The sequence below is a fragment of the Mesocricetus auratus genome, unplaced genomic scaffold (assembly GCF_017639785.1).
Source record: "Mesocricetus auratus isolate SY011 unplaced genomic scaffold, BCM_Maur_2.0 Super-Scaffold_100009, whole genome shotgun sequence".
Classification (NCBI taxonomy): domain Eukaryota; kingdom Metazoa; phylum Chordata; class Mammalia; order Rodentia; family Cricetidae; genus Mesocricetus; species Mesocricetus auratus.
Window position 1 is genome coordinate 11,841,709 of NW_024429193.1, and position 267,498 is coordinate 12,109,206.

The window sequence follows — 267,498 nt, forward strand, 5'->3', positions numbered from 1 at the left end:
GGACAGAGCAAACAAAAGATACATTTCATTTATTAGCTTATAAGAAATAGTTCTGTTGGTAAACAACAATAAAAAATCAGAGATTTGCAGGAGACCTTGCTCACTCTAAATTATTCCTTTGGTTGCTCACATTACAAAACCTGGCAACTAGTGATACAACAAGACAAAAAAAAGTCCTTAAATACTATTGCTATGGAAAGACGATTTCAGGAAATAAATCCAGCCATATGCCTCTGCCAAACAGAAAATTTCTTATGTGACAGGCCATACACTAAAAAACAAACTCGAAACAAAGTTGCTGTTGTTCAGCAACAGCTTACACTGACCAAAGTCCAGGAAGTAAAATCCCACACAAGGTGAGGAATTTCTCGAATATGAGACCCAAGCACAAGAATTTCTAGACCTGCCAGAGATGCTAAATGACTTTCATTCTATAATACATACTAGCTAGTCACATGGCTGCCTCTTGCACAGTCTTGAACTGACAGTGTTGGCAGCAGAAACACTTATCAAAATGCTGCTGGCTTTACTGGACAGGTAAAGCTCTGTAGCCAAATCTCTTTTCTTGTTTTCTCTTCTGTAGAATGAAAAGTTAGTTTTCAGGTATATGGGGAAAAGGCTAATCCACATGCTTCCTCCTTGGAAAAGGTTCCCGTTTGCCCCCGGGTTAGAGTATCTCCCTTTCTTCATGAGAAGCTATTCTCACTGCTGGGAATATTCAAATATTTCCCAGGTCAGGGAAAACAGAAGGACCTAGAGAGGGAGACTCTCTTTGCCATTCATCTTGAGAAGTAAGTGATAGGTGTAGAGGGCGGGACAAGACCTTGGTTCATGAATTCATTTAAGAATTTACTAGTTGAAAGAACACTTTGGTTTCCAGGGATTTCCTTGTAAAAAATGCACACATTTCATTTCCAAAGCCCCTCAACTGGCATAGCTCTACTTACGAACTCCCCACTTTGGACAATGCGAGCAATAGAGCTGAGAACGCCTTGATGAGTAGAAACAGCTAAAGAAAGAAAGTAAAGGAACAAAACAAATGCACAATAACCTACCGCACAATTTTATCTTTCAGATTCCCTGTGACTCACTCCATCAGCTTTAAAACCGGAGGAACCCATTACCTGGAATGCTTGAACAAGTAGATTGAAAACACTTCTCAGATTGACGTTAATTACAATTAGTAAATTGCTTGGTTTCTTTGAAAACATGTAAGCCTTTTACTGTCCTTTTACTGGAAGGCTGTGATGGACTTTGTCTTTGATGGGAAATACAGAGGCAAGTGCTTCAACCTCGCAAGGGTGGAGACAATATGCTCTGGGGCTCCCCTCATGCCTGGCTTGAGACTGCGGTGTGCATTCTTGAAGACAGAGTGACATCTAAAGGGATTTTGAAGTAGCCAGGGCTTGCTGCATGGCAAAGTCAAGGGCATGTCATATTTTGGAAAACTGATGAGTTTTCAGGTTTCATGTGCCTGATTGTCCCAAGTAACCATGAAAAGAGGATCAAATTCTGATTTTAATGACATGCCTCGGGGTGCCCTCAGGACAACTGCCATTTTTATCTTAGATTCTGCAGGTCCTCAGTGAACAAAAGGGGGGAAAATCAGCTTTGAATAGATTCCTTACGCTCTTGTCAAAAGTAATCCAACTCTGAATATCTATATCCCCAAAATATCACCATGCAGGCAGCTTCTATTAACCTGAAGAATTAATAGAGCAGAATATTTAAAATGGGGTTTCAGTTATTGATTCTCCAATTAGACCTTGTGTTCCCTAGGTATCTCGTGGAATAATATTTTTTCTCGGTCTCCCACACTTGATAGCTCTCTCTCTCTCTCTCTCTCTCTCTCTCTCTCTCTCTCTCTCTCTCTCTCTCTCTCGGTCTCTCCCCTCCCACCGTGTGTGTGTGTGTGTGTGTGTGTGTGCATGCTGTGTGTGTGTATGTGTGATGTGTGTATATGTGTGGTGTGTGTATGTGTATGTGTGGTGTATGTGTGTGTGTCTGCTGCCTCTGCTGCTCTTTTAAATACACATACTTAGAAAAAGAACATGTGGTGCATAATAGCCAAATCTGGGAAGTTGAGGGCAGCTTTTGCAGTTCTGATAAGCTTCTGAAAAATATCCCTTATTCCCAAATTTAGTCCTTCCCTAGCTCACAATTTCCACTTTCCCTTCTACTGCACAAAAATCATTTTTTTTAATTTTGGAGTTGACTGCCTCCATAGATGGCAGCTTATTCAGAGAGCCCGGACTGTGGGCTTGCTAACAGCACCCTGATGCTAACCACGAACTAATTACTTTTACTACTGATGTGCCCTAGGGCATTATTTTCTTTCTGCGTGCTTTCCTACTGAACTACTGTCATTACTCAATCAGAGGACCTAGGAAAGCAAGAAATAAATAAACATATAGATAAATAAATTAATTAATTAAATTAAAAAGAAAGGCATAATGCATTTGCATCCGTGGAGCCCGAGTCCCGTACTCTGGGTCGCGCGTTCTTCATTTGCTTTGATTGTGTACTCCTTGGGAAGTGAGAGTACCTCCCGATGCATTTTTTACTTATTCATTAAAAATAGTAGAAAATCATGCCAGGCTCCTGGGATGTTCTCTCTCATTTATGCCCGTGATACCCCAGTGAACTGCATGATCACGGATCAGCTGCAGACCAGCGGGTTTAACCCTTTCTTCTTTAGAGACGCTGAGTCCAAGTGCTAAAAACAGTTTGTGGTACATTCTCTTTTCCAGAAAGCGCCTCTGGAAAAGACTGTGTGCCTTCCTCCATTTGCACAATAGCCCTTCCAGTTTTATTGGAGTTGGGGGCCATAAAAGTGAGGGGAGCAATAAGAAAGGACCGCATTAGCCCAGAGAAAGCTGTGATAAGAGAGCGTTTACAGAGGGGTATCATTTGCAGCCAAAGCAGAATTTTGCCTGAAGACAGAATTTGCTCACACAACTGATTTTTCTGTGATTGTTTTCATATAAAACACCCACCCTAGACCCATTCACACATCTAACCCAAACAACATTTCACTTTCATGTCAAAAGAAGTTGGCAAGGAAAATTCAGAACAAAACAGGGTACCTGAGGCACTAAAATAGCAAATAATGACAGGATTTTCAGCTAGTCCTAATAAACAAGATTAAAGCAACAAGGAACCTAAGACACACATTAATACAACAAGCAGTGACAAATCATAAACTTTCTATCTTTATAGCAGAAGTACGTCTTTACGCTTCAACTGAGCTCTTGTCGATGCTGTCTGTTTTTTTCAACGCTTAGAAATATATTGCCATAGTAGAAAGATGATAGTTACCTAGCCAGAGTGTTCTTGACAGTATGACTATTTTGGTTGTTGTTTTGAAATAAGTAATCTTTCTTATTCGGTCACTTTTCATTCAAGGCTATCTCAATTAGAGCAAAGAATCAATCACCGTGTGTTCAGAGGCTGCCCAATTTCCCAGAGCTGTCAATGCCCACGCTTGGCCTCAGAGGACTGCAATTCTGATAAGAAATCCGAAATGCAAAGGTTAGGCATGGGAAATCTTAGAACTGGAGGCAATAACAATTAGGATACTGTTGATTCGTTCAGAGACCAGTGTTTAGGAACAGAAATCAACCAGCTTCCTATTAATAATGCAGTTTGAACTTAGTGGTGAAAACCTCGCTTCAGTATGAGTTGGAGAGCCTCATTCTGATTCTTTTGTCTTCCAACAGTTATTTCACACTAAGATGCTGAGTGCTAAGCTGTTTTCCTGTCAAAGAGAAACTATGCTGGTAGAATAGGTCTTTGTTCGCCTTTCTTTTCCGGAGTTGAGTGATAGCAAATGTGAAAGGAACAAGAGACAGACGGAAGGAAGCAGAATGAGGACTTCCTTGGGCTATCATGCTGTTTTCTCTGCACCACATGATTTGTAAGTCTGGTTTAGTTCTTCTTCTGATGTAAAAAAAAATGTGTTTTTATGTTGCACTATCAGAATTTTAGGAAGCTGTTTCTATTTTTAAAAAGCCAATATCTGGAAGGCAGGGTTTCTAATGAATAAAATAGTCGGCAATGAAAATTGTATCCAAATAAATATGTCTGAAAAGGACTGGAGGAAGCTGTTAATACTTGGGCATCCTTCAACAGCTTGAAGTTGAATCATTAAAGCAAAATGTGAGCCAGGGCATAGGTCTCACTAAAGAACAAAAACTGTAAACCATTCTAAATTGTAAAATCGAAGCATTGCTCAGAATGTGCTGACTTTGTGCTCGCAAGCAGCCAACTGGCCTAGGATTAGAAAACAGAGAGCCTGGGATTCCACAGTGTGTTTCAGTGTGTGAGAGAAGAGCGAAATGCAAGAGTATCCACATGTAGGAGAGTGTCCATCTGATGCTCTTTGAACTGCAGCTCTATTATCCAGCCAGACCTCTGTGGATTTTTGCCTTCATCAACTACATCATGGACTAGATTAAGACATAAATTTTATCTTGGTAAAAAGTAAATGAGGCTTGAGCAATGTGAAAATTTGCATAATGTTTTTTAAATAAGATTTTCTCAGGAATTTCCATACAAGGTTTGTGAATTATTCAGCCTCAAGTCTGGACCTTCCACTTTTGATAGATACTATAAAAATTAGTAATCTAAAATATTCTCATAGATCACATGCAATTTTTAAAATTGTGTATGATTCAGGGAAAAAATTAGTATAGCACCCAAAATAAGGAGAAAAGCTAAGTGATTTTTCTCCCTAAGGTTAATTCCATGAGTCTTACAAAGTCAAATGCAGGGTCCCATTCACTATTTCCACTCAGTAAGATCAGGGTTATTAACAATGCTAATGGAGTAGATGCAAAATGGTTTTTTGGACTGTACAGCATCTGCGTAAGTCCTCACAAGCTGATCGGTGCACACACTGGTCAAGTTCTATATACTAGTCATCTGAGCATACTCATTTATCTCATGAGTGGAAAATATAGGATGTAATTATGTTTGCTGAATTTAGCTGAAACTATTTCTGTCCAGAATCACTAACAATTTTCACCCTGCACAGTACAGAGTCCTGCCCTGCTAGATGGGCGCTATCTCTTCCAAATCCTAATTTTAACTTGAAAAATCACATCTCTGGAAACCCAATATCTTTTTTTAAAAAAGAGTAGGAACAATCAAACAGATATATAATATATTCGGTTCCTAGCAGAGTGAATCATTGAGGCAACTTGCAAGATATGAAATGTATCTCTTACAGCTAAACTTGGTTCTGTCAGAAAAGCAGTATTAAAAATAGCAAGCTGATTGAACAACTGTGGGAGGGAAGAGAAGGGCATTAGTAAGCACATGAGTGAAGGAAAAATAACTCTAAAATACTGTCTTCATGATTGTATGAAGAAATGGATTTTATCAGAACAAAAGTCTGAGTTTTTATTTAATGAGTAATCTCAAAAAGAAAATAAATTAATTTTCTTTGGTATTAGTGAAGCCAACAATATCCAGACAATGCTGGCACCTACCCAAAACCTTTCAAAACATCTTAGGGTGCTTTATTTCTTGCTGTAACTATAAATTAAGAAAAGTGTGTATCTCCCACTTTATAGAATGACAAAACAGCATCCCTGCATTTCCTTAAATCAACCAGTGCTCTTGTTTTCTCTTTATTAGAACTCTACGTGCTTTCTGAGTGTCTATTGAATGAGAAAACAATTGAATGAGTCAATAACTTATTAAATTGTAGACAAGTTTTTAAATATTAAATCCCATTCCTTATTATAGTTTTCAATTGCTATTTTAATTTTAAATTCTATTACCCATCAAAAGAACATTTTGGATTGGACAAAGTGATCATCTGTTGAACAAAAATGGAATGATTACTGCATTTGATTCAAAGATGCATGTAGCAGAATGTCAACCCTCATGAAACCTACAGTCTACTGCAGTAAAAACCATAGCCCAGTTAACTGTAAAATAATGTGATAAATATGAAGATATGGAATGTCTGTCAATATTATAGCGCCTTCAGAAAAGACTAGAAAACACGGAAGGAAGCTGGTGAGGGTACTTACAAGCTGCTTCTTGGAAACGATCATTGACAAAAGGAAAGGAAAGGAAGGGAATGAAAGGAAAGGAAAGGAAGGGAAGGGAAGGGGAAGGGAAGGGAAGGAAAAAGGAAAAGAAAGGAAAGGAAAGGAAAGGAAAGGAAAGGAAAGGAAAGGAAAGGAAAGGAAAGGAAAAAGGAAAGGAAAGGAAAAAGGAAAGGCGTAGGAACAGATTCCTGTAAGAGTTATATGCTGGGGACCTGGCTGTCCCCAAGCTTGAAGTTTACATGACTCAATATGATTTACAGCTACACTTTATAACAGTAAAAGTGCAAAGTAAAATCAACCATGGAAAAGGGACACAGCAGAACACTGCTGTATAGGGAGAGCTTGATGGAAATAGCTTTAGGGAAGCAGACATTACCTAGAGGCAACCTCACAAGAGTGACTGTATTATTTGAACTGGCACTCTTTGGAAGACCAACCAAATATCGTGCTAGAAGAAGAAACAGGAACTAGAATGACCTTATGTGAACCTATAGCTGTGGTGACCAGTGAGGGACATCTGCTGTTTCAGAACTGGGCAAGACTCAGAAATTGGCTGGGGCTAGAGATGGAAGCTTGGAATAGTGAGTGAGCTTTGACCTTATCTATTGGTAATAGAGGACCAACGAAAGAAGTTCAGCAGGAGTGGGACAAGATCAAAGGTCACCTGGGAAACCTAACACTAGTGGATGAGGCTCTCGGAAGATAAGCTGGGCCCATGTGTCCTTGTGACTAAGACAACAGCGTGATGGGAAGCAAAGACTTTAATACGGATTCCTGTGTTCCATTCCCAGCTCTGTCATCTGCAACTTATGTGACATTTGACAATTTAACCTCCTGGGCTTCGAAGTTTTCCCTCCTCAAAGTGAATAATAACAGCTTGCAACTACATGGCATTTAAGTGAGAATTAAAAGATTTACTTGCATTTCATTAAACGGAAGGCACTGCCAACTGCAAGATGCATCAGGAAACAGAAAACACTGCCAATAGAATTATGACTCAATGCTTTTTCATCACTCTAAATTTTCAGCATAGCTGTGATTTAGGGGCAGTTGTTTTCCTTTCTATACTACTATTTATGTACACATAAAAAGCAAACTATCAATGAAATAAATTGGCGGTTGTTCTGAAGAAGGTGTTTAGTCATGATCCTTCTCTGGCAGTCATTCAGCTAACTGAAGTGGTGTTCTCTTCCCGCCTTGATGAATACATGCTATCTCTTGGTTTCAGTACTGAGTCATCACCCTGTGACTGCACGATGCTTTAGCACGTTAACTCAACATAGGCGTCAGAAATGCACATAACTCAGCACTAAGTTCTGCACAGGCAGGCAATAGCCAGAATGGGATGACTGCCTAGCTGGCATCAGGGAAGCCAGTAGGACTTCCCTGTCTCAGGGAGGATAAAACAGGAAAAGATACTAATGCAATATAGTAATTCAAGTGGTGGATTCCTAGGGAACCTAGCAAAGTGATCCTCCCCAAAGTCCTGTTGGGGGTCTGGAGTACATTCACACACTCACACAATTGTGAAACTTGTTCTTAACTTAGAAAGGAAGGTTTTAAATCAATCATCTAAGCTTTTGTTTTAAGAATCTAGACAAATAAAAGTGGATTAACCTAAAAGTCAACAAATATTAACAACATATTTAAGAAAGGAAAGTGGTGAGTGAACTAGAAAAAGAAAACTACAAAACAATACAAATCAAAAGTCATTCCCATTTTTAAAAAAAAAGCTTATGTGATTTGTCAACCCCTAGTAAGGCTTATGAAGAAAAAATACCACCAAATAAACAAGTCATTAATATCAGTAATAAAAAAACAGACATCATCTAACAAATATTTTTTTAAAAAAACTAAAAGGAATACTACAAATTAGACAACTAAATGAAGTAGACATATTTTGAAGGACACATCAGACCAAAATTGATGTAGAGTAAATAAAAAAAATCAAGATGACCATATGCATGTATAAGGGGTAAGCAGACTCAAAATATTGTCCCTGACAGCTCCCTGTGTCCTTAGGAAAATGGCCTCCTATAACAAGAGGTCAAAACTTGTAACTCACCTTGTTTCGTGAGAAAAGGGAACCTTGATGAGCCATGATCTCCACAATTATGCCGAATAAGAATTTAATTTCCACCTGCTTAGCTGACACCGCCGCTGGCTTTGATGAAGTCTGCCCTGTGGAAGGCTCACATGGCAAAGCACTGAAAGGAGCCTGTGACCGACAATGCGTACGAAGATTCGGCCACCCACCCAAACAAGAACTGGATCAATCACATTGAATAAGCTTAGTAGCAGCTCCTTCCCCAGTTGAACCACAGCTGACACGCCAGCCCCGACCTAAACCTCCGGGTCACCTTTGAGTGACTCTGAAGCAGGAGAAGCTAAGCCACACCAGGACATCTGACGGACAGAAAGCACAAACAAGATGGTAAGTATACGCCGCTACACGCTGCTAAGTCTGCAGGAATTTAGACAGATAAATAGTAAAATCCAATGCTTTTTGTGTGTGTGTGCAGTTTTTCCAGACAGGGTTTCTCTGTATTGTTTTGGAGGCTGTCCTGGAACTCGTTCTTGTAGACCAGGTGGGTCTCCAACTCACTGAGATCCGCCTGCCTCTGCCTCCCGAGTGCTGGGATTAAAGGGGTGTGCCACCACTGCCCAGCAAAAGTCCTATTTTTAATTGCATGAATGATTTTTTTTAATTCTTCAAATGAAAATTTAGGCCTCAAAGACTCAACTCAATTCTATTAAACACCCAGTGAAGACATGGTGTAGATGTAATAAAAAATTTTAGAGTGCACAGGTATACATTCCTACTGATTTCATAAGGCTACCATAACCCAGAAATTAAAACTTGATAGAGATATTACAAGATAAACAGTTATAAATGAATACATAGATTATAAATAATATAATGTCTTTCATTAAAATTAATACATTTAATTTAGAAATACATACAAAGAAAAATATACCATGATCAAGTAGGTTTATCCCAAGAATGGAAGTTGAGCCAATATCTGAAGAATCTATCAATGTAATTTATCAATTACCAAAACAAATAACATAAAAAATTGTCAAAGAAAAAGAATATTTGACAGTTATTCCCTGTGATATTTAATCATCCCACTAAAGGTAACTAAATACCATCAACAGCTAACATCATATTTAATCATTAAAGGTTTTGACTGAAAGCAAGGTGAAAATAGCTAAGCTCACTGATTTCCCACATTTCACCGAAAGTCCCAGCAAACAGAATAAATGAAGACAAATACTTAACAGATAAATATTGAAAGTAGCAAAATTATGATTATTTACTAACAATATGGTAGAATACATAGTAAACCTTAAGAAATCTACTCAGAAAAGGTAAAGTGAATTTAGTAAAATTGCAAATCACAATTCATTATTTAGAAACCAGTTTTCTTTCTTATTTTTAACTAGTGTGATCTTTAGAACTTGACATTTTTAATTTTATCTTTTATTTAACTTTAAATCTATTTCCATCATGTCCTTCCCCTTCCCCACGTCCTTGCAGATCCTCCTGGAGAGAGAGGGGAGGCAGGGAGAAACCGGGAGGAGTAGAGGGAGGGGAGGCTGCTGCAGTCAAGATGGATTGTGTGAGAGAAGAATAAATAAAAGTTAAAAAGAGAAAGGAAAGGAAAATATGAAGAAAAAGCAACAACAACAAAATAAAACAACAATAAGCACCCAAAAGAAACAAAAGCAAACAAGACAAAACAAACTAAGACAGAATAAACAAACAAACACACCACCACTGCAGGCACAAAAACTTTGGGGTCTATGCTATGTTGGCCAACTACTGGACATGAAGTCTGTCCTGGGGAGGCAGATGTACCCAGCACCACTCCATTCATTAAAATACAATTTTTAATAGTTTTAAACCATCCATTATCTTGTTTAAAACTTGATAAAATATGGAAGAACTCAAAATTAAACATTTCAAAACTACATCTGACAAATCATCCATTATCTTGTTTAAAACTTGATAAAATATGGAAGAACTCAAAATTAAACATTTCAAAACTGCATCTGAGTAATATGAAGACACATTGGTAGACACAAAGGCCTGGATGGTGATACAATCTTGTCACAATGACTGTTTGCCCCAAATACATCACCGGCTCAAATGAAACTCCTTCAGAATTACAGTAGAATTTCAAGAACAACTTCAAATTACTTCTAAACCTTCAAATAAAAGAAATGGACATAGAATTGTCTAAACAGCCTTAGAAGAGTTCTGGGGGAGTAACAGGACCTGTTTTCACAGACCCTAAAGCCCACTATAAAAGACAATGTGGTACTGAAAAATGAGCCAGAAGCCAATGAGGATGGGAGTCAGGAAACTGGCCCTGCTGTGTAAGGTCATTTGATTTATTTTCAAACTATGTTATCACGTTAATGAAAAGGCAAGTCTTTTTAGTAATCTGTACACAAACAACTGGGTGTCTTTATGGAAACAAAGGAATGCACTTGAATCCTGGCTTCACATACTTTGTAAAATCTAAATGTCCTTTAAATGTATTGACTACTCCAGAGCCACAAAAATCTCTGAAAGAAAATATAGGACACAGAGTATATATTCTTAACATTGGAATAGGTAGATTCTTTGGACAAGATGCAAAAAGCTACAGCAATTTTTAAAATTGCAAGAAACAATGAAATTCATTAAAAATTAATTTCCCTGCTTTTCAAATACACAATTATAAAAATAAATTAAAAAATCATAGACTGCAGAAAATATGTGGCCCTATAGGCAGACTAAAACCTCTCTCTCTTCTCTATCTCTCTGTCTCACACACACACACACATACACACACACACACACACACACACACACACACACACACAGATTTTAGGTGTCAAACTCAGACGGCCAGGATTGGCAGCAAACATCCAAACCAGCTAAACCATCACTGTGGGCCACAGAAATTTCTTGTAAAGTTAAATTTACCCTGGAAACATACACTTGCTCTATAAACCTGTAATTCTGTTCTTGGTAATTATCAAGACTAGAGAGTCGCCATGTGATCCCGGAGAAGAAGAGGACACGTCAGGATGCTGTCCTAGGAAAGATAAGTCATTATAGAAATATATATTAATAGTCATGGGTTAATACTTAAGACAGAACCAGTCAATGAGATTTTGGCCGACAGCATTGTAACTAATAGAGTTTCTGTGTGTTATTTTGGGGGCTAAAGCAGCTACAGGATCCCGCAACAAGGGGTCATAAACAAGGCCATGCTGAACTATGACATTGAAGTTCCTCTCAGCTACTAAAGTGGAAACCCCTTTTAAATTAAACTTGACAGACTTGTCTAGGTGTGTGCGTGTGTGTGTGTGTGTGTGTGTGTGTGTGTGTGTGTGTGTGTGAGAGAGAGAGAGAGCGTCATGCATACATTTGTGGATTGTTGCTGCTGCTTGTCAAACTTAAGATTTTGTTTTAAAACTGAATCAGTTTAGATAACTGTTTAGAACAAGCGTGGAATGATCACTGTCAAACTATCCTTGAACTTGTTTAAACATCTCTGCCACCATTTAGTCACACCTCTAGTTTACATGTGTTCTGTTATTGCACATGCCTGGGAAACCATGAAGAATTTTTATTTTTACATTATATGTAGGTACTCAATAAATATTTTTGAGTGACTGAGTGAGATAATGTTATGGGCACCTAGAGGCCACATAATCTCGTCTCTTAAATTCAGTTGACTATGGTTCAAAACAGAGCTGCTAGGACCAGAGGTCTTAGTGTCCAGAGCCAAAGTCTACGTCTTAGGTCCCATTATTATCATTTCTGAGATGTGGAGTAACTTTCATAAGTTTTTAAAGTCTCAATTGTAACCTTTGGACAATAATAAACATATTCATTTCTAACATAAGTATAGTGCACAAAATCTCTTACTATTGATCTATAAAGGTACTATAAGTTGTTCTTGTTATTATTCTTAATGTTTTTCATCATCAGTCTTCTATTTCTGTAAGAATATTACAGCTAATAGCACAAGCTTAGTGGAACTAATCCTGTGGCCTCTGTTTTTCACATCCATACAATGGTAATAATGCTAATAGCTGTTGCATAGGATACTTTTTATTATTATAAAAATGATGATTTATTAATTTATTATTTCAGCAAAATTGATTTACTTATTATTTATTTTTAATGATATTTTAGTAAAGATTGATATGAAAATAAAATCAATAGCAAACTAATCTCCAGTATTTCTGAAAATTCATAGAGTTCAAAAAAACACATTTTTAAATGATAAAGGCTTTAAATCAAGAAGTAAATAAAAAATTCCAATATTAAATGAAAGTAAAAACACAACACAAAAATCACAACAAACACATAAAACATTTTAAAAGCACATTTAAAAGGAAAATGTGTAACTCTAATCATCTACATTAAACAATCAAAAAGAAAATAGATAAATCAGTGTTGTAACCCAAGAATGGTGGAAAATACAAAGAAACCAATCCAAATCCAATAAATGGCAAGAAATATGAATAAAATAGAAATTGGTAAAATGGAAGTAGCACAATAATAAAACGAATGGATCTAAGACCTGTCTTTTTGAGAAGATAAGGATGATTCAACAATTAATACTCTATTAAGTTATACAAGCTAAAAGAAATGCTTGAATTTCTAGAGTTTCCAAACTACATGCTTGAAAGCAATAGTAAGCAACAATTTAAACAGATTCGTAAAAATAAGAAGAATGCTAATAAATAATAATAATAACCATCAAACTAACAACCTGGCATGTGTGAATCAGTTCAATTTTTTATTGATTGTTTCCATTACAAAAATATAGAAATATGATTGTTTTTTATATATTTTATTTTTAAATTTAAATTTGATTGCTTCACATATCAATTCCAGGTCCCTCTCCCTTTCCCTCCCCTCCTCCCATGCCCTCCCACCAACCCCCCCAATATCCCCTCATTTCCCCAGGGAGGGTGAGGCCCTCCATGGGGGTGTCCATAGTCTGTCATTTCATCCAGGGCAGGACCTAGACCCTCCCCCAAGAGTCCAGAGTGAAAGTGTATCTCTCATTGTTGGATGGGAGCCCAAAGTCCAATTGTATACCCGGGATAAATACTGATATACTACCCAAGGTTCAATAGATTACCTACGCCTCCTCACTGACACCCACATTCAGGGGGTCTTGATCAGTCCCATGCTAGATTCCCAGGCATCAGTCTGGGATTCAAGAGCTAACCCTTGTCAGGTCATCTGTTTCTAGGGGTTAAACCAGCCCAGTCTTAATGCCTTTGGTCATCAGTCCTCCCTCTCTGTCACTGGATTTCTTGAGTTCATCTCAGGGCTGCCTCTGCTTTCATCAGCCACTGAATAAAGGTTCTGTTTCCCAGACCCTCTGGCCATGGGATTATAGGCTGGGACTCCCCAGATCTATGTCTAAAATCCATATATGAGGGAGTACATGCCATGTTTCTCTTTTTGTGACTGGGTTACCTCACTCAGAATGATTTCTTCTAGTGCCATCCATTTGTCTGCAAATTTCAAGATTCCATTGTTTTTTTCTGCTGAATAGTACTCCATTGTGTAAATGTACCACATTTTCTCTATCCACTCTTCGGTTGAGGGGCATCTAGGTTGCTTCCAAGTTCTGGCTATTACAAATAATGCTGCTATGAACATAGTGGACACAGACATCCTTATTGTATGAATGGGCATCTTTGGGATATATGCCTAAGAGTGGAATTGCTGGGTCTTGTGGTAGGTTTATTCCCATTTTTCTGAGGAATCTCCATACTGATTTCCAAAGTGGCTGTACAAGTTGGCACTCCCATCAGCAGTGGAGGAGTGTTCCCCTTTCACCACATAAGATTCTTATAAAGATGTAGAAAGTTAACAGGTGACATGCTGTCTATAGCAAACACAGGAGCAGAATTACTGTAATGATGGTGGTGATGTGTTAAGAGCTATATTCAGTGACGGAAGGTTAGCCTTAGGGCTGCTCGAGTTTACTTAGTTGGTGGGTTTTAGTAAATCTATTAACTAGATTATGTCTGAGTTTTCTCATCCACAAAGGGAATTGTGACAGTACCATTACACAAAGCTGTAGTTAGCATAGAATGAGAGACTATATGCAAACTCTGCTATTAGGGCCCTGGAGAGACTCAGCATGTTATGAACAACAGCTATTATTATCAATGTCCTATGGCTATCATAATCATCATCATCATCATCATCATCTCTGTCAAAAGAACTCAAATTTATAGTTTCAACACATTAGCAGAAAAACTCCTGGCTAGAATAAGCACAGGGAAGATTCTCAGTAACCCTCCTTTAACTTACAAACTTAATTGTTTCCTGTTGCAAACTCCTAGCACTCCCAGCTTTTCTTTCATTCCCTTATCCATCTAGGACATAATTCACAATCTTTCACCCACAAACACAAACCTCATTAGCTCTGGAGGCTATTTTCTTACCAAACTTGTTATTCCTTTAAAATTCAAAACATAATTATTATAAATATCCCATAGAGATAAATGCTTGTGATTTCTATTCCTAAAGTTGTCAATAAAATACATATCTTTGGCTTGTAATCATGTTCACTCTCTCTTAATAATCATGTCTACAAGCTAACAGCCCAACATACACCAAATTCTCATAAACAAAGGACAATGAATGAGTGCTCTATATTAGGTTAAAATCACTGCCATTAAAATCCCAAGGAAATGGAACACGGAGTTTGACCCTTAGCACCACTGACAAGAACTACAATCTCCACCCTTCACTTCTCTGTCCATGTGTAAAAGTCAGTTTACCATCTCTAGGAAAAACTGTGACTTGAAGATCCCAGAGCTATGAGAAGAGAGATATCAAAGAGCATCAGACTTAATGTCTCATTTTATAGAACAAAGATAATGTGAGATGTTAACTATCTCAGCCAAGACCAAGGGTTGTGTTAAGAAATGGGAACAGTAATAATGCCTCCCATCGAAAAAGGCTTTCACCATTAGAGACAATTCAGGCATGTGATTTTGCTCCATCCTCAGGCTAAGTCAGAAGGCGGAAAGACAACCATATCATCTACGATTTCCAGATGAGGAGGGCTTATGAGTGTGAAACAACTGGGCCATGACAACACCCTTGTACATGGCCAGTTCAGGGACCAGCCCTCCTCTACTTCCCATCCCTGATGCTCCCACATTCTCAGATTATGTTATCAAACCATCCACCAGGAGAGAAGGGGCTTTTCAAGTGTGCGGCTTTATTTTCTTTGTGGTAGGAAGAACGTGACAACTTTCCAGTGCATTTCCCTAGTATTACAGAGACAAAGGGATCTTCCAGCCTTTATCTGCTCCATCCCCCTGCTTCAAAGAAAGATTTCACATAAAGCAGGCAAGGGAAGACCAGGCTTATGTTTGAGACAAGCTGTTTCCAGATTTCCAAGAACTGTGGTTTTAGCGAGCTTCATTGTACACAAATTTTCTCTCTTCCTTTCCATCCTTCCCCTCCCTCTGTTCTCCTTCAGTCTCCCCCTATGTTGGAGCCACATCCAGACCCAAACATATTTTTAAGATTAACCAGATTGCCAAATATGTTATACCTTACCCAATACTTTAAATTAATAACACACTAAGATTTCTTACACATTCTAGTTCACAGTAAATCTTCTGTTCTAGAAGGTGTGGCTGTGTTTAGACCTAGAGTAGTATTTTATTAAAAATATGAGCAGTAATCAATTGGCTTAAACATCTGTAAAGAACCCTGATTAATTTAATCTGCTCAGTGAAGCCCATTTCCCAGACAGTGTATTCATTGCTTCAAAAATAGGTCTATAACCAAGTTTAAGACAACAGGGAGTGATGTCTAGGGCTTCTGAGAAAGGGAGTGTGCTTTCACATCCTGGTCAATGGTAATAAAAAGCAGAACACCCCAGCCATTGTCCAAAGCCATTTTAAGACTGCAAGTTTTGACCTAAAGCCAACATGGCAGTTATAGAAGAAAATACTAAACACAACAATGAAATGTCAAACAAAAGGGTGAAAATGTTGACCTATTGTATGCAACTTCATGTAAAATGGAGTCCATTTGTTTCCTTTTAGCCTCACTGAACCCATGCATAGCTTAGCTATGTTGGCTGATCCTTAATTCTTGCTAAGTACTTTCTTTGTTAGTGAAGTAGAAAAAGGGAAGATGCCTTCTCTCTGGGCAAAACCCAGTGACACATAGCATCACTGAGCAATGAATCTCATGACCTATCAACAAAAAAACAGCTAATGACAGATATACTGGAAAGGCCCCAGAAGAAGAGGAAGTCTGCCCACTTGTTCTCTTCTTCTTGCCTCACAGAATATAAATATAATATTAAAAGCAGAGAAAAGCCAAGCAAATCAATATATTCTTAGGCTCATTTATAAAGAGGAAAATATGGTTCACAACATTCAAGATCCCAGTGCTCTCTTGAGGGGCCCTGTTACTTTAGGTCTTCACCAGGGCAGCATATCATGGTGGGATCAAAGGGCTGAGCCAACCTTTGACTCTAACATTATCCTATAGATACCCTAGTGTAAGAATGGGGCAATTTATACCTATTAATGTAAACATTATCTGCTTGAAAACATCACTAGCTCCTAGTTACTCACTAATTCCACTTGGATATATGTTTACAAATCATATTCCCAAGATACCTACAATGTCATCTGAATCTAATGATGCATAAAAGGTGACCTTCCAAGTTTCCCACTCTTGCTAAATAACATCCAATGACAGTCAAACCATGGAGGTATGGACTTTCTGATGATGTGTGAGCATGACATGTTTAGCTGGAATCAAATGAGTTGAAGTCCTTATCAATGACCAAAACCATGATCTCTAGGTAAACCCTAGGAAATATCTAAATATTCCAATGAACATCCTGTCCATCAAAAAATGTTTTGGTGATGTGTTTCTATCCAAATGTCTTCACCTGATGAGAAAGTGGTCTCAGAGCAACCAAATTAACCATTCACTCCATGGTTCTAAGTACTATCATCCATCCATGCTGCTCTCCCCAATTTCTGTACATTTCCCCAAATCACTTCTGCTTCATACATTTCTTCCTTTGTCTTTGCTCCAAGCTTTATGCATCTCCAATTTGATGGCAGGGGCTCAGAAAAGCATACTGGGAAGCACTGTGGTCAAATGAAGTGATCTTCTTTTGGAAGCATGAGCCCTGCCAATATTCTGCTGCTTCATAACTTATTATTCACTGTAAGGGAGATTGCTCAGATATGTTAGAGGAGGGGAAACATTCAATAGCATGTTTCTTTTCTCAGTTCATGAATAATAGGTAACCCACAAGTGTAGATAAAGACCCTGTGTTTGGAAAGCAGAATATGAAAGGGACATCATCTACTTTGACTCCACAGAGCTCTCAGAGCAGTTCTTCTTTAATGAACTGTCTGTCTCCTTGGACTATCGGACTTTGCAATAATCAACTGCAGATTGTTGAAGGGCACTCACCCGTTTGACCCCCCCACCACCACACACATACACATGTAGTTTTCTCTTTCCTCGGTCTGAATCTTAAGAGAAAATACATCAGGGACAAACTCTAATTGTGTTAGTATGTGAACAATAATTTTGAGGGATTTATAAATTCTCCCCATCACTTTTTATCTCACAGCAGTTTGTTACTAAATAAATATTCAGTCAACCATCAATCATTCAGATCTGCTTCTTTTCTTCTGACATGTATTTTTAACAAATAGAACACTGGTGTTTGTGGAGGACTCAATACAAAAGATAAGCTCTAGAGAAGAAGCAGCCTGCAACATTAATGTATTGAGAGTCCTCATTCCATTCCCAAAAGTCAACCAAACCTCACTCTGAGAAATAAAAGTAGAATGACAAATAGTTAATGAGTTAAAAAGCATTGAACAAGTAGAATGGTTTGATATTTCAATTTAATAAAACTCAAATTGTTACTAGATATCTATTGGATGGACTGTTGTGGGATACCAGAGAATTCTACTGTTTTTGTTTGACAAGAACTTCTAATCTGACCAGGAAACTATAAAATTTAAACATGGCAATTTTTTTCAAAGAGAAGGTCAGATTGGTTTAGTAAAAAGGGAAGTTATGTGTCATTTTGTGAAGCACATAGCAAATCAAGAGTGTCAGAAGAAGTGAGATGCTAAGAAGTAGAAGATGATTCTTAAGGACCTACATATAAAACCTGGAAGGCGGTAGCTAGGAGGCAGGAATGTCTGGGATATACAGGACCGGGCCATGTCCTAACATCTCCCTTGGCTACAAGAAGCAGTTAAGTCTTTCTATATTTCCAAGATGGATTCATAAATTAACTAAAAAGAGAACAAGCCAGCTCAAAGATGGACAATTTATCAAGGTAGCAAAAATAGTAATAACTATGATTATATGGAGAAGTATTAGTACCTGATGACCTGCTCCAACATGAGCAAATAAACATATATAGCTAATAACTCTAAATGATACCATAAAACTGTGTGTTAGGAATGTAAGTGTCACTGGTCACCAAAAAGCAATGAACAAGTCATGATCAACTTAGTCAAATTCTAAATGTCTGAGATAACATGAAGAGACTAGGGCCATCTAGAACAGATTAGGAAAAAAATGCCATGACACAGAAACAGTATTCTGCATAGAAAAATAGAGCTGTGTCTTATGAGAAACTGAGGGAGCCCCAAGTGAATGTATAAGAAGCCAATGAAGACCTGAGTGGTCCAAATTGTTTGATATGGGCACAATCATGACATGGACTGATGTTTCAGACCCATGAGCACTCTCATACAGGTCAGGCTTGGGATTGGCAAACTCTTCCTCTCTAAAGGTTGGCAGTGTAGGCAAGTACCAGTATTTATGAATGTTAGAAACTCAGGGATTTGGGTGACTTCTGGAACTAAGGACAGACCAGAAAACACTTAAGTAAACACTTGGTGAATTTTCTATTATAGTTCAAAGACACTGAACCGGGTGATACTCAATCCTTGGAACTGATTTAGAAGGACCAGGTCTGAGTGGTGGGTTACTTCAGCTTATCTAGTAGTGGTAATGCAAAAAAGGAGAGAAATGAGGCTGAGGTGAAAACGACAGACAGAACTCAGGGAACAACCAGGGTTAAGAAGAAACAGTCTTGTTTTCTCCAAGGATCTTGGGAATGAACACTTGAAAGGACTCTTTACACATCTTTCTTTTTACAAAATTGTAGGTATACTCTTCCTGTGTGAAGCTGGGTGTGTGTGTGTGTGTGTGTGTGTGTGTGTGTGTGTGTATCTCCTATCCACTCATGCAGGATTCTTGTAGACAACTACTGCCTGTTTCTCTGCCCTTTGGTTTTGTTACTGCTGTTTAACGCATGGGCTAAGTATCACCGGAAGCATTTGGGGACTAGGATCCATTTCTCTCTGCTTAGTGGGTTCTGGCTGCTTTGTTTCACTGTAGGCTGTTAACAATTTGCCCCTGAACAAACTGAAAATACGCCATTAGGGAGATTAACAGTCATGGAAATTCAAAGGATCTAAAAGTACTCAAGGGCAATATGAGAATTTTAAAGTGCTTTCTCCCCCAAATGAGGGGGAAATGATGGCAAATGGGGTTTAAGATTGCCCAGGAAGTAGTCCAGAGAAGGTCAAGGAACCCAGCAACTACCTCATTGTCATGAGAGTCCAAACTCAAAGTCTTCAAGAGAGAGGGAGTGACATGGAGACAGTGAGGCAGTGAACCTCCACCGATGCGATGGCCTAGAGTCATTGTTCCACTTGAGACAGGCAAGTCCACAGAGGTCCAGACAGCTGTCAATAAAGCATCAGTGTGGATGAGCACCAGGAGGTGGCAAGGCAACTTCACGTTCCATTTTCCATGCTCAGTGAAGCAAGACCAAAAGCACTCCCCCCCCCAAGAGAAGTGAGAAGGGGAGAAGAGAAGTTGTGGGGGGGGGACACGGTGTGTTTCTGTGAACTGGGTTCCACAATGCATAGGAAGGTAGTACTTAGAGCATCTCATGGCTTCCCCCAGGAAACCATTCTAAGTGGGCCGTGTGCCCAATGGTTTCTATCCCAGTTAAGTAAATAAATGAAATATGCTAATTAGCACCCTATTAGCTCACAGCAGGGAGTAATCCATGGCATTTTGATTGGAAAGAATTCTGTCATCCAAAAGGCTGGTCTGTAACAAAATGCAAACTGGCCCGGTTTCCTCCCTCCCTTCCTCGTGGCAGTTGTCCAAATGTCTGAGAAGCAAACCTCACGACTGTGTACGATTCCAAGGGTGTCAGAGCTCCATGAAAGCACCTCCCGGCCTCCGCTGAGCCTGGCTCCATGCCGCACACCAAGTGTGGATTTATGCCGTTAAGAAACTCAGGCCTGAGCTCAAAAGCACAGAGCAGGTTAAGGAGGGGCAGAACTTACTTCTTCCTTGTGAGAAGTTGCCACTTCCTTCTCGCCCTCCCAGGTTCTGATTCCTAGTGTATTCTTGACCCAGACTTGCAAGTCTGTTGCCACAGAGCCGCTCAGCAGGCACTGTGTTCTGATAACGCTGGTAGGCGGGGCTTCGGGTTTCAGGTAGGGAAATGCAAGCTCCCTTAAGTTCACCTCTTTTCGCTTTCATTGTTTCCGGCTTCAGGGAAATGCCAGATAGTGGCCTGCTTTCCTAGTACCCTTTCAATGCGCAGGTTTATACCTCGCCCACCCTTTTCTGGGGCAGAAGGAAGAGTTTGGGGGTCTTCCCAGAGATGGAAGAAAAAGGTTCAATACGAGAACCATTTGCTTTCCGGTCTGTTCTTTGAAACCACCCTCTTCCCAGGAGCTTTGGGGAGCTTAAAGCGATTAGACAAAATGACACATCTGTCAAGTTGCCACGGAATTTATCAAAAGTCTCCATCAGAGTGGGACCGATGCAATGGATTTCCTTTATGTCATGGATGGGTTTACAGCACTGTGACTATTCTTCTGCCCAAAGTTGCAAGGATCACCTCGGAATTTACTAATGGCTGTCCAGCAGAGGGAATGGAGCCGGCGAACATGTGTCCTAGAATCTGAATGACATAGAGGGAACTTTCCTAGTGGGTTTTCTTTCTCAAATTTGGTTCTCCATCTCTGTGATGACCTGCCAAAGCCATTGATATTGATTGGCAGCCCAGGGCAGTGCTGAAAACACCCTTCTTGGCTCCCTCTTTGGTGTACTCAGCAAGGAAAAGCTGATTAATGTTAGAATTAAAATGTGCTATCAGATTGTATTTGGTTAAGTAAGACTGCTTACTCCCCCACCCTAAGGTTTCTTTGTGTGGAAAGAAAAAAAATCCATTTATCTTGATAAGATGGACGTTCAAAACTAATGCTGGGTACCAGCTGTTGTATCCACACCCCTTTATGATTCAACTTTAGGAACGCAAGTCCTAGTTATCCTCATACTTGCTTCTCATTTGCAACCTTTATTCAGTTGCATCAATAGACGTGCCTGAAGAAGTCATCGTCAGGTACCATGTCTTCTTGGAATTTTTTTCCCATATTAAGAATGGGAGACGACCTAAATGTTTCAAATGGCTGGGGAAGCCATCTCCCCAAGCCATCCGTGACTTAGCATACAGCCTTCCGGAACCCAACACCAGGCAACGGTGAGCCATCTTCAAAGACTTTCTGGTTGCTTTCCCTACCCTCACCTCAGGTCCAACTGGCACCGTGCCACTTCCCTACTTCAGACACTGATGCCTAACCTTGGACTTGCACAAGATGCCTTGACTACACCACCGCTTTAAGAAAACTCCGGTCACACTGTGGGATACAGAAATGAGGCCTAAGTATTCCTACACAGTGTGCGGTAGATGAGGAATAGTTTCCCTTGAAGTTCATCCGTTCCAAATATCTGTCTTGCTTGGAGACAAGATTCCTAAAGGGGAAATTCACAATCTGGCAGTGGGAGCAAAAGACAGAAACAGACTCTACTGACACTTTAAATTAGATGTGGTTGCAAGGCCACTGGAAACGACAATCCCCCCACCAGATTGCAGTTCCTATTGACAGATTACAAGCAAACACTGCCTGCTAATTCTACCTGCTACCGGGTACTCAGCGACTGACCTGAATGCTTTTGTAAGTTTGAGGATCAGTTGTTGGAGGGGTAAAGGGAGGACTTTCAAAAGTCACACAGGGAGGCTGACAGTCAGTCAGGAACGGATGAAATCATATCAAAATTATTCTTGCAGAATAATTAAACTTCTCACCAGCCAATCTCCCCAGCCTCTCACCTTTGCCAACAGTTAGAGCAATAAGGAAAACTTCCTTAGCTGTGTGAAGTTTTTGTTCTTTTTTTCTTTTTCCTTTCCTTTTCTTTTCTTACTCTTCTTTTAATGCTGACTATAAAAAACACTCACTGAGCTGTCCGTAGACTCTGCTACATGGCACACGCACTGTGAATTTCAGATAAGAGGTGATTTTAGGCTCTAGCCCTAAGTTGATATCTGGAAGGTCCATGTGTCTTTTTGAATGGAAGAAAAAACTTCCAGGGCTGAGGGAAGGATGGAAGTTGGAAGATGACATGAAACAGTCTAGAAAACATTCAGACAGGCTAAGTCTTTTACTTGAGTTTCCATTGCCCCAGGGACTCTCTCAGGACAGTGTGGACACTGGAGGTGATTCTTGCTTTGGAACAAAGGATTCCTGAGGCATTTCTGTCAACTCTCTCCTTAAGGGACATCTACTAATTGTCCACTATGTGCCACCTGCTGGAAGCTGGAGATACATGGCACCCACGGAGCAATGCAACAAGAAAGCTGCAATGGCCTTCCTTTACCAGGAGAAAAAGACATCTACAGTCCTCAGACTAGCTAGCGTTGTATTCTTGCTTTGTACTTGGACAAAAGCCACCTCCATTGCATACACTCTAGACTCAGCATACAGGTGAAAATGTTCTCCCTGCAATTTTCAGGTGGGAAAATGAATCATGCCTAATTCAAGGTCACACAGCTGGCAAGTAACAGCGGAGTTCAACTTGGGGTTGCTAATCCTCAGGTATGTGGACACAGCCCCTGATACCTGGATCTGTAACTATTTTCAGTTCTGCAACAAAAGTCACCTGAAATCCAGTGTTCCAGGCCCCCAAGTCCACTGAAGGCTATCCCAGATGACATGCTCACTGGGACATATCACATGTGCATGCGTGAAACTGGAAGCCATTCACGAGCTGAAGCGTAGAGTGTGTGAAAGTGAATCCCAGAACTCTGGAAAGATGGTTTCGCCAGTTTCAAGAACATCTTTGGGCTATTCCACGTCTATGTATCAAGAATATTTAAGGAAAAAAAAGTTGGCCAGCTATATTTAACACTGCTTTATTTATAATGGGAAAATGTCACGGTAACCTGCTCTGAAGAATGGAAAGATGAAGGACGATGTGCAGCTGTCATCACAGAAGCTGCTAGTCTTGGGGTGCCGTGACTTAGCTTTCTCTTCAGCCCTCACTATGGAGCAGACACCCTGTTAGTCCTCATTTAATCTTCATAGCAACCCATGTGATATCGTTCCGCCCCCAGGACACGTGAGAACACTAGGGAAACCGTAGGGAGCCCCACTGATTTACTTCTCATTGGGCCTGAAAAGTAACAAAAATAATCTCTGTGGCAGAGGAGAAAGGAGAGAAGTAAAGATTAATAGGCCCAAAAGACAGCAACGTTAGCCGCCTGTCACTGTGTGACTAACTTGCACCCCACAGTCTAACTTGAAGTAGAAATCACTTATTGTGTCAGTTTCTGAAGTCAGGAAGGTGGGAGTAGCTTACTGGATGAAGGCTTCTTGGGAGGCTGCGCTTGGCTTAGGTCATGTGGGAGCTAGGTGAGAGCAGGCACAGGACCTGCTTCTGTGAGAGGTTCCCGTACACAGCTGGTGGCAGAAAGTCTCCATTCCTTGTGTTCTGTTAGGGAGCACCAAAGCCTTGGGCATGGGCCACGGGCTGCAAAATGGCAGCTGGGTTGCTTGACAGGAGTCATGGAACAGCAAGGAGGAAGCCACAAATCTTCCTGTAGCCAACGCTAACGCATTTTCATTTCCAGAACATTCTACTGTTAAAATTGATTCTCCAGTGTGGCTCTCACTCAGTGGAAGGAGAATTAATTTCTACATTTCCAGAGAAGATTGTGTAAGAATTTACAGCTGGGCAGTGGTTAATCCCAGAACTCAGGAGACAGAAGCAGGCAAATCCTTATGAGTTGCTGTGGTCATGATGTCCCTTCACAGCAGTAAAACCCAAACTTAAACGCTAATATACATTTCTGGAATTGATAAAAATCAGAAATTTTTTTACTGAAGATATGGCTAAAAGTTACATTCAGCTCTCAGGTACTCATCTGACCTTTATTCTGTACTCGGAAAATGCCAGATTGCCTTATAACATCCAATAGGAAGAATATTTTGGGAAACCCAAGGCCATTCTGGTATCTAACTGGGATTCCTCCCAGGGAGACTGACCTCTACTTCAATCTAGCTGCCCATAAACTTGCCCAAAGTTGCACAGACAGAATCCTCATGCCTTTCAACTTCTCAGTTCTTAGAAGAAACAGACGTAGGGAATATGATTGGTGTCGATTTTCTCAATCTGCTCATAAGGACATTACCTACCCAAGTGCCTTCCAGAAGGTTCCATTGGGAAATAGCTAATAGACAACACTGACACAAAAGTCTTGTCCTCTAAAGTGCTAGTGTGTTGAATCTCAGACTTGTGATGTGTTTTCTTCCTTTACTCTGGATGCAAAGAAACTCTGTTTTAGACTGTCTTTTGTGGTTAAACTATTGTTTTCCTTTTATATAATCCAAATTTTGCAATATCATGATATTTATTTCTGAAAGTCCTGTACTTACAGTCATGGAACTTCCATTTTCAGCAAAAAGCAACTGGAAACAGAAACCATTGTTTTAATAGTTATCATAAGGTAAAAATTGGCAAAACTTTTTTTGTGTATATTTAGTGTCCCAGGGATGAATTTTTATTTTTTGTTTAGGCAAAAGAAGTGTAATTTGGGAGTGATTGACAATTTTAAGTTCTTTTTAGATCTAGACATTTGAGACTCTGTGGAGAACAAGAAGATTTATGTTATTAATGGGAAATTTAGCTATTGCTAATGTAAGCCTAGTTCCAATCCATGGTTTTTGTTTAAGGGAAAAAAACTGTGAAACCACGCAAGTCTTCATGTTGTGGGTCAAGATTATAAGTGCTTTGTTTATTACTGTAGCTAAACTGTGTGCTGTCATCTTCTTGAAGATATGGAGCTATGCTTCTTTTTGAAGTGGATTTAGCCTAGGTAGAGCCAACACATGGTATTATTTAGGTTGGAAGAAAAAGTGATTTTTGAGTAATGTATTCTAAATCTTGTGAGTGTCTTGTCAGGACAATGGAGTTCAGACTGTACTTCAGGTTGGGTGAGGGACTCTCCCTGAAGGAAACGAAAGTTTTCATGGTAGATAGGCAGACAGACAGAGGGAAATCCACCAATCTCACACGCTGAGGACAGAGACAGGTAGGGGTCTGAAGTAAGAATCCAGGGTGTATAGAGGTAGAGAAATTCATACCAAGAGTAGATCCTGTGGGAACGGAGGCAAAGACTCGTAAATGAAAATAAGAGCCTAAAAGGATCAACATTAACCACTGCCTGCAGAAGTAACAGGTTTTATTTGTATTTCTGAGACAGTGTTGTAGTTGTTACCTAAACTTCCTGGAATTGCTGTGGTCAGGGTATACTCCTACCCCACACTCCCAAGCAGCGCTATGCCACCATGCCAAACTACATTATAATATATAATAATTTTTCTTATTTCTACACTGAAATTTTCCAACAAAGCATTAGGATTGGTATATGCTTGCTTATCATATGTGTGTGTTGTATATTTTATGTATTATGCATGCTTCATCTACCATAGTAATAATTCCGTGCTTCTCTCAGCTTCCCCACAATTAAAAAAAATAACAGAGAGAGAAGCACTATACATACCCATGCACGATAGTTTACATAAGGATGTGGATAAATCCATACATGTTGGCAGCTCACCTGTATTTTTGACCTGGCGAGCTCTGAAGCCAATGCATACCTTCTCTGTGAACCTCCTCCAGAACTTACTGTAGATCTCACTTCTTCCATTTGTTACTGACCAGCAGTTTTGATGATGGTCAGCAAACAGTGGAAGGCAAATGAAATGTCCACACTGATGGCAAGAATAAGAACTGTAGTAATGGTTTAAAGGCAATGGAGCCAGCCACGCATAAAGGTAAGCAGATGGGCCGTCGGCATTAGGCAAGACCCTGCAGATGTCATGGCCGAGTGAGCACAGGATGCTATTCTTAGGAAGGGCACCTACAAGAGACTAAGGTCAAGTGTGTGCTACATCCTGTGTGCTCTGGCTTAGTGTAGTAATTTGCAGGAACGTACCATCGTGCACACAACGGCATATATGCATGTCATCTCGTTCAGTGTTCATGACAACCCCATCATATTGCAGATTGGAGAAGACTTTTGAGACATTAGGGGAAAAGGCCTGTGAGGTCTTACAGTCAGAAAAATGATCATACACCCAGTGATTAGGCCAGACAGTGTGGCTCAGTGCTGAAGCAGTCTGTCATAATGCCTCCAGGGCACTACACTAGTGTCTTCTCATCCTTGTCTGCACTCGGTTAAATTTTATTAAGTCAGACTCTCGGCTTATTTGAGTCAAAGGAAGAAGTAGCTAAGAAAAGGAAATTCACTGAGTATATGTTTAGGACCAAGTAGAATTGAGGATGAGCCTTCTGAGAAATTGTTAATTTCTCAGCCTGGCATCCATTTCCCCTGCTCCTCAGTCCTGCCGCCACCTTTATCTATGAGCCTTGCAAAAAAGGTAGTATTTCTCAGGTTCCTCCACGTGCAAGTGTGTTCATACAGTCAATGGTTGGTCAGCAGGACTTATGTAAAATTAGCCTTTTTGTGCACAAGGAGCATGTGTGACATTATCACCCTCTGCTTCTCATTACTTAGCTCTTCATTCATGATCGTTTGAACTCTACAGCTCTAGTCAGCAAGTGTTCATGGAAGAAAGACAAAATAGCAACGCAGCTTGGTGTGGTGGCACGCTCCTATCATCTCAGTGACTTGGGGGGTTGAAGAGTGAGTTCTACGCCCGCCTGGACAATTGTGAATACCTAACTGTGCTTGTTAGCTTTTGTCACTTTAACAAACTGGAGTCAACTGGAAGAGGAGTCTCAGCTGAGGAAGTATCTCCATCAGACTGGCATCAGGGCTTGTCAGTAGGGCATTTTCTTGATTGCTGATCGGTGCAGGAGGACCCAGCCACCTGTGAGTGGTGCTGTCTCTAGGCAGGCAAGCCTGTGCTGGATAAGAAAGGTGGCTGAGCAAGCCAGGGAATCAACCTAGTAAGCAATGTTTCTCTGTCGGCTCTCCTTCTGCTCCTACCCTGAGTTCCTGCCTTGGCTTCTCTGGTGATAGGATAAAATGTGTACACTGAAATAAGTCCTTCCTTCCCCCAAAGAGCTTTTGGTCATGTTGTTAATCACAGGGAAGCAGACTAGCACACATCACTTCAGATTATGGGACAGAATAACAGTAACCTAGGACTCTGATACTATGTAGAACTAACCTTCAAAGCATACTTCCTTGGAAATGAGCTGGAAAGAAATTCTAATGTGTTCACACTATGATTGCTACTGTGTTTTATGTTGCATGCATCGTGGAATACCTAGATTATTGATTAGAGTTGTACTGTTGTGTGTGTGTGTGTTGTTTTGTTTTGTTTGTACAAAGCACCGGGTGAGGTGCTAAGGATGCAACCTAACTTGTACTGTTACCCTCAAGAAGCTGTGGGTCTTGATAAAAGGCTGTGTCTACCTGAAAAACATAGGCACTGTTTTCTAGTTCCCTCAAAGATTTTCTCATCAAGTAGCAGCTCTATTTAGAGATGATGTGTAGGCTAGCTGCGGCTTCATTCTAACTCTAGCCCAGCAAGTTGCTATCTGATAGCGTGAAGTTACATCAGTTTTCTGAAGCAGAAATCATTCAGAGGAAAGACTGCCAGGGTTAACATGAGGAACATGGAAGTATTTTCTCTGGTCATCCCAGACATTGTTGGATAAAAGGTATCCAACGAAAACTGGACTTCTTACAATAGACAAGAGGAGCATTTAAAATAGCTTAAGTAGAACATGGAAGATGACTTAAATTTTAATCATGGATTAGTGTGCACTCGTTTAATTCTGAAAACTCCATTAGAAGGAGATGTTCAGTGTTCTAGTTTCTCAGAAGAGGAGAAGATCCTGGAGTTGATAGTTATTAAAAACGGCATTCCATCCCAGGTTTATCTGTCACCAGAAGCCTACACTCAATGACTGTTCATTTCACCCTGGCTTCATCCAGGTTTCACATGCCTGAACTAATGAATCCTAAATCAGGGGAGGCCCCCCAAAACCTGGAAGAGCTTTGCCACAGACACAGCTGATGTGGCAGGATGTCTTTGTGCAGGGTAGGGAGAGGACTTTCCCTCTTCAGTTCTTTCTGGGCCTGAAAGGAGCCACAAAGAGGCATAAAGCAGCCAAGACTCCCACTCAGCAGGACACAGCCCTCCCAGCTTCAAGAAGTAAGCCCCGGAACTCTCCACGGGAAAGGGCGAGTCCTCACTAATGAAATTTCCCCTCTGGAGGCGCACCCTCCCTCTTGTGCTCCGCTGGAGTTCATCTTGGGATCACCCACCCTCAGGTTATTTTAAGGCAGTATTAATGTTTTATGACTCATTTGCTAGTTTTCTGTTAAAAAAAAGAAAAAGAATCACAGCCCAGGCATTCCACCTCCAACTCTGCAAACAGCTGATGTGTAATTCAGAAAAGTATATTTTATTGTGCAAAGGGAGGATATTCAAGAAATAGGGAATTGTTTCTGTTGGACCAGTATCGGTTCCTGATGGCTCCCTCCCTTACACCCCTGGTCCTCCCTCTCTTTCACCGCACACATGTATACACACGGCAGTTGTAGAGCTCAGTGGCAACATTTCCTGTAGAACTATAAATTTTACTCTAGAGAGGCAAAAGGTCTTTCCTGAGGAATCCAACCCCCAAAAGTTGATGTGAGATTACTTCAGATACCAGCCTGGGGATTCATTTACTTTTTCTGGAAGTCTCTGGAGACCCATCTCAGCTTCAAATGTGCACATACACATGCACACACCCATGTGTATGTATGTATACATGTAAGTATATATATAATCGATACTTATACTAATATAATATATTCCTCCTAATAACATCCAATGTGCGATAAAAGCAGTACTAATAAATAAATTGTGCTTGTTCTTAGGAAAGGTTAGCAAACACCTAATGATGAGCATAACTAAAGAAAAGAAGAGTCAAGCTGTGACACAGCTGCCCTGTAAGAGAGGGACACAGCTCTTAATATCACCCTGTGGGGCACTTAGGGGAACTCAGCTCACATCTGACCTGCCCGTTCCCTAAGCAAGACCTGAGAAGACTCCTCTCACACTAGTCAACAGATGGCAGCAATTGTTTTATCAAGCAATTGATGCAAACTGCTCTAGAATCTAAACCAAAGGGACAGTAATAACTGTATCACAAAGAAGATCATGTTGACTCATTCAGAACCAGAGATGATAAAAATCAGGCAGCTACACATATCAAAGGTTCTGAAAACAAAGTTTTTTTTATAATCAAAAAAAAGGTAGGCACGTGACATCATTCAAATATATATGTTAGAAAATTATGTGAGTATCCACAGACATATCATCTCTAATGTATTTTAATTTACTTATTTTATCTTTGAGATTATAATAAAATTACTATATTTCCTCATTACCCTTCCAAGCCTTTCCATATATTCCTTCTTTCTCTCTTTCAAATTTGTGGTCTCTTTTTTTCATTAGTTGTATATATACACGTACATATGTGTTCCGAATGCATAAGTAAAATCTGCTCCTTAGTTGCCTGTAGTTCTTCCTGTAAGGTTAAGGCCTCATGGACTTTTTCCCATTACTTTGGCGTGTTTGCTGCTGTTGTCAACCTTCCTCAGCTTATGTTTAGGTATTCATGTTGGTGAGACAGTGTGGGTGTAGCTTCTGACATTACTAGGAGACACAATCTTAGGATCAATGAAGTCACGGATCTTGGAGGAGAAGTGCCACTTTACTAAACTACCACAACCCTTAACTGTATTCTTAATATTCCATGAAACTTCTCTTTGCAATAGATGAGGACTATTACAGAAACACAATCCATAAACCTATAGAATTGTGAAGCCCAGTCCCAAGGAATACATCTATAATTCAATCACTGCACCCAACATTTGGGAGAACTTAATGATAGGGAAATTCCCAGTAACCCACAACGATGACCCCAGCTAAGACCCCCAGCAATAGTGGAGAGGGTGCCTAAACTGACCTTCTCCAACAATCAGATTAGGGATCATTTTGGAAGAAGAGATCAAAAAGGCTGTGTAAGCCATGGAAATGCTAAGTTTGCTGTGAGATTAAATATTAGATTCTTAACAGAAGCTTATTTCTTTGTGTCATATCAGAAAGGAACACTGGAATGGTTAGTGTTGTTAATTTGACAAACGTTAGAATCAGTGGGGAAGGTAGTCCCTATGAGGGACTGTCTAGATAAGGTTGACCTATTAGCATGTCTGTGGGAGATTGTCTTGATCACATTAATTGATATGAGACTTTCCCACTGTAGGAAGAACCATTCCCAGGTAGGAGATCCTGGTCTGTATATGAATAGAGAACAGAACTACATGCACGCTGTTCTCATCATTTTTCTGTTGCTGGGGGGGGGATGCCCTGATGTAAGCAATTTAAAGAAGAGTTTCTTTAGTCTGGTTGTTCCAGAGACATGGGATCAGTCTGGGGCATGAAAGGCATGACAACGGGCAGAGAAAGCATAGCAACAGGGGCAGAAATCTGGGCAAGTTCACTTTCATATACACACAGGAAGCAGAAAGAAAGAAAGAAAGAAAGAAAGAAAGAAAGAAAGAAAGAAAGAAAGAAAGAAAGAAAGAAGGGAGGGAGGGAGGGAGGGAGGGAGGGAGGGAGGGAGGGAGGGAGGGAGGGAGGGAGGGAGGGAGGGAGGGAGGGAGGGAAGAAAGTGAGAACATGAAGTAGGGTGAGTCTTCAAACACTCAAAACCCACACCCGGTGATACATTCCCTCAACAAGATACTACTGATAAAGGTTCCATACCCTCCCCAAATAGCACCAGCACCCAGTTTCAAATACATGAGCCTATGAGGGACATTTCTGATTCAAACCTCAACACATGCGCTCATTGTTCTCTGCTCTCCACTTTGGATTTGAAGTGACTGGTTGCTTCAAAATTCTGCTGTCTTGACCTTCCCACCATGATGGACTGTACCTTGAACTGTGAACCCAAATAAGTCATTTCACCCTCATGTTTCTTTTGTCAGGGTGTTTTATTACAGCAACAGAAAAGAAATTAAGACAGAATTTTTAAGTTCTTCTTTCATAAGTTCCTGGTACCCAGAACTCTGTTTTTATGTTAGTGTTGACTGATGGATTCATGTTAATTCCCCAGATCCCATATTCTATAATACAGGTTCTGTCATGATTGCCATTTAAGGAATAAGTAAACTGGGGGCAGGTGTACTAATTTTGGAGGCAGTACACACACAATCAAACCAATCTGATGCTGTCCTTTAGGTTTCTGAATCTCAGTCCTACACTTTTGGGGGCTTTGTAGCTATGTGTTTACTGGGAGCTTAGCGCCGCAGTAGAGTATTATACATGCATTGGGGAAAGAACTGAAATTTCAAATGTCTCTAGTGGGATAACAATCTACGTATACCAGTACCTGAAAGTGTCATTTTCAGGGAGTACTTTTAAAAGCCACACATCTCCCTTGTAATAACCTTATATCAAAGTGTTTCACATTTTCCTATAAACCAAAGTGATGAAATGATCAGATCCTGAATGATCATAAACAACTTGTAAAATTCTGCTGGGTGAGGCATCATAATGTTCAATAAATTGAAGTCATTATATTATTGCTCTTGTATTAGAGAGACAGCATCTCAGTGTCTTCTAGAGAAAGTGGTTTCCCAACCCTTTCCTAACGAACTGCACAATAACCTCAGGTGTATTCCTTAGTGAATGCATTTCCCCATTAAGTCATCATTTTGCGAGGGTTTTTTTCCTAAGCCATTCCTCCTACTCACTGGAGATAATTTCAGTGAAGGGAACAGATTCTCCTGATTCCAGGAATCCCTAACTTGAAGATATGGGTTTTACACAAACAACTCCAAGAAGAAATGTGTTTCAAATGTGCTTGTGTGTGTAGAAACACAATAGTGACTAAAACACAGAAAGGATGTGGAATCTAATGCAGACAGGAAGCCCAGGAAGACTCAGACAGTCTGTGGTAATGAGGTTGTCGTGGAGACCAGATTTCTGACACCAGAGTCTGCAAGAACAAAAGCGCCAAAGTGTTACCTTGAGTTCTGCAAGGTGGGGACACCAGAGAGGCCCCGTGGGGTTGGGGTGCAGTGGAAAGGGAGAGGAAGGGGAGCCGAGCTGGGAGGCACCCAGGCAAGGAGATGTGAGGCTCTGACCTCCCTTCTAGATGAGATGATAAACCACGTCAGCATTGGGCAGGGGAACGACACTTACTATCTGACACATTGTGAAGAATCTGTCTCTCATATAAAAAATTTAGTCACACTGTGTAATACTGGGTGACAGCTGCTCCACGGTTTGGGGGTGACCATGTTTCCAAATGTTGATTATTTCAATGGCTAGTTTCCCCCTCCACTGAAGTGGAGGTAAGCTAGTTGAGCCTGTGTCAAGCAGGGAAACTCATCCATAGGGCAGCATGAAAAGCAGAAGAGAACTTGAAGTTAGAATATGGGCTGTATTGCTGTGTTTGTTGTCATTTTCTGAAAGATCAGAACCAGTGGGATGAGATATGTTACACGCACACACACACACACACACACACACACACGCATGCATGCATGCACACACAAGCACACACACGCACATTACAAACACGTGTGTGTGTGTGCGTATGTATGTAGATAAGGGTCTGAAAATTCCCAGTCATTTCTCAGTCCTTGGGCCTAGGTGCCTCAGCAATTCCAATATGGTACTGTAAACATGGAAGCTCCCTGAGAACTGTTGCTTCTCAGTCAACAGTAGAAAACTGGAAATTCTTTTTCTGATATTAGCAAAGGAATAGGACCCAGCAGCAAGAGGATAGAGTAGTTTGTTGACAAGAGGGGAGCCAAGTCAGCAAAAGGCAGACTCTTTCATCCGACTGCCAAGACCCTTTCACTGGGGCTGCTACCACAGCATGCTGTTCACATTGGGGCAGAGCTTCCCACATTGGCAAAAGCAACTAATTTCTCAAGTGACATTCCCTGTTCAGGTAACTCTAATGTGTGGCAAGTTGACATTAAAAGGAAGTTTAAATCCTAGGCATGTTTCTACTGATATCATCAGGAAACAAATGGAGACTTCTGTTTTGGCAAAAGGCTGCCTAGGGTTCTTCAAAGAATCCCAGACTCTCACCTTCCTTGTGCAATCAGCAAGGAGATACAGACCTGTGGAGTAGTTCAGGGAACTGGTTATTTGATTCTCCAGAGGTGAGAGTCAGGAGGGATGAGAAACCAGGAGAGAGAGTAAACACAAATAAAATACCAAGGTGAACAAGACTTAAAAGGTCTAAGGAAATTAGCTAAGAGACAATTAGCTTTCATACCTAGTGTCAGAGAAATACTATGACAAATATCTGCTTTGTTTACCTAGAACAACCACCATGGCTGGAAAGGGAGGCTCAAATATGTTCAATTGCTGCCCTAGGACATGGGATTGATGAGTGGCAGAGCAGATACTGGAGGCCAGGCATTTTCTTCTCTTTTTCCGAAGCTTGTGCTTTTTATATGCCACTTCAAGTTGTGCTGGTGATGTTGGCACAGTGTCAGTGAGGAGATTGTCCTAAATAAATGTGAAAATAAATCTTGGGCTATTCATTACCCAAGCTTTATAAGCAAGCCATCATCCCTGTGGCAGCATTGAGCTGTGGTGGAGAAATCTCAGTACACACATAAGGAATCATCATTCTAGTTTATGGCATTCATACCTGCTGGATTGCAGGAGTGGATATGAAAGAGGAATCACACACACACACAAACACAAACACACACATACAAACACAAACACGCACACATACACACATACACACACAAATACACATACATATACATAAACACGTACACGTACATACACACACATATACACACATACACACACAAATACACATACATATACATAAATACACACGTACACGCACATACACACACATATACACACATACACACACACAAACACACACATGCATATACACATCACACACATACACACACATACACAAATACACACACATACATATACATAAACACACATGTACACACATATATACATAAACACACATGTACATGCACATACATATACACATGCACACACATAAACATACATACACGCATACACATACATACACACATACATACATGCACACAAACACACACATACATATACATACATACATATACACAAACACACATATGCATTCACACATACAAATACACACATAAATAGATACACACAGACACATACATACATACATGTACACACATTCATATACACACATACACACACATACACACACGCCTACCTTCCTCATAGCTAAAATAATAAAGAGAAACAGAATTCTCATAGGGAAAAGAGGCCTCTCAATGTGTATTCTATTTCACTTGAAATATTTATCATTAGGTTTAATAAATTCTTGCTTGAATTCCATCTGGTTCAGAATTCTAAGGAAAACCCCAATTTTACAGTGTTTTTTATGTAAATAGCTGCCTAAGTCTACCTCCATGAAAATCATAGTCACAGGAGAATACATTCTTTCACGACTTCGTTCTACAAATACTTACTGAGCATAAAGTATGTGTCATGCTCTATGGTAATTGGGAAAAGGGATCCCTAATTACAGTTGGTGTTCTTTATAATCATATAATATTACTACTGATTCTTATAACAAACAAATGGCAGAAAATGCCTCAATTAAATGATGCATAAAATCTGCTACAATTGGTATTAAAAGCTAACACTACATAATACACACAATATGCAAGTCCCTGTCTTTATTTTTTAGTAGCCTTGCATCTTGTTCTCATTCTCTTGTATCTGGATATTATTAAGTAGAGAGACTTTTCAGCACACTATGGTGCATAAATTTCCGTTGGCTAAACGTCAATCTCAATGACTATTTTTATGTGTGGTTCGTCCGTATTTGTGTGGAGTTTGCTAACATTTCTTGGTGTGTTCTAAAATTCAGACAGGCCTTGGTGTGGAGAGATGAGACTCCTATTATTGTCCAGTCTTGCCCATCTGGCTTGGCCCCTCCTGGAACTGCCATCATCCCCGGAATTAACATTTGGAGGCCCTCCAAGGGAATGTTCTCTGTGGCAAGTTCCCAAGTGAGCATCAACTCATGCTGCTGGAATTATACAGGACAGAAGAGAACATGGATTTATCTCTAACTGTTAAACCAGGGTGTGCTACCCTTCCAGAGCTCAGTGCATCAGAAACACTAATCCTGCCTGCCTGAGGAGGATTAAATGGAGCCATAGTGGCCTAGCTGCCAGACTATGGGGCTACATTAGTCAGAGACCTCCCTGGGGCAGACAGATGCAAAGGATGTTGTAACAACAAACAAACACCAACAGAACCCCTCAGAGCTGGGGGTGAGCTATAACATATTAAGATGAAACTGCAGGGTTGAATTTTAAAGCAGGAAGAAAACTATATCAATTTACATTTTGAAGATGAAGAAATAGCTACCCAGGGAATTAGGTGCTTTAACTGAGGGCATTTCGTTGCTAAAGTACAAAACCAGGTCTGGACCTCACATCTGAAATCCCAGCAGCAGCTGTTCACTGAAAGCTATTTTAGGCAACCCTCTGGTGTTGTTTTCCACAACTGCACTCTCAATCATAATTACAGATGATTTGTGTTAGCCTGGTTTATGTTACTGTAAAGAACACCTCATGTGAATCGACCTCGAAGAGTAGCTGATGTGGGCTCACTGTCTCGTGGTTTCAGCTCCTGGTTGCTTGGCCCCTGTGTCTGAGGCCTGTGTCAGCCCAGGATGCCGTGGATAGGGAATGGAATGGAAGAGGCCTGCTTACCTCATGATGGCTAGAATCAAGAGGTGGGGAGGAGAGAGAGAGAGATCAGGGGAGTACAATATCCCTTTGAAGAGGCTGCCCAGTGAGCTTACTTTCTGCATTTGTCTCTATATTTGACCATTACTACAAGTTGGTTACCAAAGACTTCAACATGCTGGACACTGGGATCATTCAATGCTTTTTTTCTCTCCTTGTTCATTTCTGTCTCTGTCTTCCATTTTAGTACTGGGGATTGAGCCTAGGATCTTACACATACTAAGCAATGCTCTACCACTAAGCTACATCCCTAACACTTTTACTATTGACACAGGGTCTCTCATTAAGTTGCTTTGGCTTCCCTTGAGTTCAGTTTGTAGCCCAGGAAGGCCTTGAACTTGCGTTCTTCCTTCCTTAATCTCATGAGCTGTTGTATCACACACTTTGGCCAGCAAACACCTGCTTGCTACCTTTCATTTCTTAAGAAATCACAAATTTGCAAAGATGCTGTACATATATGTTCTCTACTATCAAAATATCTATGACTGGGCACTTCATCAATAAAGAATAATATACTTAGATCACAATTCTAGAGGATCATGAGTATGGTTCTGGAATCTTCCAGAGTTCTGGTAATCCTCTTGCTGCGTTCAAGTCATAACAGAACAGCCTAAATGGTAAGTGACATGAATGTGTAAGGGCAGGGAAGCAGGGAACTTGCTCAGCAAAATTCATTTCTACAGAAACCGACCCAAGTCACATGAAAACAAAACTTCAGTTTTTCAAGGAAAGCACCAGTCCCTCTTAAAAGCACCAGTTACTCTCAGAACCGTTACCTTAGAAATCAAGTGTTTGCACAAAGAGAGAGCATCTCCTAGCTGCTGCATTGCCGTACAGAGAAGAGTTTTCCCTGAGTCATTTGATAGTGTGTTGTTGCACAATATCCACAGTCTCAAACACTGTGTTACACATATTGGTCAAAGTTCTCTAAAGGAATAAAACCAATAGAACACATACTATATTCACAGGGGTCACATATCAGATAGTCTGCATATCCTGTTTTTATATTACAATTAATAACAGTAGCAAAACTACAGGAAGTATTTTATGGTTGCAGGGGTCACCACAACATGAGGAACTGAAAACCACTGGCATAGACAGACAGGCAGGCAGGCAGACAGACAGACAGATCTGAATAATCAAAGGAGATTTGTTAGACAATAGGTCTGGGTCATCCAATAAGGACCATCTGCAAAACCCTACAGGTTTACAGGTCATGAGTCTGGATGCATCAGACATCCTGAGTCACTGAAAACCTGGGAGAACAAATATAGTTTCTAGTACTGAGCCCTCTTTGGAAGGCGGAAGCCTGAGGCAAGTGGAGGATGGCACCAGCAGTGATGGACACGTCCACTCAGGAAGAAGTGAAGGTGATCAGGGTGACTGCTTTTTCCCCAAAGCCACCCTTAGGATGGTGCCTCCACTGAGACTGTGTCATCCTCCTTCATTTATCTTCTCTGGAAACACTTCATAAACATGCTGGAGGTATGTCTCCTTGGTGATTCTAAGTTGTCAAGTTGACAATCAAGACCAAATACCACAAAGTTTGAACCTCATAAATGAAGACAATGTATTATAAGACTATATTTCCAATATTACATATGCAACCATTGACATTAGGAAATTGATATTGATATAGTGCTCCCATTTAATTTAACATCATTTATTTCTCCTGTCTCACAAAGATATTTTCATAGCAGAATGGTCCAATCCAGAATCCCACAATGCTTTTTATTACCTCCGTTTTGCCATTTAATGGGAATGGATCCTCCATATTTGCTTGACTCCCATGACCTCAACAGTTTGTAGATCACAAAAAAGTTTTTATCCAGTACTCCATTTAATTTTAATTTCTGTGTGATGTTCCTCTATGCTCAGAGTCAGCCCCTTACATTTTCAGCAATGTTTCAGACATACCACCGTGTGTAATTCATTGCATCTCTTCAGGCACACACGGTCCCTCCCATTTCAATCGTGCTCATTCAATACTCGGTGAGACATTTTCTGCCCAATAGCTCAACTGAGCAGTTCCTTTTTCCTTTTTCAATTAATAAGTACACAGAGGGAAACACTCCTTTGTATGGCATTGCCATAGTTTAGAGATGTGTTTCCTTGTGAAAATATTTATTCCTGAACCAATAGTACTGAGAGATACTGGTACATTAAAAGAGATGGATGGGCATTTTGTTTTTGTTGTTGCTGCTAAAAGATTGCCATCTTACTCTTATAGGATTGGGTTGATTTCCATATAAGTGGGTTTTGCTAAGCAAGCCTCACACTTCATCTGTCCTTAGATATGACCTCTAGGATTTCCTGTTGTGATGTGAACACAATACAAGGCTAACCAGGACCTAAATGCCCCCATTCCTCATGCTGTTTCCAATGTCTATTTACTTAGTCACATAGGTATGGACATTGACCTGTTTTAGTGAAGAAGCAATAATCTGCTGCTCTTGCTAATTAACCAAATGCTCCAATTTGCCCCAAAATTGAGCAATGGAAGCTCCTTCCAGATAAATTCTGTGTGCTTGGCATGCTCTCATCACTGATACTTCACTGCTTTCTGGAACTCAAGACTGTATAGGCTCATCTCAGAATCTTAGTGCCCCAGCTATTGAATAACACAAAAGATCCAGATAATTGTTGTGTTTATTGTAACTGGTTTTTCACTGTGCTTAAGGATCATCAGTGTGCAGAATGTGCAGAGATTACACACAGAAAGACACCATACACACACACACACACACACACACACACACACACACACACACACACACGGCGGAGATCGTTATTCCTGTGAATACATGAAGAGGAAAATTCATGAGTTTACTTTGATAACTACAGTTCTAATGAAATACAAAGTCCACTTTTACATTTTTATTTTCTCATTTCAATATATGGAATTAATCACCTTCTCTGGCAGGAAAACAACAACAACAACAACAACACAGAAATCTGCTTCACCCTATTCCTTCCATGTTTGTTTTATTTTCTCCACCTCCACAGCACTATGTCTGCCTAGAATCCAGGCCCTGGACATCCTCCCATCATGCTGGAGCTTGACTCCCACATTCTGCAAGACTTTCCTGTAGGACAGAGCTTCCTACCCCAAACACTCCTCACAGAGCACAGTTCACCTGCAATGACTCCGCCTTGGGAGAATCATGGAGGTTCCCTGTTACTACTCCCCGAGGACACCCATTTGCTCCATCCCCTAAAGCGTCTGTGAAAACTGTTCAAGAAGGAGTGAGGAGGATAAATACAAGTGAAAGAAAATGGAGAACCCCTCTTCTACCCACATTGCCAGTGTTCTCACAGCCTCCACGGTCCTCCATCACTCTCTTTCCACATGTGAAATGGCATGAATGACGTTGAATCATGGCGTACACAGGGTCACTGACTCTCAGATACTTCAGTCAGGGAGTATAGTCTGTTCATCTTTTAGGCCCAGGATTCATGAACGAGAGCCCAATATATACGTACTCAATAAGAAAATGAAAGATCCCCTAAATTAAAGATGTATTAGCCCAATAGGTACATTTCCCTAGTACTACTTAAATATTAAATGCTTTCAGGCATCAAATGCATGATACCTAACAGGAGTTAATAGAAAATAGAAGTGTTTTATATATGGAATCAGGGTCTTTCTGGTCTTTTCATGTAACTGACTTATCTGGAAGCTGTGTGCTCCACCATCTTAGGGACTAGCTGTATAATACAGACTATTTATAATGTTTGAATCACTTCACTGTAAGGCACCTTACAGATAGTTTGCATTTATTCTTTGCTACTTGTCCACAAATTATCTGACCTTGTAGGTCAGGGTCAACCCTCATGTCATCACAAACTGGTTTTGGTAAGTGCACCCAACAGGTATCTGTTCTCTGAATTTCTAATTAGTGTTCTCTGAATTTCTAATCTGTCTCTGCATCTTTATTAGTTTTCACTCAGAATATACTATGAATCTATTTAATAAAGAGACGGCTTTGCTTGCTATCTCTCACGTATCTAAAAATATGATGTATCTAAGTATTTAATTGATGTATTGATTATTTGGCACCTGGTGCATATTAGAGTATTACAGTAATAGGAATTCATAGTTAATAGTCCTCAATTTGTTTCTTCAATACAAACTCACAAGATATACTTTAAATTAAAATTGCTACAAAAGACCATCAATTATATGAATACAGCTATGAAGCTCAAAGAACAAGACAGCGATCTGGAAAGAGATTACAGATAACAGGCATAATTAATATTTTATCCAAATATATGAAGAGCTCTTAAAACTAAACAATACAAAAAATTAACAATACACTTAAAAATTTAATAGCACATATGAACAGATACTTACCAAAGCAAGCGTTGAAAAGATGCTCAACGTCCTGGCACTCTGTCACTCAAGAGTCGGGAACTGAAATGGTAATGGGATAGCATTGTGTCAGTCAGCTTTTCATTGCCACAACAACATAAATGAGACTGCTGTCTTATAAAGGGAAATGTGTGCTTGCGTCATGACCATGGAGGTTGAAAGTATAGGCAGTATGGCGCAGACACAAGAGACACTGTTGCTTTGTTGGGTTACTGTATGGACTACAGCAGACGATAACCAGAAGCAAGCAGGTGAATAGATTCTAAACCGCAAAGAGAAAGAGAAAAGGTGAGCCAGCCCATGTTCCCTACATTTCATGGGATGCGTGTGAGCATATATGTGCACAAGTGTGTGTTTGTGCATACATACATATGTATGTGTGTGTGTGTGTGTGTGAGAGAGAGAGAGAGAGAGAGAGAGAGAGAGAGAGAGAGAGAGAGAGAGAGAGAGCACATGCATGTGCACAAGCAGCCTTGGAGCAGGTATGGATGTCAGACCACATGATGAAGTCAGTTCTTTCCCATTGTGATATGGGATCCAATTCAGGTTATCAGATTTGGCTTCAATCACCTCTAGACACCGGGTCCAAGCTCAGGATTTTATAACAATGTTCTTGAGAGACACATCCAAGGGTCGCATAGAACTACCTTCTAAGACATAGCCTCAATGGTCTAAGAACCTCTCTGTAGACTCCATCACATAATGATTACATCTCCTCTTAATGTAGCTAGCATGGTAGCCAAGTTTTGAGAAATCGATCCTTTTTGGGGGCACTTCTAATACCCAAACTGCAGTAACCGCTACACTTTGTTAGAATATCTAAACCCCAAACACTGACAGTACCAAGTGCCAACAAGGTTGTTGGGCAATATAGACTCTCGTTCATTGCAGATGACACTGGAAAATGGCAAACACTTGAGAAACCATTTAGTGGCATTTTACAAAGCAAACTATACTTTCCACACATAACAATTACTTTCTTTGGATTTACTCAAAAGAGTTGAACATGTATGGACACACACATACCTGAATGGGAATGTATGTAGTGCTTTATTCATTGTTGCTGAGACTTTGAAGTATTGGAGAAAGTTTTCAATAAATGAATGCAACATAAACTGTGTGTACACAATGTGCTTTGCCTGATACCATGGGTGAGCTCTGCTGAAGCCAGACATAGATCAACAGAGAAAGCAATTTTATAAAATTTGTGAATAATCAGAGTCCTCAGGGGAGAAACAGCACATAATGCTTTGACAACAAGAGAAACACCATAGCTATTCATAAGGCAGGAAGAGGGAACTATGGATGTGTATCTATGCTTCCCCAAAGGAGAGGACAAGGTGGGGTCATCTGACCTAGGATTGAATAGTTAAAATAATTCCAAAGTTTTCTGCTTCAGGGGCTATTCCTGGTTGCTGGTCCTACATCTGTATTGATTGTCGTGGGTCTATAATGGCTCAGTACATAGGCTCTGAAAACAGAAACGTGTGGGATATAGACTTTATTTCTATCAAAAACAACCAAGGCTCAAAACCAGGCAAAGACAAACTCAGAAACCAGACAAACAAATCTATACTACACAGTAGAACTTTGCTTTATATGTTAAAAGTAATGGGCTATTAAACTACATTAAATATGGAGAAATATTAAATGCATACTGATAAGTTAAAGAAGTTCCCTGAAAAGACTGTACTCTATGATTCATGATACTCTGGAAAAGGTAAAACTATGGGAAAAGAAAAATATCATTGATTTCCTGGGATTGGGAGGGAATAACTATGTAGCACACAATGGCAGTATAACTACTCTCTGTAGTACAATAAAAATAGATGCATGTCAGGGACTTGTTGAAATTAACAGACTGTACAATCTGCACTATATATAAATGCATATATATAATGCACCACAGAATTATACATTTGTCAAAACTCAGAGAGAATAAGACATTGACAGAACATACATAGAATCAACAATACATATAGTGGATGACTCTACTGTAAACTATGGCTTTGAAAACAATGCCATTTTTATCAGCTACAACAAATGTGACTCGACAGTAAGACCCTGTTGCTGAGATAATTGAATCATAAGACATGGAGAAATCACAGTAGTACTCCCATGGAAGCTTACTCCCTAACGGCAAGCTTTCATGGTGTGGGAAGATTCTAGGTACACTACAAGAGGGGAAACTAACCATCAGTATTACCTACCTGTGAATTTTCCAACCTACAATAGCAACCAGCCTGGCAAGACATTCCTGATAGTCCAACAGTGGCATGAATGTCATGAGAGTAACCAAGCACTTTCCAATTGGATTAAGGCCTGTTTCACAATTTGAAACCCATATTTGACATTGTTATCAAGACCAATGGCCTATGACTAGGCAGGTCATAGGCTCTAGGGAACAACCTACTACTATTATTCTGGTAAACAGGCACAAGATTAAACTAACTTAGGACTTATCATTATGCCAATTGGTGAGTGCACCTGGCAACCTTCATCTGAAAAGCCTCTATTGATTAACACAGAGACCTATAACTAGTTAAATGCACACAAAATGAGAGACTTCAGTACGCCCAGCTCTAAATGAGACACACCTTTCTCATTTGTATTGTACCCCCACCCTACCAAGGCTCAAAGACCACTGTGGAGGACGGGGCAGAAAGATTTGAAGAGCCAGAAGCTATGGATGACTACTGGGAAGTTGTTTTCCAAACGCAGCGGGGCATTTGCACATATGAACTCATAGCAGTTGCCACAATATGCACAAGACATATGCAAGTTCAAACCATACAAATTCCAAGTAAAGCAAAAGCAGAGTAGGGGTCATGGGAGAATTTTTGGAATTAGAGAAACAAGTTTCAAAGTTCCACAGTTTTATGAAATTTGGGGAAGTTACTTTTCAGTTAGACTCCGAGTAACTCTTTCCGAAATGTTTGTGTAAATGTCACTTTCTCAATAAGTCATTGTGAATCACCCCATTTAACATTTCAATCTCTTTCTACTTGATCAAGTTTCTTTACACTAACTTTACTTACAAACTATATCTATCATAGCCACTAGCACTCTACATAGTATATTTATATGATTGTTTGTTGTCTGTCTTCCCTTCATGGGAATGTAAGCTTCATAAGAAAATGCATCTGAATTTCGTTTATTTATTGATCATATCAAATACCTGAAGCACTACCTTCCACATAGTCAACACACAGCAGACACTCTGGAGGAGTGAATAAACACATACGTTGGCATACTCCCAGGCATACTTCCAGGAAGGTGATATACATGACATGAATTAAAAACACTCTCGAGTACCTAGGGATAAAAGTATTCTCAAATAAAACATTTACACATACACCTGCAGAGAAATAACTATGAAGGGGTTTCTGTAACTAGTAAATAGCAGACGTTCTCAATGAAGTTTCCCATGAAACCTCCTACAGTTCTCAAAACACCTGTAGTCTAAGCAAGGAATGGGCAACAAGATAGGATATTGTTGGTATGGGGACTGAATAACAATAAGGTCCATGACATGATCTGATGCATTACAATATCTTATTGTATATGTTGTCTAAGGTAGTCATTAAAATAACATGTCAGCATTATTTCATACTGTTACTTAATACAAATTCTATTTAGAAAATCAGGAAATATACTTCTACCAACAAGCTCACTAAGTACTACAGTTAACAGTGTGTCTGGTTTCAAAGACTTGTACTTGTTCTACGATGAAAATTATAACACTATCAAGAAAGTAAAGACTAAGAATTTACTCCATACCAGACACTATGTTCTTCACACCACCGTAATACCATAAGAGAATTAACATTAGTTTACCCATTTTCCAGACTGGGAAACCTAGGAGGAAGTTAACATAAACTATTCAAGACCATAGTTTAAAACTTTGGCAGAAACAAATGTCCTGTGGACTGTAAACCCCACCCAAATTCCACTTAGGAGGCAATGTCCCTGCCAGATGGAACAGACTGGAGTTTTGCAGTAGCTTGCTGAAGTTGTAGGGAAGGGGAATTAGCAAAAGATAGGCTTCCACAAGGCAAGTGCAAAGACATAATCATTTAGCAAATTAATGCAGTAGTTTGAGCAGATGCCATGTGGAAGTTACCAGAGAAAACATCAGTTCTTTAAGCCAAATGGTATTTTGTGAGCACAAAGAGAATATGATTATAAGATTTTTAACCATAAAAACAAAGCATTTTACATAAACAGCTAGAAGGAGAAAAGGGCACATTGCTTGGAATATTGTATCAAATGTGTCTTTTGCTAATTAATAACATGCTGGCTTTCCTAAGATGACAAGTGACCAAATGTAGTGATTATATCGGGATTTGATGTATTATTTACACTGTGTGTGTGTGTGTGTGTGTGTGTGTGTGTGTGTGTGTGTGTGTGTGTGTGTGGAAATAGACATTTTTCCATCTGCTCAATTCCTGGGGTCCTGAAATCAAAAGGAAGTTTCTCCTCTGTTACCATGTAAGGCTCCAGGACCTAGAGACTAGAGCCCAGGAGCTGTGCAATAAATAAGGAATCTGAATGGTGCTGAAGATCAGTCTTCCCAATAAAATTGCAATGCAAAATTCAACAACTGCCTTTGACCTGGAGAGGTGGCTTGATCAGTAAAGTATCTGAAGAATAAGCATGAGGATATGAGTCAATCCCAGTGGCCCACATAGAAAGTTGTACATGGTAGAGCATAGTTGCCATTCTATAGCCAAGAATGCAAAGGCACACAGTTCTCTGGTGCTCACTGGCCAGTCATCCCAAGTGAATTGGTGAGCTCCAGACCATAGGGAGATAACCTGCTCAAATGTAGTACCTGAGAAAGAAAACATGGGTTGACCTGTGGCCCCTACACGTGTGTGCACACATATGCACATATAAACACACAGAAACACCTTACTAGATACACAAGATAATCTAGTGTTCACATAAACCGTCTTGCCATCTTGCTTTTTATCTACACATTGGGATGTATGGGATCTAAGGGCTGAGATACTAAAGAGGAAGACTATAAGGGTTTTCAAAGAACTACAACTCACATGAATTGTCTTGAGTCTGTGAATAATTCAATGACTGTTAAGTAGACCTAATCCATCTTTGTTAGCCTAGGTCCCAGTGTGAGGCCTAATAAGTTGATCAACCAATGTTTAGTGACCAAAGAATGACTGGCCTCATTGATCAACACAGCTGTGATGATTCTTTTTACTTTGGGGTATAGCCCAGACACACCAAGGGATAAAGACCAAGGAATATCTATTTAGATAATCATCTTTAACTACCCCATATGGCTAAGGAGGGTCCTCCTCGCGTATTGGGAGATGATTTTTAAAAGCAGTTGCACTTGTCTGGCATGAAGATGGACCTAAATAAGATTGACCGACACTGCACAGCAAGCTGATCTGAGCAGGTGTGTGTGGTGATGTTTTCACATATGGGAACTAGAGGCACAGAGAGAAGTAAACTTCCCCTAGATGAGTAGTGAAGACGTCTTTGAGAGGCACTCAGTCCAGTCCTGGCTCCATCTAGCCCACATGCTGTGAAGAATGGGGAAAATTCATGTTCTTTCTCTACTGCACTGTTTTACCTGCAGTCATCCGTGACAGTACCCTTCTGAGTGGCATGCACAGATGGAAGTCTGCTTTCTTACAAAGCTGTTTTTGAACAGAAAGGAACTGAAGTCAAGCTTTTTAAAAATCTCTACATTAGAAGCACAAATGGACTAAAGACAACCCTGAGCACAGAAATATTGGGCCGAGTGGAAGCAAGCAATACTGCTTTGCTGCTTGCATTTTGCTAGTCAAATTGCAAGCCAACCTTGGCGAAGTTGTAAGCTAAAAGTACGGTAAATTATTGCCTTGATTACTTTTCTTATTGCCTCGGCAAAATACCTTTAACAGCATCAGGAAGGGAGAGTCGGTTCTGGCACACAGCAAGAAGGTACCATCCATCATTTCAGGGGAGCCACCAGAGTCGGAGCTTGGGGCATGGTAGTACTGCATCCACAGTCAGGAAGCAATGGGCAGTGAATGTTGATGTCTTTTCACACAGCTGAGGATTCTAGCCCATATAATTTCAGATGAATCTTCCAACCTCAGTTAACCTAATGTGGAAAATCTCTCACAGATATGTCCAGAGATTTGTTCCAAGGTGATTCTAGATTCTATGAATGCCATCACTCTGATCAGGCATATAAGTGATAGAGCCTTGGCATTCGGCAAATACTTAATGAGTAAGTGAATCCAGCACAGTGCAGACACGAAGATTGAGGGCCGTTGAGAAAATGCCTACAACCCTTTGCTCACCTGGTGCAGCTGTCCACTGCAGCTAACCCTGCTTTTCCTCTGCATGCATTCACTCTCTCTGCCGTTCTCTGCCTCCAGGATGCTGCATCCCCCCAAAAGACTAAATTTAATGTGTATAATCTGGCCTTCAGCAGGTGCCCTCAAACACGAGGACACACATCTCCTACCAGTGTCCTGACCTTAAACGTGAACTCCACAACATCACCTGTGTCCAACCATTCTACTTACTGAGTCCCCAGGTTCTTGTCAGCTCTCCCCTGAACTGCTACAAAACCCATTGTCTCCCACCATCAACTTTGCCTTTCTCTTCTTCCCAGGACACCAAACCCAAACTCAATGTTGTGGGTTACTTCCTTGGAGACTTTTAATTTTCCTTTACTGCCACTATGACCTGTAGATCAACTTCTTCCTTTTAAGGACAATATTTATTTAAACAGTTCCTCTATCAGTCTGCTTGCATCTCATTTCCTCTTTAAGTATTAGAGATTCAAATTGCTGGGGGCTACCCATTATGTCCTGGTGATCAGGAGTGGGATCATGAATTTCCACATAGAATGACAAAAGCTTTAAAGGAATTTTAGAAACAAAAGAAAGGAGAAAAGCATGGGTTCTTGGTAGCAGCATTTTTCTCAGGTGGGCTCTATTTTGCTAACGACAAGCTCACAAGCTCATGAGGCTCCCTTAAGGGAGTCTCCCTGACTCAACATAAGTATTAAAAAAAAAGGTTCTTTTTTTATTTTATTTTCCAGTTTAAATTTAGATAAGAAACAAGGTTGCTTCACAAGTCAGTTTCAGGTCCCTCTCCCATTCCCTCCCCTCTTCCTGTGCCCTCCCCCAACTCCCCCCATTATCCCCTCATTCCCCCAGGGAGGGTGAGGCCCTCCATGAAGAGACTCTGATAACGATTGAAAGGTGTGTACATACAGCTGGAAGTGGCAGTGACCACATCTCTAAGCCGGCAGCTTTTGTTAGATGTCATCATAGACTGAGACGGGTGAGCTGGAGTCAAACTTATGCCTGCCATCTTGGAAAAACCGCAGTTTAAACAGCTGTGGTTTTAACAGATAAGACACGTGGCCAGAGAAACAAAGATTTACAGTAAAATCAAACCTGGATGAATAAAAACCTCTAAAGGTTTACAGTGTGTTTAAAACGATACGTAAGATTGAGAGAGAAAAAGAAACAGCATAGTCGTAAATAGAGAAGCTGGCTGTGGTGGCTCACACTGGTAGGATTTGCTCCAGAGGCAGAGGCAGGCAAATTTCCAAAGAGAAACCCTGTCTCAGAGAAATAAATAAAAGTAAAAGAAATAGAATAATAATAGATTATTAAATAAGCCATGAAAGATGGAAAATATACAGAGAGTCTGGATACTGTATGCTATTTTGTTTTTCAGTTTTTTGATTGCTAAAGAAGGAACAACTGCTAAAGTACACTTGATTATAAATGCTGCTGAATTAATTCAACTTATATCTTTTGAAAATGCCTTGACTTCAAAATTTAAATTATAAGGATATGTTATTTTGGAAAAGAGTTTTTGTTTATGCTTCCACAGACGATGAAAAGCTGAGGATTCCTTCCAGGCTTCTGTGGTTTGATGAACCAAGACCTCCGGAAGCAGTGGCCCAAGTGATTCCACATCTAAAACAGCTAAGATGATGCAGTCCTACAGACCCCGAAAATAAGGACTTATACAGGTTTCTGAGTTTTGTCATGATCCCCATGGTATGAACAGTGCCCCCATCCAGCACGAAGTAGTTTGAAATGAGCGACGTCCAAATCCCCATATTGTTTATAAATCTTTGTTTTCATTTGAATGGAGTTGTTTATAATTTGTTAATGACCACAACTAATCTCTTTTTAAAGGAAAAAGAGGATTATGGTATGGAAATGAATACTTTGTATTGGTATGGTTTTTCATTTATTGATACAAATTCAAGGTCAATTTTGTGATATGTATATTCCTCCTCTTGATTAAATATTGTGTTTATACTGATCTTTTAAAATGTATTGCATAATTAAATACAGACTATAGATAGTTACTTATAATAGTCAGAACTTATAGTTAGGTAAGTTAGGTTTCCTAGATATACAGAGATATATTTGAGATAGATAGATAGTCTTCAAGCCTTTCAAAGACCTTCAGAAATTGGCATTTAAAATGGTTTAGGGTTTTCTTTATAATGAGAAATGTCTGCTCCTGGCAGCACCAATTACATCTGAGAGGAAGATTGGCATCGAAGAAACTTGTTCTTGAGTTTGCTTTCAACATGGCAAGATTAGCCATTTGGGCAATAAACTGCTCTTGCCTAGATTGCTGGACTGTTGCTGTATAATCTGGACATGCAGGACCCATAGGAAAGTGACTGCTGAACTCAAACAGTCCTTCAGGGTTCCTGCTTCATGGAAGAGTCTACAAGACTTTCTGCAGGACACAGAAAAATGAATGACAGACTGCCAACACAAATGGCCAGTTTGAAAAGTCTTCTGGATACATTGTGGCCTTATGGGCTGAAGATGGATGCCCCAAGTTACAGAGAAACTTCAGGTGACTATCCAGGCAACAAGATGTCTCTGTCAATCCTAGTTTTATGTATTATCCTTCTGTGTCTTTGATGGAGTTGAAGACAGATAGTTATCATCATAGTTTTCCTTAGTTATGATAAAAGATAAGCTACGTATAGAACTTTGGACTCACAATGATGGGATAGATGATATTTTCTTTAAATCTTGCTAAATGTTGATAGACAAAATATTATAACTATGTTCTTGCTTGATAGTTGTTCTTTTTTATATATAATTTGACTATGTTAAAGTTAAGACCTTTCTTTTGTTTAGACAGAAAAGAGGAGATGATGGGGAAGTCCTGTGTATATGCCAATAAAGCACTGTTGGCCAATAGGGAAGCAAGATAGGTGGGACTAGGAGTCCAGGAGGACTCTGGGTAGGAGAAACACAGGGAGTCACCATGTAGCCGCCATACAGGTAAGAAGTCCAGACCTTTTCTCCAGTAAGAGAAATACTTAGAATAACAATTATGGGGTAAATACTTAAGTCAGAGATAGCCAGTAAGAAATCAAGCAAACGGCCAACAGCTTCATAATTAATACAGCGTCTTGTGTGTTATTTGGGGGCTACAACATGACAGAGTCCAGGCGACTGGTGGGGAAAAACCAAAGCAGCTGGCAAGGAAAAGGCTTCTCTCAACAATGTCCCATGTTCCTTCATATTCCCTGTACAGTCCACTCTTCCCTATGCCCTGTTCCCTCCTTGAAGAGTCAGTTCCAGCAGCTTCTTGTGGGAAGGTCCCCAGTCTGCTTGGACAGGCTGCTCTCCCTTATCCCATGCTGCCCTCACTCACTTTGCCATTGCCTTCAGTCAAACGGTCTATTAACAATTCCTTCACCAAAAGATTCTTCTATGAGAAAATGGCAGATCATGTACTGGTTGGGTATTTTCCTTTATCAACTTGGCACAACCTAGACATAATCTAGTATTAATTTTAATTGAGAAAATGTCTCTTTCAGATTGGCTTTGTAGGCAAGTCTATAGTGAATTTTCTTGATTGTTGATGGATGTGGGTGGACCTATCCCACCCATGGGAAGAGGTGTAACCCCAGCAAGTGGTCCTGACTTGTGTAAGAAAGCAAACTGAGGAATCCATTTGGTGCAAGCCTGTCAGAAATATTCCTCCAAATAATGCTGCTATGAACATACTTGAACAGATGTCCTTGTATGAATGTGCATGTTTTGGGTATACACCTAAGAGTAGAGCTGCTAGATCTTGTGGTAGATTGATTCCCATTTTCCTTAGGAACTGCCATACTAATTCCCAAGTTTGTACTCCCATCAGCAGTGGATGAGTGTTCCCCTTTCTCCACATCCTCTCCAGCATAAACTGTCACTGGTGTTTTTTATTTTAGCCATTCTGACAGGAGCAAGATGGTATCTCAGGGTTGCTTTGATTTGCATTTTCCTGATGGGTAAGGGTGTTGAGCTCTTTCTTAAGTGTCTTTCAGCCATTTTAGCTTCCTCTACTGAGAATTCTCCATTTAGTTCTACACTAATTTTTAATTGGATTATTTGGTGTTTTGGTGACTAGCTTCTTGAGTTCTCTGTATATTTTGGAAAGCAGCCCAAGCAACCTAGATGCCCCTCAACTGAAGAATGGATAAAGAAAATATGGTACGTTTACACAATGGAGTACTACTCAGCAGAAAAAAAAACTGGAATCTTGAAATTTGCAGGCAAAAGGATAGAACTAGAAGAAACCATGCTGAGTGAGGTAACCCAGTCACAAAAAGACAAACATGGTATGTACTCACTCATACATGGGTTTTAGACATGGCGCAAAGGATTACTAGCCTACACCGCCAGAGAAGCCAGGAAACAAGGAGGACCCTAAGGGAGACAAACATGGTTCCCTGGAGAAGGGGAAAGGGACAAGATCTCCTGAGCTAATTGGGAGCATGGGGGGAGGGGAAAAGGAGGTAAGAGAAAGAGAAGGGGAGAAGAGGAAGGGAGAGGAGGGCATATGTGAGCAGGAAGACTGAGTCAGGGGAAGAATAGAGGAGAGCAAGATAAGAGATACCATAATAGAGGGAGCCATTGCAGATTTAGAGGGAAATGTCTAGAGATCTACAAGGAGGACCCCAACTAACAATCTAAGCAATAATGGAGAGGCTACCTTAAATGCCCTTCCCCGATAATGAGATTGATGACTACCTTATACACCATCCTAGAGCCTTCATCCAGTAGCTGACGGAAGCAGAATCAGTCATCCACAGATAAACACTGAGCCAAACTCCTGGAATGCAGTTGCAGAGAGGGAGGAGTGATGAGCAAAGGGGTCAAGACCAGGCTGGAGAAACCCACAGAAACAGCTGACCTGAACAAGAGGGAGCTCATAGACCCCAGATTGATAGCTGGGAAACCAGCATAGGACTGATCCAGACTCCCTGAACATGGGTGTCAGTTAGGAAGCCTGGGCAATCTATGGGTCCTCTGGTAGTGGATCAGTATTTATCCCTAGTACATGAATGGACTTTGTGAGCCCACTCCACATAGAGGGATACTCTCTCAGCCTAGACAAATGGAGGAGTGCCTAGGCCCTGCTCCAAATGACTTTGAAGATCTCCCATGGAAGGCCTCACCCTCCCTGGGGAGCAGAAAGGAGATGGGATAGGAGGTGAGTGGGGGCCAGGGGAGGAGGGCAGGGAAATGGAAAAGGGGTTGACATGTAAAACAGCTTTGTCTCTAATTTAAATTTAAGAAAAGAAAGACATGCTCCTCCATGGCTTCTGCTTCAGTTCCTGCCTCCCGGTTCCTGGATTGAGTTCCTGCCCTGACTTCCCTCAGTGATGAAGTGTAACCTGAGACTTCTAAGCAGAAATAAACTTTTTCCTCTCCCAGCTGCTTTTGTTGTTAGTGTTTATTACAAAGGAGAACCCCTGCCTGAAACAGATTATATTTGACTCAGGCTTGAGTACTCAGCCGTGACGCTGATACCTGCCTGCCACAGAGGACAAAGTAGAGGTTGACTGAAAGGTTGAGCTGATGTTTGTGGACATGTGAATTAACTGGCACCTATCACAGTCTCTGAGTGCATAACTATTCACAGCACAATAAGTTACTCCATTTCTTCAACCCCCCCCCCAGGCAGAGGTTTGACCCACTGAATGCCATCCTGAGACATGATGGCTTCGCTGATACTGTCAGCTGGGTCACAATGAGAAGAGTGCCATATCCTTCAGATACAAAGGTTTTAAGGTTCATACAATGACATGAGCCTCCCAGCCACTTGCCCTACAGCCTTCGGAATCGCTGCATCTGTTGGTATGAGTACATTGCCTAATTAAGCATCCTTTCGATGCTAGCATCGCAGACCTCAAGAACATGTTGGCCACAGGTAGAATCCCATTAACCTCACTGGAATTTCCATGTTTCTGTCTTTTCCCCAGTGCAGAAATAAAGTTGCCAATTTTGTTGATGTAAGCACATTCTCCAACAACTTGAAACTCCTCCAAATAACACCAGCCACACGATAGGGAAAGAGACGAAATGCAGTTTAGGGAAAGTAAATTCTTGATTATGTTGGAATTAAAGGGTATGTGCTTTGCTGCACTTTCAAAAATTACAGATAAGAGGCACAGCAGTGTTTGACTCCTATGTCAAACAGAGCTGGTAATTTACTGCCCAAAATAAGCAGATGGACTGAAATAGGAAAGTGGTATCTCTGCTTTGTAACTCTAGTCTTCAAGGGTCATCATGAAGAGAGAAGTAATAATTATAGCAACAGAGGAGGCGTTATCTTGCCTCTGAGAAAGCTTTATCTGCCAGTTGTTTGCTGCTAACTTTGGGTGAAAGACTAGTTTAAATATAACTAAGCTCTATGACCTTAGTGGGAGACATTACATATGGAGGCTGACCCAACTGCTATTCATAAGAAGCCCAGAGACAGGTGTTCAAGAAATAATGATGTTGCCATCATAAAGACAGAGACTAAAACTGTTCTAAGGGATCATTTTAAGTCATTAAGGACTAGCCTTCTGCTGTGTGCAGGGCATGCATGATGGCCATGGTGGCCTCTATTGATGAAAAGGGGCAAGAACTTCTACCTTGATACTTGAAAAGTGGGTATGTGCTTACTAGGTTAGCACCCATAGCACATATTGAGGGTAGTAAGTAGATACAAAATATCCATAGATGTAGATTGACCTAAAGTAAAATAGTGCCTGTCATTTGATGATGGGGGAGTGGCTTTTGTGGTTTTCTCCACTGAGATGGACCGCCTAAGACTCACATTTTCCTACTGCCTCAGCCAAGGACTGTGGTTGACCCTTCATATCTTCACACATTGTCATCAGCTTCAGCCAAAACTGAGTTACTCTCCTGTCTTAACTTCCTACCTAAAGCCCCACTGTCTTAGGGTTTCTATTATTGTAAAGAGACACCATGACCAAGGCTACTCTTATACAGGAAAACATTTAATTGGGGGTGGGGCCTTGCTTGCAGTTTCAGAGGTTCAGTCTATTTATCGTCATGGTGGGGAGCATGGTGGTGTTCAGGCAGACATGGTGATGGCTACATCTTGATCAGAAGGCACCAGGCAGTGTCTGTGACACTGAGCACTAGCTTAGGCATAGGAAACCTCAAAGCCCACCCCCACAGTGACACACTTCCTCCAACAAGGACATGTTTACTCCAAAGAAGCCACATCTCATCACTGTACCACTCCCTATGAGCTTATGGGGGCCAACTGCATTCAAACTACCACTCCCAGCTTCCATTTTCTGCCTGACCTCTTTAGCATGTTAGACATCTTAAGTGCTTTTCAGTGGCCCGACCTTCTGTCCATCATCGTTATTTCAGGGAAGCTCTTCTTCCCTGTGCCGGACATGTGTTTGGAGTTTATGGTAAGATGCTTCTCGTCTCACTCATCTCCTCCTAGATTCAGAAGTGTTTTGCCTTGAGGAGATCAATCATGGCGCTCTAGTCTCCCAGCTACAAACTTTGCTAATAAAGAATCACTCAAATGTATATTTGACCTTCTGCTAAAGAGACTTACTTAACCTTCAAGATACCTTTTCATGGTCTAGTTTATTTTCTGTTACTATACTATAATACATTGACAAAATGAAACCTAGGAGAGAAAGGATTTATGTTGACTCACTGTTCTTGGTTCTAGTCCATCACTGTGAAGTAAAGAAGTTACCGAATAAAAACAAGGAAGGTACTTGGGACAACTGCTCACGTCATACCCACAGCCAAAATAGAGAGAGAATGAATATATGCATGCTTAATTTTCCTCACACTTGTACAGTCTAGGACCCTCTGCCTAGGAATGTTGCCACACACATTGGGCTGGGTCTTCACATACTGATTAACTTATACCCACAGACCAACACAATGTAGACATACCCTCATTGAGAATTTCTTACAGGTGAGTCTAGGTTATGTAAAATTGATGGTTAAAAGTAACCATCATACTTTAGTAAACAGACCTCTGGGAGGGTTGGGCATATTGGGATTTGTAGTTTCTGGGTGGGTTGCGGGAGGCCAACAATCCGGTTTCAACAATAGAGGATCTTTACCTAAGCATTTCTGATAAATTTTTCCAAGTGATATCAGATTATAGAAATATGCTTGATTACTTAAGAGCTTTTGACTTTCATATGAAATATTTTCTAAGTGTACACATGCTTTCACGTTCACAGTCTTGATCCCTCAACTATGTAAACAGAAGGTTCCATGGCATAGATCAATGTGCACTATTTTTCTTGTTCTCCCCTTTGTTCTGGAACATTCCAGGGCATTCCTTACTGCTTAGCTCCACAGGCATCATGGGCCCTGTCCTCTTCACCCTCTTCTCTCTTTCAGTTGAGTGTGTTTCCTAATTTGGCAGCCTTTGCCCAAACTTCCTATCTTGGAAGACTCTCCCATCTAGGGATTAGCAAAACTCAATTTTTCAGCCCTGTAATTTCAGCTTCTCTATAAGATCTACCCAATTAGTTTGCCAGATTTTCCTCACATACTTGTCTTTCCATGGTCTTGTAAGAACCAACTTGATATTTGAGGAATGAATTCAATCTAGGATGATTGTTGCATTGTGGCTTTTATTCATTACCAGCTTGTCAGTTTTCCCTTCTTTACGAACTTATACAGTCCAGGACTCTGCCTCAGATTTAAATCTCCGCAGTCCCTCCTGGTGCTCTGAATAACACAAGAGAACAATAAATAAAGAGACTAAGAGGAACAGACCTTCCTATTAAGTCTGAGCTGACGGAGGGGTGAGGATTTCTACATTGGCAGGTAGACCTCAAGCTTGGAAGCTTTCTGTGCTGCCACAGAGTTAATGACTCTCGTTTTCAGATCTGAACAAGGAAGCACACAGTGGGAGATGTGTACCACAGTTTCCTGCTTCCTGAAGAGGGCAATGAAGTTCCGGCCAAATCAAGAGCCTTTCCCCTACTATTGTAGTCAACAACTGTGGCTCATTATAGCAGACCTGAAAGTCTTTGGAGGGTCTGAGTCATTGGTTTGTAAAATCTCCTGGCACTGGATATCTTACAGTGTTCATCAAATAGACCGAAATTTCTAGAGGTATATGAAGAAAGACATAGCCAGGGCACATAAGGCATAGACAGGGGAATCAAAGTCACTCTCTTAAATTCTCTGTTCAGAGAATTAAAACCATCTGAGTAAATAAATAGCAGACTCAACCATGATTCATAGTTATTAATTCACTTCTACTCAAGCAAGGTATGTATAAGAAAAATAATAGAGATTGCAAATTATGCAAGAGTCTGCATTGCTCTGTTCAGATTTAAGGCATGCCATTTGGGGTTATCTGGGTTGATTTGCTATAGTGACTTTAAAAACAGTCATTTCTGCTGAGAGAGAGATGCAGATGTTTACAGCAGGGCTTTTCTGGTACCATACCATCTCTCCATAGAATGCTTTCTGCACCTGAATCCTCCCTCTAGGAACCTTGCAAATATTTGAGCTCACATTGCCAACGTGAAGGAAGCCTTCCACTTTCCTCCCTCTTCAGGGAGCTCACTTACAAATGCAGACTGCATAGCTCAAGCAGGCAGGAAAGTAACCAGAATCCACAGGCAGAAAGAGAAAGAGACTTCCATTTGGGCTCGACCTCTGGCTGGCCCAGGAAGATTGAGTTTGCTCTCGGTGTGGGAACAAGCTCCCAGGGTCAGTGGGTTCTCTTGTCTGATGCTCCCCTTCTCTCGGGGTAAAGAATTTATTAGTGAGGAATTTCAATTTCAGACCTTAAAATTGCCTTATTTGACCCTGGGATCTTCGGTACCATGTAATGGAGCACACCTCATCACTGTTTGAACACTGTCTCACCCCCGCAAGCCTCCCCGAGCTTATCTGTAAGAAGATTTTCTTTTTGGCAAAGGATTGTTGCTTTATTTGGGCCATTTTACACAATGGGGTACTTGGAAAGTCCCAGATTCTAACACAAAGCCTGTCTGCTGATGAATCATCCAAGGGAAGGCATTTGAACTTCCCTTCTAGGTACACAGCCTACAGAGGTCACTGCCTTGGTCAGCTAGAGCTGCCAGGACAAATCTGAGGCTAAAGCCTAGAAATGTATTCATCACAGTTCTGGAAGCCAGAAGTGCTAAGACCAAGGTGTTGGTGGGGCTGGGTTCTTCAGAAGGGATGAGGATAAGGCTGTGAAGGCTCTCTCCAACTACAGAGGGCTACTGGTGTGCAGAGAGTCTTCAGACAAGATCACTACTGCTGAGAGACACTACCTTGGTCTGAAGAAGCATTCTTCCTGTGTCCAGTTTCTTTGTCGAATAAAACCCCTTTTGGATTAGTAACCACACCAATGACCATGTCAACTAGCTACATCTGCCATATCACTCCATGAGGGCAAAATCCCACCATTAAATCACTAAGGATGCACCAATGCCCCCCTCCCCCAAAAAATCTTGCCACGGTTTTCTGTCACAGTGAGACAATCTTAGTCATAAGACATTAGCATGCATGTTAGTATTCAGTCCACCCATGACTTAACACAGTAAATGTTTCTCACACATGTCTGAGGTGAGTCTCAAAGTCACTTGTTTGTTTTGTTTTTCTTTGTTTAAGGGGGGAACAGTGTTCCCCTTGTATGCACTCAAGGATCTAGGTAGGGCTGAGCCGAATCTTGACTCTCTCTAAGTGCCCTCTCTTGTTGTTTGCAGGTGGGAGAGAAAGCCTGGAGAATTTACTCCTCTCAAGCACTGTAGATGAACAACGACATACATCCCATCACAGCTCCAAGGTCAGAGTCAGCCCCATGGGCCTCGAGTGTGAGGGAAGCTAGAAAGGGCTTAGAATCTTGTGCATGTTTAGCGACCATGAAATGCTTCAGGTCTTTCTCTTGACAATTTCTTTTTTGAGAGGCAAAATAGAAAATCATGGCTGGGGGAAGGAGTGGATGTTAACAAGACTTTCTAGAGGGAATACTAGCACCTCCATTTTCTAGCTATGTGAATCTAGTGAGTCTTTCTGGTTTTATTGCCCCTCAGTCTCCTTCTAAAATGAGAGTAATGACTCTGTCTTTGGAACTCTTTCAAGAGTTAGGTATGATACTCATTATTGTTGTAAATTCTTCTAGAGCATAATAGCAGAAACTGTGTTCTTCTCTTTTTATCACTTTATAAAGTAGGAGTGAAGTAAGCATGGGAATTGTTCTGACTTTAACATCTTGGTCTTGAGTATCTTGGTGCTTAATAAAATCCTTTGTATGGAAGAAAGAGTACTGGGGTTTGAGCGGCATGAAAGAGAGTGGGAAGTCATCATTGATGCCACTGCTGCCTGTCATCTTGTTTCTAAGAAGGACTCGGACCAGCTTGTTTCCATAAAGGCATGACCTTATTGATACTGCACAGATATATCTGCCACTTACCAAGTGAAAATATCTTCACATAGTGGCAAAATCTGCTCACAAATGTGGAGAGTATATTCATCATTTAATCCTTAATCTCACCCTCAGTGGAGGCAGAAAAAAAGAAAACTACAGGACTTTTTGAAAATGTCTCTTCCTTTTCAGTTTAGTAGCAAATGTGGAGAAGCTACACCTTCCGCCCTTGGAGAGGACGTTGGTTCAGTTCCTACTCCTTTCATGACGGTCCACACCCATCCATATATCCAATCCTGAGGAGCCCAACTCTAAGTTCCAGATACACACAGGTTGCACAGACATACATGCAGGCAAATGTTGGGGAAGTCCTGTTATTTGCCTGCTATTTGTTCAATAAAGTACTGTTGAGCCAATAGGAATCTAGATAGGTGGGACTAGGAGTCCAGGAGGATTCTGGGAAGGAGAAACACAGGAGTCAAGATGTAATGCCATGGGGGTAGGAAGCTCAGAACTATTCTCCGGTAAGAAAAATACTTAGATTAACAATTATGGGGTAATTACTTAAGTCAGAGGTAGCCAGTAAGAAACAAGCAAGGCCAACAGCTTCATAATTAATACAGTGTCTTGTGTGTTATTTGGGGACTACAATGCGGCAGAGCCCAGGCAACTGGCAGGGGATAAACCAAAGTGGCTATCAAAGAAAAAGCTTCTCTTAACAGGCAAGCTCTCAAACACATCAAATAAAAACTAATAGATCCTCTTTAAAAACAGAGAGGAAATGCATGTAAGACCAGCTAAACATTTAAAGTACATAATTCAGCTTTCTTAAATATAGTTTAATTTTATGTAATGTCATCTCAATCTTCTCTCAAAATATTTCAAAGTCTAAAATGAAGTGTGGCCATCACATAGTTATTCTCCATTCTGCCTCCCAAACTGCCAAAGAGAAAAACTTTTATAAGTGAACCTATAAATTTACCTATCCTGTGTATTTAATATACAGGTATTATCCCCTACATGACATTTATTGTCTTAATTCCTTTTTTGTATTTTAATTTTTGTATGCATGTGTCTGTCTGTGTGCACATGAGTGTATCTATGTACATGCACATGTGTGCAGCGCCCTTGGAGACCAGAGGAAGCCATCAGATTTGAAGATGAGGAGTTACGGGTGGTTGGGAGTCACTCATCATGAGTTCTGAGACTAGTGCTCAGGTCCTCTATGAGAGCATCAAGCACTCATAACCATTGAACAATCTCTCCAGTCCCATTGTATCTGAATTCATTCACTTGACATGTTTCAAAATTCATGTTGTAGCATGTGTCATTCCTTTTGATAGCTGAATAATACTTCAGTATAAGGGCATACTGTTTTCTTTAATCCATTCATCAGTAGAGACAGTTGTTTCCACTTTTTGTCTACTGTGAATACTGCTTTCATGAATATTCATGAACAACATTTTGTTTGAACATCTGCTTTTAATTCTTTGAGATGGGAGCAGAATTAGGGTTATGTGATAATTATGAATGGAACTATTTTGGTAGTGTTGCCCAGTTATTTTCTGCAGAACTACATCAGATTTTATCCCCACTGGCAATGTATAGATATTCTAATTTCTCAACAGCCTTGTTACTACTAGTTAATTTCTTTCATTTAATAACCAAACTAGTTGATGTGAGTTGGTATTTCATTGGGGCTTTAACTTCACTTTCCATGTTCTTGTTGGATATCAGTGTATGTTATTTGGAGGAATATTCATTGAAATTCTTTCTCTGTCTTTATTTGGAATTTTGTCTTTTTGCTATGGAAATGGAATAGATTATTGTTAATGAATGTTTGACACTACGATCTTATCAGATAAACAATTTGCAAATATTCCTTCTAGTCTGCAGTTTTTCTTTCAGCTTTCTGATAGTGTTTTATAATTCACAAAAATTAATAACATAGTAATAATATCCATGGGGTATAGCATCCTATTTGAATCAGAGAATAGATAAAACCAGCATAATTATTACATATTTATCATTGTTTCATGGTTGAAATCTTCAAATCCCTCTTTTAAAGTTGTTTAAAAATCCCAGAAATGCAAATATTGTATATATTCACTTACAAATCGATATTAGCCGTTAAGCAAATGGTAATAAACCATATGTCACAGACCCCGAGAGGTTATATAAAGAGAGGGGCACTAGAAGGGACACAAGTATCTCCCTGGGAAGGGGAAATAAACATTTTGAGGTAAGACTGGGGATGGGTGTGGACAGGAGCTGTAAAGATTAGGTGGGGGCGGGCGGGAAAGAGGCAGAGAAAGGAGGGAGAAACAGCTGGAATGGGCAGGGGCACTTGTGGAAGGTATGGAAACCTAGTGCAGTGGAAATTTCCTGTAACCTATGAGAAGGACCCTGGTGGGGAGTCCTAGTAATAGGATATACAGAATCTAAACTGGTCATCTCTTGTAACCAAGCAAAGCTTACAGTGTGGGCCAGGTTGTAACTGGTCAAGTTGTTGGCCAAAGAGATCCCCAAACAACCCAGGCTAATACTCATTGAACACTGACAGTGTCCATTACCAAGGACAACATCCACACAGATCATTGCATATAAAGAGGTCAAGCTGGTGCCTGCATGGAGCCTTCACCCCTACATTGTAGCCTTTTTGGTCCAGGAAGACACTCTGCAGACTACTTTGTGGGACTCTTAACAGTGGGAGCGAGTATGTCTCTGACTCTTCTACCTGCTCCTGGGACTCTTTTTCTATTAGGTTGCCTTGTCTAGCCTCAGTTTGAGGGCTTTTGCCTTGTCTTATTGTGTCTTGGTTTGTTGTGCTTGGTTGCTGCCTCTTGGGGGCCCTCTCCTTTCTGAAGAGAAACAGAGAGGGAGTGGATCTGGGAGAGAGGCCAGGTGCCGGTGGGAGGAGTCTGGGGAGGGAAAACTACGGTCAGGATATATTGTGTGAGGGAAGAATCTATTTTCAATTTGAAAGTTTTAAGTAGCTTATCTGCTTTGAGGACCCTAACCCCTCTGTGCTACTGAACCCTAGGCCTACCTTTTATCTGACTGTATTTTAACCTTAGGCCTACCGTTTATCTGACTGTATTTTAATGCTGAGCCTACCTTTTATCTGACTGTATTTTTTTAACCTTTATGTACCTACCTCTTGCTTTCCCCCAGCCCTTACACCACTGATACACATTGTTTTTTAGTTTCAACATATGGGGTGGAGCACGTTCAATTTGTCTTGCTGGGCGTGTCTCATTGCACGTAACAGTCTGCCTCCATTCACGGCATCACATGTGGCAGAATTTACTTCTCTGTTGGGGTTGAAATCCGTGTGCGTCACATATTACTCCCCCACCCATCCACTGTGGGGCACCTAGGTTGGTTGCATTTACTGGCTATCATGCACTTGCTAATGTCGCTTCCTTCACATGTATAGGTGAAGTAGGATAGCTGGACCGCATGATGGAACAGGCTGAGTGATGGAATGTGGCTTGTGGCCTGCCTGCAACGTAACTCCACACCCAAGACGGTGCCTTGCTGCAAAAGCCTGAGCACTTCAGGTTAGAAAACCGTGTAAGCTTCTGGCTTCTAATAGGCAAAGCTGTGGTAAGGACTGCAAGCAGCTTCCCAAAGGGGCTCCAACCCTGTGATGACTGCGTGATTCTTATAGCAGCAGGGTCCTAGGCATACATCATGATGGCACTTGTTCTGCCTGCAATGGAGGACCCTCCCAGTTGCAGAGGGGAGGCCCTTGTAACTGGGGGAACCAGGGTTGTGCCTGGCTGGTGCGCTGCTGTCTCAACCCTGTGTGCCTGAAATGGTGCCATCTGGTGTGCTCTCCCGTACCTGAAAATGTTACTACTCAGTTGTTACTGTGATTTTTCCTTACTGACAAAGAAGCAGGCCTTGAGCACCTGTCAATAGCTGATTTGCTGGTCTATCCACAAAGGGATCCATCTTTGATGAAGTCTAATGACCTGCTTTTTCTTTGCTGCTGTTTTGGTTATCACATCATTAAAAAGTAATTTGAAAGATATTTGCCTGGACCCAGGCATGGTGGCACACTCCTTTAGTCCCAATGCTCCAGAAGATTGATGGGAGAGCATCATCATTTTTAAGGCTAGCCTGGGTCACACAGAGAACCCCCTATTAAAAAGGGGGAAAGAAGAAAAAAGAAAGGAAGGGAGGGAGGGAGGGGGAGGAGGGGAGGGAGGAAGGGAGGGAGGGAAAAAGGAAATTCTGTTTCTTAAAGACTAACTATTCTAGTTGTGAACTAATTGAGAAGAAAAATGAAATTCTTAGTCAGTACACTGAAACTATAAGGAAGTCTTCCAGAATTTTCTCTATTCAACCTTGGTTGATTTATTTGCTAAATCTTGGGGCTGGAGAGATGGCTTGGGGGTTAACATTTGTTGCTCTTACAGATGACCTACATGGTGGCTCACAACCATCTGTAACTTCAGTTACAAAAGACTCAATATCCTCGTCTTACCTCTGGGGACACCATCCAGGCATGCACATACATATATACAGGCAAACACACATACATATGGAACAACGGACAAATCTTAAAGCAAAAGTCATTAAAGAATCTTTAAGTCTTATGGCCGAGAGGCAGGAATACTGTGAGGGCTATTCACAGTTAGTATGGAGATATATAAATAAAAGTCAGTGTGTTAAGAATTAGATGTATACTGGTTGCGGGTATCTCAGGCTGGCTCCTCTCTGCCTCTGCCAGCTGAAGCATCACCAGGCGGCAGAGGTGAGACAAGGCCCAGCAGAGGAGGAAGCTTGGAGCCTTGTTATCGAGGCAGTGTCCACAGCAAAGATAAGGAGACTCACTTTGCAGTGTGAAGCCTCATGTTCCACACATGAGATGATAAAATAATCCCTTAGTGAATGTCTTTCCAAATCCAGGATGCTTTAGAATTAATTATAAAGATGATGAAGTATTAATACTTTTGTGTCAAGTTCAAGAATAGGTTTTTAATCATTGAGACAATCTGTGTATATTCAGTACTTAAAGTATTTGTAATGGTGTGGAATTGGCACATTGGAGTCTGACAGATTAACCTCAGAGTTTCAATTTAAAATATATAATTGACTTGTGGTTTCAAGTCAAAGGAACGAGATTTTTTGACTGAGTTTGTAAACAGAATTAGAACATATCAGGGAGCTCGGTTTACTATATTTGTAAGTTTAATAATTTATTAGAATTAGAAGGCTTATTCAAATTCTCAAGGCAGCTATGCTCACTTAGACATATGAACTTGTCTGGTCAAGTCCTTGAAGGTCTTAAAAGAAAGATGAATATATAATGTTTACAGTTTCAGCTTCAAACACCCATATGTATGAATGAGACTCATTGTTTAAAGAAAAATTCATTAAGTTCATCAATCACTTAAACAAATCACCCCCTAAAATTTTAGAACCACTCCTAAGATTAAAAATTTTGGAGTTGGAGAAATCTCTCGTGGATAAAGTACCTGCTGTCCAGCATGTGGACCAGAGCCAGCGTAAGGTCGGGCGAGCCCGGACAACTCTCCTGCAATGGCCGTGATCATAAGGCTCAGTCAGAAGATGCCCAGAGTTAGCCAACTATGTCACCAGCTGTGGGTTCAGCTGAGAGGCCCTGCCTCAATAAATACAGCAGAAAATGGTTGAAGAATACGCTGAGCCTCAGCCTCAAGTTCCCCTAGTATTGTGTGCACACATCCACGTGCTCCCACACATATGCAATCAGTCACTCATACATATGCACACACACACACACACACACACACACACACACACACACACACACACACAAGCAAAGAAAATGTAAAATTTTTAGCAAAATCTATAGTTAAAATTCATGGTATGGAACAAAACTATGGACTTTAAAATCCAATATTAATTTAAATTATAGGTAACTCTGACCATGTAAACTGCTGAGAATTGACACTGTATCCTCAGTGAAGGCCATTTCTAACATGTAGAATCTCTCATAATTACACTAATGAAAATATGAGATAGTATCCCATTAATCTACTGTTGTTTGCTTTTCTTACATTATTTAGACAGAACTTTCTGCCCAACAAACCCCAGGTATAAAAATAATTCTAGCTCTTGGTTCCATTTGTTGTTGAATCATAGAATTTATATGCTTTTCCGTCATGAACACACACAAAGAACATACCACAGGGAGAGAAATGGCCAGAGTCCATAGAAAGATAATATATTTCAATAGCTCATTCCAAGCTCTAGTCATCTTCTATATACACTGGAGCTATGTGAGGTCCCACGATGTCACCATGTCTGTCCAAGTTGCTCAGTCAATGAGTAGTCTTTATAAAAGAGAAATGAAGGTCAACGTAAGACAGAGTGTGTGTAGGCAATTCCGTGTATATCAGATAAAAAGATTTGATGTTATTTTCTAATAAGTAGAAAAGGCAATCTCCCTCCAAGCAATTTTAAAAGGGGGGAAGGGAAGAGAGGCTTTAGGATAAAGGACTACTCTGAGTTCCACTAATGCATAAATGCAATTGCTGCAGCCAGTGTGTATCTCTGTAACACTGGTGACCAGGATAAATCCCTGAGGAAAGACAAGGTCTTGACATCCAGGATGCTGAGCTCAACATCCCTTCAAACTGCTGGCATATGACTTTGTGGTTTAAAATGGAGAATGTTTGAGAGTTCTAAAGACCTCAAGAGTGAACAAATGACATGTTTCTCTAGTGGAAAATAAAGCTATCAGATGGCTTGAAAGCAGGAGTTTAGAGTCAGGTAGCTCGGGCTCAAATCTTAGTTCAGCTGCCAAGAAAAGCAATGACCTCGGACAAGTCACCTGTCCTCTTGAAGAAAGTTGAGGTATTTAGTAGAACTGTTAGGGGACACATAGGAAGAACTTTCCAAGCTCTTTGTATCACAAAGAACTCACTGTCGTGATCAGCACAGGAGCCACCAGGTAACTCCCAAAATGAGAAATTTCTGGAAAGAACATGAATCCTCTCTTAGCATAGCTGCAGTTTTTGTTTTTTTTCTGTCTTCAGTCACTGGCTGAGAAGTACACATTCCTGTTTTACATTAAGGTCATTTTTTCATACCGCTTAAGGCAAGTTGTCTTTTTAAGAATCAGGAACGACCCAGTGCCATCTGCTAAAAATCTGAAGGAAGGACATGAAGGCTGGAGGCTTTTATTAAAATGTCTCTACATATGAAATAACATTCTTCTCATTGAACGGTCATAAATTGAGAAGTACGAGGGAAGCCGGCCTCCCAGCTGTGGGCATCTCAACTGTAGCAAACACAAATCTGACTTTTAAAAATTCCACTCTCACATCAAGCCACTGGGAAATTGTTCGAGGTATGTGAGAGTTTGGGAAGCTTTGGTATGAGTCTGTTGTTCTTGTGGACTTTTCAGTACTTCACTAATAAATTAATTCTCACCAATTGGTCACATCCAACCAGTTCAAAACATTAAGAAAATGACCATGGCCTCCCTGTGTATGTTATTAGATAGATTTGGGACTCTTGGGTCTCTAGTGATCAAGGAAGGTCCTGTAACATGTCAGAGGCCATCTTGGGGCACTAAGACTTTGGGGAAAACACTACATAGTTTGCATCTATCTGTTTAAGTTTCCAGGAAGGCATTTTTTTGTAAGCAAACTATTCCTCTAAATAAATGTTTGTTGAAAAGATGCCTGACATTTTACAGAACAGTGATGATATTTCTCAAAATTGTGTGTTCCCTGTAGATTAGCAAGACTTTCCAAACTCACAAGGAACTAAAACTTGGGGGTTATAATTAATTAAAGGATATTTTAAATTAGAAAATAGTATCTCATTTTTTAATTAGAGCAATGGGATAGGCTTATCATAAATAAAATAACTGAGCAGTAATATGGACCAGCTGTGCCTTTCCCGCCACAGGGAAGAAAGACAACTAAACTAGGAGGGGAAGCCCTCATGTAGACAGAGGACGGTCTAGATGGTGAAAACGATGGCAGTAGATTGTATAACCTCTAAGCTCTGGGGTCCTTCAAAAGACAACCCAGACCTGCCTGAGGTGATGAGGTCCTCCTGGGCCAGAAAGCATCACAGAGACCCCAATTAATCTAAATATTCTGATTTTGACAGGTATCCCTTTGGGATTTCTGTGACAGGAAACTGAAATTTACAGCTGAGGAATGTATTCTGTTGTTAAGCACTAAAATATGTCTGCCTACATTAGCCTGACCCAGAAGGTGGACTTTGATCTCAAAATAGTTCAATCCCTAAAATAATGTCATTGTTTTCCTTTTTTTAAAGTAGTGATACCTTTTAAACAGCATCATCAATGTGACTGCATCTCTAGCTGCTCTACAGCCTAGCCCTCCGTGACCCTGAGAGCAAAGAAGCCATCATCACACCCAGAATGGGGGGGTTGTGTTTGTTTTATTTACACTGTTGGGAAAGAAATCTTTAAGGCACACTTATGCCTCAAAATTGGGAGCATTTAAGAGGATTTACTTAAATCTCCAAAATAACAGCTTTAAGACAAATCTTATTAAATGCTCCATTTCCCTCTTCTTGTCAATTTTTAAAAACTTGGCCCTTTCCCTTTTTACTAAACTTGGAACCTCATCATATTGCAGGAAAACATGTACGGTTGTTAGCCATCACCTGTAGCTACCGGCAGTTCTGGAAGCAGCTAGAAAGCAAAGCCTCAAGACTTGCCAACATGGTTAGGCTGGCTTAAGAAGATAGGATTCACTGGCAAAAGGAGAAACTTTATATGCTGTGAACAAGCCCACTTCCTCTGAATTTTTGTTTTTTGCAGTCATATACTGGCATCACCTGCAAGAGTCAGTTGCTCTGAGTGGGTGCCAGAATCAAGTCTTAACACTGAATGTACACAGCAAAATTCAATGGGCTCCACTTATCCCAAGCAGGTCTGGCAACAAAGCTAGTCAGGTCTTATTTGCAAGAAGTACCAATAAGTCAGGAAATCCTTAGAAGCCCATGGCTGACACTGGGTTGTTAGTGCTAAGCCACAACGTCTACCAAGGAGGCACCAATGCAGATGCTAGGACAAGGTGAGGGACACTGTGATGAGATTCTGATGGTCTAGTGGGGGAAATAAATTGTTTTGGGAAAATAGATGATGGCCCAACACCTGACACTGGTAGGCTCCTAAGGATCAAACAGTTTTGACCACCTCTTAGTTTGTTGACATTTAAATCATCTTTTTTTTAAAAATGCTTATCATAAGCAATAAGTCCAGGCACATGCTTGTCATGTGAGCATGAGAACTGGAGTTTTGACCCCCACCCCCACCCCGAGAACACCGAGTGGATATGGACGGGCCACCTGTAATTCCAGCATGGAGAAGTCTGGAACACGGGTTCTCTGAAGCAAGCTGGATAGCTGTAATACCCATATCAGGTAAGTATTGGGTGCATTTGAGAGATTCTTCTTGTTTACCACCTGCTCTTGGCAGGATGTACCTTATTCCTTCACGAGGTACATGTCGGCATCCTGGCCATGTGGTTGGAGCCCATTGAGCACACCTAACACCTGAAAGTTCAAAAGGCATACTCATTTCGCCTCTCTGTGCCAACTGTGGCGTGACTGGAGGCAACGTCTGTGTTATTCCTGCCATCTTGTGCCAATTCTCTTGTCCCTTACCCCAAGCCGGCACCTAACGTGCAAAAGTCCGTCTGAAGGGAAGTCATCCACTTCATTCAGTTGCTCTTATAAATGTAAAGGGCTAATATACACCTCCCCTCCCCTGGATCCACATCGGGGGAGATAGGTGTCCCAGGACTGCACTGTATGAATGAGTGAATGACTTTGATCATCCCCCCCCCCCAGGGCTTTACAGTGAGAACATGAAGTCATCACTAGTCTTACTGCCTGCTCCATAGGCACTTTCAGAGGCCGTATTTAGGAAAGGGGGGTTATTTTCCTCAAATGGGGATCTCACTGCTAATGCACATAGAGCTCAGTTCAAAATCCTGTTGTAGACAGCACATTTTAGCAAAGGGTTGTCAAGCGAGGCAACAAATATCACCTCTGCTTGTGAGCTGGCAAGATGGCACAGCGCTGCAAAGCCCGATGACCTGCCCTTGATGCTAGACCGGCATAGCGAAAGGAGAGAACTGGTTCCAGCTAGCTGTCCTCACATCGCGTGGCTTGTGTCCACGTCCGTGCCTACGTGCACCACAGACACACTATGTACACGTCCCATCAAAAGGAGGATCTTTCTCAAGACGTTGCTCTGGCCATTAATTGACACAAAACATGGTAGCAATATTTCCCCCTACTCTGTAGCAGTGAAGATGGAAGTTAGGAAGGTCAAACAGCTTGTTCAAGTACATATAGCTAACGAGGGATGAAGAAAACTTCTGAGTTCCTTTCTCAAACACAGTTTGCAATTTGACTTTCTGTTTCGAGTGGTGTAGCTAGCAGCTCGCATTCCCCGCTAACTTCGGTTAATCTGTTACCTGGTTAAATCAATTATCTTCGTGTTAGCGTGCTTGAATATTTCTGTGTATATGCTTATATTTGCTAATTGTGTATGCGCACCTGTTCGTGCAGGTGTGTGTGTGTGTGTGTGTGTGTGTGTGTGTGTGTGTGTGTGTGTGTGTGTGTGTGTAGAGAGAGAGAGACCAGAGATCAACCCTGGATGTGTTTTCCTCATTCAATCTCTGCATTAGTTTTGAGGCAGAGTCTTTCACTAAACTTGTACCTCCCAGATTTTATGCTGTTAATAAATAAAAACCATAGTGTTAGTTTCTCACATGAATGGTATTTGGTCATTGGTCTAAAACTGTGGATAAAATGTATGTCTAAGTGGTCAATCATTCATACACTGACTCTTCATACTCTGATTTTCTGGTGGATTTGGTAAAATGAAGAATCCATTCTCTTGCTGTATGAGGAGGGCCCAGAATCAGTTCGTCTGGAAGTTTCCTATCTAAATATACACAACTTGAGACTCACTTATGATTATTGCAGGCCTATTAGTTAATGAGGAAAATAATTAGTAAGCTAAATCTAGCATACCAGGCTTTTCAGGTCAACATTCTACAAGGGGAGTAACTAATCTATCTAGCTTGATGCTGCAGAAATTGTAACACCATTTATTCATTACACCCCATCCAGGACAACACACCATTCCCAGTACAGCTAAATCTGAGTACTCTCTCCAGACATACCCCTGGGTAATTGTGTACTGATGTGATCATCTTTTTATAGGTTACACAGCTTTCCATTTTGTGCTGACCATAATCCAACTCAATGTCGAATTTCAATTTTCTGTGCCCACAAAACGTCCTTTGTTCCTCAATAAACACTTCAGGCGGAATAAAGGCATGGAAAAGTATATTCTGGTCAAAGGTGCTGAAATTCCTGCAATTGTATATCAAAATGCCTGTCCTAAAGCAACCTAGAAATTTAGACATGGGTGGTAAATAAAAGGCAGAGTCAAGGACATGATGAGAGTACTTCAGGATGAAAATGAAGCTACTCTTCTTGAGCACAAATATTTCTCTTTTGTTGCCTTTTATGTATGTACTTATAGAGTGTGTGGTGTAAGCTCTGTTAAATATTTTAATACTACAACAACATCTATTCATTATTTCAGTTGTACTTTCCTGTATCTCACATTTGGGGAGAGAGAGAGAGAGAGAGAGAGAGAGAGAGAGAGAGAGAGAGAGAGAGAGAGAGAGAGAGAGAGAGAGAGAGAGAGAGAGAGAAAACAAATCACAGTACAATCCATGTTAGCTTCAACTTCATGATCCTTCATGATCCTTTTCCCTCAGCCTCTGGAGTACTACCAGGAGAATGAACATTTTTTCTTAAAGAGACTGTATATATTACCAGTAGCCAGAAAGTTCTAGAAAATTTCAAAACAAAGAAGTAATTCCTGGAGCACTCATCAGTGTTCTGAGACATTGTGCTCATAGTAATTTTGATTTACTGCAGAGAACACCAAACCTGCAAGGCCCTATTACACCCCCACAATCCATATGTGTACATGTTCTGATTCTATGATCATCAAGAAACGTTTTTGATTTCCCAGATCGTTATGAACCTTTTCTTCAGGAAGATACTACACATGTCCAACAGGTTTTCAGTATTTTTGTGAATTGATAAATTGAACTATTGGGTTTAATGTGTAAGTCTTATATCACTTACAGTTCTTTGGATGAGGTTGTCACAAATTAACTTTGTAGTGTAGCCAAATGAAAGTTTATGAGAAGCGTAATTATTGAGGGAGCAGTACTCTTAGGAACAGGAAAGAACCAATGCAGCTTCAGAAGCCAGAAACCCAGGTGGGGCTGTGGCCGTGGGGTGTGTCTATCCGCACAGAAACCACACAGTAAGATGTGTAACAGCCAGGTGGCTTTCCTTCTTTTGTGTCGTATGCTGGAACGCTAAATCCTGGGCGGACTGGTCACACTCACTCAGATAACTCTTCGGGTCATGGCAGGATGAGGATGGTAGGCATGACAGCAGGAGGCTATTAGTTCATTATAGAACAATAGCAGATGCTGGGCGGAATTCCTTGTACCAAGGTAACGTGCAATAAGAGATAGGTATTATTCCCCTCTTCAAAATATACAAACAAAATTGTGGTCAAAGAAGGAAGAGATATTTGATAGCCTAAATCAACACAACGATGACAGATTTCAACAATTATTTTTTGTGTGACTCAGAAGGCCAAAGTTTGCTTGCATTGAGACAAAAAACAATTTAAGTTCTTAGGGTTGCAAGGGTGAAGGCTGGGGGTCTGAACTAAGGTGAACTCACAGGGGTAAATGTCACTTTATGAGTTTGTGGAGAAGGGACTTCATAGGTCACACAGTCTAACTCCTCCACAGCCTCCTCATCGATTACCAGTACTCTATAACAAATCATGTGACCTGCCACTTTCCAGACTCAGTTTCCTAACAGAAGGTGAAAACAGTGCAACCTGTACACTCACAGAGGTGGGAGGAATTAAAAATACCTCTAGGGGTCACTCTGATGTAGTCCATTCCACGTTCCACCTTAAGACTGTTCTGAATACTAGAAAATGACTCTTGTATGGACCCAAAACATACTACACTGTAGATTAATACTCACTGGTATTTATCTGATTCATGAGATTACAATTAATAATGAATATTTTTCTTTTTCCCCAACAGTGACAGCCTCTCTTCTATCCTATCATATCTTCTACCTTCAAGCCATCTCCAATATAGTTATTCCCAGCTTTTTTAACCTTTCCTTCCCCCCCACACACACAAACTGGGCATGTAGCTTTTCACGATGATAATTGGCATCAAATTCTCCCTTTTGTTAGTATGGCAAGCACTTTGCCCACCAAGCCAAGCCATCTCCCCAGCCCTCATACCAAGATTCGAAGTCTCTTTACCCTATCAATTGCCCTGCTGCTACAATTCTATTTTCTGGAGTGTTATAGATGATCTCCGGACAGTTTGTGTTCTACATTTTCAACTTTACAAACCAAGATCACACTAGCTTGTGACTATGTCTCACGCGGCTCTTGGATTGGGCTCCCTTAGTTACTTTTAAAATAGAAGTTGGCTCGACCCCTTTGCTCATCACTCCTCCCTCTCTACAACTGGATTCCAGGAGTTCAGACCATGCTGAGGAAACAAACAGAAACAGCTGAACTGAGCGGGTGGGAGCTCAAGGACCCCAGACTTACAGTTAGGGAACCTGCATGAGACAGGTCCCCCCTGAACGTGGGCCAGGTGGGGGACCTGTGCAGTCTATGGCATTGGAACCAGTATTTACCCCTTGTGCATGAACAGGCTTTTGGAACCCATTCTCTGTGAGGGATACTCCATCAACCTAGAGGGGGAGTGGGTTAGGGCCTGGGTCCTGCCAAATAATGTGACAGACTTTGATGGTCCCCCATGGAAAGCCTCATCCTCTCTGAGGAGTAGATGGGGGTATGAAGGGGAGATAGTGGGAGGATGGGAGGACAGGAGGAAGAAGGAATTGCAATTGCTATGTAAAATAAGATTGTTTTAATTTAAATAAAAATTAATTAAAGAAACAAGCAAAACAAAAGTTGTTGCAAAGCTTTGCCACCTATTCCAAGCCTTTCCCCTAAGTTTATGTCACTGTCTCTGACTTACTTACTTTGACCCAGGTTGCACTCTTGAAGCTTTCCCCATTTATTGGCCTCTTTTTGCCTCAGAAATTGTGCATGGTCCTGGGTATCTAGACATAGACTTATGAATCAAGCATTTGTCACTCATAAATCATGAAGAAATTTATTTTAAAACAGTTCTTTTGTACGCATATAATTGTACCGCTTACTAAAGATGAAAGAAAATTTGTACACTAATGTTGTAGATGTCCTTGTCTGATTTACGTAAGAATTAAACCTTGAATGAATATTTGATATAGGCATGGACCATCGCCAACATTTTTTAGAACTGACTGATACTTTTATAGTCATCAATGTTGAGAACTCCAATTAGCATAAACACATGTCACTAAATTGCAGACGTATATTTATGGCCATTTTAGAAATTAAGGAAATTCTGCCTTAATTCCAAATCAAAATTCATTCAACATTTTCTTGGGGTTTTTTTGTTTGTTTGTTTGTTTTGTTTTGTTTTTACAAAATCAGGCCATCGATTCAAACAGGGGTCTTTTAAATCAAATAATCTAATACAATACAATACAAAAATAATATAATTTGATATAAGCTGTAGACTGATGGAAGGAAAACATTTAAAATCTTTGCTTTCTAAAATTAAGCCATTAAATAAGAACAGAAAGCCATGTCCGGCAACAGCGCCGCAGTTCATAACGCACAATAGTCGAAGGTGAAGGCATCAGGCAGGGCTTACTGGTGTTGCATGGCAGGGTGGTACCAATGCGCAGAGCAAGGTGGTTGTGTTGTGTGTTCAAGGCCGAGGCTGAGGTGACGCTGTGTGACTCAACACACATGAGAGCTTCCAGGAACATGTCAGATTCAAGTCGTTGTTGATTTTTTTTTAAAGTTGAGTTTTGAACAGTACACCTTCAGAAAATGTTTGCTGTTGCTGAGTGTTTTGTGACCTCCACATTCTGTCCCATGACCCTGGTTTAGGAAACTCTGACCTCCATCTTGCCAAATTTTCCAAACTCTACACGGAAAACGCTACAGAATTTCTACACGAGAGACCCTTTGGAGGTTAGACAGGACACATCTCAGAGAGTGATTAAAAAAGCATTTGCCAAACATTACACAAGACTGATATATTTGATGGGAGCCAGTGAGATGTGGAGGCAAGACTTCTAATTTATCTCTTGATGTCTCTACATCAAATATTTGACAATTTCCCCAGCTTCACCTTATTACCATGTCTGAAAATCACACCTTTCATATTTCCAAGCAAACTATTAACAGACTGTTACACAGAACCTGTTTGAAGATAGAAATATTATAAGCTTGCTACCAGATTAATATTGATTAATTTGTCAGAAATATATTCCCTCTACTTGTTATGACATTACCCAATCTTACTTCAAAGAGACCCAGTGTCTCAGAGCTTACTGTAATGCAGCTGCAAAAAGTCAAAATAAAACAATGCATTTCTAACATCTTCCATAAAAATGACTCTGACACAAAAAAAAAAGAATTACAGGTGTATATCTTGATTTTAGTAAATCTTTTCATCAGTTCAATGGTTGTCCTGTTATTCTGCCTGGGACTGACATCAATTTCTCGCATTTATCTCTCTGAAAACTCCCTGAGGTCAGACAGCCTTAATAGCATTGTGTCCTGGGAACCATTCATAGTGCTCAGTAACCAGTAGATACCCAGTGGATATGGATTACTTCCCTAAGGTTGTGTATGTGTGATATTGTGTGTGTGTTTCTATGTGTGCATGTACATATGAACATGAAGGTTCGTGTGCACGTGTATGTGAAGCCCAGTAGTCAATATTCATCAGCTTCTCTCCACCTTATTATTGTAGACGAGGTCTCTTATTGAACCCATAGCTCAGCAATTGGCTAGGCTGACCAGCCATTGAGCTCCAGGAAGATGCCCATCGCCTCGCCCCCAGCGCTGGGGTTACATATGCAGCCACACTCTCCTTTACACCGGTGTTTGGTATCCATGCTCAGGTCCTCATCTTGCACAGCAAGCAATTTGCCCAGCTCTGAATGGGGGACGTCCTTCTGTCTCCGTGTTTCTCTTATTGGTTAATGAATAAAACACTGATTGTCCAGTAGCCAGGCAGGAAGTGTGGGCGGGGCTACATGATGAGGGGAAATTCTCGGGAGAGGATGCAGAGAGAGGCAGCGAGAGAGACTCCATGCAGCTACTGGGAAGATAAGACGCCAGGCACTCTCCGGTAAGATGAGGTCATGTAGAAATACATAGATTAATAGTAATGGGTTAATAATCAAAAGAGAGATAGCCAATAAGTAGCCTAAGCCATCAACCAAACCGTTTATAATTCATATAAGCCTCTCTCTACATGTTTATTTGGGGCTAAATGGCTGTGGGACCAGGTGGAACAGAAACTCAGTCTACACAGCTCCATTTTCCTGAGGTTTGAAACACCAAATGAATGTTTTTGTCTGTTTGTCATCTTCTATAATTTGTCAAGTTGTCTATCTCAGACATGGTGTAATAATACCCAATCGTGGCTAAAATCAACTTTCAATAGATCCTGAAGCAACAGCACCTAAGTTGTATCCTTCCCCAAAGGGATTTTTTTCAGTATAGCCTGCATCTTGTGATTCTACAGTGAATCCTAATCTTTAGTCCAATACTGTGATTCTGAGCATATTTATTAGACTATGATTTCATATAAGCCAAATCACCCTTGAATTTAATTTTTTAGTGGAGTTTAGATTGGTCCTTATCACAGGCTAGGGTACTAAATGTAACTCTTTATTGCCAGACAGAGAATATATACTGGTCCTGGTGATTTCATTATTAATTTTATGCAACTCTTTGACTAATTATACCACGTTACAGGTATAACAGGAAGCAGGCGCAAAATCAGAGGCCATGGAAGAATGCTGCTTCCTACATACTCCTAAATTTACTTCCTTATACACCCTAGGACCACCTTCCCAGGGATGGCAGTCAGGAGGCTGGACCCTACCATATCAGTCATCCATCAAGAAAATGCCCCCACAGGCTTGCCTACAGGAACATTTTCTCAACTGAGGTTCCCTCTTCTGAAGCGACTCCTGCTTGTTCAAGTTCACAGCACACCAGCTGTCCACACTAAAGGACACAGGCACAATCTAGACCAACAGTTCTCAACCTGCTGGTTTCAACGTCTTTGGTCACTGACTGACCCTTTCGTGGGGGCCACTTAAGACACCTACATGTCAGATGCTCACATTACAATCCATAACAGTAGCAAAACTACAGTTATGAATTGGCAACAAAAATAATTTTATGTATGGGATCACTACAGCAAGAGAAATTGTATTAAGGGGTCACAGCATTAGGAAGGTTGAGGAACCACTCTTCTAGAATGTACAGGTCTTTAGCTCTATTCTTACAATGTAGTTTCATTTCTCTTACGGGAAGGCTGAAGATTGAAGATTGGTCTCCTTGACAGGTAACATAGAAACAAAAGCAACTGAAACCCGGCATTATTCATTTTCTGTTTATATTATGCTATCATTCCTTGCTATGAAAAAAACGCTTGCTGTTCTGTGTTTCAGTCTGGGTGGCGTTATCAATATGGATCTTCTTTATCAATATGGATCTTCTTTATCAATATGGATCTTTATCAATATGGATCTTCTTTATCAATATGGATCTTCTTTATCAATATGGATCTTCTTTATCAATATGGATCTTCTTTATCAATATGGATCTTCTTTATCAATATGGATCTTTATCAATATGGATCTTCTTTATCAATATGGATCTTCTTTATCAATATGGATCTTTATCAATATGGATCTTCTTTATCAATATGGATCTTCTTTATCAATATGGATCTTCTTTATCAATATGGATCTTCTTTATCAATATGGATCTTTATCAATATGGATCTTCTTTATCAATATGGATCTTCTTTATCAATATGGATCTTCTTTATCAATATGGATCTTCTTTATCAATATGGATCTTCTTTATCAATATGGATCTTCTTTATCAATATGGATCTTCTTTATCAATATGGATCTTCTTTATCAATATGGATCTTCTTTATCAATATGGATCTTCTTCTTTATCAATATGGATCTTCTTTATCAATATGGATCTTCTTTATCAATATGGATCTTCTTTATCAATATGGATCTTCTTTATCAATATGGATCTTTATCAATATGGATCTTCTTTATCAATATGGATCTTCTTTATCAATATGGATCTTCTTTATCAATATGGATCTTCTTTATCAATATGGATCTTCTTTATCAATATGGATCTTTATCAATATGGATCTTCTTTATCAATATGGATCTTCTTTATCAATATGGATCTTCTTTATCAATATGGATCTTCTTTATCAATATGGATCTTCTTTATCAATATGGATCTTCTTATCAATATGGATCTTCTTTATCAATATGGATCTTCTTTATCAATATGGATCTTCTTTATCAATATGGATCTTCTTTATCAATATGGATCTTCTTTATCAATATGGATCATTGGCTTTTCTGTACGTGTCCATCTCTTTCATTTATTCCGAAGGTATTTCTGGATACCTGCTAATCACTGGATTTCATTTAAAGGGCAGGTGAGAGAGTCATGAAGAAGAAGATACAGATCTGTTCTCCAGAGTTTATCTCATAGTCTTCATAAAAGAAAATTTTAAAAAAGCAATTGCAGCATCAAGTAATAAATTGAATTGTACTACTGTTAAAAAAACTAGGGTGAATAGGGTGTTAGTGGAAGGCCTTGGGACAGCGAGGGAAGAAGAGGTCACAGGTTCCAGGGTGTCTGGCAGAAGAACACAATGAGTGCGAACAATGAAACGACAAAGGGCATGCTTGGCTCTTCACCGCTGTGGATAAAGCACGGTGACTGCGTGGGCGTGGCGACCGGAGTGCCAAGGGACGCAGAGAAAGGCAGGGGAAGGAGAAGAAACGTGAACAGGTGGGACAGGTTGAAAGCAAATAGCAAGACAGAAATGTGCGGCAGCCGTTTCAGAAGCTGCGTGAAACCAGCATGATGGAAAGCAGTTACAATCAGAGACTGCTGCAAGTCAGGGAGTGCGGGCTGAGACAGAGCCCTGGGTTCAGCACTTCCCGATGCAGAGAGAAAGAGAGAGCAATGGAGGAAGGCACACGAGGGAGAGGGGAGGAAATCAGAGGTTATCGTCTGGGTTAGAAAGTATGATATATGCTGTTTTAAAGAAACAGATTTCAAATCTAAAGTTTAAGTGCAAAGACGCAGAATGCTGACAGCAATAGAAGGCGAAAGACACGCACGTCATCACTAACCGGAAGCGACCCGACGGGACCATACTGACACTTAATAAGGAGAAGCCAAGAGAAGAAATGATGACGCTTAAAAGGAAGGACACGGGAAAATACAATCACCTTTATTGTTATTATGTAACGCGCATATCATAAAATAGCGTTTTAAGCCAGACATTGGTGGCGCACACCTTTAATCCCAGCATTCAGGAGGCAGAGGCAGGCGGATCTCTGTGAGTTCAAGGCCAGCCTGGTCTACAGAAGCGAGTTCCAGGACAGCCTCCAAAACAATACAGAGAAATCCTGTGTCGAAAAACCAAAAAAATAAAAAATAAAAAATAAAAATTAAATAGCATTTTAACCATGTTGAGACACATACTTAAGAGGCAGGAGCCGCTGGAAACTAGTGTATGACGTGAAAACTCAAGGCAAGGTGTGCAGAGCTAATGAGTAGCAGCAGGCAGTAACACAGCAAGGAAAAGCAGGCCTGTTCCACTCTTGCCTTAAGTAAGCAGAGCTTACAGAGACCACCGCTCACCCCAATAGCTGAGGAGGGCAGCCCATCAAACTGCAAAACCACCAGATCTTAAAACATATCAGACCACCAAATATAGATGGAACTCACATAACTAAACACCTGCCAGCCGTGGGGACAGACAGACACTCTTGCCCCACAGAGAAGGAACAGAAATGCTCCCACAGGCGGAACTAAAAACAAGGCGATGGAGGCCATTGTGCCCCTATAACCCATGCACAAGCACATTTTACAACGGCATCAACACTGAGTAATATGTGTGTATACCATTAAACAAAAAGCGTACTGGCCATTAAAGACTCTACAATTCTGGGAAGTATTAAAGAAGTACTAAATAGATGGAGAGATTAAGCCACATCCGCTTGTTAGAGCATGCAATCGTGTTCAAGTGGTGATTTTACTCAAATTGGTATGTGATTTAACCAGAGTGATACCAGTCCAAGCCCGCAAGAATTTCACAAAATTTGACACTTAGGTTCTTAAATTCATATGGTAAAATAAAGTGCTTACAGCTGACTAAAACACCCTCCTAAGGAAACACGCATAAAGCTGAATCAGTAATAATACTTGACATAAGGCCAGAGTACTTGATGCGCATTAGCAGAAATACAAAGCTACAATATTTGGTGAAACAGAGCACATAAGGAAGGCTTGAGAGATGGTTCAACAATCAAAAGTACATGCCACTCTGACAAGGAAGCAAGGCTCCGTTCCCAGCCCCTGAGACAGGCAGCTGAACACCTGTAACGCCTTCTCCAAGGGCTATGACTCAATGTTTGACTTCTACAGGCGTCGGCACGAGAGCACACACACACACGGGTATGCAGGCACACAGACATGCACATGCAGATAAAAAAAATAAAATGTGTTACATAAAAACGAGGAAGATTTTTATCAAAGTGCCAAGATAATTCGGTAGGGGAAGAAAATGCCTTTCAAATAATGATGGTATAGCAGTGAAGCATCCTTCTGGAAGAATTAATGATCCCTGACACTTGTCTCACTGAATAGACAAAACCTAATTTGAGACGGATTACAGAATTAAATGTAAGAGCCAAGTCAATAAAACCTGGAGAAGAAAATATGAAAGAACACCTCATCATTTGTGATGCGCAAAGACTTTTTTACATGAAGCACACACAAAAGTAACGGATCTAAAAGGCGTAGTGACAAAATCACTATCAATAGTAATGTTTCATTAACAATATACTTAATTTAAACAAGCCAAAGGGGAAGACACGCTACAGGAAACCCCTGGAATACAAGTCTAACAAAGGATTCGCATACAGAATACAGTTCGTTACTATAATTATTTTAAAAACTTCATTTTTAATTTTTTGAGTGTCTGGAGCTGGAGGGATAACTCAGCAATTAAGATCACTTTTTTCCATTCTTGCTGAGGACCCAGGCTCAGTTCTCAGCACCCACATGGTGGCTCACAATTATCTGTAAGTTTATCATACTTCCAATGGATCTGATGCCCTCTTCTAGACTCCACAGGCACCAGGTATGAGCACTGTTCCATATGTACAAGTAGCCAGAACACTCAGTTGCATAAAACAAAACAAAACAATCTTTTGAAAAGCTGTACATATGCCTGCTTGTGTGCGGTGGATGTCCATGTGTGTATGCGGCACCAGTCACCCAAACCAATCCACGTGGAGGCCAGAGACGGATGCTAGGATGTCTCTCCCCATGCTGCGTCTCCTTGGTGAGTGAACAGGATCTTTACTCAGCCTGCTCCAACTTGAGTGGCTGCCAAAGAAGCCCCTGGGATTTGGGTGTCTCTGTACCCCAGCTGGAGAGGGAGCGCATGTATTTGTGCTTGGACAGCGCAAGCGCTGCGCCCACTCACCGACACGACCTCCATGTTTTCAAGTGGTCAAAAGGCCCGAACAATTTTCACAAAGCACGGAAGTAGCCGGCAAATACTTGAAGACTTTTCACTCGGCAAACGCAAACGCAACTCAAAGTACAGTACCATTTCCCATGCTCCAGAACTGCCTGAAATTAAAATGCTGACACCACCGTACGTGGGTGAGACTGTGAGACAACCAGAGTCCGTACAAGGCTGACAGACGCACAAAATGGTGTGAGAATGTTTGAACACCAGCAGTTTCTTATAACATTAACCACTCATCTACTCTACTACTGGACAGTTCCTTTCCCAGAAAATGACCCGTGAGAAACAAAAACAAATGGCAACAAAACACCTGTGTTTTTAAGGAAACTTATTCATCATAGACAAAAAAAAAGACAATGGCCCAAACATCCCCAAATGTCCATCAACCTGAGATTAGACTAAAAATGATCACAGAAACATCTGCGGAATTGCCACACAATTACAACTAGGAAATAACAAACATGGATTGTTTATACAAGCAACAACTAGATGAATCTCAAAAGTATGCTGAACCAAGAAACTTAAACGTTTAAAAAGTTTTGTCCCTCTTACATGAACACACACACACAAAAATGAGGACTTAGATTCAAAACGTGATTGTCTGTGAAATACAGATTAGCCTACCTTGGGACACAAAGGAACTCTGGAGTTTGGGAGAAGTCTATACGGAAAATAAACTATGCTGTGGATATTCACATGGCTACTTATACACTGGCTACTTACATGAATCAGTAAAATAGGTGAGTGTAAAAGGAGCAACAGGTTTTATTTACAAGTGAATAAACTGAATGTAATAAAGGTTCCCTGGGCATTTGTGGTTAGAGTTAACACCATTGAACACACACACACACACACACACACACACACACACACACACACACAACACTAAGGGAGACCATATAATGAGAAAATCACACGCGAAGTCCCTGATTCTCATGTGCCCTCTCTAAGGTTTATGTCGGACTCAGTTCTCATTACAGTGGTCTTAAGGGTTGGAATCTTCACAAAGTCATTAAATTGTGAGAGTTCTGCCCTCATGAATGAATCCGTGCCTTATAAAAGAAGTAGAGAGAACTTCCCTAGTCCTCCATTTTTACCTCCTCTCCCTGTTGCCACCTTGGAAGTAGACAAACCTGATGGCATCTATATGTGGAACTTCCAGATGGTCAACACAACGAGGGATAAATTTTTCTATCTTTGTAAATGACTCAGACTTTGTTAATGTGTTCTTGCCACACAAACAGAACTGAAACATGGAGACAGGATGTGTGGTGATAGCCCTTTTGGAAAGCTCTGCTGCTCAGAAACTAATAAAAGCTTGAGGGTAGCGTAGAGTCAACATAAGAATTGTTGTTAAGCCGTAATATATTACAGCCCTCTGTACCATGAAAGAGATTCAGAAAATAAGGAATGTACGGAAATGCAGAAGAGGAGAGGGCACAAATGCCAAAGTGACATCTTAGAGAAGGGGAGGACCACCCAACATAAAAGTAGGAAATTCTCAGAAAAGTCATTGACGAACCATCTTGAGGTATTAACTATGTACCCCAGATTCAGAGAGACGGTGAGCTAAATGCTGATTGCTGGCTGGCATTTGTCCAGTTTCAAGACAGTCACTGTGTGCAGCTCTTCGTCTGTCCTCTGTCTGATTGTGTAAACTACTCACGCTGGATGATGTCAAAACAACCTGTACCTCTAAGCATGCGAAGGAGGCCCAAGCGGTAATTAAGGATGGGTAATGAATTTGGATTCAGAAACTGCAACAAAATGTTTGGGGATCTGATATCTTTAACAACGATGCCCAAAAGACAGGCACAGAAAAAAAGTGGAACGTTGTAACGCATCTTGGTCCTATCTAGCTTAAAAAGCAGAGTTGAGACCAGAGTAGAATAGTCATTAATTATCCCTTCCCCACCTGGAGCTGATTGAAAGACTGGGCTCTTACATAAGTGCCACAAATATCCTAAACTGCCTGTGATTTCTCTAAGCCTCGCTGATGTAGAATTGATATCACTAAAGCCGCATACAGGACTATCACACACACACAAGGAGCCTGTGTCCAACATCGACAAATACCCACAGCTTGAGATTAATAGTCAGGAATTAGGAGGGCAGGAACCTTCGATAAAAGCCACATGCGAAGGGCAGAGTGGATTTTTAATATTGGGGACAACAAGCATTAACTAATTTCTCCTACCGGAGTGCACTGTCCTTTAGTCTCTATTTTTGCTCCTAATTGTTCCTGCAGGTAGCAGGTTAACATGGACCACACTTAGAGAAGGAAGCAATTGAACGCGACATAGATACTGAAAGAAAGGGCTCAATAAAAGAGCAGCGTGTGCTCTAATCCGGCCCTTTACAGCACCCACTATCAAAGAGCTTTGGGGGTTTAAGGGGATTAGACACCATAACCCATCTGTCAGGTCATTATGGAAGGAGACCCTCCTGCTGCTTTCAAGGGAGGATGCCCTACTGTATATTATTATCATCAGGCGTTTACAGAGTGCTATAAGCAGCCAGCGTGCTTTCAGAACATTTCTATCTGCTGTCCCTCCCGAAGCACTGCCACCTCTAAGAATTATCTACAAAAATGGGGAAACCAGGCTGAGGTACCAGAAGATGGTGGCAAGTGTCTCATTCACCCAGAACACAGCGGGAGCTATGAGGGTAACTCAGAGCCTTGAAAAGAAAAAGGAAAAAAAATAAAGTTTCCTCTTTGAGGACACACCAGGGGTGTGAGATGAGGGCTGAGCATGGAAGCAGGTGCAGGGGAGTGCATATTAAGGCCACGCCCAATTTCCTCAGGTTTCCTTGCAGTCTCACACACGATTCCGTAACAAATGCCTCAGGGTAGTTTTCTGCAGACATGTGACGCGTCTTAACCACAGCTGTACGCCATGATTGGCACAGCTCCATGTGGGAGGAGAAGCAGACGGCATTGGAGCATGAGTGAGTATAACGATGGACTGATATATTCCGCTATCATTCACGCAACTGGAGATCCCAAATCTAGTGCATAACGAGGCAAAAATGAGACACCACATGCCCATTCGTCCATATTGCTTGTAATTTTCTAATTCAGCTTTAAGCATACACCCTGAAGAACAGAGTCAAAAGTTCAGTGCCCACTGTGCCCCAGCAAAGTTGTCTGCTACAGGTCCCAGGAAAGGAGTAGTTAGCATTGCACAGTAGCCTGGGGGTGGGATCATAATCCGACAGTTGTTTTTGCTTTTGTTTGTTTTTTTCTGAGGCCCCCTCCCCCCGTTCAAAAGAGAATTAATAGGATCATTTTGTGACTACTACTTCTGATGGGGTTACAGCTTTCATCTTAAACGGAATGAAACCTCAAGCTTATACAACAGGCACTTTTCCAACCAAGCCATCGCTCAAGCTCCTAGTTTTCACAACGTCCTTTAATCATAAGCTGATAAAAAATGATTTTTGACACTCACCCATTATCTAGTGATAGCCTGCCATGCAGTAGGCCCGATCTCTTTCCCAGTAAGATCTCAGGCAGACGAGGGTCATCATCTCACTCATCTGGAGGAAGGAGGAGGAAGGGTATGAAGAAGTATCCACAGTAGATTTCAGCTGGAATGCTTCTCCAAGGTCGTGAATGGGTAGGGTGAATGGAAGCCTGGAGGAATCCTTCCAGCGGGAGTGGGCATGCGTAAAGGCATCCGGGCAAGGATGTTGATAGCCTGCCGAGGTGTTTAAAGGGGGGTCAGAGTGCTGTTGGCTGTAGCTCTTACTTAATTTCTGGTTGAGTCAGAAGTACATGTCTTTTCCCCGTCTTCTGGCAGGGAAAATCCACAGCCCAGTGCCGTAGCACCCAAGTCACCGTCACATTGCCTCAACAGGTTTTAATTGTAAGGGCTACAGCCTGTGAATTCAGACAGTTGCGATGGTCTGTACATGATTTGAATATTCAGCTACATGGGAAGCCGCTGGTTACCTTCTTAGACTTTCTCTTACTCAACGCATTTCTTCTTTTCACACCACTCCCACGTCTGTACCTCCGGTCCCTCCTAACTCTCATCTGGACCACGGAAATGGTCTCTTGACTTGCTTTCTCATCACTGCTAGAACAACTTCTCAATTTATAGATGCATATGTCCTGATCCCTCTCTCTCTCTCTCTCTCTCTCTCTCTCTCTCTCTCTCTCTCTCTCTCTCTCTCTCTCTCTCTCTGTGTGTGTGTGTGTGTGTGTGTGTGTCTTTCCCTCTCTCTCTCTCCCCTCTGTTGGGGAAGTCCTGTGTATACGTCAATAAAGCACTGTTAGCCAATAGGAAAGTAAGATAGGTGGGACTAAAAGTCGAGGAAGACTCTGGGAAGGAGAAAGATAGAGAGTCAAGATGTAACACCATGGAGTAGGAAGCCCGGAAACCTCTCCCGTAAGAGAAATCCTTAGATTAACAATTATGGGATAAATACTTAAGTCAGAGCTAGCCAGTAAGAAACAAGCAAGGCCAACAGCTTCATAATTAATATAGCCTCCTGTGTGTTTATTTGGGACTGATGCAGCTCTGGAACCAGGCTGGCGGGAAGGCTTCTCTCAAGGAAAAGGTTTCCTTTTACAAAATGGTGTCAGAGCGGGATTGAATTTCCATGTAGAATGGCAAAAGCTTTAAAGGAATTTTAGAAACAGAAGAACAGAGAGAAGCACAGATTTTTGGTAGCAGCATTTTCTCAGGTGAGCTGTTTTGCTAGCAGCAAGCAGAGACTCGTGGCTTGCTTAAGGCAGTCATCCTGACTCAGCATAAAAAAAAAACCAGCAAGGTTCTTTTAAGAGGCTTTGCTAATGATTTAAAAGTTGTATGTACAGCTGGAAGTGGCAGTGACCTCATCTCCAAGCCGGCAGCTGGAGTCAGGCTTACGCCCGCCATCTTGGAAAAACCGCAGTTTAAAACAGCCGAGGTTTTAACAGATAAGACACTTGGCCAGAAAAACGTAAAGATTTACAGTAAAGTCAGACTTGGATGAACAAAACCTCTAAAGGTTTACAGTGTGTTTAATAATATACGTAAGATTGAGAGAGAAAACGAAAAGGCATAGTGTTAAATAAATAGAGAAGCCGGTTGTGGTGGCGCAAGACGGTAGGAATTACTCCAGAGGCAGGGGCAGGCAGATTTCCAAAGAGAAACCCTGTCTCAGAGAAAAATAAATGAAAGTAAAATAAATAAAGTAATAATTGATAAATAAATAAGCCACCTAAAGATGGAAAATACACAGAGAGTCTAGATACTGTACGCTATTATGTTTTCCAGTTTTTCGATTGCTCAGGAAGGAACAACTGCTAAAGTACACTTGATTATAAATGCTGCTGAATTAATTCAACTTATATCTTTTGAAAATGCCTTGACTTCAAAATTTAAGTATAAAGATATGTTACTTGGGAAAGGAGTTTTTATTTATGTTTTTACAGAAAATGAAAAGCTGAGGATTCCTTCCAGGCTTCTGTGGTTTGATGAACCAAGACCCCCGGAAGCAGTGGGCCAGGTGTTTCAACAATTGAGACAGCTAAGATGATGGAGCTTCACAGACCCTGAAAATAAGGACTTACACAGGTTTCTGAGTTTTGTCATGATCCCCATGGTATGAACAGCGCCCCCTTCCAGCACAAAGCCGTTTGGAATGAGCAATGTCCTAATTCCCATCTTGTTTATAAATCTTTGTTTTCATTTAAATGGGATTGTTTATAATTGGTTAATGATCACAACCAATCTCTTTTTAAAGGAAAAAGGGGAATTATGGTATGAGTATTGTTTTTCATTTAGTGATACAAATTCAAGGTCAATTTTGTGATATGTATGTTTCTCCTCTTGATTAAGTATTGTGCTTATACTGATCTTTTAAAATGTAATGCATAATTAAATACAGATTATAGATAGTTACTTATAATAGTCAGAACTTATAGTTAGGAGAGTTGGGTTTTCTAGATATAGAGAGATGTATTTGAGACAGATAGACAGTCTTCAAACCTTTCAAAGACCTTCAGAAAATGGCATTTAAAATGGTTTAGGGTTTTTCTTGACAATGAGAAATGTCTGCTCCTGGCAGCACCAATTACGTCTGAGAGGAAGATGGGCATCAAAGAAACTCGTTATGAAGTTTTCTTTCAACAACTGCTCTTGCCTAGGCTGTTTGATTGTTGCTGTATAAACTGGACATGCAGGACCCACAGGAAAGTGACTTCTGAACTCAGTCTTACAGGGTTCCTGCTTCATGAAAGAGTCTACGAGACTTTCTGCAGGACACAGAGAAATGACTGACAGACTGCCAATGCAGATGGACAGTTTTGAAATGTCCTACTTTGCTGAGAAATCTTCTGGATACATTGTGGCCTATGGACTGAAGATGGATGCCCCAATGTTACAGAGGAACTTTGGGTGACTGTCCAGGTAGCAAGATGTCTCTGTCAATCCTAGTGTTTATATATTATCCTTCTGTGGTCTTTGATGGAGTTGAAGACAGATAGTTATAGTTATAGTTTTCCTTAGTAATGATAAAAGATAAGCTACACATAGAACTTTGGACTCACAAGGATGGGATGGATGATATTTTCTTTAAATCTTGCTAAAATATTGTAACTATGTTCTTACTTGATAACTCTTCTGTTATATATAGTTTGACTATGTTAAAGTTAAGACCTTTCTTTTTGTTTAAACAGAAAAGAGGAGATGTTGGGGAAGTCCTGTGTATACATCAATAAAGCACTGTTGGCCAATAGGAAAGTAAGATAGGTGGGACTAGGAGTCCAGGAGGACTCTGGGAAGGAGAAACACAGAGAGTCAAGATGTAATGCCATGGAGTAGGAAGCCCGGAAACCTCTCCGGTAAGAGAAATCCTTAGATTAACAATTATGGGATAAATACTTAAGTCAGAGCTAGCCAGTAAGAAACAAGCAAGGCCAATAGCTTCATAATTAATATAGCCTCCTGTGTGTTTATTTGGGACTGATGCGGCTCTGGAACCAGGTTGGCAGGAAGGCTTCTCTCAAGGAAAAGGCTTCCCTTTACACCCTTCTCTCTCTCTTTTCTCTCTCTCCCCTTCTTTTGTCATCTCTCACTTTGCTCTCATTGCCTTTGTGTCTTAGCGGATGGGGTTGTCACTGCTCGCCTGCTGCCTGCCGGGCGATCCCCCGCCCCTGCCTCACTCCTTACTGGTCTGTGGCCTCAGCCTTAAATGACCATGTGTGATGTCCCTCTCCCACAGAGCCTTGTACCTTCTGTTAAGCAGGTAACTAGTCCATCCCACTAGACTTCCGTTGCACCCCGAACCTCTCTCTGCCACTGCACTCATAAACATGGAATCATATAATGCACGGGCTTCTGAGCTGTTCCCCTTTTAAAGCCCCAAGGACTCCCAGAACAAGGAGCATTTCTTGTCTGCCCATGACTCTGTCATCAGCGCTGAGATCTCTAACACTTGTGAACATGGTGTCAAGTGGTTCAGATGGGAACTAAGGGACATTTTCAAGGTTGCTGCTGAATCAGACAGAGCCTGGTGGCGTGACTATTAACATGAACGGTGAAGCCGAGCAAGCTGCTGAGGACCATGCCGTGACCAGGGGCGGTAAAGATGGCCGTGACCAAGGAGGAAAGAGGATGGAAGGCGAGCTAGGGGCTGAAAAGAGAAAGGACACAGACTCAGACCGTGACTCCGAACAGGACCAAGAGAAAGCTGTGTTCTAGGCGCCAGCTCTTTAGAGTTTCGGGTGTGGGGGCGGCTCTCTCATCCTCCCTGTAGACGAGGAATCTGTGTTTTCTGAGCTCTGCCGTGGCTCTTCTTCCTTTAGACCCCATGCTAGTGAGATGCAGGGTGAGCAGCTATTAGTCACTGTATGACTACACAAGGATCAATAGATGTGTAACCAGTTTATTGAAAGGGCTGAGCGTAATGAGTCCAAACAGGAAGCAGCTGTATTTTCCTCCTCCTACTGCTTTTCAATGTGTCAGAGTCCCCTACCCCACTCTTTCCTGACATGTCAAGTAGCAATCCATAGCTACTCGAATTTTTTAATGACAAAACAGAATTGGGTCTTATCTCCGTAACTACAAAACACTTCCAGGCAGTAAAAGCTATGCTAAATGAAATGTCTGATTCTCAGGTCTCATGCAAAGCTCCTCCCCATCCCATCAACACAGACTCAGCCCCTTGCAAGTGAGTGTGCTGTGGTCTTTGACTCCCCCTCTACTGACTTAGCCAGTTCTCTTGTGTTTCCAAATCAGAACAAGGAGCAAATGTCCAGAGAAAAGAACTTAATATTCTCCCTCAGATAATGTTGCTTATACTTTCAATTGACTACTGTTGGCCTCCCTGATACCATCAGGAAGTCCAAATGTTAACTTCTTGCAAGGACTGTTTTTGCTTAAATGCCTACAGATTTCTTGATGTGGACATGCTCTGGACAGCCCGTATGTTCACATACAAACATAACTGTGCAAACACACACACATATACATACACATGAACACACTCACATATTCACACAAACAAGCATACACACACTCACACATACTCACAAAACACAATCATATTCAGATGCATGCATTCACTGAGACAGAAACACTCAAATACATACAAAATAGCACACTCACACGTGCACACACACATGTTCTTATATACATTAAAAACACAACAATATATACACAGATAACACTCAATCAAGCACACACTTATTCATATACACAAATACACATAATCACACATGCACACACACTCATAGCAACACACACAAGACTCACACATTGACACACAAACACACATACAATCACAGTCTCACATACTCTTACATATTGACACACTCATCTATATTCACATTCACACTCAAACTCATGCTCTCATACGTTAACACACTCAAACACATGTACTCACACACAAGCACACACAGTTTTACACATATATACACTCAAACTCACTTATACAGTCACACAATCACACACCTCACTAATGTTCACACACACAAACTCACATATTTACACACTAACTGAACAAACACTCACACTAACTTCTGAACACTCACACTCACATGTACAGACATACACATATACACAAATAGATATTAATACATTCTTTCACAAACACTCATATATACATATGCACATGCACACAGGAGCCTACATACACACACAAAGGCACACATGTACACACAGACACACATATTCTCTCTCACACACAAACACACACACACACATACATCCTCAACCTTATTTTTTTAAGATTTATTTATTTATCATACATATGGTATCCTGCCTGCATGTATCCCTGCAGGCCATAAGAGGGCACCAGATCTCATTACAGATGGTAGTGAGCCATCATGTGGTTGCTGGGAATTGAACTCAGGACCTCTGGAAGAGCAGCTAGTGCTCTTAACCACTGAGCCATCTCACCAGCCCTGGTTATTTCTAACAGTCCACAGAAAATATACTTCTCTGACACCAATGATTAGAGAGGTGGCTAGTTTTACTTCTCCCAATGTATGTGACCTCATAAGCCTCCAAAAATATTGATAAATTCCCTAACACTCACAATGAATATTATTTTCTTTACCACACAAAGTTCTGAGTAGTCACAACACATCTGAAAAATGGAAATAACCAATGTGTTGTTTTAAAGTTCAAGGCAAATGTACAAAACCTATGGGCAAGAGTGTGAGAGTGAGAGCTTCTACTTGCAAGGATTAGTTTATTTTACCAGAAAGAGTTTATGTTTTTGGTTTTGGTTTTTTCTCAACTCCAAAACGTAGTTTTGGGAATTGCCAAGTAATAAAAAAGCAAATTAATGATGAAGCTCAGGGTCAAGATTATGCCATAAACACTAATTAGAGAGACCAAAAGATGCCAGGTCTAGAAGATTCAGAAACCTAGGAAACATAAAACAATAACGATGACTACAGCAATAATGAGTGGTAGAGCATAGAAATCATTGCGACCATTCTGAATGAGCACCAGAGAGCCTGAGAGAAAAGTATGGCGTGCCAGAGCAAAGGTCAAAGGTCACCAATAAGCATAAAAAGAAGCACAGGAAAACATGTCATTGCCCCAGGCCCATTCAATACCGGAGCTTCCAATGGTCCCCTGCACATAAATTGTGCTCAATAACAATGCAGGGGGAAAATGTGTTGGATTGAATGAGAATGAGCCCAGAGTCTCATATGTTTGAATGTTTTGTTCCCAGCTGGTAGACTGATTAGGATGGATTAGGAACCTTGTTGGAGGAGGTGTGCCACTGGGGCTGGACTTCCAAGTTTCAAAGAAGTGTATGTGTCCCAGTCTTCTCCCTCTCTTTCTGCCCCGGGCCTGTGGGCCAGATGTAAGCTCTAGCTACTGCTGAAGCACCATGTCTCCCTGCCGCCATGTTTCACACTCTGATGATCACGGACTCACCCTCTGAAACCGTAAGCAATGCCCCCAATTAAATGCTTTATTTTGTGAGTTGCGTTGGTAATGGTGTCTGTTCAGAGCAATAGCACAGTAACTAAGATGGTAAGTTAAGGTTAAGTTTCAACTCAACTCACCGCATGTGCTTCACTCTGGCATCTAAACTCTGTCTTACTTTGAATGTGGGGGGAAATGGGCTTTCAGTGAAACTGGACTTCAAACAAGTTTCTTTGTTGGCCTCATGGGTTAAGAGAAGCTCAGTTAGGGTAGATGGATCTCCAGCCTTGTCAAAAGAAACACAAAAGTGTTGGGATGAGGAACTCCAAAGTCAAGTCCACGTGGGTATCTGAGGACACTGTGTGTTGAATTTGGAATTGTTCTGTTTCCACATCAAATGAATTGTGGTCTGCACAATGGTCCAGTCAGCAATGGATCACATCTATGGTGTTATCACATCATATAGCCCAGGTGTATAGCAGGCTATAACATCAAGGTGTGTGTGTGTGTGTGTGTGCACTCTGATGTTCAGACTACCATGAAAGCACTAAGCACATGTTTCTCTGGACTTAGATCCCTGCTGGTAAGCGAAACATGCCTGCATTTAACATTTTCCAGGCCATACAGAGTTCACAGTGCATTCCACATTTCCCGAGATAGTCACAGGCACTTCATTCAGCCTCTGAGAAATTTTCCAGAACCTATCAGCACTGACGTCCTCCACGCAAAGCCGAGCTTTAGCCCTCCAGTGCCTTCTGTAACCCATCAGGTGGGAAACCCTCACTGTTCAATTAATGTCTTGCAACGCTTGGAAGAGGGAATAAGAAACGTTTCTGTTTCTGTTCATGACCAGATTCTCCAAGTATCTTGCGAGCTTTGAAAACAGATATTGTTCAATAGAAATTGATTTTCAATATTTTAGCTAGCGTTTACCAAGAACAAACTTTGGTGTCTTAAAACATGACCGAGCGCAATGAGAGATACTCATTCCCTGTACCGGGGAAGCATATGACCCCTTATGTGCTGTGCGTGTGTGGTGGCTGCTCCTTTTCTCTGCTCAATTTGTCTAGACACATGGCACACACGTGCTGAAAGCTCGCATCCCCTCAGCCTTACTATGTTGGAGGAAAAGTCTGCCTCTTCCTGCAGCTTCATAGTCATCCATAGGGTCATCAGAATTCTATTTATCTTCATAATTCTCTCCCTTTCTCTACAAAATATCTTAATTCTGTATATTTACTTACATAGTATACATAGTATGTGGGTGACAGTTTTAAGTTTACGTGTCAGAACTCAACAGAAAAACAATTTCTCAATCTCATGAGATGATGTCTTAGGTAAGAAAACACACATGAACATATATACAAACACATTAAACACACACACACACACACACACACACACACACACACACACACACACCTTGGATTTTTGTGCCAAAACAGATTCTTATGAAATAAAATGGTAATAATAAAAAAGTTAAAAAAATAATGGTATTATTAAATTCTTATCTCTTCTTTTAACTTATTTTCTTGAAAAATAGACATGTTTATTTTATGTTATGTTTATGGGTGTTTTGTTTGCATGTTTGCCTGTGCACAGCATGTGTTACAGTATCCATTTAGGTCAGAGGAGGACTTGGGATCCCATTAGATCACAGTTAGGGATGGCAGTGAGTTACCACATAAGTAACGGAAGCATCTGGGTCCTCTGCAAGGGCAGCAAGCGCCCTTAGCCACCAAGCCATCTCCCTAGCCCCTTCTGAGCCACTTCTCCAGCCCCGTGGCTCATTTTCTGTCATCGTAGTCTCACTGTGATTTTTGTTAGAACTTTGGAAAAATTATACATGGAGCGTCTCAGAACCTGTCTGTGCCAACCTCAACAAGGACTTCAAATCGGGACATTTCCTGTTGTTTTCCTTATCTGTCAGTTAGAATGCATATGGAAAAACCTCAGTTTTCAATTAATTTTCTTCGGGCCTTGCCTGATTTCATTTTCTTCATAGAATGTGAACTACGCAGATGCAGTGAGAAATACTCTTTTCGAGCAGAGTAGGAAACGATCAGAATATTTGTGTAATTTGCAAATATCTAGAAAATAACACATCTGCAATCTGGCTCAATGACCGTTTTTCTTTATTTCGTGGCCTTTTGTAATTAGCTTCCCAGTGTCAAATGGAATCAAGTCTTTTAGATATCATAGTCATAGCCTGTTTCATGGAGCTATAAATATTGTAAACAGACAATTCACTTTATCCATTCTACTCATTAAACCTTAGTCTTGTCTCAAAGAACCAAGGGATAAATACTGTCTTATGTTTCTTTAACATCTAAGCATCATACCAAGGCTTTGAGAATTCCAGACAAGTGTCTCTTTTCCCTCCATCCTCATATGAGCTATGACCCCCTCAGGCTAGTCTCAGTGGCCTGCCTATCCTCCTTGATAGGCCATCTTGAACCCTGTAGCACCTCTGTGGTCCTTTGGGATTGCATCTACTGGGCTTCTAAGATTTCATAGAAGCACCAGGCATCTGGTATGTGTTCAATAAATTCTTGATGGGCTGATTCAGCGGTTGACTAATGGATGGCTCATTGGAGTAGGTAGGAGGATCACTAAGACATGAAGTCTGTTATGTTTTGAGATAAGTATATTAAAAGTATGTCACACTTGGGAATCTCAGTTGCAATTTTTTTTGTGTGTTTGAGAAGGTATGTATGAAAGGATAAGGTAGCCACACACTGTGAGAGTACCCAGAGCAAATGCCCCTTCGCTGCAATGACTTTTTTTTTAACTCTGTGTGTGCATGTTACTGTGTGTGAGTTCAGGCACACAGATGACGCCGTGTGAGTGTAGAAGAAAAAGGACAACTCTGCCCCTGCTTTGTTTAAACAAACTGCCTGTTTGCTGCATTTGCCAGGCAAGCTGTCTTCGTGCTCTAGGGATTTCAAAGTCTCCATTTACCTCCTCGCGGGAGCACCACCACCTCCTCGCGGGAGCACCGCCACCTTATCAAACTGTGCTACAAGTACTTTGCCCCCTGAGCCAGCTGACCAACCTGCACTGGCATTTTTGATGCACCCTTCAACATAAACCTTAGAAAGCACATTAAAGTTTGCACAAAAATTTTAAAGTACTACTAATGCTTTAAATTACATCTTTTAATGATAGATATTAGTTGCATGCATTTCAACTACATTCTGACATTTCTAAGTTTAAAATCACCCAAAAGTATGCTTCCTAAATTTGGAACTATCGTATATTTTTTTAATCAGGAGATTTTATTCTTTTGTTTACCTTCTGACATTCCCACACCCCAAACTGATGAATTCACAAATCCATAAAAAAAAACACATGTGTTTAATAAGTATGGTAACTCGTTACTGACTTTTTTTTTTTTTTTGGTTTTTACGAGACAGGGTTTCTCTGTATTGTTTTGGAGGCTGTTAGTCCAGCCCAGCCTTGAACTCACAGAGATCCGCCTGCCTCTGCCTCCTGAGTGCTGGGATTAAAGGCATGCGCCACCACTGCTGACATTTTTAAGATCTGGCCTTACCCAGTTTTAACTGTTATGCATTGTAGACAACTCCTACCTGCTGTTGTCTAGAAACAATATGAGTTTAGTATTTTGTCTCTACAACCTAAAGACATTATATTTTGTTAGAACATGAAACCCATAAGTGGAAATGCTTTCTCTAACATTAACCTGCTTGATCCAGCAAAACTACTAATTAAGATAATTATAATTAGTTGTTTAAATATTCAAAATCCATGCAAAGTCTCCATGTTGGAATTTTATTCAAGTGTGGGTTGTTTATATTCAAAGTCAGTCTTATGTCCAGCAACAGTTGTTACTGTTTCAGGTTTCAGGTTCAAGTTTGAACACCTGGGCCCCAGCTAGCAGGCCTGTTTGGGAAGGAAGTAGAAGAAGGATATTACCTTCCCTCAAAGGAAGTGGGTTTTGAGAGAGCCTGGCCTCATTTGCAGTTACCTCTCTGCCACCTGAGTCCTACACAGTGTGATCAGATGGCTTCCTGTGTCCTGCACAGTGTGATCAGGAGACTTCCTGTGTCCTGCACAGTGTGATCAGGAGACTTCCTGTGTCCTGCACAGTGTGATCAGATGGCTTCCTGTGTTCTGCACAGTGCGATCAGGAGGCTTCCTGTGTTCTGCACAGTGTGATCAGGAGGCTTCCTGTGTTCTGCACAGTGTGATCAGGAGACTTCCTGTGTCCTGCACAGTGTGATCAGGAGACTTCCTGTGTCCTGAACAGTATGATCAGGAGGCTTCCTGTGTTCTGCACAATGTGATCAGGAGGCTTCCTGTTTTCACAGCCCATCTTCCTGCCTGTTGAAATGTCTTCCAGGGGACATACACATTTCTATAACTCTACATCCAAGTGGTTTCCATCAGGTCATTTTATCCCACCAACAGGACAGAAATTGATACAGTACCAAAATTATCTTAAACTTTCCAGCCACACTTGTTAACAAAAAAATGGATATTACAGACAGGCATCGCTTTAAAAACAAGATAGAAAGTTAAAAGCCATCATTCACACATCTAAAACTCTTACAATTTTTTTTCCGGGAACTTTGTTATACCAGATGGAGAAAATATGTCCTGTTGAAAGCCATTTCTGACAGGAAAAACAATATCAATTTTTAGAAACTCATAAATGCAAACCAGAAGCGAAATTCTAATCGAGAAACGTATTGCGTGCAGAAAATATCTAAAACAAAATGCGAAGGGTATAGGATGCCTCATCAATTGCCATAGCGTACCCCTAATTAATCACAGCACCGCCTCCATCAAGTTCAGAGAAGGTAAAGAGATGGATTCCTAATAGGCATGGCTACGACGCTGCCACTTCCCGCAGACCCCATTGGGAGGCATTTCTGTAAGGTGTGCCTATGCTGCCCTCTCTTGGTGAAGGAGGAGCACTGTTCAACTTGACTGCCACTGGCTGTTTTGGTTTGGGGGTTGGTTTGTTGCTGTTGTTGTTGTTGTTGTTGTTGTTTTAACTTTTACAAAAATGCTTTCTTGTTAAGGGGAACAATCTGTTTAGAGACAGCGTTTTCAGTGCTGTTTGCACAAATTAAAATGTTAATTGCTGACCTTAGAACAGCTAGAAGTGCTTGAAATAATTCTGGGTTTCTAAACTGGCGTGACTTGAAGCCAATTGGAGTACACTCTCAAATGTTTTCATTTATAGACTCCAGGAAATTCCGTTTTTTAAAAAAAACAAAGTGCCGAATGAAGTGAGGAGCAGGAAAGTCCTGACTTTGTGGCTTCGGGGAAACGCCGCACCGAGAGGAGAGGCCTTAGCGCCGCTCTGAAGAGCTCTGTTGGCTTCTGCGTCGGACGCAACAAATTTTAGTCCACCACAATAAATAAAAGAAAGTAAAAGAAATGGTTACTGGATAAACATAAAATGGAAGCCCAAACAAGGAAGACGGCAAACAAAACCCATTGTGACAATCAGTTTTAATTTCAGAACCAGTCATGATACATCCAGCTGGGACTGGCTTGCAGGAATTAACTGTGAGCAACCCCCCCCCATTTTCAATGCTGTAATGTTGACAGATGAAATCTGTCATAGTAGGAGTATAAGGACTACATAAATTTACAAACCCTATAAAATAAGGATTGAGAGGAGAGAGAGGAACAGAGCACATCTATAGATATGTCAAAAGCTGAAAACATTTTCTTTTTACCAAAGAGAGTTGACAATTAACAAATTTTCCTAATAAGTATAAACCCCAAATAAAAGCTTTCTTATCGGGCACCATTATATAAGAGAAGGACATAGAGTGTGTCCAGTACACAGAGGCATCTGAGCACCTTTCTTTTACACATGTACAAATCAAGCTACACGCTTTCCTGTCAGAATAGAAACTATTCAGTCAGCATTCCCTCTCCCCTAAATCAAAAGTTTTCCTGGATAGGCACACTCTTCTTATTATGTTGTATTTTTCATATTCTCCTTCCCTCTCCCCCCTTTCCACACACACACACACACGTTTATTCTTACATGTGTGCGTCATACATGCAGATGTGCGTGGTGTGTGTGCATATGCATGAGGACACCCAAATCTGACTTCAGAATCACCCTCCATGGCTTTTCCATCTCCTTCACTGAGGCAACATTTCTCAGTCAGTCACATAGCTCCTCAGTATAGACAGTCGCATGGACCATCCTGTGTCTGCCGCTTCCTAGAACTTACATGGGTTTCTAGCCCTAATGTCCGGCCACCTCCCCTACCCCCATCATGTTTTAAACCGGCTCCTACAATAATAGAGGCTGGGAGATTGGGAGTCATTTATCATCGTATCTGACTATCATGTATTCAATCACATGACCATGGCAGAAGGCTTGAGTATGTTTTTTTGGTTTTTTTTTTTTTTTTTTTTTTTTTACGAGACAGGGTTTCTCTGTATTGTTTTGGAGGCTATTGGTCCAGCCTGGCCTCGAACTCACAGAGATCCGACTGCCTCTGCCTCCCGAGTGCTGGGACTAAAGGCGTGCGCCATCACCGTCCGGCTTTGAGTATGTTTTTGTGAGTATGTTTTGGAGGCAGATAGTATATGCTTCATGACTGACAATAGGAGAGTGAAAGTTTATCTTTATTCAACAATGACGTCTTCCAAGTCCCCACTATTGTCTGAATGCTACCCACCTAGAGATGGCAAAACTCCAGAAACTTGTGGAATCCTCCTTTCAATGACTCACCTCTAAGTTTATGAAGACCAGTTCAAAAAAACAGCTGAAGTGTGGTCTCTGGTCTCCAAGGCACACAAACGTCTGTGTGTGTGTGTGTGTGTGTGTGTGTGTGTGTGTGTGTGTGTGTGTGTAAAATTTTTCAGTATCTCGAACATGTCAGAGGTTTGCTTAATGTATCCACAGAGCACCTTCAGGAGGCTTCCTTTTGAGTCCGGGATAGCTCACTGCATGTAAGGGTTATCAGGGAGAGTTGGCTTAGTTCTTCTTTCTAGTTTCCGGTCTGCCTTTGCTCCCAGGACCCCCGTGCGGATATTATACATCAAAGTTACTGTTTTGCTGAAAAGAATACACTATTAATTAATGATTTTTATATAAAAATCGTGTACAGGGGCTCTTTGAGTGAGAGTTTAGCTAAACTCCAACAGTGTCACTAACAGTGCTAGCACAACTGAGCAATTGACCAACAGTACCAGCAGCTGCATGCAGAAATAGAGCCTTTTAAATTAATCTCCGTCGCCTCATAATGAAAACCAATAACAAAGCCATGTTTGAAATGAAAAGATGTTAGAAAGTATGATCGTTGAACATGGACAGTCATCTGCTCATCATTTAAACCTCAAAATGAAAAGATATCTGGTGATATAAGCTTTCTCCTAATGCTATTGATGGGGGGGACAGAAAAACCATCCTATTGGTAACACAGACAGAAAAAATCAACACCAGGCAAAGAACAATCGATGGGAATGCAATTTTCAGTGTTACAAGTCATTAAGTTGAAGATGTGTGAGAATCAGCTTTAAATACAACATATAATCAAAATCTACTGTGAAGCCACATAATAAAAATAACTTTTTAAAAACTGCACCAAGTCAATAAAGGTGTTTATTTAATAAAATAAAAAGCCTGGCTGTTGGGTATAGTTATTTTGAAGGCTCCTCGTCAGAGGGAATAAAAATGAAACTACATCTCACTGACTACACAAATGAACAAATAAATCTTCCCAGCATCCCTATGGGTACCCCCACCATCACCCCCATTTTGCAGATAAGGAAAGCAAGAAACAAGCCATCCATTAAGTAACTTACCAAGCACTTGCTCCTGGGTGATACACTTTGGATTTGGATACAGACTTACGGCAGTTACATGACACACTTCTCGTCCATGTTAAAGATAAAACTACACAACCCCGGAACCCTTCCTAAGGAGCAGCTTCCAGGCCTGAGCTGTTCTGTTGCTACAATCTACTCACATGCCCCACCTACAGTCTACAGGAGTGGCCCCACAGTTCTGTGACGCACTAAGCAAGTTGCTAAGGACTCACAATCCTTACAGAACCGAGCCCTCCCGTTGGGAAGGGGTGCCCCATGCTACAAAATAAATATTTGGTAAACTTTTTTACACACAACAGTTATTTACACTTAGGTTCATAATACTTTGTTTAGATTTTCTTGACACCAGAATTTAAGGCCTTGGAAAATGGGGGTATTAATAATTGGTTTCTTTACTGGCTATCATTGCTGTTGACACACAGTTGGTGTGTGACACGTGTTTGTTAAAGTGAAATTGGGCGTCATAGCCAGGCTTGAACGAATGGCTTTAATCCGGGTATTAAACAAAGAATTTTTTGCCTAAATAATTTTAATGGTAATTTTTTTTAGGACGGTTCTAACTTCTCTCCTTTATTCTTGGCCAGATGAAATCCTTCTTGGAAATGTGTCTTGGGAGCTGGGAATGTAGACCAGTTGGCAGAATGCTTGCCTAGCTTGCGCAACCCCGGCAGCATGCGTCCTGTGTGTGATAGCGCCTACAATGCTAAGTCTCTGGGGTGTCGACACAGAGAAGAAGTTCACGATCATCCTAGCCTGCATAATCAGTTAAAGGACAGCTAGAGCTACATGAGACACTGATGGAGGGACAGAAAGGGAAGGGAAGGGGACAAGAGGGGAGGGAGAGGAAGAAGGGGAGGAAGGAGAGGGAATTTATTGACTAACTGGTTTGTATGGCTATTCCCAATGTCCAGTCTTTACTCTCTCCCACAGGGCTGACATAGCCAACTTCTTAAAATACAGACTCTGTGTCTTCCGTCCTTCTTCTAAAACGGTGATGTAATATGAACTCACAGAGACTCTGACAGCACACACAAGACCTGAAAAAATTCAAGCAGACAGCGTCCCAGCATAAAGGAGGGAAGTACACACAAAGCCCCACGTCTAATGCAGGAAGAGTTTGCAATTGGTATCTTCTGGGACATGGAAAATCAGTTCTCTACAATGGGGTGTTGCTGGGAATTCCAGCCACACTCCAAAGCAGGCCTGTGTTCAGGAATAGGCAACCACTGCAAAATGAATCCCACAGGTTTTTGGTTGGTTGGTTGGGTTTTTGGTTTGATTTTACTCTTTTGTAAGAATACAAGCTGGGTAAGCACGAAGACGGAGAGAATCTGAAAGGACATGGGGGTTAGGATCAAAATGCATTGCATAAAATGCTTTTAGAATGAATGTTGAAATGTAATGTAAGGACAAAATCCAAACTGCGAAGCATGGCATCTAGGTGTTTGGGACTTATGTCGGTGAACGGCCTTTGCACACACCTTGTGCTCTTCCACTTTTCATTACTGTAGTAAAATGTCTGAGACTGGATAACTTTACAAAGAAAAGAGGTATGGTTCTCAAAGTTCACGGGCATATCAGTGGTATCTACTCAGCTCTGGCAGACTTTATGGTGTCAGAGCATCATGCCGCACCCTGGGAGGGCAGTAGAGGACTGACCGAGATCAAATTGTTGGACAGTGAGACCAGGTATGTTTACTCCTTTTGCGAGAAGTAATCAACTCTTTCACGAGTGATACTTTAACTCCTTCAGGGACAGTACCCAGGATGATCTTCTAATAGCCCTGCCTATAACCTTTTACCTACTGCCTACTACCCAGCATGCTGATAGCCAAAGTTACAAAAAAAGAAAAAGAAAAAGAGCCCTTGGGAGAAAAGACACATCCAACTATGGCATATCCCAATCTCCCAATCTGATAATGGTAAATGAGCCACGCTGAGGATAGCGGTGAGGGGAGTCGTATGATACTTTATTAGAGAGAGAGAAGTCACTTGCATGAGAAGCTGAGAATTGAGGTCAGCACTCTGTTCCACTCCGACGCAGCTCCAAAAAAAAGATCGAGCCCCCCTTTTCCTTTTATCTCTCCTCACCCATGTACCTGTGACCAAATGGGCGTGGCTAGTGTAGCAGATACAAGAGATCTCTCCCTACACCAATCCGTGTTCAACTAAGCCTGACTCTCCTGGAACAGCCTGTGCCTCCTGAATCACAGGATCTTGGGTCACCTGAAAGTAGGGGGTGTCCTGGTCTTCTTGTTGCTGTGGATGATTTGCTACCAGGGGCACACAGGGTGTCACCTCCTCAATCAGGAAACACAGAGTGGACAGGAAGTGAGCTACATTACAAAACCTGAAAGTCAGTCCTGAGCTGATGCACTTCCTTCACTGAGGCTCCAGCTCTTACAGCCACCATAGACTGTTTTGCCAAGATGAAGAAGGAAGACGGGAAGGGAATGTCTGTCCCTTCTACAGCCAAAGCTAAAGCAAAGGCATTAAAAGCCAAGAAGGATAGACAGTGGCCATTCTTGCTCTCTTCTTAAGCCATGAGCTACAAAAAAGTCTTCTCACTTAGGTTGCCTCATGCCATCATCAGGCTCCTGTGGAAATATCTCCCATCTTAGAAGAGGGAAGATCTACACCAGAACCTGGCAGATCATAAAAGGAGTTATTCTGACTTACCAGGACACAAGTGATTCTAAGCGGCCAACGTACCTCAACGGGTTGAATTCTTTACCTGATTCTCAGAGCAGTACGACCCTGCCTGCAGGCTTAGTTGCTAAGAAAAAGAAAAAAACAATGAGAGATAATACTGAGGCAGAAACAGAATAATCTTATTCTGGCTTCATATCCATTGCTATGAGAAGATATCCTCACTAGAAGCAACTAGAGGAAGAAAGGGGTTTTTTTAGCTCACAAGTGCAGTGTCAGCTTGGGGTACAGTCCATCGATACAAGAGAGTTGATGGTGGAAATATGAGCAACTGGTCACATTGTGGCCACAGTCAAGAGTTGAGAGGCAAATGCATGCTGGTGCTTAGCTTCATTTGTCAGCTTTTACCACAGCACAGGACCCCGCCCCAGAAAACCCACAGCCAACCCAATGTAGACAGCACCCCCACAAGACTGTGTGGTGATATTCTGTTTGTGATCTGATAAAGCCACTGAAGGTCAGAATGCAAAGCCAGCCACAGCCATAGAAGATGGGCAGCGGTGGCACACACCTTGAATCCCAGCACTAGAGAGCATATAAGAGCCGTGCCGTCTGGGGATGCAAGCTGAGGTTCAGTGGGTCACCCCGTCAGCCTGAGCATTGGTAGAGGTGAGAACTCTCTAGTGGCTGGCTTCCTTGCTTTTCTGTTCTTCCGGTCACTTTATTAGGTCGTAAACAATACACTACCACAATGGCTGTCTTTCCAGCAAGTATTAAGGTTGTGTTACCATGACAATTAAACTAACCAGCACATGTAACTTTCCCACTTCTCTTCTTTCAAATATGTGTGAGCTCACACTGTTTTAGTTAAGACAAGAAAAGTTAACAAGATTGGCCTTATGTTTTTGTTGTTATTTTTATCTTAGAAATAACATAGCTGTGATGGGACTGAGAGATGACGTAATTTGAAAACTGAATATAAGTAAGACTTGGCTGAAGAACCTACGGCTAATATGTTGCAGTACTGGATGAATTCAAAATCATTTCAGAGGGATCGGTTTATTCTTTTTTTTGCAATAATCTTTCATGGCAAGCCTATAGCTTCAGTTTCAGAAGGCAAAACAATAGAATTAGCTGTTTGTTTGGTTTTTTAAAGCCCTATTTCTTCCCCAAATTTGAATTTTTCCTTTGTACTTTCCACATTATGAAGTAGAACATTTACTGAACAAATACCAATTTGAGCTAAAATGATATTAGGTTTTGATGATCTACCTATTTTTAGCCTGAGGACTAAGTGATTTTCTGTATTCACATTTCCATCATTTTAATGAAAATGAGGTAATATGCTGAAATGGTATTTTCTTAGAATGTATTAAGGTTTATATATTCTCAATTTTTCAGATATACTGTGTCATATGCTTTTCCTCTAAGTCAGATGTAATATAAATACACAGATTAACATTTTTACTGCTAGCAGAATGCTGCAGGTTTCAAAATTAATTCCATTCTTGATCTGTTAGAGGATCTTGTTCTCACACAAGCAACAAAATAGCCAAAATACAACAGAACTTGACTAAATGAGTGCTTTGTGGTTACCCTTGAAAGTTTTGTTATTGCAGAACTGATTTAATACGCGAAGGATATATCTGTCCCCACTTACACTTGCTCTGAGGACAGTTTCATTTGTTAGGTTTCCGAGTTTCCATTATTGACTCAAATATTGAAGGCATGAAATGATACTTCAAAAGAGAAGAGCCAAGATGTTCACTCCTCAGTTTAGGAGAATGTCAGTATCCTTAATTACTACATGAAATGCTTCAGTCTGGGGGCTGGAAAGACAACTCCGCAGTTAAAAGCACCTCCTGCCCTTGGAGAGACCCTGGATTTAGTCCCCCAACAACTCAGAGCCACCTGGCACTCCAGCTCCAGAGGATCTGATGCCCTCTCCTGGCTTCTGTAGGTACCTGCTGTCATGTGCACATACCCACATACACTCACACATACATACACATAATTAAAACCTTAAAAATAATTCTTATTTTTTTAGTTTAGACTTTGATAATGCATTTCAGTTTATACCCCTTAAATACATCCAAGGATAGCTTTGTCATGTTGTTGAAGAGGGGTAATTCAATGGTCTTTTGTACAGCATAAAACAACTGTGGCAGAACTTACCAGGACTGAGAAGACACCACTGCACAGGAAAACACCTGACATGACAGATATTGTCTCTCACAAATAATGTGACCAGCTCTGGATAAATCCCATCTTCCTCCACCAGCAGCTGGCTTTCTGCTTGAGAATATGATTTCAGATGGCTATCAAGGGCTTCTAGATGTACCAAGATATCACGCAAAGCTCTTGACTGTCAATGAGTAATGCTAGAGCCTCATTAATGACAAAAGCCCTTATCACATAGGACCCAATAGATGTTGAATGTCTTGTCATTACCCATTCTGACGGCATCCTGACAGGATTCTTAAATTATTTTACATGACTTTATACATCACAGTTATGTTGCCTATCATTAAGTTTATTTTATTTCAGAGCGTGCTTGCTGGATCCAAGCCAACTCTCTTGAAAAATGAGGTTTAAACAGTCTTCTGAAAGTGAGAAAAATCTCAAGTGACAAGTCCTAGTAAATTTCTGACACCAGGTCTGACTCTCCATGCCTGTAAATATGACACCATTGTTTATTAGAATACAGTATTACGTGTCATGTCTGCTTACTAGCAAGTAGACGAGTTTAGTTTGCTTTTTTCCCAAAGTCCTCTCAATAGAGGACTAGCCTTGGAAAATGCATTGCAGCACGTTACCATGGTGACACTGGTACAAACCTCACACATATTCTAGTCTCATCTTTCAAGACTCTTGGGTTTTGTCTGTTTTTGCAGCGATGGGACTGCACACGGTGACTTACTGGTGTGAAGTAGGCACTGTACCACCAAGCCACACCCCCAGTACCCTCTCAGTCATAGTAGGTCTAGACAGTAGTGCAACACAAACGTCTTTTACATTCACTATTTTCTCCTCGCCTTTTGCCACATCATGGTGATAGGCACTGTGTTCACCACCTTCTGTACACGTATGAGAAATAATCATTAAAAACTCTCTCCAGCAGGTCAGTGGTGGTGCATGCCTTTAATCCCAAAACTCAGGAAGCAGAGGCAGGCAGATCTCTATGAGTTCAAGGCCACTCTGGTCTACAGAACAAGTTCCAGGACAGGCTCCAAAGCTATACAGAGAAAAAAACCCTGTCTTGAAAAACAAAACAACAGCAACAACAGCAACACAAAAAAAAAATCCAACTCTACAAATTAGTTTAAAATTCTATTATCTTCCTGAAAAAAGTTCCTTTTCTTTTGAATGTGATTTCTAATGCCATAAATTATTCCGGGATATTTTATTTTACAATTAAAGATTTTCAGACTTTTAATTAAACTGAACTATATGAATTACATTTGTATAGTTTAATATATGATTATTTCTTTGATAAAATAGGTAGATACCAAGTCAGACACATTGGCATCATCATTTTTCATCTCAGAAAAAAAGCTGTATAATATTTTAATAAAAATGGTATGAATTTTTAAAACATATTTTAAAAGTCAACTTCGGGGCCTGAGAAAGACGGTGGGTAGGAGTTCTTGCTGCACAAGTGCTGAGACCTGAGTTCAGATCTGCTGCACCCACAAGAGCTGAACATGGTCTGTGCACCTGTAACCCTAACTGTGGCGGTGCAGACAGGAGGATCCCTTAGACTGGCTGACCAGGGAGGCTAGCTAAAAATGATAGGACAACTGAGAGACCCCATCTCATGGAACGGATGCAGCATAAGGAAGGAGGAAGGCGTCTTCTCCATCTTCTGCACATGAGTGTGTGGGTAAACATACACACATATAGTCACTCGCATATACATGCACACATATGTATTACACACAAACACAGATCATAGGTACACACATTCAAGTACACACATATAAGCACACACATACATACACACACACATAAACGTAAGAACGTGCACATAAACACAGTCATTTATACATCATTTGTCAGTTACAAAAATTAAGGCGTGTCTGCTAAATTGCCCACTCCCTATGACTGGACCCTTGCTTTAACATGCCTCCTTTCTTTAGAGAAAGCCCATGTGGTCTAAAGTTCAGTGTAGGCGCCTTGCTGATGATGCTTGGGGATTTCGATCCCTTCTCCAGCATGTCAAACAAATAAAGGGAAACTATCTGAAGTTTGTTATTAAAAAAAATGTGATGAACAACAAGAAGACTAAAATGTGCTTCATTGTGAAGCCTTGACTATTGCTAGCATACATTTATAAAACATGAAATTCATTCCTGAGATAATTTAATATATAATCATAGTAAACTGTTGCTACTAACTTACAGAACACTTTGTCTTCCACCTAGTGAAGTCAACAACAAATTTATTTTCTTGGGTTGTTTCTTAGTAGCAAGTAACCCTATCCCTATCCCCCTAAAGTTGATACACAGCAGCAAAAAGTTACTATGAAAATATGTTCATTAAGTTGAAAGCTTAATTCATTTTACTTAACTGGGTGCCACTCTCTGCTCCTACTGAAATGTATGTGTGTGTCTGTGTGTGTGTGTGTTTGTGTGGTGTGCATGTGTAAAAACAGATCAAATGATGACATATTGTAAACTTCTTGTGTTGACATTTTTATTACAGTAACATATCTGAGTAATTGAAGTAATTTCTCCATACAGGTGTCACATGCTAAAGCATGCCATGGCAATGCCAACTGCACATTTTGTTGACATTTCAAGTGCATCTTCTGTAACATTTGTATTCACATACAGGAAGTAAATCACACAGGCGTAGTCTGACCCAACATTCATGGACTCTCTCACCCTCAAATTCAGACTCCTCTGCAAGTCCATTAAAATTCAGATGCTGGGGTATGTACAGTCACTGCTATATGAACTCGGGGGTCAGAATGGCTGTTAGCCTTGGGTAGAAACAGAGTAAGTATTTGACCACTTGTCACAGGCAAGCCTTCTTATTAAGACTGGTTAGTCTGTTGAGTGATGTGTTTGCCCACAGAAGAGCTTTCGAGTTCACAGGTGGTCATAAAGCAGGAGTATTATGCAGCTCTTCCTAGATGATCAACCCCTCAGCATCACAATGTTTACCTGAGCACATCCCTTCCAATACACCAAACACCACCTCACGACAGACCCCCCAAAATTAGCAGCAATCTCAATGTGTGCTATTTCAACACATCCGTTTCTACTGTAAGACTCTTACCATGTGTCTCACACTTCACAGAGACTTCATGGGTTTTAGGTGTACAGACCTCAACCTTGTTCCTAAAGTTCTCAGCAAACAGAACTTGACCCAATATTTCATTGAAGTTTTGCTGTTTCTTAGGGGTAAAAAACACACCACTATAAGAATTCAAGGAAGACCAATGTTTAGAACGCAAGATTTCTCTTTTCCTTTACTTTGTCCATTGCACATCTAAAGCTTCAGGGGGATTTGAAGAACGAAAGTAGGAGAGAGAGGAAGCAGTGTGGGGAATCAAGTTTTCTTTATGAATATATTTCTACAGTTTTCATTTATTTACAAGCCAACATTAGCCAGACAATAGTTGGATATCTAATCATCAATATGTAGACAACATGGTCCTTTATACTTGAAGCTCTCAATTTAAAGAGAAGAGAAAATGCCCCCACATCGCAAATTCACAGTAACACAATTGTACATCTACCCCTTTTATTGTTGGCGAAGCCTCATAACCAAGCACATGAGATTCTGAATACAAAGTAGCATTGCTAAATAGAAAGGGAAGGGTTTCCTTTCACTCTTGAGGTATTCACTATCTTTTAAAGACTATATATTTAAGAATGAATCAGTGCATTAGAGATTAAATAATGGCATTATGCTGCTATCTTTTTGGTATTTTGAATAGTGTGTATTGCATATGTTTAAATTTGAAGATAATGTTTACACAGAATGACACTGACATGTTAAAGAAGAAAGCATTAAATTTATAGACAAACATCTGAAATTTCAAATCAGAATAATCCCATACTCAATCTGTTTTCCAAGCTAAAGAGAAAATGGAATGGAATCATTTTCTGGAAATCTAGGAGCCACACATTTTCTGTGTGTGCATAAATATTGGGTAAAAGAAAGCATTTGGTTTTGGTTGGGTTTAGTTTAACTCTAGAGATGAGGAGTCATGGAAACTCTAGGGGATTTGATCTCATTTAGGCAAATCCTTACAGATAGCAGAGTTGCTTAACTCTGTGCTCCATTTAAAACTTTATGTTCACATATTAAAGATAAATGAAATCTAACAAAATAAAGTTCATGCAAAGTAAATGAATTACAATAGAGTATTTCAATACATTCAAACCCACAAGGTTGTCTTACTCCAGTGAAAACTAAATTGCGACTTTAGATTATGCTTGTAGGTAATGATATAAAACAAACAAGTTACTACTTGGACAATTTGGAAAAATTCATATCTTACAGTTTGGGGAAGCATTCCAACCTTGAGAGGAACCAAATGACTAGGGCAGCCTGTCTATTCCTATCCTCTACCCTTGTAAGTAAACCAAAATCCATTCTAAAATAAAAATAAAAATAAAACCCTGATGAGATTAAGTATTTTCTGGTTTGCTTTCTCTACTACAAAGGAGATATTTACACTGTATCTTATGCAGATATGTTTTAACCATACGCTTAAGAAACGGATAACAAAACTAGGGAATATTTTATACCTCTAATACCTGTCTATGGCCTCCTGAGATTTGCATGGTTCATTATCATGTCTTCTCATAGCTGCTCATTAGGGGATGGTGCTATGACAACCACAGTCCACAGCACACCAGGTAATGCACATAAGTAATGAGCACATGGCTTTCTGCACAACTTCACTGTATCCAGCTAGTTGAAACAGGAAATGTAGGCAATGAAATCCTAGTGCTCAAAATAAGGCCTTGCTTGAGTACCTAGGGAAATGATGTTTGTTCACCAAATACTTGGCAGTTCTATGCATTTAAATTTACTCTTGGTTTTTAATGTGTGCTTCCAGGGTGAGAATTTCTAATGTGGGATGGTTCCAATTTCATTGTTTTTTTTAAATAAAAATTCCTTTCTTGTATGAGACAGAAGTCCCAAAGCATACACTCTAATTAATCATCTGTGATTTAAGATAAACGAAGTGAATGACCAACACACTGGGTTGGTATCATTTACCAATCACTTTAAAACATATCTCCATGACTTTTATGTTCTTTTATTTCTCCATGATTTTTAAATCATGAATTGAAAACAAAGATGACTACAAGTAAACCATAAAAGGGACTGATTTGTTGATTATTCCCAAAAAGATTCTGTAGTGTTTCAATATTTACATCACTAATTTTAAGAAATATATACCATATTTAAGAATTCACGATATGGATTCCTAAATCCCACACTTTCTTCCTCTAGAGGCTTTATTCTCTTTTTGAAAACACAAGACAAAGTTGTGTGGGATGTAGCCGGTAAGAAAAGTATCTGATGGAATGTGCATGATAGGCTGCCACGCAGAAGCAAAGCAGCTACTGGTAGTTTGTGTATGAAATGAGTATCACAGGAAAAACGCACTCGCCAAAGGTAGTCTTAAAAATAAAGTACATCTACCTTACAACTTTGGGTCACCATTGGCCCAACTTTGAATGAATTTGCGACAGATGGGCTCTCACTATGGCTTCTTTGGAGTCATTTCTTCATTGACTGGGAATAGATCTTAGGGTAAGAGATGGTGGTTTTCCAAATACTTAGCTTCTGTGAGTAAAACCCTTGGACATAAGTTTGAGCAAATATTACACTTCCTGAGTTTAAAAATCCACGGCTGTGCTGTCTATATCTGACTGGGAGACGGAACGGACACACCACACACAGTGGTTTTTAACCACAGGTAAGAAGAAGGGGGCATGGGAGAATGCTGCTGAGAAACACATGCATGATGCCTTTGGACAGAAAGACAACGCCCTACTGAGCACTGAAGAAGAGACTGTGTGGAGGGCAGGCACACCAGCCCATGAATAGTGACATGTGCTCAGTGCAGAGTCCTCTTAAGAGTCTTTAGAATGTTTTTTCTGCGGTGAAATGAGAAACCACTATCATTAGGCTTTGCAAGGTAAACTGGTCTCAACATTGAGATCCTTCAACCCATCAATGATCTACTTTCCAAAGAAAAGTGAGTGCGTCGAGGCCCAACGTCACACAGCTAAGGCTCTATCATCACCAACACCTTGTTTCTCTATGTGACTCCCCACGGGAAGCCAAATTAAAGCAAGTTTTCATTTTGTTCTTAGTCCACTGGAATGTCTCCCATTTTAGATCACGCCGTAATTGTATCGGATCTTTATTGAAAATATACACTAGAACAAGTAGCTAAATTTCCGTATGGGGAATAAAACGTTGGAGAGTCAGGCCGGGATATTTTCTAGTAAGTCACAGTGTGCTATAGTAACAACAACCCCGTTTTATCCTAATCTTATCACTAAGCCAACCCCAGGTTTCTAAGTCTCCTGTGTTTCGCTGTTAAATAGCTACTATGAGTGAGAGAAGTAATACGATACTATTAGTGCTTTCTGAAGTCAAAGCTGTGTTATCTAGAAAATAATTTAACACTGTGATGGGATCTTCAAGATCAAGTCTGCTTTATACACTCTGCAGCAAAAATAACATTTCTAGTAGGAAGCAATTACGTATAAACCTAGCAAATTCCACACATTTGCATATTTGTGTAAACAAGTTTAACATGGTTTATTACATTTCCAGAAAGGTTAAATCTTATATTCAGTTTTCTGCTAATTTTTCTTACACATAATAAATATATATATTTATATGTTACTTGAGCGCAAGTGTGTATGTAGCCCACACACCTGTATGACATATATACATAAAACAGCACATAAGGGTCACTTCCTTAAGGTTCAACTGGAGAAAAATGAATGAATTGCTATTATGCATAGCCCATGGCAATCTTCCATTCAGTCTCACAAATGGCCATATCGGGATGTAAACAAAACATTGGAGCGAGTCATTCCGGATGCATTATATTTCACGTTGTACAGTTGTGATCTCATGAGGAATTGGGCACTTCCTGGTAGCAAATACCTAAAAAAGATAGTTACAAAATTAGGTCGTTGCAAAAACTTAAATGTCAATGTCATTCATGAAAGAATTATACAAACTATTTACCAATCCCTGTCTGAAACCGTGACTATCACAACAATACAATTCATACAAAAATTTCCATCTTAAGATCAAGCTTCAGGTAGTTAAACACACACACACACACACACACACACACACACACACACAACATATGGAAATAGTATCCCGTGACATGCTGTCATCATTGCTCTCAAACATCACGTGACTGCTTTGTTGGTTCACATGAACTTAAAATTCATCATCAGTGCCTGTAGGTAACATGTGGAGATGTGGAGCCAGGTAAATATCTCTTTAAAACTTGATACAAGAACCAGTGATATTCATGGAAAATTTAGCAATCCACATTAATAATAGCTTTTATTTCAAAGATATAGAACTATGGATCCTAATGGTATAATGTCTCCATTACAACTATAGTTCATCTAAAACATTCTTAATTGGATACTTTGTATTCTTAGAAAATTCAGTGTTTATGGTTACAGATTGATGTAGCCATGAAGCCAAATGTATTTCCAAATATATGATTTTCCCCAGATTTTAGAAAGACAAAGATAGTATATGTATACAGTAGTATACATATATATGTGGGTAATATATATGCATACATGTGTGTGTTTCCCACATGTGTATTTATTCATCAAAGTGCCAACATTCTGGAAACAAAGCATGAATTTTTATATAATAAAAGTATGAATATTTACAATTACTGAAAATTACAAGTAAATTTATGTGCTAATTCAGGTCTAATTTGCCAATAAACTGGACCATGTTTTTGTTTATTTGTTTTATTGTTTTCAATGCCAAGCTTTGGAAACGGGGAGTTACATATGAGTTGGGCACCCATATTTTCTAATCTATAGGTCTAGAGTTGAATGGCAAAGGAAATTTATAAATATAAATGGAAATTAACCATAGTATATAAATAAGCCTATGTTGTAGTAATGAGAAGAGCAATGTATTGTAAAGTCAGGACAAAGATATCTGTGATGGATGTTCAACAACAGAAGACCAATGATTAGCTGTGGTCTTGGAAAAATAAATGACATGGGAGTGTCAACTGATTCACGTCCTTCTTTGGACACTGGAACCCTCTAGACAGTATCATAAATAAAGATATAGGAAACAAAGGGAGGGGTAATAACTGTCAGCTGCCTATGTGGCACAGGCATGCACATATCTATGTGCAACAATGCTGAGGATACATCTATATTAATGGGAAATTAAATTTGCAGTTGTTTCTTGTGAATCTTAGAGAAAGAAAAGAATTCATTATAATCAAACTGCAAACAGCATTCAGATTAAAATAGAATTTTCCATAATATCCATAAACATTATTTCATCATGAATGATAATACCTACTAAATCTGTTACCTAATATCACAAACTATAAATAATTGTGCCGATCATTAAGTTAATAGAGCAGTAAAATAATACACAACAAACTAAATTAAATCAAAACTCCAGAATGGTTGATGAATAATGAAACAACTGATTTCTCACATCACAGATTATATAAATTATTTTCTTAATATCACTAGGGTAATTTATATGGATTAATTATGATGTCAAGTGCTGGCAAAGTCCTAATGATTAATGTGATACCTTTGCCATGGGAAAGCGCCCCTTCTTATGTAGGGCAAGGAGCAAATGAACTAAGGTGCTTGATCGAAATCCACTAGTCCACACGAGGTGGGGGATATTCTAGGTTCTGTGGAAAATGCATCAGGGCTGACACAGTAAACAGCAACTTCTATGAAACTTTATACATGTATGTGGTGTACATGTATGCCTGAGGTCACCTGAGCATGAATGAGTGTAAGCTGATGTCAGGAGTTTCTCTCCACTTCCTTTACTGAGACGGGGTCTTTCACTGAACGTGTGCTCACCAAGTCCAACTAGCCAGCTTGTCCCAAACATCCCCTATCTCCTGGGTTCTGGAATTATACATCGCCATTACACCTGCTGAGGTTTTGCTATTATGTGGGTTCTGGGGATCTAAATTCAGGTTTTCAGGCTTACGGAGCAAATATTTTATCCACTGAACTATCTTTACAATCCCCCAATTAAAATTTTAATTTCCAGTAAATCAGTACTATTGACACTAATTTAGTAGCATGCACAAAAACATTTCTATTGTTTCTCAGTAGTTCTAGAACCAGTGATCTACCCCACCCCCTGCCCCGTCCTCAGCCTCGGGAGTGCCGGGATATCATACCCAGCCTCACAAAAACTCTAAGCTCCATTTTTGCACATGAAAAAATAAATAAATAAAATCACAAAGTACAGAATCCTATGTAATGTATTTATATTCAACAATAATTTATATAGGATTTTATAGGCCAACTTTTATAAATGTCAATATACATTATTCTAATAATTATCTAAGTAAACAGCGCAGTTAGCAGCATGTTACAGATAAATAAACTGTATGAAGCACACACAGCCAACTGTCTCTCTGCTGGTCACAAAACCTGGGAAGGGACTTGGCAGGTCTCAGAGCCTGGGCCCATCTACGGCACTGCTGCTCTTCAAGGACCGCATTCTTTGGTCATGACAAGTCCAGACACTTGTACACAAAATTCCCATTTTGAAACTTGTCTCCAATTATTATATTAATACTTTCAGGAACATGAAGTATAAAATAACCCAGGAAGTACAGTGGGTATACATGCCACAAACCCCAACTTTCTAATAGTGGAAGTTTAGTAAGAAAGTGTTCTTTTGAACTTGAAAGGAGAAGTGTGATATGAACTTGAAACAGTATATGAGATTATACTGGAAAACACTCTGCTTTCCTAAAGCAAATGCGGTGGGTATTGCAAGGCATTATGGAGAAATGCAATAGTTATTTGCCTTGAAGTCTCTACTAATATCTCCTGGGGGACTCCAGTAGCTGAACAGCAAAGATTACTTTTAAATTGTTCTTTGCATTGGAGTTAAGTAATACAATTTGATTTTTTTTTTAGGCAGGAAGACTGTCTCAAGGAAGTGAATTTATAGACTATATCTGAAGACTTTGTATAAGCACCAAAATACGAAGAAGTTTACAGCTTTTCTCCTGGATTATTTTTGCTGTGTCAAAATAACTCACAGCTAACTTGTACCCAAAAGCAATATGTCAGACTATCTCCATTCACTTCACACCCATGGCCACACCCCTCATATGTTAGGCAAGGTATGTGCATTCTTACATCCCCACCATGTAGATGCATAACTCACATAAAATTCCAGATTGGTATAGAACTTCATATGCTATCTTATTGCTACTTCTGATGATCCCCAGAATATCAATAATTTAAAACTGATAGGGACTTTTCCTTGAACATTAAGTGACACTCCCCTTCCAGCATCTTCCTGTAGTAGGACAAGGTCCCCGGAACTCCTTCAGGTAAACCCAGATTCCTGGTTTGAGGGCTGCAGGGTAAATAAAATTCAACAGACTATGTGCCCTGTGCTTTTGGAGGATTTTTCTTACTGTCTTGAATTTCATGACAGAAATAACCTTTGGATATAAAACTCAGTGTGTCAAGTATATTAATCTTACATAACACCTGCAAGTGTAGACCACGGTCATGATCTCAAGAAGAAACTCTACACCTATTATTTTTCCTAGTTTCACCTCCTCAGCTTGGGCTCAGGAATTCAGCAATGAGAGCATTTTCCTGGAAGCTGTAAAGCCAAACACTTAGACCTTTATTGGGAGATGCTCACGTCTTCCCTAGTCCCTCACCAGGTACCTAACCACAGTGGTTATTTGGATGCTAGCATGCCAATCAAAGGCTTAAAAGCAAGTATCAAATATAAATGAAAAGATACAATATTCATCTTTGGGAGTCTCAGTTGTCTCACTTGGGATGATTTTTTTTCTAACTCCATCCATTTACCTGTGAATGTAATGATTTCATTTTTTTTGTAACAGCTGAATAGTATTCCACTGTGAAAATGTGCCATGGTTTCCTGATCCATTCATCAGTTGATGGGCATCTAGGCTGTTTCCAGCTTCTGGCTATTACAAATGAATCCGCAATGAACATGGATGAGTAAGTATCTCTGTAGTAGGATGCTGAGTCCTTTGGATACGTGCCCAAGTGTGGTATAGCTGAACCTTGAGGTACATCTATTCCCAGATTCCCAAAGAACCATGATACTGATTTCCATAGTGGCTATACCAGTTAGCACACCCACCAGCCATGAATACATGATACCCCTGCTTGCCAGCCTTGACAGTATGAGCTGCCACTTGCTTGATTGATCGTGGCCATTCTGACTGTACTAAAATGAAATCTCAAAGTAGCTTTAATTTGCATTGCCTGCATTGCTATGGATACTTAATGTTTTCTTTAAGCGATATTTTATCCATCTGTGTTTCTTTTCTTTCTTTCTTTTTAAGAACTGACTACTTAATTCTGTACTCCATTTTTAAAACTAGGCTATTTGTCTTCTTGATGTTCTGCCTTTTTAGTTCTTTATATGATTAGAAACTAACCCTGTATCAGATTTACAATTGGTAAAGATAGTTTCCCATCCATAGGCTGCCACTTTGTCTGATTGACTGTCTTTTGACACATTTCAGCTTCTAAGATTCCTTTTATTAACTGTTGATTTAGTGCCTATGATATCAATATCCTGTTCAGAAAGTCCTTTTCTGTGCCAATGACTTCAAGTCTAACCTCTGCTTTCTCCTCTGCCAGGTTTAGGGTATCTGTATTATGCTGAGGTCCTTGATTCATTTGGAGTTGGGTTTTGCACAGGGTGGATGATATACAGGATTCTATTTGCAATCTTCCACATGCAGCCATTCAGTTTGAGCAGCACCATTTGCTGAAGATGCTATCTTTTCTCCATCATCAACCCTCTCCCCTCAAGGTTCAGGGAATGCACAGAAGAGGAGACAGAAAGGCCATCAAGATCCAGAGGTGACTGAGGAATGACTCTGAGGAAACAGCGTCTTCCAGACACAACAGGACTGGTGCACAGATGAGCTCAGAGGCTGTGACAGCATGCATGCAGCCTGGACAAGTTTAAGCCAGATGGGGGTCCCAGCACTGAGAGGGGAAGATGAACATAGAGTCCCACCCCTGACCAAGAAGCTATCCACAACTGATACCCACTGGCAATGGAAAAATTAGTTTTCTCTAATGGAGTCTCACTGGGTGTATTAATCACATTTCAGGGTAGGCCTCATACCCAGGAGTCAAGTTGGCCAACACAAAATAAACTCAGTGATATTTTTGTTGACTTTTTGACTTTTTGTTTCACTTCACTTTTCTTTGGGCTTTCCTTTCCTTTCTTACTGCTCTGCTTGTATATTTTGGTTTTCATTTTTGTGGGATTTTCTGTTTGTGTTCCTTGGCTTTTTGTTCGTGTATTTTGTTTTTGTTTGTTTCTTAAAGAGAAAGAAAGAAAGAAAGAAATATAAATTTCGGTGGGTAGGGATGTGGGAAGGATCTGGAAAAAATTAGGAGAGATGAAAAGCACGATTAGATATACTATGTGAAAAAAGGTATTTTACAATTTGCAAAAAACAAAAAAGGAACCCAGGGAACTTCACTTTTAATTCCTAACTGCTACACTTACAGATAGGATCGCAAATGCCCTTTTGTGTCTGCTTATGACCTCGGCATGTTTACAACCCTTCTCCTTTTGTGTCATGAACTGGATTTCTTTGTTTCATAGCTAACAGTCCATTGTGTGAGCATACGCTGTTCTTACACACTCACTTGTTGGCAGACAGTTAAGTTTGTCACACCTCTTAGCTTCTATTAAACAAATGCCACTGTGCATATGGGGTGCCTGGCTTCAGTTCCGTTGGGCCTACATTCAGGGTGGTCACTTCGGAGTCCTATGTGCATTTGTATTTAGCTTTCCTGAGACATTGCCAAGCCCTATTCCATGGCAGCCACACCATTTCACAACCTCAGCAGCAGAGCCTGTGCTCCCCAGCTCTACATCTCTGCCAGCATGTGTGTAGAGTACGTGACAGCAGCCATCCATTATGAGGTACGTTGTCGTTTCCACTTTGATTTGGAAAGCAAGGAGACAAGGCCTATTTTCAAATGCCCACTTTGTCACATGCTGCTAATGTGAGACCTCCCGGGCCTGTTTCCTCAACTCTCAAGAAAACAAGAAATTTACGTCCTGCCTATCTCCAAGGGCCAACAAGAGTACACATAAATGCTTATAGCTGATGTGTCAAGAACATCAGCAAGACCATCCTTTGTCTCAGATAAACAAGCACTGTTGTAGCTTCAGGTCATTAATGGCACTGTGTGCTTGAAACTTAAGAGTACTGAACATGACAGTCAGTTTAATAGACATTCTGAAGCTATTGCTTGTATAAACATCACATTATACAGCTGAACATCTGTAGACTCCCTGAGCTCAGAGTGACAGTCTCCCTTTCCCCCATGAAGTTAAGCTCATCTGGACCTTTATGGTACTTACATCCTTATTTTCCACCCAAATCCATCTTCCTTGAACACAGTTTTCTTTATTTGCATCAACACTCAAACAAAATGCATATTTCCTTTGTAAGTGGGTAAGTCTGATCCATTTTATATTTGAGTCTCTGTCCCTGTATATGCAGGTAAACCATTTTCCTTACCAATACTGAACACTACTCCATTGTGTGATATTATAGAAAACATGCTCTTCTGTTGGCCTCCTAGGTTGTTTCTAATTTTTTAAAGTATCATGTATGAATTGTGCCATGACCACTGTAGTAAGGGTCTTTGTGTTCACATGCATAGATTTCTATGGGAAAATTACTGGCACAATGGCTATGAAAATGGAGTTCAGTATGAAATGTCGAACTGTCACCCATTTTCGCTGCTTCCTGTTATGAAGGCAATGCTCTCGGTAGGTCCTGAAGTGCGGAGTTGAAGATTCTTTGTTCTACTACTTGAATACTATTGCTTATATACATTTTCAAATGTTTATTGCCCCCTTTTCCAAGTTATCATCCCCAAGTTTCCATTAAGTGGTCAGATTTCCCCCCTGGAAGTTGTAGGGATTCACATAAAATGTGTGTCACATTTTATTTTTGTTTATATTTTGCTTTTTGCCCTGGGTTGGGTCTCACGTAACCCTGGATGGCTTGAACGTGCTGCTTCTGGCTAAACAGTTTTCTATTCACAAGTATAACTGAATTTGGTAAAGTGAATTTTCTGTACCTGGCACATGGAACAATGCCAGGGATCAAACCCAGGACCTGCCACACCTACCATAAACACTCCTATCTCTGAGTCACATGCCAGCCCTCTCTCTATATACCTTCTATTCCATTAGGTAACAAAAAAAATTTCAATTATTTCTTCTTCAGGTTATGGAACCTATCCCCAATGTCCAATAAGCAGAAGTTGGATGAAGGATTACCTTAGCTAAAATTGTTTCAATTTGCTAATACATTGCTTCATATTTTACATACATGTTGATAGGTTAGAATGAACATTTGTTTCTCTTTGCTAAGAAAGCTCTGTTTGGTTTTTGGTATCAAAGGCAGATAAGTAGGCTTTTAAAGAATATTTATTTATTTTATATGTGAGTGAACCATCTTCATGCACACAAGAACAGGGAATCAGCTTCCATTACAGAGGGTTGTGAGCTAGGAATTGAACTCGGGACCTCCGGGAGAGGAGTCAGTGCAATTACCTGCTGAGCCATTTCTCCATCCCCAGTAAGTAGTCTTATAACAAAGAGAAACTAAGTTCTCTCCTTTTCCATTCTCAAGATAGGTTGGTAGTGAACCCATAAAAGCCTGAACATCTAAAAGCAATTGGAGAATCCACAGTTTAGCAACTAATCTTAGTACAATAGGACATCAGGCTGGTCCCAAACTTTCATATCCCGAAGAGTGCATAGAGATGTGTACATTTCTAAATGAATACCTCAGTTTCTACAACAACTCTAATGGCTTCCCTATCATGAGATGAGTTTGTGCTGTGTCTTTTTTTATTGACATGCTATTCCTGTAAGGTTGCAAGACCAGAAACCACTGTCTCCAATATAATATGTAAACCTCTTAGGAAATATCACTCAGGGACACGTGATGCATGCATGGGTTTATAAAACTGGGTGATGCCAACTGCCTCTCCTTTGGTTTTTAAATAAAATATCCAAAGATACATCTCCTCATAGATGCATGAATTCCATGAATTCACATGCTATATTCATATTAATGTATACTAGTACTTGTAACTAATTTATAAATATATATATATACAGTCACGTGACTATTTTATCAGGTATACTTCATAAATAAAAGCAATCAATCCATTAAATGCTAAACTCTATAAAGTAAAATGCTATAGGTTCATTTCCCTGTGAGAAAACTGATGTTCCCCCATCGGTGTGACATTGCATAAACGAGCTTCTTTCCCTCCATTTCTCAGGTTCCCGTGAAGAGCTAACTCCCACTAGTGTGAACGTCCTGGCCTCTAAAGAACTGCATTATCCGACTACTGGATTTAAAGGGAGGATAAAAGCCTGCTTGGCTCAGACCTTCTGTAGGGAAGGGGCATGCTCATTTGAGCCCCAGCCCTCATAGAAGGAACTAAACTATCTTAGGTAGTGGTAGTAGAAACTTCATGTTGCCCCAACTCTGCCGTGAAGAGGGTAAGTTTGATCTTGTAATTCAGTATTAGAAAATTCACTGGGGTCCTCTACATCATTTCGCTAGTATAGATTTTGAAGTCCCCTTACTAACTTTTACGCTTTTACTGACACACCACAATGCTTAGACCCCAGGCTCATCTGAGCATGTCTTAGAAGTCCAGATCTCAAGATTTCATGACCATGGATGTCTCTCCTGTCTACAAAGATTAGAAAGGAAATACAAGACCTGAAGCAGCTATGGGGTATGACACAGAAAAACACTCTGATCCGCTCTGTGGTTCCAGGTCACCGTGGTGGAACGTGGGCTCGGGGCCCTCCCTGCTACCGTCTTACTGTGTCTATTTCTAGCGATTCTGTTCACTCTTTACTTTTTAACCTACTTCCTGGCTTTTTTTTAAACTATGGCTTCATTTTCATTCTCACTTTCTTCTACTTTAAGTGACACTACAACTTTCGTGTAGTAAAAACTAAAGTGATAAAGGCTGGGGACGTAGGTTGGCCCTTAGAGAACTTGCCTGTCCTGTGTAAAAACTCTGTGTTCAATTTCCTGTCACTAATCCAAGCTTCAACAAACACCCGAAAGTTTTAGTTCATCTCCAATGCTAATAGGAACTGTAATCGTACCGGAACATTCTAAAATGGTCTACTTTTTATTCTGTGCTTTTGCGGCCTGATAGTTACTTCTTGTTACTGTGTTTCCTAGTGTTAGAAAACTACATGTTTTAACTGGACATGCATGAAACTCGATGCTGAGCTGCAACTTGAGAAAAATTCATCTCCTACTTATTGGTGTGGCAATGTCTTGGTAAAGGCATGCTGAATAATAAAATTAACCCCAAATGTATCTTCTAAACCATATTGTCATCAGGAATGAATGCTGAAATGCCTAAAAATAGTTAATTTTAATCCCAACGTTTTGCAGTACTCTTACTCAGGTTTTGGAAACAAGAAATGTATAAACCAAATATGTTTATTTCCAACCGCATTACACCTATCCCCTTCGGGTTTATGACTGCTGTTCAGTTTCTTAAAGACAAAGACTGTAACAATGAAAGCTGTTTTGTTGACGAGAGAATGGATGTATTTTCAGTTTTTGATGATCCCCTAGGTATATAAGCACTAAAGATGCCCAATTTAAAGAAAAGAAAAAGAGAGAGACTCAATTTCAAACTGTTGCATGCTACATGTCTACACAAAGCTCACGGGGAACTGAGAATGTAAGACCTACCTGGAGTTACCCCAGTCAGAGCCAATGCCTGAGATGGGCCCCCTTGTTTCGGTGGTGTACTTGTAAACCACTAGCAGGCACTGCTTGCAGAGCTCCACCAGGCGCTGGCAGCACTGGAGCTGCAGAGGAGTCACCATCTCTGGGCTCTTACTGAAGATGCTCTCCCAAGAGGATCTGTTGGCATGGAAACAGACATGACTTCGTGGTGTTCACTGGTAAGAATGGCAACCAGCTAGATCATTTATCTAGCAACAGACTGGGAAACAAGGTAGAAATGGCCTCTCATATACGTAATGAATATGAAGGTTTTATAACAAATGCAAATTAGGAAGTTAATTATCATTTAGAAAAAATCGAATTATTGTAGGATTTGTCTTCATGGCCATTAGTGCTACCAACCTGGATAGCTGAGAAAATGACTCATTCCCAATTTCATAAACAAAGCTATTCCATATCAAAGTATTTGACTAATTTCTCAAATTTTAGGTATTCTAGGAAATTAGCTTTTTTTAAATTCTATATTTAGCATGATACTAGACACAAGAGATATAAAGTCATTGTGATTTAATTTATGGCTGCCCTGCTCAAGGAAACTCAATTTGGCCCTTTGATTATGAACACTGCTTTCAAAATACTCTCCGTATTATCCATCCCTTATGCTTCCTCTAATGTAGGGGTATACTCTTACAGAGATGTCAGTCACACCAACAGATACTTACCTCCCACAATAGGAGCTGGTGTCCTTCCTCTTCCAGGGAAATGATTCCAAAGTGGGAACAGTTCACAAGTCCCTGGAAAGCCTCAAGGCTTGTGACCATGTTTGTTTGTGTTACTGTTATCAAGTCCCAAGTTACCATCCATGGCTTTCACCAGAAATACCTCAGCATGGATGGAGGAAGGATAACTCTTTTTAAACCTTAGGGGAAAGTGGCTTGAAATTTTGTAATGATTCAAGTCTCCTTTTATAAAAGCCCATTTTGTAATCCTCAAGGGGAAAGAACAGGTTTTCAGATATATATAAAGGAAAAATCTCTCCCCTCCCAAAAAAAATCCCAAAAGGAAAATCCAAAGACTCAATTTTCAACCTTCTTTGCTATATTATATATTTTGAATAAAAAATTATTTACACACTTCAAAGTGTTGAGGTTGTTTCGTTTTGTTTTCCCTGAAAAGACTACTGTTTATTTCCTCAGGAGAAACATGATCCAAGAGGACAACATGTCATCAGCAAATGACAGATTTTATTTTCTTACAGGGATAGAGCTCAAGTGAGTTAATTGAAAGCAATGGACTTTCTTCTGGGTTTGGAATTCTAAGGTTTAAATATAATACTTTTTCCTTAACAAAGGCATAAATATTTCTGATCCATAAACAATTAGGTACTAGCTCAATTAACTCAAAATTTACTACTAAACTTTTAATAATATATGTATGTTATTAAGACATATAGCTACAGATATAAAATTAACTTACCGAACTGAAGCAAAAAAAAACACTAGAGAAGATAATTATCATTTATGTTTGTATTTAATATGCATGATATAATAGACCTTAAATGTCTGAGCTGAAAGATATAAAATTGTGTATGACTGAATACACGTAGGAAGCACCCTCTACTTCAGCTGCCCATCTGGCCCTCTCTGTTGGGATTCTGATGTTTATGGACTTCTAACTCCCTCATTACCCTCTACTCTGAACAGCATTATTTACTTTTTTTATACTTCGAAACATTTGATTAGATCTGTACCAGGTCTCTCACATCAAGGTTGTCTTTTCTCGACTGACCATGGGATACAGAGGGGAGAGAGGAAGAATCAATATGGAAGAAAAATAAAGGAATTTCTTCATTTCAATTTGATGTAACTTTTTTGCACAATGTGTGAAGTTTGTCTCTAAGGTCATTGGTGCTACCGACCATGCATGGCTAGCCAGTTGGCTGCCTCCTGCTTAAAGGAGAACAGCTTTGGCTGATCTATCATTCTCTTCTCAAGATAAATGTATGAACCAATGTCCTAGACACACTTCCTGTGCGTAAATGCAATATCACTGGCAAAACACTTGGTTCTACCCTATTAAGTCATATTCTAGTACCAGCATGCCAAAACCCCTCATAAGAGAAAATGAGTAAGACCCCAGCCCTGTAGCCTGAGGCTACCAGAGCCTGCACACAGGAAAGCAATGACCCTCAGCCCTGTGCACACAGGAAAGCAATGATCCTCAGCCCTGTGCACACAGGAAAGCAATGATCCTCAGCCCTGTGCACACAGGAAAGCAATGATCCTCAACCCTGTGCACACCTCAGCTAGCGCCTGCCATCAAGGGTATACATGAAATGCTCCTTTGCTCTCCTTGTGCCAAAGCAACAGCACAGAGGTGTTTGTTTGGTTCTGATTTATGTTGTTTTGTTTTGAACAAAAGGAGATAGGAAGAGTTAAAAAATACCAGTGGTTTCAAATCAAAGAATCCAGGGTCTTATTGCATGCTCTCTGAATCTAAATTCAAAGGGAATAAAAGCACTGACATCAATGAACTCTAAAAGAAAAATTAAACGATTAAACAGTTCCTTTGGGTTTTCCCTAATCCTCAGAGAAATATTAAATGGGATGGCTTTAGATGACATTTTTAGTGACATAATGACAAGGGATAAAATCCTGAATACTCTTCACAACAAAGAGGGGTTAATGAAAACCCAAGGCTTAGAAAGTCCTCTTATTATTCAATAATCCAACCACTTCACCCTTTTCCTCATGAAAACTTTAATAAATCACTTATCTGAAGAAGGGAAATAATTTATTCCTTTGTGCCCTGGAAGCAAATCTAACTGATGGTTAAATGTACAGATAAAGGAGAACGAAAGGACCATTTTGCTTTGCCTATCTAAAAATCTAGACAAGTCCGTCAAGCGAGTGGATTTGAACACTAAAGGCGTATTATGAACACAGCCAAATGGGAGAGCTGTGAAGGAACAGGGTCATGCCACTCAACGTTTACATTTTATGCATGTGTCTTTCCAAACCGTGGTAGTTCAAACCCTGAAACTAGCACAGTCTGAGAAGCCACTTGTATTTGGTCCTCACTCTGGATCCTGCACAGTTCCACTGTGTCCTATGAATCATTGTCCCATCCCTGTGTACGCCTTTAACAGCTGGTCTGACAGCCAGGAAACCCAGGCGAAATCTTGTCTTCTCATTTCTCAAGGAATGAGTTTTTAACTACAAAAGAATGAAGCTTTCTTGCTCAGCTACAAGGAAAATATTAGACAGAGAACGGTTAAAGTAACTCTTGGACAGCTCCATCGTATGAATGGACAGGTATGTCTCCGTCTTTTCACATACCCAAGAATGTGCCTTTAGACTGTTTCTAAAAGTTTATTTCTGAACCAGGATCCTAAAAATAAATAATGAAGTTTCCATATGACACAGAAACGTTTTGGCCTAAAAGGTCCAAACCAGAATCGCTTGCTCTGGGTACAGAGACAGCTGGTGAATTCCTTTACCACGTGGTGGCTTGCTCCCCCTCTTCTTCCTTGCTACTTTGTGTGGCCATCACCTCTTCTTCCTGCAGGCATCAACTGAATGCTACTACCCACAGCCCTCTCCTCTGAGTTAGAGACCACAGAAATCTAGAATTCTCTTGTCCCAGGAAAACACAGCAGGTAATTTTATTTAAGAAAATTTCAAGAACTACACTCCTCATGAGACTGGCCACAATCAGAATGTGGACCATCAAAACCCTTCCAGAGGGTCTCAGTGGTTAGGGATGCTTTGGGCTCTTCCAAGAGAACCTCACTTGGGAGCCCAGACCTACACTGCGCAACTCACAACCACTAGTAACTCTAGCTTCAGGGGATCCAATGCTCTCTTTGTGGCTTTATGTTCACCTACACTCACATGTACATACCCAGAAAAAAATGCATATACATAATTTTAAAAATAATATATATCTTTTTAAAAACCCCTCCCAGGTGACTACATAGAACAAATACATAGAACAAACTACATAGAACAGGTTCTTGGGCATAAGCATCTAAGAATAGAAGGACCAGGATATTTGCTGTCTGATACAAAAGCCCTGGCCTGAATTTATTGAAACCAACAAGGAAGGTTTATAATATTTTTTCAATGTCTCCGGAGGTAGACAAGATGGCTTACTCGTTTCATCTTATTCTTGGGTATTGACAGATAAAGACAGGAATGGAGCTGTCCTATTGTTATTTAAATTATTCGCCTAATATTTTCCACATAGTTGAGCAAGAAAGCAACCTTCTTTTTATTAAAATCATTCCTTGAGAAATGAAACTAGATTTGTTTCACCTCGACTTCCTAGCTGTCAGACTAGCTGTTAAAGGAACGCATACTGATGGAGAAGCAAAGCTTCAAAGGACACAATAGAACTGTGGAAGATCCAAACTGAGGACCAGGCACGGCATTGGTGGCATAGTGGTGAGCACAGCTGCCGCCGAAACTGAGGGCCCAACACAACAGCCAAACACGTGGCTTCACACAGTCGCGAAAGCCCACAAAGCTCACTTGTATATCAGTCAAATAAATCCATGAGCTAAACATCTAAAACCACCAGCCTGAAAAAAAAAGAGTGCAGCTATAATGAACTCCAGAGTATTTCTCCTCCACCTGGCTAAGGATTTAGCTAATGCTGGAGACTTGAAGTGGAAAGCATGTTTGGTAGATGCTGGTCAATGGCAAAGGTGTCTGGAAAGAGCCAACGAGGCCCTGCACTGAGAGATCACCTCAGACTTCCTGGGTGTAAACGGAAGCTCACCCAATGTCTATGGGAACCTGGATGACTCACATGTTCTGTGCATGTTTTTGTTTCTTTACCTGTCAAATGAAGGTAACAGTTTACTGTAGGCATTTTTTATGGCGAATATACGAACAGCTGTCCTATGCTTGGTAAGTCATCAATAGCATGACTTACTACTACTGTCAGTATTTAGAGAGAAAGACACAACCAGAAAAAAAAATTGCAGAGTATTATGTTAGTGACAGGTGAAGAGGAAACACAGTCAGGCCAGAATATGTTACCAAAAAAAGAGTGAGGAAATAAAGCCTTGTGGTCATGAAGTCACCAGATGTATACCATTAGATATTGACGATAGCAAATACCCAGCACTAACATAAGCAGCAGACTCTCTCACAGCCCGCCACGGTTGGCAGGAGCTGAAATTCATACGAAGAACCAAGCTAGAGGATCAACAAACAAACCAAACCAAAGAGTTCAGACAGAAACATTCCAGACAGCCATCAACTGGGTGGGAGAGGGGGTTATAGAACACAGGTCAGATACTTCACGTCAATCTCTGAAGGAGTGTCTATAGCAAGGCTATCATCACATGGCATGGCAAGCCCGAGTACTCTTCTGCGAGTGAATGGCGGAGGAGGGAAAGCACAGTGTGAAGGGGTCCCCAAAAGGCATGAATGACTCAGCGTTGGAACAGAATAGGATGTTAAGATTTTACAAAAGAGATACATGCACTCTGGGCCTCTACATAGGTCTCACATCATGCCAAATGGGAAGATTTTTTAAAGATATTTGAAAAAAGTGTTTTTATGGAGCACACACCAAACAGGAGAGTAGTAAGAGAAAAGGCTAAAGGTTAGAATGGGTATTGTAGACAGACTGTATCAGTAGACAAGTTTAGAGTCTGATGACAGATGAGGAAAATCACTGCAGTTGAAGCAATGATCTTGATAACAAAATAAGTAAATGGAATACTGGGGTCAAGACTGCCCAGAAATCCCTATGCATGTACAAGTGTGTGAGTGTGTGTGTGTGTGCGTGTGTGTGTGAGTGAGTGTGTGTAGTGTAGTGTATGTGTGTGTGTAGGTGCATGCACATATCTGTATATATGTGTGTATGGGTGCTATGGCATGTATATTCTGTGTGCATGAAAAAGTCCTGCAAGTGTTTCTGCTTGTGTGCATGGGGGGCAGAGTCTGAGGTGTGGTACCCTCCCTTTCTTGATTACTCTCCACTTGACTTTTGGAAAGAAGGTCTCTCATTGAATCCAAGGCTCATTATTGACTTATTTATACAAATCAACTTAATTGATACAAATTATACTTGAGTACTACAATTATAAGTAGTAAAAATTCACATTTTAAAAGACTATTAACAAAGATGTCCATCCATGTCCTTTGTCTGCCTGTGTAACTAATAGTAAAACATTTAAAATTGCAGTAGCAAAAAAAGGAAATCACTTCAACTTACCCTGAATCACAGAAACAACTCCACAGTCCTTGGCCATGACTCCAGAGTAAGCGATTAAACACCTTGTTGAAAATCCGGTATAAACTCAGTTCTTCGGCATCAGGGACCTTCCAGATTCTTGGAAGAACTGTACGAATACTTGATTTTACTATGTCCAAAATCTAGTGGAAAAACAAGCACTTAAAATCTACATATGCATACATGAGTCCTCAGTTCAAAGACATCGCTTATCAGGGAAAGGTATGTGTCATCCCCCATAGCTCAAGCCGATCAAGAATTTATGACATCACTGAAGCTGGCTTTGAGTTCCTGAGTCTCCTGCTTCAACATCCCAATGCTCATATATGAGCATGCATCACCATACTGGCTTAGATGGAAGAGATTAATGTGTGTGCCGAGAGAGGAGGAGAGGAGAGAGGAGGGGAGGAGAGGAGGGGAGGAGAGAGGAGGGGAGGAGAAAGGAGGGGAGGAGAGAGGAAGGGGAGAAGAAGAGGATGGAGAGGGAGACAGTAAGAGAAAGAAAGAACTAAACAGAAACACGGAAACTGCTGGTCAGTGGTGCCGCTTGAGTGAGAAGACAGTACCAAATCAAGGGGAGACTGGAAAACAAATGCCTTATGGGAAAGATCGCACAACGTCGAACCCTTAGTTCACTCAAACCACAGATCCCAACTCTAGAAGGACTGAAAGGCCAAGTGTTCAAAGAAAAGAAGCCACTCACATGCCAATACCCTTTCGACTCTGTGTGAGAGAAAAAAACTAAGTCGCATAACATCGTGGTCATCTTAATATCAACTAAAGATGTCGTAAAGGAAAGGCCAGACACCATGGCACATTTGTGATCTCAGTAGTGGAGAGACAGGGACAGGCAGATCCCTGAAGCTCGCGGGCCTACCCTCTGGGTTCAGTGAGAGGATCTGGCTGGCTCAGCAGACAAAGGTGCTTGTCACTCAGCCATGGAGGTCTGCTGTCTTTTGCTCACTCCCTAGAACCCCTGTGAAAGTGGAAGCGAAGAACCAGATCCATTGGGCTCTTCCCTGAGCTCTGTGTGCGCACAACAGCTATGCATCCTCCAAACACACCCATAATAACAATAAGAGTAAATGAAAAATAAGTAAATAATAAGCTGGAAAGAAGTCAAGGAAGAGCTGGATGGCAGTGGCCCATGCCTTTAATCCCAGCACTCAGGAGGCAGAGGCAGGCGGAACTCTGTGAGTTTGTGGTCTACAAAGCTACACAGAGAACCCCTATCTCGAAAAAAAAAAAAAACAGAACAAAACAAGCAAAAAAAAGAGATATCAACAAACACATTTGTTCAAACTTAAGTTTACTGGTGATTAGTTTTTTTTTTTTCTTAACATTTTATCGGCTTAAGGATATCGCCCATAAAAATGAAAGCAGAAGCTAAAAATAATAAGGGGAGAGAGGCCTGGAGAGAGGGCTCAGCAGTTAAGAGGGCTTGCTGCTCTTGCAGAGGACCTGAGTTCTGTTCCCAGCACCCATGGAGGCAGCTCACAGTCGCCTGAACTCTGGGTGCTAAGGATCTGTCACCCTCTTCCGGACTTTTGGGCACTTGCCTTCACAAGCACATAGAGACCGGTGGGCACACAGTCGCTCTCTACAGGAGCAAACATTAAGTGGAAAGAAGAGCATGAATCATTTGTTTCCCTCGGCACTCGCTGAATATCAAGTGACATTAGCTGCTAATGACCAAGTTCAATTTTAAGCAAATACCCATTGAAAGCACAATTTGGTGAAACCCATTTTCAGACTAACATTGTCCTTTCTGGCAGAATACCAGACCAGCTACGGCTCCTCACCGTGGCTTCCCTTCCCTTCCTCCTGCTTCCACTACCGCGAAGGGGCAGACATGCACGTCCTGCAGTAGGCTGAGGCGTGTCAGTAAGCACAGGGAACAGAAGAGAGAGAACACGGCAGCTCGTGACAGGCACCACCCTGGATAATGACTCCTTAGCTGCAAAGAGGATTGAAAACGCACTTTCCTATGAATTATTCACAAAAGTACTGATATAATATTCGTATCAGGCGTCAATTTAATTTGTGCTGTTTTAAGTTTCATCTAAGCTATCCATTAATGCGCTGCAATATTTAATGGAGAAGGCAGGACTCAGAACTGATGCGGTGTAAGGATGAACAGTAGCAGAAAACAGGACAAAAGTTCAAATCATTTCTCAGCTTTCCTTCCCGCTTTCTGTCCCTGTTTCAGAGAGTAATATAACGGGCCAAAAAAATCATAATTCAAGAATAAAAGAATAAAAAAAGTAGCCAATTACAGGTTATCATGAATTAAACTCGAGAATAAATGCGGGTTATATACAATAACCACAACTGAACAATGCTATTAATACTCAGGATGTAAGCATTACCCTAAGCAACTAGTTTTGACATTGTATTGTAAGAGACATTTATCTCTCAAATGAAAAGGAATTCGAGGTTAGGATGTATTTAATCATTCCCTTTTAAATAAACCCCCTGGTGATCGCATGTGATTTACAAGAACCAAACCGAAGGGTAACCTGTGTGGATTAGCTGACTGCCCTCCCTGTGCCAAGCATTGTGCAAGGCTCGCTGTTCAAGAGGCTCTCCGGATCACAGTCTGCGTGTGTTTTATTCTTAGTCTTGGGGGAAATTTAAGAGCATGGTAGGCTAGTATCCTAACCCACATATGCCTGTAAGCCAGGGACATAGAACTGGGCAAAGTGTCCAGTCTGCTAGCATTCCCTGGGGGGAAAAATCTTCAGTCATCACAAAGGCTGCACAAACCTCATGGCTCAGGAGAGCTTCCCTGCCTGGGGGAGTTAGGCACCATCTGGTGAATGTAGATGCCTGCTCTTTTCCGCAGACCATCACTGGGACCTCTGATTGCCCTTTGATTCTCCTTGCTTTCCAGTTTCCAGAAGCCGCATCTGATGACAAGCTCTGGCCTCAGGAGAGGGGATGGGTTAGAAACATCCACTTGGATAGTTTAAAGGAAAAGAACTCAAATGCTTCCTCTTCAGAATTCTGAAACTTCAGATAAGCTCCTGGCTAACCAGAGCAGTGCCTGCACGTTCACCTGGAGAATTCTGTATCTTAGGACAGCATCACTTGCTAGGGACAGCCTATGCACCACTAACCCACTGCAGGGTCCCTCAGTGACCAGATCTTCCTCTATCGTCACCTGACTTTAACTTATTTAACAATGAAGAACTGATGTCCTGCCCAGTCACACATGTACCCTGTCCCCAAAGGCTCAGGACAAGGTCAACCACTTACCGACTGCTCATAAAGTAAAACCTATGCAGATGAAGTAAAAACCAGAGCTTAGATTTATTATAGGCATGTCTGCATATATCAAGTCATTAAATCTCAAAACAGAAACATAAGCACTGCTGGTCCGTGACCCCTTTCCAAAATCCCTGTGTCTAGATGGAGTCCACGATCACATACATTGATATTTCTGCAGGAAAAGATGGAAATATTGAAAGCAAGATATAGAGAGAAATAACATGATTCCCTTTCAGATCACAGTTGGCAAGTGAGTTCAAGGGAGTTAGGCTTAACCATCCAATGCTTAGGTAAGTTTCAAGTTGCTAAAGCATTTTGGATCTTTTAAGTGACAAATCAGGTCCAGAAGAGAAAGCAACTTCTTTAAGATTACAACCCACTCAGATCTCGGCCTCTGCGCACACTGCCACACAGCTTTGTCTTCTCAAAGGTCAGCAACAGAAGCCTGGGAGACAAACCCTGACTGTCTCTAACAGGTGATGTTTGGAAGACAGGCAGAGTCTCTGTACAGACGAGGGCGCTACATGCCTCCTTCATGTCATTTGTGTCCACTGGATTTGGACTGGATCGCTTTAAGGCTTTGTGGACAAGACAAAGATGGCTGTATCTTTAGCAAACTCCCCAGAGGAAGGCAGCAGAGGCATGCAGGCCAGTAATCAGACCCAGACCAGGGCAAGGAAAACTTCCTGCTTATTCTGCTGGTGATAGACTTTTTGAATTCCTGTTGTGATCTTGTTAGACAACATTCTATAGAAGTTGAAGAGGGTTTTTTGTTTGTTTGTTGGGAGAAGCAGGACCTCCTGTATGCCACACTGGACTTACACTTGTTACAGAGCTGGGGACAACAGTCAACTTATGATTCTCCCGCCTCCACTGCTGGGACTGCAGATGTGTAACACCATGCCAAGCCAGGGATTGAACCCAGAGCTTTGAGCATGCTAGGCACACCCCTACCCACTGTGTTATACCCCCAGGCCAGATGCCGAATAACTCGTGAAGTATAGTAATAAATGGCCAGCTCAGAATCCTTGTGTTTGTATGTGGGCCCAAGCAAAGCTAACCTACAGAACGTAAGTACCATTTCTTTATGCACTGACTTTCCAGTGTCCCAATCCAACCTTAAGCTCTCTGTGGGAAAAGTAAATGGAAGACTCAGTGAGTTTCAATGTCAATAAGATGAAAAGAGTTGTGTGAAATATAGCACATCTGAAGGCGTAAGGCACACTGACGGATACGTATTTTGCAAGCACAGATGCTGAATGACAAACTGCCCCACGCGGCTGGGCCGTGGGTCCTAAATTAAAATAACGGCAAGAGTTGAGGATGGCTTCGAAGCCACATTAAAATCACTATGTGCCACACTAATGATGCATGCAGCCACTGTGGCTACAGGGTAAAGGCAGATTTGCTGACACAAAACGAACCGCTAAGAGCGGCATCCCTGTCAGCCCCAAGGAAACAGAGACAGGGAACAGCAGCTAAGGCAGGTGTCAGAAAGAATTTGCTACCAAGACGCGCTGGTAAACAAGGATCCGTTAGAAACCCTGAGACAGACGCAAATAGACTATGGCAGCATAACTGGCTTCTCTCCACCTCCAGTCTTAGTTTGTGCCTAGGCAGGGCAACGGCGAACGTGCTTTTCAGCACGTTCTTCCCAGCCCATCAACACAGGAACACACTCATGCTTCATGTCTATTCCTCACGGAATGTCTGAAGCACGGCGCTTTGCAGAAAGCTAGACTGCACAACGCAGGCTTGCCACAATCTGATGGTAAGTAAGACCGACTATGCCCACCTCCACCCTCAGAGGACTCTCCTCAGTATTTAATTCCCTGAGTTCCAGGAATTAAATTTATATTTTATACCCACTAAGGAAAATGCAAAGGAAGGCAAATAACTTTGTTTCCGAGAAAACACACACATATGCATGTGCATGCACACATAGACACACATGTGCACACAGACAGGCACACACACGCGCGCGCGCACACACACACACGCAATCACAGGAAAGCATGTGGGAATCTCTGTGTTTGGCAAGCTATGCTCTGAATTCCACAGCCCTCTAATGAACCATCAGCAATGTCACCATCCTGCAACGGAAAAGTGAGATAGATATGCATCTCAGCAGTGGCCTCAGAACGGAAGTGCCGATGCTTAGGGTGTGCCAATCCCTCCATAGTATCCGCAGGATCCATGCTTCAATGAGAGAAACGAATGAACTCTCACAGCTCCAACAGCACCTCGCCGAGTTCACCAACAAAACTGGCAATCAATAAACACTTGTCAAATTAATCAAGCTAACCTTTGTGGCAGCTGTGGTTACAGGCAGCTGAGACCAGCCTGGGTTAAAGAGTTTGGTCACCATTCAGAATCACCTGCATAGCCGACTGCCACCTATGTGCTACCTAGGCTGCACCCAGCCAGGAAGTGAGCATGGCTGGGACAAGAACCAGGCACTTCTGCCCAGGGCCAACCCTCCAACACACAGTTTTTGTCTACTCTCTCCATCAGCCCAGCCAAAACCTTATTAAAACTCACTAAGTCCGGAGGTCGTTCCCATCCAACCCAGCGCCATCACTCACGTGTGTCCGCCCCGTGCTCCGGCTGAAATCCTCTCCCTTCCTCTTTCAGACCCCTCCCCGCTACCCCTCTTAGGTATTCCCCATGGAAACCTCCTTCACTTCGAATTATCCCTGCTTAGCAACTGCCTCCCAGCGGGGCAAAGTGGCTGAGCTCTCCGGTGACGATCGGCTATTATCACAGCTGAGAGAATGGTGTGTCTGATTAATCCAATTCTAATATGTTAATTAACCCTTTGGTTTTCTAAATGGGTAGCACTTTATAATACCTAACTGTACATTCCGTGGGTGACTTGCATTTCTCTATTTCTTCTTGTGTGGGACACACTTTCCAGCTTTATAAGGAAACAATACCGGGTTGGACACAGATGAATATGCTAAGTCAACAGGCCATATATATGTCTATCTCATTTTTACACACCCCATACAGGACTCCACACACAGGGGTCAAGGGCATGCGATGTTTCACTTTCTCAGAAGAACTCTCCAGTGCCCAGAGCTACAAATCTCAGAGAAGGTCTCATAGACCATTCGGGAGTAAGGGTAGGAGCACACTAACCCCAGATGCACACTTTCCCCCTATTGACACTGACTCTCTCATTGCCCATATAAAGCTTTCTTTCCAATGCACTTTGGCTTGTTATATTAGTCAGTCATTCGTTATTCATTCCACTTCTGATTTCATCGGAAAGAAACTTACAATAGTGACAAGATGGAGAAAAACCCTTTATATATTGAATTTATAATATAGATAAACCGGTTAGTCACATGTGTCCCAATGATCCTTAACGTGATAACAATTTCATTCCTGCCTGAGGTAAATTTCAAGCATTTCAGGTAATTAATTTCCATTCTTAGGATTAAGCAGAAAAAATGTTTAAAAATTTACTTAAAACAATAAATGTTTTGTTTACAATAAACCCGGTACCTCCCTGGTTAGCCACTGTGATGAAATGTGTTCATGCTTGTGTCTGTCCGTGTTTCTATTCACAGATAACGATGAAAGAGCTATCGATTTGGCACAGTTTCTTTTACAACGACGCAAAGTTCTGCAAAATTTAGAGTCAAATGAAGACTTAGGGGAGAGGTCACCAAAAGCAGGCCTGCAGCAGAAGAATGCCATCGAGGAATGATGGCCACTGAGAGCCCTCCGCTTCCCAGGCAGCCTCACCCCTCCCTTGCTATTCTGGGGAAGCAGAATCTGCCAGGGGAAAGCCTCTCCAAGAACAGAACAGATGAAGAAAGAACAGGGAGCTGCTGCAGCCATGACCGCAGCAAGAGAAACTGCAACCAATGAGTTGCACGCGTGGGATTCCAGGGCCGCCTGTCTGCTCGGAGCCTCCGCCTGTCGTTTTTCAACCACATCCAGGTGCCTCGTGGCAAGATTAATTTTTCTCTAGTTAATACCAGTCCTTTTGATTCTTTGGGTGCCAAAATCCAAGACATGAAGTCTTTGGCCCAAAACAGAATTGTCTGTTAAATCAGCCATGTAGGAGAACAGTCACAACTGTTGAGCTAACATAAACTATGAGACGTTATTAGCAGGCTTTTGGGCAGAATGGGCACCTCATTGTGTCTTAAGGCACACAGGGAATATAACGCCTTCAAATGGTATTCAGCCAGAATTAGAATAAACAAAATGGGAGTTCGAAAAGGGGGCAAAAAAAACGTATAAACTAAAAACAAAGATCCTGGACCTCACCCTGGTACTACTCTTCATGCCCTCAAACAGCCTCTAATTCTTTTTTTTTTTAACTTAAACAATTTTTTTCCATTTTACGTATGGACCCCAGTTCTCCCTCCCTCCCCTTCTCCTGCCCCCTGCCTCCCACCCACCCCACCCTCCATCCACTCCTCAGAGGGGGAAGACCTCCCTTGCGGAGTCAACCAAGTCTGGTGCACCAAGTTAAGGCAGGACCAAGCCCCTCCCCCCTGTATCAAGGCTGAACAAGGCACCCCACAACAGGGAATGGACTCCAAAAAAGCCAGTTCATGTACCCAGAATAAATCCTGGTCCCACTGCCTGGGACCACCCCCAACAGATCAAGCTGTACAATTGTCACCCACACTGAGAGGACATAGTTCAGTCTCATACAGGTACCCCAGCTGTCAGTCCATAGTCCATGAGCTCCAGCTAGCTCAGGTCAACTGTCTGTGGTTTTCTCCATGGTGGTCTTGATGACTGCTCCCCCACCCCCCCCCGCATTCATATGATCCCTCCTCCCTCTCAAGTTGAACTGCAGGAGCTCAGCCCGGCGTTTGGCCGTGAATCACTGCATCTGCTGCTGGATATATCCATCGGTTGCTGGATGCAGGCTCTATGATGACAATTAGGGCAGTCACCAATCTGGTCTTAACTGAGGAACACACAAGTATTCTTACGGTGAGTTGCCATGAGGGAGCTGACACCACAGTATATGAATGTGCTAGTAAATTCATAAGCACATGCTCATATTTACTTGAAAATTTCAAACCCCTGAAAGAGTGACCCTTAAGTATACAGACTAATCCTTTCTACCGGCAGACTTCGTTCTATCCAAGGACATCACATGCTCATATTTAGCAGACATTCTTGCGTCACACACAAAACACAAAGTGCCATTTCATGTGCGGCTACTGCGTTCACATACACGCCAAGCTACCAAAGAAAGGAGGATACAGGCAGAGGCTAGCTTGCTGGCAAGAAACTCAAAAGCTGAGTCTAGAATTGACCTGGTTTAACAAACGTGCATGGCAAACCTCCCACCAGTGACTACCAGTGAGACACTTGAGGGAACCATGTCTACTTGAGGTGTTAGGGCCAGAGGAGCAGGACAGGGAATGATGGTCAAAGCTAAGGATACAAATTCTGCCAAGTGCCAGTCCACAGATGGCATGAGCCTCCAAACTGAGGACCTAGGCCTACGCGGCCCTGGCCTCTAAAAAACTGGAGTTGTCAGTCCAGTGCCAAGCTCTCCTCATCCTCCCTCGGGCTGGGGCACCTGCCGGCACCATCCAGCACAGGCAGAAGTTCTCCTCTCCTCCGCACAGTCCCTCCAGGGAAAAGAGAAGGACCCTAGGCAGGGGGCTGAGAGTTCCTTAGCCTTAAAGGGTTTTTTAAAAATTCTTAAATCTCTCACCGTGCACAGAACAAAAGTACAAATGCCCTGAAATATCGAGAAAGGGAATCAGAAGGGGACATGGAGAAGACAGACAGGCATGCTCTAAACGATTGTGTATTGGGGGAGGGGGAGGTGCTGGGGTCCAAAGTCTTTATCCACCTCTGTTTGTCTGGCCTCTAATCCTCTGTTTTTTCTTCTTGCACTTGCTTGTGGGTGTTTCGTGGGACTGAGCCCAGGACTTTGTGCACAAGCCAGGCAAGCATCTGAGCTATGTTCTTCAGCCCGTTTCGCATTTGTCCTGAGGTAGGTTCTTTACTAAGTCACCCATGTCAGCTGTGAACTCACTCCAAAGCCCAGGATGGACTTGAACTTGTGACTCTCCTGCCCAGGCTCAGAGTCCAGTTCCACCTCCTGTCCTCACTCCCTGAGGACACGAGCCAACCCACATCCCTGATATTTAACCAACCTGTTTCCCACAGACATGTCCGTCTCTCTCAGCCATCCCTCCACTTGTAAAAAGATCACTGTACCTCGAAAAACATTGAAAAAATACATAAAAGAAAACGGGGGAAATGACAGTAAATAGCATCAGTCCCCTCCTCTTGGTTCAGTTCACCTGTCCTCTAGAAATGAGTCAGCACAGTTTGGCACAGAGTCCAAACAAATGGGGGTGCTGTGAAAACTACCTAAGCCTGGCTAGCCTGGATCTTGCTGAGTAGACAAGCTCACTATGTAACCCTGGCTAGCCTGGAGCTTGCTGTGTAGACAAGGCTGGCCTTGCATGTGTAGTTTATAAGCTTCCCTTTCCTCCTCAATGTTGAGAGTACAGGGTGTGTCACTACATGGCTGCTTTAAAAAGAACTGATGACTGACTGACAGACAGACAGACAGGATAATTTTGGAGTAATACACTCATTAGTAGAATAAGACGGTACAATGTATGTTACTTGTAAGTTGTTTCTTCATTATACGCTATCCTTTTAGGGTAGTATCAAATGGACAACTCCACTGAATCCTCTTACAGTCCCTCTAAACTCAAAAGTGGGAAGATAGCAAAGAATTTCTTTTTAATCTAAAAACATTTAGAAGATAGTATCTTGTCTGTCTAGACATACCCTGTTATATGCAGAAGTCAGTAAACATGGGTGGCCCTGCACATTTAAATGAATTAAAACTAAGTTACAAATTCAATTCCATGGTCACAGTAGCCACCTTTCAAGTATCCAAGAGCTTCCCATGACTGGTAACTAGTGCATCGGACATTACAGACACAGAGAACTTACTGGCCCCCTCAGAAAGCTCCCAGAAGCTGAGCTCACAAAAAAAATCAGCCTGGAATTCCTGGAATTTTTATCTCACTTGGCAGTTAATATTGGAGCTCACCAATCAGGACGCATGGGTGAAGTTGAAAAGAAAAATGAAGGCCACCCAAATCCAAAGACTCCCTCTATTCCAACACAAACATGGCCCAGAGGTTACACCAAACCAAAATGTCTCTAGATATTTCAAAATGTCTCCAGACAGCAGCGGGCATCAGGCTCCAGGGCCCCTGAACCCAGTCCCACACAGTCTGCTTCTTGCTGAACCCTTCCTGCGTGGCAGGGAATGCCCCTGTTATTTTACTACCATGCTTGATTGACAAGGCTTAAGTCACAGGCTTAAATTCTATACTCTGCTCAGACATGATTCAAGAACCGTCTCCAATCAAATGCAACTAAATTCCATGATGTACCAGGTCTTTTTAACCATGGATCCACGATGAACCACTCAAGCTGCTTCTGGAATTTGACTTTTCTAAATAGCCCTGTCATAAATGTTGATTATGAAAATCTTTCCTATTATTCAGGATGAAAGTCTACAAGACACAAGGCAAGAAATGGTTTCTCTTGAGTCACAAGGCTATGAGCACCCATAATCTAACAGGTCCCTTTCTGAAGAGACAGACTGATGCACTGCCTGACAGCAGACCAAAGGCCCTCTTAGCCATGCTAGTCCCACTGGTGTGGATTATCCATCTTATTCATTTTGGCCAATATGATAGTTTCCACTTGCTACCGCTTCATCATTAGTGAGGCCAAGGATCTATTTGCATGCTAATTGGATGTTTGAAGATCCATTACATGGTCTTTACATAGCCTTTTTACGCATTTTGCCATGTTACTTTTTATAGACTAGTTTGTCTTTGGATGATTGATTAGTAAAGAATTACTGCTCTTATGTTTCATTTTATGTAAACTAAACATCTATCTTCCTCAAGCCACCCCTGCCTGCTCAACACTCCCACTCTTTCTTTGATTGAACTGAAGATGTCTTTTTCCATTTGTATGTTTCTGTTGAGTTTTGAATTTTTTGGAGATAAGGTTTCATAGTGTTGCCCAGACTGAACTGGGACTCCCAACAATCTTCCCGCCTTGGCTTCTTGAATGCTAGTGTTATAGAGAAGTACCACGACACCTGATTTAAGTCTTCATATGACGAGGTCTTTCTGGCTTTCCCTTTAACCCCTCTCAGTCATGCCTTTTGTAAGAAGCTGTTTTCCCCACTCCGTGACCGTAATCATCTTTCTGCGTTTCCTTTTGTCTTAACGTTTTCCTATGTTATATACCAAACTGGAAGCTACATGGGATTTAGTTTTGTACAGGATAAGAAATATGCTCTTTTTATTTTCTTGTAAAATAGCCAACTGTGTCAACATCATTGCGTTAGTTACTTTTGGTTAACGTAATACGCTACATGCTCCCCCACTCTTGGCAGCTGTTCCAAGCCTTTTGCTCTCTCCTCATGACTCTTTTCATCACACCCTGAGACCCCTCATCTTCCCTCTGACTACAATACCTGCTCTTGCCTGGACCAAACCCCAGCTGACTCAAGAGCTTTGTATTGTCTCTCCCTGCCAGTCCTTCCTCCAGGCCACACAGATGAAAAGTCCTCACCTTTAAGGCAGAAAAGAATCCTCGCTAGCCTACAGCTCTCTCCTCATTACCACCATTTCCTTTTGTCCTCTTCACCAAAGTTTCTGAAAAGTGTCTGCACTGGTTATAACTTCCCCGCCTCTTCAAAATTCAATAACTGAATCCCTTCCATTTAGGTTTGCTCCCTACCAGTCCTCAAAATTTGTGGTGACCACTAACCTCCATATTTGCCCAAAACGACAGACGGCTTGATGCTCAAGCTCCTAGCAACAACTTCTTGCACAGCCTATGACCTATTAGTCTGTTGTTAAGTTCATCTATGACCTATTAGTCTGTTGTTAAGTTCATCTATGACCTATTAGTCTGTCGTTAAGTTCATCTATGACCTATTAGTCTGTTGTTAAGCTCATCTATGGCCTGTTATTCTGTTGTTAAGTTCATCTATGATCTATTAGTCTGTTGTTAAGTTCATCTATGACCTATTAGTCTGTTAAGTTCATCTATGGCCTGTTAGTCTGTTGTTAACTTCACCTATGACCTATTAGTCTGTCGTTAAGTTCATCTATGGCCTGTTATTCTGTTTCCCACGGGTTCAGGTCCACTCATCTCTTACTGTTTTCCCCACTGCACCTCCTGTTTCTTCTCAGTCCTCCTCAGAAAACCCTCCCCTGTCTCCAATCCCTATGTGCAGGTAACTTCAGTCCCAGAAGACTTCCTGTCTTCTCTAACAAACTCTATGTGGCCCCATCCAGCCCCATTCCTTTTAAATACCTCACAGATGCCTAATTTTTTTATCTCCATGCCCAACCTCAGATCTGTTCTAAAACTCCATGTACGTCACTAATATCACATGTATCATGGCTTAGACATCTAGTCTGTGCAGCAACATAACGTATCCAAGATCAAAACACAGCTAAACAGGGAGCTGGAGAGACGGCTCAGTGGTTCCAAGCGCTCACTCCTGCAGAAGACCCAGGTTCGGCTCCTAGCCCCCACACGGAGTTCACAAGGGACTTTAACTTCAGTTTCAGGGAAGAAGACACCACTCACGTCTGACCTCTCTGGGGTCCTGGATGCAGCTGATGCACAAATATAGACTCAGGCACACACATAATAAAATAATTTTAAACCCACACATCAAACCGGCAGACTCCCCCATTCCATTACTACCGTACCTAACTACTCCCCTTCTTACCTCAGTCACCCTAGAAGCCTTCTAGCTACTCTCTATCCAGCTGTGCCACATTCTCTCTGCCCTGACTTTATTCCTCTCAAGTAGTTCTCGGCCCCTTGAAATTACTCATCAAAACTGAAAGCGTTTTCTCAAACTTTTCCAGCGGCTTCCCGTACGCAAAACTAAAACCCAATCTTCTTGTAACCCATAAAATCGTCACCTGAGCCCTGCCTCACTGTCCCAACTCCGCCCTCACCACTACTGTGACACTTCCTTTTCCAACAAAAACGAATTAACTTTACACGCCGTTTTAATTATCATGTATAGAAGTCACTGAGAGAATTGCCTCTGCAGTCCATATGCGCATCAAACTAGTTTCCACTCTGTGATCTTCGTTCCTGCCCGCCCCCTCTACTGACACTCTGACTCAAACATCTCTGCACAGCTAAACTGCTGTGCCCTCAAGTCACTTTTGATCCCCAGGGCCTAGGTCCTTGTCTGACACCACACTGCTGAAGGCAGAAGCAAACGAATGTTCACATATAGAGTCGTTACAAATCTGACTAAATGCTTTAGTTTAGTAACTACACCTCGGGCAACGCGATTTTCGAGTGTCACTCACTTTTCGTTGTTTCCCGGAGTCCAACTTTATGAGCCAGTAGGAAGCCACTTTTGTTTTGTAATGCTTCCAGTTATCCATGATCTGTTGGGGGGAGAGATGTTAACAAACTGATTCCAAGATGCTCACCAAAGGGAGTAGGTAAACGTGTCAGCACAGATTGTATTAATTTGTGCAGTGAAAGCACCATGAGATTACGTATAATAAAAACCCTACCCTGCATAAAAAAGATACTTGAAAAGGTTTAAGCAAGCCAAGGGTTCTAAATCCAAAGCCTTTTCTTCCTCTCTGCTGAGAATAGCATCACTCAATGAGTAAAAGTCAGAAATCTGTAGACACACATATTTTTAGACAGAAACCCAACCAACAGATTTTTCTCATCTTGCTATGTTGTCCACATAGCAATAGAGTATTAAATAATACATTAAAAGTCTGCTTACACTCAATTAGGATCCTACTAACTCTTTCTTTGTATTACCTGTATGCCTACAGAATTTCTCAATATATGTTCTAGTAATATATGCTGTAGCAAATATCCAAGTCTGGAACACAGTACACGTGTAGCAAAGAATCTGATGTCTGTTATTAATTATTATGTTTCACTAATTATATAAGCCTAGAAATATTCTTTATAAGAGAATCACATTAGTCACAAATATTAGCTCTACTCTCTCATTTTCTAGTTAAAAAATAACCTTAATGGGGCTATAGAGATGGCCCAGTGGTTAAGGGCACTTGTTCCTCTTACAGAGGGCCTGGGTTCAATTCCTAGCACCCATGTGGTGACGAATAACTGTAACTCATGTTCTAAGGGACCCAATGCCTTTGACCCTTGAGCAGTGGGCATACATGTAGTGCATATATATGTATATGTAAAGGAATAATACTCATACAAATGAAATGAATACATTTCAAAAGTAAAAAAAAGCAGATCATAAAAACAGACAGAAAATGATATATCCTGTGCAAAGTTACTGGCTTTCCTTAAAATAAACACTGTCTGAGAAGTCTTATCCAACTGGTGACACTGTGCACTGGACAAAGGTGCTCACTGTCACATGTTATAAGCGCAATTCAGTCCCTGGACATACATGCAGGATGACAGGAGACAACTGACCCCCTCAGAGCTGTCTTCTGGCCCCCACAGGTGTGGCATGGCACATGTCCACTCACATGCATACACTAAACAATAAATGATACATGTAATTTATCATGTCTATCATATGCCTTATACTCAGTCTACAATTTCTCTTGCTGTAACAAGTAGCAGCTCCCCCACAAACAACATACCACTTTCACTTGTGATAAACCGTATCACCACAAAATGCAAAACATTCGGATAGCTTATAATTATCTAAAAACAAGAATATGATACCCTTATGGGCTTTTACAGCAAGAAAACTTTATCTTGTTTTGCTATTATTTCTATTTCTATAGACTTGCTTTATAAAGCAATGTGAACAGTGAAACAGAGTAAGCTGTGGTTGTTATTCTTCACATGATCCACTAGATGGCGCCTTGCCTTCTGGGAAGAAAAAAAAAGATTACAACCTACACCATGCCACTCCAAACAGCATTCTCTGGCTGATGAATGATCTAAGAATGGCCATTTAGAAAGTGTGCTGGATGGAGAAGAGAAAACTTGAGTGAAGAAATGTTCTTCCATCAAGCCATCTCTGTAACCTTGGATTGATTTCTTTCTAAACTGGGAGCTGAGCCTCTGGACCGCTGTCGTTTCCAAAGTCTCCACGGGGTGGCACTAGTGAAAACAATCCAGCCAGGCTGTTTCAACACACGATAAGTCCATCCACATGTCACCTTTACATCTTCTTGCCATTCCCCATCGGGGTGCTACTATTCTCAACACATTTCTTTTCACCTTAGACTTCTTCAACTTAGGGAGCTTTTATATGTAAAAAAAAGTTTATCCTGATATTTCTCTGATTATGAAGAACAGTTGCTATCTGATGTTAACTGTCCTCACTCGACAGCCTTATTATATGGCAAACGTTTAACAACTAAAATGAATTCTTCTAATTTATAAAGTTTCTGGGAGCTAAAAGGAACATCAATTACATTTCCTGTGCAATTAAAGACAATTCCGCCAGAAAACATATTGTTGTGTAGATGTCTGGGAAGTATGTGTCCATGTACATACATGAACAGTGCACACATATGCTGGTGTGTGTGTGGCATGTGTACATGTGTGTGCGCACGTGTGTGTGTGTGTGTGTGTGTGTGGCATGTGTATGTGTGGCATGCAAGCATGTGTGGCATGTGTGTGTCTGTGTCTTTGTGTGTGCATGTGCGTGTGCATGTGTGTGTATGTGTGTCTGTGTGTATGTGTCTGTGTGTGTGAGTCTGTGTGTGTGTGCATGTGTGTGAGCATGTATGTGTGTGTGTGCACACGCACGTACATATGCACATGCACACCTGTAGATGGCAGAGATCAGTCTTGGATGTCTTTCCTCAGGCAGGAATTACCTTTTTGAGATCTAATGTCTCACCAGGACCTGGAGCTCACCAAGTACCCTGCGGTAGCTGCCATCAACTCCCAGGAATCCTCCTGTCTCTGCCTTCAGGTTCCCAGTGCTGATATTACAGGTGCATGCCGCCATGACAGGCTCTTAATGTAGGTGCTGGACATCCAGATCAAGATCTAATGCTTGCCCGGCAAGCACTTTGCCAATGAATCCCATCCCCCCAGTCCCAGGAAATACATTTCAGCACTCTTTGGATTTTTTATGCCTCAGTTACTCACATCGTCTATCAGAAGCTCCGACTCCGCGTCTGACTTCCCTGGAAAACGGATCCGCATGTCCTTGAGAATAAACAAGGTCTGACTTGTGAGGTCATCTTCCTGTTCTTTTGAGTTCAGTTGCCGCAGAGACTCATTCTTAAATTGGAAAGAATACAGACATGTGGAGCGGGGTCTTACTGCAGTGTGCCAATATAATTGAAAGGATAACTCCAGGTAAAAACAATCTACCCTTCTTTTTTAAATGGACATTCGCAAACTTTTAGCATTAAATTGGTTATTATTCACAAGGGTATCTTTTATATTTCCTCCTGGTTGTATTTTTATGTTGCTCAAGATATAAATGTTAAACATGAGGTATCTTAAAAGGGCTTCTAAGTCTTCTTCATTTGCTACAAATTCTTGATTGGAAAAATAAAATCAGTAATGAATAAATAAATTCACTTATACTTCCTGAGTTTTGCCATTGGAAACATCAATGTTAATGAAAAAATAAATAAATACCCGGTCTAGCTCCAGGAAAACAGAATAAAGCTACAGACTTTCTCAATTGTAAGTTCCTGTACTTTATGCTGAAAAGGGGATACGACATGTAAATTTGGTGTACAGAAAGCATTCTGAGCAGCATTGTACCTAGGCTCTATGAGTAGGATTTATCAGTCTTTAAACTGTTATTAATCTAGAGTCTTAAGAGATACGTTCCACAGAATAAATGTGCATGCATTTACTCAGACGATTGCCAACAACATTACCCGCCTGCAATGGAAAATGGGGGAAAAAAAGCAATTGTTTTTTTTTTTCTATCTGTCCTTGAGGTCTGTGATATGGTGAAGTTGGCCTTTTAGGAGCCCATCCTAAACTGGGGTCTAGGAAGCATGAACAACGCAGCTTCCAAAGATGGTGCATTGGAATACAGGAAGGGTCAGGGGTTCCTCTCATCCACTCAGCTCGCCACCTACGCTCTGAGTGTGGCATCCTCGGCAGCCCCGAAAGGGCACGGTCGATGGGTCGCTTACCACCAGAGAGTTGGCAGAGCCGACATCGCTACCGCTGGGCAGGTGTCTCGAGTAGGAGGAAGCACGGTTTAAGGAATGCGACCGGGTTGCTGAGGTGGGCCGTGCTAGCGGTATCACTTGCTGAGAAGAGAAGGGGCGTGCATCCCCACTGGAGGGCAAGTGAGCAGAGATGGACCGAGGGCAGCTGACGGAACGCCTCATGGAATCTAGCGGTGACGGAGAAGCGATGCTGTTAGTACACTTTTCCCCTGCTGGGTCTCCACAGACTAATGCTTAGACCAGGTGGTGGCTGCATGACAAACGTCAAAGCCTAGACACCAGCACAAGAAGAAAACTTCGGAACCAATTCTCCAGTTTGACCAGCGCACTTGGTACAAAACAGTTCTGTCCTTAGAGAGGTTGTGCTGGGAAACGCTGCACACAGGAATTAAATTCTAAGTTCTCAAAGTGAGAGACATTGGAGAAACAAGAACAAAGAAGGGGACACAACACTCGTGAGCACTTGTAAGCCAGGCATCCTGCAAGATCCTGAACCTTGATGTCATGCTTTACGGTAACCTCTGCAGAAGGCGTGCGGTGGTGTGTGTGTGTGTGTGTGTGTGTGTGTGTGTGTGTGTGTGTGTGTGTATTAGTGCTGGGACACACATGCCATGGCACACATAGGGAGTTCAGAGGACTTCAGTTTTCAGTCCTTGCCTTCAGCTTGTTTGCGATAAGGTCTTCTCGTCATTCGTCATCCATGGCTGTAGACACAAGACTAGCTGTCACCATTCCCCATCTAGAGTACAGGATACTTCTGGCTTCACCTCCCCATCTCGCCACGGGAACACGGAATTACAGACATGCTACTGCACCCGGCATCATCTGGGTTCTGGGAACCTGAACTCAAGTCCACACACTAGCACAGCAATCATCTCACCCACTGGGCCATCTCTTTAGCCAGGAGAAGGGATTTCTATTGTCGAGAACAGCAGAGTAACGGCCCTCCCAAAGCATCACAGCAAGATGGTGGCCAAGGTCAGCTGTCACCTAAGTCCTCACCATGGAATGCTGACAGCCTCCACTTTCATTATAATGCCACAGTCGTCTGCTAACCTTGCATGGAGGCTGGCTAGTAGCTCTCTGTGTAGGTTGGAGATTTTACATTTTACAGCAAGGAGCACAGGAGAGGAGGAAATGAAAACAGAGGGGCTGGTGTAAAGATATAAGGTAGAGAATCCCGGGCCTCTGGTAACAGTCACAAAACAAAAGAATAATATGAAGAGTATTCTAATGTAATTTAAATATAATTGGCTATTAAAAGAGCTGCAGCCAGCTGGTAGTCTTACACACAGAGGTGAGAGAGAGAGAGAGACAGAGAGAGACAGAGACAAAGAGAAAGACAGAGAGAGAGAGAGAGACAGACAGACAGACAGAGAGGATTCAACAATGTAAGTGAAGAAGAAAATAAAGTTAAAGAACAGGACTGCCATCAGATTAAGTATCTAAGGAAACCATCAAATATGTGCCCTTGTGCATTCTGGGAACACTGATGAAGGAAAAGCACATAGCCATGGTAAGCTATGGCTCCTGACCTGGAGAAAGATAACTGCTCAACACCATCAGCTTTTTTATCTTTTCTTCTGCTCATTTGTCCTGCAGATCCTCTATCCTGGATTTGTTCCCTGCTAGGGGAATATGTCAATCATCATTAATTAAATAATTTAATAAAACTCACATGAAGCCAGGTTGTATACCCAAATATGTCTCTTCATCGGCTGTTGAAAAGAATTCAAAGCTTCGTAAAGGTGATGGTTATAAATAGAAGATTTAGGGGCATGCTTCTAAAAGATACTGTGAGCATGTGAGAAATGTTTCTTTATGTTCTGGAGAGCATTAAAATACACACCCATGCAAGCTTTAGAAGATGCTGTCTAAAACAAAGCAAAGAAGCTTCTGTTTGTTGCAACTATTAACTTCCTCCTGTTCCTGTGACACACAGCACTTTAACAGCACACTATATAGGAACAGAAAGCTGGTCAGTCTACCTTTAAAGAATATTAGTTACAAAGGTCACATATTTAACATACAACAATAATACAAAGGTCATGTCGACCAAAAAAAAAAAAAGATTCTAAGATATTTGCTCCAAACTACACTGTAGCTCTACCCTCTTTCCTAGTCTAAGGTAGGGAAGGACTGAATAAGTAAACCCTGCTCCTGGGTCAGAAGGGAAATAATTTCCAGAATCAGTGTGAATGCTGACTTCTCACCTACATACCTGGAAATCCAGACAAGAAGACTAAAGTAGCTTGATACACAGTGAAAGATTAGGAAACAGTTGCGACTTCCGACTATAAATCATGTGAGAAAAAAATCTTTTATGTTGTTTCTGAGGCAACAACACCCCTAAGTCCATTGTCTACACTAGAAAGTATGACCCATGATCTGGGTGTTGACCTTGGTCATCAGTTTATGGAGGATTTGTGACTATGAGACTCTTAGAGTAAGATTAAAGACAGAATACAAAACAAAGTGAAGCCCTCGTTATAAGCCCTGCCTAAACACATAGTAAGGAAATAAATAGGTAATTGAGTTAGGCTGAAAATGAAAATTCCTACATCAAAATGTGTTTTAATTCACTTTATTATACTACTGTCTGATCTCAGTTCTTTAGTCATATTGGTCCCAGAGCGTAGAACAATCTCTACCTGACCCTCATCACTCATCAGTTCATGCTATTAAGTAACAGTCACATTAGCTAACAGGCAATGGATCTAAAACCCAGCAAAATTTGGACATAAAAATGTCAGCTTCCAGAATAAAACCTGAGACACACTTACAGAACCCTTATGGAGAAGAAGTGAAGGGGTGTTAATAGCTAACAATTGCGGGTACTGGGAACTATCTACCAATGAGATGGAATGCGGTACATTGTTTCCCCTCCAAACTCACAAACCTTCCAGGACAAGAGCAGTGGGGCATGAATCTTTACGGAATGTTTGCAAAACACAAAGGGATGGCTCCCTGATTTCTTCACTTATTAGTTCTTCATTCCTTGGGCATTTTACTACAAGCCTCGAAGGCCAGTTTTAAGACACATTATCAGGACCCAAATATATTAAACATTGCTGAAGAGCAAATACACAAAGGCTCCAGCTGTGTTTACTGCAATGTTGAGCTGGGGGCCCTGGTGGAGCCTTGGGACACTGTGTGCTGTGGGAATGGCTGTGTGACATGGGTGTTAAGATGGTTCCAGCTCAGAGACAGCAGCCAGACTTCAAGGGAGTCTGGGAAAATGGAGATATTAGCTTCCATATTTGAAGATGAGTGGCAAATCAGAGGCCAGATTGAGGATGTTTGGGGTTGAAGGAAGGAATGAAAGGAAAAGAGAGTTTGTGAAGATAATTGAGAGAGAGAGAGAGAGAGAGAGAGAGAGAGAGAGAGAGAGAAAGGGAAGGAGGGAGGGAGAGAGAGAGGAGGAGAAGAAGAAGAAGAAGAAGAAGAAGAAGAAGAAGAAGAAGAAGAAGAAGAAGAAGAAGAAGAAGAAGAAGAAGAGAGAAGAGAAGAGAATGGAAGAGAAGAGAAGAGAAGAGAAGAGAAAAGAAGAGAAGAGAATAGAAGTTGGTTGCTTTCCCAAATAGATGTGTCCAAAGTCTTGATTAACTGCTTACCCAAGATGAGAGCCAGAGGGAGGAAAATTTCCACTACTTTACAGCTCTGAGGCTCACAGACACATCGAATCAGACACTCAAAGAGACAGTCATAGGTTCAAAAACAGGTGACGATGCCAAGCAAAGCAGGCGATAGGTGGAAACTGAAGTAGAGATGATGTCCCCTCAAAAAGAGCACCTGCCTAAAAGCTTTGTCACACATCCGTAAAACCCATGCCACAACTCAGCAGGCCAGATGGAAGGGAGGGTCCTCCGTTCAACCTGTTTCCTACTTGCAGAACTTGAGAGGGGTTGAGGGATGGACCAGGCTCTGGCCAGGGAAAAGACAGGGGCTAGGATACAGATTCCCCTCACACATGACAACGCTTCTTTTGGCCCAAGGACTTTTTATTGATTTTGAGAGTCTCAGTTCTAGAGTTCTTCACGTACCAACGTAGGAGAGATTCACTTACTGGATTGTTGAATTAGCTTGCAGTGACTGGTGTGTCTAAGGTTATATGGAGCCTGCTCTCGTTTCTTCTGACACAGCTCTTTCTCATTCTCATCCAGCTCTGAACTGCTGCCGCTGCTGCTGCTGTCGTAGCTGCTCTCGCTGCTGTAGTAACTTTTCTGCTTCTTCATTACCTCCGCACATTCGGGCATGCAACACAGGGGCTGAAACAGAGCCACACGCTGTCTGTCAGAACCCCCTGGGTAAGCATTGCCTTTAATCCCCACATGCTCGCTGCTTATTGGTGAATATGGACGTCCCTCTCTGCTCTCTCTTCACACACCAGCTCTAAGGCTTCCTTGAAAGAAATTTATTTATTCAGTTATGTGGCTCAGCCCTGATTAGGACAATGATGTTTCTATAAGACTGCAATAAACAAAGAGTTTCTGTAAACAAAGAACAGCAAAGTGGGGGGAAGTGCCTGATCTAAAATATATATATATATATATATATATATATATATATATGTATGTATATAAACATAATCTGTTTTTGTTCATTCTATAGAGAGAGATTAGGCATCAGGGCTCACCCAATAAAAAGTGAGTGGGTGCGAAGAGAGAGAGAGAAAGATAGGCAAGAAGGACAAAGGAACTAAGAGAGCAGAAACAAGAGAAGCCATTAGAAGTAAGATCATGCATTCAAGCCAGACGGTGGTGGCACACGCCTTTGATCTCAGTACTCAGGAGGTAGAGGCAGGCAGATCTCTGTGAGTTTGAGGATAGCCTGGTCCTCAAAAACAGTTCCAAGACAGCCAGGTGGCTCAAAGAGAGCCCAAGAATCTATCCACTCAGATAATATTTAGGAAGTAAGTCACTGCTCAGGTGAATAGTTCACAGTTGACATTTATTTATTCACTTATTTATTTTCTTGGAATTGAACCTAGGGTTACTCTCATTAAACTCTTTCATATAGTTGGAAAACAAACATTTTACTAAATTTGTTACAGATGACTTGAGACCCTGGTGGGGGAAGTCCTTCTGTGTATATGTTGTCTTATTGGTTGATAAATAAAGCCCTATTGGCCAATAGGGAAGCAATATAGGTGGGACTAGGAGTCAAGGAGGATTCTGGGAAATGGAGTAAAGGGTAGAGAGTTGCCATGTGATCCCAGAAAGAGAGGACGCATGAGGCTAGTGTCCTCGGCAAGATAAGTCCTTATAGAAATATATAGATTAGCAATTATGGGTTAATACTTAAGACAGAACTAGCCGATGAAACGCCCTGGACACTGGCCAACAGCATTGTAACTAATAGAGTCTCTGTGTGTTATTTGGGGTTGATGTGGCCCTGGGACCAGGCTGGGGGGAAGAATGCTCATTACATGACTCTTCATAGAGGATCTCTAATTTTGGCAGTCTGGTCACAGTGAACTAGCACTGCTTTTTATCATCAGTGTGACATATGAAAATCACTATGGTGTGAAACCTTGTAGACAAAGAGTGACTCTGTACAGGTCTGATTATCATGGTACTGTGTCCTAATATTTCTAATAGAATCAACGACTTCCACTCCTCATAATAGACAAAGAAACCAGGTGACGACGGGACAGGGAGACAGATGAAATGGCCCAGTTCACAAAGACTATGCATAACGGACAGCAAGACAGTCCTGTAACTCAGTTGTTGTAAGCCTGCTTGTTACACACACACCATACACCAACTGCAGAGACAGTCAGTTGCCGTTGTATAATAGTGGCTTTGGTATGGTTGTGTATCATAATCAATTCCTTGGATGCCATGGGAAGTTATGGAAAGAAACTATGACCCTCTCCAGAGTGACAGTGCAGGATGAGAGAAGGAAGGGAGAGAGACTGTCTGGAATACAAAGCATGATGACGTTAAAGTTACAGCCTGTGCACAAAAAATTAAAAAAGAAAGAAATGCAACCAAAGGGAGAAAGGATCTGAATACACCAGTTACCAACTTATCTTTAAACATATGCGTCTAATACTTACAGAGAACTAAAAATGATCAAACAGATTTACATGAAAACATTTGCCAGTAACACAGTCATCAAATACACTGACAACCTTGGCAAACATGAACTCTAGAGAAAAGATGTCTCTTCAGAAGTGTAGCATACCCCGAAGGAATGGTGGCCCCGCCAAGCTTGCAGGAGTGCCTTCCTTCAAGCTTTCCCCAAAGGCACTAACTACATAATCATCCAGCCCTATGAAGAAATCGCAGAGGTAGACGGCTAAACCTCTGTATCTTGCAAGCGTTTTTGAACATTTTGACCAACATACTGTAAGTAAATAGGAGTCATAGAGATAAAAACTCCCAATAGAACTCTAACTATGAGACAGGATTTTGAAAATGCCATGATGTTATGACACAAATCATGCTACTTAATTTTCCTTATAGCTTTATTATGAAACAGGGCAAATATAAAAATACATAAATGTACAGATAAAGTAAACATATGTGTATCAACTTAAGAACATTGCCAATGTGTTTCGTAGCACTTATTTATGTGGCTAACTAATATTCCTTAATTTTAAAATAAGTAAGATGCTACTACTATTCATCATAGTAAAAAATTGATTTAACAAGGGACATTTCAAATTATTCTTCATCTAATGAAGAACTTGGTGACAGGTGTTTACTATGAAGCACTCTACCTCTGAATTAGAAGTTCTCTTTAGAAGTTTGGGTCATGGGTGCCCTGCTTGAGCTGCTTGAGGCCTGGGGACTGCACACTGGGGATCCCATCCCATCGGTCCAGCCCAACACAGATGAAGCAGACAAGAACGATCTTAAAAAAAAAAACTTCATGAAAGTGATAGAGACCAGACGGATGTTGGTGGCGCATGCCTTTAATCCCAGCACTCAGGAGGCAGAGGCAGTCAGATCTCTGTGACTTTGAGGCCAGCCTGGTCAACAGAAAATGATAGAGACCATCAAAGAGAATTTGAGAAAATCCCTTAAAGAAATGGAAGAAAAAACAAACAAAAATACAAGAAATCAACAAATATATTAAAGAAAACCAAGAAAAAATAATCAAACAGATGAAGGAAACAGTTCAAACAGTTCAAGAACTGAAATAGAGACAATAAAGAAAACAAACTGAGGGAATGCTGGAAATAGAAAAGCTGGGTAAACGATCAAGCATAACCAAGCATAACCAAGAGAATACAAGAGATGGAAGAGAGAATCTCAAGCACTGAAGATACATTAGGAGAAATAGATTCATCAACCAAAGAAAATCTTAAGTCCAACAAATCCTTAACACAAAACATCCAGGAGATATGGGACACAGTGAAAAGACCAAACCTAAGAATAATAGGTACAGAAGAAGGTGAAGAAACCCACCTCAAAGGGGCAGAAAACATATTCAACAAAATCATAGCAGGAAACTTTCCCAACCTAAAGAAAGACATGCCAATGAAGGTACAAGAAGCTTACAGAACACCAAAGAGAGTGGACCACATAAAAATCCCCTCATCACATAATAATAAAAACCCAAAACATACAGAATGAAGAAAGAATATTAAGAGCAGCTAAGGAAAAATGCCAAGTAACATATAAAGGCAAACCTATCAGAATCACACCTGACTTCTCCATGGAAACTCTGAAAGACAGAAGGTCCTGGATAGATATTCTACCAACAGTAAGAGATCATGGATGTCAGCCCAGACTACTATACCCAGCAAAGTTTTCAATTACTATAGATGGAGAAAACAAGATATTCTATGACAAAACCAGATTTAAACAGGCTGGGAAAGAAATCAGAGAAACATCACTCTTTACAGTTGCCACAAACAGCATAAAATACCTTGGGGTAATGCTAACCAAACAGCTGAAAGAGCTGTATGACAAGAACTTTGAGCCTTTAAAGAAAGAAATTAAAGAAGACACCAGAAAATGGAAAGATCTCCCATGCTCTTGGATAGGTAGAAGCTAACATAGCAAAAATGGCAATCTACAGATTCAATGAAACTCCCATCAAAATCCTAAGCACAATTCTTCACAGACCTTGAAAGAGCAATACTCAACTTTATATGGAAAAACAAAAGACTCAGGATAGCCAAAACAACCCTGTAAAATAAAGGAAATTCCAGAGGCATCACCATCCCTGACTTCAAGTTCTATTATACAGCTATAGTCCTGAAAACAGCTTAGTATTGGCACAAAAATAGACAGGTAGACTAATGGAATTGTATTGAAAACCCAGATATGGACCTACACTCCTAGAAACCCCTAATTTTTGACAAAGAAGCTAAAATTATACAATGGTAAAAAGAAAGCATCTTCAACAAACGGTGCTGGCATAACGGGATGCTGGCATGCAGAAGACTGCAGATAGATACATATCTATCTCCATGCACAAAACTTAAGTCCAAATGGATCAAAGACCTCAACATAAATCCAGGCATACTGAACCTGTTAGAAGAGATAGTAGGTGATACCCTCAAATGAACATAACACAAGTAACACAGACACTGAGATCAACAATTATTAAATGGGACCTCCTGAAACTGAGAATCTTCTGTAAGGTAAAGGACACAGTCAACAAGATAAAATGGCAGCCCACAGAATGGGAAAAATTTTCACCAACCCCACATCTGACAGAAGGCTGATTTCCAAAATATACAAAGAACTCAAGAAGCTAGTCACCAAAACACCAAATAATCCAACTAAAACGTGGGGTTTGGGAGATGTCATTCTGTAAAAATGTGTCTTATTGGTTTGAATAAAGCACTGTTGGCCAATAGGAAAGCAAGATAGGTGGGACTAGGAGTCAAGGAGGATTCTGGGTAAGAGCAACACAGAGAGACACGATGTAGCTGCCATAGGAGTAAGAGGTCCGGATGTTTCTCTGGTAAGAGAAATACTTAGATTAACAATTATGGGTTAAATACTTAAGTCAGAGATAGACAGTAAGAAACAAGCAAACGGCCAACAGCTTCATAATTAACATAGTGTCCTGTGTGTTATTGGGGGACTGCAACTGTGGCAGGGCCAAGGCAGATGTCGGGGAAGTCTACACTCTACAGTGGGGTACAGAAATAAATAGAAAATTCTCATTAGAGGAATCTAAAATGACTGAAAGACACATAAGAAAGTGCTCAACAGCCTTAGTCACCAGGGAAATGCAAATAGAAACAACTGTGAGATACCATCTTGCTCCTATCAGAATGTCTAAAATCGAAAGCATCAATGACAGTTTATGCTGGAGAGGATGTGGAGAAAGGGGAACACTCCTCCACTGCTGGTGGGAGTGTAAACTCGTACAGCCACTTTAGGAATCGGTATGGCAGTTACTCAGAAAAACAGAAATGAGTCTACCTCAAGACCCATCAATTCCACTCTTAGGCATATACCCAAAAGATGCACATTCATACAACAAGGACATCTGTTCAACCATGTTCAGAGCAACATTATTTGTAATAGAACATGAAAGCAACCTAGATGCCCATCAACTGAAGAATGGATAGAAAAATGTGGTACATTTACATAATGGAGTACTATTCAGAAGAAAAAAATGGGATTTTGAAATTCACAGGCAGATAGATAGAACTAGAAGAAACCATCCTAAGTGAGGTAACCCAGTCAAAAAAGACAAACATGGTATGCACTCGCTTATATATGGATTTTAGATATAGAGTAAAGGATTACCAACCTACAATCCACACCACCAGAGAAGATAGGAAACAAGAAGGAGCCTAAGAGAGACATACCTGGTTCCCCAGAGAAGGGGAACGGGACAAGATCTCCTGAGCAAAATGGAGCATGGGGGAGGAGGGGAGAGAGGAGAGGGAGTTGGGAGAAAGAGAAGGGGACAAGAGGAGGGGAGAGGACAAGAGAGAGCAAGAAGATCGAGTCAGGGGAAGAATAGAGGAGAACAAGAAAAGAGATACCATAATAGAGGGAGTCATTATAGGTTTGAAGAGAAATCTGGCACCAGGGAAATGTCCAGAGATCTACAAGGTTAACCCCAACTAACAATCTAAGCAATAGTCAAGAGAGGTTACCGTAAATGCCCTACTCAGATAATGAGATTGATGACTACCTTATATGCCATTCTAGAGCCTTCATCCAGTAGCTGATGGAAGCAGAAACAGAGATTCACAGCTAAACACTGAGCTGAACTCCTGGAATCCAGTTGCAGAGAGGGAGGAGTGATGAGCAAAAGTCAGGACCAGGCTGGAAAAACCCACAGAAACAGCTGATCTGAACAAGGGGGATTCGTTGACCCCAGATTGACAGCTGGGAAACCAGCATAAGACTGTCCCAGATCCCTGAATGTGGATGTCAGTGTGGAGGTCTGGTTAATCTATGGTGCCTCTGGTAGTGGATCAATATTTATCCCTATTACATGAATGGACTTTGGGAGCTCTTTCCACATAGAGGGATACTCTCTCAGCCTAGACACACGGGGGAGGGCCTAGGCCCTGCTCCAAATAATATGACAGACTTTGAAGATCCCCCATGGAAGGCTTCACCCTCTCTGGGAAGCAGAAAGGAAATGGGATGGGGACTGGTGGGAGGCAAAGGAGGAGGGCAGAGAGAGGGAACTGGGATTGGCATGTAAATCAAGCTTGTTTCTAATTTAAATTAAAAAAAAGAGGTTTGGGTCACTTTAGACACCCTGGTAAATCTTATATAAAAACTGTAGATACACTTCTATATTAATTATGCTGACCTCATCTACTTAGAAATGCTTCTGACTTTATCAAATAATTACTTAAGGAATTACTCAATCCATTTCAGTTTCCCAGTACACTGTTAGCTAGCTCCTCCTGTTTACCCTGGATGACAGAAGTTGGAAAACATACAATGTGAGTTCTTCCCTGGGACTCATCATACTTTCCTTAACGAGGGAAGTGTAAGTGAGTAGAATGAGGGAAAATTCACAATGCCTTGGAGCATTTGCACCCAGGATGCTGTGTCCCCGGGTAGTCTCAGTTGGTTTTGGCAAACTGATGACTGTTACAAACAGCTTAGGAGCTCCAGTGGTACAACTGGTGATACACGGTATTTATAAGATATTCAAAGCTTAAGATACTCAAATGTTTCCTCAAATGTGAGGGAGAGCTGGCCATGACTTATGTCACCCCAGTGATGGCCAGGGTTGATTTGCTGATGTGTCTGGCTAGGCAGGTGTCCCCTTCCTCCATCACCGCTCCACGCGTGTCCCTCTCGAAGCTGCACGCTGGATCGAAGAGGACGATCTTCCCTAAATAGAGGACCGGTCTTTGGTCAAGGGTATGCTGTTGGGAGATGTCATCCTGTAAATATGTGTCTGACTGGTTTGAATGAAGCACTGTTGGCCAATAGGGAAGCAAGATAGGTGGGACTAGGAGTCGAGGAGGATTCTGGGAAAGAGAGGCACAGGCAGACACCATGTAGGCCTCCAGAGTAAGAGGTCCGGACCCTTTTCTCCGGTAAGAGAAATACTTACATCAACAATTATGGGGTAAATACTTAAGTCAGAGCTAGCCAGTAAGAAACAAAGCAAACAGCCATCAGCTTCATAATTAATATAGTCTCCTGTGTGTTCATTTGGGACTGACATGGCTCTGGAACCAGGCTCGTGGGAAGACAACACATATGGTTGTCAGAAGTGGGATCATGAATTTCCACGTAGAATGACAAGAGCTTAAAAGGGATTTTAGAAACTGAGTTTTGTCATGATCCCCATGGTATGGACAGCACCCCCTATCAGCAGGAAGCAGTTTGGAATGAGCAACGTCCAAATTCCCAACATTGTTTATATATCTTTGTTTTCATTTGAATGGGGTTGCTTGTAATTGGTTAATGATCACAACCAATCTCTTTTTAAAGGAAAAAGGGGATTATGGTATGGAAATGAATACTTTGTATTGGTATGGTTTTTCATTATTGATACAAATTCAGGGCCAATTTTGTGATGTGTATATTTCTCTTGATTAAGTATTGTGCTTATACTGATCTTTTAAAATGTAATGCCTAATTAAATACAGATTATAGATAGTTACTTATCATAGTCAGAATTTATAGTTAGGTAAGTTAGGTTTTCTAGATAAAGAGATATATTTGAGATAGATAGTCTTCAAATCTTTCAAAGACTTTCAGAAAATGGCATTTAAAATAGTTTAGGGTTTTTCTTGGCAATGAGAAATGTCTGCTCCTGGCACACCAATTACATCTGAAAGAAAGATGGGGCATCGAAGAGACTCATTATGGAGTTTGCTTTCAACATGGCAAGATTAGCCATTTGGGCAAGAAACTGCTCTTGCCTAGACTGTTTGACTGTTTCTGTATAATCTGGACATGCAGGACCCACATAAAAGTCATTACTGAATTTGGACCCTCTTAAAGGATTCCTTCTTCATGGAAGAGTCTGCTGGACTTTCTGCAGGACACAGAAAATGACTGGCAGACTGCCAATGCAGATGGACAGTTTGAAATGTCTTGCTTTGCTGAGAAGACTTCCAGACACATTGTGGCCTATGGGCTGAAGATGGATGCCCCAACATTACAGAGGAACTTCAGGTGACTGTTCAGGCAGCAAGATGTCTCTTTCAATCCTAGTGTTTATGTATTATCCTTCTGTGGTCTTTGATGGAGTTGAAGACAGATAGTTATAATCATAGTTTTCCTTAGTTATGATTAAAGATAAGCTACATATAAGACTTTAGATTCACACAGATAAGATAGATAATAAAATACTTTCTTTAAATCTTACTAAATGTTAATGGATTAAAATTGTAACTATAGTTCTTGCTTAATAATTGTTCTGTTATATATAATTTAATTATGTTGAAATTAAAACCTTTTATTTTAGACAGAAAAGAGGAGATGTTGGGAGATGTCATTCTGTAAATATGTGTCTGACTGGTTTGAATGAAGCACTGTTGGCCAAAAGGGAAGCAAGATAGGTGGGACTAGGAGTCAAGGAGGATTCTGGGAAAGAGAGGCACAGGCAGACACCATGAGGCCTCCAGAGTAAGAGGTCTGGACCCTTTTCTCCGGTAAGAGAAATACTTAGATTAACAATTATGGGGTAAATACTTAAGTCAGAGCTAGCCAGTAAGAAACCAAGCAAACAGCCAACAGCTTCATAATTAATACAGTGTCTTGTGTGTTTATTTGGGACTGACATGGCTCTGGAACCAGGCTGGTGGGAAGACAACATATTACAGTATGCGAGTATCTATGCTCCCCTGTTAGAACCTCCAAACAAGCTCTCAAATATTTCCTCAAATGGAGCCATAATTCATAAGGTCATTCATTTTCCAATAATCTAAATATATCTGCTTTACAGGAATTTTCAGCTTTCAGAATAATGTCTGGCATCTGAGCTCTTCACATATGTGCCCTTGCCAGGTTCAGCTTGCATTCTCTTCAATTCCTCCTCTTAAAGACCAAACCCCCACACTCCATCACTCCAGACACAGCATCACACTCTATCCACACTCTATCACAACAGACACAGCATCACAAGTCTATCACAACAGACACAGCATCACAAGTCTATCCACACTCCATCACTCCAGACACAGCATCATGACTCTATCCACACTCCATCACTCCAGACACAGCATCACAACTCTATCCACACTCCATCACTCCAGACACAGTATCACACTCTATCCACACTCTATCACAACAGACATAGTATCACAAGTCTATCACAACAGACACAGCATCACAAGTCTATCCACACTCCATCACAACAGACACAGCATCACAACAGACACAGCATCACAACAGACACAGCATCACACTCCATCACTCCAGACACAGCATCACAACAGACACAGCATCATACTCCATCACTCCAGACACAGCATCATAGCTCCAAGGTTTCACCCTGAATGTCCCTCCTAACCCAAGTGAGCAGGGCTCATTTTGTAAATCCAATTCAGATGGAAAGGCCTCCAGAAAGGTGTCTTCAGTCAATCCTTTTTAATTTACACTCTTTCAATACTCACCACACATACCTTGCTTTGACAAATACATATCTACTCTCCAACTAGTTAATGAGAACCATTTGAACACATGCAGCAATTCTGACTAATGGATTTTGGGGATATGTGATGTGTTAGACTCTCTTAGGTGCTATAGATGAAAGAGAAAACCCACTTCCCACCTTTAATGTGCTCACAATGTCCCATAACACATGCTCTGAAATAGCATTATTTATTGGAAGGAGGTGGAGGAGGGACTCTTACACTTAAGTCTACGTGGTGGTGCCAGGACAAGTTCTCCCAGAGCAGCTATGATGCAACCTGCTTAGGAGGGAGTCTCAGTCAATCTAGCAACACATCGATGAGGGCTCTTCTTTGTTTTTAGTAAACAGGTATTAAAGCACGAGAGCCTGGCAAATGTAAGTGTCTATGAATGTACAGATGGCTTGCCAGCGCTGAAATATAAATAAAAGGAATGCACTGATCAATGTGTCTGTGATTTCTCAACTTCAACTTCTTGTTTCCTGGCTGCTGAGGAACTTGTCGTATATTAAACTGCAGAAGCAAGGCCACCACAAAACAGATGCTCAGTAAAGCAGCTGCCTCTCTTTGCCTACACAACAGCTTTTCCCATCCCTAAGTGCTGAATCTGTTTTTATGAACACACTGTCAGTGTCGCTGTGTCAGCAAAAGGGGAACTCTCCAAGACAACGCAGCACAGGGATTCCTGCGTCAGTGCTTATTTACACGCCATTCACAACGGTTATGCTATGGAGTGGACCCAAATGTCAACATCAGAGGAACAGACAAGCACAATGTGGTTCACATATACAATGAAACTTTTCAGCCATTAAGAGGCCAGACTCATGCCATTTGTAGAAAATCAGATGCAAATGGACATGGCCATAAAAAAGTAAGGACAACCTCAGGTAAATATTGTGTATTTCCTCTCAGTTGTGATTCCTGGATTTTATATAGATACATAAAACCATGCACACACATTTAATACGAGAGTAAAAACAAAAGAGTTTAGGAAGACAAGGGAAATGGATGGGATGAGAGAAAGGAAAGAAAAGAGAGAGCAGAATCACACTAAGCATACAATGTGGACATGGGTTGTGCAGGAACTAAATAGACAGACAGATAGTTCCCTATTAGTGGATCCCTAGAATCACAGTCTGCCTTATCTATGATCCTATACACTGCTTTGTTCGTTCATTATTTATCTGGATCTGTAACAAAAGCCTGGTGTTAAACTTAGAGCAAGGGTGGGCCTGACGTTCCCTGACATTCCTATGCATCGTAGCTCCTACAGGAAGCATCTAGGAGGAATGGGTCGCACTTAGTGACATGGGCTTTGGCTCCATGGAAGGAAGTGACATCTCACCTTTGGTCCTCGGACTCTGGTAGTTTTTCCCATCAACTTTTCATCATCGATTTCGCATTGCTCCAGGAGATCCAAAATGTCTTCCTCCTTCAAAAACATTATTAAAACCGTCATCACTAAACAAATAAAGACTTTTTACAAGTTCAATAGTCTCTGCAAGTTCATGTACAGTGATGATTCTAGAAACTATGCAGGGGTAATTACTCACATCGAAGAAGGAAACATAAAAGGCAAACTCTCCATCATATGCAAGCATACCCTTTCCAGCATACTACCAAAATCTCAGAATACCCAACTTTACTAGATTAGCTCACCGAACATTAAGATACATAAAAGCCCATGTTCATCTCCCAGTCTTCATCCCATTAATCATTCCTATACTGATTGGTACAATTTACTATTAAAACTCTCGACACAGAAAATGAAAACTGGCCTGAGAGTTTCATTTAGCAAGAGCTGAACGTGAGAATTTGGTTAAGGGGAACCATTTGATGAAGCGGCTTAGAAGTTTTGTGAGGATATTTTACAGTCTTATAAAATATTTTCATTGTTTGGCTATCACTGGTAGGGGAACTCTTTGAGCACCCCGACAGCTTTTGCTTACGCTCCTGTGAAATCATTTTGAAGTCAAAGGAAAAACATGGGACTATACACTGCTATTGGGAGTTAGGCAAAACAGGGCCGCTGTCCCGAGGGGTGTAATCAAACATCTCATTGTGTCACCCAGATACCAACGCTGACAGAACTATGTTCCCACAGCTGTGATTTATACTTCAAGAATCTCCTTAAACTTCGCTGGAGAAACCAGGAACCACATCTCGCAGGGGAAACGTATTTCGGTCTAGGAAGGACAGCTCTAAACAAGCGGAAGGGCGCTGGCCACGGCCCTATGGTAGAGCAGGTGGACAGTGTCGTCACAAACTCCAAACTAGCCTCAAGGAGGCTTGATTCTTGTCCAGAAGAAATACGCCTCTTTTTTTTCCCTCTCTGAGAACACTTGCCCTCTTACCCTCATCTTTTTCAGGGGATTGCTCAGTTCTCGCTGGAATGTAGTTGCTCTTCCTGAAAGAAAGGTCTGGAATGCAACAGCCAGCAAGCTTTCATACTTCTCAAGCAGGGTTTTGTCTTCAGGAGGATAGATTCTCCTGCAAAGAGAAAAAGAAAAAAAGAAAAGAAAAAGAAAATCAGAGAAACCCATCTTCTTAAAAGAATCTAACACAACTCAATAGTTAAGGTCAGCTGTTTAGAAAACCAGTCGCCCTCCCTTCTCTGAGCCAAGTAGGTACTAGAAACAAGCAAGAATGATTAAGCAGGAGTCACAAATATCCATCTGGTATACCAGCTAACATTTACATGGAGATGCTTCACTGAACGGCACAGCCCTGGAAGGTGCAGCATAGGGTTTGGCTGAAAACAATGCATGAAGAATGGTGACTGGAGAGTTGGTGAGGTATTGGACTCTGAGGGGCGTGTCCTGAGGGCCTGGGATAATGCAGAAGGTGTGTTGACTGTGTGAGATTATACATACTCACCTGAACAATCTCTCTGAGGCAGGGAAATAAAGCCAGAGTAGAAGCAGAGTGAAAAACACATTTTGCCCTCTCCTTGCTACTGTGGAGATGTGAATCCCAGAAAATAATGTCTTAAGGAAGGGTAAGAAAATCCACCCCCTCCCCCACCTTTTACTAAATTCTGAGGAGGCAACATGAGGTTGGCTGGAAGGAGGGACCATCTTTCCAAGAACATTAAGGGGTCCCTTTTTGTGCTTCCCAGGGCAGTACTGTGAAGATCCGCCACACCCTTGTCTGCATCCCCACCCAGACCCTTCAAGTACTACCTTGCTTTGCGTGGTAGTTAAGCAATAAGGCTTGCAAGGAAGTATAGCAATCACCAAAAACTTCCAGGAATAGTGCGACCCGAGTTCTGACTTTCTTAAAATAGTGCATAATGGCCAAGTACAGCCACAGTTGGTTAAAAACCTCCCAAGGCAGGGCAGAAGTGGGCTGGCAAAAGCTTCCCCCGAGTCAAAATCATCTACTTGCAGATTCCCCTTCCTCTCCTGAAACACAGTGAATGGAAAGCTGTAGCTAACGAAGAAGTCACTAGTAATGAAAAACCATTGACCAGACACCTCTTCTGTCTCTAAAACAAACAAATGGTATGGGGTGTAGGAGGAAGCCTGTATGCCGCCATTAACCATGTGACTTACTAGAGGCACATACAGATGAGGTAATAAAAGAGTGGTTTACCACACCGCTAACCACACCTACTTTAGGCATGACTAAAGACATATATGGACGGACGTAAAGACGTATATGTACGTAGGCGGTGAACTACGTCACTAGCCAGGCCCACTTTTGGGCATGGCTAGGGGGGCGTTACGGGGGAAGGCATAAAAGACAGCACAAAGGAAGTCTTGGTCTCTTTTCCCGGATTTCGGCTTCCGGTTCGGCAGCGGAAAACTACTGGGCTCATCTGGGTTATTTGTTTGGTATCTTGTGAGTAATTTCTACAATAAATACTTAGTTTTACTTTCAGTAAGTGTGCCGTTTATCGTTACAGCGTCATTTGGAGCCTCAATGGGGTATTTGTTCATTTATCAAGGTGCACTGCTGTGACTGGTATCATTAAAGACTGGGCAACCAATAGCTAGGCAGGGAGTACAGGTGGGATTCCCAGGGAGAGAGAGGAAGAGGAGGAGAAATCTAGGATTGTGGGAGACACCAGAAGACACAGAGAGGAAACAGGAGGTGTGAGATGGAAAAGAACACTGCATGATAAGACATAGATTAATATAGATGGGTTCATTTAAGTCATAAGAGCTAGTTATGAACAAGCCTAAGCTATAGGCCGAGCATTTATAACTAGTAGGAAGTCTCTGTGGCATTATTTGTGAGTTGGTGACCCAATTCAAAAATCCTACTACCAACAAACAGGGACAAAAAATTACCTGTAGTTCCCCATATGTCGGTTTTCATGCTCTTCTCGTGAAACCTGTTTCCGTACTTGAACAAGTCTCTCTTTCTAAGAGTGAACAGATTTTATAAACAAGGTGCAATGAGTCGCACAGTTCACACTGCGGGCCTTGTGGTTAAATGTTCACACCGGGCTGCGGGGTACCTGGGTGGCAGAGCGCTTGTGTGTCACGGGTTCACCGCATACCAGTGCCAGACAGAATTAAAAACAAGCCAATACCCAGTGGCCCCACATCCCCCGCATCCCCCGCATCCCCCACATCCCCCACATCCCCGTGCCCCCGCATCCCCGCATCCCCGCATCCCCGTGCCCCCGCATCCCCGCATCCCCTCATCCCCACACTCCTGCACCCCCGCATCCCTGCATCCCTGCATCCCCGCATTGCTGCAAACCAGGTCCATACCAACTCTTCTTTCCGCCTCTCCAGCTGGTGCCTCTGCTGCTCCCAGTCAGAGGAGCCCGGAGAAACCCTTCTGATCGAGTTCTGACCATACAGCCTCTTTTGAGCCTCGGCTTTCTGCTTGGCCAAGTTTTTCCTTTTGTCACTGGTCCTAAAATGTGAGAAACAAGACCATAGCTTTCTCTGCAGAAAACCTGATGCCGTCCCTTTGAGAATTTAGCTGAAAAGGAAACATGCGGAAGCAGGAACGAGGTCAAGTTTCTATCTTTGCGTACTTCTGTTCACCTAACAATCAACCAAGAGGACTCTGTGTGGAAGGCGGTGCTTTCGAAATAACACAAGAAACAGAAATCCTTCATGTCTTCAAGAGTCCAAGGGACCTGGTTTCATATTCCATCCTAGAAATGCAATCCTTAGTGAATTAAATTCTGGATCTCTCTCCACATCCTTTAAGCTTAGGCAAACTAACTTTTCTTCCTCCTCCATGTATTAAAAGACTCATTCAAGGTGATTAACAAGTGTCCCTCTCTTGCTTTTACCAATTTGTTGAATGTAAGCGCTCAGATCGCAACACCCATAAGTGCTAGGGAACACTCATTTTCCTTTCATGGCATCGAGGCTTCGGGAGCTCAAGTGGTTCAAGGTTGAAATAAAAGGGATAATTTGAGAAAATAAATAAAGCACACTGATAAAACTGGAAGTCATTCAGTAGAGTCAGCGGCAACGGTTTACCGCCCGTTGGAGAGCTTTGTCTATAACTTGAGGCAGAAAAGGAGCCCTGGAGGGGCCTGGTCATATCTGCCTGTGTGAAAAGCCACGCCCTTGCCAATGCACACTGAGTGCAAAGGCTTCCAAGCAGGGATGAAAGAGAAATTCAAAACTGAATGCTATTTTATCAGCAAACGGGAAGTACGAGAGTGTGGACCACAGCAGCCGGAGTGGGGTTGGGAAAAAGGCGAACACTGGGGAAGATTCTGAAAGAAGAATGGATGTAACACGAGGAACAAGACAGATTTCCGATGTCAGGGACTGGGCGACTAAGAATATCATTGTTCCAATGATGACTGCAAGTCTGGCGAAGTGTGCTCAGTGGAAATAAAATGCCAGATCTGATAGCTATTTTTTTATTATTAATATTATTATTATTTAATATTCTAGCTTTTCTAGAATGATCACTTGTATATAGCATAGAGAGAAAAGGAAAAATGAGATGAAAGAATAAAGACCAAATAATAAAAGGGAAGGGGGGAGGAACACAAGGAGGAGGGACCTTTTTTGCTTTTCTTGTTAGTAGTGGGACCTTTTATTAGGAAAAAGCACAGAGCCAAGCAGGGAAGTGCAGTGCCTACAGGAGCCCAAAGCATCAGAATTTCTCTATCAAACACTGTGCTGGGTGACGGGGAAGGAGCTGTCTCCAAGAAAATGACCTCTGTGCAGTTCAGCCAGGTCTACGCAGGAGTTGTCTCCCAGCTTTTATTTCGTCTCACTCATAAGTAATAACACTGCTATCAGAGACCTGGGGGCCTCTCTCCTCCTGCTCCCGCCAGAACTGTAGCTGACTAGCTCTCCATGAAAGCTGGCCATTTGTCAAGCACGCCAGACGCCCCTCTTTCTCTTTAGCATGCACTCACCTTCCTTCTTGTTTCCTATCATGAAAAGACGCAGCATAAAGCCCCCCCCCAAGAATCCAAGACCATGCAAGCAGCATGTTTGGGGGCTTCCTTAACTGTGAGAAAGATATACCTGTTTACTCTATAAATTTCTCAGCCTTGGGTACTTGGCTATAGCTTCAGAAAACTGTCCAATACAACAAGCAGCAGAACCTAAGTCACCCTGAGATAGAAAGGAAATTCTGACACAAGATGCTATATGGGAGAACTTAAAGGCTACCCTAAATGAAAACTGCCAATAATAAAAGGGAAAATAGTGTATTTCTGCCCCAATTACTACCAAGGACTTGGACCTGTTTTTACTAAAAGTGCTGACTCTTCGCTTGGGCATGTTGATGCTGTGCTTGGAGAAGTGCTAAGACTAATGGCAGCCATGGATTCGACTGATGGGAGATGTCCTTCATCCACATTTGACAACATTCACTGGTTCGTAACAAAGAAAGACGCGAGCGATAGTGTCAGCATGCTGACGTGACGGTTTGCCATTAGCTTGCAGAGAAAAGAGCTATGGACTGCCTCCCATCCTCACCACTGTCCCTGACTCCTTCCCACACACGTGGCCTTGTGAATCCATCCAGGAATCTCTCTCCCTTGCCCCAAGTGCGCCAAGTGCTGGTAGCACAGAGATGCTGAAAGTCCTGTGACTGGCCCTCCTCTGATCCTCAGTGCCTTGGCCACTTTGAATGCATGGCTCTTCAAGACACGTGAGAGAATTCTACCTGCTTGTTACAATCGCAAGCTTCACGTAAAAAGCGCTTTATCAACTCCAGATAAAATAGGCTCTTCTAAATTCCCAGCAAATGTGTATGCTTATATCTAACATCTGTGAGATGGAGGTCCACATTATTGTAAGTGGGGGAGAAAATGAATAACTCAGGATAAACATGACTAAACGGGGAAAAACTCAGTTTTGGCCATATTGAATTTAAATGTGAGATGCATTATCCATTCATTCATTCACTTGTGATGGGGAAGTCCTGTGTATCTGTCAATAAAACACTGTTGGCCAATAGGGAAGCAAGACAGGTGGGACCAGGAGTCAAGGAGGATTCTGGGAAAGAGAAACACTGGGAGACATCATGTAGCCGCCATAGAAGTAAGAGGTCCGGACCCTTTCTCCGGTAAGAGAAATACTTAGATGGGTTAAATACTTAAGTCAGAGACAGCCAGTAAGAAACAAGCAAATGGCCAACAGATTCATAATTAATATAGCCTCCTAAGTGTTATTTGGGGACTGCAACTGTGGCAGAGCCCAAGCGGCTGGCAGGGGAAAAACCAAAGTGGCTGGCAGAGGAAAACTACATGTTACACACTTGTGTATTCATTCACCGCCTTGCTCTTTAGTATGTATGTACATATTTACACCCTAGGCCAAAATCCTGCAGCATTCACCATCAGCAGATAATGTCAGACAGAGGCTCTGTGCTCCAGTGGGGGCCAAAGTCGGCAAAATACACCTCAATCTGTGTGTCTCTTCATGCATGCACGACTCATGGACTCCGGGGTCACACACACAAGCATGGGTGAAGCTGACAGGGCAAAGAGAAACGAGGCACAAGCACATTGATGGACACAGCAAGCAGCGGACAGGAGATAAAAGGGGGGACCATGAAGATCCAAGCCCAATGAACTCCAATGAGAGTCAGGGAGGCATAGCAGACCAACATACGGAGGAGGCGGGTACTAAATGCTCAGGCTGGTAGCCCATGAATTAGCCCTAGGTAGGAAATGAGCATTTCATTTAACCTAATCCAACTCACAAATATTTCCGACCTGGGGCTCATGGGACTGTGGATGTCTTCTTTGGATTCTGCCTTTTATGCCTGTAGTAGAAGAGACTCAAGGAGGATGAAATCTGCACGAGAACGCCAGCACACCACAGCAGGTCTTCTCTGACTACAGGTGGAAGGGCTATCATTTGTTCCACACACGGGGCCCGAGAAGGCCACACATAACAGTTTCCTTTGAAACTCAAGCCTCGTGCTTCAAAAAAGTATTGTCTGAATCTGCAGTCACACTACATCCTGCTAAGGGTACACGGGGCAGTTCCATCAGCTCCGCACGGGCTTCTATACTTACAGCCATTGGGATGGGTCTTCCGGAGCTAGGCTCTACTGAATTTCCTAAAGATGAAAGCACCTAGGTCTAAAGTGGACTTGGAGGCATAGATAGAGGCATGCCACCGGTAGACTGTTGTAGTAAGATCTGAGAAACTCCAACTGCAAGGAGCATACATCAAGTTAGAAAGTCAGCCATGACAGGAAAAAAAAAACATCACGGAGAAAAAGGAAGAAGTAAAGTGATAAGCTCTGTACTAAGCACACACTGATGCCACCAAAATATTAAAGGATGGAAAGATTAACTAGGGTCAAAATGTAGATTTTTATAATAAAATATGGTATGCAAGTTACAGAAAGCAAGGAAAAGCATTCACTTCGACTAGGGAACAGAAGAAAACCAGCTGAAGACATGGAGAAAACAATGAGATAATCAGCTAGCTAGCACAGCTTTGAGAAAACACAGAATTATGAAGATATAAGAGTTATATAGTTGTGTTTAGGAAAGCTTAGCCATGGTATTTACCAAGAAAACTCTGTTTGGGTTCCTAAGAAGGAAGACAAATAATGAAGGAGAAAAATCTCCATCCCGGTAGTCAAAGGGAAAACAGCATTCTGGAATCACAGAGCATATCAAGATGAAGACCATAATACTGAATACAAGGAAGGACTTCCCTACTGTTCCTGATGTAAGTCACTATGGTATGCGCAGCACAGAACCAGCCACAGAAACATGTGCTGCAGACCCTCCATGGTTGAAGAGAGAGACACATGCGCTAAGGATTAAGACCGTGTTATGTCCTGTGGAGAACATGAAGAGAGACAAGGAAGGAGCCCTACGCTCACACCTTTAGAAATTTCTCGCTCCTTAAATTATAGATGTACCTCACTTTGAAATAACCAAAATACCTACAGATAGTTTGTGAATCGCTGTCATCATCTGTCAATCTAAAGACACACCAAGGGTATCCCTACGTTAAACATAAGGCTCTACTAAAATAGAAAAGCATGTAAAAATACAGCTGATATACCCTAAAGTCACACAGTGCATAGACTGAAACTCGCAGGTGCGTGCACCTGTCATAAGCCACAGAAGCCTTGTGGGAATGTCAAATCAAACTTCAGTGTCCCTGTCCTCTTTTCACGATGTTTTCCGTATAAAGCAAGATCTCGATGGCAACTGCTAAATACCTGAAAATATTTTAAATAAGGAAATTCCTTAAAGTATTCCACAACTCTTTGAGAGTTCTTGAGTGCAGATAAGAATAAGCTGAGCATAAAATCCCCAGCTGACCTTCAAAACCCTCTAATCAAGGCCGGGTATACATCGTAGAGCAGCTACATTAAGTATCTTTTTTTCTCTTTTTTTTTCCTTGATGAAACAGGTTTGTTTTACGTGTCCCAAGCTGGCTTCAAACTCACAGTCCTCCTGCCTCCCCTTTAAGCTCCGTTCATAAGGATTCGGAATACCCAAATCCGTGACATGGTCGCTTCAAGCAGCTCTCCCCAGCCACCCATGGCTCCTCTCATCCTTCTCACTGTGTCTGCCTTTTCCAGTGACAGTCACCTCACTGAACAATGGCATCTTTTCTATTTATACAGAAGCAAGACCGAGAAGAAAGATTAATGAAGATAGGACATCCATGTTTAAGATTTTCTGGGTGTTTACCTTCCCCTCAACGAGAGGATGGTAAGCAAGAGGGTCTCCTACCACACCGATCAATCTAACCTTGTATTCTAGGATAATCTCTGTGATTGAACAGCAGTTACCGCAGGTGCATAGTGCTGTATGGGAAAACAAAGGCCGTGGGAAACGGAAAATGGATAGGTGTTTGTTTGAAACAATGTGGGTTTGCAGAATGGAATGAAAAAGGCCTAAATGTAAAACACAAAAATATGAAGATTCACTATACAAAACCAGTTGCATGTGTGAATGCTTTATCGGTGACAAAGGTGGGGACCCCAGAGGGTGGGAGAAAGGTTCACCTGATGTTTTGGGGACCCCAGACAGTGAGGGAAAGGTTCACCTGATGTTGGGGACCCCAGGGAGTGGAGGACAAACTCACCTGATGTTGGGGGACCCCAGGGAGTGGAGGACAAGCTCACCTGATGTTGGGGGACCCTAGAGACTGGAGAAGCTCACCTGATGTTGGGGGACCCCAGGGAGTGGACGAGAAGCTCACCTGATGTTGGGGGACCCCAGGGAGTGGAGAAGCTCACCTGATGTTCAGCAGCTTCAGTGCGTTTAGCAGAACTCCCCTTTTGACATCATAATCTATTTTCTGATCAGTGCCAAAACTTGGGGCTCGATTAATCTGAAATTTACAGAGAAAACATGAGTTTGGCTGACTGTCGGGAGGTCGATACGTAATCCAGTCATGTTTGCGAACTGGTGATTTCCAGTCATCGGTCTCACGTGGAAGATGCTCCAGTCACCACAGCCACACCCGTTTTCCTATTGCCCGCTGGCAAACAACTGCAGAGGAACATCTGCAAGCAGCGACTCCTCCATCTACAGTAACAGTTTCTCAACCCGCGGGTCATGACCCCTTGGGGGGCCAAACGACCCTTTCACGGGGGTCTCCTAAGACCATCAGAAAACACAGGTATTTACATTATGATTCATAACAGCAGTAAAACTACAGTTATGGAGTAGCAATGAAATAATTTCATGCTGCACAGCATGGGGAACTATATTAAAATGTCTCAGCTTCAGGAAGGTTGAGAACCGCTGCTCTACAGGTTTAGTATATTCTGTCAGCATTACCTGGGCAACCTGGGCACTCCAACCTACTGGCCCATGCCATCAAGCCTTAGAAAAGGTAAAAGTAACTTATCTTGAGAGCTGGGAAGACCCGCAATAGATACATTTCTGACGTAATAATAGTCACACGTAATGTGTGTGCTTAGCTCTCTCCTTTTACCACCTAAGATCTTCCTGACGGGTTCTGTTGCTTCCTACAAAATAAATTTTGTTTCTACCTGGCTCAACAGTGATTCATTAACTTTGATCTCGGATATCACTGGTTCTACCACCTGGAAGACATTCCTGATGACAGGCACAGGCTGGGCTCAGTTTTCCATCCTGAGAGTGTTTTGAACGCTTAGAAATTTCTTTAAGTTTGCCACTGACAGCTGTTGCTGGGATCCCAAGTAGCTAGACCGTCTCATGCTCCGAGGCGCCTCCGTTTTATTCCACATGGTGGCGCCAGAAGGTTTTTAACACTGAGTGTGAGCCTGGCAGCAGCATCAGTTGGCAGCAGAACTCAGAGCAGGCTCTCAAAATAGGACATTCAGCAATCTGAACATGCAAACTGTTCACTGCTCACAGACAGCAATGCTGTGGGGGGTTTTATTAGTGATTCTGCATTGAGCAAGGCAGAAACAATGATGAAAGATAAAGAACGAAGAAATGTGTGTATTGCGAGCCTTTTAAAGAAAACGTACAGGATCCAGCTGTTAAGTGGGTTCTAATTTAGCAACCTGATGGAAAGCTCCTATGAACAAATGCTTTTTTGTAAGGGCAAATTCGGATTCTATATAAAGTTCTGATTCCCAGCAATCCTCTTATTTCATCCTTGTGAAACATGAGCATGCCTTCACTTCTCTACCCGGGTATCAAGGGTAAATGACGAGGGCATGACCAGAGGAAAGCACAGCAACAAGAGGGAATAACTATCAAGGTCCAAGTGTCCAGTCTCCAAGATTCCAGGCCTTACTAAGACAGACGGTCCATGCTACACAGCCAAGTACTTTTCCACCCAAGCATTGCAGAAGCAAAGAAAACATGATTCCACCAAGTCTTGTTTCTAGGACCAAGGCTGGACTAGCTAGCAGAAAAAAATGGATTTTCCTGAACGTATAATACATGTTATTTGCCCAGAATATATGAATACACTTCTCTTTCTCTCCCTCTCTACCTCACTCAAGCTAGAAAAGCGTGATCTCCTTTAAAATGTTTTGAGCCAAAGTCTCACTTAGCACACGTTCAGGTTTGCTTGCAAAAACCTGCAGATTCTGGGGTGGCTTCTGACTTCTCCATTACTATCCAACAAGAGGGGCATCCTCTGGAATGAAAGGTGGTGGCTGACTGCAACTTTGGTGGTGTATGTTCCTTCAACTCTAAGTCACTCTGGGGACATACTTCAAATGAGTGTGTGAGTTAGCCCTGAGAAGTTAGATTCTTTCTGTGACCACAGTTGAGGGTCCTAGAGAAAGCGCCTGGACAGAAGACAGCTGTAAAAGGCTTGTAGGGTTCTGTGTGAGTTACACAAATACTAATGTGGCTACTACACAATATACCAGTATCTTAAGCAGAGGGCGTTTTGATATACTTCATAATGTTCTATATATTAGGTGACATTTTATAATTAAAAATAATGAGAGGGGACAGGCAGCAAATCCAAAGACATTCAGTTTTTCAGGAATATCAAATGGCCGTAAGGGAGGATTTATGCTCACCGCAGTGTTGAGTACTGGGTGCTGAATAAGTGAGCTAGCTGGAGCCCCTCTCCCCATGGAGTACTTAAAGACACCCAGTGTCTTTAATATCCAGAGCTCATGAAGTGGCAGGTAGAAGCCACTGGATTGAGAAAATACTCGTGTAACCAGCCAACAGCTCAGAGAGGCAGCAAGCTCACACTTCAGCTCACTCGATGCTAATGAGAGGAAGCGATATGAAACCATATTGATTCATCTTTGGAAACGTTCTAGTCCCAGAATTTTCATTCACTTCCTCCCACACACTCCACTCAGGCCTCATTCCAGCCAGTGAGTTGGGGACACCTGTGCCAAGCGCACATCTGAAACTCAGTCTTTATTTAAATACATAAGAACAGTGCTGTCTTTTTCCCCCCCTTAGAGAATACCTTACCTCCAGAAGCCATGGCTTTAGCTTTCTATCCAACAAGATGTCGAACCCCAGGACTTCAAAACAGACGCTTTCGCTTCCTGGGGGCTGACCAGGTCTGCACATCCGATAAGCATGCAGGACATGAGGTTCTGCTACAATCATCGTCTTCACCACCAACTCCTACCGAGGTCGGGATGAAAGAGGCGTAAATGCCTTTACGTGGATGGCGCTACGAAAATGTCCTGGGGACAAACGAGCATCCCGGGTGGATTCCCCGGTGTTCTTGGCTGCTCCAGCTGCTCTTCCTGACTTCCTCTAGCTCTGCCCTCTGCCCTTTGCCCACCTGCCGCTTCGCTCTGACCACACTCTTTGAATTTCTCTACTTCTTCCCACCTGGGGCTCTGTGTGCTGCCCCGTCCTCCTGGAGATTCCTCCCTTAGATTCTCATGCCTGGTCACTAATACTCAGACGAGGCTTCCACGATCGTGCTTGAAAATGCATCCCATTACCCACAGCAAGCAACCAGTTGATGCTTTTCTCTCTGCATTTGAGCAAGACCCTGTACTTCCTCTTTTATTCCCCCCACCATCCCAGCATCCATAACAGTGCCTGGCATTGGAGATGCTTAAAAACATCTGCAAACAAATAAGCAACATAAAAAAAGAAACATAGACTAGCCATTTACGGAAGGAAAAAAAGAGTGACAGACAAGAAAAATTCTATGGAGGGTACAGCATTTCCCAAACAGCGTTATGGACCCTCCACTTAGACAGCCATTGAAGGGGTTAGGAAGAAAGAAGTCATGGCTGCTGCTTTTACTCATGGTGCTGGTTTGTACCCTGTAAAGGTTTCTCTGAGAAAGGAATACATCCTGGCTATCACAGCTGGAGAGCTGCCTCGGTGGTTAAGAGAACTTGCAGAGGAAGCCAGTTCCGTTTCCAGCACCCACAGGGCAGCTCACAACCATCTAACTCCAGTTCTACGTACTCTGGTGCCCTCTTCTGACCTCTTCCTGTACCAAGCACACACAGTACACATGTATATGCACGCAAAATATCCACACATATAAAATAAAAACAACTTTTTGGAGCTCTCTATCAAATTTTTCCATGAGGAAACAGTAGAATATGGGAAAGCTGGCCACTTTACTAACCTGTTCTTACATCGGTTTCCTAACTCCTACTGTCTGAAAATAGGTAACCAGAAAGATGGTTACGACCTTGACTCCTTGGTCGCTTCTGGGTTTATGCCTAACTCTCCTGCTTCTTGTCTAGGAGGCAAAAGCACGTTGCTTCAATTCTGTGTCTTGTTTTTCCTGAATGTAAGCCACCAAGGGGCAGGCTGCTAGTCTGGGCACAATTCCAGCACAGTGTCTAGAATAGGGTAAACCTTCACTAAGTGTTACTACTTAACTACTGCTCTAGATGTGGTCTGTCGTTTCTCAGGAGTCAATCTCATGACTCGGTGAAATAGTCCACCACTGGGTGGATGCAATATTACATGGAAGAGAAACAAGGAAAGGGGTATTAACCCCATTGCTGCCACCCAGAAACATACATCAGTTCAAATAACTGCATACACACAGACACTTCAAGGTTTGTAACAACGTATTTGGAACAGTTTTAAAATATTCTCATTTAACGGGTTGTTTGTAATCGCTATATGCATTCTAACAGACTAATAACACATTTATAGACAAGATTATGCAATGTGTCAGAGATTAAAGGACTTGCATTAGTATTTCGGGCTCACATCTAAAAATTATACTTCAGGATCTAACATAAAAGCTCATTTCCATACCCTCCCTTCGTCTTGTTCATGCACTTTCTCCTAACTCAATTTGGCGGGGAAAATGCTGTCTAAAAAGTAGTGTCTGAAGAGGAGTTTGTGACCACTGTTCTCTGGCTGGTCCTTCATCCCTTATTGAGGCAGCCCAGTAGATTATGTTTTCACAAGAGCAATCTCAGAGACCCAAACTCATATGGAAGCTAATGTACTGGTAAAGAAGGAAAGAAAATCCAGACTGTCAGAAGGTGTATAGTAGTTTCTTGGTTCCACTGAGACAGTGATCTAAGGGCTTGGAGTATATGGGTGCGTGGGTGAATGGAAGGAAGGAAGGAAGAAAGGAAGGGATGAGAGGATGGGTGAGTGAATGGATGGATGGATGGATGGATGGATGGATGAAAGGATGAATGAGTGGGTGAGCGGGTGAGAGGAAGGAAGGAAGGATGAGTGGATGGATGGATGGATGAAAGAATGGATGGGTGGGTGAGTGGATGGAAAGGTGGGTTCATGGAAGGATGGATGGATGGATGGAATGATGTATCTATAAACAAGAAAAACTCTTTTCCTTCATTTTCAAACTAATTCTATGCCTAAAATAAATTTCTTCCTATTATTTTCCAGATATAGCATGCCTTCTCCCTTCCACTCTTCCTGAAAACAGATAAACCCTTGACCATCTTCTGCATTATGGACAATCAGTTACTCCCAGTGTCGGCCTCCCTGTCCCTCTTTCAATAGGGTTCAACTTAAGCCGTCCTTTCATCTGCACTGCTTACAGGACCTTCCCAAGTGTCTTCTCTGCCTCTCCTTACTGTTAGCTTCAATGCACACACACACACACACACACACACACACACACCAAGAAAGTTGTCCAAAAAGTATGATCTCAAATCCTCTGCAGATGCAAAAGTTGGTGCACACATCACTTCAGCAGGAACCTCATACAGACCTCCACAGACCTTTTATGATACCCTGTGCATCTCTCAAAGTCTCACACCTCTGTGCCCTTGATCATGCTGTTGTCCCTATATAGAATACCTACCCCAAGAAGAAATGAGGTTCTTATTTGCTACAGCCTGTCACAAAATCTACTTTCTTTAAAAAAATTTCATCTGCTCAGCCTCATGTACTATGCTTTAAAAAAAAGAGTTTGGTGGTATTTAAATTTCATGCTCATGAAAGTCATTTACAGTTAGAGAATAGAATAGTCTTACTGAAATATCACTCCAGAACTTGGAAACATCATGCTGATTGGCTTGCAGGAATTCTGTAAACCACCTGATCGAACGCTTGCTGCCTTTGTCTTCAGTTTCATTGCGTTCAAACCGCTCATTATGTTTGTTCACAGAGTAGTTGGTCAAATGCATGTACAACTGGGTCTGTAAGAAGGAAGAACAAAGTGTTGCCACCTAGGAGAGCCACAACCACGTGGTGTCACAGGGAAGAGAGTCTCAAAGACCAGTAAAACCTGGAAGCTCTTAAACCAGCATACTAGGGTAACGCTGTTTCTAGAAGCCAGAGGTTGATAAAAAGAAAATCCCTGATGATTTTGATCTGAGGATGAGATACCCCCTGCAAAATGATGGTCAGTGAGGGCCCAGAGACCCCAAAACCAATACAGGCAATAGTCACTGCCACTGAGTCCCCACCAGGGCTAGATATTACTGCTGGAAACACTACAAGCTCTGTTCACATGAAAATTGAACTAGAACTGTGTCTGAGGGTCAGAGAACAGAGCTTGCCACTAGCTAACCACAGAGGTCTGGAGGTCTGTACAAACTGACAGGAAGTGAGGTAGCTGGGCAGAAACAGGATCTAAGCAGAGAGAAATAGGAAATCGCTCTCTTGTCTGCTGAGACTCTACGGAGGTAAGGTATGCGGTGGCAAACTGAGTTGAAACCTTCCTCCCTGCTGGCTCATTTTCATAGTGTTGGAGAGTGCTATGCTGTGGGGTTAAAAAAAAGTCATCGTCAGTCTTGTTGATGACCAAGCAGGTAAGATGCTCTTACTGCTGCAATAGTGGCAAGTCAGTAATCAGATAACCAACCACATCCTGATTGGACCCGAGGTCCACTCCATAGCAGTGAATCCATATCTGGCACTGTAAACCTGGTCAAAACCCAAGACTGGAGAGACAGTAGATCATGATGAGGAGGCTATTGCTGCTGTGTTGCCAAGTGGATATGATATGCCCATGAGTTAGGGCTGCTGCAGTGTTGACCTGAGGAGCTTCTCTATGCAGTGGGCTTGGCACCTACTGAGACTCAAAACTGGTCAAAGTGATGAGCATGCATCACAGTTGAGTGCTCAACTCTATACAGAACATCTGCATTGTCCCCTCCAAAGCTTAGTGGACACCACAGCAAGGGGTGGAGCAAGGATGTTGCACCCATGAATTCACAAAAGCTGTAATTACTTGCACAAGACATGCAGAACATTAGAACACTCAGTGTCCATTGATGAAGGTCCCACCCGCCTCGCTGAGGGACCTATAGGAAATAAGTGATAGCTGGGGGAGAAACAGACATTTTCTTCAGTAGAACAGAAAGCAGTAGGGTTGCCTATGCTCCTGTAAATAAGCCTTTCCCCACATCCCTGTAAGGAACCCAAGGAAACTAAAAAAGAAAAAGACATGCAAGTATAAGAGAGGCTGGCTAGAAAGAGATAGGGCATCAAAGAGAAGAGGGAGGATGAGAGAGGGTAATAGGGGAAATATGATCAAAATGCATCATTGTATATGTATGAAACTATCATAATGAAGCCCATTATTATGTATAATTAATATATGCTAATTAAAATCGTACACATCTAAACCATACCAACTGACGATCTTGGTGCTTAAATATTTTCTGGTGAAAATTTACTTTTCCCTTGAGAGAACTGTGTGTGTTCCTACTGCAGAATGACTTTACTAATTATTTATGATATCTGTAACTAAACTTCCAAATGAATGACAACAGAGACAAAAAATTAAAATGTGAAACCAGACTCTGAGAAGCAAAAATACTCCAAGTCTACCTTCATTAGTCAATTTGTTTTTACTGCTTGGCCCCCAACATTGCTCATCCAAATCTATTCAAGGAAGGAATTTTCTAAGAAACTTTCTCCATCTCTTAAGAGAACAATTAAAAAATGAATAAGCAGGGTACCGAAGAGACAGGACTACAAACATATCTGTCCCCTCACCCCACTCTGACCGAGAAGGCACCTGCACTCTCTGTAGTCTCAGTGCAGCTGGTGTCAACAAGCTGTGAATTTGCTAACGTTGACAAATGACAAATGTGAAACAGACATGACTCCATTGGTGTCATTAGTGCTTCAGACTCTTTGTATTACTCTGTTGCTTTAGGCAGGGGTGTTCGGTGTTGACAGGGTCTCGCTGGATAATCTGGAACTCGCTGTGTAACCCACACTGACCTGAAACTCACAATAACCCTCTTGCCTCGGGTCCATGAGATAGCCACACACCTAGTTCTTTTGTTTGTTGTTGCTATTTTCTTCAGGTAAACTTGAAAAGAATCCAGAAATCAAATCTTCTCTTAACAATCAGTAAACATCTAACATTTCCTCATCAAATTAGCATAAACATTAATAAATTCCATCCTTAATTACCACCCTTTTCCTAATCCTACTCCCCAAGATAGTTTTGAATAGAAAAGGTTCATCATGATGAGTATATACACGTATATATTTTACATACATGTATATCTATATATTCTACCCATATGACCATTATTTTGATTCTTGATAACAATCTGTACCCTTCTGACATCTTATCTTTAATATAATTCCAGAGGTCTGTGTATTAATTAAAATCTTCAGAGCAAATAAACAGAGACAGCTTCTTGTTTATTAATCTGTGTGCCCATTACTACTGAAAATGTCTTTTCATTCATGATGCAATATTTAAGGAGGGCAGAAAGAACCCCAGAAAAGCCTGCAGACATTAAATTGTGTAGCTATTCCCAACACTGTTTGTCATCACATAGGTTTAATCAAGTGAACGGATAAATATGAAAATTCTAAAGAATGGACCAGTCCCTCCAGAAGATGGGTATGTTGGCATGTGCCTGTAGTTCTAGCATTTAGAAGGTGGAGACAGGAGAATCAGGAGCTCAAGCTCATCCCTGGCTACATAATGAACCCAGGCCAGTCAAGATTAGATGAGAGCCTGTCTCAGCAAAGCAAAGCAAAACAAAAAAATGAAAGCTATATTTCAACATTTGTCATAATCTCTGTTACAGCCATGAACAAAATGACATGTAATGATGTTCATAAATCCATTAATAACTGCAGTCAAGTTTACAATATAATTTCCTACTAATATAGGAGCTATTAAAAATGTACATTAATTATTTTAAAATTAGAAATTAGAGTAAAAAAGAACTATGCAACAGCATGCCATTCCAAAACCACTAAAGGAACTGTTTTGACTTTTCTTTCACCTTTTTAAAAACAACCTCTTACATAATTGTATAATCGGTTTACATAAAATTTTTGAATGCTTTTCCACACAACCATCCAGGGATTCAGTAGTGAAATAACAGAGATAAATGATTGATACTGGCATTTAAGAAGAACTTACCTTTTCTATATATGTAGGAACTTACAGTTCAAAACTATCAAATCAAGCACAGGGCTTTTACCTCTCTGTTCTCAGCCTTCATTATGATCTTAGCCCGGTGAAATTACTATGCATACCCAGCTTAGCATTTCAGAACAGAAGCCCCCAAGCCTAATCCTGTCTAGCATCCTCAGTAGACATCATCAACTTACACAAACATGACCCACTTTTACCCTTTCCAATTGTTTAAGTGATAATGCACAAGCTGGCATGTCCTAAGAACTCAAACAGTTCTTCCATGAATAACCAAATCCATGCGGGACAGATCCAGTTGAAGGTCAAGGCCAAACACGTTAATTTCCCGCAAAGCCTTCAGCAGCTCCTGAAGTTCCTTGCCATGGGGATACAGCCCATTCTCCCAGTGTCCAGGCCAAACAGGACGCGTTTTGTCTGACTTCTCTTACCCCACATGCCCAGCTCATCACTCTGCCATAGCAATGCTCTCAGCATTGCCTTAAGAATAGCTCAAACCCGTTCTCAGATTCCTAGTCTGACCCGAATTTCAGAGTCACCTCTCATCTCACACATGGCTAGACTGGAATGGTGTACGTTTCCCACACTTCAAGTCTGTTATTGCCCCCTGTATGGTCTATTCCCATCTCATTTCCCCCACGGCAGGCCAGATGGGCTTCCTAAAACCTGAGTTCCCCAAGTCCTGGAAAGTCCTCTGTGGTGTATGGAAAATCCTATCTCGGGGACCCTCTGCGCTCATCACCGAGCAGACACATCCTTCCTCCTGCCCCGTGCTTTAACCAGACTGAACTTGTCTGCTTCCTACAGACTTTGCATAGTCTTTCCCCTAATCCTCTCTTTTGGCAGATGCTCTCCTCAGCCCTGAGCCTGGCTAGCTCACTTGTCTTCTTCTCTGACCTTCGACTCCACTCCATCCGGAAGGATGGCCCACTCTGCATTCCCGTAGCTCCACCCCCAACCCGCCACCCCCAATCCAGAGACCCGCCATCAGGTATTCTAAATCCTGACTTGATTTTTCTACCTCTCCACTAGACTGTGGCTTCACAAGCCACACACTGCATTTAAGTAACGTTTATGTTACCATTTCCTCAAAAACAGCACAATTCTAGGGAACGCAGTGTACTTCAAACATACATGGGGAAAGCTAAAATTAAACTTTGGAACCATAAATAAAAATGTCTATTTTGATGTCTCTTCCTAATATTTTTATAGTTCCCTCATTTTTTTTCTTTGACAGGCTTGTGAAAATTTTAGTTTACTGAAGGTAACAACGTCGAGGGTCAGCCACTATCTAAAGCTGAAACGACTAATCTTACTAAAAGCATGTGCAAACATGAACAAACAGGATTTGGCCTTTGAAAATCTGAGAAACAGCAACTGTTACGTTTCTTACAGTCAGTCCATTCACAATCTAAGATTAGAAGTTAACTAAATGTTTATGGATGATAAATTATAATTTAACATGTATAAGCAATAAATTATATTTTATTATCTTCAAGGAAAATTGCAGTTACAACTTGCATGAAGATTATCTGCTGCACAATGAAAATCTTAGTGAAAAAAGCATACTTATAAAATGGTTCATTTAGTAGACCTCTCAATGCATTCAGAAACTGTCCATGTTTTCCTTAACTTCATGTATGGTCAATGCAAATTCAGAACCTACCTCGCTTTACCACTAAAAACCAACCCTAACCGCTGATAGCTTTTAATTTTTATCTGCACACATCCGTCCATGTGTACATGTCCACACTGGGCCTTGTACACAAAGCCTGGTCAAGCGTCAGCTCTCCCGTGAGAAGTTGAACCCCTACACTTCATTACATTTCCCACACAACGTTGACTTTATTTCTAGCGCAGCAATTTCCAAAGAGGTCCCTGCATAGAGACGCAAGCGCAGAGCACAAACCCGAGAGCATCTTTCCCTAATTGGCTAATCGGACATTCTGTCTGGTTTCCACAAAGCTGTCCGTGAGACGCGCTCTTACTTACGTGAGTGATTCCTCCACCCATAGGCTCCTCGGGGAAGGAGCGTGGACTCATACAGCCCTTACACATCACATGACTTAAAGGCAGACACTGAACAAATGAGCGATGGCGGCGTTCTCTAGTGTGACTTACCAAGTTGGACTCATTTGGCGGGATGTACTTCTCTGTCCCCATTCGCACAAGCCCATCATGGTAGAGAAATATCTTTAAAGGATCACAGGATGTCACCAAAATATAAATCCGTAAATCAAACTTGTAGCCTTCCATTAGGAAAGGCTTTTCAATGTATTCTTGAACTATCAAATGATCCTGAGATGGAATTTTATCCCCATTTCTTATCAATGAAATCCTAAGTTTAAAGGAAACAAATAAAAATAATTGGATACGGAGGTTGAGATGCCGGCAGAAAAAGATGTCATCTATGTGCTCAGGAAGAGAACAGTGTTGCACACATTCCAAAACCCTGCCCCTCCACAGGAGCAACGGGTGAGGGGGGTGCTATCAGAGTCAATTCTGTGGAGGCTCAGAAGTTCAGCTAAAGCTTGAAACACCCAGAGAACGTTTTACCATGGAGGGAGGAAGAGTAGAGGGGGAAGGAAGGGGAGAAAATAGCAGCTAAATTCTGGTTAATGGGGCTTTTGGCATTTTAACTAATCCCATTACATCGTTCAATCCCCGTTCAGCAGTGGTTTGAACAGCAACCCAGCCCCCAGCCCTGAGGCTCGTTCTAGAGTGATCCAAGTGGACCTGCTTCTTGTGGCTGTTTACTTTGATCTGCCTTGGACTTGCCTGACTCGAAATACCTATAATAGGAGAAATGACGAAATGGTTTCGAACCTACGCAAGAAAATTGATATTTACATAGAAGAGAGCAAAGTAATGAAGAAAAAAATGAAACCACATGAAATATAGCAAGCATGACATAGAAACATAAAGCAAACAGTAAAACGGCAAAGGAAAAACAGTCTCAGTAACTAAATGAAACTTTGGTAGATTGGCTTGAAAATCGGGACTTGAGAAATGGGTTTAAAAAACAATTGGTCTAACTGCAATGTCATCTAAAAAAAAAAAAAGACCTCCTTTAGAACTAACTAAAGATACAAAAGGCTGCGTGCTAAAAATGACGGGGATAGGGAAGCAAGGAGTATTCTAAAGTGGTTACACTTATACCCAGCTAAACAGAATTGCCGTGGCAGACAAGAGACATGATGCTATGCCGTATGATAAGCAAACATCTCAAGAACATAAAAATTAGAAATTGTATCTCTGATGAGCTATAAAATTTAGCAAGCAAGAAGTGATCAAAATGAAGGGAGACAAGGCTCAGCCTTGGTAGTCTCAGTCAGTAGCCAATTCTCAATAACAGTAGCGAGAAAGTGGAGACAGGCAGCAGGTAACAGACGTCCCCTGCGTCCATCCACTGTCATCACAGGACATGATGCCACGCTGCGGAGAGTGCCCTTTCTGCAATGTTTTCCCAGGTTTTTTTCTGCATTGCTATCAAATATATTGTACTAGTATTAATAAACATTTTTATTAATTTATCACAATTATTAAGAAACACATACCAATCATCATCCCTCCTCCAATTTCCTTTTCACTAACAGATAACAGAAAACTAACATGGCGGTAATCAAAGGACACAAAATCTCCACTCACTAATGCATTTCTTAATTTGTACATGCCAAGCATGGCTGAACAAGATATATGATTGGATCAGTGCGTCGTGTTACAAAGTTAAATGCTTTATTTTTTTAATATTTAACTGGGAAGCTACCATTTCCAAGGGTATTTTGAAGTGTGCCACTTTAAATCCAAAAAAGTTCAAATGACTCCCATGCATTTTGCTAAATGCAGCCTCAGCCAACTTTCTATTTTAAAAAAATGCGTAATAAAAACTAAACATAAGCAAAGAGGGTAAAAAAATCATGCTGTGCATTCTATTTATTCCTGGATAAACTATCTAGTTCTTTGGCATGTTAGCTCAAAATGTGTCCTGGGCAACCTCAATCCAATCACCATGGCTACGAAAGGAAAACATTCATAAAGCAGGGAATATAGACATTTTGCTTCAAGCATTCTCATTATGACAAGATAACTCTCTCTATTTTAGCTCTTTGGTAGCAATGTATCTTATTATTCAAGATTATTGAAATAATTATAAGCATCTATTATGCTTATGAGGAAATAAAATAAAATTTCCCTGCAAGGTATGATTTCTCTAACATCTCACAACTCTGTCGTATTCTTAATTGGATTACTGAAGTCTGTTAGAAGATTCAGTCATAAAACAGACAGTTTCAAACTTACTGTTTTTCCAGTATGATATTCAACCATGAGTAATTATGTGCATGTCTTCTCTCTCGGTTTTCAATGTTTATATTTTCCAGAAAAAAAAATTAACCTACCCATGACCCATTGCGCCATTAGCTGGTTTTATTATAAAAGTTTTCTGCTTCCTTTTTTTCTTCAATTCTTTCACATAGTTTTGGAACTGGGTATATTCAGAAGGGAAAATCCATGTTCGTGGAACAAAAGTATAATCCAGAGGCAGAGACTTGATCATTCTGTAAACCAGAGAAAGAGGAACCATAAATTCTATCCAAACTTAATAAATCCTATTTTTGTGACTGTGCAAGACTCAAATTTCTTTGTTCTTTCACTTATTCTTTTACTTATTGTCCTATTCAGAAAATGTCTGTGTACTAGACAATAGCCCAAACTTGAGATTCTCAACATTGGCTTGTGTTTTAATACCTGGAGTATTCATGGGGTTATGCACTGGGCTGGGCACTGGTGAAGCATGGAGACTTAGCGAGGCCTCTGCCTCCAGTGAGTTTACTGATAGGCTTTGCACGCGGCACAAAGGGCAGAGTAACAGATATCTGTGAGTCATCTCTCTGAGCCCGTTACATCCTGTGCAAAGGTAAATACTAGAACCTGGGAACCTGGGAACCATGGGAACTTGGGAGCCATAGGAACCTGGGAACCTGGGAACCATGGGAATCTGGGAACCTGGGAACCATGGGAACCATTAGGACTACTCTAGTTCTGAGCATCTCTCCCCCATCTGACTAGTATTCATCTGAACACAACCTTACACCAGCCACAGTATAAATTTTGCTTAGGTATTCTCTATACAAGAAAATGAAGATTACTTGCTCATATTTCTTGCTAAGAAATCCTTCCTACAGATCTCCCCCATTCCTGGAAAATGGTTGATCCTCTGAAAAATAAAAAGGTAAATATTAACATCTACTAAATCAATGACTATGCTCTTTTAAACTGTAACACAGGTAAGTATATCCTTTAAGATTTATGTTCCAATAGATTAGAAATTATTAATATAAAGGATTTTAAATTAAATCGCTAGCAGTTAACTTTTGAAATCAAAGAATATGAAATTAAAGAATAATAAAATTTTAAAAATTAAAATAAAATTGTAATATTCTGTTTTTGATGAATGGCAATTCAATATCCAAACTGCTTTGGAACACTAGACATAAACACAGACATTGATAACATGGGACGTAAAACATTTGCTGTATCTTTTCTACCATGCATTTTCTGAGTCTAAAGTAATGTGGAGGAGGGGGATGGGCAGAGGGGATGGCATGGAGGGGCAGGGGAAGAGGATGTGGAAGTAGGAGGGGGAAGGAGGGGAAGAGGATTGGGATGAGGAGGATATGGGGAAGAGGGGAAAAAGGAATTATGGGGGAGGGGGAAGGAATAGGGAGAAGAGGAAGAAAGAGGGGATTAGAGAGGAGGAGGGAATGGGAAGGAGGGGAAGGGGAAGAAGAAGGAGGGAGGGAGGGAGGGAAGGAGGGAGGGAGGGAGGGAGGGAGTCAAATGTCAATTGTCTTGGATTCCGTGTAGGCTTTTCTATTTGCTTTTCATTTCTTCTGCACATCTTTGATTGCAATATAGAGATCAAAGCCAGAAGGTGATACTTAAGGTATTTGTCCACACAGACACAACTCATCTTAAGGGGGAACTGAAAGCATTGTCTTAGACAGAACTCTTTCCTAGATACTGCTGTAAAGAAATGACTAAAGGTTAAGTGTGAACATGATGCAGCCTTCGTAGGAAAAGGCAGCACAACCAGCTAGCAACAAGACAGGCCATGTAACTCAGAACTGAAATCCAACATGTCAACAGATGAAGACGATACGTAAAGAAAATCAGTAAATCAAGAAAGCCAGTGACAGAGAGAGAGGACTGATGACCAAAGGGATTAAGACTGGGCTGGGTTAACCCCCAGAAACAGCTGACCTGACAAGGGTTAGCTCTTGAATCCCAGGCATCAGCCTGGGAATCCAGCATGGGACTGACTGATCAAGACCCCCTGAATGGGGGTGTCAGTGAGGAGGCCTAGGTAATCTATTGAGCCTTGGGTAATAGATCAGTGTTTATCCCGGGTATACACATGGACTTTGGACTCCCATCCAACAATGTGAGATGCACTCTCACCCTGAATTCTTGGAGGAGGGTCTAGGCCCTGCCCTGGATGAAATGACAGACTATGGACACCCCCTGGGGAAATGAGGGGATATTTGGGGGTTGGGGGAGGGCACGGGGGTAGGGGAGGGAAACGGAGAGGGACCTGGAACTGACTTGTGAAGCAACCTTGTTTCTAATTTAAATTTAAATTTAAAAATAAATAAGAAAAAAAAAGAAAATCAGGATGGAACTAGTGTAACCACAGACACACACTCACACACACTCACAGACACACACTCACACACACTCACAGACACACTCACATACACTCACACTCACAAACTCACTCACATTCACACACAGACACACGGACTCACACACACAGACATGCACACATACACTCACACACACACTCACACACACATACACAAAGACACACATACACACACACAGAAACACACACACAAACACATTCACACACAGACACACACTCACACACACTCACACACACTCACAGACACACTCACACTCACAAACTCACTCACATTCACACACAGACACACGTACTCACACACACAGACACGCACACATACACTCACACACACTCACACACACATACACAAAGACACACATACACACACACTCACACACACAGAAACACACACAAACACATTCACACACAGACACACACTCACACACAGACACACACTCACACACAGACACACACTCACACATACAGAAACACACACTCACACACACACACACACACACACACACACACACACACACACACCATGCCCCGGGACAGTACCTGCTGGTGACTAATTCCCACCTGGTAGTTCTGCAGCTCTGTGATCTTCTCCTGCTGAACGGCAGCATCACACCATATAAGGTTACTCGATTCATCTTCATCTGGAGTTTTCATATATCCCATTTCATCTATCACTAAACGAACTGAAAGGAAATGATTAAAATAAACGCGAGTTAGAACCCTTTAAAGACACTCATTGCGGAAGTGTGTACATATACCCACAGCAGTCTATTAGCAAAGTAACCACTACTTACAACATAAGCTCACAATTAGTGGCAGCAGTTTTATCTAAGGCCAGATTATTCTCCACAATAGCCGGGAACTGAATTAGACTGCACCAAAAATCCTTAGTTATAGTCCTCTCAGATTTACCAGAAACGCAGCGCTTATTGAAAGTGGCTTAGAAAGTGACTTTGGCTAGCACCATGAAAACTCACAGATAGCTACAGACGGACATTCACTGTCTCAGCTTTTCCATGACCTGGAACTAGGTATAAAATTGGAAAGGTAAAAAATCCTTGACCATCGGATCTACTGTGCCTTTACCTTCCCAGTTCCCGTTACAGGGAAGCCAGATCACAGCAGGAATTGAGAATGGCTCCCTACTGCTCCCAACCCTGAGATCCTGATGAAAATATTCACGCTTGTACTAGAAAGCATATTGGTCCTCCTTAACCTAGACGCTGTGGCACGTGGCCATCAAGAGTCGCTAGACCCTGTGCGGGTTAGACGGTTTATTAGGAGAGAGAACACTCACGTAAGAGCCGAATGGCTGCCCCGGGTACCAGCTCCAAGGGTCCTCCCAGGTTGTCCTCCGCCCCGGCCAGAGAGCGCCCCTCCTCCAGCCAACCTAGATCCTCCCCTCCTGTACGCACCTGTGACCAAGCCTAAATGGGTGTGGTCAGCGCCATGGGCGCAATAGTTAGATCTCTTGCTACAAGATGCCGTGATTAACATATTGGCATTTTTGTTTCGACAAATCTCGAGTTTAAAATTAAGATGAGCCATGCAGTGGGGATAAGCTTTGGGTTCTGGTGAGTTCTGAGACCTAAGAAAACAGTGTGTACAGATGGCTTTGCTTCAGTGATCCTTCCTAACGCTTTGTTCATTCCACTAATAAATGAGAGGTGACGTGAACTGTGGCCGACTCAGCTCAGGTGCAAAACTGGTAATCAGGAACGGTTGGCCTCAAACCCTGAGGGCTCGTGGCTATTTGCTGGAAGGACTGGCTTTATTGACAGTGATGCCTGGGATACAGGAACACCTGAAGAAGTCATGGGACCATCTAAGTGAGATCAAAGAGCTGCTTACCGAATTTCAGTGGAATGAAGCTTGGAGTTATACTGATATCTTGTGTCATTACGTACACACACACAAGACTGGAGGAAAGAGCCACTCTCCGGTGTCACAGATCATGCCATCACAGGAAGCCCCGCCCCTCAGGGCTTCGATGCTACTGTGCCATTTGGACACATATGGAAAGCAGGAACAAGTAGCATTACGTCCTGCGGGATTCCTCTAATAGGCCAATAGCAGAAACAGCAGCAGGGCAGAATGACTACTCTACTCGTGATGGAGACACACCCTCTGAGCATCACTGGTGAGACCCTGATGAGGAGACAAGGAGAGCTGGCAGTGGTTGAGTTAGCTCAGCTGCTACCTAAGTCTTGGGTCTTCCAGTACTCACATTCCAGTGAGGCCAGATGCTTTCAGATTACATAAGAATGGTTGAAAAGATCCCCTCTTTATTCACCAGTCTTCAGAAGATCAGACAGGTAGGGACCTTTTTTTAATGATGAATTCAAAGCTCAGATAGCTGATAATGTTGAACATTACAGAAAAAAAATCCAATGTTAGGTATAGACCTACCCTTTTTTTTCAGCTAAGCTAATTGAATGCATTTTTTTGTTTGAACTGAAAATTTAGAAATCAATTAGCACCTTTTAAAGCAGATCATCCTCCACCGCATAGGAAAAGAATTCTTCTAACCTGTCAGTGGGTTTTACAGAAGCAATTTAGAAATCCATTACATAAAAGATAATCATCTCTGCAAACCCTACATTGTTTGCCACGCCAAGGCAGCTTTTCCCACAACCACGAAGAGTGCAGGACTATGAAGAAACTCACCAATTTCAAACTTTGTCCCAGAAACATTGGCTGTAATGACTCCCTTCTTTTTCTTTTTTCTGACTTTCCTTTTCGTTGTGCATTGATAAGGCAACTCTGTATTCAGATCCAGGGGAGAGGATCCCTGAATGACTTAAAAAAGAAATAAAAACGGTTGTCACTAAAATAGAAACAATGTGACCAGAAACATTTATGCTGCCCCAGCAAGGAGAAACTACAAACGGTGACCCTTCCAAAGCGTGTATATCATGTATTCTAAATGCATTCATAGCCTGTAGTATGGTTAAGACAATCCACTTACCCCCTTCTTGAGGCAGAGACGGCATGGTCACCTACGCCAAACGAGCAAGAACCGTGCGTACAGTACCAAGTTCTCAGTAAATCTGGAAGTCCCACGTTCATCTAAGAAGTTCCTATCATAGTATCTGGGTCAAAATCTCAGATTTCACGACACAAGTTTTGGGCTAGGAAGCTACCTGGAGAGGTTTGAAAACAAAGTTATTTTAGACACAACTTCATGGTATGCTAATGTCATTCTTGTGAGAAACCACATAACAACAAACAGTATGTTTGTTAGCCAAAACAGTATGCATTAATCAATTATTAACTCATATAGAAATGCCAAATTGTGCTTTCTAATCTGAAAGCACAGTCTAAACAGAGAGTTTTGGTTTGGTTTAATCCACAGGCCCTTAACTATGTAAATTACACACAAAACTAAAATAATAACAAAATTCATTGCTGTCCATTGAACACTGATAATCTTAAGATTTATAGTAAAAGGAGAGCATTTAATCAAGCCTGAGAGGGAGGTTTTTTTTTTTTATTCCTGTGTTACAGAAAAGTTCACTGAGCTCAGAAAGGGAAAATAATTTTCTCTGCTTAAAAGGTAAGAGGTAAAATGGAGGTTGTAATGATGTGTGTCAAAGACAAAGTCCCTGAGCCAGGAACCCATGCAATCGTCAATGCAATACTTCACCAGTTGCTGCGACAACGCATTTAACATGAAGCAGTGAAATCGCACCGAGGGTTGGGGGTTGCTGGCACAATGAATGTAGGCAATGATTCATTTTCACAGGGGTAGGGAGGAATGGCTTCCTAAAGCAGAGACTGAACCACGCCTTAAGATACAGGAATAAGTTTGGATGGCACAAATTAGGTAGGATCTTATTTAAACGCATAGAGGGACACAATGTCCCCTTAAGGAATGAACTATCTTGATTCAGTCACAAACCTGATAGGACCCTCAGTGTGCTCTGTGGGCGCCTGCAGTGTCTGTGGAAGAATTAAGGCATCCATGCCCTGACTACACTGACAAGTCCATGCTATCAACTCTTTGATTTCTCTCTTCTTTGAGCTCTTGTAAAACATCTCTAATCATAATGGGAAAAGACACCAAAACTACTACGTTAAACTAAGGGATGACATGGGGACTTTCACCAGATTATTGGGTTTTTCAGAAATCCTGCTGTAGTAAAGTTGACCCACTCAGCCATCATCCCTAATATTCATTATTAACAATAAAATATCATTAGAGGACATTGACAGCCTTATTTATTCTCTGGTATCACTTTGATGCAAATATGTCTCCAGTATGATTCACTATAAAAAATCAGTAAAAAGTATTATTTATGAGAGACCTACAGTGGTCAGGCGAAGCTTAAAGTAGTCAAAGCAAGTAACCCTATTAGCAAGCTTTGAACTTCAGTTCATTTTCCCACAACTTCTAGATATAGAAACTATGATTTAAAATTGAAAAACAAGCGTTTCGATTCAGTTCTGCCTAAGTGGGCATCTCATCCTCCAGCTCTATTTTTAGACACCACACTAATGCTACACAGACATAAGGAGCTTGCAAGGCTAATTTGGTCCTTCTGGAAATTCGCAGTGCTTCCATCCGAACAGGGAACTCACAGTAAACATCTCTAAACTGGTCTCCCAGCTCCCAATTCCAGCTGGAAATGGGTGAGGTCACCACTCAGAAGGAAGAAAGGAACGGCCCGGAGGTCAGTTCAGTTCTGTTTAGAAGCTCTCTGATACTCAGGAAGGAGACCAACACCTTGTTACTGGAGTAAGCAAAGGTCCCTTTACAGTAACACCTCACCATCCCATTAGAAGTCGGTGACAAAGTCAGTAAGAGTTTGGAAACTGCTTTTAGGAGTACATCAGGCTCCTAAAACAGATCTGTCAATTTCTGAACTTAAGTTATGAAACAAACAACTTTGAAGTGTGGAATAAAAAGTGTTGCAGTAGCCACACAGGAACTTGAAGCGTTTATGATTTGGCGGAAGTGCCTGACAAACTTGATTGAATCCCCCCAGTTCTAATTAAATCACTTTATTTTAGGCAAGAAATTTGAGAAAGCACATCCACAGCACCAAGCAGGCAAGCTACTGTGATCCACCCTCCAAAGGCTGGAGGCCTGGTTTATTTTACCTAGGAAATACTTTAAGTCAACAGTTACTCACAGAAAACAAAACAGTCTAAACATCAGAGTCCTGGAACTCCTCCCCACTCTTCTCAAACCTCTACCTAAAACCTAGACAAACAGCTACTTCAGCCTTTGCTCACGTGGGAGTGAGTCATTCCTCCCTCCTCTGGCCTACGGTGGGGATCTTTATATGCATCTCATCAAAACCATCCATCTAGAAGGTGACTTCCCCAAAGAAGGCGGCTCCCTTCAGTCTTGTTCAGCATTTCACTCCCAGAGACAGAGCCTGGCAGTGCTCAGTAGACACTGCTGCTAAGTTAATGGGTGCTACGGTTTGGAGAAACTCGGTCCCTGGTGTAGTATGATGAAGGAGGTGAGTGGGCCATAAAGGTTTCTCTCCTACACAAAGCTTCATACAGTGTGTGACCCTTTTTGATCAAGTTAATGTATTAGGGGACTTTCATTTCAGCTTCAAAAGGCTGAACCATGACAAATGCACATTAACTCATGATAATGTTAATTATAACATCTTTAGTATGTGGAGTAGCTCAGGTATGTGGAGTAGCTCAGTGTGTGGAGAAGCTCAGGTGTGTGGAGCTCACTGTGTGGAGCTCAGGTGTGTGGAGGAGCTCAGGTGTGTGGAGGAGCTCAGTGTGTGGAGGAGCTCAGTGTGTGCAGGAGCTCAGTGTGTGGAGGAGCTCAGTGTGTGTGGAGGAGCTCAGTGTGTGGAGAAGCTCAGGTGTGTGGAGAAGCTCAGGTGTGTGGAGAAGCTCAGTGTGTGGAGAAGCTCAGGTGTGTGGAGGAGCTCAGTGTGTGTGGAGGAGCTCAGTGTGTGGAGAAGCTCAGGTGTGTGGAGAAGCTCAGTGTGTGGAGAAGCTCAGGTGTGTGGAGAAGCTCAGTGTGTGGAGAAGCTCAGGTGTGTGGAGAAGCTCAGTGTGTGGAGAAGCTCAGGTGTGTGGAGAAGCTCAGTGTGTGGAGAAGCTCAGGTGTGTGGAGAAGCTCAGTGTGTGGAGAAGCTCAGTGTGTGGAGGAGCTCAGTGTGTGTGGAGGAGCTCAGTGTGTGGAGAAGCTCAGGTGTGTGGAGAAGCTCAGGTGTGTGGAGAAGCTCAGTGTGTGGAGAAGCTCAGGTGTGTGGAGAAGCTCAGGTGTGTGGAGAAGCTCAGTGTGTGGAGGAGCTCAGTGTGTGGAGGAGCTCAGTGTATGGAGAAGCTCAGTGTGTGGAGAAGCTCAGGTGTGTGGAGGAGCTCAGGTGTGTGGAGGAGCTCAGGTGTGTGGAGGAGCTCAGGTGTGTGGAGGAGCTTGGGTGCTCACTCAGCTGTTGGCTTCTGTTTTTGTTCCTCTCAGGAGCTATCAGACTTGGCGTTTACCCTTCCCATGCTGTTCTTAATACATTTTTTCTTATGCATCAGTTTCTATGCAATACGTGAGTCTATATAATGTGTATGATTTAACTATGTAAATAATATCCCATATATATTCTTGGGCTGTTATCCCAAATTTGAACCTTTGTGTGACTCATCTACTTCCAGTTCATTCCCTTTCCTTAAGAAGTACCACATTGGAAATCACCCTTGATGTTTAGGCAAGATCTTACTTCAATGGCAACGTAAAACCACTGAAGGTCCCATAGAGTACACCACTGTGTAAAGGAAGCAGGGGAGACAGTGTGAGGGAGACATTTTGAAGGTCCATGACAGGGACAATGACAGGCAGAATCACATATGCATAAAGAGAAAGACAGTGATCCCTAAAGACTTCGAAATGCCTGGCTTAGAGAATTGGGAAGGAGCTGGATTTGTGCTGCAAAAAAAAATCTGCAGAAGGAAAATCCAATCCCAGGAGTTAGCATTTATTTGCAGGGAAATGTGGATGAATAAGGACCACAACAAATGAATAAAATTCATAATTGAAGAAGGTAAGATAAGAAACACCTCTACTTTGTATAGAACACGCCTTTAATTAAACACAGTATGGGGCCAGAGGAATGGTTCTGTGATTAAACTGCTTACTGCACTTGCATAGGACTCGGGTTTGGTTTTCAAAACCCACATAGCTGCACTCAGCTGTCTCTAATTCTAGATCCAAGAGGATCTAATGCAACCTTTTGGTCCCTACAGGTACTGCACACATGTGATGCGCTGACATACACATACATGCAAGCAAAACAGTCATACGCATAAAATAAAATAAATCTTTAAAACACACAGAGAGAAGAGTCCTTCCACAGTCTAGCCCATCCGATTTCTCTATTTCTGCCAAAAAGTGACACTGTATACAGCTGCACAACTGGCAAACAACAGATGACATCACCCTAACTGTTCCCCTAACAATAGTGTATTGACTGTCTTCATTGTGTGTCCAAGCTCAAAGAGTTTGGAGAAGCTACTTGCTTCCTAAACATAAGAACGTTTGTGTCCCATTTCCCGGCTGCTATCCCAAACCTAAAGAGCTGGCAATGTAGAATGTTGTAGACCTGAAAGAACCATTTGATCAGACACTTCTAAAAAGCTGGTAGGAGCCAAGTGTGAGTAAACCAAAGAAACAAAGAACTATTTATTCATACTGGTCACAGAACTAACAGTGACCTTGGGCAAGAGTAACTCCGATAAGCCGGGCATTGGTGGTGCACGCCTTTAATCCCAGCACTTGGGAGGCAGATGCAGGTGGATCTCTGTGAGACCAGCCTGGTCTACAAGAGCTAGTTCCAGGACTGTCTCGAAAGCCTCAGAGAAACCCTATCTTGAAAAAAACAAAAAACAAAAAAAGTAGCTCCAATGATTTACTATTATCTGCTTTTCAGATTTCCATAGCTTACTTGGTATCTGCTCAATGTTTATGACTGAATGATATCACCCAAATGCAATACCCACAAAGGTCTGTGGAGTGACATGAAAAAAACAAAAACAAAAAACCTGTAGGCACTGTTAACGCAGCATACCTTGAAGGCATCGTCCCTTATTAATATTTATACTTCTACTATATGACACAACAAGAAAACACAAATCTCATTCACCAGGTGTGTAATCAAATGAAGTTCAAATCAAGTAGCACTTATTAAAGTGACAGAAAGCAAAGCTACTTCATAACATTTTAAATGCTTAAAAAGAGTCAAAAGACCCTTTGGACATATTTTCCAAGAATATAATATTGTGTTCTAAATAGCTCTCAGGTTATATTTCTTTCTTTTGTTTGTAAATAAAAAGAAGTGATTCAAAACCCCTTGCCTAAAATGCTGCCCCTTGAGATAAACAATGGGTTTTCTTTCCTTCCTTTGTCTCCAGGAGATGCTGGCTCCCAAGTGACGTCTGAATGTGATTTAATCTACCATGCTGGAGAAATATTCCTTTCTAGAAGATTTTTGGATTTAATATTAGAAAGTTTGGATTTTACTAACAGCTAAAAAGTCAGATAACTCTTCCACCATTTCCAAACACTTCTAAATGAAATGGTGTCACGTAAAATTAACTTGTAATGAGAGAATCACTCAAAATTTGGGAAGTTCAACTGAAAAAGTCCCCAGTCCTCACAAATGGTTTGTGGGATTCCATGAGTTAAGCATGTGTGTAAGTAAGATTTTAAGCAAGAAATACCAAGTAGTGTGTTTCTGGACCACTAAATGGCAACATTTGAGGAGAGAAGTAGTCATCTTTACCTATCAGACCACCTGCTAAGAAGACTGATTAAATTCAAATATATTTTAATAAGATTAGCTCATTTTAAAAATAAGTAGTTCTCAATCTTTAAAAATTCTCTAAGGGCTGGAGAGATAGCTCAGTGGTTAAGAACGCTGGCTGCTCTTCCAGAGGACCTGGGTTTGATTCCCAGCATCCACAGAGCAGCTCACAGAGTCTGCAACTCTAGTTCCAAGGGCTCCCATGACCTCTTCTGACCTCTGTGGGCACTGCACACACATATGCTCTTATGTACACACACAGGCCAACACTCATGCACATAAAACACACATAAATAAATCTTACTATAGCCACTCTTTCTAGCACTACAATCTTGGCCATAGAACAAGTCCTTTTATAGACACATGAAGTGAAAGGGCTATTTTTATCCTCCAGAGTAAGCAGGGATGGAATGCAGAGTAGAACTGGAGCCCAAAGCTTGTCAGGCCACAATAATATGGCCTCCGTAGATACTCTCAAGTCATGAGCATTTATTTTCTCAATGGTTTCCTTCCCTGACCACTTCGTTCCCTGGTACACACAGTCAATTGATATTGTACTGTAATAATAGGCCACGTAAGGCATCATATCAACAATCTGTTCAAAAGTTTATTGCCCCCTCTGAGTTCCTTATATTTTAATACTAAACATTTTTATTGATGTGACAATTAGTTTTATGACAAGTTGACAGAAGCTACAGCCGTTAGAATGGAGGTAACCTTGATTGAGAAAATGTCTCTGTGCGATCGGGCTCTAGGCAAGCCAGTAAAGTATTTTCTTAATTAGTGATTGGTGGAGGAGGTCTGAGCCAATTGTGGGCGGGGCCACTCCTAGCCTGATCTGGGTGATTCTCTAAGAAATGAAGCTGAGCAAACCCTGTGGAGCAAGTCAGTAAGCAGCACCCCTCTGTGGCCTCTGCATCAGCTTCTGCTTCCAGATTCCTGTCCTGTTTGGGTTCCTGTCCTGAATCCCTTCCATGACTGAAGTGCAGGCCAAATAAACCCTTCCTCCTCAACTTGCTTTTGGGCATAGTGTGTCCTCATGACAACAGTAACCCTGACTAAGACAAATGCTCACCAGCATACTAGGTGCTCTAGCAAGTAAAATGCATGGCTTCTATTTCATCATGTTCACATACAGCTCTCTTTTGGAGAAGTTAGCTAGCTTGAAACATCTTAAAAATAAAACTTCATTTAAAGTCCATGGCATTGGCTATTCATATCAATCCTGAGTATGTTCAAGAATGGCAATCAACACTACACAGCTACATAACCAGATGCAACCATATATTCATAGCATGCATACCAGTAATACAAATTTAGCATAATATCAGATCAACAAGTGGGGTTGGAATTTACCATTTAAAAAAAAATCCAGTTGCCCAAATCACCCATTAAATAAGCCTCACCAGAAAACAATGTGAAGCGTTTAGGACACTTTTAGTTGATGCATTGTCACTCACATCTATTCCTGTCTTGATCTGGAACTTATACTCAAATACTATTTTTTATTTCATTTTTATTCATATATGTATGCACATGTGTTTGCACACACCATTGTGCCAATGGAGGCCAGAAGAGATCATACGATTTTACTGAGCTGGAAATATGGGTGGTCTTGAGCTGACTGATCCACGTACTAGAAATTGAACTTTGGCCCTCTACAAGATCAATACACACCTTTAACTACTTAGTCACCTCTACAGCCTTTCAGATGCTATTTTCAAAGAACTTCATTTATAAATTTTCACTAAATCCATTGGGCGGAAAAGACTGTGCTGATAATTGGAAAGATGAATCTTATAACAATACACACTTAGTGTGTAATTTTAAATGCCCCCAGAACATTACTGTTCTCTGTTTGGTTATTTGGACACTGCCTTTGAATCTCTGAGTCACAATACCTCTTGGAGTCAAATGCAGACATCCTGCACTCTTCACAGAACTTGGCACTATGCTCTGTATCAATACGTCCTCAATCATTCTACAAGGCATAATACCCTCCACCACTGCAATGGAAACCCAGCAGTCTATGAGGGTGTCCCTGGCCATCTCTTGTAACCAAGAATACTAGTTGGGAGTTTGCAACACCAACCTCACCACAAACCCTTTGACCTACCATTTGTACTGCCTACAACATGTGCTGGGGTAAGGCTGGTGCAGAAATTGTTGGAGTGGTGTAAAAAAAAAAAGTTCAAGCCCTTCTAATTCCTTCTGATCAGTAGACCTGACTTAAATTTCGCCTACTCTTAAGAAGGCAATCAATGATAAAAATGTAAAAATTGCTCAGGAATGATCAAACTCCTCAGCAATAACATGAGTAACAGACCAAGATTTGCAGTCTCATTTTCAAGACCACAAATAAAGGCAACCTGTTTGGAATCCTTAGTCATATGCATCTCCCTGAGAGAGGTCGCAATATCCACATACTTGTTCAAATGTCAGCTTTCATGTTGCTGCAGAGGTACTTTGTAGGTGCAATTAACGTCTAAATCTCCAGGCACTTACTCTCCACAATGTAAGTGTGCAAAAGAGAAAGCAGATTGCGGCTCCCCGGAAAGGTAACTACCTGTGCCTCAGCTGGGGTGCATTCAAGCTCTGCCTCTCAGCTGGGTGTGCATTCACTCTCAGCGTTATTCCTCCTCTGCATCCCAAGTCTGCCAGCAAAGTTTGGACTGCCCAGTCTCCACAGTCACACGAGGAAACTCCTCCTCAAGTCAGCGTGTGTTCTCTCCCCTCTCTCTAAAACTATGATGCATTTTGTAATCACAATCAGCAAGGGGGACATCCTGACATCATCATCATCATCAATTCACATTCAGCAAGATCAGCAGCGTTGACATCAGTCACTACAGAGAAAAACCCATTCCGGTACAGAACAAGAACACCACAGAAATACCCCAAAATGCAAACTAGCTCCCTTTCCCTTGCCTGTCTCCCTCCTCCCCTTCCTCCCATGCTTCCTTCTTTCTTTTAGGAGACCCTCCCACTATGCAGCTGTTCTCAGACTGGCAATACTCCCACATGCTGGGATTCTATGCATGTACCATCACCCCTGGGCTGTACCATCCACTCCTCATACCCAACCCATACAACATGAGGGCTGAACCACTTAAAGAATCTGTCCTCCAATGGGAACACATTTAAGGAAATGTCCTAAACAGTTTATCTTTTATGCATGGAAGTGATGCAAAGTAAGAACTGTCCATACGTGTATAATATAAAAGGAAAGATTTTTAAAACCACTTGTGCATAGTTGAAACTGCAAAAGCTTTGTTATTCCCGAGAAAACGAGATAATGTTGTGCCTTGCAATGAAATCTGATCTTGTCTGGAAAATAACAGCTTACAGGCTATCACTATTTCTAGTGTGAAACATTAACGACAGCAACACCTCCTTAAAGCCCTGAGGCTCTCATTCTTCTGTATCCAGTATCACAATCCCCTGGAGAATACAGATGCTGTGCAAGATCCTCCAGGTTAGAACAGTGTGACTCATGTCACACCTCAGGCCTGGGCCTTCGAGCATCCTGACCTAGACAAGGTTAGCTCAAGACCAAAGATCTGTGGCTGCACAGGAACAGTATCCACACTGCAGTAGCTCAGGCAGGAGCCTGACAGACCCGAAACCCTCTCCACATCCAGTCTAACACCAACAGCTGTACCATGTACCCGGGCCCTCAGGTCTGAAGGACTGTGACTCAGAACCCTTCCAGTTTTGAAATCCTAACAATGCTGATTCTGGAGAGAAAATTAAAAATGAAAGCCAGTCATTCACAATCAAGATATGGCTTCTAACTCACTGCTCCCTCAAAATACAACTTTAAAATTCTGGTTAAAACTGGACACAAGAGAAAATATTGTTAGCAATTCTTCTTGATTAAAAAAAAAGAAGACAACAAAATTGCACAAAACCATCTAAACCTAATGCTTCAGTATTCGAAACATGGCCTGTAGCATACAAGGGAGAAGCTTTTAAAGGCAATTACTGAGCCTGGGGTAAGAGGTGAAGCTGGCATTATCCTACTGCAGTCCCTACAGCACCATTCTCCAGGGGCATGGGCCAATCAGTGACGCAGGCCTCTGGGAGGGAGTCATGACAACCAGCACCATTGGTGCTGAAGGATGCTGACTGGGCTTGAAGCAAATACAAAAGATCATCACGCTTTGGGCTCGACTGCAACAATAACAACCCCAATGGGCAATGTGAAGGTCAATCCCACAGCTGCCCGTAGCTCAGATCCCAGGTCACATTGGTATTGGCCAGATAAAAATGAGTCATGAGTAGCAACTCTCATCTCTCCTGATCCCCAAATGAGCTCCCTGACATCTTTCCTCCCCTCATTATCCACACAGCCTCTGTTCCTCACTCACTTGCCAGGAAAATAAGTACCTTAAGCATAGTGCAACCAGTACAAACTGCCTGCACTTAATGTTTTCAGTGCCAAAGTTACTCTAGCTAACCAGAGGTACAATCTATTTACTTCTTAGTAGATAATGTTATGAAAAGGCTGAATTCTGAGCAAAAACAGATTTTATTTCAAGTGTTAATACATACACATATGCATACACACACATAAATGTATTTATACTATATTGTGGAAGACTCTGAGAGACTGCACTAGCTACTTGTCTCATTGCTGTGACAAAACGCCCAACAAAAGCAAATTGAGGAAGAAAGAATTGATTTTGGTTCCTTGTCTGAGGGTGCAGTCCATCATGATGAGAGAGTTCTAGCGGCCGGAATTTACAGCTGGCTGGTCACACTGCATCTACAAGTCAGGAAACTGTTAATGATGAGTGCCAGCGCTGAGCTAACTCTCCCATGGAATGGTGGTGCCCACATCTGAAGCGGGTTTTGAACCTCAAGTAATCTAATTTAGATAATCCTTCACAGCAAGCCTGGAGCATTGTGTCCTAAGTGACTATAGATCCTGTCAAGTCGACAGTCACTACTAACCATCACAAACAGCTAGGATACAAGCCTTGTATGTTACCATCTCTTTTGATTCTTACAACACTGGGGCCAGGGACTGACTCATCTTATTTACAGGTTGCCATCTTCCCATGCAGGCCTAATCTTAGGTTGCCAATGAAAAATAGGACTTCATAAACTTAGTCCATACAATTGTCAAATGGGATCCTCCTTGGCCAAATGAGGTGATAAGTTGTAGAAAGAACATTAGTAATGAGCATCAAAGTGGTTTAAAGGAAGCCCTCCCCTTTAGCCTTTGTCGATGTTGCTTATTCTTCTTAAAGACCTTAATAAGGTCTTAAACTTGCAAGGGTAAACCAAGTTTTTACCCTCAGAAGACCATTCACGCTTACAAAATATGAAAAAGAAATATGAAGGATAAATTTTCTTTGACTATACACACATCTTCACAATGTATCAAAAATACACAGATTAATAGTTATGGGTTAATAATTAAGAGAGAGCTAGCCAGTAAGAAGCCTAAGCCATCGGCCAGACAGTTTATAACTGATATTAGCCTCTGTGTGTTTATTTAGGACTAAATGGCTGCGGGACTAAGTGGGGTATAAACTTCTGTCTATGGTTGTGAGCTGACATGTGAGAGCTGGGAATCCAATCAGAGTCCTCTAGAAGAGGACCAAGTAATTTTAATTGATCAAGTGCATTTAGCAGTTGCAAAATGCTTCTATTCAATTTTATTGTTTCTATTTTCTCAACTTGAGCACAGAAACATCACTTGACAATATCCAATATTAGCAGTTCCTTGGTTATATTACTGAAACAAACTGCAAGCAATTTAAGGTGTTAATTCACCTGCAGGTAGTTTATGGTATCTAGACCATCAGTAGCAAAGATTCTGGAAAGCAACCACAAAGCATTGGAAATGCCTCTATTACGGCATGTATATGGATTCCACTTTCAGAAGTTAGTCCTAAGAAAACCATCTACAGTGTTGGAGCATACCAAACTGGGGGCCAGAGAGTTGACTCAGCAGTTAAGATCACTGGCTGCTCTTGCAGAGGACCCAGGTTCTGTTCCCATGACAGCTCATAAGCACCTGTAACTCCAGTTCCAAAATTCCAATGCCCTCTTCTGTCCTCTATGGACACTACACACATGCTGTATATATACATGCATGTAGGTTAAACACTCATACACGTTAAAAATTAATAAAGTAATTAAAATATAAAAGTAAAGGAGCAAACTGAAAATAATTCAAATGTACTCAAATATTAATATTGTAAACAATTGGTTATTATATGTATTAAAATGGACTATGAAAAGCATTCACTAGTTTGAGAAGATATAATTATTTGAGTGAGGCAATGAATGACTCATATTTCATATGAAATGAAATAACATTTATTTTTCTATGGATAGATGATTGAATTGTGAAGCTTAATATTTACTTTGATTTACTAATTCTGAGTAAATATGCCATTTCTACCCACCTATGTTACAACAATATGAAACGAATCATGAATCATATGCCAGGATGGATTGTGATAAACTGTATCAATAAAGGCCTTTTTTAATAGTGAACAAATTTGGCTTTTTCCAGAAGACTGATTCCTAAGTAGTACAAAAGGATTTTGATTATGAGTCACAGCCTTCTGTGTTTACTTCAGTCCTTGAAATATTTGCTAAGCCACCTCTGAGGTTAACACTTCCAGAGTAAATCAAAATGTAAACAGGCTGATCCCAGATTCCAGGTATTCAAGCCAAGCCTGAGATCATCGTGTAAAAATAACTAAAGGTGAAGCTGCAAATGCAAGTTATATCTGTACAGAGGGCTATCCACACCACAGTCAGAGCAAAGGAGGAGTGTGCATACATACTGAATTCACTACGTACCAAATTCATTTAAAAGACTTTCCCCCATTATAGATGAAGAGAAAGAAAGCAAAAAATCAACGTGGAAGTGGTTTGAATTTTTAGGTTCTGACTTGAGTTTTACTTCCCATGTCAGGTTTGAGAAATCACCAGGAAGTAAGTGGAAATTAAGACATTTACAAGTTTTACAAAAACTATGGTGCGATCAGGGATACAGCTCAGTAGTAGAGATCTTACCTACTGTTCACAAGGTCCCGAGTTAGATACATAGTTAGTATTCAGAGGAAGAGAAAGGGAGAAAAGGGAGGAAGAGGAGTAAGAAGAGGACGGAAAGGAGGAGGAGGAAGGAGAAAGAGGAGGAGGAGGAGAAGGAGGAGGAAGAAGAGGAGGAGGAGAAGAAGGAGGAGGAGGAGGAGGAAGAGGAGGAGGAAGAAAGACCCTTTGAAGACATGAGACATGACTCTTCTTAACCTGTTGCTAGTCTTGGTTCATGCTCCTCAGAAGCAAGGGTTCAAATAGCAGCAGTATGGGGAAGTCACAGGAGATACTGTTAAGCATAAAAGAGAAGGGAGACCCGGAAGGAATAAAGGCGACCACAAAGGGTGTGTCCTGAGGCTGCTCTGCTGTGAGCAGCTAGAGCTTAGTCCCCTAGGAAACACTGACAATAAGCATAAAGTAAATGGTTTCAGACTTGGTGCACCCACCATCAGCCATTAGTTGAAAGTTACTGTGGGAGCGGTGCAGGAATTAACTCACACCACACCCTGATCTTGGACAGTAGAGAAAAGGGGACGCACAGAAAAGGCCAGGAACAGCAAAGAGCCCCCAGTCCCAAGGCCTTCAGGAGTGCCTTGAGCACCCTCAGGTAAAGAAAGGCTCAACAGGAATGCGCTGAGGTGCTAAGACACTGGGGACAATGAGCAGGGCACCCACGACATTGGCTCAGCGTTGGCCCAAACATAGCCCTCATTATGAGATTCTAGAAATGAAATACTTGAAAAAGATTAGACCTCTACCCTCATAAATGGATGAACAATCCGTGCAACTGGTAGATTAATAGATTAACGGTTTATTCAAGAGAGGGTTAGGTATGAAAGACATGGTCTACTTCAAGGAAACCAATTCCTACACAAAGACTCTTAAAGTGTGTTTGGATCATTTTTTTTTCCATTCCTTGATGTCAGCAACCAGTGAGCATTCCTGTTGCTGTACATACCAACATTTCTATAGTGTCAAGTGTTTCAGAATCTGGCCATCGGAGAACTGTGGAGTTTTATCTCATCCATGCTGTGTCTGGTGACTCCTTAATAACACAGCTAATCCCCCTGTGCATGCTGATTCTGAGTGACTCTTCCCTGGTAAACAGTCTGCTAAAGGCTTAGGCCCATTTTTAATGGAATTTTCTTGGGTGAGTCTCATGAATTCTTTGCATATTCTGGATGGAAAGTTTTTACTTGATGTGACAGGCTGTCATCACAGACAGGAGAATATGGGCATAGGGGGAATAAAAGGAACACAGGTATGCTCACACTATTGCTGAAGCTACACATTGGGGACTTCTTCCTTACCTCTCCAAGAGCATCGCGTAGACAGACACTTGAGATCTTTAAAGATAGAGAGAGACCAGGAGGAAATCATCTTACTTTAAAGAGTAGAGATCATGACTATTTTGACACAGCAACACAAAAATTCAGATTACTATGATTTAACTAGATAAGAAAAGAGGATCTTTATTCCGGGTATACAAATGGACTTTGGACTCCCATCCAACAATGAGAGATGCACTCTCACCCTGAACTCTTGGGGGAGGGTCTAGGCCCTGCCCTGGATGAAATGACAGACTATGGACACCCCCATGGAGGGCCTCACCATCCCTGAGGAAATGAGGGGATAATGGGGGAATTGGGGATAGGGCACGGGAGGAGGGGAGGGAAAGGGAGAGGGACCTGGAACTGACTTGTGAACCAACCATGTTTCTAATTTAAATTTAAAAATTATATATATATATATATATATATATATATATATATATATATATACATGATGATCTCCAAGGAGTTGGGGGAAGTGAGAAAGAATTTTACAGTGGTCATGGATGATGCAGGAGCAGAGGGAGACAATTTCAAAACCCGGGTGGGTCGTGTTTCGGGTCAGGAGATTGAAGACGATCGACAAAGGAGACGTGAGACCATGGTGGAAGAGGAAAAGCACGTCGTTATGCCACTTGAAGAGTGGCGCAGGGATGTGAAAAGTCAGTTCTCTGTGCCGGGGAAGCCGCAGAGGATCCCGTAACCATGGAGAAAGCTGAGGTGGACCTTAAGGTCCAGGAAAGTAAACCAATGATGATCACATAGATAACTAATATTTCTCTTATTGATGGTCCTGCTCCTACAGCTATGGTCAATTGAATGTGACATACCTACCAGGCATTTCCATCTGGATACTCTCGATGCCACTGCAAACTCAGCCTCAAGAACCAGTCCATGACCGTGACACTTTCCTCTGACTGTGACACTTTCCTCTGCCCCAACACTTAAGAATCCCACCGCCATACTCTGAGATCTCTATGAGTAGTTTCCACCGCTAATCCTAGCTGTCATCAGCTCTCACTTGGACTATTCAGAAGTATTTCCATCTACTCAGTGGTCTCCAATCTAAGCACTGTTCGACCCCCTACCTGCTGGCCCTGCTCTGCTTCTGTCCTCGATGGCACAGGGCAGCATCTGAATGTGACGTTTCCCTAGCTCTTACAGGCTTTTCCTTCAGCCTCTCCAAAACTGGCACTTCCAGGTTCCCTCAGACAGGCACGTATGACATAGGTATGCGGCTCCATGGCCCATGGAGGTCAGCCACACTGTCAGGGTTCCACAGAGTAGGAGTCCGGCAAAGACCAGTTTTGATCTGTGCCTCCCAGGTCATATCCAGGTGTTGTGATCTGAACGGCGGCCCTATTGGCTTACCACAAGATGCAGAGAAGCAGGAACTCGGTGACTTCCTTCTGGTTCTACAACAAATGCCTCGATATGAATGCCTCTGGCATCCCATTTCCGAAGGCTGCCCTCCCAGGTGGAACATCCATCGGCTCCAACTCCCTGCTTCCCTCCCATCTCTCCAGTGAGACCCTGAGACACAACTCCCTCTCACCGTCTCTCCCAACATGTACAGGCTTTGCAGATCCCTTTACTCCCATCCAGAAGGCAGGCCCTCCTGTCCCTAGCTCATACGATCAGGTAGAACTCACATTCTGATATCATTCCTTCGGTCCCTTTCAAGCCTAATTCTAGCCCTCTCCAGTGTACTATAAACTTACAGACACGAGGACTGTGTTTGCTTCTGCTCGCACATTCCAAATATCCAGAACAGCACCCGGAACATGCTAGGTGGCAGACAGGTATTTGCTGAATGAGATGGATGAGTATGAGCACTGTGTTGAGTGTCTGCACAGGCTGTGTAATAAAATTTAACCCCCTCTGCATCTCGCGCTGCTGCCATTTCTGATCTGCAGATAAACGTGACAATACACACTGCAGGCAGTAAGACTGGCACCTTGCCACGTGCAAGCCAATAATTTTACTTTATTATCCACAGCCTTAATCTCTACATTCTCTATGTCCTCTACCAAAAGGGTGATTCAGTGGACACTTTCTCCTTCGGCTTACAAGGGATGGAGATGAGAGTAAGTATGTCATAAAAGCCATCCTGGGTTTTATAGGGCCCAATTCTAACATCAGCTCTCTACAAACAAACAAACAAACAAAAAACCCCAAACAAACAAAAACTTCCTCCTGCTACAGGCCAGACGCATCCCTATTACACTCTAAATTCACAGTCCCTGCCACGGCTGACACCCACATTGAATTATTAATATTCATTGTCTTCCGCACCCTGTCCAACCCCACAGACCAGTAAAGTTGGTCTCAAGACATGACACCTTTAAAAAGAACGTACAGTTGTACTGGCATGACCAAGACCTGCAAGGCTTCTTTTACATTAGCATTGATCTAACATGTTCAAACTCCTTAATAAAAAAATAACAATAGTAACAGATTCATATCATACATTCTCATGTGTGAAAGTTCTTTGGAAGAGTGTAGTTAACTTTTCACAGAGAAACGGGGGTCTGCAAGAGGAAAAAGCAAATTAAGTTGATGGGAGGGGCCATGAATAAATTCAAGTCTATTTTATCAGTCACACACACATGATGATTTTAGCTGGGTGATGGTGATGCCCACCTTTAATCCCAGCACTAGGGATGCAGAGGCAGGCAGATCTCTGTAAGTTAGAAGCCATCCTGGTCTACAGAGTGAGTTCCAGGACAGCCAGGGCTATTACAAAGAGAAACCCTGTATTGAACCGCCGCCCCAAAAGGAATGTATAATTTTATTAACATCTATGAGATGTTTTGTTGTCAATTTAATTAAGTCACTGAGCCTCTGGCAATGTTGTCCATAATCTATGTGCAATACGTGCTCTATCTCAACTTTTAAATACAAGCGACCCATATGGTTCCACAACATCAAAGGGATAATTTGAAAATTAGAAGGGGTGCATAAGACTGTAGACAATTATACTGACAATACATGTCAGTCTCTGTGAGCTATAACCCAGATACTGCTCACAGATTCTAAGATTCAGTTTGCTTGGTTATTTCCTGCTTGAGTTTATCAACTTGGAGATCTCTGGAAAAAAAATGGTCCTTTGTTGTAAGACTAGATTCAAAAAATGGTCCCCCTTCTCTATGAACAGAGAGAATGCATTTCTACTGCTATTGAGTGAACTTAATTGCATCCTTTAAAAAAGGCTAAAAAGGAAAAGGACTAGGCATTTCTCTAGACTTACAGTTCTTCAGTAATGGTCCCACATTGTCAGGGGTGATAATCTAATTACAGTGACAGCAATGTAAGACCCAAGAGCAGACACTCTTGCTGATATTACAACAATATCCATCACATTCAATTATGGCCTCAGTACTTCTCACAAATTTTACAAGTCAACCCAACTACCATATACAAGTATCACATATGCTCCACCATATAATATCAATATATTCTTGCTAATATCAGCATAGTTATGTATTTGAAGGATTTACTTGTGTCAAACTGGTATTGTACCTACTCTATGAGACAGTATTTAAGGTTTAAATTCTAATCTAAAATATTTAAGTCTTAAGTATATTCTATAAACATTAGCATAGCCAATTACATAATTTAAGCAATGCCATTGATATCTTAGCTCTGAATTGTTCAAGTCGGCACTTTCCATACCACTAAGCGATGTTTTCTTTTATGGAAACCATATAAAAATCCATTATTTGACAGAATGACAAATACAAAGCAAATATATCTTCTTCACCTGGTACACAGCCTAAGAAAGGTGAACTACACATGTTGGTGGTGTTTTTTCCAAGACAACTAGACATGTTAAATGGCTACCACACAATACGCATTGCAGTGTAGATATTACAATCAAGCTTTTACAGACTATGTGAACCAGGGGGAAAAAACCCGAAGCCACTGTCCCAGCCCCAAATTCAGCCTGGGTCAAGGTTTCTTAAAGCTCCTTTTGTGATTCAAACACACACACACACAACCAAGACTGAGAGCCACTATTTAAACAGATGCACCCTAACAATTTATCCTCATTAGTTGCTTTATTGGTTCCATTTTAAACACTGAAAACTGAGACACAGAAACATTCAGTAACTTGTTGAAGTGTTAGAGAGCTCCATTAGTCTCAAAATCTATGCACTATGTCATGCTGCTTCTCAGTGGCAAAGATGACTTCATCGTTGAATTATTTCTCACCTTCCTGTAGTCCCACTGAAAAATACGCAGGGTCCCTTTGCATGTCTCATGTAGATATGATAGGGCCTCTCTACATATGGTGAGTATATATATGCATCAAATGCAGATCAAGATCCTTAGAAGATCATAAATTTACCTTGCTCAAACTCAACGAGTGTGTGTGGTTGAAACACCAGAAAGTATTTTAAATATCCCACTATCAGGCAGGAGAATCTTTGTTTTGAACGGTTGGTCAGGGCAGTACAAGGGATTCCATAAACAATGTAGACTATTGATGTAGCTGTTGGTTGCCTCTCAGGAGTTGGAGACCTCAGCTGCTAAAAATAACTGCACACTTAGGACACAGGGCTCAGATGACCTGAGCTTGATCTGACCTGGAAGCCTCTTTCCTAAGGTCTAGTTTCGGCTCCAAAAGTACTATTACAAAGCCAAGGGAGGCAAAGCAATTAAACAGTTCTACACAGCCGCAACAAGTATGAACCATAGTGATTACCAGCAAGGCAAGATATCCACAAAGGTGCAACAAGGGGAACTCACATCTCGGTGGCAACCGACAGTGTCTAACCGGCTTCACGCCCACTCAGCAGGAGAAAAATCATGCCCGACACTGGAAAGAAACCTAGCCAGCTTTCAAGGGCTAGTAAGGTCATGAACTTAGGAAAGAATCTACTGTCACCGTTTCGTTAGACTAGCATAATTCCTTACTGAATTCTAAATCTTTCCCTTGTACCCATAGATAAGTGTGGCTGCCACCCACATCAAGAAGCCTCTCTTTCCAGCAAATGGACCAGCACAGAAAACCACAACTGCACACGCTGCAAAGATCAAGAGATGGTGGAGAAACCAGCACAAATGGACGTACCTACATCACAACGCCTCCATCAACTGCTCAAGGAAAATCATGGAAGGAGAACAATTTTAAGCGCCAGAGTACCAGGAAGTGTGCTGCAAAAGACTCTCCCTGGGAAATTTCTGCATGATCAAGGTCAGAACAAACTCAACGGACACGTTAGCATAGACCACCCCTAGACAAAGAACTACAGGCGGCTAGCAACTTGTTGGGAAAGGACAAATTAGCCTCTTTGAAGGATGAGCCTCCCCCCCCCTTGTTAGGTGTCCACTGCAGAGTGGTCTGCCTTGAAAATACATACACACAAATACTAACTTGGCAAGTTATATTTGCAAATACTTGTTCATAAATGTGCATACACACATATGCGTATATGCGTGTGTGCGTATGTAACAACAATAAAGAAAATGAGGATATCAATTTGAGGGGACATGGAAAGGAGGAGGATAGCTTGGAGGGGCTAGAGAGAAGAAAGGAAGGAGAAAACGTTATATAATTCTATTTAAATTTAAAGCATTTCAAAAAGAAAATGATAAAAATAAAATATTTCCTTCAGACTGTGAGAAGGTGTGATCTGTGAGCATTATGTTGAATTTTCTCTCTTTGTGTATGTAGGTATAGACAATGTCTCTTTGTGTATGTAGGTATAGACAATGTCAAGAGGAAAATTGTATTTCTTACCACAACTGTAGGCAAAACAAGTTTGAAAGGTATTCTAGCTAGAGATAAGGCCATCGGGAAATTGTCCTTCCTTTTTCAACTTCCACTCCCTTGTGGCTTTCTCTAATCTCAAATGTCTACCTTCTCTGGGATGTGTTCTGCCCAGTTCAGTTGTGTGCATCTTTCCTTTCTTCGCCAGGGTAGGATCCGGTGATCTCCACATCAGGTCAGGGGCACTGTCTTACCACCCCCACGTTATCCCATGGTTTTAAGAGTATCTGCCTAACAGTTCTCGTCTTTACTTGCCTGTTGGTTTAAGGCGGTAAGCCAGGCTATCTTCGAACTTATTACATAATCGAGGAAGTCTCTGAACTACTGTTCCCCCGCTTCCACCTTGCAATGCTGGCATCGTGGGCCTGCGCCACCACACACAGCCTACGAGGTGGCGAACACCAGGGTGCTTTCATGGTGGGTACGCACTCTACCAACTGAGGGGCATCCCTGGCAATGCTTAAAGTTCCTATCAAAACGGGGAAAGTGTGAATGACATATAGAGAGCTTCTTTAAGAAAAAAGAACAAGCACCTCTACATTATCTTACTCATAACATTTTGGTAATACGAAATAAATTATTAAGAATAAAGAGTGCTATCCATATTTCTGAATGATCACAAATTCCTTCTACCATGACTAATAGCTGGATAAACCACATATTTTCCCAAAGACAAGCTTCTCTGCCGAAGATCACACCAAAGGATAGGAAAACAAATTTCTGTTTTTTTAATTATGTATGTGTTTGTCAGTAAGGGTGTGTGCAGGTGAGTGTGTGAACTGTAGAGTTCACAAAAGGGTGCTGCATGGTTGTAAGCTACCCAGTGTGGGCGCTGGGAACCTAGTTCACTCAAAAGCTGGGTCGTCTCACTGGTCCCAGACAGACAAACTTTGAAATCAGCCTTACCAAATTGGTTACAGTTGTTTACATCAGCCTATTATACCAACTGCAATATAAACAGGCTTCTCTAATTCATCTTTTCCTACTTGCTTTTAAGTCAGCAGACATTTGCTGAGCAATTAAAAGAATACACTGTTATGACTTCTTTCTATCTTGTAAATTATAAGGGGGAAATTACTAAAACACAATCCCATGGAAGCCGCCGGTCATCTCTTCATCTTGACTTTTCAGCTCCATCAAAAAATTTTTCTTATGTGCATTCATCTCTATAAAGTCATTTTATCATGTTTTCCCAACTTACAAAGTTGTTCAAATGCTGGGATTTTTGATCATTCAAACTGAGGTTTGCTTTTACAATACATATTATAGATGCAGATATATGCTAAAATATGTGGCTTTCATACCTTACATTCCTCATCAACAGAAACTGCTTCATAGCAGTGATCTGAATATTAAGGAATTTAATAAATATCACTGACTGCATTGCATTTTCAATTAGAGAATATACAAACTTCAAACACTAGAATTAGAATGTACTACCAGTGCAAAATAGGAATTTAAAAGTATGAGGCTGAAGATGAGACTTAAATTTGGAATAACACAGAGAACATAGACATTGCTCTGCAGTATCTATTTTAGGAATCAAAGCACTCCGCCAGGTTTCCTGGAGGTCGGGGGAGGAGTAGGAGGGGGGACAGAGGGGTAGCTTCTAGAGGTCACACTGCAGAAGTTCTAGCAACAGCTTTGTCCCATGGGCTCCAAGCGTGGGGCACAATTACACGCCGCTGCTTTGTGTCCATGTTGACCCAAATCACAAGACTTTCTGACCTTCTTGGTACCGCTTCACCTTGTAACGAGGGCTTGGCTACTCATGTCAGGGACCCAGTCAGGGACCCAGCCATGGCCCGAACACTGGCAGACAGTACTGCTGACTCATCTCGGAAGGAATGGCCTTAGGCATCCTCAGTTCCGACAAAGCCCAAAGATGAAGACCTGGTCATAAGCCAGGCACTTCTCGCTCGGCACACAGAAAGCTGGCTGGGAAAGGGAGAAACTCGCAGCTTGCTGCTGTTGGAATTTCAGCTCAGTTTTTGGCTCTATGGGTCCAGAAGGAGTGGTGAAAGTGAAAGAGTATGGCTGGAAAAGGAACAAACAGCAAAAACAAACCCACAGAGCCACACCGTGGGTCCTGGAGGGAGAGTCTGCATTTTGTTTATAGTTCCGAGCACAGCAATGCTTGCCCTTTGCATTCATTCACAGGAACCATGTGACAGTTCCGCCTGTGTATGTAGGTTAGACTGTAAGTAGCACCTCCATCAGCAGCCCCCAAACCGGTGTTGTCCATGCTCCCTCTTTTAGCCCACGAGGTCCTCCGTGATATCTATCTCACCTACCAAAGAGTACTAGTGTTTTATCGGTATGGAATCTCAGGCAGCTTTAATAGACCACCATCAGAAAGGGAGATCCCAATAAGTTACTAATCCGCCCCAGATTCCTTCCTTCTCATCTTCCTAGGACAGTTACCTGGGTCCTCACAGACAGACAAGAAACCGGAGATGGAGAGCAGTTTCCTGAAAGGGTCCCTCTCCTTAGAACACAATCCAAGATGCAAAAGAGAGGAGTACATTATACTCATTCCACAGAGAAGGATTATCCTTCCCAACCGCCCTCTAGAATGGCACACTGGAGATTACGAATATAATAGAGGAGACTGTATTTTGTCAACACAGTCATCTACACACCCACATCACGCCACCCCGGTAAGAATGACGAATACAGAAGACTAAGGACAGCAAGGGCTGATAAGCACAATACGGGAACTCAACCGCACAGGTGGGAATGTGCATTAATAGAGCTACCGCAGACAACAGTGTGGAAATTCACCCAAAGTTAAAATAGAACTATCAGGTGCTCAAGCCAGGTACATGGCAGAGGAAACTAAATCCATTTGCCAAAAGGACACCTCTGCCGTCACATTCATGGAAACAGTATCCATCACCTCACTACAGCAGGATTCATAATAATCACACATGGAAACAGCGTTCATCAGTGTATTCAAAGATGAAAAAGACGGAGGACATGTACACCATGTGCTAGTATTTAGTAATAAGACATGAGGAAGGAAGTCAGGGACAAATGTTGAGCAGTGCACGAACTCACCGCATTCTCATACAGAATAAAGCCAAACTGATCTCACACAAGTAAAACAGCGCTCACCGCAGACTGGGAAGTACTGAAACAGCATTTACTGTGTTTCCTTAAAATTCAAAAGTTCTAATTAAGGGATGAGCAAAATGAGGGTTTCTCTTGGCTGCTGTCCAGACAAATTTCAGAACAGCCATGGGAGGCAGGACACGAACTTGACCCTGATTCATTCACAAATTCAGCACGTCAAAAATCACTAGTGACTCAGATCTTACGACAATAACCTTTCAACAGGCTTAGTTAGGAATCTGGTCTATCCTCTGCGAGGCCTTTCATAGAGCAGAGGGTGAGTAGACTCCTACCCCAGGGTTGGTCAACAACTAAATAGGTAAGTAAATATAACATACATAGAATGTAGGTACAGTGTGGAGCACTGTTCAACTTTTAAAGAGGAGAAACTTGTGTTACCTGGGGCAACATGGGTGAATCTGAAGGGTAATATGCTAATGAGATACCAGTCACAGAAAATCAAATGATGAGTGATCATACATACATACACACACATATGTACATATGAAAGCTCATAAAACCACTCAAAGAGTAGAACTAAACAACACACAAGCCAATAGGATCTAGTTGGCTTTAGAATATTCTATGCAAAACCAGGAGGATACACATTATTTCCAGAATCCATCAAGCTTTTATCGCGTATAATATTTTCATTTATAAAACACAGGAAAGCAAGGCAAATTCAAACCGTACTGTAGATTCCCTGACTAAGTACACCTGAGCTAGAAATTTTTCTAATTCTAATTGGGATAACAGCAACAACACCAAAAAAAAGGTCTCCAAACTCTAAGAAATCAAACTTTTTTTTTCTCAGCCAGGCATCACCGCCTGCGCCTGCAGTTCCAGCCACTCAGCTGGCTTAGCTGGGATCACAGCCAACCTGAGCCTGTGAGTTCAAGACCAACCTGGGCCAAATAGTGACTCAATAAAAATTAATTTGGGGGAAAAAAGGGAGCTAGAAAGATGGATCAGAGGTTAAAAGCACTTGCAGTTCTCCCAAAGGATCCCAGTTCAGGCCCCAACACCATGTCTGGAGGCTAAAAACTGCTGTAATTCCAGCTCTAAAAATGCCCTCTTCTGCCCCCCATAGGTACATTCACACACACACACACACACACACACACACACACAGTGAAATCAAATATTGAAAAACACACACAGATAAAAGAAGTTCCTCAATAGGCCATGGATCAAAGCAGAAGTCCCAAAGGAAACCCTTTTTAAGCACTGATACAGAACAGAATGTAAACGAAAGCTTAACATCACCATCTGTAAGATAAAGGCAGCGTGGCTCAAAAGGAGTTATGTTGGACAAAAATGGTGACATTACACTGGGGAAACAATCATAAATCCCTACTTTCAGTTTCTAGTTAAGAACTTAGAAAAAGCAGAGAAAATAAAGCCAAAGCAAGCTGAAGAAAAAAAATCCCAGAAATGAAAAGTAGGTAATAAGGAACATCCAAGAACAAATGTTTGCATAAACCTAACCTAGAGAATTTTCCTTAATAATCACAAACTTCATTCTAAGAGAAAAAGAGATAACCTGAACAATTATTCAACTATTAAAGTTTTTTATTTTTGAAATTTTAAAATCCCTGGAAAGAAAATTTCCAGTCCCAGATGGGTTCATCAGAATATCTCCAAACAACTGAAAACGAATGCCACTCTTATACAACTTCCTTCAGAATGTAAAAGAGGAAATGCTTCCCAACTCACGTTCTAGTACATAGAACATCAGACAAACATATGAATAAAAGAAGTCACAGACTATGGCCCTTCATAAATTTAGAATCAAATGTCCTTAACAAAATTTAGCAAATGTGGTATATACATATGTATGAATGTTTATAATGTGTATACATACACTTGTGACTAATCAAGATTATCCCATGTCTATAAAGTTGATTCACTAATCAAAAATTAATGTAACATGCCATATCAACAGCATGGGGAAGAAACATTAAACACCCAGATGAAATAGTAGCTGTTTTCCTTTTTGTGTTTTCAGACAGGATTCCATGTAGCCCAGACTAGCTTCAAAGTCACTATATGACCTTGAGTTCCTAATCCTGCCTCTACTTCCCAAGTACTGGGATCACAGACATGTGCTACCATTTATGGCTGTAACATCCATTCACAGTAAAAAGTCTCATTGTACTAGGAACAGAGAAGAATGTCCTAAGTCTCCATAAACAGCATGTGCAGAAGTTCCAAGATCACTAATAGATACCAAAATCTATCTGTGTTCAAATTCCTTACCTAAAACAACACAATATTCCCATTTAATGGACACTTATCTTCCCACACATTCTTTAAGCTCTCTAAATTACTAGCGTGCAACACAAATGCTATGTAAATGGTTACTCCATATTTTTCTGGGAAATAGATGAAAAGGAAATTATATATATGTACAGTCCAGTAGCAATTTTTTTATTTTAGTATTATTCTTTTTATTTAAAAAAATACCATTTTTGGGTCCCCCTTCCTCCTCTGCCCTCTGCTTGAGGTGAGTGTGGGTTCTGCTCCAGCCACAATTCCTTCCAGCCACATATCCTTGAATAGAGTGGACATGCCCAGATAGGAAGGACCACCCTGAGTCTGGTCACACCTCACCCTTGGCTCCCCCTCCACCCTCTGCCCTCTGCTTGAGTGAGGAGTATACCAACAGAGGGCAGACCATCTAGAGTTTCAGACACTAAAGTCTTGGCCTACATACACCACCGGGAGACTAGAGGAGGCAGAAAGACCACACCTGAACCCACTGGAATAAAGGATGGGAAGATCACAGTATAAAAACACACTCAGCAATAGAAAGATCAATATGACACCACCAAAATCTAGAGACCCCACACCAGCAAGACCTGAAAAGCCCAACACAGGTGAAACAGAATAAACGGTCCTTAAAAATTATTTTATGAAGATGATAGAGACCCTTAAAGAGGAAATAAGAAAATCCCTTAAAGAAATAGAAGAAAAAACAAACAAAAAATACATAAAATAGAGGAAAATACAAACTAAAAACGTCAAGAAATGAATAAATCTCTTAAAGAATCTAAAGAAAGCCAAGAAAAAACAATCAAACAAGTGAAGGAAACAAACAGTTCAAGGCTTGAAAGCTGAAATACAAACAATAAAGAAAACACAGAATGAGGGGATGCTGGCAATAGAAAAGCTGGATAAATGATTAGGAACTACAGATGCAAGTATCACCAATAGAATATGAGATGGAATAGAGAATCTCAGGTGTGGAAGACTCACTAGAGGATATACAATATCAACCAAAGAAAATATCAACTCCAAAAAATCCCTAACACAAAATATCCAGGAAATATGGGACACCCTGAAGAAGGCAAACCTGAGAATAATAGGTATAGAAGAAGGTGAAGAACTACAGGTCAAAGGGACAGAAAATATATTCAACAAAATCATAGAAGAAAACTTCCCCAACCTAAAGAAGGATATGCATATGAAAATACAAGAATCTTACAGAACACCAAATAGGCTGGACCAGAAAAAGAAGTCACCTCACCACATAATAATCAAAACACCAAACTTATAGAATAAAGAAAAAATATTAAGGGCAGCAAAAGAAAAAGGCCAAGTAACATATAAAGGCAGACCTATCCGAATTACACCTGACTTCTCAATAGAAACTATGAAAACTACAAAGTCCTGGATAGATGTTCTACAAATGCTAAGGGAACATGGATGCCAGCTCAGACTACTGTACCCATCAAAGCTTTCAATCACTATAGATGGAGAAAACAAGATATTCCATGACAGAACTAGATTTACACAATACATATCCACAAATCCAACCCTACAGAAAGTACTGGAAGGAAAACTCCAACCCAAAGAAGATAACTACACTCACAAAAATATAGGCAATAGATAATCTCACTTTACCAAACAACAAAAGAAAAAAGGGGGAATCCACACAAAATAACAACACCAGCAACAAGTTCAAAACAAACAAGAATCAACAATCAATGGTCATTAATGTCCCTCAGTGTATATAGTCTTAACTTGCCTATAAAAAGATACAGGCTAACAGAATGGATAGGAAGACAGAATCTATCCTGCTGCTGTATACAAGAAACATTTCTCAACATCAAAGACAGATGTTACTTCAGAGTAAAGGGTTGGGAAAAGATTTTCCAATCAAATGGACACAAGAAACAAGCTGGTGAAGCAATCCTAATATCTAACAAATTAGACTTCAAACTAAAATCAATAAAAAGAGATGAAGAAGGGCATTTCATATTCATCACAGGAAAAGTCCATCAAGATGAAGTCTCAATTCTGAACATTTATGCCCCAAATACAAAGGCATCCACATTCAGAAAAGAAACTTTACTAAAGCTCAAATCACACATAAACCATATATAGTAGGAGACTTCAACACTCCATTCTTACAACTAGCCAGGACCACCAGAGAGAAACTTAACAAAGAAACGAAGGAACTAACAACAGAAGTTATGACCCATTTGGGTTTAACAGACATCTATAGAACAGTCCATACAAACACAAAAGAATATACATTCTTCTCAGTGACATATGGAACCTTTTCTAAAATCCACATACTCGGCAACATAGCAAACCTCCACAGATACAAAAAAAAATGGAATAATCCCCTATTATCTTATCAGACCACCATGCTTTAAAGTTAGAATTCAACAACAACACAAATTGCAGAAACTCTACAAACTCATGGATATTGAACAATGCACAATTGCACCATTCCTGGGTCAAGGAATAAATAAAAAAGAAATTAAACACTTCCTAGAAATTAATGAAAATGAAGACACAACATACCCAAACTTATGGGACACTTTTAAAGCAGTGCTAAGGGAAAAGTTTATAGCACTAAGTGCCCACATGAAGAAATTGGAGAATAGTTACACTAGAGAATTAACAGCACAACTGAAAGCTCTAGAACAAAAAGAAGCAAACTTGCCCTGGAGGAGTAGATGCCAGGAAATAATCAAATGGAGCGCTGAAATCAATAAAGTAGAAACTAGGAAAACATTACAAAGAATCAATGAAACAAAGAGTTGGTTCTTTGAAAAAATCAACAAGATAGAAAACCTTTATCCAACCTAGCCAAAAGGCAAAGAGAGAGCATACTAATTAACAAAATCAGAAATGAAAAGGGGGGGACATAACAATAGACACTGAGGAAATGCAGAGAATCATCAGGTCATACTTTGAAAACTTGTACTATTCAAAATTCAAAAATCTAAAGGAAATGAACAATTTTCTGGATAGATATAACTTGTCAAAATTAAATCAAGAACAGATAAGCAATTTAAATACACCTATAACTCCTAATGAAATAAAAGCAGTCATCAAAAGTCTCCCAAACAAATAAACAAAACACCAGGGCCAAATGGTTTCAGTGCAGAATTCTTACAGAAATTCAAAGAAGAACTAATACCAGTTCTCCTCAAATTGTTCTATACAATAGAAGCAAAAGGGACATTGCCAAACTCTTTTTAAGAGGCTACAATTACCTTGGTACCCACACCCCACAAAGACACAGGTAAGAAAGGGAACTACAAACCAATATCCCTCATGAACATTGATGCAAAACTACTCAATAAAATAGTGGCAAATAGAATCCAAAAACACATCAGAAAAATCATCCACCATGATCAAGTAGGCTTCATCCCAAGGATGCAGGGATGGTTCAACATGCAAAAATGTATCAATGTAATCCACCATGTAAATAAACTGAAAGAGAAAAATCACATGACCACCTCACTAGATGCTGAACAAGCCTTTGACAAAATCCAACACCCCTTCATGATAAAGGTCTTGGAGAGATTAGAAATAACAGGAACATACTTAAACACGGTAAAAGCAATATACAGCAAACCAACAGCCAATATCAAACTAAATGGAGAGAAACTCAACAGGATTCCTCTACAATCAGGAACAAGGCTGTCTCCTGTCCCCATTCTTCTTCAATATTGTACTGGAAGTTCTAGCTAGAGCAATAATACAACAAAAGGAGATCAAGGGGATACAAATTGGAAAGGAAGAAGTTAAACTTTCACTATTTGCAGATGATATGATAGTTTACACAAGTGACCCAAAAACTCTACCAGGGAAGTCTCACAGCTGATAAACACTTTCAGCAAGGTGGCAGGATACAAAATTAACTCAGAAAAATCAGTATCCCTTGTATATATGATAATTGTGCTGAGAAAGAAATCAGAGAAACATAGCCACAAAGAACATAAAATATCTTGGGATAATGCTAAACAAGCAAGTAAAAGGTAAAAGACCTGTACAGTAAGAACTTTGGGTCTTTTTTTTTTTTTTTTTTTTGGTTTTTCGAGACAGGGTTTCTCTGTGGCTTTGGAGGCTGTTCTGGAACTAGCTCTTGTAGACCAAGTTGGTCTCAAACTCACAGAGATTCACCTGGCTCTGCCTCCCAAGTGCTGAGATTAAAGATGTGCGCCACCACCATCCGGCTGAACTTTGAGACTTTAAAGAAAAATTTAAAGAAGGTACCAGAAAATGGAAAGATCTCACATGCTCTTGGATAGTAAAAATGGCTATCTTGCCAAAAGCAATCTACAATGCAATCCCCACCAAGATCCCACAACAATTGCCCCTATTTTCCAGATGGTGTAATAATGTTTGGTATTAAAGTAAATATCAGAGGATCTTCAAATTCTATCACCAAGAAGCAAATTCAGAAAGGTTGCAGGGTAACAAAATTGAGACATAAAACCAGTTGTATTTTCACTCACTGACAACAAATAAATGAAAACAGAAATCTGAAATTTGATACCATTTATATTTGTTCCAGATAAAAAGCAAGTACTTAAAATGTGCAATATCTGTGTCATAAAGCTTATACATGTTGATGGAAGATATCAAGACCCAAAACCCTATGAAAATGTGTCACATTTACAATTTAGAAGAACTGATATAGTGAAGGTGTAAATCCACTTTTAAATTTGTCGTCAGAAAATCAAGACCAAAACTTGGCTTAGTTTATAAAATTGTAGTGGCATATGTCATGATTACAGATTTACAAAAGTAATCTTGTAGATTTTTTTAGAAATAAGGAAAATAATTAAAGAACATAAATTTGAAACAATCCAACAATAAATTTTATATGCATGTAAGCAAGAAAACCAAAAACAGACAAATTGACTACATAAAGCAAGAAAGCCATAACAGAGGAAACCAATGATCAACAGAATGGGAGAACACGTCTGCAAAGCATCTACCAGGTAATGTGATTAACAGCTAGCAACAAGCTACAACTACAACTTAACAACAGAGTTCAAATAATGCTTTTTAAAACAAATAACTGATTCTAAAACTGGATGACTTTTGTAGACATGTCTTCTAAGATGGTGTAAAATAAACATATGAAAACATGGGCATTCAGCATCACTAGTCATCTGAGAAATGCAACCAAAACCACAATGAGACACCACCTCACAAAACACCCCAAAATAGGAGGTGTCTACAAGGGTATGCTAACTATAACATGTGTACACTGTTGACGGGGTGATAAATACTGAAATAACTGGATAAGACATCACGGAGGCTCCTTGAGGTATGCAAAATAGAGCTACCATACGATCCATGCATCCTGCCCGTGAATACAACCCGAGAAGAGTGGAAACGGAACCTTGAAGAGATATTCAGTTCCCATGTCCACAGAAGCACTATGCACTGTAGCCATGAACTGGAAGCCACACAAGTGCCATGAATGAACCAACAGAGAAAAACAACATGATACATTCATACAGTGTCACTCAGCCTTCAAATGCAAGGAAATTTTGCCATGTGCTATAACACAATAAACCTTGGGAATACCATGTTGAGATAAAGAGTTACAAAAGACAAACACTGTATGACTCTACCCATGAGGCATCTAACACATTTCATAGAAACAGAAAGTGGAATGTTGGCTACTTGTGGCTAGGATCAAAGAGAAAGGAAGGTGAGCTGCTGATACCGCATAGAATTTCATACTTAAAGAGGAAAGAATTCTATAGGTCTGTCTCACAACAATGCAAATACACTAAGCATTCTAGGGTATATACAAAAAGTTAAGGTGGTAGATTTTATGTTATATATTCTTATCATATTAAAAATTCATTAAAAAACAAGTAGTATAAAATAGTGACTTCAAAAAAAGATGTACTCCTGATGTACATACAAGGTATTTGAAATCACCCAAGTAATTACATCAATAACAGCTTTTTCATACAATTCTATGAGAAAATACTACATGGTAATATTACCTGATTGGTAAGGATACTTTCCCAGACCCATAGCAAAGGGTTGAAACTTATCTTACATAGTATGTTTCTGCATGTGTGTGCTATGTGCATGATAGTATATAGATAGATGGATAGATAGATAGATAGGTACTAGACACAATAAGAAATCAACAATGACAACTGATAATAAAATAGAACAACCTAACAATTCAATCTGTAGAGATTACATAGATGAGCCTACATGTGCTTCACTGTACTGCAAGTCATGGTACCTCTGCCCTTGACTTTTTTATTCAGAGTTTTCACCTTGTAAATTAGGAAAATTATTTTGATACTTCTTTTGCATCACTAGCTGCGTACTTTGGAGCCACACTACTCAGAACTGTGTGCAATTTAAAAATTGAAAGAACTTTCAAAAGCATTCTATTTAATATTTTTGAACCATGGTTGGATATTTGTGAACGAAATCATGGAAGATGATATCATAGACAAGCAGTCTTTGGACACTAATATTTGCTTGTCTTTGTACCTCTTTAGGTCTATTTTTCACATTATCAAAATGGATAAAATAACAGCTTTCAATGATAGGGTTCTGGATGTTATAAATGTGATGTCACTCAAGATTATTTCTTGAATTATTTCTTTGATGTGACCAAACCTAAAACTAAATGAAAATGCTCACAGATTGCTCATGAATATTAAACCAACAGGAAAGGGGTTAGTTTCAATCTTACTCCTTCCCAGGACTAACCCATAGCCATTAGTTAGCTGAAGACTGTGTTCTGCTTTTCTAGTTATCATTCCAAATTTTACACATGGCCATATATTTTATCTGATGAGTCCTTTGAAAAGGTAGATTTTTCAATTATGACAAAATCACACATTCAGATCATTCCAGGAAATGCAGGAACTCAAACCCATAGTTGCTTTTCTTACCAGTATTCCACATTTAAAATACAGTAGTGTGCTGTAGAATATTAGTTTAAGATGTGTTACATTAGTTTATGCTGTGGAATATTGGTTTAATGAGGCAAAGATGTGTTGCATTCTTTTATGTTGCATTTGTTTAGCTCTGTAAAGCTGTATTGCCTTAAATGTCTAAAACACCTGACTGATCTAATAAAGAGGTGAATAGCCAATACCTAGTTACAGGAGAGAGAAAGAGACAGGGATGCCAGGCAAAGAGAATGAATAAGAAAAAAGTGGAGGAATGAGAGAAGGAGAAGGCAAGGAGGATGCCAGGGGCCAGCCACACAGCCACAGAACCAGCCACCAAGTAAGAAGGGAAGAAATGTATAAAAGGTATATACATTAGAGAAAGGTAAAAGCCAGAGACAAAAGGTAGATGGGATAATTTAAGAAAATCTGGCTAGAAATAAACCAAGCTAAGACCAGGATTCATTAGTAAGAACAAGTCTCCATGTATTTATTTGGAAGGACAGTGGTGGGCCCCCAAAGAAATTTTGTGTGTGTATGTGGGGGGAGGGGACTATGCCAATGAAAACAAATTCTAAATGCAATTCAAGTAGGACTACACTTATAAAAGATAGATGGTCATACCTCTAATGAGAGTGCCTAAACATGTCCACAAGCCAACCATGAAATGACTTACACCCATGGAATGACCTACAGTCATCGAATGGTCTTGAAGATTCTTCCTGGATTCCTGCTTCTTTGCCTTCTAAATCTATAAATGTCCAACTTACTTTAAAAGATGGCTTCACTGCCCAAACACTAACGGAGGAGGGAGAAACTTTTAAGATAAAAATAAACTTAAAAAGAAGTCAGGCTATTTTCATCTTGTCGAATTAGCTGTGGTATCAGTTCACACTTCACAAACCAGTGGGTGAGGGAGCTAGAAATGTTCAAAAATAACCTTTTGTCAAATATAACGTTCCATTTCACATGGCTAGGCAGAGGGGCAAAAATAACACAGGTTTGAAAGCTCAGGTATCATGGCAATTTAGAAATAGCGGCCATTCTGAACAGTTGGGCATATCAACAATATCATTGATTTCAGGAGGGAGAAAGCGTTCCCAAAGATTGTTGGGCCATCCTAAAGAAAGACTCAGAGAGCTCTTGCCCACTGAATTATAAAACCTAAAAAAAAGCATCAACTAACCAAGTGCTTTCAAGTAAAAGATGTGGACAAGGGAGATAATTAACTTATCACGCACGCCCCAAAGCTCAAATGGGCCCATTGCCTTAGTTTGGTAACCAACAGTATACACTATGGATAGTCATGTGGTTAAATGTCAAATGGGAAATAAAAGCTAAAGGGACATTAACTTTTTTAAGTTTTCTACTTTTCACTCCAGGGAGGCAGACTGTTTGCTAAGCCCACTTTACTTTGGATAAATAATGCTTGAGATAAACAGAAATGGATTTACAAGCTTCTAAGGACGTGAGGAAACTATAATAGGATAATAAGCTCCAACTAAGCATGAGACAAATTCAGCTTAAAATGCTCAGGTCCTTGAAAGCCCAGCTTCCATCAGGAATCGCCTCCTGGGACCTGAAAGAGGCGTCAAGTTACTTGGTGGTTTACAGCGCAACGCTTTCATTTCCGTTGCTTCAAGACTGACTCATTAGAAAGAGCTCCAGCTCCTAATTGTGTCCTCAAGTACAGTCATTTCCCTTGCCTCCCTTTCCACTAGCACCCAGAGACCTAAGTGCGGCGCCGGTCGCAGGACCGAAGCAAAACGGCTGGAAGTGGATCCCAGGGGAAACCCCACTAATAACTTTGGGAGTAAGTCAGGAGCCCAGGCAAAGCATCCTTGCAACGCTGGGCTCCCACCTTACTCTTCATAGAGAGGGGACTTTGCGACACATAGGGGAAATGGAGGCACAATCTCCTCCGCAAGGGATTTTTCCCCTCTGGTTAAAAAAAAATGAGGTGGAAGGTGACAGGAACAATGCTATGTACCTCCTGGACGCCACTTTTCTCCAAGACGGTCTCTGGCAAACGTACGCTGGGGGCTGTGTAGTCTCCAAAGTCCATCAAACGAGCCCAGCATACACCGTGAACGCTCTACTGGGGGCTTCCACTAAGAACTGGGGTGTGCATAGTCTCCAAAGTCCATCAAACGAGCCCAGCATACACCGTGCACGCTCTACTGGGGGCTTCCGCTAGGAACTGGAGTGTGCAGGGGTCCTAGATCCTCTGAATTATCATCTGAGAGAGCTCCAATCTCTACCCAGCATCAGCAGAGAACCATAGCTAAAGACCTGGGGGTACGACACAGGAGAGCAGAAGCTGAAGTTTGAAGGAGACTCATTTGGGACATGGTTTCTGCTGGAGGAAAAGCTGCGGAGACGAAGGCCGGGACCGGGAAGCCAGCCCTGGGAGCAGAAGGCTCTCTGCCACACGTGCCTCTTCTCTGACCAGACACTCCTCCGTACTCTCACCAAGCCTATGTCCTGACATCACTTCCATCTCCCTTCTTCTCTAGTCCTCAATACCCACCTTTGTCTCAGCTCTCCGGATCTAGTTCATTGTTCTAATGAAAAGTGGAGTTGCCTGAAACAGTGCGATCTGAGGAGCCGCCGACATTTAACAATATACAAATATCCCATACCCCATATGTAACGTCCTAAATGGAACACTAAATTTAGTAGACATTCAAAACTTGTTGAAATAGTCTAAGGTGAAAAGTTTATACCCTTTCCCCCAAAGACGCTAGCCCACAGAATTAATCTTCAAAATAAAAGGGTTTATGCATCAAGATGTTCATCACAGTGTCATGATTATTATCAATAATATACTCACAATGAGGAATGATTAGGAAATTCTAGAATGTCTACCTCATGGAAAGTTATGCAGGCATTTAAATGTTTAGTACTCACTTATAATTTGGTGAAAACTACAGTTTAAGAATTAAAGTAAAAAGAAATCAGTAATAATTAATACAGCATGATTAAAACCACACATGAATAACACCATCAATGGCTGTTTTACTTGGTAAGAGTACGCTATATATATATATATATTTTTTTTTTTGGTTTTTCGAGACAGGGTTTCTCTGTATTGTTTTCGAGGCTGTCGGTCCAGCCTGGCCTCGAACTCACAGAGATCCGCCTGCCTCTGCCTCCCGAGTGCTGGGATTAAAGGTGTGCGCCACCAACGCCCGGCTGTATTTTTATATTTTGCAATTTGTACATATTGTACAATGGCTACAAATTTAAAGGGTGACTCTTTAGAGGGGAAATAATTTATTTTCATAGGATGCCTTTTCTGCATTTAGCTGATAATAATTCTTTTAGTGTCAAAAAAGATTCCATTTTTTTCTTCAAGGGTATTGAAGAAAAGGAGATGGTGAAAAGGCAGAAGAAAAACTTGCTCGGGTTAAACATATCTCTACTAGTTCTCTGGGGTTACCACATCAGAAACAGATCTCGTGCCTGACGCTCAAAGTTCCTCATAGCCCAGAGCCCAGCACATCAGCTGACCCCATTTCTCTGCCTATGGAAATCAGTTCAAGTCTCAGAGAGTCACTGAAGTCACTTCTGTGAATGAAGACATCCCCAATCTTCTGACCACCAGCTTCTAATGGATCCCTATTCTCTTCAGGTATTGCTATAGCTCCGAAAGTTACATCGTCTGCTGGTATTGAGCCATCCTACGTCATTCTGGTTATTTCTGGCAAGTAAATACCTCTCAGCTAGACTTGGAGTTCCTTGCAGTCAGAAATTTAGATGCTTTTCAGTAGTTATTGGTCAAATACATACAGAGGCAGAGAGGAAGTAGAGTTCTACAGCCAGGCTGTTATTATATATTCGTGCCCTCAGTGATATTATCTAAAGGAAACATGTTTTAAAATGCTGCCTGTGACATTACTACTGGGACATAAACTTTCCATTCTCTGCTTTTAGAGCAGTAACCGTCTATTTCTGCTTATTCATTCATATCGATTCTGCGTTTCCTCTTGGGATCAAACAGATTGGATTGCAATATGCCTCACCGAGATTTAGAATATAAATAACAAATGAAATGGCCTTCTACAAATCAATTTAAGACCACATGCAGGACCTTGTTTCTCCTTCAGATTCATCTGAACAATAAATGTAAATCTGTATCTCCATGCGGTGTCCTCACTTAGGCAGGGGGCTTTAATCTATCAATATCCACATTAACAACAACAAAAAGAAGAACTCTCCAAAGCAAATGGTCAAGTGCTTTTGAAGTGATGGACTAAATGGCTATGCTCTCATACGCCATCAAAAATTCTGCCAGGATTTAGAAATAAACACCATCTGTGCATTAGCAACCTGACACCCGAGACATCAAAAAAAGAGTTGCATATCTTAAGAGAAAATCCATAAATCACAAATGAAAGCAAGTCAAATGACCCACCAGAGGAGACAAAAAGACCTAGTGTCCATTAGTATTGCAGAAGGAGCATACAAGGTCAATGTAATTGTTGAGTCTGAAGGGCAGGGCATCAATTAGAAAATCCATTTCCCACTGTTCGCAACTCCATCTTACTACAGCACATACATGTTTTTTTAATAAGTAAAACAGTACTCAAGAGTAAGTGCCTGGGTCATCTTGGACCTTCTCTATAGTTTAGCTCCTTAACCAATAAAATATCACTTGCCATGCCAAGCCACAGAGTTGAGTCTGGGTTTATCTGTCACCCCACTGTGCATGATTCAGTGTCATACCCCCTACACTAGACTTCCTTTGAATGTTACCCAAATATTAAATGATGATTTTCAGATGTCTTACTGTGATGCTAATTGATTCTCTAAGACTTGAGCATCCAGCATCTATCACCATCAAAAACCGTGTTGGGCATCTCTGGTCAGGACGGAGCTCTCCCATGAACTGCTGTTGTCCAAATATACCTTTATACTATATTCTAAGGAAATAGATGTTTTCTCACACGATCACTCCAATTTGTGTGCAGGGAAATGCGCAGAAAGTTTACAGGTTGCTGTTGCTAGTGTTTGACATGACTCCTAAGAAAATTAATGCTATACTTCACACCTAACAGTGCGTACTTGAACCCAATACCGACTGGTAGAGTAGATGGCCCATGGATTTTGGAATGACTGAGACCAGGATTCCAATTCCCATTCTGTGACCTTGGGATTGTAATTTAAGATCTGTGTTCCTCGCTTTCCACAACTGGCTCTGAGTTGGTGTGATGATGACTTAACTCACTCACACACACACACACACACACACACACACACACACACATACACACATACACACACACTCCTAAAATATAAAGGTATTCATAACTTCTATACATTTTTTTCTTTTTATGTGAATCGGTCAAACCCGTGCTGAGTGCAAGACAAATTCTACAGGAAATTTTCACAGTTGGGGTGGAGGGATGTTTTGGTATCAGATACAGAGGTTGTGTGTGTGGTGGAATGAGACGCACAGAAAAGGAAATGTTTGGAAAAGACATCCATCTCACTGACACACTTTCAAGAAAGCCCAACACGCTTTGCTCGGGAAGGTTGACACTGGGTGTGGGGACAGAGGGTCGTGACAAATCACCCCAGTGGGGACTAGGAGCACTGGCCCCTTCACCCTGCCAGAGCGGGGCTAGAAACTAAGGTGGGAGCCCACATGACCCGGTCCAGTCCCCTCCCCCTTCTGCCCCAATCTCTGGGCGCCAAAGGTGCTGAATCACGAGCCGGGCAGCAGCCGCCCTCCTCACAGCTTCCACCCGGGCTGGTCTCCAGGACAGGGACTGGAAAGAATGGGCGCCCCACCTGGGTGTGGAGGGGCGGGGGCAAGGGCAGGTACTCACGGCTTCGGCACCTCGCCAGGTGGCTCCAGTGGCTGGTTCCTTGGTGGCCCACACTCCCTGCCCGCGGCTGGCGGCTCCCCGTCGGCCACGCGCCGGTGGCCCTGGGATCCCCTCAGCTCGCCCACCGCCCAGGGCAGCCACGGCTCAGAGCTCAGAAGCTCGACCCGACCAGGAGCAGCTGGAGCAGCTGTCGTGCCCAAGGGGTGGCGGCTACCAACGGGCCAGACCATTCGCCCGCTGCGCCCAGGGGTGAGCGTCATGCGAGGAGGCAGGAGCACCAGGACCCCGCGAGGGCCGGTGATGGGCGGGAGGGGCCGAGAAGGAGGAGGGACCGCCCGCCCACTGAGTTTCCGGAAAGCTGGGTACCACCCAGACCAGCGACTTCTCCAGGTGTGCCAAAGAATGAACAGGGCTTTTCGGGGCACCCCTCACCCCGCCTTATCCTTGGTCCCGCTCAGGGAGCTTTCAGAACGCTGCTAACAGAGAGGACCTAGCAACGCGCGCGAGCTCCAGGGTGGCATCCCCTCCTAAAGGGATGCGAAGGACTCTGGCCTGACACCTATCTGGGCCACCTCCTTCTTCACCTTGCAGCCTGGTCCACCAAGTCCCCGTCCACTGTCAGTTTATCACAAACAGAGGGGTACCTTAGATCTCGGGAAAGTGCTCTTCTGGTCTTTTATCTAAGCACCCTTGCTTAGCTAAGAATAAGAGGGTACCAAAAGCCAACTTGAAAGTTAGACAGTAAGATCAAGTGAGCACCCTCCCTGCAGGTGGTTGTATATCTGAGGAGATTAGGGAGGGTAGCCCACTAACAAGCAAGTTGAGAAATGCAGACTGATGGTACGGAGTCTTTGAACAGACCAATGCAAGATCCCAGAAGAAATTCAAGAATAGTTGCAGTTTCTTGCTCATGATTTTAAAGGTTACTGCCTTAGTACCCGGGAAATAATTGTGACCTCGCATGAAATAAACATCACGGGACTGAGAAAAGTTCATAAACATGAAATTCCCTTGACCTTCATGGTCCCTGCCCATGCCCCAGTCAGACTCACACATGTTCCCTGAAGACGATGGTTAAGACCAGACAACTGTAAAGCTCTCTCCATCTGGCACTTACCTATAAAGTGTGACTACGGTGGAGAGCTTAGTGTACCCCAAATACAATGAAATTTCACAACTTAAAGCTATTACTCCTGGATTAAAGTGTTGTGCTCTTGAATAAACCAACATCAACTGAGCATTTATGACGAACATTACAATGAAGGCATTTTCAATTCTAGACTTCATTTCCTGCCCTACACCTCCTATTGAGATAAATGGAAGCTCCCTTGGTTATTAAATGGGACAGACTGGACACAAGTCCACCTGGCTGGCCTAATGTTTAGATTCATGAGTGGCAAAGCAGACACATCTGGATTCTGGGGAAAGACACACTCTAGGCCTTATTATCCTAGTTATCACAGGGGCATCAATGTGACTTTGACCTTTGTGAAAACCGGGTTTCATGGTGGAGAAGGGATTTCTAGGTGTCTAGGTATATCACCCTGAGGTAGAAAAGGGAACCAAAAAGAAAAGATGGGCTTTTCCCAGAAGTAGCCAGGGCATCAGTAGCAGAAGCTCAACACAGCATTCTGTGAAGACGCCATTCCCAATGCCTGCAAGTTGACCAGACTTACACTGTCATTTATGGTATGCCTACACCTGACCCCACACTTAAACTTTAGGTCACCACTCTCCCAATCTCAAGTATAAATAAGAGTTTCTAGATAAAACTACTATAGCGCTCTCTAATACGCCTTACCACGGTTTAAAGACAAAATAAAAATAAAAGCAAGGTCACTACCAACTTCAAAGCTCAAGATAGCATTTACAGGAGTCGGGCACAGGCGTCGCTGGCTTCCCTGTGGTGTGCTGTTGTGACATGATAAATGTTGTGACATGGTGATGTTTACATTCACCAGCACAACTGGCATCCCCAGAGCCATGTTGCTGGGAAGCCAGATCACCAGGTCCCTAGAGAAGCCAACAGCTTCAGCACACGGCACATAGCCTCAGCCTCATACGCACAGCTCCCTCCACGCTCAAGTGTCTCCCTTTTAAAGGTGACATCAATGAGGATATACGAGAATTAAAGGCATTGCTAACAGTAGAAACAGAGAAACATAGAAAGAAGGGATGTGGCCTAGGATTAGGGACTTGATGCCCTGGAGTCATCTGTGGTCCCCTAGTTGTAAGTTGATGTTCTTCGGACATATGTTTCTGAATAAAGAATGGAAAGTTTGTAGGACGGTGGCTTTGGAAACTTGTCAAAGTGAGTAGGCAGAAAGTCACAGAGCCTGAGCCCTCTGCTGTCCTTCGGCGTCTTGAACATTTTAAGCCCATGAAGAACATAGTAGGGCCACAAAGGAAGAAATCATTTCCCAAAATGACTCTGTGAGGTTCTGGATCTATGAACTACTTCTCTGGGCCTCTGTGACAAAGGACAGGAGGACAGAGATGGCAGAGAAAAGCTTTTCTGTGGCGATTAGAGCCTGGCTTAGGAGGAGGAGAGTTATTACCCACAATGCCTTTCACACTTTACTTGCATGCTGGTTATGAAAGCAAATTCATTCATAGTCACAAACAAGCATCACCTGGGAGTATTAAAAAAGTATCGCCTTGAAATGATACTAAGAAAGACAGCACTTTATGCCTTTGACAGAATAAAATGGTAGTGAGCTGCACAGTCTCGAAGGTTGATCAGAGTTTTTATATATGTCAGCTCAGGCAGGGAACGACATTCACATGATCCCAAACACTCTGGCTATGGATGTTGACTGTGTAGCTTCTCTTATTTGCCTTTAGCTAGCACTTGCTAAATGATTGGTGTGCCTGAGGTAAATATCGCTACCTCTTCCCTCATAGAGGTGAAGAAACCACAAGTTAAAGTGGTAAAACTAGAAAGGAGGAAAGCTGGTTTCAAACCTGAGTCACTGCATGGCGTCCCCTCCACACGCCATTGAGGAGCACGGCCACATGGAAACAAGTCTTTGGCTGCAGCAGGAAATCTGTTTCATACCTTAGGGTTATTTTTGGTCTCTTGACCCAGTCTTGTTGTGAACACTGACAGCCTACCAAGAGCTGGTTAATCTACGTTTACACCAGTATGCCCAAGCCATACTTGGTTCTACATCTATTTTTCACGGCTAATTTCTCAAAGAAAATGAGTCACCTCTCACACGTGAGGTTTCCACGACAGCCCTCTCAAGGGAAACACTGTGTGTCTCTTCTCAGAATCTGAAATGAGTGATCACTGAAGCATACATCTAGCTAGTGATTCCTAAAAAGTTGCTGCAACTTGTTTCAAGAACTCAGGTTGAAATCTGAAATCTATTTTATAATGCTCCACTAGTACACAAAGCCCTTGACCAAGAACAAGGGAGAGCAGAACAAGAACAATGGAGAGTCAGTCTCTCACCCCTCCCCCACCTCTCCCCCTCCCCCTCTCCCATCCCCTCCCCTCTCTCTCCCTCTCTCTCCTCTCTCCCTCCCTTATCTCTTTCCCTCCCTCCCTCTCTCTTTCTCTCCTCTCTCCTCCCTTTCCCCTATGTCTCTCCTTCCCTCCCTCTCTCCTTCCCTCTCTCCCTTCCTCCCTCCCTCCCTCTCTCTCCTCTCCCCCTCCCCTGTCTCTCCATCTCCCTCCCCTCCCCCTCAGCTCCTCTCTACAGTCTTCTGAAGTTTTAATTCTTTAACCCCCACCATTTACTGAGCAGGGAACAAAAACTAATTATTTTAAGCCTAGTCTATATGAAAGCCCCCAGTCGTTGTATAGAAATGTACCTGTTATGTTCAGAATGGATCTCAGTGATATCTTCAATGTTTTCATTGCACCTACTCATGTGTGCTTGTCCCAACATCCATGTGGAGATCAGAGGGCAGCTTAAAAGAGTGGTTCTCTACTTCCAGCCTGTCCTAGGTATCAAACTCGGGTCAGCAGGTTTTGTAGCAAGCACCTTTATTCACTGAGCCCTCTCACCGACCCTACTATCTGGTGCTTTATGTAAAAGGAGAATAATGTTTAAAACTGAATTATATTCGTGTACGATTTTGGAGGGAATTGACATGTTTATAATAATGTCCCTTCTAATAAAATGATAGATTTTTATAAGTTTCATACACCATGTCCTATACCTTTCTTACCAAATTCACCTAATAATGCTACATCCAGCATCTAATATCAATATTCTTCCCATATCACTAATTCCCGCATCGGCAGGGGCCTGTGTTCTCTGCTGCTTACCTTGTTTTTTTTTTTTTTTTTTTTTTTTTTTATCCAGTGCAGCGAAATGCCTCGCCTGACTGTATCCCTTTCCCTTTGCACTGATGGTCTGTCCTCTGTCAAAATCCCTTCCACCCACTGATGATGGCTGGTACCCAATATGTAACCAGGCATCTTGGAACTGAACTTTCCATTTCCGTCCTTTGTTAAAACCCTCTTTGGGCTTCAGTGTGGGGCACTCAGTCTTCTGTTGGAGTCTCTGACATGTTTGTCGAGTGTTTGTCATCTACACTAGGAAAAACAGACCAGCCTTTTCAGTCGGTGCTGCTGCTTTTTTAGGCTGTGATGTTATTGCTCCGACTTCATAAAATTACCTGAGGATCACTCCTATTTGTAATACCTATGATGATTTAAGTAATATCGGAATTATCCATTTTAATAACTTGGGAATTCAGCACTGAATTTATCTGACTGGGTTTTTTCAACAGCAGATAATTAACCACTCTCCAGTCTCTTCTATATTAATTAATCTAATTTAACTTTTTGCTTCTGATGTGTCTGTTGTGGTATTTTAAAATTCTTCAGAAGAAAAAAATATTCTCTGCTCTATCATTTTGTTGGACTCCATCGTTTAAAAGTTATTCAATTTCCTAACATCTCTGGATGTTTTTTAAATTTTCTTCCTTTACTTCATTGAGTGTCTCTTAATTTTCAATTGGAATAGGATGAAAGCTGTAATTTGTTAAGGGGCTCCTTTTGAAAAGGGGTACAATTTTATAAACACTTTATTGAAGTATGAAATGTGTTTATCCATATATTTACATGCCCTATTGAAGAAGCAAAATTTTTTCTATGAATCTGCTCTATCACATGAATGCTTATATTTCCCCCTAAATTCATATGTCAATATTAATCACCAATGTTCTGGTGTTATGGTGTTGAGAGTTAGCCTGGTTATTGTGAGGGTCTTTCATTAACGGAAGATGACCCCAGAGTCCCCAGAGAGCTGCCTGCTCTGTGTAGAGTTTTCCAGACCAGACTGTAGACTTCTGTCTTCTTAGCTAGCTGTTTTGCCTTATGTTTTGACATATTTATTAGGCATGTGTCTTGAATCACATGTCCACATGTCAGTGTAGACTTTCTTCTTTAGTTATATTCCTGGATTTGGACGTGAGTAGCCATGTTTCCATTTTCAGATAGATGCATCGATGCTGTTCTTAATTATTTATATCCTCTGTCTCCCTCAGCAGCTCTATGGTGGTGCTAATGGTTGGTTCTAATGACTGTTCTCTGAGCTGACAGATGAGTCATTTTCCTATATCACCTCATTTGGGCGTTTTAGAGTTTGTGTCACTGTGATAAAACACCGTAACGGAAAGCAACTTGAGGAGGAATGGGTTCATTTCAATTACTCTCAGGTCACCAGTGTCATCAGTGTTGGCCAAGGCAGGAACTCAGGGCAGAAGAATCCTGGAGGCAGGAACCGCAGCAAAGACCATGGAGGAAATCTAGTCACTGGCTTGCTCCCCTTGGCTTACTCAGGATGGTTTGTTATACAGTCTAGGACCATCTGCCTAGGGATGGTATCACTCACAGTGGGCTGTGCCCTCCCACATCAGTCACTTATAAAACACAAATAACCAAACAGCAACAACAAACAACTCAACAGGTAGATCTTATGGAAGCATTTTCTCAATTAAAGTTTTGTCCTTTCAGATGATTCTAGCTTGTATCAAGTTGAGAAACACAAAACAAACAAACAAAGCCAGCACACTGGTCTTTGTCCAGAACTATGGGAGTCCCACAGACAGTAAAAGATGAAGCTTTCTTTAAAACAGAGGCCTCTGGCTCAAGCAGTGGCCTCCAGATCCCATGTAGGTCCTGAAGGAAACTCCCTTGCCCACAGAGCTCCACGTACTCTCACATCCTTGGAAACAGGAAGATTGGCTTCCTGCATAGTTCTTTCTTGGCCTTGTAAGGACAACGAGATCAGAGCCAACATTGTCTTCTGTGCAGAGCCTGAGACCTCCAACTACCCGACAGTCCCAGTGTCTGCTGCTTCCAGTTCTAGCTACTTCTCGCATGATGTTCTCTACCTGAGCCTTTGATGTTGTGCTGATTTCCCTCTTCTTCTATCCCAGCAGAACTGGAGACTCATTTCCCCACAGCCACCTATGCAGGCCAACAGTCACAAGATTCTTACAAGGTAAAAACAAAGAACCAAGGATGCAGGGAACAGGGACTGTATTTGTATCAACATAGACAGTAAATCTCCCTTAGACAGACGGCTTTCTGTACTCAAACGAACTCATATTTGAATCCCTTCCTCTGCTAGACAATGACAGTCAACATCACCTAACATTTTCCTGGGAACTGGGTTATGGTTTTAGAGTTTTTACCTGCTGCTAATGTGTTGGTGTTGGGAAAGCAGACATCAACTCTGAATCATGTATCCATTTTACAGCCTGCATAGAACCAAGCTGTCTGGTGTAACTGTCACTCAATGTTCCAACACATAGTTTCGTGTTGTATAAAGCTTTGACAACTAGTTAGTTCGGACTTATCTAGAAGACCAATGCCAGCCGAGGGACTGAATGAGGGACTGAGGGGTCTCCTGATTAAAACTAACTATGGTAAGATTGAAAAAGTCAGACACAGTTTGATTCAATAGCTATGCCATTCCTCCAGAAGACAAGCTATTTGAGTATAGCATTATTTTATTTTTCTATTTTTGATGCTTGGGTTAAAGCTCAGGGTCTTGTAACTTACTACTGAGGCACACCCCAGGCCTAGCTTGACATCTTCTGTTGATACATACTTCTGGCCCAGACTTTGGGTTCAAATCTTAGGAATGTGGGGATCAAGCAATTACTAAGAGGGCTAATACACAGGAAACTGAGTAAGAAACCAAACGGCAGTATTTGGGACACCCACGTCAAAGATGAGCAAGTCATCCTGTTTAACTTGGACGTTATCTCTGCTCCCTTATTTTCCAGGCTCAGCTGGACCCGTTTTAAGGTCAGCATTTTAGCATCAGCAGTACTGGCAGGAGACTTAGCTTTCCTGGACTCCCAAGCAGAGAAGGATGCCGTGTATTTAGCAAGCATCTGAGCTCAGCAAGGCTTCCCCAGCTCCAGGCCCCCTCCCTGAAACAAGTCAAGCACAGGCTAAGTAGAACCCAAGGAGCCTCAGATGCAAACGGGAACACTCGCAGTCTCTGTGGCTCCATTTTCACACTCTAGCCTTCGAAGTGTGAGAAAACACAATTTTAGCTGCATCTCAAGTGGCCATCCTCCAGAACTCCGTCAGGCACTGAACGACTGGCCTCAGGATTAACTGGTTTATCTAGCTCTAATCGTCTCTTTTTCATAAGTCACAGCAAAGCAGACTGAAAGTAAAACTGAAACCAGAGAGACAGTTCCGCTGCTAACGTGCTTGCCTTACGAATATGAAGACTTAGTTCTATCTCAAGAACCCATATTAAAAAGCCAGGCACAGCGGAATGCACTCTTAAGCCCAGAGGTGTGGAGGTAGAAAAAGGTGAACCTTTGGAATTTGCATGCTAGGGAGGCCCACCAATGTGACAGTTCCTAGTCAGTGAAAGACCCTGTCTCAAAAGCCGTGGTAGACAGCACCTGAGGAATAACACCAGAAGATGAGCCCTGACCTCTACACACATACACACAGAGAGAGAGAGAGAGAGAGAGAGAGAGAGACAGAGAGACAGAGAGACAGAGAGACAGAGAGAGACAGAGAGAGAAAGACAGAGAGAGAGACAGAGAGAGAGAGACAGAGAGAGAAAGACAGAGAGAGAGACAGAGAGAGAGACAGAGAGAGAAAGACAGAGAGACAGAGAGACAGAGAGAGAGAGAGACAGAGAGAGGAGAGACAGACAGACAGACAGACAGACAGACACAGATACAGAGAGAGTTTCAAATATTGGTTCTATTAATTAGGACTCTACAGTTTTATGATGGAGTTTGCAGGCTACAAATACGTTAGCTTCTTGTGCAAAGGGTGATATTTGGAATAGCCTCCAAACAAGGGAGATACAATTTAAGAGGGAACATGGCCATTGTTATTCAGTTAGACTCTCATTCCCCACACTGTGAGGAACACAGCTTATGGCTTTCTGGATATCATTCCTGGTGACTGGCACCTTCCCCTTCTGGTTGTAATTTGCAAGTCTAATTAGGAATACGACTAAAATATCCAGTTGATAATTATAGCGAGGCAATGTGTTAATGACAACAACAAAGTGTATCAAATTAACCCCTGTATTTTATTTAAAGAAATTCAACCAAAATCCCTTAAAGAGGCTACAAGTCTGGCAGATTATTGCAGTATTTTCACAAGCTAATAATAACTTTTACAGAACAGAATGCTGCATGCTCAGCAAGCAATATTACATGAATAAGGCATTTTAATGTGTAACCACCAAGTATATGGGGGAACTGATGCTTTAAAATATTATTTGACAACTTCATATGTATACTGAATTTTGGTCATTTTCACTGTCAATGCCTTACAAGCCTCCTCTTCTGCTGTTCAATCTTTTCCTCTTCGGGACATATTTCCTTCCTATTTTCATGTCTTTTTATTGGGTTCTACTGAGTTCATTTAGGGTTGCTCGCATGAGTATGTGGAAGGAGCTGTTTACAAGTGCTTCTGCGACCTATCAATGGCCAGACCACTGAAGAAAATGACAGACTCAGCCGGGCATTGGTGGCACATGCCTTTAATCCCAGCACTTGGGAGGCAGAGGCAGGCGGATCTCTGTGAGTTCGAGGCCAGCCTGGTCTACAAGAGCTAGTTCCAGGACAGGCTCCAAAGCCACAGAAGAAACCCTGTCTCGAAAAACAAAAAACAAAAAACAAAAAACAAAAAACAAACAAACAAAAAAAAAAAACGACAGACTCTCTGTATCCTTTAACTGCCGACAGTTCTCGAGAAAGAGGAACAGGCTGCCATGAGCCTCTGCTCTATCCATGGTACAGAGCCAAAGGACCCATCTTGTACAGGTCTTCTGCAGGCCCCGCCAGCTGCTGTGAACATGAGAGCAATGACCGTGACGTGTCTAGTGAAGTGTTTTTCAGCACGCTTCTCCAGTCTTCCACGCGTATTCTCTTTCCAGCTGCTCTTCCATGAGGCTCCCTGAGCCTCAAAGAAGGGGACAGATGTCCCTGGGCAGGGCTGAACACTCAGCAGCATTTACTCTGGACACTTTGATCCATTCTGCGTCTCTGTAATAACTACCACACGTGGCAAAAGGAAGCTGCTTGGACCAGGGCTGAGTGCAGCAGCATTAGTCTACGCGTGTAAACAAAAGAGGGGGAAATTAGCAATTTCAAAATATTAGAAACTCTCCCAGGATACAAATCTAGAAAACTGCATTCTTCCCAGTTTTTCTATGGCGTGCTCTTTCTGGTTTCTAAACAATGCCCACCCCCATTCTTCACCCCCATCCCCACCCCATCCCCACCCCCAAACCCTCACCTCCCCACCCTCCCTCCCCCCATTACAGCCTCACTGCAGAAATGAAGCCGGTATTATCATATTCCACGACTCAAGTACCCCAGAAAAAAAGTAATTTTACTGAAAGGCCAGTTTCGTAAGAAAACCATCTTATTACCAAGTAAACAGTGCGCTAACCTTGCTAACCCTTGGGTTCACTCTCGCATTCCAAAAACAGTAGTTTTCTTAGAAGTCCGAGGAATGAAAAACTGACTCACAATAAATAATCCTATGAGATGTAATTCTGCATGGCCTTTGACCTTACCCTTTGGCCTCAAGTCACTGCCAAGACTAAAGATGCCACAGTATTCTCAGGACACAAACAGCGGTCACAGGGAACTCGTCTATTTATACCGAGAGGAGAAACTGTTTCATGTTGTACAAAATCATTCTCTTTCAAAGGCAACAGAACGCCATCTTCTTAAAGCATCGTTTACTAATGCACACGATAAGTTTGCAATTCTAGTGAATTCAGCAGGGTTTCCCTAGAACTTTCTTCTGCACCTTTTTCATTGTTCACAGCCAAACCTAAGTCGATTAGCACTCTACATATACCCAAATATCCCAGAATAAAACTGAGAGGTGAAACATAGAGCAATTGATAAGCAGTCTTTATATTGTACTTATTTGCCTACAGTTCTATAAATAATGGCACCTCTCATATAACAAACAACAAATAAACGAACATTTTTGAGTGAATAAAAGCATGAAATTACAATAGACTGGAATCAATGTCAGTCACATCTTAGATGACACGGTGACTTCTTTTCTGATTACCTACCTCACACCCACCACCCCACGCTCTACAGATGTGCTAACTTTGCTCCACTGTGTCTAACTGTACATCTTCCTAAGACATAGTGAGAACTCATCTCAAAAAGTCAAATGCCAAACAAAAAGTTAACAAAACAGCCAAAATTTTAAAAAGCTTTGAAGATTCCGTATACCTGCTTTGTGGCTGATGAAGAGACTGACATATAGAAAAATTACAATGACTGTCACAAACATGTAATTATTTTAGATCCTGGACCTTGGCATTGTGGTAGTCTCAACCACTTTGTCACACCAGGTAGAATATAGTGACACCATAGAGTGGATCAGATTTTTCCCTACACGTGTTCATACCGTGTTCTGTTAGTGTCGTGTGTGATATCATGTTGCATTTTGATGTGTTACAGGCTTAAAGATACGTTTTTAAGTTGTTGAGGCTGATGAAGAGCAAGAGTAGGCTGTCAAGGACAAAAACTCACAACAAAGAAGGGAGGGAGAATAGCTGCGGAGACCTTGATGGGAGATGTAATTCTGTAAATCTGTCTCTTACTGGTTGTTGAATAAAGCACTGCTGGCCAATAGGGAAGCAAGATAGGTGGGACTAGGAGTCAAGGAGGATTCTGGGAAAGAGAGGCAGAGTCAGACATGATGTAGCCACCATAGGAGTAAGAGGTCCACATCCTTTTCTCCGGTAAGAGAAATACTTAGATTAACAATTATGGGCTAAATACTTAAGTCAGAGATAGCCAGTAAGAAACCAAGCAAATGGACATCAGCTTTATAATTAATATAGCGTCCTGTGTGTTATTTGGGGTTTCAGACAGCACGGCAGGGCCCAGGTGACCGGCAAGGAAGACTGCACTTTACAAGACCTCAGTGCCTTGCAGACTGGAATGCACCGCCTGCAGGGGCACAGAGGAGCTGTTGATGGGGAAGGAATTGACCCTGTCCCCCTGGGCTCAATCAAACACTGGAATTTTGGTCCTTAGAGTGGCAGTGATGGGAGATGGTGGGCTCTCTGCTGAGGGATAAGACACAGTTGAAAGCCATTACGTTAATGGAGGTGCTGTGGTCAGGAAGGATTCGCTCCTATGAGAGCCTAACTTCTTGTCAAAGGATGAGTTATTACAAGAATCATCTTGACCTGTGAGTCATTCTCTGGTTTCCTGTCTGGCCATGGAGTTGTTCTGCTTCACATATGTTCCTGCTACACTGATCTACCTATGATTCCAAAAGCATGTCCTGGGTCCCCAGAAGCGTGGACTAAACAACCACCAAAACAACACCTACTGCTTTCTTACCCTTGAAAATAGTCAGGCTCAAGTATTCCGATATACTAAATAAAACAAACAACCCCCACTTCCTGCATCTAATTGTAACTTGGCCAAAGACGCTTTACCCTGTCCTTCATTTCTGTGTGTGTGCGCGTGTGTGCGTGCGTGTGTGTGTATGTGACTGCCTATCTGCATGTGTGCTTGTGTGTGCCTGCATGCATACATGCATACGTAAGTGCGTGAGTATGTGCTTGCCTGCCTCTGTGTGTGTGTGTGTGTGCGTGTGTGTGTGTGTGTCTGTATGTGACTGCCTATCTGCATGTGTGCTTGTGTACTTGTGTGTGCCTGCATGCATACATGCAAGCATAAGTGCATGAGTATGTGCTTGCTTGCCTGTGTGTGTGTGTGTGAGTGTGTTTGTGTGTGTGTGTGTGTGTTTACATGTATCCAGATGCATGTGGAGACCAGAGGATGACCTTGAGTAATGGTCCTCAAGATGCCATCTGCCCTTTCTTTGAAACAAGGTTTATCACTGGTCTGTCACTCTCCAAGTAGATAGAGGTGGCTATCTTATAAGACCTAGGGACCTGCCTGCCTCTGTTTTTATATAACTAAACCAGTATGCCCAACTTTCTTGGTTTTTAATGTGGGCCCTAAGGCATGAACTCAAGTTCTGTGCTTTCCAGGCAAGCACTTTACTGACTGAGTTACCTCCCAAGCCCTGAACTTGTTTTTGTCATTGTTTCAACTTTGGCCTGACCAGGGAGCTCATATTTCTATCACTGTCTGTAATTAGACATTATGACTTAGGATAAGGTTGTGCATGTCAAGTCTGTCACTCAAATTCAAGAGCTGCTGGATGGGCACCTGGGTAACCAGAGATTCAACTTTACCATACTGTGATCTGGGACACAAGTGGCAGTTCCCTAAGCATGCACACTTTTCCTGCCCTTCCTTGCTCATTCTCCACTTCTGATGTTTATAACTCCATTCTGGTGGGCAGGTGAGAGGTTATGTAACGAAAGACCGGGAGCCTAGGATCATTTAGTGAGGACCTTGTTTGAATAATTTACAAGTTGCTAATTAACCTAAATTTGCAAATTTTCTGTTGCAAATCAGGGTTATAGTATCAAAGGCACCTGGGAAACTGATGTCAATCAATACTAAACTAGATCCAAAGATGCACTCCACCATCCACTAACAGTCATAATGCTAGCGGGGACAATACTGATCCCATGCTGTGCATTTCTCCTGTAACCTTATGAGGTGGGCACTGTTGGCATCTCACCTTTCACAGATGAGAAAGCTGACGTAGAGGGGTTCAAATAAAGGGCTACTGAACATTAAAAGATAGCATGCAAAGCACTAGAGGTTTGGTCAGAGTGCTCATGCTACGTCATCAAAAGAAACACAGACATTTTCTTTTTTCTATGTGCTTTGCATTGACTTGTTTCTTTAGCATTGTGGCCATCACTGAATTATACCAGACAGCAAGGATATTTTTTCCCACATAAACAGGACGTGTGGTGTGTAAGCATGAGTTTTCTGGCTCATCAGGGTCCCGTTGCCCTTCAGCTCCAAATAAACACGCAGATGCTATATTAATTATGAAACTGTTGGCCAACAAGTAGGGCTGCTTATTGGCTAGCTCTGTCTTAATTATTAACCCATTTCTACCAATCTATGTGTTGCTGCGAGGCTGTGGCTTACCTGGTAATGCCTGGCATACACCTTTGGCAGTATCATGACTTTGTCTGGCCGGCTCACTCTGCCTGCCTTTCTCAGAACTCTCCTTGTCTCCTAGACCCGCCTATCTTCCTGCCTGGCCAATCAGTGTTTTATTCATCAACCAATAAGAGAAACAGATACACAAGGGACATCCCCCATCAGTGGTATATAAACACACCCCCTAGATTTTCAGATAGTCAAGCAAGAGACACACCAGAGTTCACAGCAGTACAAAAACTTTGCTTCTGGGTCCTAAAAGGAAAAAAGAACAAAACGCTCACCCAAAAGGTGTATCTTCGAATATCCTGGAGAATACGCTACTTTTACTCAGAAACATATTCTTCAAAAGGTGAAATGACTTGGATTTATGAATTACATACAGATTATAGTAGAATGATGGTTTGTGTGTGATGATGTCTGTGACCAGATTATTTAAACTTAATTATGATTACACAAGCCTTTGACTTTTTAATTTTTTCCCAGTCGATTGATGTTGTGTGAGGCATTTTATTTTCTGTAGTGGTCAAGAAACCCCATCAAATAGAGGACTGCATAAAGAAAATACAGTCTACACAATGAAATTTTAGTCAACCATAAAAAGGAATAAAACAGTTTCAGGAAGGAGCTGGGGTTTATAATATTAATAAGAAAATAAGCCAGACCCAGGAAGACAGATAGCACTTGTGTGGAATCTAGACTTATCTGATGGGTATGTCCTTCCGTATGCTGTGAATATATATTTCTCTTATTGGTTAATGAATAAAACTGTTTCAGTCAATGGACAGGCAGGATATAGCCTGTCAGGAAGTATAGGTTAGGATACCTGGTCAGGAGAATTCTGAGAGGAGGAACACAAAGAAAGAGTCACCAGAGGAGATGCCATGTAGCTACTAGGAAGACAGGACACCCAGGCATTCTCTGGTAAGCCAAGACCACGTAGAGATGCATAGATGAATAGAAACGTGTTAATAATTAAGAGAGAGCTAGCCAGTAAGAAACCTGAGCAATAGCCAAACAGTTTATGACTAAGCATAAGTCTCTGTGTGTTTATTTGAGACTAAATGGCTGCAGGACAGAAACTTCCTTCTGCATTTATCTTTATACATATGTACAAGTGCTGGACACCGAGTGTAATGAAAACCCTGAGAGGAGAGGAGCATCCTTGAGGGAGGAGGAAAGGAAAAGAGAGAGCGTGATGGAATGCCTGTGACAGGAAATCAGAAGGAATATTGTTGAGGTAGGGGGAATATGAGGAAATAGAAACAGGAAGGGCAGCTAGTAAGGAAAGAAAAAAATTGAAGCATGTATAATGGTGTGCGTATATGAAAACAGCCTAACGGAACTCATTACTTTGTATTGCAATTTAGAAAATTAACTCTAAAATTTTAGAAATGCAGACTGATGATTTCTAGAGAAATGTTGTGTGTTTATGTGGCTGCATGAAGATTTTTTTTAAATCTGCTATTAAAAATACAGCATTAAAAAAACCCTTGTGCTGCGGAGATGGCTCAGTGGGTAGAGCACTTGCCCTGTTGTGAAAACCTGATGACCTACAGAAGGCACGGAAGCCACCTGCAGTCCCAGGTCCCAGGGGACAGAGACAAGGGACCCCCAGGCCAGATAGATACCTAGATTGCCTAGATCTGGAGAGATCTGGTTTTTTTTTTTTTTAAGATTTATTTACTTATTGCATATACAGTGTTCTGCCAGAAGAGGGCACCAGATTGAATTGTAGATGGTTGTGAGCTACCATGTGGTTGCTGGGAATTGAACTCAGGACCTCTGGAAGAGCAGTCAGTGCTCTTAACCTCTGAGCCATCTCTCCAGCCCCGAGATCTGGGTTTAAGGATAGACCCCCTACTCTAAATAAAACGGAGTATGATCAAGTAAAATATGCATGTCAACCTTAGGCTTTTACCCACCCAGGAACACATGTGCTTACATACCTACCCACACACGTGTGCCCATGCATGTGAACACGCATACATATAAACATGCACGCGTGCGCGCACAGACACACACACACACGCACACACACACATACACACATACACACACACACACACACACGCACACCATGTTAAAACTTTAATGTATATCCCAGCTCTCTAAAGTGCTTAGAGTGGTCTCTAAACCCTGACACTGGTGGCAGTGCTCACCTCTTCCAAATATTCTGTGAGTGATGTGCTGCGATCAGCTCAAGCTTACACACGAGACACGGAGGCTCAACAAAGAAAATTAACTTTTCCGTGGTAAGGACCAGCGGCCAGGAATAACTTCAGTGTGCATTTCTAGAACATTCCATTAGGCTTCCCAATCTGACCCAGGTCCCAAAGATGGCAGCCGTCCCAGCGCTGCTGCCCATCCCGCCCTTCCCGTCAATCAGCTGCTAAATCTCGCCCAGTTCATCTCCACAGGGGCTGTCTTCCCCCCCAGCACCACGCTCCTGCCCCAGGACACGGATCTCATACTTCCTACCAATATTATTTCTACTTCTTCTCTTTGTTTCTATGTGTGTGCATGTGTGGTCATGTGTGTGTGTACAAGTGTACCCAGGTGACACATACATGTGTATGCATGAAAATGGAGACCAGAGATTGACTTACATGTGTACATGTATGTCTGTGTGTGTGTAACTGTGGAGGCCAGGAGCTGGTACCCAGTCCTTAGTCACAGTCAACTTTTTGCTCTAAGGTAAAAAGTCTGCTGAACCATGAGCTCGTGGACCCAGCTAGCCTAGCCAGACAGCTTTCCCCAAGGATGCCCTATGTGTCCCTTATGAGCCGTAGGATTACAAGGGGGGGTCACTATACCCCCTCAACCTTTTGTGTGAATTCTGGGGATCTGAACTCCTGCCCCCATGCTCACACAGCAAACCCTTTATTCACTGAGCACTCTCTACTCTTATTTCTAGTAATTAGCAATTTTCCTCCCATCTACCTTCAACGTTATCATCCAAGCCATCCTGCTTTAGTAGCACACATCTGCTCCTGTCTCTGCCGTGCTTAGGGTCTCCTTTAATTCTTGATAGCCTCTCAATTACATCTACTCTCTTAGTTTGACATATGAGACCCTTGGAAATTTATACAGGAATGCCCCTCTTGAATATCAAGCAGTCCCACACCTCTGGAAAAGATGGGAAAGATTAATCCCAGTAGCAAGAACTTAAAGGATGCAGGGAAGAACTCCCCCGTGCCCATTCCGTTGTCTGCCGGATACTGCAGAGGAATTTGGAGGATGGAGGTTAATTATCATGGCTGAACTATAAGCTGACTCATCACTACCAGATGTATTTGCATAGTTTGACCAAATTAACACATCTTCATGGTTCAATGATGACCTTGGGAGAAACCGATGTGCAACAAAAGGTCATTATACCACGGTGCAACTGAACTGTCCCCATGAAGTGGCTGTTGCCTAGCCTGCAAAGTTATAAGGCTAGATGTGCACAAAAATGCTAACAGTTCCATCAGCTGGAAATCATTTGCTAATTGCTAATTCAGTAAACTGAGTCCTGGTCTCCTTTTCAATGGCTTTCCTAGTCGGTCTTTCTGCAGTTTCCCTGTTTCCTGTTTCAGGGACTTTTCATATATAGACGTTGACTTCTTTAATTATTAAGTTCTATATGTGCTTCTCCTGAGGTAGCACAACCTACACTCTGTCCTGCTCACCGTTTGCCTTCCCTGGGGCCTATGTCCCTGATTTCCCGGGTAATTTGCTGACGAGGCACATCACCGGGACTACAACTTTTCCAGCTCATCCAGGTCACTTCTGGGTGTCCTGGCAAGGTGACTGTAACGCTGATGGAGAGGACACCACCTTCCTTGACAGAACGTTCTAATTGTCCTCATAGGTTCCAATTCAGCACAGAAGCTTTTTATTTCTCTCGTTCGTCCCCCAAGTCGTCAGCCAGCACCCCACAGCTGACAGCTCAGATATCAAATGCAAGGTTATTTAGTTTGGAATAGAATTCTAGGCCAGCTTCCAGTTAGGGGAAGTATAATCCTTGTACTAAAGTCCTTACTCTATGTCTCAGTAAGTCTTATCTTCTAATTGAGCCCTGTTTAAAGGAAGCTGTAGGAACATTACTGGCAATGTTATTCTGCAGCATATGCAATGGTTTGAACTTGGCATAATCGATATCATTCTATCTTCATAGTGATTCCATAAAGTATATACTAATTGTGTTAGTTATTGTCAAGTTGACAAGATCTAGGATCACTTAGAAGACAGGACTCGGGGCATTCCTGGGATGGATTGCCTAGGCAAGGTTAACTGAATCGGAAGGCCCAACTTAGCTGTGGATAGCCTTAGATAGTGTTCTATGACCAAGGTAACTTGTAAAAGAATGCATTTAATCTGGGCGCTTCCTTACAGTTTCAGATCATCCCGGCAGGTAACATGGCATCAGATAGGTAGGCATGGCGCTAGGAACCCTAGCGTAGAGCTTATACCCTGATCTGTAAGTTGGAGGCAGAGAGGGAAACTGGACCCGGCCTGGACTTTTGAGACTTTGAAGTCCACCCCACTCAGTGGCACACCTCCTCCACCAAGGACACACTGCTAATCTTTCCCAAAACTGTTTCACCCTCTAGTGACCAAGCATTCAAACACGTGAGCCTGTGACGGTCATTCTCATTAAAACCGCCGCACAGCCCCGTTCTACAGACCAGGACCCTGTACCGAATACAAAGGAGAAAGCAAGCCGAGACTGCAGCACTCTCTGCCTCCGGCCGGTGGACGCAAACTGATTAGTTGCCTCAAGCTCCCATCATCATAACTTCGCTGCCGTGACAGATCGCGCCTTTAAAGTTTGAACCAAATACACCTACCTTTCTTTCTCCTGTAACGTGCGCTGTCGGGGTATGTCATTCTGACAACAAGAGAAGAAGCTAACACGCTAATTTACACTATTCTAGGACTTTAGGACTGGGGAGCTAGAGAGCTGATGGACTGGAAGTATAAAGAGTGAGTCTCAGCAGCATGGTTGAGCCTGCGCGGTCTATGCCTGCCTGTGGCTCTTCAGCTCGATCAGTCCCTACTCATCCACACATTTCTCTTCACTCTCTGTTTACCATTCATTTTCCACTGCTTTGGGGAGCTATAGAGCTGCATCTGTGCTCTATTTGAATATTCATTTGGGTTTTATTTTTATGTGTTTGAATGTTTTGCCTGGATACACGCGTGTGTACCATGTGCCTCCTGCAGATCCCAGAAGAGGCTACCAGATTCCTAGGCCGGGGTTACAGATGGCTGTGAGCTACCTTGTGAGAGATGGGAACCAAACCCAGGTCCTCTGCAAGAGCAGCAAGTGTTCGGTACCCACTGAGTCTTCTTTCCAGCTTCAATCTTGTACTTTGAGTGGTTTGCTTGTTTAGTATTCTAGGTGTTACTACCTTTTAACTTATTCCATCTTCTTAAACTGTGCTTGTGGCTTCATATAAAGTCCCATAACTGAATGGATATGGGGTAGAAATTGCAACAGTAAAATGTTTATGAAACTACAGTAACAAAAATTAATTCAAAATTTAAAAAGTAAGGAATCTTGAGATGTTTCTGCTAGTGCTTCTCTGTGTTACATGATGCAACTTGGCCACAGCCTTGGCTCTAAGCACATTAGTGTCTTACTTTGCACTGCATGCACCCTCAGAACCACGAGATGTCAATGGATCGTGCCTGAAATAGTGCTGGTTCAAGACCATTCTATTTTATGGGTTACGGTGGGTGCGGTGGGTGACCAAAGGGAGTGGTTCCTTTAGGAGGTGTGGCCTTATTGGAGGATGTGTGCCACTGTGGGGACAGGGTTTCGAGGTCTCTTTTCCTCGAGTTTCACCTCAGTGTGGCTTTCACTGGACTTTCTGTCTGTTGCCGGCAAGATGTAGCACTCTCGGCTCCAGTACCATGTCTGCCTACATGCCGCCATCACGCCACTGTCCTCTCCATCATGACGAGCCTTTGAACTGTAAGTGAGCCACCTCAATTAAGTGTTCTTTATGTGAGTTGCCATGGTCATCGTGAAACCCTAAGACAGTGTGTTTACTGTGTATACAAACTTTTCTGCTGCTGCAGAAATATAATTGTTGATTTTCAGAGAACAAGAATGTTTTCCTGCCACCATTCCTTAGCAAGTAAATAACAAATTAGTGTATCTTAGGATTATAATGTGTTTGATGTGTTACATTGTTTTATCTTTTAAAATGCTGTTTAAGTTGCTGGCTTGAATTTCATAAAGAAAAATGTTAGATGAATTTTGACTTGGGATTTAGGACAAAATGTCCAAACATTTCTGAAATTGCCCTAAATATACTTCTGCCATAATACTAGCATACAGTAATGTATTTATGTGAAACTTCATTCTCAGAAGTAATGATTCCAAAAGCAGAATATTTGTTAACTCTGAAAAGTATCAAAGATGTTTTATTCTCCCCAGGATCAACTACTAAGCAAGGATTTAATTCTTCATGCAAAACTTACCATCTGCCTCATTAGTGTGAACATTTGTTTTCACCTTTAAGAAATAACAAAATTATATGTATGCCAAATAATTACTTTGAAATAAAAATTTTAGTAATATTCTATCATCAACTTTCATTTGTGTGTGTGTGTGTGTGTGTGTGTGTGTGTGTGTGTATGTATAAAAATAAAATGCCTGGGATCATGTAAAACTTTCTAGGACAAAATGAGATTGCAATTGAACAAATTTGATAAGCCCTTCTTGAAATCATGGCCTATGTGATACTGTATGTTGGGGCCCTGAATATGATATTTCAATATAGGCCTCAGCTCAATTCCAGGAGCTTAAATCTCCTATTGTCTTTTAGATGTCAGCTGGTTACCTGCTGATGGCCTGGCCACAGTGGAGAATGACTTCTAGTTTGTGTAACAATAGACCTAGGCCCTTTAAATAAGAGTGTATACATAGACTGGCTCAACTGCCAAGAGAACTTGGAACAAGCTTCCAGCCGCTAGGACCCAGGCTAAAGGCTTTACAAAGAGCAGGCAAAGCCCTGAGGAGTTATTTCAGAATTTTGTCTCTAGGCTACTGCAGGCATCATCCAAAATAATGGGAGATACAGGTGTTGAACTTTTGATTGAGACAACCAGTTTATAAGAAGGCAGCATGCCAGCATGCCAGACCTTATAGAATGGAAATTGACATAAATGAGCTTAAGATTTGTTTGCATATCAGGCCGGCAGGAACTTCAGTTAAGGATATGTTATTCCTACAGAGAAAGCAAGGCATACTGAGGAAGAGAGGCAAAGAGCCTTCTAGAGGTCACTTTGGATGTGATCAGAAAGGGCACATGGTCAGACAATGTCCAAACAGAGGAAAAAGTAGGGAACCAGGTTGGTGCCCGAGATGCAGGAGAGGAAAGCAGTTTCAGGCCAGCTCAGGCCCAGAGGTCAAAGACAATGAAGGCCAAGGCCAACACCTAGGAAGCTGGCAGCCTTGAAAGCTGCTGTTGTGGCTGACGCCCAGCCAAGTGTATAGAAGACGCTATTAGTACAGCCAGTCAGAAACTGTCTTAAGACCTTATAGAGAAAGAAAGACAACATGGATAGATTTGGATTTGTTCAGATTTTGAATGTTCATAATTCAAGGATTGGCTATAGCTGCTGTGTTATAAAAGACTTCAATTAAGGATGTTTCATTTGAACAAACTAATCATAACCTAGGCAGAAGGAAAAATGAGAAATGTGTGCATGGTCTGCGTGTATGATGTGGCCACACCAGTATGTATGAAATACGATTGTGAATGCATGAATGTGAACTACTCAGATTGCCTTGGATATGGTTAAAAAGATACTTAAATTGCTTCGGATATAGTAAAAAAGCTACCTAAATTGCCTTGGATATAGCCAAAAGGAGCATCCAGCCAGTTAGTTCCTTAACAGGAAAGGTTGGCAATTTGAGCCCTTAGAGCAAGTTGGTGAAAAAAATACCAGAAGCCTACAGCATTGACCTAAGAGCAAAATGAATCTTTATGGATGATTCTAAAGAGTTTAGCAGAGGAGAGGATACAGAGATCCCTCTACATTTTTATGGTTTAAAAGGAAATCTAGAAAATTGAAATTAATGCATGATTTGAAAAAAGTTTTTGAGGAGAAGCCATAGGGAACTGCAGCCCTGTTAGACCTACCCACAAAGGTGTCAGTGTAGATGAAAATTAGGCCATGTCAGCTGGTGAGAGTTTTACAGGTTACATTAGGAAAGACTACTCACAAACTTTAAGCAATTTTCAAAAGTTATTTGAGACATACATATGTTATAGCCTAAAGAAATTAAGCCTCAAAAATTAGAAATTAGAAAGGATAGTTTGCAATCTTTTGAATGATTTTTAGAAATTGTTGGGAAATATTCAATGGTTATGTCCTTTTTAAGGGCATCTACTGGTGATTTAAAACCTTTAAATGAGATTCTAAAAGGAAATAGTGATCCCAATTCATCTAGACAGTTAACTAAAGAGGGTAGACAAGTTCTTCTACTAATAGAGAGTGTAATTTGGCATCAACAGATACCATGGGAAGCTTATGCCGTCTCCCCAGACAAAGTGTTAAACCCTTATTTTGAAGCAGTGGCCTGTATGGTGCAGAATTGCCATGTGGAATCTAGGAGATATTTTGGCAAAGAACTGAGTATGATACATGTTCCTTATACCAAGCAACAAGTTGATTGATTGTTTCAAAACAATGATTTGTGGACAATTGCTTTTGCTCAGTTTTCAGGGAGAATTGATAATCAGTTTTCAGCTCATAGGCTGTTACAGTTTGAGCTAATGTATCCTTTCATATTCCCAAAAATAGTGAAGAATAGTCCTGTAAAAAAATGCTATGTTAGTTTTTACTGATGGTCCTTCTAATGGAAGAGCAGCTTATGTTATAGATAGTAAGACATATATAGAGCAAACAACTCTGGCTTCAGCTCAGATAGTCGAGTTACGAGCTGTCACCATGGTTTTTCAGTTTCTAGTAAGTGATTCATTTAATTTGTGTACTGATAATCAGTATGTTTTTAAAGCTCTTCAAGTAACAGAGACAGTTCAGTATATTGGAACTAATTAATAGTAATCAGGTTAGCATGTTGTTTGAGCAAATTCAAAATGCAATTGCCGCATATTGTGGGTGACATAAGAGCTCATTCCCAGCCCACTGGCTGAACGGAACAAGTGGAGAGAGCTCTGCAGTCTTATAAACTTTCATCATCAGAAGAGTAGAAGTGTAAGAAGCAATGTGGTTTAACTGGAGAGACTGCTTGTCAAACAGTGAGGTGTGCCCACAATATTTATCTGTAACTAATTTAGGAGCAAACCCTCGAGGCCTACTTTCTAATCTTTTACGGTAAATGGATGTTACTCATGTTACAGAATTTGGCAAGTCAAAATATGTGCACATGGCAATTGATAGGTATCCAGGTTTCTTGACGGCCACTGCACAAGCTGGAAAAGCCACCAAACATATGATAAGTTATTGTTTAAAAGAATGTTTTGCTTACATGGGAGTTCCAAAAGTGATAAAGAACAGGCAATAGATCTGGATATTCTAGTAAGGCATTCAGCAATATTGTACTCAATAGAAAACTGATCGAAAACCAGGTATTCCTTATAACCCTCAAGGACAAGGAATTATGGAGCATGCTCATGGCTTCTTGAAAAAACAACTTCGAAGAATTAAGAGGGGAGAGTAATATCCCTAGTCTCCACATGATGCATTAAATCATGCACCTTCATTTTAAACTTTTTAAATGTGGATGCCAGTGGGCAATCTGCCTTTAGCAGATTCTGGCATGATGGAACACAAGTGACTTTTGATTAGGTCAGATGGAGACATCCATGCACTAAGACAGTGGAAGAGACCCAATTTGGGGTAGAGGAAATGTTTGTGTTTTCTTACAGGAAAAGAATAAAGCTCGATGGCTGGCAGACCATTTGGTGATATGTGTGGAGCAGAGAAAAACCAGACCTGAAACCGTGGAAGCCTGCCCAAGCCAGCTGGAGTGAAACATGCTGAGCCAGTGTTCCTGATCCTTGGTGTCATCGAATCTACAGTCCATGGGAGAAAGGAGGTAGTGGGTTCCAGCATTCCAGTTTCTCAACAGGCCGAGAGTTCTCATCCCGGAGCCGACAAAGAACTGGAGGACTAGCAACTCGCCCTTTGCCACAACTTGAGACACAGAACAGTTTTGTTGGTTTTTCCTACTGGAGAAAAAGGACCCATTTAGAACAATTGGACACTAGTGTGGACCGTGATGAGTGGTAAAAGCCCCTTCTCAGTATTTGAACAGAACATTGGACTTTAGACAAAGAAAAGGAGAAAGTTCACAGAACATTGGACTCTAGAAAGGAAGAAAGAAAAAGGCATTAGACTATAGACAGGAAAAAAGGAAAAAGTTTAGAATTATGGGAGTTTTTTCGAACTCCACATGTCGTGAGACCGTTTTATTGTCCTTTGATTGAATTGTAACCCACCTAAATGTATGCTCATGGTCGATATTCATACTAGAAATTGTTAATGTTTGTAACCTTTGCTATGCTATGCAAGTGTTTATGGGTACTAGAGATCAGAGCTCATTCTAACAGGAATGTGATATGTACCTTATGAGTCTCTGGGTAAAAAATGTTTAGAAAAGCAGATTTAGACTTTGACATAGCAAGAAGTACCCTGAGACATTCCCACACCAGTTTCAAAAGTCCATTTTAACTTGGTTCATCCACTCTTTTTTGCAGGAGATGTTTGCAGCCATGACAACATAGAAGTTGCTTGAGGTTCTCAAGCTTCCTGGTGAGCTCCCAATGAATAATTGGCTTAGAGGCATGTGGTATCGAACCATGCCCCATCCCCCACTAATGTCCTTTGTTATGGAGGCTGGTTTAGCCAAAGTCTTTCTTGCCTCCAGAGGGCCTAAAACAGATCAGGCATGACTGGGTGTGTGATTCGATGACGAGTAAACTCTGGTAGGTTGAAGAGAGCCACCTAAGCCAGGCGCAGTCATCTGTCCTGTTGCAGAAGCACAGGTATCATTTTATTAATTTAAGAAGGGGGAATTGTTGGGGCCCGGATATGATATTTCAATATAGGCCTCAGCTCAATTCCAGGAGCTCGAATCTCCTATTGTCTTTGAGATGTCAGCTGGTTACCTGAGGATGGCCTGGCCACAGTGGAGAATGACTTCTAGTTTGGGTAACAATAGATGTGCATTGCTAGAGGTTTGAGGGTTTGTGTATGTACATTCTAGGGCCATCTCTAGGGTTAAAGGAAGTATTTCCTAGTCAGCCCTATATACATGATAATAGATGTCTTCTGCCAGTACACCCGCATTTAGAAAGCTATTTAAGAGGATGCTTGAATAAACCGGTGTCTCCAGTATGGACTGAGAGCCCTCCTGAAATGACAAGATGTCTCTGCCTAGTTCTTACTGTCCTTGGGTAGCTAAGACTTCCCTGATCCACACTCCCCAACTCAGGGTCAAACCTGGGGCTGTTTGGCTGTTTCCAGGATAGATGACCTCTGTAATGTAGGACTGATACAGGCCGGACCCCAGCAACCATACAATTAATTGGTCAACTGTTTACTCCTCCAAATGTAGAAAACAGAAAGCAGACCATATAAAAACCAAACTTATGGGAGTTAGACCTAATTTTTGTTTTCATTCTATTAACAATTCTATAATGAGGAATCTACATGCGGTGCTCTTTCTAAATATGGCCTTTTGAAGATGCTATGTTTTGTTCTATTCATACTCAAAATACCCCACAATCCCACATACACTACACACATACTGTAGATGGAAGAAATGACTAACTTTTATTAATTCACATCTTATTATTCAAAACACAAAAATTACAGGTTTTCCCAAGCTGTTTTGGTCTGGCTTTTATTCTCTAAAGACTAGTACACTTACACTTTCAGAAGGACAAGATATCAATCAGTTGTATTAATCAATTTTGTTACAACAGAATACATAAAACAAATAACTTTATAAAGAGAACATTTTATTTAGTCTATAGTCATTCGAATCTCAGCCTCCAAGAGTGTGTTAATTATTTTGCTATTTCCAAAATTCAGGTCCTTGCACATTTCACATTTTGACATTTCACAGAATATCATGATGGTGTTAGCCAGGTCTGATGGGCATAAATAGAAATTTAGGTTTATGTCTTCATCTAGTAAGTAAAATGTATACACATCAGAGTATACAGAATTCATGTTTGCAACATCAGTGAAGTCCTGAGAGTCATGGCTTATTGTATTCATGTTTTATCTGGATGGTGAGTAAACCTTTATCATCCCTTTGAAACTAAAAATCTGGAGTATGTATTTTTTTCTAATTTGGTATTTTCTGCCTATTAAATTATGCTAACTCATTATTTTTGATAGCCAAAGTGCTGAGAGACTTGTTCTTCGTGTTCCAAACTATTCTCCAAATCCTTCAAATGAACACTCGCATACAACGTCCCAATTCCATTAAAAAGTCTTAGGTACAGTATCAATCTTTTTTTACAACAAATGGTGAGTCAAATATGCAGAAGATCCTGTATCATTGGTATTCACATCTGTAAGTCCGAGTTTACACTTGCACATTTGGGGCTGGTTTTGTACCAACTCACAATTCCTTCACTTGCTTCTTCATTTGGAGAGTAAGTGTTACTTAACTGAAATGACTTCCAGGAAAATAACCTCAGTGTTGTTTTATGCAGGTGGCCACATTGTTCTCCAACTGCATCATTGAGAAGAATGGGCTGGGACGATGGCTCAGTGGGTCACAGCAGCTGCTGTGTGAGCATAAGGACTCGAATTTCCATCCTTGTCACTCACATAAGAAGTTGGGCATGACCACACACAGTCCGTAACTGGTGCTCTGGGGGAAGGGTAAAGATAGGAGAGCCCATGGTGTTTACTAGATGCCAGCTTAGCTTCAGGTTCAATGAGAGACCCTGTCTCAAGGGAATGTGCTAGGACATCCTCCTTTGGCTTTCTTCCATACCCTACAGGTGCACACATATATGCATGTGTGCATAACACACACACACACCCCACATATTTCTTTTCTGAAGGAAAGAATTTAGGAGGGAAATAATAGTTGTATAGTTTAGATTCAAGGTACTTCTCCTAGTTAGAGTTTCTATTGCTGTGATAAAACACCATGACCAAAATCAAGTTGGGGAAGAAAAGGTTTCTATCCCAGCATGCACTTCCGCACTGTAGCCCATTGAATGAAGTCAGGACAGGCCTGGATGGAAGCTGCCGACTGGCTTGCTCAACATGGCTTGCTCAGCCTGCTTTCTTATAGAACCTAGGACCACCAGCCCCAGGGAAGGCAAAACCCACAATGGGTTTGGCACTCCCATATCAGTGACTAAGAAAATGCTCTGTAGGCTCACCTACAGCCCCATCTTAAGGAAGGTATTTTCTTGAGAGCTTGTTTGGAGGTTCTAGCAGAGGAGTGCAGCTACTCGCATACCCTTGACTGAAGACCGGTCTTCCTCTATTCAGGAAAGGTCGTCCTCTTCAAGCGAGCACACAGCTTTGGGAGGGACACATATGGAGCACTGAGGGAGGAAGGGGACACATGCCCAGCCATCCAGATCAGCCAAATCAGCCCTGGCGATCAGTGGGGTGACAGATGTCGAAGCCAGATCACCCTCACATCAGGAAGGCATTTTCTTAACTGGGGTTCTTAACTCTTAGATGACTCTAGCCTGACTCAAGATGACACAAAATTAGGCATCACAACTAACCCCTTGTCAACTTAACATACAACAATTTTTAAGTCATAACTTTCCTCTCTTTTTGTTCATCCCCAAGATCTCAGATCAATAAATATCACACGTATTACAAACTTAAAAGTCCTATAGTCTTTTACCAATTCAGAGACTTTAAATGTTCAGTCTCTGTGAAAATACAGTCTTCTAAAATCCAAAATATTTTAAAATAATTCATTCTTGTAACTGTGGGCTCCTATAAAATCAAAATAAGCCAAAAACTCCCTTGTTTCAAGGAGAAGAACCAGGGCACTATCACAATCTGAACAAAGAAACCCCACTCTCCAGTGGTGTAAGTAATCCATGGTCCGCTATCTGGGATTCGCTCACGATCATCAGGGCTCCTCCAAGGGACGTGAGTCACTTCTCCAGCTCCAGCCTCCACATCACATACAGTTTGTCTTCTAGGCTCCAGCTGGCTCCACTGCACAGCTACTGTTCTTGTGGTCCTCCCAAGGTACCAGCATCTACAAAATAGTGGGGTTTTCTGCAACCGGGGCTGCATTTTCACCAATAGCCTTTCTTGTGCCTTCTTCATGATGCAAAGCCTCAACTTTTCTCCATGACCCCTTCACTCCTGAGGTTTCAACTGATACTGTGGCTGCCCCTTCACCAATGGCTTCTCCTGGTCCCTCACAACGCCAAGCTTCTGCTACCCTCTATGACCCCCACTCCTTCATGCCTTCAAAACCAGTGCCACCAAGGAGACTCTTACACATGCCCAAGTTTGGCTGACAGTGCAGATTACAACCCTGACCACCTCTGAACACAGCTTCCATGTTCTGACTGTGAGGAGGAAACACTTCCCGGAAGAGCTCACCTCAATGAGGCATATCCAGCACTACATAAGAGAATGCCTTACAGGCTTGCCTGCAGCCTATTCTTATGGATGCGTTTTCTCAATGGAGGATCCTTCCTGTCTGATGGCTTTAGCTTGTGCCATGTGGACATAAAATTAGCCACAACAGCATCTATCTATTGGCATGAAAAAGGAAAAAAGGAAGAAGCTGTAAAATCGGTATTGTCCACAAGGAACACGTGCTGCTGATAAAATGATCCAATTTAAAACATGTTAATTTTTTTTTAATATTAAAATAAAATGATGAGTGATGAGAAAAAGCAAGGGAAGGGGATATTACGTAACGGCATGTAAGAAAGGGTGTGGGACCCCAGGCCTGGAGTCAAGGTAGAATTTGAAGCATGGAGAAAAGGTAAATATTTACTACCAGTTATCCTGGACTGTACTCGTCAGTTGCAAGTAACATGAAGCCTAATCAGTAGGTGGTAAGGGAGGTTACACATTTCAGACATTCAACACCGGCCTCAGAACCAAGCTTCTCTGCCCTCTTGCTTTCCCATGGGGGATGGGTGGGTGGTGGCTTCTGCCTTTGTACTCAGTCATACAAAGGAAGCAAGGGTAAGAAAGGGTGCAGGAGCTTGTGAGGAAATGGAAGTCTTCCTCAGAGACCCTTAGTGTTCACCCTCTTCACCAAAATTGGATCATTGTGGGTATATATTACTCATGATGTAATAAAGCCATTGGAGATCAGAATGCAAAGCCAGCCACACTGGTCAGCCATAGAAGCTGCGCAGGGGTGGGCACACGACTTTAATCCCAGGACTCGAGAGACAGAGGGAGATGGCTCTCTAAGAGTTCAAGGCCACCCAGGGCTACAGGAGTAACTCACACTAAAAGAGAAACAGCACTCACATCTTTAATCCCTAGAGAGAACATAAGGAGCTCAGTGCAGTTTCAGGAGCAGTCTGAGATTCGGTGAGGAGTAGTGCAGTCTGGAGATGCTATCTGAGGTTCAGTGGATCGCCCCTTCTGTTTGAGCATTGGTAGAGGTGAAAATTCTCTATTGCCTGGCTGCTTTGATTCGCTCTTCTCTGATCTTTAGCTTGAACCCTGGTATCTGTGTCTGAGTTTTTATTATTTGTGTAACAGTCATGTATTTATCAGTCTTTGCTGTGATGGAGACTTGGAAAGCAATATTAGAAAATGCATAAGGAAATAATGGCATCAAAACTCTGCATTCAGAGGTAGAAGATGGTCTTTGGAAGGGAGCTGGCGGTCTCTGTCTTGAGTTTTTACCATTCATTTTTTTACCTTGGTACTAGAGTGGGTTTTGATGTCCTGAATTAGACATTCCCTGTAAAGTTTCTCCACCAGTCACCCCCTTTTACTGAGAAACAACAGCTTGGAAGGCAGGGGGCTTTTCTCATGCCCTACTGTATGCAGCGACTTGAAAGAAAATGCACTAGGACGGGTTCCAAGCTCCTTTAAATCTATTTTCCACTTCGCCATCTGCCTTAATGTGCCATGCAGACTTGTCTTCCCAGGAGTCTTTGCATGTCTCTGTTCCGAGCAGTCTTGTGTCATTCTCTTTGTTGTGCGGGCTTCTAGAGAGTCACTTTTTGGGTCCCATCTGTCTTTCAACACTTTGTGCCCTTATAAGAGCATGACACGTGAAAAGGAAGAGTCCTGTACCCATTTCAGAATCTGGGAAGTCTGAGATCAAGATGCCAGTCTGGTTGGGATCTTTGGCTGGTGTAATATGGGGAAATGCTTCAACGGCAAGGTCTGGAAAATGGACCAGTCTTTACAAAGTCACTAGTCTCATGTGGAAGCCCCATTTTCCTGATCTCACTCAACCTCTACTACTTCCCCAAAGTCCCCAACACCAAGCATTGTCAACAGGGGAAAGTAGGGATTGAGCATCTATTATGTAAAATCTGAAGGACACATTCCAACCACTGTGATCAGATTGTCTGACCAACTGCCAGTTTCCACTCCAGTGTTCAGGGAGAACGGGTGCTCCTTCATTTGGGGATGCTTTTCCCAAAGTCGAGTTAAACATTTCCCTTTCTGTGATCCCATGCAAGTCAGTACATACTCACACCAGAAAGTCAGTTCACACGCACACACTGCGTGGCACCAGTCACCCACTTTCAAAGCATGTTTCTCAGTCTTCTCCCTTGGTCTGATTCTTTGGTGTCATCACCCTTAGAGACAAGCACAAGAACTGACAGAGAGTACAAGCTCAGGAAATGTTCGACGTGTGAGGAAGCAGGACAACTCCACCGTTTGACACTTCAAACAGCATTGCCTCGGACACAGCCCACAAAAGCTGGGAAGCTTATGAAGAAACTACATCTACCGTCCAAGTGGGAAATTGTAGCTTACTTCTTTTGAAGTTTGGTAGATGAAATAGCCCAAGCAGAGTACAGACAGAACACGTGAACGCCATGGTTAGCACACCTAGCTGTACACATAGGAACATGAAGTACTGCATTATACATTCTTTTCATGTAGACTTGCAGCATGGGCAAAATTTAACCAAAATTTGTCACAAGGCACACTGAAAAAAAAATCAAAGCAGAAAACAATATGGAGGCTATACTCTGATGATAATGCAACAATAAAGAATTAGTAAAATGTAACTGGAGACTGAAGAAATGGCTGAGTGGTTAAGAGCATGCACTACTGCTGACTTGAGTTTGGTTTCCAGTACTCACATTGTTTGGCTCACAACTGCCTGTATCTCCAGCTCCAGGGGGCAGGGATCCACATCTCTGGCCTCCATGGGCACCAACACATGTGCACACACACACACACACGATAAAAATTATAAAAATGAATATATTTAAAATGTATAACTGGAAATTCTCTCACTGGGTTTATTTTGCATGGAGGACCATATTTAAATTTTATAGTGAGCATAAAGTATGCCTCAAAGTTATTTTTTATATGGACATCTAAAAGTTGCAGTGTGGATTGTTAAAAGATTATCCTTTCCTCATCTGTGTTGGTCTTTTGTCTGGACTGTTTCTCCTCTATTCGTCTATCTTTTCACTAACAGCTGTTGGTTTTCTACAATCTCATCATGCTTCCATGTTAGGTAAAGACTTACAACTTGCTTCCTTCTCAAAGTTATATTAGCTTTTAAAAGTCTTCTGAATTTTTCGGGAAATTTTCAGCCAACCAGTCAATTTTACAAAAAGAAGGCTTTCCCTCATTTTTCTTAAGACTGCCTTGAATCTGTGGGTGAATTTGGGGGAAGTTGACACTTTAAGGAAACAAAGTCATCTGATCTGAAAGGGCTGTGTCACCTTGTCAACTCGACTTCTCACAACATTTTTTTAGTTTTGAGTTTACAGATCTTGAAACTCCTTATAAGACTCAATCCTATGCATTGAGTATATTTGATGTCATTATAAGACACACTTCAAATTTCTGAATTTGTTCATTACCAAAGTTCAGGAACACAGCTAGCTTTTAAAATGAGTATGTGCTTTAGAAAAATCTTATTAATTCTAATAGCTGTGTGCAAGTGTGTGTGTGACTGTGTATGTGTATGGAATATGAATGTGTCCATTTGCCTGTGTGTCGATGTGTTTAAACATGTATGAGTGTCAGAGGTCGTAGTCCAGCGTCTTCCGCAGTCTCTCTCCACCAAACTTTGAGACAAGGTCTTTCAGTGACCCCGAAGCTCACCAATTCAGTTAGGGTAGGCGGCAAATGAGCTCCAGGGAACATGCTGATCTCCAAGTCCCAGCTATGATGTGCACTGCTCTTATGTGGGTGCCAGGAATCTAGACTTGGGCTCACTTGCTTCTGGGGCAAGCACTCTACTGATTCACTCCGTCTAGTAGCTTTCGAAGATATACAGATGTTTTAACAATATTGATGAATGAACTACAGTACACACCACAGCATGATTACTTTGGAAACAAAGTGGAGTGGAATACACATGATGGGAACCAATCCTTAGCTTTTCTTAATAAATTTCAAAAGGAGAGACAGCTAAAGAATTATTTTTTAGAGCCATATGCTTAAGTAGCAGGTTAAGAAAACTCAACAAACAAACCCGCAACAAACACAAAAGAAGACAAGAAAATGACTACTCTGGGAGTAACCTTTGGGTGGAGACAAAGAACTGGGAAGGTCTGCATGAAATGCACTTGGAGTGTGATCATTTCTACTCCTAGAGTAGGTTGGTTTATTGTCAGCAACATTTCTGGATTTGTACATTTATACTTGTACAATATTTTTAGGTGTGACTGACTTCACAGTTTGTAACTATTTAAGGGAAGGAAAACAGGTAGGATACTGAGTGATGCCTAGGCTAGCAACAAGACTGGCAAAGTCACCGCTGCAGAAGAAATCTTAATACCTGCAGTTTGTATAGGATAGAGAGACTGGATGGCAATGTAGGGATAACATGAATGAATATAACTGCCTTGTATAGTATAAGGCCCAAGGTAAAATTCTCTGATGATTTCCCATAACACACACACACACACACACACACGCACACACACACACACACACACACAAAGTAGGTGATAAAAATACACTAGATAAATCTTCAGTACTTGTAGGAGGAAGTCTATGCCGCCATTAAACATGTGACTTACTAAGTCTATGCCGCCATTAAACATGTGACTTACTAGAGGCACATACAGATGAGGTAATAAAAGGGCGGTTTACCACACCGCTAACCACACCCACTTTAGGCAGGACTAAAGACATATACGGCTGGACGTAAAGACATATACATACGTAGGCGGAACTACGTCACTAGCCAGGCCCACTTTTGGGGGAAGGCATAAAAGACAGCGCACAGGAAGTCTCGCTCTCTTTTCCTGGAGTTCGGCTTCCGGTCCGGCAGCTAGCTGAAAACTGCTCCTCTGGGTTTGGTATCTTGTGAGTAAATTTCTACATTAAATACTTAGCTTTACTGTCAGTAATTTTGTGTCGCGTATCATTACAGCGTCCGTTAAAGCCTACAGTTTGGTGGCAGCGGTGGGATTGGAATCCGGACCCAGGCACCCAGAAAAGCAGCTTCTCTAGGCCCGACCAGGCACACGAGGACTCTCCTTTCGCTAAGTTCCTCACCACTTCGCTCGGCAAGGCACGATTTCTGCCGCCAGGAACCAGCACCTACTACCTGCCGGTAAGGTTAGGCGGTATTCCAAGATTTCTCTTGCGGCCACGTGCTGTTTTACTGGCGGCCTGCTGACTCCGGCCACGTGCTCTTTCGCTGGCAGCCTGTTGATTTCGGCCTGAATTACTCCATTGGTAACAAACGTAACTGCTTTATACAATGTCAACAGCTAACACTATGATGCAGGATGTTAAGAATTTTCTTGTTTTTGTATGGATGGGATTTTAGAAAGGGTTGAGGACCTACCTGAAAGGTACTTCCTACCCACGATGGTGATTATTAGCTTCATAATCAATATAATTTTGTTAATGAAATGGCTCAAAAATAGGAATAAACTTATACAGGTCATACAGTCATCGCAGGATAGTTTTGAAATCTTAATACAAAGGATTCAGGAAATGCAAAATTCATTGCAGGAGAGTAAGAAAGGGTTGGTAGAAAATATTCAGGATATTAAAAATGATAATGTAGGTCTGACAAACAGGTATAAAGAGACGGAACACAAAATTGAATTATTTTCAGGAAAAATGTGTTCCATAGATAGAATTGAAAAATTGGAACATAATGTGGAAACATTTAACGACAAACACGGTTCCATGTTTGATGATTTCACTAGCAAATTACAAAGACTGGAACATAAAATTGAAATGCTAGCAGAAAAGAATTGTTCCATGTCTGAGAGCAATGATAAACTAACTGATAGAATATCATTTGTAGAAGGCAGTTTACATGCTATTGAGGTACTTGCTAAGGATGAGAATATTAGAAATTTGGAATCACATGTAAATGATGAATGTAAAAAAATGAAAGATTCCATGACGTCCTTAGAAAATTATTTGTCCCAAGAACTTCAGGAGCTCAAAGAAACAATGATGAATAGACTGCAGGATTTAGAAGACGCTCAATCTGATACTTCAGAATCAGAAATACAGGCAACAGGTCAGGACAGGAGTTTCCCAAAGCTTCTCAAATGCCGGAATGATTTCCCTAAGGTTGCTATGCGTTCCCCTATGGTTTTTCCAGTATCTGTATCAGAAAAACCAGCAACGAAAAAACAATCAAATGGTCCCATTGCTTATCACTGGGAGCCTATACAGATGAAGGATCTAAAAAATATTAAGGAGGCCATTGTCATGTATGGTCTTCATTCTCCCTTTGTCAGAGAGCTCCTAACCTCATGGGCTACTGTAAATAAAGTAACCCCAAAAGACTGGGCCCAATTAGCCTCTGCAGTGCTCGAAAATTCTTGCCAAATTCAATGGAGAGCTTTGTGGAGGCAAGAAGCAAAAGCAATTGAGATTCAGGAATTGCAGAAGGGTCATGAAGTACCCCAAGACAAGATTCTTGGGGAGGGTCCTTACGCTGACACGCAGGTTCAATCTGCATATGACGAGCACATGTTGTCTTTGTGCCGTACAGCTGCTTTAAATGCCTTGGATAACGTTTGTGAAACAGGAGAGATAATGCAACCCTACACCAAGGTATTACAGGGCCCAAGGGAAAGGTTCACTGAATTTTTAGAGAGATTATCCAGAGCAGTAGAAGTACAGGTAGCGAACCCAGAATCCAGGCGTCTTCTTATAGAATCTTTGGCCTATGAGAACGCGAATCCTCAATGTAGGCAGGTAATTTGGCCATTAAAAATAAGATCAGCGCCATTGGAGGAATGGGTCCTACATACGGCGAACCTGGAATGTAAAAGTCAGGATACAGGAGCTTGGGTAGGTGAAGCTATTTCTACAGGCTTGAGGAGGCACCAGGATGCCAAATACCCTACCTGTGATGATATAGAGGCCTGGGTAGGGAAGGTAATCTCAAAGAATTTAAATAGGCGTAAAGATGCAAAATGCTTTAACTGTGGTAGAATAGGACATCTTAGTAGGAACTGTAGACAACGCATTCCTAGAAATAATGCTTTTACCAGGAATGCATCAAACAGAAGGCCTAAGCCTCCTGGTCTATGCAGGAGGTGTGGGAAGGGGCGCCATTGGACTGATGAATGCTTTTCCACAATAGACAGACAAGGTAGATCTTTAAAGCCAAAAAACGGAATTCAGGGGCTCAACCGAGCCCCGAAAAGAGAAATTATCCGGTCATTCCCAGTGACAGTGGAGGACAGCCTCTCCCAGGACAATTAGAAGATCCACTGCCCATTGTAAATAATACGGCACTGGATAATACATTAGCTCCAGAGGATGAATCAATTACATCAGGAGGAGATACAAAACATATATTTTGGCAAACTTCTATACTGCAGCAGAAAGACACTGGACTACAGAGAAGACTTCTGAACTGAACCAACCGGTGTATTTTAAGGATGTTATGACATCAGTCTGGAAACCAGGATATGTGTTACGTTGGGGAAGGGGTTATGCTTTTGTTTCCACAGGAGAAGAAAAGGTTTGGGTTCCATCAAAATTAATTAAAATTCGATCAGAACAGAAAACATCTCAGGAGGAGGAAGATAACAGCACATCTACAAATTCATAGTCCACCATGGGTAAAGTGACCTCCTAAAAGGAAAGAGAAGTGTTTTGCTTTTTGTATTCACAGGTAAACTCAGCAAAGAATACTGGACTTATGGATTCCTGTAGAAGAATGAATAGCTACCCTGAGGACCATCAAACAAACAGTATCTCACTGTGTGGTATCAAAGTCTAAATCTCTCTATATTGTTTTTTCATAGTATCCTTTTATCTTTATTTCTTCACATACCTCAGTTCCCATTCATTTAACTGAAGCTGGCTTTGGAGTTGGATTGGCTCTCCTACTCTAAACCCAAGCATATTATTTAAATACAATTCAGAATTTCTGTATTATATCAAAGAGCCATTGATATAAGACAGAAGAAATAAAATGAGGGACTGTTATCTGTGGATTTCTTTTTCTGAACAGTCTAATTTCCTCCAAGTTTTCCATCTTCCCTATTGTCACCTCTTCTGTATGCATACATATGAAAGTTAAAATATTTCTTTGTTAACATTAATGTTTGAGTTTTCCAGAGAACAAGGGATTTCCTGACAGCCATCTTCAACTGCTTCTGAAAGAGAATGAGGATCCACTTCCTTGACTTCACCTGATTCGACTGGAGGCATCTGAATTGCCCCACATCATTGACTCCACCTGACAAGCACTATCCTGAAACTGGCTTGAAACTACATCACTCTACACATCTCCGGACCAAGAAACTGAAACAGCACATTTTCTACAATCTGACCAGAGCTTCAAGATAAGAGCTTCAATCAACACTAGAACCCCAGTCAGGAACTTCAATCAAGCATCTCCGGCCATACTGAGACTGTCTGATCTAATGAGATTTTGTTATACTAACATTTTCTTTTCACAGGTCCCCATGAGATTATCATCATCCCATCTCAGCAGGAAGTAGTTTTGAGAATTCCACGCCCCCTCTCCCTACTATTGATATTATAAGATAGTTTACACCTGTTAGTGTTAGTTTTCAATTATTTTAGAGTTGGGATTGGAAGGAAGTGTTCATATTTGGGTGTTTCTTTCAGATAAGTTTAGGTTTAGATAGAAGTTTGATACATTTTGTTCATGGACACAAGTTAGTTGTCCTTTTTTAGACTAAAAGGGGAATTGTAGGAGGAAGTCTATGCCGCCATTAAACATGTGACTTACTAAGTCTATGCCGCCATTAAACATGTGACTTACTAGAGGCACATACAGATGAGGTAATAAAAGGGCGGTTTACCACACCGCTAACCACACCCACTTTAGGCAGGACTAAAGACATATACGGCTGGACGTAAAGACATATACGTACGTAGGCGGAACTACGTCACTAGCCAGGCCCACTTTTGGGCATGGCTAGGGGGGTGTTACGGGGGAAGGCATAAAAGACAGCGCACAGGAAGTCTCGCTCTCTTTTCCTGGAGTTCGGCTTCCGGTCCGGCAGCTAGCTGAAAACTGCTCCTCTGGGTTTGGTATCTTGTGAGTAAATTTCTACATTAAATACTTAGCTTTACTGTCAGTAATTTTGTGTCGCGTATCGTTACAGCGTCCGTTAAAGCCTACAAGTACTGACTCTTTAAGTCCAGTATGAACATAAGTACTTGCAAGGGTTTCTTGATAAAGCTTGTGTTAAGATCGCTGATCTAAGGCAATTAGTAGACTATGGCAGTATTATTTCATTAAAGTGAACATAAGGGTATCGTTGACTTATATAAACACCAAAGCACACAGAGCCCATACCTGTATTCTTTTCTTTCTCTCCATCTTTGACGAGCCAGTCAAAGATGGCGCTGAGGGGGAAGTCAGATGGATGACTGGTTACAAAAAAAGATGATTGGTTGCCTAGATCAAACCAGATGAGGTCACTGCATGAACAGCTCGTATTCGCTAGGTAAAGCCTAGGGTGCCTAGACACATGATAGGTTGGCCTTTAAAATCATTGACTGCCAGTTTTCCCTCTCTGTGGTTTTTTTCCTTTAAAAGATGTGTGCTGTGTGGTTATAAATGAGTTCCTGCTTGACTAGATTCCCTACAGTGTCTGATTGTCTCCAGGAGGATGGGAATGGGCGAGCAGCGCACTTACTCTTTCTCAGATCCAGCTCAACCTTCCTTAGTTGGGCTAAGACCCTGCGTCTGGCACCCAATGTTGGGCACAAAGGACCTAAACCTCGGCCGAGGCCAAGTGGTCTCTCAAGGTAAGTGATGCCCTCAGTATGGGCAACACTATTTTCAGCAAGAAGGGAGAAGAAGGACCGGAGAGGTTCGCCAAAGATAAAGGGGAGGAGGAATGGGCCGAACCATCCTCCCCAGATAACTCCAGGCCCCGCCTTATGCTCCCAGGAGTAAAAAGACTGGGTCTCCCTATATCACCCTTAGGGAAAATCTACAGAACCTGGACCCCTATGACCAACCAGACAAGACAGGTTGAGACCTGGAGGCCTGGTTTATGTGGAGGCCTACCCAATCAAGGAGGGATGGGAGGATGCAACTAGGGCCCCCCAAGCCCACCCGGTAAACTTGGCCCCTGGACCAGGCAGGCCTCTACACTGGTATCCTTGGGAGGCCAAGGATCTTAAAGAGCTCCACAAGGCCATGGTGGAAGATGGCCCTAATTCCCCTTGGGCACAGATCCTGTTGCAGGACATCACTTACCATCCATGTGTGCCTAAGAACTGGCTGGATGTGGCTAAGACAGTCCTCCCTATTTCTCAGTTTATCAAAAGCTGTGCCTTTTATAAGGAGGAATGCAGGGTACGAACTGAGACAAATAGACAAGCCAACCCTGCCATCCCTATTACCTATACTATGCTGTCAGGAACGGGAGATGGTTACTCCAGTGAGGTTCAGCAAGCAGGGATCCCTGGGCTATACCAGGATCAGATGAGGCAGTATGGTTTGAATGCCTGGGGTAAACTGGATGATGGACCTACTGAGTCCCCCAAAGCTGGGGTGAGGCAGAAGCCCAGCAAGCCTTTGCCAGAGTTTATAGTCCAGGTCCAACAGAGCACTCAGTGTAAGCTGCTAGCACTCCAATTAAGACTGGGACACATCCACCCTTCTATGAGCCCAGAGAACACCCCGGTGTTTGTAATTCAAAGGGTGTCCAGGGCTTGGCACATGCTCCAAGATTTGCACAAGATAAATGAGAGGATGGAATAGTGGGCACCCCCTTAAGGGGCATGCCCTGGATCCCTGCTATTCCCACAGAATATAAGTTTATGATAATTGATATTAAGGATTGCTTCTTTTCTATCCTGCTACATCCAGAGGATTGGGATAAATTTGCCTTCCCTGTTCCTTCACTTAATTATTCCAAACCTGATCAATATTTTGAATGAGTAGTTCTACCACAGGGAATGGCTAATAGCCTGGCTTTCTGCCAACAGTATCTTGCTACTCTCTTAAGGCCTATGCTAAAATCAAAGATTTCACTAATATATGCTTATATGGATGATTTAATTTTGGGACATCTGGGACATCAGGATCCGCCATATCTGGGGCTTTACTGTAGTCCCAGAGAAGGTCCAAAAGGTGCTCCCCCTTCAAAGTACGTGGGTCACACCTCACACTGACACAGGCTAGCCTGCTTAGGCCTGTTCTGGAGGTGCCTAAGTCTATGACCCTGACCTAGCCCCAGCGCTTACTGGGGGAGATTAATTGTCGGAGACCCTGGGTGTCAATCCCCACAGAAGACCTGGAGACCTTGTATGCCCTGTTAAATAACAAAGCAACTCATGATAATATGCCCCTTGTCTTTCAAAAGGCCTTGGACAAATGCTAAGGAGGTATTTGGTGACTAGGTCCATGTCCCTCTGGCTATTTGCTGGAGTCTCCCTGATTACAGCAGTTCTAATCCAGGAAGGGAAGCCATTGGAATGAATCCATACATCTTTGGGAGGAATAAGCCAGGTCTGCTCTCAGGCAGATCAGCTCGCTGACACCATCATAAAGGGCAGGACCAAACCCAGTAACACTATGGGCTAGACCCCCATACCATTGTCTTCCCTTTCCGAGTATCAGATGTTGAATAGCTTGCTCAGGCTAATGCCTGCCTTGCTCTCAGTTTAGGGGGATTTATGGGGAGTGTTGATTGTCACTTTGGGCTGTCCAAATGGGCTCCTCTTTTACAGGGACTCCTCCTTAAGATGCCTTCCTTGTTTCCATCTGAGCCCATCCCTGGAGCCATTTGCATCTTCACTGAAGGGGGCCCAGCAGGCTCTGCCTACATTGCCTTTAGGGGATCAAGGGACACCAGGCTATCAAAGATTTCAACCCTGCCATGGTTCTGCCCAATTTAAGGAAATGCTGGTTGTGACACTGGCATTACAAGACATCTCTGAGCCCTATAATCTTTTCTCAGATACTCTCTATGTGGTTAACTTACTTCCCTATAACCTACAAGCACATATCCAGTAAGACAATAACCACATATCCCCCCTCATGGTGGATCTTAGGCCCTTTTAGAGGGTCTAGAGGCACCAATTTACTTTCTACACCTTCGGGGATACTCTGGCCTCCCAGGGTCCCTGACTAAGGGCAATGAATGGACAGATAGACTGATGACAACCTCAGAGGCACTAACCCTACAGGAAGTCACTCAATTGTATGATATGACCCATGTCAATTGGAGGAGACTACATAACAGATTCCCAATGATTCCTAAAAAAGAGCTAAAAAGTATAGTTCACACCTGCAAATCAAGTCAACCATATCTAAGAGTTCCCCCTCTACAGCCGCCAGGAGTTAACCCCAGAGGCCTAGGACCCAATACTCTCTGGCAAACTGATGTTACTCATTTTCCAGCTTTTGTTAAATAGAAGTATTTTTTGTCTCCACAGACATTTATTCAGGGGCCTGTAGGACCACTACACATACAGGGGAAGAAAAAAAAAACCAAAACCAAAAACCAAATACACATCCAGTATCTGTATCCACACAGATTAAGACTAATAATGACCCTTGCTTTGCCAGTAATTCCATGACAGAATTTTTCAATAGATGGCACATCAAACATACTACAGGAACCCTTACAACCCTCAGGGACAAACAATTATAGAAAGAAACCATCAGTGTCTTAAATAACAACATTTAAAGTAAAAAGGGGGAATCAGCCCCCATTTACAACTAAGAATGGCTTTATTTACTATTAATATTTCAAATTTTTCTAAGGGAGCAACTGAATCTAAGTTCCAAAAAAAATGGGGCCACCTAAACCCCAAACCCCAAGTTAAGGTCAAATGTAAAGACCCTCTAACATTCCAGTGGAGGGGTCCAGACCCATTAATTACAATGGGAAGAGGATTTGGATGTGTCTTCCCCATAGGGGAGGAAGTGCCTATCTGGCTTCCAGTCAGAAATCTAAAATTCCTGCCTGCTCCCAAATGCAGGAGGATGACCAAGAACAGGTTGACCAACAAGAAGAGGAAGTGAAAATGGTGGTCAAGGCTCATCTTCTGAAATAATAACCATGCCCACGGGCACTGAACCCTTGAAAAGCTCATGTGTTCTCTAAAAGTTACAGATGATGTCCCCATTCCTGACCGCTCTAACACTCTTGCTGCAGATGCTGACTGCTCCAGTGACCACCCAGCAGAACCATCGTTGTCCCCAAAAGATGACGTGATCAGGTCCGCCAAAGGAGATGTCTTCAACAGCACCACGAATGAGGCAGTCCTCCAGACCTGATGGCCCATGCTCTTCTTCGATCTCTGTCACCTGGCCCGAGGATCTTGGGATCTAGGAGACTGGATTTCTCTTCATTAAGGACCATCTGAATGTGGAGGGTTGTGGGGGTGCCACCTGCTCAATCCCTGGACTGCTTACATGTTCCCAACAGGACAGTATTATGGGACACTGACTCTTACATATGCCTGGGGAACAACTGAACAGCAACGGACATATCCAAATATGGTTAGGTGGATGCCTTCTACTTTGCATAATGGAGGTGTGAGAAAAGCAGGGATGGACTCCTGGATAAGGCAATCTCCACCTTGCTGGGTTCTTTTATAGTAATAACCTTAATTTGTGTCTTTGGGCCTTGCCTTTTCAATAGGCTGGTCAGACTAATCAAACAAAGATGCGAGACCCAACCGATGACCCCTCACACACATTGTGACAGACTCAGCTCCGAGGATATCTCCCTTTTGAGTGAACCTTGACAAAAGGTGCTACTAGAGGTGAACCTCTGTGGAGGTGACAAGAGGCCCATACTTCAAAATGAGGTGGGCCATAGTCTAAAACAAAAAGGGGGAATCTGTAAGGCACATGGGCCAGTCAAAGATGGCGCTGAGCGGAAGTCACATGGGCAAGTCCTGGGTTGTTTACAAAAAAAAGACGATTGGTTGCCTAGATCAAACCAGATGAGGTCACTGCATGAACAGCTCAGGTTCACTAG

General features: G+C 41.6%; 1 protein-coding gene and 1 long non-coding RNA gene across 3 annotated transcripts; both read right to left on the reverse strand.

Moving 5' to 3' along the window:
• Positions 1-40,455: 40,455 nt before the first annotated feature.
• Positions 40,456-84,357, reverse strand: LOC110343050. Its single transcript, XR_005879147.1, has 4 exons — positions 84,192-84,357; positions 83,689-83,937; positions 40,701-40,760; positions 40,456-40,568 (listed from the first exon to the last, which is right to left on the reverse strand). It is a non-coding gene; the product is annotated as an uncharacterized LOC110343050 (long non-coding RNA).
• Positions 84,358-105,772: 21,415 nt separating this feature from the next.
• On the reverse strand, positions 105,773-225,496 carry Ttll7 (tubulin tyrosine ligase like 7). Of its 2 annotated transcripts, none has more exons than XM_040751615.1 (21): positions 225,374-225,496; positions 187,263-187,437; positions 186,962-187,093; positions 184,856-184,977; positions 182,742-182,809; positions 181,992-182,150; positions 179,716-179,932; positions 174,212-174,376; positions 171,234-171,392; positions 168,581-168,675; positions 162,637-162,784; positions 162,208-162,281; positions 160,267-160,402; positions 159,258-159,344; positions 147,935-148,136; positions 143,830-144,035; positions 142,817-142,951; positions 140,059-140,139; positions 126,380-126,540; positions 120,152-120,325; positions 105,773-110,250 (listed from the first exon to the last, which is right to left on the reverse strand). In XM_040751615.1, exons 2-21 carry the CDS (start codon positions 187,285-187,287, stop codon positions 110,130-110,132), a joined length of 2,667 nt encoding a protein of 888 aa, XP_040607549.1. In that variant the 5' UTR covers positions 187,288-187,437; positions 225,374-225,496; the 3' UTR covers positions 105,773-110,129. The 2 variants fall into 2 exon arrangements, with proteins under 2 accessions (XP_040607549.1, XP_040607550.1); XM_040751616.1 differs by lacking the exon at positions 225,374-225,496 and adding an exon at positions 221,530-221,831.
• Between the last annotated feature and the right edge of the window lie 42,002 nt (positions 225,497-267,498).

What these genes read in the sequence shown, in the direction of transcription:
- Ttll7 (XM_040751615.1), bottom strand. Translation starts at nt 187,287, where the DNA reads ATGCCGTCTCTGCCTCAAGAAGGGG. An exon ending in CGGAGCTTCTGATAGACGAT is followed by an intron (nt 140,140 to 142,816) that starts GTGAGTAACTGA and finishes TCCCCCCAACAG; the next exon opens with ATCATGGATAACTGGAAGCA. An exon ending in TCTGACTGGGGTAACTCCAG is followed by an intron (nt 110,251 to 120,151) that starts GTAGGTCTTACA and finishes TATCTTTTTTAG; the next exon opens with GTATTTGCTACCAGGAAGTG.